Here is a 288358-nt window from a genome sequence, read left to right as displayed (position 1 = left end):
GCAAATAATTTCACAATGAAAATTAGAAATAAGGGTATTATCAGCTTTAAGGAACGTAATAATTACTCGGAACTACCATAAAAGTGGAGAGCGTGGCAGAAAATGCGAGACTTATAGAAAATTAATATGCAATCAACACTAAAACAGCTGACAACGGGAGTAACAAAAGAATTTCGTTTAGTAAGGGGCTGAGCTGGAAATTGAAGTAATTAGAGTTCTAATAAATCGAATTTATGTAGAAATAAAAATTCTGAAATGTCTTTCATTCTTATCGCTAATAACGAGGCCTTCAAATTTGTTAGTCTGCGTAAACGTTCTGTAATTAACCTTTAAAAACGTCGCAGCTTTGAAAGAAGTATGCTTAATTGAATTGACAAATTATTTTTTAAAAAAAAATATCTACGGACTCTTTCAGGTGTTTCATAAAATATAATTTGTCAAAATGGAATCTAGATTTTACTGCAATTTGTAGGTTGGAAGTTTATGCTTGCAAATAATATTGTTAGGCGGTTATTACCTGAACACAGACGTAACTATTAATTAAGATGATAAATACGTGATATAATTTTATGTTTCACGTAAAACATAATAATGCTGAAGCTAATGAGTTATGCTTTACATATAATAAAGCGGTCGTTGATTGTAATTTCTTTTTTAATTGAACAATATTATAGCATATAATATTACAATATTATAGCATATAATAGCATTGGTTTATCTTAAGGTAAACCATTATCTTAAGATAAACCATTTTCTTAAGATAAACCATTGCTATTAAATCGTTTATCTTAAGATAAACCATTGTTTATCTTAAGAAAACCATTTTAATATTTATTTTTTATAGTGCGAATATTAATTTTATAGCACTGCTTGTAATTTTTATAGCTTGTATAGACATTAGGTATTTTTGGAAGCAGACAAGAGAGATTGAAAAATTAGCAACGCCTTCGCCGGGAATCGAAACGCGGACCTCTGGAATACGCGCCCAGGGTGCAGACCACCCTACCAAGGCATGCCAAGAAGGCGGGAGAAATTCCTTATAAGCTCGCAGACTACTGTATGTTTACCAGATAAAAAGCAAGTTAAAAAAATGTTAAAATAGATTCAGATGATGATGAAACTGCTTCATTTCATTTCAAGGATTCCTATTATAACATTATTGTTTGATCAAAGAAGCAACACCTAGAGATACCACATTTTGAATAACTTAGACCTCCACTCGAATATGGGCATTTGAAAGCCCAAGTTTGGAAAGGAAAAAAATATTTTAAAACTTCAGATAAGTATTAGAAGAAAAACCATATTAATTGCTCAATATCAGAGAGGACCATGGTCATTTTATAAAACAAAATTTGGTTTTTATGCAATCTTATTACTAAAACCGTAATAAAAACTTGCAAATGTGTTTCTTTGCAGTCACCTGTTGGCATTTCGGATTGATGTTAATTAATACATTTAAATCCCTGACATCATCATAAGCTGAAATTTTATACTTCAGTTGACCTATCATTATTCATGCTGCTAAAAACTGGTGCAGGATATGATACCCACCATCAACTACGCATCGAAAGAAACATTTCTTGGAATATTCGTCTGAAGAAAATCTTATCGGTTGTTTACACTGAAAACTCCCAAAAGTATATTCCGTTCTTCCTGTGCTATGCAAGACAGAACTACGCAGTGATAAATTTTTACAATTCTAAAATAGACCAGGTACGTAGAAATATCTATAAAATTACCGTTTAAACTAGCACTGGAAGAAACTCATTTCTCTGTAAAAGTTTCTTAAAACATCGTGCGTCACTTCCATTATTATAAAGTGCGTGCGCTTGCAGATAAGTATTAATCAAAAGATAACACTGTATTGAAGGTACTTCAGTTATTATAAAATGTCCTTCTGATTTTGGCATAAACTTCATCATTCCATACATACTCATTTAGATATCATTCGGTAATTTTAAAGGAGATAAATGTTTGAAATGCAGTCCAATTCAAATGCCAAACGTGAAAATAATTCGGATTAAGACGATAGCGAGATACCCACTCACATATAAATGATAAAAATAAAAGTAGCTCGCAGAAGTATTTAACATTATGATCAAGAGCATTTATACCAAAAACGCGGAACCGCCCACTTAAATTGGTTCTCGCAAAGTATATACGAATGGAATTTAGCAAACAATTCTTCCGCATTTAAAAGCAAAATATAAAGAGTACTTGGAAGAAAAAAACGTTTTTTTTAAATAACTCTTTAAGATAATTTGAAAGAATATGAACTACAACTGAAGAGTTTCAACTGTTTCCAATGATAGAAAAAAACCTGTTTTTTTTTTTCACATCCTGTACTACTAAAAATAGGAAAAAAGTCTGTCAAATCTCCTATTTCTGCAAGATATTCAATTCTAATAATGTTGGGATCACAAAAGCCTTAAACAAAAAATTCTTTATCGAATGACATGGCAAAAATACAAGTGAAATTATCTCAGAATGTTCGATACATGAGAAATAAAATTGATCGAGTAATTTTATTTATTCAACATTTTCGCAAACAAACGCAATGAATTCTCTAAAATAATTCTTTCTCCACAAAGCAAAAGGATTATCCATAAAATACCCTTTATATTCCATTCTGATGGCTACAAATTAAAATAACGCGGCAAAAACATCGCGGACGAAAATGCCACTGAAAATACAACTCAAAAGGAAATCATCATGGAAGAAAAACAAGCAAGCAGAAAACATCGCAGTTCTAAAACATCATATTATAAAACATCATTCTTAAAAAAATAAAAAAGATAGTACAGTTTTGCATTTTAAAATACGGTCGTACAGATTATCGTGGTAAAATTTAAAGCACCTACAAATCAGCGCACGATGATAATATCGCAGACATGCGTTTTCTGACTGAAAAAAATTTCAAAAATATTTTCTAATAACGATTTGTGAGTAAAATATGATACGAGTTTAATTTTACTCCTGGATTCCGTATCTTTGTGTTTATTAATAAATTTTATTTTATAGAGTACTATATTAACTCCTGTGTGAAAACTTTAAGAGTAGTAACTGCACAGAAGAAGGGTTGAAAGTACCATTTATTAACTCTTTAAAATTTGCAATGCGTTAACTACGCCTCTGCTTGGGCGCTAACTGAAATCAACGAAGTAACTAAAGATTTAAGATATGTACAAGTCGTAGAACTAAACTACAGGGCTCAAAATAATTCCTGTTTCTTAAACACCCGTCGAAAAGTCGAAAACTAGTGACAACAAGCAAATGCAATTAAGCCACACGAACCAGCAATATCTCTAGGAGCAGATACTTAACAGATTTGACGGCAGTAGCCTAACTCTTTCTCTCTCTCATTCCTACTGAATCTCAGTTTTTAAACTCTTTTTTCAAAGTAGAATTTGCATTCCATCGCGCGCGCAACCAAGTTTAAATATTCCGGTACTGACATTTAGGGGAATGAAGGCTTATTGGAAGGAATAAAAAATTAAATAAAATTGTTTATTTTAAATAAATATAAATCCGTACAATTTAAAATGTAAAAAGAAAACGTTAGCAATTAAACACTGGTAATTAGTAAAATTGAATGCTACACCTAACAGTTAAACGAATTTTTCTGTTATTTATCATGTGCATTTTAATGCTTTCCTATTATTTTGTTTTCATAAAATGTGCTAATATGCCATTTAAAAAATAAAGAAATAGGTTAATTCAATAAGGACTTTTAATAGTCCTGAACATAATTTTAAAAATCTGTTAGCTATATGTAGCTATTATTTATTTTAATTTTTAGATTTTGAATGCCTTGTAAATATTTATTAAATAAATACAAAACTTTGAAATATAGAGGTAAAACTATTACCTAATTATCTTCCGTTTTAAAATTATTAGTCAGAAATTCACGTAAAATGTATTAAGAAATAAATATTTATACTCTTTAGCGTTTTAATGTTAATGTAAAATTTACAGTTTAATTTACTGAATCACATTAAATAACTAATATTAATTAGTATTAGTTACTTAATGTGAAGTAAACTCATATTAATTATTAATATTTTAGTTAACATCAATTAAAATTTTTAAGGAACGATTAGATACTAAACATATGCATATGATGTTTTACGATACAATGGTTCACGATATCATACGATGTTTAAATCTTTCATTTTATTTTTTGAACACGATATTTTGTATGATGATATTTTAAAGCAAAATTTTTACACAGCTTTGTTTTGCACGATGGTACTTTAAATCTGTGCTGTTTTCTTTTTGATGTCTTTTCTCCCATGACGAAACAATGACATTTCCCTTCACGAAGCAATGCTTTCATACGCGATGTTTTCATCGAACACTATTCTGGCTGATGTTATACGCATTATTATCAATTTAAATGATTTAAAGTTTTGATAATTTAAGGCTCCCAGTTTGTTTCACCACCTTAAGGATACATTTTTTTCTGCTTTATGGTTTAAAAAACAAATAAATTAATAAATAAGGTTTTATCTAAAATTCTCTTAGTCATGTATTCAGTTATAAATATTACGGTCAAAATCAAAACATCGAATTAAATATAATTATGTAATAGTTCTTATAGTCTAATTATTCGCAAGCTCAGCAGCTTAGAACAACTTGATAAGTTCTTTTGGGCGACCGTTAAAATTTGAAACGGGTCAATTTTTTTATATTGTTATTTCAGTAAAATTTCATGTAATTAAATTCCTCTGTTACAGGTATTAAGATCTCTAAAACCCATAACGACACAATTATGTTACTTTCAGTTATATTCTTAATTTCATTTTTTATTTTTTCCCAAATTATAAAAATTATCGCATAAAGATTCAATCTCATTCCCAGCGAGTTCTAGAATTCAAAATTTTGAATTCTTCAGAATAGGAACAATTCGAGGAATTATCATTCGACACTTGGGTAAAAATTGACTTCTAAAGAGAAAAATCATGCAGGTGCTTTTTTGTGTTATATAAATAAAGGGTGTCTCAAAATAATGCGTACATTCCTTACAATAGAATATCTCACTAACCAGTCAGGCATGCAGTTTTCTGAAGTGTTGCTTTGTGTACTTTATGGATGCAAATATTCAACATAGCCACCAATCGCATCAACATTTTCGTCGACAGCGGCGCAGAACGAAACGGCGAGTCAGTCACATTGTTTCTAGTGGTACAGCATCACAGATCTGCTCCGTTTTCTAACTCGGATCATCCAATGTTTAAGGATGACCCCCACGTTCGCACACTTGACGTGCCTCTCTCGGGTTCGTTCTTAAAAGCTGAGCTCGAGAGAGAATTACTCAAACGTTGGCAACATCTGTGGGAGACAAAGACCACCGGCAGAAGAGTTTACAGATTTTTTCCAAAAGTCTGAGGGCTTCTAGAATCTGGCTCGTCTTACTTCACTCAGTATCTAACAGGACATGGTCTCTTTATAACTTACCTGCATCGCTTCAGACGACGCGAAAACGAGCATTGCTCATGCGGGATGGTAGGAGATCTGGACCACTATCTGTTCGCTTGCAGAGAGATCGCCAAATATCATCTTAGGCAACCAGTAGCAAACAACATCCATGCATGGGCCGAAACTACTTCAAAAAATCGCAATGCATTGTAACGCATATGCGATTGCATAAATATTGCACGCAAAATCTCAGACAGGCTGGAGTAATTCTCAGCTACCATCCTCGCCACCAGCACAGCCCCTGTATGCTCTGTACCTATAGTGAACTAATTTTATCTTACGTTAGCTTATTCGGCTTATCTTATTCCCTGTATATATTTACTTTCTTGAACTGTAAACCTTGAATTATGTATTTTGCCTTATTTTATGTATTGTTTTCACTGTTTTGCCTTTTTTTTATTTTATGTATTATTTCACTTTCTAGTATTTTACTTCTTATTATTTTAGTATTTGTAACCACCTATCCATAATTCTGTAAATATGTAACTGAATTTGATCTTCTCACCCGCAATGCACCCTTCTTCCATCACTGCACTATCGTCTTCGTCCAGCATTTGTTTGCACTGCCTTCAGCAGTCGTCTTGAGCACAATATGTATTTATAAGTGTGTTATTTTGATCAAGTTATTTCCGTGAGCGGGGCTACCTGCCGATATGCTAACTACCCAGTGGACCGTCCGCCTCGCTGTCGGTGGAAAGAAAGAAAGGAGCCCATTTTTTTTTTTGACAGTTCTCGAAAAAGTTAAATTGACGGGATCAAAATTAGGGTCCAGGTGGATGTTCCGCAGGGTTGTTTTCTCGTTCCATTCGCCTCTGAGTGAATATTTAATCAACAAAATCCCTCATATCCGTATGATCTTGGAATTACGCCCTATTCTGTTAAATTCAATACCTATCATTACTCTCAAAAACACACCTGGGAATTTGCGTGATCAAGTGAAGCATTTCTAGGTAAAACCTCTGACAGTACTGTGTCATTTGCTTTGTCTGCTTTGAAGATATTTTTCACTGTCTTTTGCTTTATTACCCGCAGAAATTGTGTAATTATATTTTTTATTAGGAGAGAGTCTGTTTTAAAAGTGCGTACATTTTTTAGACACCCTGTATATATGAATAAAAGTACAAAAACGAATCAATTCAGTCTCAATGCGTCATTACGGAAAGTCTAAATTTATCGTTAGTCAAGCTGCATGCATTTTGTGAAATAAAAGTCTGTTTCATTTCCCATATTCATTAAACTATTTTAGCAGTATCATTAACTGAAAAAATGCGTTATTACTAGTGAAAAACAAAATTATTTACGGCCTATTAAATTAATCGAAATTGCTTCTTTCATTCTTTCATTATTTTTATTACTGTTATTATTATCATTATTATTATTATTACAGCAAGTAATACTGTGTATTAAACCTTTTCCACATATTCTGTAATTTATAACCGCTGGTGAATCTGAGAGGATATTTAACATTTTCCTTGCGGCCTTTTTGCAATATAGCACTCATTCCTTAATAGAGTTTAGTATATAAATTAGACTTCCTTTTAAGAAAATGATGCCTCATTATTTTTATTTGCGGGAAAAATAACTTTTTTTTTTCAAGACACAGACTGTAATTAACAGGTAAGGAGACTTCTTAATGTCGCATGATTCTACGTTTTCACTGTGGTTAGTGCATCTCATTTATGTTGAGATATAATCTTCATTATCTAGACAAAAAAAAAAAACTACTACTCTCATTACATCGATTCAAAACGGATATTAAAAAGAACTATCTATTCCCCATTATCAAAGCGTACATATGTAGATCCTAAACTTTCCCTATTTACAAAAAAAAAAAAAAAATCTGAAATGTTTCAGATTTTAAATTACGTCCAAAAGGGCGTTTTTTAACATTTTGTGTGTTACCTTTCTTTATTAAATATCATGTTCCTCGAACTTAAACCATAAGATCCAGTGCAACAGCAATATCGCAAAATAGTTTTAAAACGAGCATATCTTTAGAATTTCCGATACAGAGACTCACGCGCTGGAGATAAAAATGTTTTTTCTGCACAATGTTGCCATTGCTCGCTTTGAAATCCTTGAGTTTGTTAATCAAAAATTCGTCAAAGTTTTAAAAAATAGGAAATAGATCATAAAACAAATTTCTAATTTCAAATTTGGTCTTCCACATGCTCATATTCGTTGGAGGATTACGTTATTCAAAATTCGATGACTCTATGTACCGTTGTTTTATCACAATACGAGAAATATACTTACATTTATGCAGATTTTTCATTATTTAATTTCTTCAAATATAATGCAGGACTCTAACATTTTGTGGCAACAGTTTGAAAAGTGAACCGACATTTATGAGTCCGACGCAAAATGCCAAAACGAAACTAATAGTCCTTCGGGATTCAAATCCCTTTGGACTAAATATTTGGCAATTAATTTCTCTTCCACGCATGTATTGACAAAATGCACAACAAACTTGAAAATTTGGTTAGGTTGTTAATGAAACGTTTTATGACTGTTTAGTTGGTGATGTAATATGCTAATGTCTTCTGATATGTTTAAGACTTAGCATCGTTCTGTGATTACATTTTTGCCTCAAGAATGTCTTAATTAAGTCTTAATTCATGTCTTAATTACAAAGAAACAAAAAGCATGTGTATGCTGATTCATCTACCTTATGTTCTGCGGTAAAGAATAAGTAAAACAATTTTCATGGGCGGAGATCCTTAGTAGATGCTATTCGTGAAGGTCGACAACTGGAAGCATTTTTGACAGACTATATTACTGGTGTTCAGGAGGAAATATTGAGTTGTAAATGGGATTAAAAAGCCAATGAGATAGCCGCCAGATTTTATATGTTGTGATTAGTTGTTTTACGACTTCAACACCTTCAATGCATCAACTACATACTTCAACACATCAACACCTACGCATGAATAAAGTTTCTGCAAGATGGGTACTCCAAGGTTTTCAGGCAATTCAGAAGCAGCTACGTGTCTATGCAATTCAGAAACAGCAGCGTCTGTTTAAGGAGTCTAGCTAGCCTGTTGCAGGTCAGGATTATCTCTAAGAGATTATTACGTTTTTCTGCAAACTGAAATCTCATATTCATAGAAAACTATTTAATAATGATGATGGTAGAAAAAGAGCAGTTGTGGAACATTCTGAGCCCAAAGATTCGAAGACATGTACATCAATTTTTAGCAGCGTAGAGTTTCCTATTAAACGATATGAAATGTGCATCGAAGTAGAAGAAGATCATACTGAACTGTAAACAATTACAATTTAATGTAATTCTTTCAAACGTTATCAGAAGGAAAACCCCTTTGAATTAAACCTTTGAAGGTCAAACCGTCCGAGTCACTCAAACCACTACAACTTTCCGAATTGGTGGAGAGTGTGATATTGCTTTTTTACCTCACTTTAAGGTGCAGTTTTCCCAGATGCCTTGTATCAGTTTTTTTGTCTTCAAAGTCCTAAAAGGCTTGTCCTTAAAGGCTAATGGGAACTTCTTTGTTAGGAAGTAGAAAGGATGTCATTTGAACTCTTCACACCTCTTCACTACACCTTTTATACTGCGATGACAAAAAAAGATATCATGTTTAATTCGCAACTCAATTTTTAGTATTGATTATTAATAAATAGCTATTTTAGATGTTATTTAGTAGTTAAACATATATTATACATGTATAATACACAAATGGAAACATATTATGATTTTAAGAGATTTGTAAACATTTCTTCACTATTGGCTACATGTCTGTGCCTTCGGGATATGCCTTTAATGATAATTTTTTTAAATGAATTCTAAAAGAAACGGAACGAAATCAGAACTACTCCGGAACTATCCGTTAACTGTTGTTCTAAGCAGGCCTTATATATATATATATATATATATATATATTGTTAAGGATACTCTTACACAAAATAATCACATTTACTCAATCACAGCTATAACTGTTTATTGATAACTTCTGAGTTCACATATCATTCACATGACGGTTCTCAGCCGTTCTCTTCGGCATTGAAATGTTTATAAAACTATCAATCAATAAACTATATGAGACATTTCACAGTACTTTACAAATTGTAACACTTGTAGGGTTTATATTTATTTTAACTAACATTTATTTTAAGTTTAAACTACCTTTCCTGTCAAGCCTTACTTTTCCCCTGGAACTGCCAATGCCAGAGTATGTAAATTTTAGTAGAACGCGCAAGGATTCAAATTATCAGCGGAAGTATTCTGAGTTAAATAGAAAGGAAACGAATTCAAGGTGTGCTGTTCTTACTTCACGAGCGCGGAGGTAGTTAGTCAGAAATTGAAGAACCCCGCGTTTCGGCCTGTGTGCTTGCCTGGAAGTATTGTTAATCGTTCAACGTGATCGTCAAGTTTGCTGAATTAGCAGCGGTATTGTAAAACGCGGTGAGGTTAGTTACTTTTAGAGAGCCTCGTAGTTAGAGTCTTGTCTTTAGTTTCTTTTCAGGTTATTATTTTTATTTTACCGCCAAGTTGGCGTAGTTTGTGAGCGTCAAGAGCACGCACTTGTAATTTATTACGTTGAATAAAAAGGGACTTAAACCCTTAACAAGACTCTGTCTTTTATCCAGTCTCAACAGTCACCTCTTGCTTGCGTGCAAGTTGGAGGCGCGCAACGCTACACACTATAACACTTCAGTAACATAACTATGTAATATAGTACAATACATAACACATACAATACAATACAATACATAACACAAGAAATAATTCTCATTAAAGGTTAACATATACAACAATGTAAAACAATATCTCTTATACACTTAATATATATAACAATTTTCATTCAGGCATAAGTAAAAACAGATTTTGGAAATACATCTTTTGAATACACCTGCTTTAGTTTTAATTTTAACAACCCGAATTTTTTTATCATCACCATAATACACATCAATTATTCGACCATTTGTGAGTGGGTACATTATCCTCTACCAATAACACTAAGTCTCCTATGTGAATATTATCTTTTTCAAATCTCCATTTATTTCGTTCTTGCAGTTCTTTTAAGTAACTATGGTGCCATTTTTTCCAAGTCAACTAACTGAACGATTCTTGTTATTCTCTGCCATTTCTTAAATCGATTTTCATTTAAATTGGTTTGATTTTCATTTAAATTGGTTTGATGCATCTTCGTTAGTTGTTAACGAACACAGAGGTCTTGAATTTAAAATTCCCTCAAGCTGTACGATTACGGTTAAAAACTCCTCATACGTTAAATTTGCGTAGCCTACAACTCTTTTAAAATGGTATTAAAATGACTTAATTGCAGCTTCCCAAAGGCCTCCGAAATTGGGTGCCTCGGGGGTTATGAATTTCCATTCAATATTCTCGGCCGATTCATTTGGGATTTTAATTAGGTTATGAAGTCTTTTTATTTCTTTGTTGGCACCAGCGAAATTTGTGGCATTGTCCGAATATAATTTTGCGCATTTACCACTACGAAATATAAATCTCTTTAACGCATCTATAAAGGCTTCGGAAGTTAGATCCGTTACCATTTCAATATGCACTGCCTTTGACACAAAACATACAAATATGCAAACATAAATTTTATGTAAAGTATCTTTTCTTTGGTTACGATATCTTATAAAAAATGGACCACAGAAGTCTACTCCACTACAATTAAAAGAATAATCTGGTATAACTCTGTCTGATGTCCCATTATTTGTTTACACACAAATGGTTTGTTTTTAAAACATACGATACGATCATGTACAACTTTACGACAAATAGAACGACCATTTAATGGCCAGAACATTTCGCGCACGTGACTCAATAATGCGGTTGCACCCACATGCAAAAATCTTTTGTGACAATGTTCAATAACTAGTAACGTAAATTTGTGAACTTTAGGTAATATTGCCGGATGTTTAGCAAAATAAGTAAGATTTGTCTTACCTAAATGGCCTCCTACTCTGAGAACTAAATCAGAATCCAGGAAGGGATTCAGATTTTATAACTCACTTTTATGTAAGACAGTTCCGTGCGTTATTAAATGGCGGATATCTTCACCAAAGCATTCACTTTGAGTTACTCTTATCAGGAACAATTCTGCTTTGGTTATTTCCTGTACACTAATTGGTCCTGACAATCTGTCTAAGGGCTTTTTCAAACTATTCACGAACCTGAAAATATAACTAAGCTCGTAATAGTTATATAATTATTACTCAATTTAAGTAAATTATGTAAAACATTATTCACAGTCACATTCAACACTGGTAAAGTGTCTTTAGAGTCTCTATGATATGAGGTTTGAGTTCGGCACTGAGCGCCTCACTTTTATCCGAGATAGTTACTGTTCGAGTTGGATAGCCACTGTCCACCAGAAACGCTGGACCACACCACCACAATTTGTGATGCATTAGCTTACCAGGATCTGCACCCTGTGATAGGAAATCCGCCGGATTCCGATCCGATGCCACATGATGCCACTGTTGAACAGATGAAAGTTCTTGAATTTTGGTCACTCCATGCTGAACAAACGTCTCAAGGTCCGTAGGTTCCTTTTGTATCCACGCGAGAACTATCATTGAATCTGTCCATAAGTAGACTTGAATCACTTCTAATGTCAAGGCGATAAGGACTTTTTTCACCAACTTTCATAATAAGACAGCTGCACATAACTCAAGCCTGGGAATCGTTAGGCTTTTAAGAGGAGGGCAACTCTTGATTTACTCGAGATTAATTTTACCATTGTCTCCCAGAAGAATCGAGGGATTTGCAAGAAACTGCTGCTCCGAAACAACGTTCAGAAGCGTCGGCAAAACCATGGATCTCAACTGTTTTAGCTTGATCAATAACTATACGTCTCTCAATATCGATATTGTTTATGCTCTCTAGTGTAACCAGAAATTGATGCCATTCCTGATTTTCAGCAGTAGGAAGTCTATCACGCCAATCAATTTTAAGACGCCACAGCTTCTGCATGAAAATCTTTACTTTGGCTATAACTGGAAAAAGAATACCCAAAGGATCAAATATTATGGCAATCGATTATAAGACACTGGCTTATTTTTATTTTGTTTTAAAAATGAATTAATTTATTATGTGGTTTGCCACAGAAGCAATCTCTCGCTGAGCAATTTCTTGCACTACATTCAGGGGACAAACATTTGAAACATGCTTTATTCATTTTAACAACTTCTACTCTTTCAGGAATCGAAAGTTTTTTAAATTGCGGACAAAAGTTTAAAGCGTGGATTTCATTATTTTTACACAAATTACATTTAACACCTTTTTTTTCCAATAAAAACACATTCGAGACCTTTTTTTGAAAACGCGAGTTCCGAAACTTTTGCTGTTTGTGACCTTCAAGCCGTTTAATTTCGTTTCCATTAGAAGGTTTCGTAAATACATTTTATTCACTTTTACCTTTACCCTTTGAAGTTACATAAATGTTGCACTCTCGTCCTAGCTGTTGTGGGTTAAAATATGATTCTCCGTGTTTAACTGCAACATGTGTCATCAATTTGCGATCAAGTAAACCGGATATTTTATCTGACACAATTAATTCACATAATGATTTAAAATCACTCACTTTACACAGCTGACAATAATACTCAAATGTAGCACTTAATCTTGAAGCAAATTGTACATAATTCTCTGAATGTAATTTTTGCGCTCTTTGAAAACTGTTTAAACACTCTTGTGGCGTCGGTTGAAATTCTTTCAACACTGTTGTCTTAAGCTTATCATAACTGCGCAAGTCTTTCTCATTCAAATAAACCATTAAATTATTCGCTCTCTCATCCAGAATATTTAAAAGAATTTCCGATTTTAGCTCATAGGGCACACTTTTGGTTTTAAACGCTTTCTCAAGGGACTAGAAAAAAGGATTAAATGACTCTACTCTCGTAGGCACTGGGATACACAGCGTTTTAATACTTTTAATTAAATTTTCTAAACTGTCCTTTGACGGTTCTGCTGTCAGACACAACATATTCTAAGACAACTCCTTCCGCATATTCGCGATTTCAAGTTCTTTCTCCAATTGCACTAGTTTGATTTTCTCTAACTCTAGCTTTGTTTCGTTTTCGAGTTTTTGTAACTCAATTTTTGACTCGGTTTCAGCTTTATGTTTTTCGCTTCCTCAAGCGCATAATCAACTACGTTTTTAACTAACTCAGGATAGGTTTTGAAAGCCTTGCTATTCTCTATCAAATTTTTTAAATTAACAATTTTCTCGTCTTCTGCAACGGTTAGACCTAACTCTGCAGCGACCAGCTTTAACTCGTCTTTCCTTAATTTAGCAATCAAAGACATCCTTTAACTATAAGTAAAGCTAAATAAGGTAATTGCTCTTACCTCAAATCACTGGGATTGCTCACTCGCTAAATGGACTCGATGGAAATCACCGTCACTCATACGCACTTTGTAATCCAACAATTTCATATCATCCACAGGTCTTTGGCTTCATCATGACGGACCATGGTAAGGATACTCTTACACAAAATAATCACATTTACTCTTTCACTGTTTATTGATAACTCCTGAGTTCACATATCATTCACATAGCGGTTCTCAGCCATTTTCTTCATCTCATCTCTACCGCTCTCCGCTCGAGGGCGCTGCTTCTAATAGATCATGCGCAAACATATATATAAACCTGAAAAATACTTAGACACCGTGAGTCCATTATCAGCGTATCTCTTTGAAATATACCTTCAAGATTTAAGAACTATAAATACATTTCTTCTACCTAGATAGTGCTCATGCTTTTTGACGAATAACAACTTTATTGAACACTTGATATAATCAACTTCACATACATCTTGAAATAATATAAATTTTCAAATGAGATACTATCAAAAAAAATAAAAAGTATAAAATTAATAGAATTTTTAAAACACTACAAGGAAGGGTTAGAGACTTCTGCGCAATGCTGATGCGCGGTAGTACTGATGCCATCTACAAAAAGTAAACAAAGATGTTACGCATAAAACAAAGCTTTGTAGACAGCTCCCTCCATCTATTGACGGCATTACATAACAATTTTATAATCACACAAAAGATGTAATATTAACCCGCGGGAAGGCGCGTGGGGTGTATCATACCCCACCCTTACATATGTATCATACCCCACCCTTACATGTGGAATATTCCTAACTTGAGAAACTGAAATTCTGTGCTGCATTCAGTAGCTGAGTTTCTAGTTGTGGTTGACTTTCAGAACAGCTTTTTCTTCGTCTGTGTGTTTCAGAAAAAAATTTACGTATTTTGTTGGAACTGGGGTATGACACACCCCACGCGCCTGTCCGCGTAAGTGTTTTTCTGACCGAATATTTAGTTCAGAAATTTGATTCTAGAGTGTAATATTAAATATTTCTACTCGCAAGTGATTTTAAAGTACTTGACATTAAATTCTTGAAAATTTCTAATAGCGTTATGGTAAAGGTAAAAAGAATGACTCCGTATGAATTGGAGATGCAACGCCTGTGAGATTTATTAGAAATATTTGAAAGCGAGGAGGATTGCATTTCGGAAACTGAAGATGAAACTAGGAATATTTTCTACACTGTTTTGGTTTCGAAAAAGATAAAACATTAATTCCTAATGTCCCTAAAAAGGAAAAACTGTTCTTATGCTTTCAACATTATACAACGATCATACTATAGATGATACTATTGAAGAAAATGAAACGTCAGAAATTACATGTTTTTATAATATGACTAAAGGAGCAGTGGATATGGGGGATGAAATATCAGCCAACTATTCAATTGCCAGAATAACAAGGAGGTGGCCAATGGTAATTTTCTTTCCTGCACTGAATGTTGCTGTAAGAAATGCTTGAATTATATTACATTCAACCGCTAATCCACCAACCAGAAACAGAAGTCTGATTTTGAAGGACTTAGCATTACAATTAATGAAAAAAAAGTATTGAACGAAGAACAGAGATTAATACTTTTCCAAGAAATTGACGTACTGCATGCAAAACAAAAGCAGAAGTTTCGACGAAAAATTAAAACGAATACATGAAATTCGAAACAACTAAGTATGAAAGATGTGATAAATTTTTTGCCCACGCGCCAAGGACAGAAGAACGTGAATGCAATGTTTAAAATGTGAAAACATTCTGTGCCAAGAACACATGAATGTATTTCGTTCAAAGTGAGAAGAAATAAAATAAGCATGGTGTATTAGAGATGCAATGAAACTTCGAGGCATGATGTTTATTTTTTTATTATTTTCATTTATCTTAATTTTAACTCTAAGATTATTTCGGAAATTAAATTTTTGAAACCCAATTATTATTCACTTATTTATAATACACAAGAACAAAAGAAGTTTTTAAAACTAAATAATACTATTTTTATTGTATTTTAAATATTGGGGTATGGGATACCCCACGCGCCCGCTCTAGTAACTTTTCTTGGTGCGACTTCCGCCGAGTTAAGTAAAGCAAATAATAATGGATGGCTATAAATTGTCAAAAGTTTCAACATTTTGCATCATTTTAAAATACCATATTCTAAAGGTAAATGGCTTATAAATTACAAATTTAAATAATGTGCAGGAGTACAAATTGCTGACTGAAAAGGTGAAATTCAGCATTCTCATGTTAATTCGTTTCACTGAAGTCATACGAAGTTTTAAAAATTGCGAGAGCCTTTAAGTTTAGTATTTTTAAAGAACTTTTATGAAGGCGAGAAACTTCAAAACAAAACATCACTATTACACTCTTCCCTTAGAGACTTTAAAACTTTTCTTATAAGTATATTTTTCGCAGTTCTCTTTTGTTCCGTTCATAAATATTTATACATTTCCACAGAAAAGTTCTTCAGTAAGAAAAAAATGTGCAACTTAGTCTACAATTTTTGAAGCTGAATAAAAAGAGCTGAGCTATAAGCTTTAAATCGTCAACATAGAAAATATAAAAACATTTTACTATATTTAACATTACTTGATAAAGGTTTAAGCTTCTTAAGCTATAAATCGATAAATGAAACATCGTAAATGATAAAACGAGCAGTAAAAGCGAAACTTCATCCAAAATATGTAAATGAAGCTCATTTTGTGAAGCATTTCATGACTTAAATTTTATGCCTCATTAAGCTTCCCGTGTTTGACTGCTGGCAGAAAAAAAAAAAAAAGCATTGTGGTACACTGAATTGTAAATTTAAGTAACTGTAACTGTCTAATTATTATTCTAGAGAAAATTAAAGTTCGAAACTAACTAGTTAGTGCGCAGTGTTATTTACCACTTTGAAGTATATTTCTTAAAGCATTATATATAACTTCTCCTGCGAAATGATTAAATTTAGAGAATAAATTAAGTAGAATTAAGTTATTTAAATCAAAATTAATTATATTAGAATTAAGTTATTTAAATCAAAAGTTGCTTTAAAGTATTATTCAAATTTTCAAATTATTTAAAATAAGCTGAATTTATTATTCAAATTATTTAAAATAAGCTGAAGAGTTTCAACTAGAATTGTGTAATTTTTCAAAATTTACGTTTATATCCATAAAGACAATTTTAAGTACTTAACATAGTTATAGTACATCTCAATTACGAATATTATTTGAAGCAGCTTAAATTTCATTTTGTAGGTACTTTATATTTAATATTAAATGGTTAATGTAAGTAAGTTACGGGAAAACATTTAATACTAATTTAAAAAATAAATATCTATTTAACAAATGACTTACTACCAAATGAAATTAAAGGAGTAAAAGATTTAATATCAAATGAATTAACCGCTGACATATTTTTAATTTATTATATGTTACTTACTCATTAACGCCGCTTACACTTGCAGTAATGCTACACATCAAACAAGGATAACCCTTGAATATTACCACAGAGAGATGCTCGTTGTAATCCTAAAACAAAATAGCATAATTTTAGATATATAGGGCTTGTGCGGAAAGTAGGACAGAATTGTTTCCTAAAAAACGTATTCACAATTTTGACACATAGACGTAATCGTTTTCAAAATATGCCCCTTCTGCATCAACACAGCGTTTCCACCGACTCTGCCAGTCACTGAAGACTGCCTGGAAGGCAGAAACTGAAAGTCTCTTCAGCTCCCTCGTTATGGCCTCTTGATAGGCTGGGACCGAGCCGTGGTGTCATCCTTTCATGACCCTTTTCAGTCGGGGGGATGTCTGAAGGAGCGAGATATGGGTTGTACCTGTACTTGAAAGATTCAGTAAACGAGTCGTCTACGTCCGTCCAACAATCGCTGGATCGTGGAAGCTCCATCACGTCAATGCGCCGATCTGTAATGGTAGTCTAGTAGTAGGGGGCACTCTGAATATGCTGTGAGTCAGAAGTCTTCTCGACAGGCTTGTGGTAGGGCAAGAAGGATGGGATATTTTGCCCCCCGGGGTGTTCTCCATCAAAATTGGGGGCAGAACATATAAAGCCATTAGGTTATTATGAAGCAGGAGGCGTGAAATGTAAGCAATGCCCTCGCCAGGACTCGACCCTGGGCCTCTCGAATACGTGCCTAGTGTGCTACCGTCGCACCATGAAGGCATGCAAAATGGAGGAAGAAAATACGTTATACATTCCACTATAAGACCAACTTGTTTGGTTAGGTCGGTCGTACTGCGCGTACTGCTGGTATTTTATATACTTCTTCTTTTTAAAGGGTGACTGGAGATTGAGGGACTCAATCGCCAAATCCTGGTGGAGAATAATCATCCAGAGTCTTTAGGTTATTTTGAAGCAGGAGACATGAGAAATGAGCGATGCTTTAGCCGGAACTCGAACCTGGACCTCACGAATACACTGCGAAAGTGCTACCGTTTGCACCACGAAGGCATACGGAAAGCAGGGAGAAAATACGTTATCAACTGAAGCAAAATCGTAGTGTCATCTGTATCATGCTCAATGTTCTTGCCAAACCACAGGCGAAATCTTGCACTCCCTCTGCCACGATGTTCGTGGGCTTGTTCTGATGTTACTGTCAGATAAGTTAGATACGTCACAACAGCAACGATAAATCTTTTCTTTTTTGATGATGTATGTAATATAATTCCAAAAGTAACAAGGATTGTAAACAGTAGTTATTCTATAGACATTGAAATTGAGGAAGTTGGAGCAACGATTCGAAAAGCAAGTACTGGATAGTCTTAAGGCAACTAATTTACTAACAACGAGTTTTGGAACTTGGAAATCGATTAATCTTTTACAGCTAGTATAAAATACGATATGTACTACATTAGAAACATGCGCGCGCAGTTTACGAAAATGAAGTAGAGTAAGTAGAACGCGTATAATGGTTTAATTTACCCAACAGTATAGCGAGCAAAGCCTCAAGAGTTCGCAACAGCATGATATATTGTATGACGGAAAACAGTCTAAAGCAGGCGACAGCAACCTTTCTTGGCTGAGGGTGGAAATCAACTAAAATGTATGTATTAAGTAGACGTTTCGTCTCAGTGACATATTCTCTTTTAGACAGTCTTTTCTGGTAAATAACAACATACATTTTATTGCGAAAATAATAACGATTTGCTTTAAACACACAAATTAAAATGAAAATTATCGTTATAATTACTATAAAACAAACATAATAGAATGAACTTTATTTCTCTTTTTGATATCAATGTTTCCCCCTGATGTGAAGTCTGGCTTGTGACGTGAAGTCTGGCTTACATGTAGTCGTCTTAAGTCGAATAGAAACATCATAATTTTTGGGATTTAAGCTGCTGCTGTTCTTACGTGAAATAAATTTCATGTGAGAAAATATTTGATCGCATTTTATAATTTGAACAGATTGTGAACAAAATAACAAAACCAAGTTTTTCGAATTATGGATTACGAATCCGCTGCCAAATTTGTTGACTTGTTCTTGAAGTTATGCTGCACTTTTTGAAAATGCATGTCCGTTACTTTATAATCAAACACGAATATTATTGTTCTTATTTATTTTCGGTTCTTTTTTTTAAATATTTTAGCCCAAAGGGCATTAACGCAGAAGGGCTATTAATTTCCTTTTAGCATTTCTTGACGTTTCACTGTTCAAATTGTTACTACCAAATATTATCGCCCTGTATTATATTTTAAAAAATTAAATAATGAAGAATCTGCATAAATGTATGTGATAAAACAATTGTACCGAGAGCCATGAAATTTTGAATAATGTACGTCTACACCCGAATATGGGCATCTGGAAGCCCAAATTTGAAATTTGCGATGTGTTTTATTATATGTTTCATATTTTATAAAGCATTTATGATTTTTTTGATTAAGAAACTAAACGATTTCAGAGCGAGTAATGGCAACACTGTATGGAAAAAAAAAGCATTTCGATCTCCAGCGCTCGAGACTGTGTATCGGAAATTCTAAAGATATGCTCTTTTAAAATTATTTTATGATATTGCTGTTGAATTCAATTTTATTGTTTAAGTGCGAATAACATGATATTTAATAAATAAAGTAACACATAATACTATCGCTTTTGGTCGTAATATAAAATCTGAAAACTTTCAGATTAAAAAAATAATTTTTTCAGGAACACGTTTTATATTTGTGTTTCAAAATTTATACTTATATATCATACTTTATTTTTGGAACTAAAGTGAGTCGCATGCGAATCATAGGTACCTCAGACCTGCTTTACTGTAAAATGTCACATAAGATTTAATGCAAAATTTTACAGTTACAGTACAAGTACAGTTATTCAGTCAGTTCTGCCCAGACGATGCAGTTTCGCTCTTTAGCACAAGTGACCTCCCCAAGTGTTAAATTTCAAGGTCTTCAGAAAAAGGTTATTTTAACCTTTCCAGCACATAATCATTTGGATTGCGATAGATTATTTATTATTTTGAATTAGAGCGATAATTCGCTTGCCAGTCTAATTGGTTCTAAAGAACATTCAGTTAACGTTTTATATACGTAAAATCCTACAAACGTAATTACAGATAAAAGTTGCATTTGTCTGATATTTCGTCGAGGATATACAGCTGCTCCCAAAGTTCTGCATACAATCAACGACACAGACCACAGCCACATATTATGAGATAATTTAAGCTTTCCTCATGTTGATTTTATTTTGTACTGTGTACAGAAATTAGGTCCTATACTTTAAATGGACCCATAGACCCTTGTGTTAGGTCGGAGAAGCGTAATGGTTACGAGAACGGAAAGTTATAGAAGATGACAGGATTACGTAAAATGATAGAAGATGATAGCATTATGGTAACGATCTTACAGTAAACATTTCATATTCATGATAACATACAGCCGCATAGCATCCTGCATATTAATGTCGTTTGCCAAAGCATTATGTGTACGTAACTCTGAAATGACGTTAATGGGCAGTGTTGATACATTGCTATTGGCTGTACATTTCTGTAAAATTCTCATCTTTCGTTTCATGAAATGCAGAAAATGGGAGTATGCACATTTTTCTCCTCTCAATAGATACTTTTATACTGTGCCTGCAGAACTACTGCCGGATGTCAATTGGTATTCTATTATGACTAACTGGGTTTTATTGTTGAAAGACCAGGATTTACTTTGTGTTTCGTTCTTAGACATATTTCATTCTGCCGCACTACGAAGCTTGTTTTATGATCTCCACATAAATTTTACTAATTTAAAAAACTTTCAGAGGTCTAATATTTTACACATTTCTTCCTTTTATTGTCCACCAGTGTTCTAGAGAAACTCTAGGGCGACCTGTGCTGTAACGTCTAACGTTAATAAAACCGATGGACATTGACAGTTCTCGAATTCCTCTGTTTAACTTAACCTGAGCCAAACCATCTGAAGCACTTTACCTGAAGGCTCCTTCTTCGTGCAAAGAATGCTTGGTTATTATAACTGCTATGTTGTACGCTATGCGTTTCCGAGAAAAATAAAATTTTATTTTATATTATAACGGACTAGTATTCTTAGCAAGGATAAGCTTAGTAGACGTTAACAGATTGTGCAAGGAATAATCCACAAGTAAAGTCCAGAGAAAGGGTGTAAAGAACCCTTTATTAACTCAATTATTATTCAAAGATGGAACCGACTCATACTTACAAAAATCAAAACTTTTGGCTTAACTCAAAAAGTAACAAGAAACATAAAATAAAATAGAATTAAGTACCCTAGCGGCTTTTCACAGGTTATTTAACTCGTAATTAGGGTCCGACTCGTAAAAATCGGCGTCCGCAAGCTTAATGGCTAGAAGGGCTCAAAGCTACAGAAAACTAATTGCTAGTAAATCGAAGAAAACAACGTGATCTTCAAACAGGTAGAACACGCTGTAAACTCACCTTTCAAAACCTTTTCTTAAATACTAACTTCTTTCTATTTTCCTTGAATACACGAGCTCTAACTCATTTACATTTTGCAGGAAAGCGTGGGTTGAAAGCGAGAACAGTTGGAAAAATTGCTTCAAAATAAAACTAACTGTTAAGTAGCTTAAATAAATTTCCACAGTATATATATATATATATATATATATATATATTATGGGTAAATTCAGAACTTATTAAGAACATTGCACATTTTCTCCATTTTTCTTTCTATCACAATTCTTTGTTTTCACTTCCATAACTAATTAAGTTTACCTCTTTTAACTCTGCAGAGCAGTTTGACTAACATATCTAAGATTCTTTTTGTTTATTTACACTGCGTCATCTTACACTTTAACACAGCATCATCTTTACAAAACGCAGCTTGACGTCATCTTTACAAAATATATGCAGTATTCTTTTAATACTGCGAATTGTGAAGTTAAATATTACACTTTATATTGAAATGTTATTTTTAAAAACAACGTTTGTAATCTCCATACCAGTTAATGGATAACGAATATTATAAGATTTATAATCACTTCCCTCTTTATAACGTTCAGCATAATATCTGCATAAATAAATCATACATTCAACTAACTATTAACGAAAGTATTTTAGCCTTGAGTTTCACACTCTATAAAGAAAATGAATTAAATATTGCACATGAAAGAATATGTGTTATACCCTAATCTTGGTAAAAAATGGCAATTTTCATTCTCAGAAATAATTTATTCTATCTTATGAAAATTTAATTTACATAGATTCGATGCATGAGAATCCTTTACTTTCGAAAATTGAAAATGCTTCTTTGTTGTTTATACTTTGAAAATGTTTTATATTTTGTGATTCATAAAGCAGAGAATTCCGAGAATTCTCTCATTTTCAATGAAATATTTGTAAAATTATCTACATAAACAAGCAATGAATACTAGACTAGAGGAGGGAATTTTAACCTTTCTCTAGCAAACGGTTTATGAGCTGCACTAAATAACTCCAGGGTTATTTGTTTTATTCTTCAAAGAGTTTCCTAATATAACTTGCCCTATGTTGTAAATCTTAGAATCTAAGAGCTCATGGAAAACACATAATACTTAAATTTTAACCACCATCATTTTCATATTAGTTTTACTGACAGGAAGATAACATAGGTATAGATTAAGAAAAGTAGTTAATACGTTTAATCTTAAGCATTCTACACTCATGTCCATAAATTAAGGATAATTCGGAGTCACGCGGAAATCGAACTCTAAAATAAATATATCACCTGTAAAATTACTACACACATCTTCAAGAATCATATTCAAATTTCAGGAAGTAACCAGATGACACCGATGGTACGTCACAATGACGAGAGTGTAAGAGAGTGGTATATAAGGAATACAGGCAAAGAAGTAAAATTGTTCGCAGGCGCTTTAAAAGCATTTCAGTGCAATAACCGAATAGTTATGACACAAAGGACGCATTTGGATGATTTTTTACTTGGTAGAATTATCGGCGGTCTGGAATGTGGGCGTACCCAACTGGAAGTATCAGACGAACTTGGAATTGCCCAGAGTGTCATCTCCAGACTTTGGCAACGATTCCAAGATGATGGCAATGTGAGTAGACGTTACAGCACAGAGAGTTACAACGCCTAGAGTTACAACGCCGAATGAGGACCGACATTTGGCAGTTACTGCCAAAAGAAACAGGCGGAGCACAGCCTCAGACCTGTCTCGTCAGCTCTCTTCAGCCACTGGTACGACAATTTCAAGGCAGACCGTGTACAGACGCTTGGGACAGATTGATCTATATGCTCGTAGACCTGTCAAATGCGTTCCACTTACTGCAACTCACTGACGCCTGCGGTTAGCCTGGAGTAGAGAGCATGCATTGTGGACACCGCAACAGTGGGCTTGTGTGACGTTTTCCGACGAGTCCAGGTTTAGCTTGCAGTCTGATTCTCGCCGGACTTTCATATGGAGAGCTCCAGGTACCCGTTACCACCAAGAAAACATCATTGAACGACACCGTTACAGTGGTGCAGGAGTGCCTCGTTTGATACTCAGCATGCCTAGGCGTTGTACGGACTGTATTGCATCGTCTGGGAGACATGCAATGTATTAACAATCATACCAACCATGTAATATTGGTTTTTTGCAAATAGGTTTTTCTTTTTTTTTTTTTTTTTTTTTGTAATTTGCTCCAGGGAGACAAAATCGCTATTTTTTTTAATAATATCAAACATATAGCATCTCTTTTTGCTCTTTACCTTTTGTTTAATAAATACGCTTTACAAATAAGTCAAATTTGTTTTGCTTCTAACTCTTCCTTTGCCTGATTTTGCATTATCCTTAATTTATGGACATGGGTGTAGCTCAGTAGATGGAAGAGCAGTATATAAAGTAATCAAATTATTATTTATTTTCACATTATTTTATTGCATTTTTAATTTCAGTTTAATGTGTCTATCAGATTAACCTCATCGTGGACCTAAGCCATCAAAAAAATTTCACTGTACATTTTCCTTGCAATGACATTCACGATTTTGACTGAGAAAAATATTAAAATTCAGTTTTTTTTTAAATTTGACCACAGAATTAATGAGATGAAAGAATGTGATGGATATATTACTAATGTGAGTTAACTTTCAAAGGAAAATCTGAGATATTTATGTCAAAATACGATTTATACACTAAGGATGTTTCAAACCCGAAATCACTCCCCTGCCATGAATTAAAATTTTAGAAATGACTAGAGGGCAACCTGCCAGATGAGCAAGCTGCGGAAAAAGCAAAAGTTATAAGTTCTATATACACCTGAAAAGAAAATGCATAAAAACATTTCATAATGAAAAAAATCAGTTTATTCTTTCTGAGCAACGTTTATTTCGTAAATACCTTTTTTCTTGCCTAAACAGGAAACAAAATCTTTTGACACTTCAGGTTAATACGTATACGTATGACGTAAACATATGATTTAAATTAAATGTAATAAAAAAAATCGGAACTGTTTCAGATTTTAAATTACGTCCAAAGGGGCGTTTATTTAAAATTTTGTGTGTGACCCTTAGTTATTAAATATCACGTTCTTCACACTTGAACCATAAAATTCAGCTCAAGAGCAATATCGCAAAATAGTTTTAAATTGAGCATATTTTTAGAATTTCCAATACAGTCTCGCGAGATGGAGATAAAAAATGTATTTTCTGTGTAACGCTGCCATAGCTCTCTTTGAAATCCTTTAGTTTGTTAACCAAACCAAAATTTACAAAATTTAGTTTTACAAAATATGAAATCGTAAATATGACAAAAATAGTTTTACAAAATATGAAATCCATAACAAACCAAATTTCAAATTACGAATTTGGGCTTCCACATGCACATATTCGCAGTAGGATTACGTCATTCAAAATTCGATGGCTCTATGTACCGTTGTTTTATGTCACCCACTTTGGGAAAACATGGAATTAGAGAATTGCAAAACAAATGCGTGAAATCCTTAGTCACAAAACAAAGGAAAAATCAGGAGCGACGCATTGCATATTATTTATTCAATATGAAATTTCCTCTCTGATAGTCACTTAACTCCGTTTCGTTCGAACTGTCAAACGAGAAAGTTCCCCTATCCTTTATCGTAGATTATAAAAGGATATAAAAATTATTTCATTTTTGCAGATGGAGTCAGGCAATATATCGTTAAAAAATACGGTTCTGCGCCGTCAAGTAACAAAAATATGTCAAATTTAGCTTTTAGTAAAAGAATAGATTTCAGGGATGTCAAGTAGTTGTCAAGAAAACACCGCTCTGCTTTTTCTCAGTTGAAATATCTACAGGGAAAGCAAAGCGAACGATAAAGGTAGTCTCACGAAGAGTGAAAACTCAGATGTAGGCTTAAGAATCCTGTCTTTCCTCTGAAAATAAAACAGTATAACAAACGTAAGCTGTCAGCTATACTGGAGTTCCTAGAAAATAATTATTTAAGCAAAGCGATAAGCAATGAAAAAAAATTCACCCCCTTTCAGATTTTCCTTTTTCATTTTCAGAAGCTCATTTTTCATTTACATTATGATACTGCATTTTAAGACCTAATCAGGACATCATGCATTTCCAATTCTCGCTGATTTCGAAGTAAATCTGTGAAACTAATTAAACAGTATTACTTCAAAGTGCAGTAAACGCTAATAATAAAAGTAAATGCGATTCTTGTTTATCTCGTTATAAACCATACGTAAAACGCGTTGAGATATTTCTTATTTTGTGAATACGATTTTATTATAAATATATGCATTTTTATTTTAGATAACTTTGCGTACATTAGTTAATCATTTAGAACGATGCCAAGGAATAGGCTTCGCTGATTGTGTAACTGTTAAGTTTTCGCTTTCATGCATTGTAATAACAAATTAAAATTTTAGACATTTTCTTAGAAGTTTACAGGGAAATGTCTCTATATTTTTCTCCTACAGTCTGTCGACCGGAAACACCAGCAATGATTGAAAGGCCATGCTCAGAAATTTGAGCATTTACACGATTCGAAGTAGCTAGTAAGATACCATATTAGTGAATAAGTTCCTTATTAGTGAACAAAGGTTTGAACTTTCCAGGCATTCTCTAATACGCATTTTTGTGTAGTAATAGTTCTTTATAATCACTTTCTTTCTTGTTGCATATGGAACAGTAGTATCTGACTAAAATATGAAGAAGACAGTTCATACATATTTATTTCGGCAGAAGTATCAGCTGCCAAATGCTAATAAACTTGCCATTAACATATACCACTACTACAAAGCATTCCTATCTATTTTGTATTGATTCCCGTCCCTTTGTATTAAACCCTCAATTAGTTTGGTAGTGTCCCTCCAAAGTACGAACACATAATATCTATTTTAATGTTTCACCAAAACTCAAGTCGCTCAGACGGTATAGTGGTTAGGAGAGCCTACTACGGTACTGAAGGGCGCGGGTTTGAATCCCGGAGAAGACATGGATGTTTGCAAATGCATAGTTTCGGTGAGGTTTGGCGTCACTCTGAATATGCAGCAAGACAAGAGTCTTGTCGTGTGGATTGGTGAAAAGGGAGAGAGGTTGGATACCCCCGGATGCCCCCTGGGGTGCTCTTCCTCAAACTTGAGATGAAAAATAGATTTCCAACCTCTCTTTGGAGTAGGCTGTGGAAACCATGGTTCCATGTCATACGGACAAGACAGCAACGACAACCAAATCAAAGAAAAAAATACATTCTAGCTCTCATTAGCATATCAACACTTTTAACTTGATTGGACAGATAGAATGAAGTAAGCTGAATCTTCATTATCTCCGCTCTGTTTGTAAAGAAACATAAGAATAATATTGCTTTTTCAGCAAGCGTTTGAGACTTCTGCCTATACCTCTGAATTATTAGGAAACTTTTCAAAGATTATACCTAAGGATACTTTATGATTTCCCAGAAGGAAATTAAATTTTTCGAAAATAAATACCTTACATCTCTACAGTCGTATAGCAGACATTATGGTATGAATTTCATTGTATACCATTTCCTGAATACTGCCTTGGAAAAGACTAGACCAATGACCTCTTTGGGAATGAAACAGTGTTATATCAATCTACTTATCATACCTCCAATAAACATGGTTTTTGTAATAAAACGTTTTAGTAATAACGAAAGCTTCAGAATAAACCTTCTAATATTGATTTCAATCACATAGAGATTACAAAATTTATTCTACTTGCTCAGTTTTTCCGATAAATTATCTCATGATTTAGTTTCCTTCGCAGTACTAGTTTCTGTTTTATATTCTTAAAGAAGTCATATTTACTCAGTCTCCGGGATATTACTTTCAGTTTGATCGGGAATGCATCTTTCAATATTTCCGTCTTCAGATTTGGATTTCTTTTCCTCAAGAAATTAAAATTTTTGTAACCACCTTTAAGGTAATGTAATGTAATATACGAACGTGCTGCAACCCTCCTGGCCGATAATAATCGGCCTTATGCTTAATGCAGCACACCCAAAACAGAGTAAAATAAAAATACAGTTAAAAACATCAAACCCGAGTTCCGAATACTGTTCTATTGCCAATTATAAAGTTCATAAACATCCTTTGCAAATTTAAAACTCTTTATACCCCGTTAAGGTGTAAGAGATCATTTGCCATTAACGTATTCTTTTAAAATATATTATTAATATGATTTGAAGATTTCCTACAAATGTTTCTACAAAACGTCCACCATTTCATAGAATTTTAGACACCATGGATATACAGTGAGGAATTACATCACTGAAAAATTAGAACGAAATGTACATGCTTCAGGTTTTGGCCAAATGTAAATAAAACGTGTGCACCCAGAGAGATAATGCAAACATTTCTAAAACTAAAACAGTCCATTTATCTGACACTGGTGTGTTCTGCTGTGAACAAAATTTATTCATGGTAATAAAAGCATACAAATGGTGACTCAACAAAATGCTTCTTCAAGAAATTTTAAAAAAGTAGTAATATATCCATAATCATAATTAAAGAGAATACACAGATACGTAAAGCTGTATGTAAGTACGAGCTGTTTCTCCCGCTTTCCGGGCGTGCCTTCGTGGTGTAGTGGTTCTGCACGCTGGGCCGGTGTTCCAGAGGTCCGTGGTCAGATTCCCGGCGAAGACGATTGGACATTTTTCATCTTGCCTGCTTCCAAAAATCCTAATGTCTCTACAGAAGGTTGGACTATTATTCTCTTTCCATTTAACGTGTGCTAAAATACTTTCATTTGAATTTAAAATATATTAGAGCACTACCCTTATAATTTAAAGTACTAATGTAGCATTTAAAATTAACTGAATAACGTATTCACCATTTAAAATATAAATGTTATTATATTATCCACGTCTTTGGTCATCAGACGTTTGGCCCAAGTACGGCCTGAACGATATGATGGTAAAAGAGGCGGATCGGAGTCAGCAGTTTAGTAATGAATGCAAAAGGCTACGCCATCTATAGTAGCTTGAGTCCAGCAATCACAACCTCGATGTTATATGTCCATAATAACAAACTTCATAAGGCAGATGATAAAATCTTCCATATGAGAATTCTTGACTCAGATAAAAAATAGTCTTTAACCTGTACAATATTTTTATTCGCAACTGAGCTGATAGAGATATGCAGATGTAAATGTTCCTCTTTGGTTAAAAATCATTATTATAATTTTTTGTAGGCTTCCCTGTGTTAAATTCCCTTAGGAATTTCTATACGTTTGCTGATATATATAAGGATCTTTCTCCAGTGCATAACTGCGTCTCTCTTCAAGGGAATATAATCAAATATTATCTTTCAGCAGAATTCACGTGATGCAGGTTTATTGAAAGATTCTGCAAACTTTTATAAATACAATTAACTACAGATTTCTTTCCTGTTTAGAAGATTTATTTGCATTTCATTCCATGGAAACTACTATTAAGACTAAACTGTTAAACTACTGCAATGGTGTATGTCAAATTTTAATTTGTAATTTATGCCCGTGCTATTCACTCTTGGATGTTGTTTTATTGTTGGGTATCTACTGTAAAAGTGCTCAAATCGGTAGAAAATTCATTCTTGTGGAATTTTCAATTATCTTACATTTTAGAAAGAGGATACTCAGCATTTAAATTATCATTTTTCAGTCACGCTTTGGGTAACACTGGCAGTATTGAAGCCGCCAATAGACCTTTTCGATCTTGATATTATTGACGACATATATCTAGCCGTCAATCCTTAGAGGTTATATTTAGAACTTGGAGCGTAATTTTAGTTCCTTCTGTCAAGATATCTGTATCAAAACTCTATATAAGAATTTTATGGTCTTCTTCAAAAGCCATTTGGAAATTGTCTTCTCTTATTTAACGTTACTCACCCTTCCTCTTTCTAAGAATGTGTATGTCTTATCTTACTGCATCCAATATGCGCTATGGGTTCGATTCCAGACGAAAGGGTTCGTGTACACGTTAAACATGCCCATGTTTAACGTGTACACAAGCCATTTTCAACTGGTAAGTCTTCTACTAAGGTATCCCACTCTTACGCAGGTAAGCCTTAGTGTGTTTTTCTATAACAAACTAACGCCCCCTAAAAAAATACCCAGTTTGTGCTCAGAGTATTCCCTTATTTATGTTTCAATTTTGTTTACTAAAAATATGAAGTATATGGAATATTTGTAACCAATATAAAGTTTGTTAGGTTCGTAAGGTATATTTTAATTTATAACAGTTATTTTAATTTTGAAACCCTTGTCAGGGCTGCTGTTAATTCTAATTGCCTTTGGAAACATTTACTAATCCTGAATGGGAGCAAGGAGCTTACTCAAACTATGCTGGTGTGTGTGGAGGAGATACAACACCACTAAGAAGGGTTCCCGTTCCCTTTCCCGCACTACAGAGACTAGCACTTATGGTCAAAACGTAGGAAATAGGAAATAAGCTAACTTAATTAAATAAGAACTAAACTTAGATGCTTTACAGAGAGAGATCTGTAACGGAATAATTGGCCTTTTGACACTACATGTAGTGAGCGAAATACAATACGTCTTCAAATATCAGCAGAAACTAAGTTCTGGCCTTAGATGCAGACAGGAACTGATTGAAAGGCACGCGCGTGGTAAGGCAGCAAGAAGTCTCTCCTTTCTTGGCTAAAAGTCCCATCCTAAACACCTATCCAGTTTGCAACCTCATTAGCATAAGCAATTCTACTCACGCTTATTTTGGACGGAAATGGAAAATAAGAGAGGATAGCAAAGTTTTAAAATAAACGTTAGTAAAACTTAAAATCCTTACGCAGTTTCCTATCATTTCTTCTTTCCACTTACAGCTCCCTACCAGAATGAGATTTTAGAATCCCGTTGAATTCAAATGAGTTAGAAGACGTACTTAAGGAAGGTTCAACTAACTAAAATGCTAAAAGTCCTTAGTGGCACGTGTTTATCTTCCGGCTAACTAACTCTTGAAGTTGTTACGCTCGGCCGTATTTTACGTACCTATTGATATTCGCCAGCTAGTTTAATTTAAGGGCCAACTACGTTGCATAATTATGTCTAGCTTCGGCTAAGTCTCGTTTAGTTAATTATAGTTTAGTTTCTTAGTTCTTAGTCCGAGTTGAAGCCCGAATGGGGCCATTCCTTTAAGTCCGAAAAGGAGCCGGCTGTTATTCTTATTCGAGTGGATAAAAGGGTATTTTAACCCTTCTAGAATCTACGTCTTAGTTGTTCTGAACTCAGCGAGAAGTCGCTACATAGTTCACTAGGTTCCTCGACGTTTCATCATAGACAGAGGTCGAGGAACCCTACAGGTTAATGGCTGATTTAACAGTCATGACAAGTAGGATATCAAGTAGATATTTAATTTCCTACTATGACCGGCTTAAGATAAATGTACTAACTATTGAAATAGTTTAATTTATTGTCGGATGAGGATGTCACTTCTACATATGTTTGTTTCGAATCACCCAGACTTAGTTCTAAAGTTTATTTTCTAAAATCAATTTAATTGAACTTTTTTCATTGGATTTATTTTCTAAAAGCTATGTCACGCATTTGCCTCCTTTTTTTTCCTTTTTGGATTTCATAATTTAATTAAAAATGATAAATAGAGTAAAACATAAGGAACGTAACGAGTGTTACTTTGTGTGTTACTTTGGCGAGAATGTTTGACTGGTCTTCTGGTAGTTGTGTAAATAAAATCGCTGAATATGAGTACTTCATTTCAATTAAATTCCAAACGAAGAGGTTAGCGGCATGAATGCTTTCTGTAATTTTCTTCCATAAAAATAACATACATGCATGGGAGTCGGTTTCCCTTACAGAATCCTCCCCGACGGCATTCCTTGCCTTAAGTAGATAGTATTGCGAGTTTTTTCATATTTAGGAGAACACTAATCACTTTATATTTAGGAGGACTTGTCGGATACTAATACTTGTATCTTTGCTTGAAAATTCAATAGATATGTGTGCATAATCGGACAACGCATCAGACATTTAAATAAGCAATTATATACACGAAAGTGTATTTGCCTAAAAGAAGTTATTAACGTGATTAAAATAAAAAAGATATCAATTTTATGTCCTTAATTGAATACATTATTATTTTAACATTTCAAACAAAGATAACAAAGATCGACATTTCCGAGAAAGTATTATAAAAGAGAGAAAATTTCAAAAGTAATTAAAAAAGAGATTTTCATTATAAAACAGGGAAAATCTAGCAAGTACAGTTAAGTAAAGAAGAGAAATGCTAGCGTAGGAAGTAATGAAATGTATTTTGTGTGGGCGGAAGGTAAACTTTCGTAAATTTTAATATCTAAGTTATCCCTAAGTAATTAAAATAGTCTGCAGTTTTATTTTAGTTTAATTAGAAAAAAGTCCAGTCTATTAAAATTGAAATAAGAATTACAAATTTATTTTCAAATAAATAATAATCGTATTACCTGGAAAAAGCTTTTATTTTGTGCAACTAGTTGCATGATTATAATCATTGTTATCAGTATTACTTTGATCAGAATTAATGCAGTTAAGTCAAATAAACATTTTTGCAAAGAAGCTAAAAACTTCAATGAGTTTGCTTTATGTTCATGCAATTGATATAATTTTAAATAAATCATTCGCAAGTTAATCAATCAATTAAATAACCTAATTAATAAATTTTCCTCCACTTACACACGTTGTATTGTTATACTGGCAATAGACACTTTCAAAGCAAATGACACGATGCTTAATAATATTCATTCCCGTTCTAAAAGCCCGACTTTCACTGGTTAAGCATTTATTTTGAATTATTAGAACCCACGAGCTGTTTAACCAAGATGCACTACAGAGCTTGACTGATATTACACTCTCAAAAGGGAAACACAACACTTATGCACTACGATTTACACTAAAATCGAACTCACAAGCTCGGTTTGGAGATTGCAGTTAGCGTCCTGCAACCACGTAACGTCCAAGACGGCTTCACTATTAAAATAGTTCTAATTACAGTTCATTAACATTTTAATTATAACTAGGCTACTGGGTATTAAAATTGTTATACCAGGAAGGTGGGACGCCACACACGTGAAATTTGCATGACAGATAGATCAAGATGTGATGTGCGAACGCTTGGCTTTTCAGCGCGCTCATATAAAGCAGGTGGCAGTAGCGACACCTGCATTTTGTAAAACTAGAGATTTTACAGCAGTTGTCTCATACTCAATTTGCATTTGAATGTTCTTTACAGTTAAGAACGTTACTGTAATATCTCGCGCAAGAAAAAAAAAACTTTCAGCACATGCCTGACTTTGACAGAGGAAGGTATATAGCCTACAGGGTTTGCGGTTATCTTATCGCAATATTCGAATTCGTATTCGGCAATAATGTTCGCTTCAGTCGAGATCGTATGACTGTGCGCAGAAAATGGAATCGATGCCTTCAGGACAGCCATACGGAACGTCGTGCAGGATTCCGCAACTCCCGTCACTACCAACCGAAAAGCCACACATCTTATCTCTATGGCCACAAGGGATCGTGCAGCCCGTCTTGAATTCTGAGTCGTTTGCTAGACAAAGAATATCTTCTCGAACAGTTCGATGGCGCTCTCACGGCGACCATGGCTTCGATTATCATTGACGCTGCGTCACAGACAGAAGCATTTTTAATGGTGTGATCAGCGACGATTCCGCACGTAGGAATGACGTCACGTCAACTTTACAGACGAATCCCAGTTCTTTATCCAGCACCATTAAAGGCCGCACCCGTGTTTGATGGCATCATAGAGAACGTACATTGCCAGCTTTCAATGAACATCGTCATACAGGCCCATCATCTGGAGTGATGAGATTGAGAGCCACTGGATACACGTCTCGAACCCCTTTTATCCACATTCTAGGCATTTGAAACAGCAACAGTTAAATTTCTGACGTTGTTAAGGACCGTGCCTGTGTCCTATCTTCGAGGCCTCTCTAACGTTTTGTTTCAGCAGGGGAATGAACGACAGTATGTTGCCCGTTCTCTCCTAATCATTTTCAATACAGAAGGTGTTAGACTGTTGTTCTGACCAGCACATTGTTCTAATCTGTCATCAACTGAAAAGATGGGGTCAGTGGTTACCGAACGATTGACACGCCACCACTCACCCTCCACTAATGTCGATGAACTCTAGCATAGTGCTAAAGCTGCATAGACTTCGATCCCCGTACATGCCAAACAAACTCTGACTCCGTGGGCAGGCAGATAAATGCTGTTATTGCTGCCAGCGGTTGCTTTTCTGGATACTGATTTCTCAAGATCTATATGTTCTAATTTACTGTCAATTAAATACTTGTTATTATTACTACAATGTACGTGTCCAATGACTACCATTCTGGTATTGAAATTACGTAATAGATCAATATTTTAATGCCTCCTACCTGCCCTGAACGGTATGATGGTTAGAAGCGATTGGTTTATATCAAAGCCTCTAATATCAGGTACGAACCTATGGATATGACATGGACATTTATGATGGTAAGAAGGGGATGCTTATATTCTACCAAATAGAACATTCTCTCGAAAGGCTAATGCAGTGGGAAAAGGGCAAGAGACCAATAATTACATAATTCGAAGGGCTCTCGATTTTGTTTTCCTCTGTGATGACATTTAGACACCGCGTTCCGGTGTGTTTTGGACCAAATCAAGTAAATAAGGTAAACCACGTTCATAAATTTCAAATTTCACAAAAAAGCTCCTAATACCAGCTTACCAGATACCAATTGTTAAAGCTGCAACTTCGTTGACATGTAAATAATATAACATGCATGTCAGAGTTTCATATTTAATATTCGTTAGGTTCAAATCAACATATACTACATGTATAAATCACTATCTGGTACATCAAATTCTTTAAAAAGATAACGATTATAATAAAAGATATTAACAAATTTACCCTAAACTAGGAGGCGAATACCTTTTATATAAATTCAAAAAGTAATAATTTGATTTACATATGTAGTTATATAAAATTTTATTTTACCTAGCTAGTATTAAAATAAGAGTTATTCCTAGCTGACATATTCATTGCTGCAGGTTAAAAGGAGATGAAGAGTGTTTATATGGCAGACTTTGTGTTCGGCAAAATCTGAAAGATATTACGCGAGGTTGAAAAATAACCCGATGGTGTTCCACTCAAAGCAAGGGTACAAAGGATTTTATGTAGTCTGTCTTTATGACTGTCCGTTACTTTCCTTAACATTTTTCATTACAACAGAGCTGCCGTCTTTATTACCCTAAATATTAGTCCGGAATTGTTTTGTTTATAGCACGTCGTAGAGAGAAATATAACACGGATCGTCACACCATCGTTACAGGTCATTTACAGGTTCTCGTCTTTCTCCTTCATCATATATAAATGACAGTCTCTAAAATCATTTTTGTTGATCATAAATTCAGTATTTAATTGCGCCTAACACTTCGTAATCGGGAACACTACATCCGGACCTTTACCCAACGTTCGTCGAAAGCTACTAAGTCACTAAATATGGAACTTAATGTTCATGTCATTTTCACGACATCACACATGAAATAACAATTTCGAAAAGCATTTCTATCTAAACAAAGTAGCAATTCATTTAATACATGTAATTGTAATATAAGAAGCCGATACATCATCAATAAATTCTCCTTCATTTAACACTTTCTTACGGATCATCACTGCCGACTCCAGTCTCTATTCTCCATTCTTCCACACCTTCTTATCAATTCGTATTTTCTTTTTTTTCCTCTGCTTCGTCTTCAGTTTCGCTAATCTTCTCAAAGCACCTCAGTTTATTGTCTTATTTGTTCTCCATCCAGCATGCCTTTGTGGTGTAACGGTAGCACACTCGGCTTGTATTGGAGTGATGCAGGTTCAAGTCCCGGTGAAGGCACTCCATGTTTTTCACATCTCTTGCTTCAAAATAACCTAATCACTCTATCGCTGCGCCCTGACAATAATTCGTTACCACCAGGATTTGGGGATTGTACTCCTTAATCCTCAGTTTCCCTCTAAAAGGAGTAGTATATAAAATATTTTCTCCGCCCTTTCAGCATGCCTAAGTGGTTTAACAGTAGCAGACTCGGCGTGTATTCTAGAAGTCCAAGTTCGAGTCCTAAGGAGTTCATTGCACAATTTTCAAAACAACTTGATGACATTACAGTCTGCTTTCTCTCTTTTCGCTCTTTCTTTCTCTCTATCTTTCCTTTGAAAACATTTTTCTTATTTCCACCTTGACCTGATTAGTCCTCGCGACCATATCTCCCGTCTTCTTACTTTGGTCAATAGATACTTCCCTATTTTTTCGAACTAAATACAAGCACGTGGCAATTTAAATTATGCTTTGATCTTCTCTAAATTTGTCTGCGAGAAAAAGAGATTAACACATTTTTGTAAAACTGACTGGCTTCATGGACAATCCAATGCAATTGATAAAAGTTCTTTAAAAAAGTAATAGGAATAGCAGACAATCTGTTTATTATCATTCTTTGGTAGTCCCAGGGCAATTGAAATAATAAAATGGCGACGTGCTTAACAAAGGGCATTATTTTTTCAAAGCTACCGTTTATTTCCCTCCAAAAACAAATTTGTTTATTTTACATTTCAACTTCCCTTAATTTTAATTCTTCTGGCTATTTTAACATTTCAAGCACAAGGAAGTCTTTTCTTTCAGAACAACGTCCATTTCTGTCACCCGCGCCACCCCTATGCCTCTTTCAATTCTGGCTAATTAAATGATGCGAACTATTTTATCCTACTCTGTGGACATATACAAGGGGAAAGAATACTTCAATGACAATCTTTTTGTTTACCTACTCATCCTCTTATCATGGAATTGAACAAACGGCACACCTAAGGCTCTTTAACGATTTTGGCTTATTAAGTGATGGTAAGTATTTTATCTTGCTCTGTGGACATATGCAAGGCAAAAGAATACTTCATTGACAGTTGTTTTGTTTATCTGCTCATCCTCTTATCATGATATAGAATAAATTGTAGAATTATCTTTGAAGCTAGATCGCTGCAAAACATACTGCCAAATCTCTACATAAAGGAAACAACAAAATCCTCCTACAGGTGTGAATTTATGCCCTTCTCCTTCTTCTATGCCCACAGTGGCCGGATACAACTGTTAAGACTGGCGTCCTGGGAAGCAAGCTGGCTTCATAGGCATTTCCGTGGTTTTCCCAATGTGGAACACTAATAAAAGACACTTTTCTTAAATATCTTTCATGAAGACGCTTCTTCTTGACACGAACTCCTCGCGTGCTTTCTTTAACTAGAATCAACCAACTGCCCATTTCATTTTGTTTCTTCCTATAATGGAAATGCTTTGATTGTATAAAATGAAAACATTACATATACTAAAGCTGCAGAAAGAAAAACTGAAAAAAAGATTAAAAACAGAAACAGGAGCAGGAGGGAAATAACAGGAGGGAAAAAACTTGAAAATGTGAGTCTTTCCTTTCTTTCAATAAAGGTCTATGACTCTGAAACGAAACATTGTATTTAATGAGGAAACTTGTAGAAACATTAGGTCATTAAAAGCAGGAGACATGAGGAATGTGCAATGTTCTGGAACTTGGACCTCTCGAAATATGCGCCGAGTGTGCTAACCATTACACCACGAATGCATGCAGAAAAAGGAGGGAGAAAATATCTTATAAATTTATGAGGTACAGACAGTCCAAAGTATGGAAAGGATTTCTTATTGACTTAATCTCAAGAGGAAAACTAAATTCACAAAAAATAGAATATAGACTTCATGAAATAAAAATGGTATAATTTGCATTTTGTTAGAATGAAATCAACAACAAATAACGAATTTCTTAAATGAAAAACTGTGCTTTTCATATAAATGTTCAGATGTCGTATAGCGGTAAAATGATTATTACTAACTACAGGAGGATGCCAACTAACATAGACTTTTATTTAAAATATTGGCTGTAAAATGAAAATATAAAATAAGTATTAAACTCATGTTATGTAAACTACAGTTTACATAATAGAAGATTTCAACCTTTGTATTATTTTGCATATATTTTTACTTTCAAATTATTAATGATACCTGTAACATTGAAACAATTATCTTCTCATTATTTATATATCTGTCTACATCCAGTAGGCCTGTTATATGAACTTTAAAAATTTTGTCTACATACTCACCTATAACATGATGTAGATAATTATTTATATTTGTATACAGACTTGAGCTTCTTTTGACATCTTAAGGGCTATTAATTATACATAATGATTTAATAACAGTTAAAAGTGTATTTATGCTATTATTCTTTAAACTTTCGATGCTAATTGACTCATATTCCTTAAGTGTCTCGCTTATGATTCATTTTACTTTATACATCATATAGCACCTGCACCATTTTTCACAAAGATTATAACGAAAACACATCAGACATTAAAAGGACTCACGGGATTATTCATACTTGTATCAAAGTAGGTGCCTCAATAAGGGCGTAACGAGTTGAAAAAGTATCGATCGACGAATATATTACTCAATAATTATCCGTCTCAAATCCTAAAATGTACTGCGAGATAAGGAAGGTTTTTAAAACTCCATTATATCGTTGCATATTTCAGATCTTACGCTTAAAGAAGAAACTTCAAATAAAACTATTCAAAACAGATGAGTAATTGCTAATTTTAGTTAACTTGAATATGTCTTTATTCATATCATATTGAAATACTCTTCTGAAATAGCATCAATGACTAAAATCAAACCATTAAGAGATAATATGAGTGTATTCAATGCATTATAGGCGCACTTGTCGCAAAATCTACAATTTAAAAATTTGTTTGATACTTCTCACAAATTGCATATAATTTGATAACATCTCCTGTCTAAGATATGTTATAAGGTAATTCTCCCGCTTTCAAGGCATGCCTTCCTGGTGTGGGGGGTCTGCAAGCTGAGAGAGGTCCGTGGTTTGAACATTTGCCTCGTGGGTCTTCAAAAATATATTGGAATAACCAGTCAACTCAATTTCCTCCGTTAAAAAATTTTATTTTTTTATCATGAAACTTTGTTTAAAGATGATGTACTCAGATACACTTTGATTGGAATATTACTCATTTCTTGTACGAAAGGTTAGGTTTCAAAATGGTAAGATTGTTTCTTTCTGCCGCTGTATGATCACGGTTAATAAGCTTCTGTCTGGCGATATTTACTTAATTTATGCTGGTATTAATTCAAAAATTTTTGATGTCAAGATACAATAAATATTACTTAATTTATATTATTTGAAGTGTCATCTTTTGGGGGTAAATTACTTTTAATTTTATATCTCTTTCAGATTATACATTTCATTCTGCCCGTTATCAAGTATTTCTGGCTTATTGCGCACCGCACCCATATTTTATTACATATAGCTTTTAAAAGTTTTAATCCTTATGCATTTCTTAATTGTTATTACTTATGCCTTTGTTTTGTACACATATTTCGTGCGCTTCATTTTTTTTTCTGTCGTCGTTTTTGATATTTAAATTTTGTAATTATACGATATGATACGTTTATACAGTCAAGAAAAGAATGAAAAATTATTATTTTAACCAAATACAAATTCTTAATAGGTACACATAATCAACAAAATAGATAAGTTTCGGATCAAAGCTATTTTATCAGAATTAATAAGTCTTTTACGTCACCAGGTTATGGTTCGATGAAATAGATATAGTTTCTAATTCAGAAGTCAAACAACAAAAATCAGCGTTATATTTACAAAATTTTCACAGGACTATTTCGATGGTTTTACCGAACCACCATCCTCAGCTGCAAAACCGCAAATAATGAAGCATTGAATGTGAAATGCCACTAGGAGGTCCAGTTCACTTATGTTTTAGTTCTGGTTTCATCAACAGATAGCGCCAGTGGCTTGTATTCTGTCCAGGCTTTCTTATCTTATCTAATCATTATACTTTATCTCGTTCATTTGCGGTTTTGCAGCTGAGGATGGTGGTTCAGTAAAACCATCGAAACTAGTCCTGTGAAAATTTTGTAAATACAACGCTGATTTTTTTTTTTTGTTTGACTTCTGAATTAGTATTTATTCGGCGTGTTATTGTGTCTTAGATATAGTTCATTTGAGTACGGAAGAGCATGCAAGGACTATTTCGCCTGAGACATGCCATCGTGGAGGGCGTTATATGGACAACTGGCTCGTATCCACGTCACACGTAGGGAACACGTGAAAGCATCCATGAAGCTAGCCAGAAATCGAATTAAGTCGAACTACTAATATTCAGCGAATTTATCGCTTGGCCGCTGGTAGGCCACGATGCAATAAAACCCAGCTATCGGAAATCCGTTGCAATTTGAAAGTATGCAATACACGAATTTGCCAGCAAGCCTGGTACCTAGATAGATACATCTATGATATAGATACATATTATGTTTGCAAAAATTCCTTTAAATAGTGTTTATTATAAGTTATGTGGCATGTTGCTATTAAATTGCTGATTTCTCTTGATCAAGATTTTAATAAGTTCACAAAAAATGAAATAAATATTGAAAATAGAAAACAAATTTGAAAGGGTTGAAATTTTAACGATGGCTGAAAAAGGATTTCTTAGATTTTAATATCACTTATTAACAGAGGCAGATTCTAAATAGAGATGGCCCATGTGAAAAGCGGAACATTTCTTGGGATGCTAAGATGAATATATACATAGGTAATTTTATATATCTTTACTATATATTAAAAATGAAATATATTTATATACCTATTAACGTATAATATGAGCAACATAGTGTTCTTACCTATCTTACCCTTTTCTTCGTCCCAGAATTTTTTACAATAAGTGACTATATATAACTTTTTATCAATTACATACATTGTTTTAAAAATCTGAGAAGGAAAAATAATTTAAATTATTCAAATAAGTGTGCTTATTGTTTTTTAAATTGCTCAGTTTATTAATCATTAACAATTAGATGAAATTAGAAAAATATATTAAACAGCTTTTGCTATGCCTAAACATATAATATACTCTGAGAATCTACTATGAGCGAGAAAACGTGAAAAGTAGAATACTGTATTAAGCAGCACAGCGGAATATGAACAGATGTCCAGCGGATAGTCTCGTAATTCGACAGCGGAAGTAAGCCTAAAGCTTGAAAGCAATAGACGTTTCGGTAATCGAAGGAAAGTTTCTGCAGCTAATGCTGATCAACAAAATAAATAGCAGAAGAAGAAACTGGAGGAAGATACTAAAGTTTTAAACTAGTCAGGGGTACCGGAAAACAGAGGGTACAGTGAACTTGGAGAAAAGAAAATCCCTCTCGGATTTAAATTCAATGTTGATAAACAACTTGACCCCCCCCCCACTCCAGTGTTTCCAGTTCTGTTAACTAGCGTGCCATGAAATACAATACACTATCGGATACGGGGCAGAAAATAGTTTTTTGGCAGAAAAAGGTTTAAGAAGAAGGGAGGCAGTATGAATGCATAGGGAAAGTAATGTTAAATGTGCAAGAGAAAAATGAACACCAGAAGATACTTTTCTGTGTAGTGAAAAATCTTCAGACTGATGTTATTTCGGGGAGGAAGCTGTTAAAGACAACGGGGGCAAAACTTAATTTTTAGGAAGATACTTTGCAGTTGGAAATGACCAAGTTGGCGGGAAAAAAATTCAAGCTACCGCCTTTGGACTTGAATTAAAGATGTAAGCGAAGCTGGATCGGTTGTTAGGGAAATGTTCAGATTTGTTTTATGATGCCCGGAGTTGGCACTTAGCTGGAAACTGGAAATCACCGCCCTCACCGAGCAAACTAGGCTTTAACTCAGGATACTTACAGATATGTGTGAAACCAGAGGATATTTCCAAAACCGCATTTATTAATAACTCAGGAGTTTGTGCCTTTCGACTTGCGGATCACCCCTCACATTTCAAGCAGCTATAGATGCTATTCTAAGATCTGACCTCGGAAAATCTATGTTTATTTACTTGAAGGATCTAATTGTCACTAGCGATACAATTGATGAATATGTTCGCGATTTATACGAACTGTTTTCCTCTCCCTTAAAAAAAGCAAGTTTAATGGTGAATGCAGCTTAGTGTTGTAGAGACATAGGTATTTTTTGGAAGCAGGCAAGATGAGCAATCGCCTTCCCCGGGAATCAAACCACGGACCTCTGGAATACCGGCCCAGCGTGCAAAACCACTATACCACCAAGGCACGCTAGGAAGGCGGGGGGGGGGAAATACCTTATAATGTAAATTCACGGTCAAAGGACTTTGTTAGTTGCGCTGTAAGACCTTTACCTGGGTTTTGTTTCCTGGGAAAAGGGAAATTGAAACGAAAGATCCAAAATCGTTGCGATAAGAAATTATCCATCACCTAATACTCGCATTTTCCTTCAATATGTCTAAAGATGATATTACACTGAGGTTATCTTGAATTACAGTTGAATTCCTTTTTGGCAGAAAGTTAATTACGTCCCTCGATAAACTTCCTTTCGAGTTTATAGAGGACGAAATGAAACCACTGAAAACAACGTCGACCAGAGCAAGAGCTATTATGAGCGCGCTGATAAGCCACTTTTAGGAGATGTTTTGGGGGAATTATTTAGTGTGAGCAACGAAGAGCTATCTAGGAATATGGCGGATACAGCGTTAACATCTGGAGTACAAGATCCGCATAACAAAAGAAGGAAGGCTGAAAATGGTGGAAAAGAAAAGAAAAAAAATAGAAGTTTAACAAGTCTTGAAAACCAAAATTATGGAGAATAGCGGGTCAAGAAGAAAGAAAAGAAATTGATCCAAAAGTCAACGAAAAATATAAAGATCTTTCAGATGCGGTGATCAACTGTGTGATCAGCAACCAAACTGGGAAGACAGCAAACGAGAAACCCAGACACGAACTAGGCTGAAAACTACGGAAAAATGTCAAGGCAACCAATGGAATGACAACCTAGGTCAGTGACTAAAAGCAAAGTTCAGTCGAAGTTCCAGACGAACAAGTGGACGTTTCCGACAATATATCAGTTTACGAGGAATCCATAGGAATAAGGCATCTTTCATGGAAACAAACAGTGGCAGATCTTAGTGAATTTCAGCCACCTAGGAGGAAATTAAATAGTCATCAAAGGATGCTTTCTCGTACTGGCAGGGGTTTCTGCTGAAACGAATGAACGAGTTCCAAAGAAACAATGACGAATGAAAATTTAATTTATTTTCTTTAAATATTCAATTGACTTCATATCTTAGTGCAACATCAGCTACTGTGTTATATTGAATTTTGCCTCAAACAAGGACATCTCAGATTATTCAGTAAGAGGCGTTTTCAGTTCAATTATGCAACTACCGTAAAAGATTTTTATTTTTAGTCTAAACATGATATTGTGATATTAGTCCAAGAGACTGCATTGAGAACTAATTTTGCATACTTTCCTAGCAATTGCTGCACATTTTGATGGAAAGTTTAAACTGAGAAATCTTTTGAATGTAAATGGATTTTAATGATTCTCGTGAAGTGCATTTGTTAACTATTTTGCAAACCTAATGCTTTCCGTTAACTGCTTTGTAAACTTTAATTGTTCTGATCCTTTGTATGGTAAATTTAAAGCTACTGCAATTTGAAATAACTTAAAAGCAAGCATAGTGAATTTAAGTAGTTAAAAGCTAAGCTCTCTAGTAAAATTAATGTAATTAATTTATTGCTCCATGTAAATTAAAAATTAATAAAATTAGCAAGTTTTTTTTTTCCTTCTGTTTCTGATCACATTCTATTTAATTTTAAATACTGGCAAGAGAAATTAGAAACCCCTTCAATATAATTTATCATATAACATGATTCAAACGAATTGCGAAGCCATACCACTATTGTTAATAAAATATTAATCTTTCGGATCAATTCTTCTCAGGAACTGCAAAAGAAAATTATTTGCTTTGAAAAAGTGGGAATTTTTCCCCCTTTCCAAGTAATTCCCTCGTACTAAATTCCCCATTATAAGCGAAGTATACTAAATTTCTTTCATAAAAGTATTTTTTCATGTACTTTAGCAAACTGGAAATGCATCGATTGAAGAAAGATATACTAAACTGAATACAGGGGCGATAAGCAAACCCGCTCCTCCTTGCACTGTTATTTTCATTATTCTCTTTATCTAGTCTTAATTGTATTTTTAGGAATTCTTATTTCGCATCGTTACGCTTTTAATATAGTTTTCTGTTGTTAACAGATAACAGACTGCATTATTTGAGCACTTTCTTTGTCACGTTCAATTTAGGAAGCGTTTATGAAATTATCGAATCCTTTTTTCCAACTTTAGTCACTATTCGATACTGAAAAAAAAAAGAATATAATGTGTCATAAATTTTTGATAAGGCTTCTAAGTTAATTCGTTTCTCGGCAACATGCAGTTTGAATGTCTGCTTTAATTTCCAGATTTTGCAATTGCATTATGCGGTATATGTGAAGACTGTAAAAAGAGGGGCACGAATAGCATCATAAAATCTATGGCACCAAAAATTAAAAGGACTAAAATTTATAATTATCAAATGGAAATATCAATTTAAAATCCCTTTAAAGAATTTTCATTTCGTTCTTTCCAATGAATATCTCATTAACTATTCGTTGAATTTCATAAGATTGTTCTTATCATGTGCTTCTTGTAGAAACTAGATAGGTACTTTATTCGTTTACTTGAGAATTATAAAATCTTTCTAGTATAGCAGGCAATAGTACGAAATTTTACTTCGCTAAAATATTTCCCTCCAATCCTATACACTGCGCAAACAAAAAGAAAAATAGGCCGATTGACGAAATTCTAATCATTTTTTTCCTGTCTCGAAAGCGCGACTTAGGATATGTATTAGATTTATATATAGCTTTGTTCTAACATAGGTATTTTGACACAAAATCTGACATTCTCTGAAATGACATGCAATATTTTTCCATATTTCGATTCTACGAGTCACATTATGCCTAAATATTAAATTTTGTAAAATTTGGTGCTAAAAATTACGGATAAATTCAAAAATTTTTGTTGGCGCATTTTTTTCAGTTTAGGCTATATAGGAACCTATTCCTTTTTTTTTTTTTTTTTTTTTCATTGTAGAAGAACGGGAAAAAAGTCATCGTTCATACTTTCAAATAATTTTAACTAAATGCGTCAGCCACATTTGGCGTTGTTATCGCTTATAAAAATATGCCAAATTTAAAAACGCGCCAATATGTAAATTGATGAAATTCTTAGAAAACTTTGGGAAAAACTCTAATATTTTGCAGGTATGCCTATAAATACATCTACTTTAAGATAATGTTAAATTTTTTTAGGATATAATTCAATTTGTTTTTCGAAAATTTATAAAAATTATATAAAAACAAAAATTTAAAAAATAGATCGTAAAAAATGAGCGAATTTTCTTTGAAATGAGTTTAAATTTTGAAATGAGAAAGAAAGAATCAAATAAGTTTAATTTAAAAAAAGAAATATTAACAAATATATGCCAAATTCAATTAACATTGAGGAGCTAAAATTTTACCAGCTAATTTTCTAAAACTTACTCGCACAATTTTTACTAAACTTGGCATATTAGCATATTTTGAGTCGTAGAATCGAAATATTGGCGTGTCATTTCAGAAAAAGTCCGATTTTGCGTTCAAATACCTATATTAGAGCAATGCTATATAATCTAATACATATTCTACGTCGTGCTTTCGAGACAGGAAAAACGTAAGTTGAATTTGGTCAGTCCGCCAATGTTAAACTGCCCCCTTTTTTTTCGATGTGTACATTAATTTCAGAAAACAAATATTCAATACTCTTAAACTCGAAACTAACTGAATTAGTGTTGTAGTTATTAATTTCAAGAACTTAACTAATTACCCAACTCCGATAATAAATTATGGGTTAACTTCAAGGTTGTTTTAACTCAAATAAAAAGGTTGTTTTAACTTTCGTAAGATCTTAACGTTCGAATTAAGACGGTAATAATAACTTGCTTGTCAGAGGAGTAGGGTCTGAGAAACAATGAGTGAAACTTTTACACAAATAAAATCCTTCACAGCATTCAAAGAATTATCTCCGCCTCACCTTGTGCCCACTGCCCGAGTGCAAGTGGCACACGTCCAACTAGTAACAGAAAGATTCGTCAAGAGAATGCCTGATTTTTGTAACTATCGCTCCAAGACTTGTAATGTAGTCACAAACACACTTTTTTGCATTATGGGTTCTCTCTGTTAAGTGTATTTATAAATGACTATATAAACTTAATGCAAAAAATAAACATTAGATAGCTTCATTAGCTTCCAAATTTAAAATATGATGTTTATACTTAAATATTAAACTGAGTTATACTCTAAAGAAACGGAAATACTTTCATTGTTAATCCAACTTTTGGGGTTGTTATATGATTATTAAACGCAGAATTTGTCAAGGATAAATTCAATTAATAAATAAAAATATATATAGCGTTAGAATGATATTAATCTGAGCGATGAACAGAGCTAGTACACGAACTGAGCGATGAGCAAAGCGTATACAAAATGGAAGTGAAGCGTTCTTCTTTTATAGTCCTGCAGAGTCGAGATTCTTGTTGCTTATGCGCCAAAGAAAGAAACTCAGGGATGTCATCTCAGCGTCGATGTTGAAGAAATGTGGAGGTAAGCTAAAATCCATCAAGCATTTTGAACGAAATTGTTATGAAAGTACTTCATAGTTAAAACAATGGTGATATTAAGTTTCTAGAGGCATTAGGTTATTTTGATGCTCGAAAAATGAAAAATGAGCAGTGCACTTACCAGGAATCGAAACCTTAACCTTTCGAATAAGTGCTAAGTGTGCTATCGTTACTTACAGAAGGAAGGAATGCAGAAAGAAGGGGAAAATACCTTATATAGTTAAGGGCGACTGGGGATTAGAGTCCCACTCGCCAAATCCTCGTGGTGAATAATCATCATCCACCACCTTTTTACTTCGAGCTCCACTGTAGAGTCACTTTCAGATAATCTTTTCATATAATATGGTTCTTCATTTATCTGTAGGTTATACTTTTCCAATGAGAACAGTTTAAATTTTGTTTGAAATACAGTCCCGATTTTTTTTTTTTTTTTTTTTTTTTTTTTTTTTTTTTTTTTGTAATAGAAAAAAAAAATTCATATGTAGCATTTGATGATGAGTTTTTTTTTTTTTTTTTTCTTCTGTGGACACTGGACTTTCGTAATACACGTCGAGTGTGTTACTGTTACACTACGAAGACATGTAGAAACGAGGGAGAAAAAAACCTTATAAGTTGTATCGAAAAAAGAAATGTTAACCTAGCGTTAATGGTTTATTTCCTGACGGGTTACATTAAATATATAAACACAGAAATATTTACTAACGCTATTTACATTATGATCGATTTATGGTTTTAGAATTCCATGAACTTGAATGACAAGCTTACTTTATCTTCCTAATCATAACGAAAATTAAAACTGGCTTTTTAATAAGAGTGATTTACTGTAATTATTAATCATCAGCATCAAGAAAAGAATAAGATTTCTCCAGTGAAATTACTGTAAAATTTCCTGCGATCACTGAACAGAAGCCTGTTGTTAGGTTAGAAATTCCATTAATAATTGAATCTAACTGGAAACACTGCACATACGTTTTGCAAGAATACTTGACATTACTTCCTGGAAACGTGAAGGCAGAGTACTAACTACCTAAATGTGCATGATCTTTTATATGTCCCATAAAGTTATGGAACGTAACTTACCTTTAAAATATTACTTTTGTAGAATTTTTATATAGATTTTTTTTGCCAGCAAATATCAAAATCGTCGATTAGGAACATTTAGGAACTTTTACTAAGAACATTTTGATAACTAAGAAGGATATTAAAGCAACTATTGTTGCTTTTTAATACTTTGGGCACATAAGTGAGAATTTTCTGAGTCTAGATATAGTAAACAACGTATATATGCATCTTTTACGTGACTTATTTCCTTGATTTACTTACACGTTTATGAATGGTTAATTAAATATCAAATATTTTTGTAAGAATCATTGCATGGTGGTAAGATGTCAATTATCAGTCGCAGAAATAATTTTTGAATTGATTTATTTTATTCGCAAGGCAAAAAACATTAAATCTTTATACAAAGCTTTTACAACAAAACAAAAAAGTCAACAATCGAAAATTTAGAAACGGTAGAAGTAAGAACATTATATTTCGCTTAAGCATTTATCTTTATTCAACTCGAACATCGTCCTTAAACTAAAAATAATGTTAAATGAATGGCTTATGTATGTTATGAAACTACCTACCATGAATTATTCACAACAGCATTCACCACATTCTACCTCCGATACTCAGATGTAGGTCTTTAATTTTATGAGATTCAAAAGCGCACACTTGTTTGAAATAGCGTAGATTTGTTTACATAATACTGGTATATCAATTTAAAGCTGAATTTTTAAAAATTTTAAAACTGTTGACCTCAGTAGCAAACTGAAACTGATTTTTAGATTTGTTAAAATTTAGAAAATTTTTAAGTGTGTTTCTAATTTTATATTAAGATATGTTTAAGAATTTTACTTGGAAATTTTTGCTTACATTACTATCCGTTGCAGTTTGAAGGTTTAATTTCTTAGTATGTATCCAGTCACGTGATACAAACTCTTGTTTAAAATTAAAACAAATAAAAACAAGGAAAGGCATTATATCTCCCTTTCTGTCTATTATATTTAGCAACGACCATTTAGCAATAGTATACCTAACTAGAAATTGCAACGTACGTTATTCAGCCATGAGTTACATCAAGCGGAACGGTGAACATGCAATACACAAATCAATGGTCGGAGACCACGATTCAATAGACTAACTCTAGTGTTTCTGCTACAAATTTCGTGACTCCGATCTCAAATACTAGATAGGCTTGCTCCATTTCCCACAATTCTAGTTTCTACGTTCTTGCTTTACACGCTCACCTCACGTGATTTGTTGCTATAACTATGTTATAGTACTCACATCAGTTATTAAATGAGCAAGCCACCTGGAAGTTACTGAAACTGCGTTCATTCACAATCTACGACAAACTCATGCATTCCACCATCGATTACTTCTCTAGCAAATGGTAACTAACAAAATGCATTAATTCCGATTACAGGTTAATGGAATGATCACAACTGAGTATTTAGTGTTTATTTTAAAGCATTTGTTAACGGAACCACTAAAAATCCCTGAAGGTATTAAAAGTGTATCCAAGTCGTGAAACACTGCGATTATGTATCAAGTGATTTTGCTACAAAGCACAAATAATTTACTTAATCCATCATCATGGAATACGAGCAGCGTCAAATTTATTTTTAACTATGAAATTAATAAAAAGTTATTTATATATACATACAGAGAGAGAAAGAGGAAAACTTTTGAAACTAATTAAATATTTTGTTTATTTTAGAAATCTGAGCATAGCTTTTAAATGTTTTTTGCTACAAAAAACAAAAGAACTTGAAAAGCATATTTAGATTAGAATTAACCGTAGGAGATACAGTGGATGGACAAAAATATGGAAACACCTTGTGAAATGCATGTTTGAAAAGAAAGATTGATTTTAATGAAATATGTAGGTGGCGCTGGCGTTTTTGACTACTGACGCCACCTATACAACTTCGTAAATGTGCTAAACAGTTCAGTTGTTGTCGGAGTATTGTTATGTGAGGTTGTCATTGCATTATGTCAGAGTTAACCGACTTCGTACGTGGGCAAATTGTTGGAGCACGTATGGTAGGTGCTTCCGTAAGCAAGGTAACCGAGGTGTATAGTGTTTCAAGAGGTACTGTATCGAAGATTTATTCCGCATATTTGAAAAGCGGAAAAACATCATCTGCTAAATCACAGCGCGGACGAAAGTGTGTCCTGAGTGATCGTGACAGACGATCATTAAGGGCAATTGTGACGAAAAATAAGAAGACCACAGCTGCAAAAGTTACTGCTGAAATTAATGTTATGTTACCGAACCCTGCGAGTACCAAAACAATTAGAAGGGAGCTTCATAAACAGGGAATTGCTGGCCGTGCTGCAATTGAGAAGCCACTCGTCAGTGATGCTAATGCCCGTAACAGGAAAAGGTGGTCTTCAAGTCATAAAGCCTGGACTATAGAGCAGTGGAAGCGAGTAATATGGTCTGACGAGTCTTCTTTCACATTGTTTCCCACTTCTGGCCGAGTTTACGTCTGGAGAACGCCATCTCAAGCCTATAATACAGACTGCTTGTTACCAAGAGTGAAACATGGCGGGGATTCTGTTATGGTTTGGGCAGCCATACCGTGGTTCTCTGCTAGCCCCATGATAACTGTGTCAGGGCACATGACTGCCAAGACTTATGTGAACATTTTGGCCGATCAAGTTCATCCCATGGTACAAACTTTGTTCACCGATGGTGATGGTGTCTTCCAAGACGAAGTGGTGTCTTCCAAGACTTCCTGTTCACACATATTTAGAATGGTGATGGTGTCTTCCAAGACTTCCTGTTCACACAGTTCACATTGTCCAGGACTGGTTTTCTGAGCACGAGGATGAGTTGTCCCATCTCCCCTGGCCGCCAAAGTCACCAGACCTGAATATTATCGAACCTTTGTGGTTTACATTGGAACGGAAAGTGCGTTCTCGTTATCCACCGCCAACATCGTTATCTGAACTTGCCACCGTTTTGCAGGAAGTATGGTATAATATTCTTTTACCAAACATACAAGAACTGTATTTATCCATTCCGAGAAGACTGCAATCTGTTTTGGATGCCAACGGGTTTCCTACACCATATTAAGCAAAGAAACATGTTCTTTTAAAGGTGTTTCCATATTTTTGTCCAACCCCTATATGTGTAATTTAAAACCAATTTTGACAGATTAGATTCTTTGCTTAGTCCCTGCTAAAATTGAAATCTGAAGTAACAATAACACAACTCAGTCATGTGCAAACTGGGGACACTAGTTTGCCTCTCCGTCTACTAAAGGTCTTTACAAATATGTTTTCTCACCTCAGTATTATTGGGCAAGAATATTATATTCGAAGTTAATGTACCATGTGTCTTGGAACCTATTGAATTGTTATCAGATGATACTGTAGGTGGTTTAAATTATTATAATTCTACTTAAAAGAATATTCATATTTATTATACAGTGTGATCAAAAAGTCAGTATAAATTTGAAAACTTAATAAGTCACGGAATAATGTAGATAGAGAGGTAAAAATTGACACACATACTTAGAATGACATGGGGTTTTATTAGAAAAGCAATAATTAAAAAAGCAATAATCTGATCAGAAAAGCAATAATTAGCATAACAAATTAAGATAAAGCAAAGATGATGTTCTTTACAGGAAATTCTCAATATGTTCACCATCATTCCTCAACAATATCTGTAGTCGAGGAATAATGTTGTGAACAGCACTGTAAAGCATGTCCGGAGTTATAGTGAGGCATTGGCGTCGGATGTTGTCTTTCAGCATCCCTAGAGATGTCGGTCGATCACGATACACTTGCGACTTCAGGTAACCCCAAAGCCAATAATCGCAGGGACTGAGGTCTGGGGACCTAGGAGGCCAAGCATGACGAAAGTGGCTGCTGAGCACACGATCATCACCAAACGACGCACGCGAGAGATCTTTCACGCGTCTAGCAATATGGGGTGGAGCGCCATCCTACATAAAAATCGTACGTTCCAGGTGTTTATCAGCCAGGCTGGGGACGATGCGATTCTGTAACATATCGGTACATATCTGTACCTCTCACCCGTCACGGTAGCAGTTACAAAACCAGAATCACGCATTTCCTCGAAGGAAAAAGGCCCGATAACAGTTTTTTTTTTTTTTTTTTTTTTTTTTTTTTGTTCTAATAAAACCCCATGTCATTCTAAGTATGTGTGTCAATTTTTACCTATCTACATTATTCCGTGATTTATTAAGTTTCCAAATTTATACTGACTTTTTGATCACCCGGTATATCATTCTACTAGATATAATGAACTTTTGCTTCTAAAACCGTCACTACTGTTACCTACGTAATTTGTCAATTTTCCAATTCTGGTCCGAAAGAATATGTTAAGTAATAGAAATCTTCAAAATTTAAGCATTTTTTGAGAAACCGTAATGTTACACATTTATTACTCCTGATAGGCCTGATTGTTACACATTTATTACTCCTGATAGGCCTGATTGTTACACATTTATTACTCCTGATTGTTTCTTCTTTATCAAAACTATTGATAAAGAAGAAACAATTAATCAAATTACTATAACTAGATTAAAATGTAAAGTAAATTGTTATCAAGGTAATGTTGCATTGACAATATTGTTACTTCAAGTTACTGAAGGGTACACTAATACGCCACATTCTGTAAAGAAATTCCCGCCATCTTACTTAATGTGTGGAAAATTACTTTATGATCCTTTAATTGAAAATCAAGATTTGTATCCATCAACTGAAGCAGCTAGGAAAATTACTTAAAAAAAATCCAAAAATAAACAAATATATATATATATATATATTCCATTTTAAATCAAGTAATTTCGAATTTGGTGATTTAGTAATGTATGAAAAATTTCAAGATCCTAACTCTAGAAAAATTTCACCTTCTTTTTCAGGCGATTATAAAATTTTAAAAGTGTATTCGGAAGTTACTTTTCAAATAGATAAACCAAGATCCCTTACTAAAACGATATCCTAAATATGCAATTATAAAAGGCTGATACCTTTTAACTCAGCACGTGAATTTAAATTAATCATTGGAAATAGCAGAATAAATGTTGCTATACAAAATTAATTATTTTGTTCCATACTGTTCATTAAAATTTCTTCAAACCTCCCTCAATTTCCTTTAATCTAAACTGAAATTTCTTCAATCCCTAATTATGACAATTTTACTAGCTGGCCACTATTCTCCTAGTCTGACTCCTTTATCTCCCTCTTTCCTTCTTCCCACAATTTTTCTGTTAAAAACTTGTAGTAGACGTCCCTCAAACTCGGAAATGAGAACACCTCTATTAGACCTTTTGCAATTTGGATAATCTGACCCAATTTTTTACACTCTGTGTATTACTCCTTGTGTCCTCTTCTTAGACAGGATTCGAGCAGTGATAAAACGCGTCCACTGTTTGCTTAGGAATACTCCTAATACGCAAATTTAAATTTAATTTTCTTTTATTATAAGAAGACTCGGCAGTGGTCATGAAATGACTTAGTAATACTATGTGTTTCCCCAGTCCTCTAACCACGGTTTCAACACAAACTTCTGCTACACACACAGCACACTATACACAGTTAAAATTTTATTATTATTGAGATAAGAATAAAATTATAATAATAACATAGTAATAAATCCACAGCTATCAGCAAATTGTTACGTTGATTCGCTTGTCAAGAATCTGCCATTTGTAGTCGGTGCTTATTATTATATTGTATTTTATTTTATTTTTCGTGTGTTAATTACTCTACAGTAAGAATATATCACTTTGTTTTATACTGTGTAAAATATATATCCATAACTATATACTAGAAATATTTTTATTTTAAATTCTTTACAACACTTAGTTTTTACGAGTACAAAAGACTGTAAAATATAGCATATGAGTTCAAAGTACTTTTCAAGAACTTTGAGCATTTTAAATTATTTCGTAGAAAAATTGATACTCCAGCTTCAGAACACTTTACACTACTTGGAGAAAATTTTTCAAGAACTCTAAGAACTTAGAGACTTTCAAGTGGACTCTAAATTAAATTTACAGGTCATATAATATTTTGTTATCTGATCATATAATATTTTATTGTTTAAATTATGTTTTTTTATATTCAGCTGTGAGTTTATAAGTCAAATGACGGGGCATAGGGATACTTAACCGACTATGTCCCTGAAGCCCTGTATTTGCATTCTCATTGAGATTTTATACATTGCATAAAGTTTCTCTACCTTTGCTTCCGCTCTAATGCTTTTTTAAAAGGTTTTGCTACGCACAGCCTTTTCCTATTTGAAGAAGCGGATACTTAAGATATAAAAATATGATGGAAGTTTAACAACAAATGAAACTTAATTGGAACAAAGAGACCTTTAAATTTCTAAGTTTCAGTTAAAGCATAACCCTTTCAGGCCACCTGCATTTTCCCTGCAGTTACCGCATTGGCGTAGATATTGTTACGAATTTAGTATTTAAAAAGCTAATGTTAGTTCAATTATAAATTAAATGGTTTTATTTCTCGCGCAGTGCAGCGCGTGACGAATATTAAAAGAAAGTTAAGCCGGAAAATTGAAAATACAAGAGCGCGTGCATTAAATAAATAAGTATCTCTTTTTGATTTCGAGAAAGTACTGAAAAATTCTAGCGCGTGATTTTAAAATCTTATAAAAGGAGGAAAACATCTCAGTTTGTAGCAGTTGCTTAGTTTGTTGTTCGATTTGGTGTTGGACGGCACAAACTCTTCCTTCAATTCGTTCCTCCACAGCAGAAGCTCTCCCTTCTATATGTTCTTTTACAGAAGAAACTCTTTCTTCTATTTCTTCTTTCACCGAAGAAACTCTTTCTTCAATATGATCTTTTACAGAAGAAACTTTTTCTTCAATATGTTCAACTTTATTTTCAACTGCGTCAATTCTGCCTTCCATAGCTTCAAATTTATTTTCTATTATGCAAGTAATTTCTCTTTTCATTTCTTCTTGACCAGCTTGAACGGCTTTCATTTCGTAATTAACGGATTCTTGGCCCAATTTCATTTCTTCCTTAGCGGATTCCTGGCCCAATTTCATTTCTTCCTTAACGGATTCCTGGCCCAATTTCATTTCCTCTTTAATTTCTTCTTTAAAAGATGTTTGGCCAGCTTCCATCTTTTCTTGTACAGCTTTTATATCTTCCTTAACGGAGTTGACGGCTCCTTCCATCTTTTCTTGGAAAGCAGCAAATGCAGTCATCATTTGCCTGAATTGTTCTTCCATTGCTCTTGTTATTGGCATTCAAATCCCACTTCTGACACCAAAAATTGTTGCGTGCGTACGGGTTCGTTATGAAATGAATGCACAAGTCCGATGAAAAATGAACAAAAATTTATTATTATCACAACAAAAATGCTTAAATTTTCTCAAATTATCATGCAGAATTACAATATCTCACAGTAGTTATCTTTTAACTACTCAAATATCCAATAGAACGTAATTCAAAACAGCTAAAGAACGCTAACCCGCGAATTCGCTACAATCAACAAGAGCAGTTTTCTAAGCAACAACAAACTAAGCAACTGCTACAAACTGAGATGTTTTCCTCCTTTTATAAGATTTTAAAATCACGCGCTAGAATTTTCCAGTACTTTCTCGAAATCAAAAAGAGATATTTATTTATTTAATGCACGCACTCTTGTATTTTCAATTTTCCGGCTTAGCTTTAATATTCGTCACGCGCTGCACTGCGCGAGAAATAAAACCATTTAATTTATAATTGAACTAACATTAGCTTTTTAAATACTAAATTCGTAACAATATTTTCCCAGTCGCTGCCAGAAAAACAAACTGAGCTTATAAATATTACTGCAACTATTACACATCGCTCTTTTATTGCACGCTCTGCCTAGAAAAGCCTACATATTCATACTTGCATAAGTAGGCTTTTCTATGCAGAGTATGCAATATATATTTCTTGCATATAGTATATACTTGCGTACTCTGCCACGTCTTTTCGCCAAGTTTCTTTTTCTACTTGTTACAACTCGAACGCGAAATGAGCGAAAGTTTCTCTTCTGCCAGTGGCAACGAGGAGTCGGAAAACAAACTTGGAAGAGAGCGGGCTTTCACTCGGTTTCTCTCGATAGAATTTGATACGAAGGGGGGGGTAATCCCCATCTTTTGATTTGAAATTAAACTCGAATTATGTATATATTGTAATATAAAAGATGTGTGTAAATAAAAGTCGTTAAGACTTAACTGAAGTAATGATTTGAATCGAATATAGAGATCGAAAGCTCTCCCAAACAGAACTATGGATTTTGGAAATGACACTACTATAAAAATGGTTGCTGCATATATAGAAATAGTGGAGCTCGTTTAGCATTCCTAATGTTGTTCCAAAGCAAAAATGTATTTCTGAAAAACTGTTTGTGTTCAAAATTAAAACATTTTTTTGGCTATCAAGACATATGTGGTTTCTTCTCCAGTCATAATATACTCAACTCTTTTCACGGCCATGACTATAAAGTGATTGGTTTCAAAGTTCTGTCGACGTATAAACAAAATTTATGTATATATAATTGTGTATATGCGTGTGTGATCTTAGATAAATCTTCATAAAAGCTTTCTTCTTGGTAGCCTTCACATGCTTTTGCCATAATCAGATAAACCAAAACGTCGATTCAGATGATTTCGGTATTCTGTGGAAGTGATTGCCTTAAGAATTTGATTGCTAATGAGTTGTATATATTGGTTTTCGAAATACTGGTAATTTCATATCTATGTTTTAAGATTATATTAACTTTTAAGCTTATAAAAATTATCTAATATAAAATATATAGAGGTAAAATATATTATATGAATAAATATGAAATAATATAAAATATTAAATTTTCTATTAATAATTACTTTCGTATTAATGTTTTAGGTCATAGTGTTTAAAGAAAACTTCATGTTCACTTTCGGCTCAGCTCTTAAAAGCTTTTGCCATGGGAAGTTCCATTATATCACAGTTAAATAAATTGTTGCATTCTAAACGAATTTTCATAAATTGAAACTTAAATTTTCGTTTCAAAAGCAAAAACTCGAGAAATATTCCATTCATCATTTTGAGGATAATTTATTGAAAACCAGAGAGTCAAAGATACATTCTAAAAGTATTTCTTCATCACAATTCAGGCACGGTAACATTTATAAAAATTTCGTGACAGATCTCATGTCTCTGATAATTAATTATCCGAATTCTTCGTTCAACTTAATAAAAAGCAGTAAATCCTAAATACATACAGTTCTTTAATGACAGTAACTTTGAAAAATTGTTCTGTAAATACTTTCGAAAATTATCATTCATTGACGCTTGCACGGTTATGATTTTTTTGCAAACTTATTTGAATTCTCTTTCGCCATTTAAATTCGAACAAAAGTCAAAGCTAGCGATTCAAGAAATGCGATTCTAAGTTTGTTTTTAGGCACTACTTATACATTAAAGCTCACAGTCAGCAGCTACTCTTAGCTGATGCCAGAAAGTTTAAAAAGAAAAAACAAAAATAAATCTGTTAATTCTCGTCAAGAGGAAGATAACAAAATTATTCGTAACTGTTTAAGTGGCTTTTATTTGTTTCGTTTACCTTACTTTATTTTGATGAAGTGAATGTTTTCTCATGTGTTAGCAGACGAGACAACTCCTAAAGTAAATCGTTTAAGGCATATTTGGAATTTCTGGAATGTAATAAATGATCATTTCTTTCGACATTACCTAGTGTTAAATATCGGAAGTTTTATTTGTAATAATAATTGGAATGAACATCCGTAATTAATAAAAGTTCATAAAAATTCTTTAATAAACACTTCTATCTCCCATTTATTTTTCTGTATTCGAAAGCGATTTATCATTAAAGCAAAGATTTCAGGTGAATCATTTATTATATAAAGAAAAATTAATATATAAAAGCAAAAATATTGAAAGAAAAATGTATGCAATGCATTTTAAAGGAAATAACTGACAGAAATAGTTCAGAATAGGATGCTTATAAGATAGCGTAGTCTACATTCCTCACTGCTAATATGAAGGTGATTTTCAATATGTTTGTATTTTTTTCTGCAAGCAGGATCTAAAAATTAATAATATCCGTCCTTTAATGTAAGATACATTTATTTTCAATTTACAAATCATAGAAGTTTGCAATATAATCATGATTACACGAAACAATATTTATATAAAAGAATAAATTTATAAAACCTAAAGCATTTAACGTATAGTTAAACGTATATAAAACGTATAGTTAATATCAAAAAACAAATGCACCAAAATATCTATATTCTTTTAGTTTATGTGTATGAAAACGAAACAACGTAATTTGCGATAGTAAAAATCCCTTTTTTCTCTTTATCTTCACTGCAAAATTTGATAAAAAAATGGTACTAATATAAAAGTACTTTTATTATTTACTGAAAACTGATTGTTATATTGCATAAATTATACTTTGGGTCAATAAATAAGAACTGTAATTTAAATAAGAAAATATGTGGAAACAGTCGCCGTACGTAGCAGCTCTAGATGATGTACATGAAGTGCTGTACTCATGTAAACTCTTCAAGGTAAAATTACCTTCAAAATATAAAACCAGTAAAATTGTATAAAGCATGTAATTTGAGAGCTCTTGTCGTTAGATGAGATATTTGAACTGATTTGCGGCGTATGTAAAAAAGCATACGTTCTAAATTGGGCTTCTCGTGTCCTAAGTACAAATTTGAAGATATGTATTTTAATTTTATATACAGAAAAAAAAAAATTGAAAGGTGTCATATTTTAAATTACATCTAAAGGTGTCGTTTTTTAACAACTTGTGTGTTACGTTTATTTATTAAATATCATGGTCTTCGCACTTAAACCATGAAATTCAGTTCAAGAGCAATATAGCAAAATAATGTTAAATTGAGCATATCTTCAGAATTTCCGATACACAGTCTCACGCGCTGGAGATAAAAATGTTTTCTTCTGTACTACGTGATTCAAAATTGGATTGTTCTAGGTACCGTTGTTTTATCACAATGCGAGAAACATACCTACATTTATGCAGATTCTTCATTATTTAATGTCTTTAAATATAATGTAAAGCTGTAACATTTGGTGACAACAATTTAATAAGTGACACGCCGTTTATAGTGATTCGACGAAAAATAGCAAAATGAAAATAATAGTCCTTTAGGAGCAAAGCCCCTTTGAACTAAGGAAATGTTTTAATATGCTTTTCAAACTCATTAAACATTAATTAATTAAAATATGAAAAATAATTTATCATATAGATTAACGGGAATAAGAGATTAAATAATTATCATTATGAAATTCACCTACAGTTTAATATCATGATTAATAAAGCTTTCAAGGGCTATGATAAATTTTTAAAGAAATAATCTCTTATACTTTTTACAATGCAAATCAATTATTCGATTCCGATATATAAGTCACATGCTTTTATCATAAAATTGCAGATGCATTTTGTAAAGGTAATTATTTAATCCTTTCTTCCCAGTCAACTGCACGATAAATAAATTTTCTTCTTTTTGTTCATTACTGATGTTCCGAAGTTCAAAAAGAATCTCCTTATATGGAAACAATGTTCTTTTACTTCGATGTACGAAGTAAATGAAGTATTGCAATCGCAAAAAAAATTTGCACAACGAAAATATCCATTTTGACCATTTCCCCAACAGTTTGGAACTTTTTTTGCATTATGTCTCTACGTATGGACAGAATAAGGACTCTTTTTTTCCCTCAGAATGGTGTGATGTGGTGTATTTAATTATGGCAAAGCACACTAGGGCTATCTGCCTAAGGGGAGGGATGCCTTTCGTGGAGGACTTTCTAAGGGAAACTGGCTCGTATACACGTTACACATGAGGAAAACCACGAAAACACCCATGCAGCCAGCCTGTTCGCGGGATTCAAACCTCGGACCGAACTACCAGTGTTCAGCGACTTTACCGATCGGCCGCTGGTGGGCCCCTCAGAATGGATTGTAAAATGGATTGAAATGAGAATTTTTCCTGTCACCTGTACGTACGTACAGTATAGAATATTGAAATTTTGCGTATGGAACTGTTATAAAATATAATTGCGCATCTCCCTTTTTTACTGATATATATATATACATATGCACCCTTATCACATACTATTGTGTAAGATATAAACTAAACTCAGTAGCGTAACAGCCCTAATGGGCCAATGCCTGCAGTGCCCGAAATCTGTTTTCTTGACCGTGGGCCCGGGTTACGTAAGCATATGCCTTGAACAAGTGTTCAACATGTTGCAAGACCCCCAGTGTTTAGTCCGCAAGCGAACTTGATACTCATTTTATCGACCCAAGTGATGGAAATCAAGGGGCAAAAGGCTGAGTCGACCTTCCCAAGCCCGGGAATCAAACCCCGGACCTGTGGTGCTGCTTTGCGATGCGCTAGCCATTGCGCCACCGGGCCTCGTGTAAAATGTAGGGGGTGTTTATATATATATATATATACACCTCTTATCTTACACACAGACTCACCCCCTCATCCGGCTTAAAAGTTCTTACTTGGCCCTTATTTTCGCAATCGTTGGTTGTAGTCATATACTTCTAAATACAGAAGTTAATTCCTTATGAAGTTTTAAATGCCAAAAATATTCATATTTTGGCACAGCCAAATTTTGAAAAAAAATCAATTTTTGACAAATAGCAAAATCTAACTTTCAACGCGGTCTCCCAGTACCTATAGCTGTGTTTGGGAAAATTTTACACTCGTTATGAAAAAATAAAAATAAAAGAAGTTTGACTCTCGTACGAAAAAAAAAAAATTAAACGGACATTTAATTTCAAGATTTGCAATTTTTCGACGTCATTTTCAACTACAACTTCAGGAATCGCTTAATTAAATTGGAATAACTCGAGGGGAAAAGCTCAATCAAATGCAGTAAAAAATGTGTATATTTTAAAACGCAATACAAGGAATTCATGTGTTGTCCGCATCAGAATTAAATTTTTTATCCTTTTCATCTCAATGTTACGTTGTCAATTAGATTATTTAGATGAAAATTCATTTTTCAACAAAGAATAATTACTGTTTTACTTCCATCAATTCCATTACTTCAGAGATTCGAACCAATTCAGAGATTTTGCCATAAAGAACATATGTTAAAATTCCATATATATTTCATTTAGAAGCTTTCTTGTAGTTATGTCGGATGATTCAAGCAATAAAATTCTCAATATTATAATTTATTCGTAAGCGAAGATGTGTTCCAAAAATCATTTCAACATTCAATTTTAAAATGTAATAATGAACTTCTGAAATATTCGTTGCACCACATTGTTGTCATAATCATTCTGCTGTGAAAATTGTGAGCTTGATAGTTTATACGGGAAATGAAAGGTTTAAAAATTGATGGCAAATTGCTTTATATATTAAAAAGACATGAGAAGAGATTTAAAGCTGTCGTAATTGTTTCCTGAGTTCGCTATGAGTTTCTTCAAAGCTGTCGACTTCTTCGGCGACAACGGAAACTCTGGGATCGATTTGTTGGTCGACAGCGAAACTCTCTCTTCGATTTGCCGTTTGACAGCAGAAGCTTTTTCACTGATTTTTTTTTGCGACTGTAGGAACTCTATCCGCGTCTTGTTATGCGGAACAGAAACTCTTTTTTTTTTTTTTTTCCAGTTTCTCCAACGTCATTTTCAACCGTGCATATTCTGCCTTCTATAATCTCCAATGTGTTTTCTATAATTGAGATGAGTTCTCTTTTCCTTCCTTATTGGCCTGCTTCAGTCTTTTCTTGAACAAACTTGACGACCCTTTCCATATTTTCTTCAACTAATTTGAAGCTGCTTCCATCTTTTGTAGAACTAATTTGACAGAAACTTCAATTTGTTCTTAGCACAGTTTCATCTGTTCTTGGGCCGCTTCTATCTTTCCAGAATCTATTTGACTTCCTCTTCCAAATTTTCTTGGCTTGCTTCCATCTCTGCTTTAACCGAGTTGATTGAAATTTCCATCCCTTCTCAGAATGCACCAAGGGCTGTCACCAGCTGTCTTAGTTTCTCTTCCATCACTCTAGTCACCGACATTCAGACCCGCTTTTGACAATGCCGCAAACTTGGCAGTCGACGCAGATTAAATATTTCTCCTTATTTCAATAAACATTTTGCAACGCTACAAAACAAACTGGCACACCAAGAATGCCTTTTCGAGAAGATTAAAATTTATGATACTGTTGCGATAGGAAGTAGTATGTATCTCGCATAAATCAAAGACGATTAGCTGTAGGATGTTGTCATTTTGTATATGGGATTGCTCATTTAGTTGTGAAACTCTTTTTTATTGCTATCGGCTGAAATAAATATACATACATATATTATATATATGCATACATATAAATATACATACAACATATTTGTTTCGGGTGCATATATATGTATACCATATACATATATATGCATATGTACCCGAAACTTTTTCCGGCTTACAAATCCTTAACCAGCCTTTATTTTTGCAATCGTTAGTCCTATGCTTCCAAATGTAGAAGTGTTTTAAATGACGAAAATATTCATGTTTTGACACAATCAATTTTTTTGAAACTTCGTTTTCAACAAATAACGAAATCAGATCTAACTTTGAATGCTGTCGCTTGGTTCCTATACTTATATATGGAAATGTTTTATATTCCTTATGAAAAAAAAAAAAATTAGAAGAAGTTCGACCCCTTTACAACAAAATTTGACCGTGAAAATTTGCAATATTTGATGTCTTGAGAGATCGGTTAATTGAGTCAGAACAATGAAAGGAAATAAATTTAAATGAAGTGCAGCACAAAATATGTATAATTTAATAGGCCGTACGAAGAATTCATGTAGTCTCACCATCAGATATTTTTTTAATATGATTTCTTAAACTATTGCACTAATGGTTGTTTAAATACAGTTTTATAATCGACTAACGTGTATAAAACTTCATGATAAATCACGCTAATGTTAAAGATACAGAAGCAAAGTATAAATAGTTTTTGCTTAAGAATTTCTCTTTTTAAATGCATTGAATTTCCTGACTTTGTTTATGATACTTTTAATAGCATTTTGCATTTTTACAGAATGGTATGCTTTCGCGGTCAAATCTTAGTGTCGTACGTCACTAGAAGTCAAATGATACGAGTCCTCTCTTAGTTGCGAGAAAATTATGCAAACCAAATATCTGCTACTGACAGAGTCTACTGCTTGGAGCGAGTACGTACCCAAAAAGGAATTATCTTGAGTTCGAATCTTAGGCAAGTTCAGTCCTCAAAGATAGTTCAAAGTAATATCAAATGCTATTAAATGCTAGTTCAAAACGAACAAATACCAAACATTAAATGTAAAGAGTTGAAAGCATTATTTACAAAATGCAGAGCTTAATAATTTGAATAGTTAATCTTTCTGTTCTAATCTTATGTTCATCACCTATAGACAGTAAGAAACAGACATGCTTCATAATGCTTTATAATTTTGAAGAAGGTATAGGGCCAGTTTTGCAATCCCAAATGTTCCTCTTGTAATGTCCTCAATACTTTTAATTGAAATCTCAAACGTAAATTTATTTTCCCAAAAGCCCCATATAAAAGTTTCAAGATCGTTTGGGGGGACTTAAGAGACCTATTGCTGTTTCCGAATCTTGCTTGTTAGTTCGTAAAATGGGTACCTGCATTTTCCAAGTATTGCTCCCTAAGGTAGTTTATATACATTTTAGAATCATGTCCAGTTTGCATTAATTCGACATCCACTGTTTTAAGGTAGTTCTGCAATACAAGAAAATATTTCGTCTACATATGACCGTATAATGATATGTAAAATGATGCTACAACTCATGCAAAGAGACACACTCCTAGAAACTTTAGGACAGTACATAATTATTTTGAATATGTGTAGGGTTTATATTTATTTCAACTAACATTTATTTTAAGTTTAAACTATCTTTCTTGTCAAGCCTTACTTTCCCCTGGAATTGCCAATGCCAGAGTATGTAAATTTTAGTGGAACGCGCAAGGATTCAAATTGTCAGCGGAAGTAATCTGTGTTAAATGGAAGGGAAACGAGTGTGCTTTCTTGCTTCACGAGCGTGGAGGTGGCTAGTTAGAAATTGAAGAACCACGCGTTTCGGCCTGTGTGTTTGCCTCGGCAGATTGTTAATCTTTCAACGTAGTATTCAGAAGTTTGCTGAATTATCAGCGGTATCTTAGAACGCGGTGAAGTTAGTTACGTTTAGAGAGCCTCGTAGTTAGTCACTTGTTACTATTATTATTTTTTTTTTTTAGTTTCTTATTTTTATTTTACCGCCAGCTTGGCGAAGAATGAGTAAAGTAAAAATTTATTTTTCTCTTATTCATTTTATGGTAAATTGTAAAAATCATATGTATTAGAATTTTGTAAATATACGTAAATACTTGAAAGTTGTGTAAAAGTAGAATTTAGTCTAGAAGCATAAAATTTTAGATGCTAAAAGTAAATGCTCAAAAGTAATGAATTCAAATTTAAACATTAAGCTGTAGATAAAATCATGTCTAAAGATGAATGAGGGGGAAGTTAGAATGAATGTGTTTTGTAGGGTTCTCCACCTACACTTGAATTATTAAGAATGTTAAAGTAGCTCATCGAGTTGCAGAATGTCGAGTAAGGTGTCTATTTGGTCGTTGAATTCTAACAAATCATGGTGGTTAGGGGAAGTGTTGCAATACTAAAACACGAATATTCCCGTTTGACACCACACATGGTGGAGAGCCAGGGTAAAGTTAAATTAATGGTTGAATACTTGAATGAATGTGAATAAGCAGTAACTAAGGAAAATAAATCGTTCAAAAACAAAAACTTATTCAGTGTCAAGAAAGTGTAAATTATAATGTATTTAGAAAGATACTGATACTTATTCCTTCCAGATGCTGGAAGGAAGAGAACAGGTTGATTGCTGAAGTCCAGGAAAGGTTGCTGTAAGAAGAGAGAATTAAATAAGTATCTACAGAAATTTATTCTACCTTTTGTGAGATAACAGTTTTTTTCTTTTTTTTTTTTTTTTTTTTTTTTTTTTTTGTTTTGTTTTTTTTTATGTAAACGAGGCTCTTAAAATTTAGTTCAGAATTGTGGAAACTTTTCAACAGGTCGTTTCTAGGACCTGCTTCCAAGTTTACCAAATTCTGGCAGGGGCAAATGTAGGGTTTATATTTATTTTAACTAACATTTATTTTAAGTTTAAACTATCTTTCCTGTCAAGCCTTACTTTCCCATGGAATTGCCAATGCCAGAGTATGTAAATTTTAGTACAACGCGCAAAGTATTCAAATTGTCAGCGGAAGTATTTTGAGTTAAATAGAAGGGAAACGAGTTCGAATGTGTGCTTTCTTGCTTCACGAGCGTGGAGGTGGCTAGTTAGAAATTGAAGAACCACGCCTTTCGGCCTGTGTGTTTGCCTCGGCAGATTGTTAATCTTTCAACGTAATATTCAGAAGTTTGCTGAATTATCAGCGGTATCTTAGAACGCGGTGAGGTTAGTTACGTTTAGAGAGCCTCGTAATTAGTCACTTGTTACTATTTTTTTTTTTTTTTTTTTTTTTTTTTTTTTTTTTAGTTTCTTATTTTTATTTTACCGCCGAGTCGGCGTAGTTTGTGAGCGTCAAGAGCACGCATTTGTAATTTCTAAAGTTGAATAAAAAGGGATTTAAACCCTTCTCAAGACTTTGTCTACTTTCCAGTTCTTAGCAGTCACCACTATTGTTGCGTGCAGGTTGGGAGCGCGCAACATTACATATGTATAGATTGATAATAATTACTATATTAAGCTAAACATAGTCCTCCGAAATAAGCAGACATACATTTCTCGCGTCAAGGAAGTTCGCTTTTAGACACTTCGCTTTTACGAAAACTTTACACTCAAACAAAAAAAATATAGACACGACTCTGCTTTTATGAAAAAATTACCAAATGGTAATATTGAGTTTGTATTATTTTTGCACAGTGTTTTCAAAAATCGTGTGGAACTTTCAAAACTTGAGGTCAGTATAACGGATGGGTTTGTATGCTTATAAAGAAATGTGGAATATTAAACAGAACATTGAAAAGTCCTTTTTAGTCCAAAGAGGCAATTTGCCCAGAAGGACTATTAATTTCGTTTTGGAATTTTGCATTGATCCACTATAAACGTTGATTCACTTTTCAAATTCTTGCCACCAAATATTAGAGACCTGTATTATGTTTAAAGAAATTAAATAATGAAGAATCTGCATAAATATATGGATGTTTCTCGCATTTTGATAAAACAATGGTACCAAGAGCCATCGAATTTTGTATAACGTAATAATCGACTGAATGTGGGCATCTGGAAGTCATAATTTGGATTTTACAATTTATTTTAATATTTACTTCATATTTTGTCAAACATTAATGATTTTTTATTAACAAACTCAACGATTTCAATGCGAAAAATGGCAACACTGTACGAAAAAAAAAAAAAAATTCATCCCCAGCGCGTGAGACTGCCTATCGGAAATTCTGAAGATATGCTCATTTTAAAATTGTTTTGCGATATTGCTATTGAATTTAATTTTATGGTTTAAGTGCGAATACTATGATATTTAATAAATAAAGATAACACACGCAACGTTAAAAAAACACCCCTCTGGGCATTAAGTAAAATCTGAAAGCTTTCTTTTTTTTTTTTTTTTTTTCTTTTTTACTTTTAAGCGATTCAAGTTTTTCATAACAATTAACCGACCTCAATGCCAAGCAAGCAATCACAAAAGAAAAAACTACATGCTTCCAATTCCTAACTGGTGAACTAATGAATTCAAACTAATTACATTTCACGTGCATTATTTCTGTTTTTGCACAGATTCCATATTTTTCATATCGCTTCTGCTTTCACTACATTTCGTTCCTGAGGAAGTTTAATAAAATTAAATATATACAAAATCGAACTAAGTTAGTATTAAATAGATCAAGTGTAAACTAAATAAAAATAATTGTAGCATTATAAGTTTTATAAATGAGTAAATATAATGGAAAGTGAATAAATCAATGCAGCTGGAAATAGTAAGATAAGCAAATTAAATGATTTGAAAGCATTGTATTTTATTTAAGATTGCAAACAAGCATTTTATTTCACTTAAAATTTGGATATTGTTTACGCAAATATTTCGTGAAATATATGTTTAGAACTGAAAATTTTAATCTAAAAACACCAATTGAAATAGTCAACTATAAATGTATAAAGCGAATCAATGACTAAATAAAGTAACTCTCGTAAACGTTTCTTTTCTGAATCGCACAGGTGGAAGTTACTTTGTACTATGCTATATTGAAGTATCTTAAAAAAGCACATTTTATTTGCTTACCCTTTCGTGTGTTGGATTGGAGTAGCATTGTTAAATTTTTGCTGGAACCTCCCTATTGCATTCTCATATCGGCTACCATTTAGCTCAAGAAGCTGAATTTTCATCTCATATTAGCGTTTGAAATGGCACCCCATTCAAAAATTAATTATTAATATTTTTGTCTTATACGGTATTATCAAATTTTATTAAATATATCAAGAAGAATAAATATGAAACATTAAATGTAAAGATTTGAAAGCGTTATTTATATAGAAACGAACAGTTGTATATAGAACAAAACTGTTTTATACAGAAACGAACAGTTGTATACAGAACAAAACTGTTTTATACAGAAACGAACAGTTGTATACAGAACAAAACTGTTTTATACAGAAACGAACAGTTATATGCAGAACAAAACTGTTTTATACAGAAACGAACAGTTGTATACAGAACAAAACTGTTTTATACAGAAAAGAACAGTTGTATACAGAACAAAACTGTTTTATACAGAAACGACTGAAACATGTTCTTACATTTGCTGTCAGTTTCACTTTTGATGGTTTAGAGAATAGTTTCCAACAACCATCGATTCATCCCAGTTTATTCTTATTTAGCTTCTACAAAATTTATTTTTAATCGTTAGAAAATTTGTATTGGAATTTCAGTGTCAATACAGTGACATAATTTTAAATACTGCAAGATCTAAAGGTCTACATATTAAATATTACAAATTTGTAAAATTTGTAGAAGTTTTCTAATTCCTTGAAATGAGCTAAAGTTACCAATGAATTATTTAGAAAAAGCAACTTAAAATTGATTCTTCTAAATATCAGTAATATATTCATCAAACGTTGAGCAACATCACAATGATCTCTGTTTAACAGTATGGAAAATAGCAGGACAGTAATAGGTGGCAGAGATATACTAATGGCGTATAATTAAGTAAGGCGTACGCCATGTATGCAGTGGAGTTCTCGGGAAAAGTTCTGCGAGAAGTCATATTAAATTTACTGCGACGTGGCCTAGATTTAAACCTGGATCTCCGATGACCGGCCTGACATACGATAGTTAAACCACAGCAGTAATATTAGGAACATCTTTCGCTCTTTTAATCTTAAGTTGTGTGGGTCCTAAGTCACTATTTGGCCATTGAAACAGTATAGAAAATTTTGAAATGTACCTCTGTGTAGGCTTACATTCATAGGATCGACACTGCGTAGAGTGCACTATGCATAGAATCAACAAGGCACAAGATCTACTTAGGCGCAGAATCCCGATATGCAACTGGCGTTATTTACCTGCATATGATCAATGTGATAATAACGAAATTGTGATAATGTTTGCAATAATGGATGACAGGATCAATGTTCATGTTCCATCTGTGTACAATCACTACAGCATAAGATCGACAATGCATGTCGATGTTAGGCGACTGGCATAACATCGACATGACGCAATGCCAACACGTAAATAAAATAGGTACGGACATTGGTTGGTATTGGCATAGCGTAGACAGTTAGCAAAAACACATGAACAGTAAACTAAGAGTCTTTCTTTCTTTTCACCATCGACGGAACAGCTAGTTCACTGTGTTAGGTGCTTTTCAGCCTGTTGGATCCCGTCGATGGAATTTTAAAAAATACATGAATAAATATAAATAAAGAGCTTAGTACTGTGTCCTCCGGGGATTGGCCACGAAACGAGGAACATTAAAGTGAGGACCAGAACATGGAAAAAAGGTGCATGGTGGGGACTGCTGAGACTAAGCGGAAGACATTTCACTATTATCGTACATGTTAGGCATACAGTTATATTAAGGATGTGCTATAAAAATCAGGTACAGATGTAAAGATGACCAAATACATTACAAATTGTGAAATACATTAAATGAGTTCTGGATTAGTCATAATATTAAATATAATTAAAAACAGCAAAACAAACAAAAAACACAAGACATTAAGTAAATTAAAGTATGTACAGCGCAAGCTGCTGACGGCGTGGTGCCCAAGGAAAGAAGTCACTCAGGATTGTCAGCAGTGCTTTTAACAATGGTAGTGCAGTCTCTAATGCGGCTGAGCGCATATTTATTCTTAATTTTGTTCCTGAACCATGCTGGCATATTGATTGCAGTTGGTCTTTTCAAATGTGAATTTCCCGTGTGCGAGCAGTCAAACAGATAGTGATCTGGGTCACCAGTACTGCCACAAATACATTGGTCACTCTCTCTTAGGCAAAATTTGTGAAGATAGGACATATATGGGCCATGCCCTGTCAAATACTGTGGGAGGTGAGAAGAACTGCTATTTAAATTGTGGTTACCTTTTCGTTGGACATCTTTTAGGTACCTACGCGCAATCAACACTGGCATAAGATCGGAATGTATTTTTAGCAGCTGTAATTGATCCTTTGCCAGACGATTGATTCGATCTAGCACAGTGTCAAACAGTGCGCCAAATTGCTTGTCTATGGATATTAATTTTTACAATTTCGTCAGTCCTATTTTCCTGTGTCAATAGGAATTCCTGTGTAAATAGTCCTATTTTCCTGTGTAAGTATACTTTAAACGTATGGGATTCGTTTACGTTCTGAACCGAAACTTTGATATCTCGAAAAAGATATTTTACCTGTATACCGGGAGATATCTGGAAAATCAGCATGTATTTTCAGGCATTTTCAGCATAAATATGAGATAAAAATAATTTGACTTGACTCAATGATCCGAAAGCTTGTGTTCTTGAAAAGATTTTAACATTTAATATTATTTAATCAATAAAAATATACTTTAGGAATTGTCTACAATTTTTAAGTCATTTTTAAGAGTTTCGATCATAATTAAACATTGAAAAACGTAAACGTACATTTGCAGTACTCCTAATTTTGTGAATTTTGGAAGATTGCACTATTAGTATATTAAACTGGAATTTTCTGTAAGAAATTTGAGGATTCCGTAATTCATAATTTTATCAGTAGTTTCATGTTAACAAAATGGGAAACATTGGTTTAAATTTCGTTTCTGTTTATACTTTAGAATATGAAACCATGCAACTGGCAAAGATTAGCACTACAAATTGTAATTTAAAATTAGTCAATGTCAGTCGTAGATCGGTATCAATTTTACTAATAAAAAAAACATGCTGAATATTTCAGTTACTTTCCAGTAAAAAACACGTATCAAATATCTCAGAAGCAAGTTCATGTTTTATTATAAAGTCAACATCAATATACGCTAAATTTTATCTGTTTTTCAAATTTGACAAATAACAATAAGCTTCCTACTGTGATACTGCATTTTTTTAACCATTAATGCTGTCACACATAATCTCTGAAATGCGCTTAGCAAACTTTGTTAAATTAAACAGTTATAATTTGCAGCATTTCAATATTTTAATCTTCTGGGTCTTCTAATTGCGCAGGCACGTTAGATTAGGAAGGAAAGACTGGGAGGTGGAATTAACGTTTATTTGTTCCAACTGCCATTTGCTACGTAACTGAAAAGGAGAGATGCTCCCAGTATGATGTGAAACCAGAAATATACGTTAAGATCTTACTTTGGATACACTTCAAACTGTGCGCATATCCGCTGGAAGACAGAATTAAATTTGCTATGCAATTCTACTGTGGAAATCATACGCAAACACGTTTTGAGAAAACATCCAAAAGTATATCAAAAAAAAGAAACCTCGTAACAATTTCAGATTTCCCAAGTGTTTCAAAAACAAGCCTTAAACATAATCTCGTTGTCATAGAAACTGAACTAGTAAAACATTTTTATCTGATGATTTATCTTTTTTATGTATGCTGATGATTTCAAAATAATAAGGTACATTCCCAATTGCCTGCAAAAACTGATGAAGTGCAACACATATAAAAAAAAAATTCTAACCATACAGATTCGTTTGAACTAAATATTTGGTAAACAAATTCTTGTAGGTGTTGACTGTAAAGACCTGTATAGGACCTCAAATTTCAAACCCCGACTCAAGCTTCCCTATCTCCTATAGCTAGGTTTCCCATGTTTATAAGACAATTGATTACGTAACCTGCACTCATATTTCCTGCTGAATGAACTATGACCTTGAATACATTGCACATTGAAAAAAGTAATGAAATTCTGTAATCTGAGTGGTTAAATGGTTTGGTTTATGTGATTAGGGAAAAACCTCAAAGGCTATCTGTCTAAACGGAGGGATGCCTTCGTGGAGGACTTTCTAAGGGAAACTGGATTATATACGCGTTGCACATCGGGAAAACTACGTAAACGTCCATGCAGTCAGCCCGTTCGCGAGATACCGGCTTCGGACCGAACTACCCGTGTTCAGCGACTTTTCCGCTAGGCCGCTGGTTGACCCAAACTGTTTAAAAGACGAGGCATATTTCCAACTTATTCTAATTTAGAAGTTCTGACTGAAAAAGAATCTTCAAAATTTCTACATTAAGGCATCATTTTTATGGAGATAATTTATAAGGTATGCAAGATGACAAAATTATACATCACGACGACCATGAAGGGCAGCTTTTCTCACACCCTTTTATTCCTTTAAATGGTTTTCGTCTAGGTTGCATAATTTTATTTAAAAAAGTTAAATACTTTAATATTTTATTTAAATGTTTTAATAATTGCCTTAAATATTTCTGCTTTAAGATTATACACTTGTTATTAAGCTTTAATTGTGTTCCTTAAAATTTTCAACGTGTATTCCGCTCAATATTATATCATTCTGGTAACAATTAGAACCTGTTGAAGCTGGGAAGAATGACAATATTTAGTGAAACATTTCACTGTAAGACATGGCACGAATTATGGTTTCGAAAAATAATTTATGTAACTGCATAAAATATTTCACATAATAATATCCCGCTGCGAAACCGTACAATTACAGATTTTATGTGTTTACTTAATATTTAATAAATGCGGTTTAGCATTAGCACATATCAGTTTTTTATTAAAATTTTACCAATCGTGTTCGAGTACAATACTTGTGGCTGTATAAATCTTAGCAATTTTTAGATAAAATAAAAATGTTTAAAGAAAAAAAAAAAAAAAAACTCACATTTTGAAAAATTACTGAAAATGTTTAGTTTGAGAGCAAATTTTTAAAACTATAAATGACAAAATTCTTTAAAATTATTTTAAATCAAGTTACTAATGATCCTCAGAGCTCATTGCGTTGCATTAAATAATTAAATTAATTAATTAAATTAAAGTAAAATAGTTAGAAAAAGCAATTACCTAATTCTGAAGGAATCTTTCCCATACCGTACTACCTAAGGATATAAGGTATTCTCCCACTTCCCTAGCGCCCCTTCGTGGTGTAACGGTAGCAAGCTGGGCCGGTGTTTCAGAGGTCCGTGGCTAGAATCCCGGCGAAGGTGTTTTTTATTTTTCATCTTGCCTGTTTCCAATTAAACCTAATGACTCTACAAGTGACGCCCGAACAGGGACAGGTTGTGGATGATGATTCTCCGCACCCAGGATTTGGTGACTAGGTCCCCTAAAATTCTAGTCGCCCTTTAAAAAGGGGAGTATATAAGGTATTTCTCCCACTTTCCTAGCGTGCCTTCGTGGTGTAACGTTAGCACGCTGGGCCGGTATTCCAGAGGTCCGTGGTTCGATTCTCGGCGAAGGCGTTTGTTATTTTTCATCTTCCCTGCTTCCAATTAAACCTAATGACTCTACAAGAAGACTAAATGAATGTCTAGTTAAAGTATCTGAAAGTGTATCTTCCTCACTTGCTTCAACTACACTTATGTTCAAATTGAAGAAAATTTGCAAGTTACGTGTATTTTTAAGAAAAGTAATAAAAAAGGGCTAATTTTGAAGCTGAAGAATTATGCAGATACTAAATGTCGAACACGTAAGCTTTCAGTCGCGTGTCTGCAGAGCTTCGATTTTGGAAGGGAACAGTGCACGAGGGTTTTCGGTGATTGTGTTATTCATTTACGACTTTCGCCGTATTTCTCGCAAGAGTTGAGTAAAATTTATAAGATATCAGGAACCACGAATGTATGGATGATTGAATAAGATTAACTGTAAATGGAGACTGGCTAGAAACAAGCGCAGGTTAATTTAGAGGTCAATGTAACATCCAGTATCATCTGCATTTGTTGAAACACTTTCATGATACTGGATCCACCTCGAGAAAGCCTGAACAAGATCGACTAAAAGCCAAAACGATGAAAGAGGTTCGTTATTTGACGCTTTCAACGTGGCGACACAGGACTGCTACAGCTTCACAGCTTCCACGTGAAATGTGTGCTACAAATGGAACTCGAGTTTCACGGTCTACAAGTTGTCCAAAGGCTTTATCAGATAAGGCTGTACGCCAGAAGAGCTGCAGTTTGCGTCCCGCTCACTGCAACACATAAGAGATTACGTTTAGCCTGGTGCAGACAACATGCGCCTTAGTCTAGGCTTCAGCCGAGCACAGTACTTTTTACAAATGAGTCAAGATTCAGCCTGTACATTGATTTTCGACCTACCTGTACCTGGAGAGAGCCTGGAACATCTCTCCCTCATCAGAGAAAAGAATCATTACTGTAGTTAGAGGTATCACGGTTAAGACAGGCATTATGTTGAACAACCACACATCCTGCATGTGTTTGACAGAGCCCTGGTTTCGGCTTTTCAGGGGTGCAGTTGATCCTGATTTCATGTTCATGTACGACAACGCTCGTTCACATAGGGATGAGCTGGTCGACTATTACTTATGAGTATATTCGCCGCATGGATTGGCAAGCTAAATCTCCTGACCTTAACCCTATACAACATATCTGGAATGCTCTTGGGTCGGTAATTTCATCTCGTCATCCCCATCCTAGGAACATCCCAGAGTTGAAAACTGCCTTTAAGCAGTACTGGGATCGACTGCCACATAGACTCCTCAACTGCCTCCCGTCTAGATTGCCGCCATGTTGCGCTGCCTGTCCTGGCTGTGAGATAGGCTATGCTCCATATTGATTCATTTTCAGTTCGATGTCACAACGTGGTGTTGGACATCTCTATGCCATAACATTTATGGAAGCTTAAGTAAAATGACTTTTGAATGGTACATCTCTTTCTTTATAATAAATATATATTTATACCAAATTTCATTAAAATTGGTCCATTTTTCATAAATTTTACTTAATGAGCAAATTTGCTTAATTTTGCTAAGTACTTAACTTAAGTACACTTTAGTAAATGAACAGGGGGAGCTTTCGCCGGTAACATAAAATAAAGGCATAAGCTGTAATATCAAACAAATCGTCTTGATTACACAAATATAAAATAATTTCAACAACGGGACGTAATTTCAAATTAAGTAAAATTAATTACAGAGCAGCAAATTTTCTGATACTTCACAGAAATGTAGAATATAGAAATTCTCTTGAACCAGTTAAATTAATTCCTCAGTTACTTAATGACTGCAATTTACATACAGTTTGAGATCTTTGGATGTGAAATCCACTCACACAGTATGAGTTCATAAATAGAAAACTAATAATTGTGTAACTGGTATAATACAAAATATCTCACATTCTCCTTCCCTATATAAATGTTATCTAAAAGAAAAGGTGCAAAAGAAGAAGGCTGAAATACATGAAAAAAATCAGCAAAACTTTAGTTCCAGGAACAGGATATAGATTTCTATTTTTTTTTTATTATATTTAACTTTGTAAATAATTATAAATTCCATTTTTAGTTATAAAGATATTGTAATGATACGGCAATTCAATGTAAACCAATAGTATTAGTACAGTAAGACCCCGCTTAACGCGGGGGATACGTTCCATCGAAGTAGAGCGTAATGCGAAACAGCGCTAAGCGAGGCTACCTTAACATGTAAATGATGGGGTTAGGGGAAGACGGATAAAAAATGGTTAGGCATTAAATTTAATAATGTTTTTTTTAATAAAAATAAAATCAAACATTTATTTCTTGCAAAAATAAAAACAATATAAACGCATATACTTTTAAAAACAAATAAAATTCTCAGTCAGAGTGCCATTCAGTCTATTCTGGGTTTCCAATTTTCTGCCTTTTTGTCAAGAAGGCATTATGATAGATTGGCTTAATGGCATATTGCATTCAATTTCGTCGTCAAACCATATAGACAGTCGTTTTCTCATTTCCTCTATAATGTTATTTCTAGAACGGGTAATTCTAGTTGCAGAGCTTGACGTAGTTGCAGTTGCCGATGACAGTATTTTTTCTTTATTCTTAATAATTGTTCTTATTGTTGAAGTTGCCAAAATCAATGCAGCACTAATTTGAGATTGACGTTCACCAGAATCTAATCTTCTAATCACTTGCATTTGAGTTTCCAGTGAAATGCTTTTTCTGGTTGTTTTCTTTTCTTGTTTTTTATTATCACCCATGATAAAAAAATAAAGATCATAATATTTGTCACTGTATTAATCGTTATAGTGTTATACAAATTTAAACTTACAATAATGTCAACAAATGTTGTTTCAAATGATAAAAAGCAAGAAACACAACTACACTGTTTCGGATATGTTATTTGGAAACCTAGCGCTGCGCACAATTTCGGAGAATCCCCGGGTTGAAATAAAAGAGCGCTAAATCGAAACAGCGCTAAACGAAACAGCGTTAAGCGGGGTCTCACTGTATCATATATTTCAAGTGCATTAAACCATCCCAGATGGCCAAGATAAAAACTAAGATAATGTTGCAAACTGCATATGTGAAGCATAGCTTTATTTAATGTGTTTCAGATAAATTGCGCGACAGGCCGTAACGATGATTCTCATTTAAGAAATAAACTGCAATTTAAACCACTACATTTTGAAAACTTTCTATGAAGATTTCAGTAATTTTCGGACTTTAAGGAAATGGATCTGTAAATACAGATTTTAAGAGTGACCTTACATATGCCACCGCTAAAAAGAGTTAGGTATGTACGCTTCCAAATGTATATTTCTTAAAAGTAACTTTAAAGTCATGCAGCCACGGGCGATTGCAGATTGACTGCTAACCCGCTAAAAATTGACGTAGGATCGACCCCTGAGTAAAGCTTGGTAAGTCTTCTTACTTCCTTCGTTGAGAAGGAATATCACCGTATATCCTTCGCCGACCAGGGCTGACAAGTGGGCTAACGGTAACTTCGCTGAACACTGGGAATTTAGCCTGGAATTGATCAGCCTGGGAACGGGTTGACCTTCATGGTTGGTTTTCGTGGCTTTTTCCATGTGTAACAGGTATACGAGCCAGTTTCTTGTAAAATGCCTTTCACCAAGGCGTTCGTTTCCGTAGGTAAATAGCACTCTAATTACTTTTCTTTAATAAATTTATTTAACTTTCGCCGACCATTGTTGTCTCCTTCGTCGTGTTCAATCCTTTTTGGCGCACTTCGGACAACTATTTTGGTAATATGACGGTTACATTTTTGATAGGTTTGGCCATCCCTAACGAATGCTTAACGAGGAAGTATCCGAAAATTAGAAGAGAGAAAAGAACTTTCACTTTATGTTGAAACATTTCAAATTCCTATTTGTAGAATTGCTAATAACCATTTTTTTAATCCAATGCACTTTTATAATTCCAAACATAAATGTTTTGGTTGTCCTTTCCACCGAGTAAAGATAGATTAAATAACATACTTTGGCCAGCATTTTAGAGCAAATTTTGCTCATTTAAGAATGGTTATCCCCCAGCTTAAATGTCAATAACAAGATGAGGAACAGTTGATTTAATAACAATTTTTTGTTTCAGAGGACCCATATAAAAATTTTTAATTTCGTATAATTTTATTATAATGTATGAAATAGCCAAAAATTACCTTAGGCAGAAAGTTTATCTTATTTGATTCATTCTTAAGTTAGACCCATTGACCTAAGCCGAATTGCCAAAGATAGTTAATAATGCAATACATTTGAAATGTCCTGTAGGACATGCAACATACAAAAACGTGTAAATAACATTGCACATTTATCACACATCTTCTCACCGTCCTCTCCTATATTGCAAATAAATAATAACGATCTAAATTACAATGTAAAATTTTCTTAAGATCAAATTTCTGCAATGAAACAAATATCATCAACTTAATATTTTTTACAAGTAAATCTTAAATAAAAAATTAAATAGAGTAATATGAAATGAAGGAACTAAAACAAAATGTGTCAAAGCTCATGTCTAACGTCTCTGATTTCAAAGAAGTCATCAGAAAAAAATATTATTGGTAAAATATCGTATAAAGTTATAAGCTGCTAGTTTATGAACAGTGAAGTAGTGCTTAATGGATCCATGTATTCATACTACAAAAACTGCTATTTCGCAAGATATTTTCTTCATTAAATTAAGTATTTAAGTTAGCATAACTACTTAATATTATATACATAATAAACTAAACATTATTGCAAATAATTTTTTAATTGTTTAATATGTGTTTTAAACAACTAAATGCTTAACTCTTGAATTAGGTCCTTCGTGATTTACTCTTTCGAGAAAGACTACTCTCATCAAAAGCGTTAAAGTTTTAAATAAATTTCCGCATTTTGTTTCTTGACAGGTAAAAAAAAGTTTCGTATTCAAAAGAGTAAGAGCCTGTACCTCATTAACTCGAACTTAATGAACGTTCTCCACAGGAAAAAAAGGAAAGAAAGAAAATTTGATTAATTTTTTACATTAAATTTAATCAGTTTCTTACTAAGTTTCAAACGTTGCTCTTTTTTTTTTTTTTTTTTTTTTTTTTTTTTTTTTTTTTTTTATATCGAAGCAAAAATGCGAAATTTAAACGTTTAATCAAAAAACGATTTTCTTTTACTTTTTTGGATAGATGAAAGGAAAGTTTCTGTTTATATATTTGCACACTAGATGGCAGCACCAAATGCAACTTGCTTTCGCTGTCTGATGTTGAATTATTTCTTGACTCTGAAATTTATCATCACTTTTGCGCATTTGTCATGTTTTTATTCCCTTATAATATTTCATTTCAAAACATTCAGACACTAAGACCTACCATCTTGTTGAACATAATACTTAGTATGATTCACTTTGTCCTACTAGTAAAGTTCAATTATATAATTATATCTAAAAGAAAAGGTTTGGATTATGCATTATCGATGCTTAAAAAGGCAAGATGTTCCCAGCGTCTGATATGTGTGCCCATGGGAATGTGTGATGACTAGGCAGAGGTACGCGAAAAAATTATTAGTAATTGCTGAAAATAAAAAAAAAAAAAAAAAAAAAGTGTTGTGATAAGTGATTTTAAAATTGGAAAAAAAATTACAGAACTTAATTTTGCCTTAGGTAAAAGGAGAAACCATTTCAACTATTTCCTGTTCCGTTTCAACTATTTCTACTGATCGATACGTGTTCAGACTTAGACATTTGCAGTGTCTTTCCAAAATCTGTCCAAATAAAGTTCTCTAGACACATGGTAAATGAAGAAAAAGAATGTGAGATCTCTTCCTTTCGGATTCGCGGTCTGTCGATTATAACTGAGATGAAGTTTGTGCATATATTCCTCCTGTACTTTGTCTAATTTAATTAATTCAGTACTTTATACCTCTTTTTAAATATAATGCAGTAAATAGGCATGTTCGTAATCCATAATTATTCAGCAGACTAAGCTTTTCGAAAGAACAGAGTTATAAGAAATCAGATAGAGTTTCGTAGTAAAACATGTTCGTGTCTCACATTAAGAAGCTTTCAGTTATCGGATAGTTAATATTTCCTACTACTCGTTTCGGGCGAAGGTAAAAGGTATGTGAAAATGGTTCTGTGCCGCCCAGCCAGGATAGTGGTTTGTGAACTCTGACTGTCGTACCGAAGGATCCAGATTCAAATCCCGGAGAAAGCATGGATGTTTATAAATGTATAGTTTTTGTGCGGCATGGAGACATTCTAAATATGTGGCAAGCAGAAAGTTGAGAGAGGTTGGTGGTGGAGAAAGAGTGTGGGAGACCCTCGGACTAGTACCCTTGGAGTGTTCTCTTTCAAAACTGGAGGCCGAACTAAGCTAAAATCTGACTGTTACATATATAATGCTCAAGACTTTAGCCAACGACAGGGACACTTGATTCCTTACCACGATGAATATCATGGGCCTGTACTGACCATTTTCAGACAAATGAGATAGGTAACTGCCACAAATGAAATATTCAAAATAGTACCTACTCTCTGAAACAACTGTGATCAAGAGATTCCGATTACGATAGAAATTTTACTGAATTCTCTCAATTACCATTTGCGGATGCTTAAAGATGGTAATTGCTTATGCAAGTCACTTGAGAGTGTTGAAAGATATGCAACGCTATGCCAAGTTGACTCCCATTTTTGGTCACAAATCTGTAGCACAATAATACTGCATCAAGCATATCAAACATTATCATAAAAACACGGAAAACAATTCTGCTTTTTACCTAATATGTTACAAGGTATTTCTCCCTCCTTAGCATGCCCTAGCCTTAGCCACCGCCTTAGCCTTAGCTAAGGCCTCCCTTCGTGGTGTACTGGTCAGCACGCTCGATGCGCATTCGAGAGGTCCGTGATTCGAGTTCCGCCGAAGGCATTTCACATTTTTCATGTCTCTTGCTCCGAAAAAAAAAACCTAATTTTTCTACAGTAGTGCAATAAAGTAAATTACCCTGAAGATGAAAGATTCAGGAAAGTAAAAAGTAAGAAGAAAACTTTATGATCTTATAGGACTTTGCCATTTTTAGATTACGGTTGGGAGAGAATTGTCACTAGTTTGAAGTGTCCGCTTCTTTTTGTCATTTTTAAATGTGAAAATTTGCGATTGGCCTATGTGTTGTGTCTTGGCAGTTGATATATTTTTATGTCAAAGACTTGAGTTACTGGGAGGCTTGGCGTTCTCTTGCATTTTCAATGAAATCAGTAATTGTTTTTAGAATATAAGTCGACAGGAAAATAACATCTCTGTGGCGTTTAATTTCTATATTTTTCTATGTGGTAATGAAATCAGTACATGTTTTTAGAATATAAGTCGACAGGAAAATAACATCTCTGTGGCGTTTAATTTCTATATTTTTCTATGTGGTAATGAAATAAGTACATGTTTTTAGAATATAAGTCGACAGGAAAATAATATCTCTGTGGCGTTTAATTTCTATATTTTTCTATGTGGTATCTAATTCTTCTTAGTGCGAAAGTCACTGGTATAGTAAATCTTTAATATTGTAAGGATTTGCTATACCAATGACTTGCATTTTCAGATTAACTTCAATATTCTCTCTTAATCGCAGTCAGAAAAGTGCAATACCTTTCCCGATTATTATGTTGCTTCTGTGCTGAACTTCTTTACAGTAAGACCCCGCTTAACGCTGTTTCGTTTAGCACTGTTTCGGTTTAGCGCTCTTTTATTTCAACCCGGGGATTCTCCTAAATTGCGCGCAGCGCTAGGTTTCCAAATAACATATCCGAAACAGTGTAGTTGTGTTTCTTGCTTGGTGGACGCATTTTTATTATTTGAAACATTTGTTGACATTATTGTAAGTTTAAATTTGTATAATACTATAACGATTAATACAGTGACAAATGTTATGATCTTTAGTTTTTATCATGGGTGATAATAAAAAACAAGAAAAGAAAGCAACCAGAAAAAGCATTTCACTGGAAACTCAAATGCAAGTGATTAGAAGATTAGATTCTGGTGAACGTCAATCTCAAATTAGTGCTGCATTGATTTTGGCAACTTCAACAATAAGGACAATTCTTAAGAATAAAGAAAAAATACTGTCGTCGGCAACTGCAACTACGTCGAGCTCTGCAACTAGAATTACCCGTTCTAGAAATAACATTATAGAGGAAATGGGAAAACGACTGTCTATATGGATTGACGACGAAATTGAACGCAATATGCCATTAAGCCAATCTATCACAATGCCTTCTTGACAAAAAGGCAGAAAATTGGAAACCCAGAATAGACTGAATGATCTGACTGAGAATTTTATTTGTTTTTAAAAGTATATGCGTTTATATTGTTTTTATTTTTGTAAGAAATAAATGTTTGATTTTATTTTTATTAAAAAAAATTATTAAATTTAATGCCTAACCATTTTTTATCCGTCTTCCCCTAACCCCATTATTTACATGTTAAGATAGCCTCGCTTAGCGCTGTTTCGCATTACGCTCTACTTCGATGGAACGTATCCCCCGCGTTAAGCGGGGTCTTACTGCATTTTAAATCTCCTGATGGTCACACCAAAAAATTTCAGTTCTTCATTCCTGCAATTTATTATACGAATTTCATAAACTCCGATTTTTTCTTTATAAATCTTCTATCGTCCAAAGAAAAAATCGGAAAAATCTATGTCTAATTAAGCTAAACGCGTTATAGTTCAATTTTATTGTGAAAATAAGGTTTTGATTTTTTATAAATTTCCTCGTTCTTTCAGTGAAGCCACCCGATTACTTTCCTCTGAAAGCAGAATGAGCTGGCATGGGAAACCTTTCTTTTGTAAAATCCCTCATCATCAACTGTTTTTTAAAAGTCTGAATTGTTTTCCTCAATAAGCATGTTATAGTATCAAGTCTTCTCCAAGATAACAGAAAGACTCAAAGTTAAAAAAAATAGCAACAGATGAGCAACACGATCCATTCATGAACTCCCATGTGACAAGAGGCGATTAGCAAAACCTTACATTAAGAAAAATTAAGACAGTTGTAGATACGTATGAACCTGGACATAGAAGCAAAAAGATCTTTCAGAGATTATCGAATTTATTAGCATTTTTAGCAAAATTCTTCCGCATTACAGCCAGGCTTCAATCTTAAACTTCAATCTTATTCAATCTTATTTAAAACTCAGCTAGGCATCAATCTTTAGGAATCTAAGCCGATTAAACGATTTAAAGATTTAACAAGAACCATTTATTTATGGAGGGCTGCCGTAAATAAATGTTTCAATTAGCATAAGAAATAATATGCGTGAAAACAGAGCCACAAAAGTTCTGCCATTGTTTACACCGGACAAGACCTTCATTCCATGTATTAGGCTATCACCCATTTCACTAAAAACCTGTTATCGTGACCTCCTTTTCAGCAGATGAAGGATTAACATAAAAAACAGAATCTTCTCGACTCAAGTATCCGTATTTTCTGTTTTAACCGTCTGGACGCGTTAATCGCAAAATATTCGCTGTTTCGATTTATTCTTCTTTCTGTACTGACAGGCCTTTACATTGTTTTGAAAGTGATTGTAACTAGTGTATCAACTCTTATTGCAAATATATAAGTGAAGTAATTTGCAGTTGATCCTCTTTTTGCATTTTATTTGCAGAATGCCTTTGAATGAAAGTCAAGCTATGCTTATAGTTATCCTCATTATGTTACTCAGCTGTATAGCATCACAGGTTGGTGAATAGTTTATTATGTTTCTATTATTTGGTATTATCGTAATTATTTGTTTAGTACTGCTTTTTTATGACATATATATTACACATGATCAAGCTTATAGTTTCCTGAGTGCTTTTGCAATCAATAAATATTTATTGGTTTTATTTTGCTTCTAATAATAAGAAAATTACTTAAATAAAAATCCTTTTATATTTAATCGGACTTTCTAAGGAGGACAACATCCGATCCCCTGACTGTTATTGATTTTTTGACGGTCAACAACCTTCTAAGACTATCCGACATATGTCAGATCTTTCCAGGATAAGCAACAACATTTAGTTCAGAATCCAATGTTATTATCTAATTTTTCCTTCGTACTTTTCTATAATAATTTTCATTTAAATTATATTTCATATAATGTGTTTTAATTATTCCCTATTTGGTACGAAAAGTTTAGCTAATTATGCATCTGATGTCAGAGAATATATTAATCATTACAGACATGATTTTATCTTTTCTTATTATTACTTCTTATCTTTTCTTCTTGTTATTATATTTGTATTTATCTCCTCTACATAAAAGATATTATAATAAAAACCATCGTATGTTAATAACTGTTAACTGGAGTTAAGACACAATAACACGCCGAATAAATACTAATCCAAAAGTCAAACAACAAAAATCAGCGTTATATTTTCAAAATTTTCACAGGACTAGTTTCGATGGTTTTACCGAACCACCATCCTCAGCTGCAAAATCACAAATGAAAAAAATGAAAACAATTTTTTTTTCATTTGCGGTTTTGCAGCTGAGGATAGTGGTTCGGTAAAACCATCGAAACTAGTCCTGTGAAAATTTCCAAAATATAACGCTGATTTTTGTTGTTTGACTTCTTAATTAGTGTTAACTGGAGGTTTTATGATATATTACCTCCAGTTATATTACCGATACCTGATCCTCCTGATATATTACCGACACCTATTGAGATAATGACAGTTTTCATATTTGTTCAGTTGTCTATGTTTATGTACATAATATTTGTAGTATAATTTCTTTGCAAGAAGCTAAAAAAATGCTGTTTTTAAGGTAACTGAAACAAATATTTGTGAGATGATTTCTCATTAATGAATTTAGTATCATATAAAATCGTTCTGCAGATTTCCACATATTGTGCAAAAGCAGTGTAATGCGTGCATGTAGACGATTTAATGCCGTACTCAAAATTTAATGTCATTCTCTTGATTTTTTATTATCTATGTAAGTAAATCCTATTTATTTTTGTTAATGGTCCTGTGAAATTACTGCATTGTACATTTTAATAGCTTTTTGAAAACTATTGCTATCGAAATCTGAATTTCAAATTAAATATGCAAATATGCATTATGAATCAGCATTTTCTTTAGAAATCATAATGCAATGAATTAATAAATGATTTTTGAGAAATTTTTTTTAATGTTTTAAATAAATAAATTAATTAATAAAGGAAAAATTTGGATTTTAGAGGCCTACGTTTTGTTTTGTATCATAAAATTCAACGATGAAAGTTATGTTACATTTTTTTACAGAAAGGATTTATAATGATTTTACAGAATGATTTAACACAAAGGATTTATAATGTATAATGATTTCCCCACTTGTTTATTTTAGTTTTAGTTTTACTCAATAGATGGCGTATATGTGTTTCTGCAGTCCAGCGTTAATATGCACAATAGAATATTATTGCTCTCTGAAGGCTAGTGAAAAATGCAAAACTCTTCAAAAAGATAGAAAATATTTTCCTGATAATCATATCCAGTATCATTTTGCATATTTCCTAATTTTAAAGAATTTATCTGTATTTGCATTTGTTCAGAATTTTCTGGTATTCAGCATATTTTATAACGCAGAGCACTTTTTAAGAATTTTATTTAAGGCATAAGCTAATAAGAATGTTTAGAACCATTCCTTTTATTCGAAATCGGTGATATGCATAAATTCAAATACAAACACAATTTATTATTTAAAATTCGCATGTATTGTACTGATATGGTCACCTACAGCCAGTTGTTTTGTATTACTCGGTTACCACATTAAATATGAAACAAAGGGACAAAATCAGCTTCTTGCTTAAATCTGGATAAGTAAATTACCAATTCGTAACATACGGCTTTCGAAAACACTTCTGATTCTGGATAAATGATTAAATCTTATTATGTAACGCAAGATGAAAAGTATCAACAATTGTCTTCATAATTCAACGATTTCTTCTCACTCGTGACACTTAAAAAAATGGCTGCAGGCATTATTTCCTTAAATACCGTTCTTAGATACGTATTTTCAATTACGAAGTTTCTCAAAACACGGGACGGAACATAGAAATGATTTTAGCACAGGTTGTAAGAGAAATTTTAAATAATAAATCATATTTTTTATTCCCATAGAGCAAAATATAGTGTATGTTTTCGTGAAGTACGTCCCTTTATGACGGTTGTCTGTAAAAGTGACCACACTTCTGATTCTGGATAAATGATTAAATCTTATTATATAACGCAAGATGAAAAGTATCAACAATTGTCTTCATAATTCAACGATTTCTTCTCACTCGTGACACTTAAAAAAATGGCTGCAGGCATTATTTCCTTAAATACCGTTCTTAGATACGTATTTTCAATTACGAAGTTTCTCAAAACACGGGACGGAACATAGAAATGATTTTAGCACAGGTTGTAAGAGAAATTTTAAATAATAAATCATATTTTTTATTCCCATAGAGCAAAATATAGTGTATGTTTTCGTGAAGTACGTCCCTTTATGACGGTTGTCTGTAAAAGTGACCACTGTTTCTGATATAAAATGGTATATAAAGTGACCAGTATTTATATAGAATTTAGTGCTTAATGCATATAGGAAAACAAATTTGAATTAATTCTACAATTCCTTTCCTAATTTTATGGATACTATAATGCATACATTTTAATTAAGAGATGTAATCTTTTTTCATTCAGTTCTGTTCCTAATGTGCTTATCAATTAAGTTACACGGAGATTGAAACCTCTATATTCCCGTTCAGTGTATGAACATTATGAGCACTGTTGTAAATGCTCACCTCCGTTTCTTTGAATTTCCTCTTATATAATGAGCTATGTACCTTTACAAATGACATAAATATTTTTTAAATAGCCTTAATATCAAGGCTAGTTGGCCACTAAAGCTATTTGTAGATTTTTCTTGCTAAATGAGCAGCGTTTTCTATTAGATAGCACTTGCCATCCACAGGTTATGTTAGGTTATTTAATTACGGCAAAGCCTCGAGGGCTATCTGCCTAAGGGGAGGGATACCTTCGTGGAGGACTTTCTAAGGGAAACTGGCTCGTATATACATTACACATGAGAAAAACGACGAAAAGAACCATGCAGCTAGCCCGTTCGCAGGATTCGAACCTCAGACCGAACTACCAGTGTTCAGCGACTTTACCGCTCGGCCGCTGGTGGGCTCTTGCCATCCACAAGTATTAACAATATCATCCAATAGTTACATACAAAGCGTAAAATTAATTACTGTCTTGGGAATTTAAGGGGACGGTGGACTTTAAAAATTATTTTTTTAAGTTTTCATTTTTTCAACAAGAAATTTTATACATGTACATCTTATAGCATCAGTGTACAAAATATATGCTCAAAATTTCAATTTATTTTAAATTAAAAATTTTTAAAGCAATTAATTAATTATTTTAATTCAAAATTTAAAATGCTCCATGCGCTCTAATTTTTAATATTTTTTCCTAATGTTTGCTTTATGTTACTTATAAAGGCTTGGTAAAAGTATTTGTGTATCCGTTATTGAATATGATGGATAAGAAATTTTTAAAGGCTATTTTTGTGAACTTAAACCCAATTTTCGAAAAAATTTCACCTTTTGTTAAAGGTTTTCACAAGTTTAAACTTCTTAATAACCTCATATCTAAAAATGCATACACAGATCTACTGTAACATATAACAATATAGTTTCTTCCAAATATCATCCATTTTTAACTAAAAATGAGACGCATGGAGCATTTTCAAAACACACAAATTACGAAAAAATTTGTTTTGAGAAAAATGAATTTAAAGTTTTCCTTCAAACTCACCTTTAATACATGGTCATGAGAAACAGCAACTTTGAATATAAATTTGTAAACATTCGATAACATTTTTTTAAGATTTAACTAATTTTAATCTCATAATATTAAATATGACAAAAATAAACATATGACGAATTGCTAGGTGATTCGAAGTTATACAGGTAAAAACAATTTATGCCGTATACTCAATGAAATTTTTAAAAATCACCCGCACCACATGTTTTACCTTCATTTGCTACAATTGCATTATCGTTTAGTGATTTACAATATTTTTTACTATTTCTGTGTTTTTTCCATGCAGGTAAACTTCTCTTCTTACTTTGGTTCAAGCGACGCTGATCGCGCTTTTTTGCAATGAGTAGGGAAAACGAGTTCACTTCTTCCTGTTCTATGCTTATAGCATTTACACAACCAAAGTTAAATTCATTAATTGTTGATAATACTGACATTTCTAGCCTTTTTTTAGAAATAAACACTTCTTTAGGGCAATTGTTCCAAATTAAACTATGGATACTTTCATTAGCATTTTGTGTTTTACCAGAAATGCATCTGGACAGCAATTCTGTGCTAGCTAGCCTTTGATAAATTGGCAATATTTGAGAAAGAACACTTTCAGATACTTTAGTTTTCATTGCTTTATGTGCTTTCGGCTGCTCTTCATTTGCTACTGCACGTTGATAAAAACACCATGACAACGTACCGGTAGGACATTTCGAATGTTTTGGTGAGACATCAGTAGATGAACAGTGTAGTAAGCTTGCATAAATTGCAGATTTCATTTTGTCTATATCCGGTATGTTATCTTTTATGGCCTTTCTGTAATAGTTAGTTAACTTTAGAATTGTAGTTTCCTTCAGATTACATTCTTTTCGTCCACCGATACATATACCTCTGGAACGCAGCTCTTTAACTTTATTGCGCAATCCTGACCCTAAACGTTTTTCCACATGATTGATACATTCTTCTTTACTAATTTTTACGTCATTACCATAAAGATTCAGAGTTAATAAATGTTGATATGTTTTCGCATCCGCATCAGAAAGTATCCCAACATATCGCATATTACATGTACTGATGGACCGTTTCCATAAAATTTCTGCGGCTTTCATTTCCATAGCATTAGACGAACCAGAAAAATTTTTGGAACACTCTGGTTTGTGGCTTTCAAACCATATATGAAATTCCGCACTGTCAGCACCCATATCTCTTTTCGCGCATACACATTCAGGACAATATTTTGACAGAATTTCGTAGTCGATAACTAACCCAGTCAAGACATCTACGACGATACCTATTCCATACAGTGATGTATGCCCACGTTTTTGCCATGTGCCATCATACGACACTGTGATATCTATACACTCATCATTATTTATATTAATTAATTTTTTATGCTTGTTTCGAACAATATTTCGAGAAAACTGAAGGAAATCACCTTTTAGTTTCCCCTTTTCTTCATACAAACTGTGTAAACATTTAGCAAATGTCTTTTTGTCCATAGCATGAATTCCCATAATCATGGAAAACACTTCTAAGGCGGCATGGCCTTTGCCTATTTTCAAAAATGCTTCGACAAGTTTCGTATTCACATCAAAAGTATTTGACCGTTTTACCCGCTCTCTTGAAAATGTTGAACTAAATATTTTATCATAGTTTTTACAAACTAATTCAAGTTTTGTAGAATATCCATATATTCCTTTTGAAACAATATCTAAAGAGTTGGTTGAGCACTCGTCACACTTTATATTACATAGCAATGGATTCCACATTTTACGATTTATCAAAATATATGAATCATCATTTCGGTTATCACCACAGTCAGACGTTCGTAATAAACTTTCATTCAGTTTCTTTACACTGGCACTTATTGAAGTACTCGCTTCAACTATAGAACTTTCAGAAAAAATTGTTTGTTTATTTTTGGAAGAAACTTCTTCACTGTTCGATGTCACGTCATTTTCCGAATGAGCTGCCCATCGTTTTTCAATTTTGCTGACAGCTGCAAGTTTTTTCTTCGATGGTCGCCCTTTAGGCTTACGGTAACGACGACTTATGGCATGCATAATGTACAATATATATATATATATATATATATATATATACTTTTACGCAAGAGGTTATAAATTAATCTGCAGTTCTTCCAGTCCAAGAAAGTTATAAACAGTCCTGCAAAATGTAGTTGTATAAAACACAGCAAAACACTTTTAGCAAAAAGAACTAAAGAGAATAGCGAGGAAAAGCACTTTTAAACTGTAAACAGTGAAATGGCAGTTACAGTTAAAACGTTATATTGCCAGGTTTATAAAGAATTAAATATATAAGTATATAAATATCAGCAAATAACTGTTGAAACATATTTGTTTACATTTTCGCCAAAATTTAAAGGGCAAAGTTTATGTTGTTTACACATTTTAAATGCTTGTAACTTCGTTAAAAATTAGAATATTTGAATTCGGTTTTTTACATACGATGCAGATAAGTATATGTAATACAACGAGAGTAAAAAAAAAATTCAATATTTTGGTCGATTTTTAGCTTTTTTAAAGTCCACGGTCCCCTTAAACTTTTCTCGAATATCATATTACATAACAGATTTTAAATTCAGATGAAAACTGTGATAGCTAAAATTTGCTTCCGGAGGAAAGAGCTGTGAAAATGGAAATAGGAGAGATTGCTATTCATTTTAAAGAGGTATGCAAATAATCTTCTTAATTAAAATCGTTGGTAGATTACTAAATTATGATAGAAAGAATTATATAGTTTAATTTATCATTATAATTAATATTAATTTTCCAGATTGTAAAGTCTTGTATTCATAGGAAGCATACAAATCGACTTTAAAAAGACTATAGAAGAATTATCTTCTAGTTTCGTAAAACAAAACAAAAATCCAAAGAAGTGTGTATAACGCCCTTTTATTTGAACACAAAAAGTAACAATGACCCAACTTGGATTTACACAAGCCAGCACTTCTGTCTTAACTTAAATGCGTAATCTTGAGCTAAATCAAATGTAATAGATTAGCCTAACGGCTCACGGGATAAAGTAACGCGCAGGAAAGGCTCTGGTTTGTAGATAACCGGCGATGCAAGCTTAATGGCTAGAAGCACTCAACGCCACAGAATCAATTGCTGTATTAATTGCTGTCACAGTATAACGTGGCCTCAAGTAGGCAGAACACGGTCTAAAATTATCTTGCGAATCCTTCCTTAAATTGTACTTCTTTCTCCCTCAATCTGAATAAACGCTCGCTATCTCCTTTACATACTGGCATGAAAAGTGTGGGTGAAAAGAAAATAACAGAAAGGTAATTTAACTTAAAATGAAATGTTAGTTAAAAATAAATAGATACATTTTCACAAGTTAATAGGTTTGTAAAATATTTACTTATAAGATGCAAAAGGACATAAAATCCACACTGCTAAATCCGGAAGTTGAGTGATTTGCTGAAAACTGTCACTTTCACACTTGTATTCCCTACATTTGCTCAGCTTTTCCTTTCATTCCTGGGTTGTGTTTAGGGTAATATTATCTACAGACAAGCCATTATTTCCTGAACTAATAAAGAGCTGTCAACAGAGTAATTTTCTTTAAAAAAATTTCTCTAGTCTCAATATTTAAAAATTACAAAGAACAAGATAAAAGTGACGTGAAAAAAGTACTAAAAGTATTTGCATCGTAATTTGCCAACCAAGTAAAAAGTCATGTAAATCAAAATTATTCTCTTGGAAACAGCTGTATCTTCAATTAAATTGATTTCAGTAATGCCAAGAGGTAATTTGTCTTTTTGTTTAGTTGCCCATTTTAAGAAAAGCTCTTCAAATGACTAAAAACATTTACTGTTATGTTTCATAGTTTTTATTAAGTTAAATGGCTTTCGGAATAGGAGACCAAAAGTAAATTTTGTAAAGGATAAACAACTTGTTACGCTTTGTAATCATAACAACTTGCCAGTGGATGTGTTACGATACAGGACAATTACGAATAAGGTAGTAATTTTATTGCAGGAAAAAAAAAAGACAGAATTTGTAAGGTTGTCAAGTGGTAAAATTTCACGGCTTGAGATTTACCTCAACAGACTTTAAGAAACTTTTCAGCTCTTGGATTCATTCACTAATATTAAAAAATAATAAAAAAAAGAATTAAACAGACACATTATATTCACTGTTGCAAAAGAAAATATATGCATTCACACAAAAGGGATCTCTAGTGCCGAAACACACCACAAAATGATTTATTTTCGATTGTATACGAAACAATAGAATTTCGGATCAGAAAAATGTTTTATTAAAAAATGATCGCAGCAAAGATATTACCCCTTAATAAATAGATATACTTTATTAGTTAAATGTAAGCAGATATTTAATACAATATAACACTAGCAAATATTTCGTATTGTACAGTGTTTGTTATTACATCACACTTTAAAAGATTCTACCACGAATTCGGTAACTAGTTAATCCATTTGTATTAGTGGTTTTCAGACTTGCCTTTCCACCGGTACAAGTAGACATGCCAGTACAGATATAAGTGCCTACGACACCAGAAACTCTCCGTTAGTCATACACGTATAGTCCCGCCGCATTGACTATGCAGTTCCATCGTAGTTGGGATGATGAACAGGGTGTCCGAGGGACTGTCACCCGTCCACTCCTATCACCAGCCTCTCGACAGGACTTTCGACTAGCCATGTATTTTGAATGCCCCCTTGTTGCACAGACACTAGATGCTTACGAACATTCATGCCTTCTTCGAGTTTCGAAACCGGGCACATCGGCATGGCAGTCAATGTCACTAACCACAGGTTGGGCGAACGTACCTATTCACAACAGATAACGAAAGTAATAAATCCTTGAGGAACTACCTGATAAAGACATATAACATGTCATTAAGCTCTGTGTCCTTGGTATATTGGCATATGGCACTTGAGGGGTGCAGAATAACATTAACCTACACGCAGACCGCCAGTCTTCATTTACAGCATAGGAGGTATGCAGCTTTGTTTTTGAATTTTCATTTAATTTTGCTTGTATTGAATTTTCTTTAAATCTGGAAATCACATTAGCGATTGGTTTTAATATCGCTAGTAAACACAGAAAGAAAATGAACTGACAAGTGGAGATTTTTATGATATTAAGGTAAAATATATTTTGAAATATAAATTTCTAAATAGCAGCATTACTTAGTGGTTTTCATAGATGTGCCCAGTATTTCGGCTAAATTCTTTCATTATAAAAATATTTCTAGAAGTCTCTAAACAATGTTTCGTCTTACTCTGTTTACTGCAATAGCCGGTATGTCATAAATTTATAATCCCTTTCTTTTTAAATTAGATTATTTGATATATAATTTAGGGCGGCCTACTAGCAAAATTTCACTGTCTAGACAACCAGGAAGTGAGCTGAATTTAATTACAAATTCAAAATTCGGTTTTATGACAGATATATTTTATAGACTGTCTTGAAGGGTTGTATTCTACAAAGGATTTATAAATATTTAAGCATTTTTTCAGCTACAGATTCCAGCAGAATATTTTTGGCGTTCAGTGAAATTAGGTTTCTATGGCATTATAATACAAATAAGTTCCCAACAAGCGCACTTAACGCTTATTGTTTCCTTTTTAATATTTCCTTTATTTTTTATAAATAATTCTTCCTTTATATACACTGATGATCAATATTTTATGAGAAATACTTGAACAAATATTTGGAACTTATGTACTTATTTGAAATAAATATACTTCTTGAACTAATATTACTTAAAAGAAATATATTTCAAATTACGTATAGATGATTAACAAGTGGTCCTGATCATAAAAGAATGCGAAATAGGATTTAGGGAAACTTTAAAGTATTTTTAATTTTTTCTTTTATAGTGAAGAATATGGTTGGAATAACTAAGTCATTACATTTTATTGTAACCCTTTATTTAATTACTGTTCGCTGTTAAGTAATATAAACCATTAAATATGAATACTCTTACATTCTGTTCTCTTTAACAATGGGCAATTTTACAGAAAATATTCGTAGTCGAAATTGTAGAGGGTTTTATGTTGTTGCCTTGTCCATATTACATGGAACAAAGGTTACCAGAGCCTACTCCAAAGAGATGTTGGACTCCTATTTTCCACCCCACCCCGCAATTTTAATGGAGAACATCCCAGGGAACACCTACCCATCTGCCCTTGCATCAATCCACATGAGAGGACTTTCGACTCGACCCATATTTAGAGTGCTCAGTTCCGCCTCCAGTTTTGAAAGAAAACACCCCATGGTTAGAAGTACGAAGGTCTCCCACCCCTCTTTCCCAACCACCAACCTCATGAGAGGACGTTCTGCTCGCCACATATTTAGAATGCCGTCATGCCGCACTGACGCTATACATTAACAAACATCCCTGTCTTCTCCGGGATTCGAACCCCGGCCCTTCGGTACTGTTGCAGGTTCCCTTAACCACTATACCGTCTGGGAGACTAGAGTGTACAAGTGTCATAATATAACACTGTTAGATATGTATTTTATTAATTACTACAAAGCTGTTAATATTTATAAAAAATATTGATTTAGTAATATAGAAATTTTTCTTCCCCATAGGACTACCCAACATATTCTGAAGACAACTTGCCTGAGACAAGCTTCACATGCCATGATAAAGTTAATGGAGGCTATTATGCTGACATTGAAACGGATTGCCAGATGTACCACGTGTGTTCTCGTGATAAAGATGGTATAATGAGGAGTACCAAATTTCTGTGTGGGAACGGTACAGTCTTCGATCAGCGTCATTTAGTGTGCCAAGACTACAGAAGAGTACAGAGATGCAAGGAATCTAAGAAGTATTATAGAAATTTAGCCACACTTTTGGAACTTCTGGAAGCTAGACTGAAAACAGAAGGAATGGACAAAGAAATTTTAGCTGCTGCTCAGTTTGAATCTGAGAGATTGAAATAAATGAATTATCTATTACTAAAGCGTTTTTTCAAGCATGTTATCTGTTTAATCAAATATCTGGTTAAAATTGTAGGAATTTTTCTTCTTTGTACGAAGTAAAGGATGTATTGTAACCGCAAAAAGTTGCGGTTATCCTATTTCACCATAAATATCCATTTGATCATTCCTGAGTCCATTTGGATGGTTGTTTATGCGTGACGTCCGTAACCCCCTGGGGTTGACTCAGGAGAATTCGTGGGATGTACTGGCTAGAATCTGTACTTAGGCAGGCTCAACCACGGGGGTATATAATTTCACTTCACAGGACTAGAGCCCCCATTCATTCGGAGGTTGGTTTAGGCTTGGCAGGGACCGTACTGGTGCTGTCGTGTTAGTTCCTTCGGCTGTTGTGGAGCTAAATGTTGATTTCTGAGTCCTTGGGATTTGGTTCCCACAGTCCCAGTGACGGGAGTGACAGAGTATACAGAGCACCGAGACGAATTTAATCGATGTCGATGAAGTGATGCCTGGAGGTAAAGAAGTCAGACCGTTCTTTTATTTCCTACTAAATTTTATTTGCAAGCATTTTACAGTTCTGTCCCATGCCTTTTTTTAATCCGGGCAGGAATTCTAAGGTCTGCGCCGTCTTGGACGCGGTCCCTGGACCTTGGATATATCAAACCCCGATATGGCAGGCCCCTTGAGGATCTCCGGACGGCGGTCCAAGATCTAGCGCCCTGTATGTACGGAAAGAATAAATTTATATTTATCCAAAACGGATAGTAAAATGGATTCAGGAGGAATTTTTTCTATGTCATCTGTATGCATGTACGTATGTAAGTATCTCACATAACACAAAAACGATTAGCCATAGAATGTTAAAATTTTGTATATGGGACTGTCGTATCATCCAGTTGGGCCCTTCCGTTTTTATTGCAATCGGCAGGTCCAAACGTATAGATAAAACCCCACTATCGTACGCGGCTTAAAAGCTCTTACTTGGCCCTGATTTTCGCAATGGTTCATTCTAGTCATACACTTTCAGTTACAGAAGTGTTTTAAATGACGAAAATATTCATGTTTTAGATATGTCAAATTTAGAAAAAATGATTTTCGACAAGTAACGAAATCTAACTTCTAATGCATTCTTCGAATTCCAGTACTTATAACAAAACGCTGATTTTTGTTGTTTGACTTCTAAATTAATACTTGTTCAGCGTGTTATTGTATCTTAATTCCAATACTTATATTAGGGAAAGTTTCATACTGATTATGAAAAAATTTTCAGTTTGTGATTCCATTTTCAACTTGTTTTTAGAAATAGATTAATTAGGAAAATAAGTTTAAATGAACATATGAATAATTTGATAGACTGTACAAGGAAGTAATTCGGTGTTTGCAACAGATTTTTAACTGTATATCCATGCCATCATACTTAACGTACAATCGTTAATTTCTAACTAGGAAATTAGGAAGTAATCCAAGTGCATTTTACATATACATTCTGAATACTTGATATTAATAGAAAATTGATGTTTCTTCCGCATGTGAAATTTCTACAAATGAGAAAACTCAGAGATTCGTCAGTTTTAACCACTTAAAATGAAATTAGAATTTCTAAATATAGACAGACATCTTAAAGCGTAAACCCTGATCATGACCCTCATACAGTTTTCATTCTCATTGAGGAAAAGTTTATCAGTATAATATGTTGAAAAAATTTACATTGTAAATTGTAAAATTGTACTTATATTGCAAAATTATACATTTGTTAATAATGCACAGGCAATATACAATTTCTGATGAACAAACATATTTTATTACAAATAAATTTTACTGACATATTCTTCTTCGGTTCTATAAGTACTTCTGTTAATTTTATTATTCTATTATGAATAATTAAATTTATTATTTCAACAAGGAATTAATATATAATTTGTTATTTATCTGCTTTTAATACCGTCTGGTATTAAGGCCATGGAACAATATAATTTCTTTTCCTTTTAAAAGGGGCCAATATAAAGTTATTAGTATATTAAACTCTTACTTATATCTTATTGTATTATTTAAATTTGAAATGCCCGAACTGGAAAGAAAATCACTTTTTGATGAAAATCTATTTCTGTGTGTAATATCCGTCACGTTCAAAACTGGTGTTCTGATATCTTACGTCGTTATCCAAAATAACACTGGGAATGCTGAGGTAAACTACAGTTATAGCGTAAATCATTGCATATTAGAACTTTCGCAAAGTTTGTTACTGATGAGATAAGAATTTAACTTCGCATTGCTTCTGACGATAAAGAAAAAATTGAGAAAGAACTACTTAAAAATGGGAATTATACAGAACAGGAAAAATTTTGAAGAACTCGCAACAGCATTCCTAACAAACTGCATCTGGTCCGTGCTGTTGTTTAACTGATAGTCACAGTGCAGAATGTACGTATAAGCTACACAAGCTACAGCTTAGGGCCCTCACTTTCTTGGGCCTTCCAAAAAATTTAAAATATAATATAAATATAGTATTAAAACATAGTATAACAAACTTATAAAGGTCCCATATTTCAAATAACTCAGGGCCAATTCAAGTCTAAATCCGGCCCTGGGTAGTTAGTTTAAAGACGATTTTTCAACAGCATTCTCACCCTAATCCATTACAACATTTACTATTTCAGAAGTCAAACAAAAATCAGCTTTATGCATTTGCGCTTTTGCAGCTGAGGATGGTGGTTCGGTAAAACCATCGAAACTAGTCCTGTAAAAATTTGAAAATATAACACTGAATTTTGTTGTTTGACTTATGAATTAGTATTTATTTGTTCGGAGTGTTACTGTGTCTTAATTACAACACTCCTCAATCACCCCGTAAGAAAGCATTTTTATTTTTACTAAGGCGAAATACGCAATTTCTTTCTGTCAAGATTTCAGTTTCAGTGTTCCTCTCATGCTAGGTACTTCTGCCTGAAAATAATAGTTTTCATGTAAATTGCTTTAACAAAAAAAAAACAAAAAAAAAAAAGTGCTGAAACGTAATTGTGTTATGGGAACATTTTTAACACGACGTTAAGAACTGAAGGATAACAAGCCAAAATATTTTTTCTCTTTTTATTTCCTTTGGCTAGGCAAAAAGTTACAAAAAGCTACAAAGTAAACAAAGGTTACAAACAACAGAACAAAGAACAAAAAGAAAAGACCGAAGCCATTGCCTAAAGAGCATTCTTGCCTCCCAGTATCCTTACTCTACTGTAAAACCACGAAGAGCTCCATATCGAAGCAAGTGGTTCCTGAACATTGCATATCCAGAATCACAACAAAGTGGGCAAATAGGATCGGTTGAAATGACTATGCGGTGCAGGTGGACGGCAGGGCAATCATATCCTGTAGACGGACGGAAAGCTGCAAATGCATTGCGTCTTGGACTATCGGGAATAAGAGAAAGACTTATTATTCTCCAATTTGGTAAGGCTGTACGAGTCTGAAGATCTTGTAAGCTATAAGGCATAAATAATTTTTTTAAAAAACAGTTTAATCCTTCAATAAGAAATGGCTGTATTAGGATGTTGTAGTAAGCTGGCACTTCGTTTTGCAAGTAAATCCGCTTGCTCATTGCCTCAAAGCCGACAATGACCAGGCACCCACTGGAGAACGATTTGTTTCCCTTTTAAAGTGTGAGTTCTCAGGAATTCCTGACATTGCAAAATTTCAGGTGTTAATGGGTGTTCAATATAACTAACAATAGAACTTTTTTGAATGACTGCGTGAGAATCAGAAACAATGACTGCCTTTACTGGCTGCCTTTATACGGGAACGTTTATGTTTCGTGTGTGCATCTGAAAAATGAAAAAATTTATAAAATATTTTAATGTTTTTAATTAACTATATCACTGAGTTAAATGCATTGAGTATCTGCATAAAATTGAAAAATAAAAAATAACATTCTTAAATGCATCTATTGCTTTTAAATAGCGTTTATTCATCAATAGCAAATAAACTGAATTTGAGAGATACATATCTTACGTTTTACCGAATGGCAACAGACTTGAATGTAAAGTGAAATAACACAAAATCGCCTTTCGAGACCAATAGCCCTTTTGGGATTATAAGGAAGTATTATCTTTCATTTTGTCCTTCCGCTAAAGAATTCGAAAATTGTTAATCGTTCTGTTCTAAAAACAAAACAATCATATAGCTTATTTTTCGCTTCTATCACCTAACTAATAGTTGTGGCGGCATCTAATATATATTAATAAAACAGTTAAATCTAAGGAGGCAGATAATAATTTATTCTAATATTTCGAATTAATAATTTTTGAACTGATGAAGACAATAATATTTTAATTGATTTAAATTGCATATCGTTCTTACATATTTCTACTTTTACATAATAACTAACTCAGCTTAAATAATTTACCTTATTATGCTCAATAAAATTAATAATGTAATCATACTACATTTAAAAGGATTATAATAATTACAGAATACAAAATTTCTTTCCATCCTAGTTTAGAAATAACATTCATTTTAGAAATGTAAGAGTAATTTATTTTAATGCAAAATTTTGAATTATCATTATTTAAGAAAAATCTGTTATTATTTGTTAGTAGGAAAAAAGTATGTCTTTGTATGTATTTTTATGCAAACTCTCCTTCCACTTATACTTAAATATACTTTATTTCTTGGTAGAAGATGCATATAAGTACAGAACGTGTAAGCATTATGTTAATTTTATTAACAGTTAAATTTTAAGTTAAAGTTCCTTTCCTGCCCAATTCTTAACTTCAACTTACTACTTCCGGCCAGAACGTAGTTTTGGAATCTTGCTGAATATTTAATGAGGAGGAGCGGTATTTAAACCACGAAGTTACTTACTGAGTCAGAGAGAATCAGAGTTTCTGATTTACGCGCGTCTGCCTTTTTGGCCACTCTCTCTCTCAAAGCTGTTATTACGCTCGGCCGTACTCAGGCCCTTGCTAAGCTTCGTAGTCAAATAAGTTAAGGGGCCAACTCAAATTGAACTTTGATAGCTTCGGCTATACATCTTTAGTTAATCTTAGTTTTAGTTTAATTCTTAGTCTTTTAAGTTCAAGTCCAAGTGCGGGCTTTGCTTGTACACTCCCAGGCGGAGTTTTGTTAAATCTTATTGGAATAATAAAGGATTAGTTACCCTTCTATCTTGTTGTTTCTTGTCACCGAACGAAAGCGATTATTCGCTTATCAGTTCTTAGATTCTTCTCTTCCAACATTAACTTAGAATTACAAAGTGAGGAACTCTACAAGCGAAATATAGGAATATTAAAATATCTGGCTCCATATAAGTGTATCTTAATTTACTGTTATTTTATTTAAGAAATCATCTACAATGTATGGTTAAAATGGCATCCATTTTTGGAAAACGCAAGCCAGGACATTCGAATCCTCGTGCCTCTAATCTTGCGAATGATTCGAGATTTTAGAATTTAAAATTTTAGTGCTTTTCCTTCACTGAAATCGTCCGATCTTAACCTAAAAAACAACTGAAAATTTACTGAAAACTTCATAAAGATCAGTTTTTTTCACATCGAATAGAACAGTGCAATGAAAACTAAGAAGGCAGTTTCTGCTATTGTACTGCGCCTGGATCAGCAATACCACTTCTGAATTATACATTTAATTTTCTTTGTAAAAAATTTAGCACTATTTGTTTAAAGTGTATTTGTGTTAACTCTTGACATATTTTCCCGTTATCTATTTTTGATTTAATTTTTAAATTTTCCTAGGAAACTATAAAAGAATTATGCACTGTTACTCAAATATGTTGGTCAAACTATTTTGAGAAAACTAACGTCCAATTTTTTCGAAGAATTTAAATAAGCATGTTGTTTTTATCTGTATAGTAAATTCAAGTAAAATTTGAAAAAAAAACATACTCTGATTTCTTTTTAATTAAACGCAGATTTGAAATTTTGCTCTAATTAAAAACTATCAATACTAATAAAAAGTTTCTTTTCCTTGCATGTATTCCAAAATATTCAAAGAAGTATTTATAGGAATCGAAGTTGAGTAAAAGTTAGGAATTTCCATTTTCGTTCTGTCAATTATAAAAAGTTAACAGCAGCAATTATAAAAAGTTAACAGACAAAGACATCATCATTCACCAACGGTTAGGTGGTATTGTCTCACATCCCTGCATATCTAGCATTAGGCGATACATCGGAGATACATCAAATAACATTGCAAGATATCGTAACCGTTGTGGCTCAAGACATAATTATATAATTTACATAATTATTACATTATTTCAGATACTCAAATTGCTTTACAGCAGAACATGCACTTACAATGGTACATATTACAGATACACTTTACAGACAATACGGAGATTTACAAGCGTGTATTGCTCGGTATCCAATTTCAGAGAGTTCAACTTCTAGAACCAAACTGAGTGAATATTAAATTCATACTCTAGGCACTGTTCCTATTAACCATGCTAAATTAAACAAAACTGAAAAAGAAAAGAAAATTATATAGCATACGTCAGCTCCAGGTTTTTCAGGCTTGTTACTAGAGTGTTAGTATAAATAATTAATTGGTGTGCCCCCCTATAGGTAACAAATTAAAAATGTCAGTTCTGGAGATATGGGTGGGAATCAATTCAGCAATGCTGTCCATTTTGTTCTCACTAGGCATTTCTTGAAACTGCAGTTATACTACAAAATAGTAATTTAATGGTTAATCGAATACGAAAGTGTTTAGAAGGAAAAGGATTTCAGTTAAAACTTTTACTGCACCATAAAAAATAAAATAGAATAAAATATAAAACCATAAAAAATAAAAAAATAAAATAGCTACTATTTTTCGCTCCCACTTATAGCAGTTATACAGAGTATGACAAAGCACGCGAGAGCAATCTAAGGGAAAATATATCTTCATGGAGGACGTTTCAAGGGTAACTGGCTCGTATTCACATTATAGTTACTTAAAATCACGAAAACTCCCATACCGCCAACCTGTTTGCCGGAATTTGAACCCACTTTAAACTACCATCAGTGTTTAGCAGTTTTACAGTTCGACCGATGATAGTTGAAACTTTTCGTACAGACTTACCCTGAAGAGATACTCTGTTTTAGTTTTTCGGATTTAAAATATGCAAATTAGTAACATCATTATCGAATCTGTTTATGATCTGTGCTAACCTAAAATAAATAAATGTGAGAGGGAGTTAAAAGAAGGTTGACGCTCCTGAAATAACACTCTGAATATGCAAATATTAAATGTATTCTTTCTAGGCGTTCATTACTAGCAGCCCTTTCTCATGTTTATACATTGAATTCCAGTAACATGTTAATATGTTAAATGTTAATACCACGTCTATAGAAAGTGATGTTGTTCTTTTTATCTCTATTCATCAGCGTGGGTCTGATGCGAATAAAAGCTAGATACGAATCTGAATTTCGAAATACGGACCGCAACCGACGATTCGTTGACAAGGTGCATTGCAATATCACCATTGTCATATATACTTGGGTGGAGTATGAAATAAAGCATGAGTCATTCTCCTCCTCCAAGGCTTGTCATGTAGCCACCTATACAAAACATGAGATCGTTGTCCTACTGATCGTTGTTGAATGGGACGCTGTACGATGTAACTAACAAAGAGTATGAAATTTCACATACATTTTTAAACAGATTTTCATAATTCATTATCAAGCAGTTAGCGAATGTATGTTTTCGTATTTTAAACTGATGGTATATTTTTATATAAGTTATAATTTTTATTTCTACTGAAATACTTATTATTTAAATATAAATCTATTCGGACTCGATTTGAATGAAGCAACTTATAATACAGATTTATAAAATCGGTGTCGTAAAGAATATACTATATTCATTAAGTTCGAAATGATAATTCATATTTCCAGTTAAAAAATAAGAAGTGATCCCAACATGCGCGTTTTTTTTTTTAATTTACACACACACATACACGTCTCGGGAGCATTTGCGCTAACATCCATTTGCACTAAAAATATTAAAAAACAGCATATCTTTAAAATGTCCGATAAACAGTCTCACGCACTGGATTTTTTTTTTTTTTTTTTTAACCATAAAGTGTTGCTATTGCTCCCTTTGAAATCGTTGAGTTTCTTGATTAAAAATTTGTTAAAGTTTTACAAAACAGGAAATAAGCAATAAAACAAATTCGAAAATTCAAATTTGGACTTCCAGCTGCTGATATTCGGTGGAGGACTACGTTATTCAAAATTTGATGGCTCTAAGTACCACCGTTTTTTACAATGCGAGAAAAGTACCTCTTCGTACATTCATGCAGCTTCTTCATTATTTTATTCCTTTAAATGTAATAAAGGGCGCTAATATTTGGTGGCAACAATTTGAAAAGTGATTCAACGCTTTTAGTGATTCAGAGAAAATTTCCGTTTCGCGACTAATAGCCCTTCTGGTCTAATAAATAAAAAATTAAGACCGTGCCAAACATTGGTGAGTACATATTTTTAAACAGCCGGAAGTATATTCGCTAGATAAAAGTAAGCAGTTTTGATCAGAAGAAACTACGAATACAGTATAATAGCTGAAATACGTTTTCTTAGGATAATAATGTATATTTTGGACTGTGATTTGACTTACAGAATTAATATAAAAACAGGAAATATTCGGAACGTTAAAAGATGCAAAACATTTCGCGGTGCTTTAAAGGATAACATAATGTTGGCATGCGATTTATTAGCTGCGGAAATGATAAATGGGGAAAAAGCTTTTTCCCATTTGGTTAAGAATTAATTTCTGTCCTTACGCAATCGCAAGATCATGGACGCAGTTACGGTTGGGAACTACCATCCTCATATTATCAAATGGCTCCATGAGACAGCGGTACTAACGAGCCTATAACTGGTCCTGGAAAAAAATCACTAACTCTAAGAAGCTTCGTTAATAAGTCTGAACAATCATGGCTAATTTCAGAGATTAATTGTTAAAGAATTAATTTTTTTAAAATCTAAAATGAGTAGATGGTTTAGGTAACGATTTAATGCTGATCATGTTGAAAATATTTCAGGAGAGATTGCAGCAATTAATTTATAAAATACAAACCTCACAAATTACGTATCAAAAGCTAAATGATTTTCTTTAAAAGATCCGCATAACTTAGAACACATTTAACACAATTTAATTTATCTCTCTCACTAGCTCCATCTGCCGTTTTTAACTAAACCGCGAGAGCGATTAAATGAACTTTTCTTAAAGATCTTGCGATTTTTGAGAAAGGTTCATTTATTCGTAAACCTTTCTATTTTACGAACGTTTTTGAGGTCCAGTGTTAGATCGACCTCTTTATATTTCCGAAGTTTTGTCTTGGGGCTTGGTCATCTTTCAGATAATAATACGATTTCGTGCATTTCGAAACAGTTTTGAAGGAGCATCCCACCCGGGGAATGTATCAAAGGATCTCCCACCCCACGTTTTCCTACCATCAAACCTCCTGAAAAGCATTTAAGCTCACCGTCTATTTTGAACGTCCCCTTGCCGCAAATACACTATACACTTATAGCATCCAAGTCTTCTCAGAGATTGGAAACTGGTCGTATGCTTACTACTGTACCAAACACAGCGAACCATATCGCTTACATGCTATAATGAAAGGGGATGACAAACTGGCTTTAACTTCCTTAATTCAATACAAAATATTTAAATTAAGTTTATTTATAAACCTCCCTAACTTTCTTAACTAAACTCCTTAATAACCCCATAATTTTCTTAATTCTCTTTGAATTATACTTAAAGTACCTTCGAGAGGGTAAATAATTTGAAACTTTATAAGATATATTTGTGGAAGAAATACTTTGCAGAAGTTTCACATTTATTTTCGGCCTGTTTTAACATCTATAATCACCTTTAAATTATTTTAATTTCATTAGCCTTTTTCACATAAAATTCTTTTATTATTATTTATGACTCAGTTGTAGTTCTTGTGTATATATTTCACTATATATGTAGCATTAAATTACGTATAATCGTCATGGATATCTTTTATAAGATACATTATAACTGAAGATCGCTGAAAATATTTTCTTGGCCTTTTTTTTTCTTTGAATTATAAAACACTACCAACGACTAATTAATTTTAGTAATTTATTTGCTAATAACATATCGTACTTAAATAAGTAGCATTTATAGCTTGTTCAATATTATATCAGATATATCGTTTTAAAATTTATGAGAATTGAGTGATTAATTTGTTTGTTTTGTAAATAAATTATGCTATTCTTTTTAAATAAGTTATACGTAGAATTTTATTCATTCATATTCGTAAATGATGAAAACTCTACTCATAACTGTAGTAAAGAGGACAAAAATCGACATAAGCGTATCAGAGAATAATATGGCTAGCTATCAGGAAGCCTAGTAATAAATGACTGTCCTCTTTATATATAACTTTAACTTTTAATAAGACATTGTTATGATTAGAATATTAAATGTAACTAATCAGCACTGCTTAAAAATCAGTTAATTAGAGGCCGAAATTAACCACTAATTTCAAGAAAAGTAATTTGAACTTTTCTTGTATTATTACGTTTCGTTTAATTACTTAATTATTTTAAAATAAGTACTAGGGAAATCTTCAAATATGGCCTTAAAATATTGTTATGAAACTCGAAGTAAAAAATCTGTTTAAATCTTTTCTAGTAGCTAAACATAAAATTGTTGTGTGTAATTGAGTATACTTCAATCCTTTAAATATTTTTCAAAATTTTAAAAGACTAAAAAAAAAGTATCTGATGTATTAATTTTAAAAGCTGTTTTTTTTCGTATGCATAGTTTTTCCATTAAATTTCGTTCATTTGTCTTCTTTTCAGTGAATTTATTCATTAAAATTCACTTCTACTAAAAATATTTAAAGGCTAAGTTTAAACATCTTATGAAGACTTCTTATAGTATTATATATAAATATGACTATAAAGACTTTTTAGTAAAGCAGTTTTCTGATCAGCAACAGACAGTTTTATTAAAGTGATCTTCTCCATAGATATAGAAACTTCTGAGAGGAATTAACATTGCAATAATAACACTTAGTTGAAATAACATCTAAATACAGTAGAGCTTCAATTATCCGAATCAATTAGGACCGGACCCCTACGAATAATCAAAAATTCGGATAATTGGACTTTTTTCGAAGAAGGGGTCTATGTAATTTTTTTTCCTTTTTAATTAATTACTGTATATACTGTATTTTGAAAATGGGAGAAAAAAAACTATTTTTAAAGACAGAGTTTTAATTAATTAAAATGAAAAGGCAACACATTTAAGTACGTGTTATATAGCGTACTGTACAGTATTTACAAGTGCTGTTTGACTGTCTTCATCCGTTTTCGGGCAGCCAAGTCACGCATCCGCTTGACAATGAGAAGTTGCGTGTGGTCACACTCGGGCTGACTCTCCATGCACTTAACTCAGTTTCAAGGCCAGTAAACGCATCACCAGCTGGTCATCTTTTCTCACACTTTCAATAAGTTCATCATCATTAAGAACAGGGTTTCTAAGACTTTTTTCAATCGCGACCCCTTTTTATCACTGAGATTTTTTCGCGACCCCCAGGACCCCATAACACACTTTAAAAAAAATTTTTGTGGGACCCCCGATGCGTGAACGAAGTTCAGGTGTTAGTGGGCTCCTGGGTTAGAAAACCCTCATCCCAATCGAATGCATGGGTCTGTTTCCGAACTTTTGCTGAACGTGAATAAAACAAGGATTAGCAATTGAAGTGAGGCATAAGTTCCTGTTCACGAAAGTTGTAGTTGATCTTATGATTCAGTGGGACCCCATAAGTACTGCCCAAATCCGACAAACGTGTGAGTGAAACTGTCAATTTTTTCACTTGTACTGTAATATACGAGTACTATTTCAGTTTTAGGTCGTTTCTAATTGTAAGACATAGAACGATGGGAAAATTGTAAATCAGTAACAGACGAAATGATAGCGTCACGTGCAAAGCAAGGAACATGAACGTTTATATTATAAAAAGAAATGCGTCGAAACGTTTTCGTTTTTTTCTTTTCCTGTATTGACTTTTCTTTATCTATTTTCAGATACAATGTGTAAAAATATTTGGTAATTGTAAAAATATTACAATAAGTTAAAGAAATATCAAAACTGCTAAAGTTTTTGGCGATCCTCTGCTTAAGAAACCCTGATTTAGAATTTGAAACCTATGGTCTGACAAATCACACACCATCCTTAAAAATTTTTCCCATTTTGCTGCATGCTCAGTACTAACTTCTGAACATCCTGTAAATTTCAAAAGAATGTTTCTTGATTCCTCAAGTGACACTTCATTCTCATTTTCTCCTGCCTCTTCCCTTTCGTGTTCTTGAGCTTCTTTTTCCTTTTCATTCTTTTCTTCAGTTGATTCTGGAATTCTGAAAGCGATTCGAATAATCAGAGATTCGGATAGTCGAAGTTCGGATAATTGCAGTTGTACTGTAATAGCAAATAGTTTCAGATTTGAATTGTGAACTGAAGTTAACCACTTTATCTCATAATTAAATTTCAAGAGAAAAGGTGTCGTATTGATCGAATTTTAAGACAAATTAAAAAAAAAGACCCTTTCGAAAATTATACCCTTCAACTTTTCTTGACAAGCACCTTCAAAGTCACACTGCAGATATGAAAGGAGTTTGGGAGTGGAGCACCATACGAAAATTGTTTATGCTTTTGGTTGGAGTAGAAGTCGAGAACCATGAAATACCAATCGATGTGTTGATGTTACCACACAAACGAAACATCGCCTGCCACCTAAAGACAACTAGAGAATAAAAGCAAAAACTCCATCCTAGTTTAGTGACGAATTATATTCCACCATTTTAGTTTGCTTTCCATGTATTGAGTTGAGAAGAGTTTGAAATACAAATATTTTAGAAAAATCAGCTTTATTTATTTACTGAAAAAATCGGCTTTTATTGATCGAATCAATGTCGATTACACCATATTAAATAAAATATAAAAAGAATGAGAGCACGTCTACCTTACATGTAAGCTATATTTATTCCTTGAAAAACCTTTTAGAACGTATTATACTATTAGGACCAATCGCCTAATTCTTCTACACATAAAATGTAAATGATAACGTATTAAAAACGATGACTGTATAGTTTGACTCATTTTATAAAAGCAAAACTAAAGCTATAAACATATTCTATGTCTTCCTTATATATTCCGAAATTCTGAAGAATTAATTGGCCTAATCAAAATGCGATACGTATACGTATATACATTCACTGCTGTACTAAGAACCCACTTCTTATAGCCAAGTTTAGATCCTTTCGCCTGAGTCATCCCAACAAAGTTAAACGTCATATGTATTAATGCGTCTTTAATGAACAATAGTGTTTCAGTCACAGCAGCGAAAGATCCGCGGGCAGCTAACACATCCGAGTATTTGCTCAGTCAACCCGTAAGTTTGGTATAGACGTTTTGCAATCGACGTATACAATGAGTTCAGCTCGCATATTCTAAAAATAATTTATTCAGCTGGATTCGCATTGTTGCGCAATATTAGCTTTCGTTTTCGTATCCGTTTCCTCTTAATGATGCCTTAAAAGTAGGAGGAATTCAGATTTCTACGTCTGTCAAAGCAATCTTAAAACTAGCTGCGTCACTCATATTCAAGGATTCAGTAGGATGTGATCGAAAGACAAATTGCGAAAGTTTGCGATGTGGAGAAAATAATTTAATGGCGTTTCTTCCATTTTAATGTCAACTATGTGGTTTCTTAACTCCTTCTAACTGATAACTATAAAAGGGGACATCAGATATATATTTAATCTTAAAGATAACAAATCTTAGCTATAGGAATGCTGTAAAAAAGAAGTGATACGTGCAGTTGTCGAAGCCAGGTATAAAACGTTTGCTTCTTTTCCAGCTGCAAATGCGAGTAATCAGGCTTCTCATATTGTCAAAACATACGTTAAAAGGTTACATATTCTGTCATAATAATTAAAACTTCGCTTAATGAATCGTCGGTGAAGGCAAAAGGATTCCAGCCTTAAACGTTTGGCAGGTGGTTTTGGATGTTTTTCAAAACATATCTCTCATTTAGATTTGTAAAACTAGAAAATATTCTTAAGAATCAGATTTTAATGATAGACTGCAAACAATTATGTGCAAAGAAGCAAATACTAAAGCACCGAATGCAAAATTATACAGCGTATTTGGAATTTCGAGCCAAAAATAACTCAGAAACACCGCAATATAAGATATCTCTCAGGGTACTGAAGGATTATTTAGTGTAGTTGTGACTTCCGGATCAATTCTTCTAAATGAAATTCTTTCCTAATGCAACTTTAGTTAAGTTTAATATTTTCTAAGAGGGAAAATCCACGCTCTACTTGACACAGATTTGAAAAAAAACTACTCAGATTTTCAAAAGACCGTTGAATAAATTTCCAGTTTTATAAAGTATTTCTCTCGCCTTCTTAGCATGCCTTCGTGGTGTAATAGTCAGCACACTCGGCGCGTATTCGAGAGGTCCAAGCCCCGGTGAAAGCATTACTCATTTTTCACGTCTCCAGCATAAAAAATATCTAATGTCTCTAGAGTGACGCCCGAACTAAAAAAAAGGTGATATATGATGATTCTCTACCACTAGGATTTGGCGACTAGGTTCCCTAATTCTGAATCGCCTTTTAAAAGAGGGAGTATATAAGGTATAGGTCCGGTGGCGCAGTGGCTAGCGCGTCGCCCAGCAGCACCACAGGTCCGGGGTTCGATCCGCGGGATGGACACGGTTGATTCAGCCTTTCATCCCTTGAGAGGTTCGATAAATGATTACCAAGTTCTCTTGGGGACTAAACTGCGGGTGTCCTGCGACAAGCTGACCACTTGTCCAGGCAATATGAACAAGCATCCCGAGGCCTACGGTCTAGGAAGCAAGATATCACAGCGCTGGCGGCCATGGCTCTCTAAGAGCTGTTTGTGCCTCCGACTTTCTAGTTTTAGTTTAGCTTAATATATAAGGTATTTATTTATACAGCCTTCTTCGCACGCCTTCGTGGTGTAATGGTCAGCACACTCGGCGCCTGTTCAAAAGGTCCGAGGTTCGAGTCCCTGCGAGAACGTTGCTCATTTTTCATGTCTCCTGCTTCGAAATAACCTAATGTCGCTACAATCTTTGCCTCATTTCCTAGGTGGTCAAAAATGGAATGAAGCAAGAATGATGGCCTTCTGCGCTTTGCCTTTGGTAAAGAACAATCTAGTCATTTCTATATCTAAAAATGCACTAAAATATTAACCTGAAGTATACAGCAAAGAAGCGTTTTTCATTTTACTATGACGATTGTCAGTTGACTTATGGTTCCATTCACTAAGATTTAATCCTCATTACACAGATGTTAACTCTAACACAGAAGTTATATTAATAACTTCACAAGGAAATGTACATTTTGTAGGATGATACAGATAGAATTAACAAATGACAAAATGCTTCAAAGTTCCGAAGAATATATTTTGCTGTTTTTATAAAGTTATAAAAGTTAAAATGGATTAAGTAAGAAAAGTTATAAAAAAGAAATGTTTAATATATGCACATACTTGTACAGTACAGTGCTACTTTGATGTGTCATCTTTAGAGCGTTTTTATTGTGAATTATATATATCTAATTCACAATGAAAATATGTAGAAACTTAAGGAATACATGTAAAAACTTAATAATAATCTGAAAGAGTTAAGGATTAACATTATGTCAGGAAGAGCTCTTTTAAAGTTTGTTGTTATTGTTACTAATCCCGCTTGCCATCAATGAATCAACATTAGGATAATAACGAATTGCTGAAAGCGTGTGTTACATTTCTTTCCATGGAAGGATGCTTATAATCGTAAATAATTATATTCTGCACATCAAAATATTCCACCATCTTCAAGTTTGGAGAGTGTGTCACATTCGAAAGTGCTTCCCAAACAGCCCCTTAAGAGAATGCTTCAATCAACAGATTCAATCCAAATGCATTGAGAAGATCTTAGCCAATTATATTTCTGATAATTCGTCAATATCTGGAAAGAATTGCCGAGAAAGAAATTTTTTAATGAAGAAAACTTAAAAAAGAAATTTCTTTGGCATAACGCCACAACCGCAAATCTATAAAGTCTATTTTGATGAAAGTACAATGAGACGTTTAACACACACACAGTTTTAAAAGTAATCTTGTTACAATTGCTTCATAATAATTCTTTTACATGCATCTCAGAAAATATGCATACATCTCTTATAACGTCCTGAAATCAGCAAAATAAATTAAAAATGCATCTAAGTGAAAAAATAACTACTAATGCGAATTTATGATTTGGGGGGCCCGGTACAATTGCGGTTGCACTGGAAAAAGCACAGTTCCATTTAACAATTTCGGTTTTAAGAGGACTCATACACCTTAAAACCCATTAGATGTTCGAATAGGTGACTGTTGCAAGAATTGTGATAACTTATTTATTTTAAAAGCAATTACTACCAACTTTTTACAGATGATTACATAATATAGCTGCTTTCTGAAATAGTAATCAGAAAGTTTGTGTTGCCACAAAAATTTTTATAATTTAATCCGCTTTGTGACAACATTTTTCGTCATGTTTCGAAATTGCGCGCACAGTTTAAAACATTCTGTTTCATAATTTAATTCCATATTTAATATATACCTTTTATAACATTTGGAAACTACTGTGAACCTAAAATTCTAAAAATTTCACGTTAAATTTTTATTTTATTTGGAGTTGAGTTTATAAAATGTATTTTATTAAAAAAATTTGTAATGTTTTTGTCCATAAAATTTTTCAATATTAAAATATTCATCAGATTGTTGGTTCACTTAGAAAATAGTGCCCCTATAAAGAATTCCATCCAATTTCAAGTATGTACCATTAGCCATTTTTAAAATATCATGCGCGCAAGGTGGAAACATGGCGAAATATTTTGTCACAAAGAGGATTAAATTGCAAAAATATTTGTGGCAACACAAACTTTCTGGCTACTAGTTTCCAAAGCAGCTATATTATGTAGTCAGCTGTAAAAAGTTGGAATTAATTGCTTTTAAAATAAATAAAATATACCAATTCTTGGAACAGTCACATATTAGAAGATCATGAGAGGTTTAAGGTGTATGAGTTCCCTTAAAAGTAGCCTTTTTAGCAAAACAGTGGAAGACAAAAGCTTTCAGGAAAGATTCTAATGAGCGGTGAAATGTACTCAAGAGAATGAAAATCATAATCTGATTTTGTATATAATGGCAAACCTACACTGAAACAGTGTTTCATAAACGAACTTAGAAACATTCTTTCTTAGAATCATTATAAAATCAATTCTTAGAATCAATTCATTCCTCATGATATCATTGTACTGTGAGGTGATCATAAAAAAATTATCTGGCTTCACCCTGATATGGCTTTTTCCACACCTTAGAAAATTCCTTACATTTTCGTCCACTTAAGGGAGACGGGGGCGAAAAGACCCAGTAGTCATATCCAGATAGTGATGAATTATCTTCCATCACATTTTAGTTCGAACGCCATTTGTAGAATCATTAGGTTTATTTCAGAGCAGGAAGCAAGAAAAAAAAGCAATGCCTTCGCTGGCATTCAAAATCTGATTGCTAACCAAAGGTGCTTTAAAATTACACCTCAAAAGCACGCAGCAGGGAGTAGAAGATTCCTTAGAACTAAACCGTGTTTACTCTGTTTAAACATCAAACTACGATATATACGCTTCCGCCTCTAAGACAATTGTAGCTCAATTTAAATGTTAAAAGCAGTAAATGCTTGTAAATGAATATGTCTTCATATCCTCAAGTAAAGTAAAGGTCAATAGAGTCAAACATAAAAAAATGATGAATTAATAATAAATTTACAAATCTATTTCGCTGCCCGGATGGTAAAGTGTTTAGTGACTCTGACCGCTCTAGCGAAGGGCCCGGGTTCGAATCCCGGAGCAGGCATGGATTTTGTTTTTCCTTTACGTCATAGGAAGTAGTGGTGGCCCATCTATTAGGTGCCTTCATAATTGCATATCATTACTTTGAGCCACTGCTTAGAGGAACCCAATGTCTATAATAGGCTAGAGCCCACCATTGGAATAAAAAATGAATTATTTCATAATTCTGCGGGTGTTTCATATCAACTTTTCCTATATTGCATACGTTTTTGAGAGAAGAGAAATAAAAATTTGTCAGATGCATTTATTTAAAGCGAAATATTCAAAATCCGGTTTTTTTATATATTTCTAGTGATAGAATTTATAAGAATTTACTTTTCTGTTCGAATGAAAACCTGTTTACTTTCTTAAAACAGCAGGGATCACTTTTACAGTCAGTATTTATCTGAAAATGTCTATGAGAAATAGTTAACAGGAACTCAAAATTAATCTTGCATTAAACAATCAATTAATCTGGTTGTGTACAAAAGTTCACCTACTTTGTTTACAATTTTAAAAAGCAAAAATTTATTTACTTTATTACTGTCTTTGGAAAGTGAAAAATCTTGTTGTATTATTGTAACAAATTGATATGTAGTTTGCTGTTTATATTACATAGAACTAGAGTTACTCATCAGAATTTTTTCCTTGATGTGTGACAGAGAAAACGAATTATTGCTCGTGTCGCTTTAAATGACGCCCACCAAATGCCAAACGGATAAGGTCGTTAAACAATGGTAATTCGACCGAAATTTAAATTCCAACCAACGGCTTTTTTGCATCGGAGATTTTCTGGTTCCTCTCCTGAGTATTGGAAATACGAGCCAGTTTCCCTAAGAAAGTTTCATGCGGAAACATTCCTACCTTTGGGCAGGACGGCTTAAGCTAGGGAGCCAATATATCATTCAAGTATGAAAATTATAAAAACGTTACACGAAATCAGAATATGTTCTTTTGTCAGACAAAAACAGGCTTACAAATATATGATCTGCTGGAAGTGATTTTGCTATAAACATTTTATTCCTGTAATACTACTGTTATTTTCATGTAGCACTTTAATGTAATAACGAATGCATAACAAACAATGTCTTACGTATTTGCTGAATAAAATGGTAGTATAGAAATTATGCTATCTTTGAAACAAGTATTTCGTTTCCTATTATCGTAATTATGAAAGCTACGAAATGAAACATCCACACGCAAGCAGATGTACACGCATGCATTAAAAAATATTTTCAAGCTGGTCAGTAAGTAGCATGCTCTATCTGCTTACTCGACCGTGCATAATTTGAAATTCGTTGCTCTACTGTGAGTAATTTGAAGTTCGAAACAGAGTAGTTTAAGTAATCTCACGCATCATTTAAGTCCATTTGCAATATTTGTTTTTATTTTGAACACATAATATCTCGCCGTGCACCACACATGTACAACACGGGGCTTACAAAAGTAAGTTAACTAAAACATTAAATATTACACACATAAATAAAGTGAACAAAAACAGAGAACATCAGTCTGGACTTCAAGAAACAGATTAAGTCCACTGGCTACGTCTTGCCGAATATTTTGAAATCGTTCTGCAAGCATAATCTAGGACCATCAACGGCAAGGCGTCAAAAAATCAAATGCTCCACATCTTGAGGTACGTTTTTTTTAACACTCGCGTCAATTATTTGATCTCTGATTGAAACGTGACAGATAACTTTCAAATGTACCATGATCAGATAAAAACTAAGATATGTTAAAATTAATAGAGAGGAAAGACTTTGAACGCAGTCTATGTGAAATAGAAGGAAAGAGCATTTTCGAGCCCTCAGTATTACAAAATGAAATATATTCCTCATTCCACTTAGTTAAAAGCATCTTATACTGAATGGACTTCCAATACGTCTTTGTAATGCTGATATTGGTATATATGGGGAAATTTAAAGCATCGTTAGCTAAGAAATCAGCTCTTCCATAAGAACCACAATGAGCCTGCTCATAAACAAAACGAATATCAATTCCCTTATCTCAAAGCGAACTGACGGAGTTAATAGAGTTTCGATTATTAATTTGTCGCTGTTGGTAATACTGTTCCAAAGATGAAGAGAAGAAAAAGAATCGGAACAAATAAGGTACCTATGCTATTCTACTATTCTTGATCCATTTGACAGTAAGATAAATACACAGAAGTTCTGCTTTAAAAACTGGGCATTCATTTCGTATATGGTGTTAAATGGCAAACCTCAGATTGGTCTTCAAAAAGAGCAAATGCAAGCCCAACCTTGTTGTTCATTTTGCTGCCATTTGTAAAGAAAACTATTTTAAAACTCATTTCAGTATTCTCTTTATAATCGCAGAAATTTTTGGGCTCTAAAACATCTGGATGAGGAAGATCGGGGCAGGGAACTCCATTTATGCAATCTTTCTAACAATCCGTTGCCAAGTCCTTGAAAATATTATTCTTATATTCAATTTCGAAACCAACAGGTAGAACTTCTGCAAGAACAAAAGTAGCCTCATAACTTTAGGTCCTCCAACCTTACGAGTAACCTAACACTAAAATTTATGGTTAATTACTCAATATAGCACTCGATTCAAAGGCAATTTCGTTATTGAAGTGCTTTAATGTAAATTAATAAGAATGTGTGAACTCCGACAAAGATGCTATGTACAAATTTGTTAAATTTTGTGAGGACAGGATTAAATGACCATGGAAAAAAAACGTCAGTGCTCTCATACTGCATCGAATATTAAAATCAATGATTGAAGACAAAGAAAACATTTTTCCAAAAAAGACAGATTATATATGATGTTAGACATACCTGTTATTTACTATGCTAATGGTACGAAACATTATTAAGCACACATGTAAATCAAAAACATGTAGTGGAACCTTGTTCCATCGGTTTGTGAGGATTTATCTATTTATTTTTGACTAATAGTTAATTTTCAGTTAAAGTAACTTCTCTGTAGCTCTCCCTTTTCACACACACTTTTCATGCCAGAATGTACATGAGATAGCTCACGCTTATTCAGACTGAAGGAGAAAGAAGTACTATTTAAGCGAAGGTTTTTTTTAATTTTAAAGTTGATTTTAAAGCCTAATTGGAACCATGTTGTTACCGTGATCAAGTAGTGAAACTTATTTGATTCTTCTTTTAACATTTCGAAATTCAGGATCATTCCAAATAAAATTCTCCAATTTTTTTATGATTAATTTGTAAAATTTGTATTTTTAAATAATTTTCATAAAGTTTTCAAAAATCAAATTAGAAGCAATAAAAGTTTTACCATCTTAAAGTAGACGTATTTCTAAGCATACCTGCAAAAAAGTACAGTTTTTTATTCAAAATTTCCGAAGATATACGTGAATTTATATATTGGCGCGTTTTGAAATTTGGCATGTTTTTTATAGCGATAAAACATCAAATGGGGTTTAGACTGTTAAAAATTATTTGAAAGTAGAAACGATGTGACCTTTTTCTACTCATACAACTATGTAAAAAGATAGGAACGATGTGCCTTTTTTTCCGCTCTGGCATAATGGAAGAGAAAGGAAAATTGGTTGCCACATATTAAGAAGTTCGCCAAGTGAATTATTCTTGGCGCAAACTGAAAAAATTGTGCCAAGACAAATTTTGAATTTCTCCGTAAATGTCGCACCAAATTTTACAAAATTTAATATCTAGGCATAATTTGAGTCGTAGAATGGAAATATGTGAAACCAATGGTATTTCAGAAAATGTCCGATTTTGTGTCAAAACACCTATATTAGAGGAATGCTATATATAAATCTAATATATATCTTAAGTCGTGCTTTCGAGACATGAAAAACGCAATTTTAATTTTGTCAATCGGCACAGTAGAACGGGAGGTATAGAACTGCCCCCCTTTTTTTCTGCGCAGTGTACATATGTTATTAAAAATATTTATATTTAAAGCATAATGCATCACCGTTAATGTGAGAACTAGTAATCAGTAGAAAAGATATAAAATAATAAGGAATTGTTTTCTGTGCAAGGCATCAATGATCACGTATAACGTTTCGTAATTTTGAATAGCATAAACTAACAAGACCTAGAACATAAGTGAAGAATAATCTTCATGTCTTTGTAGCAAATCCAAAGAAGGTCTAAAGAACCATTTATTCACTCAATATAAGTTCACAAATGGCTCAACTTGTACATATACAATAGCCAACATTTCTGGTTTAATTCAAAAGGTAACGATGAACTTAAAATTAAATGTAGAAAGTTTATACAAACGGCTCACAAGATAATTTAACTCGCAGGAAGGCTCTGAGTCGTAAAAGTAGGCGTAACACGCTTAATGGCTAGATGCGCTCGACGCCACAGAAATCTAATCGCTAATAATTCAAGATAGCAACGCGGCTTTCAAGTAGGCATAGCTTGCTCTAAAATCGCCTTTCAAAGGCCTTCCCTTAAATATTACTTCTTTCTATCTCATTTGAATGCACGTGGGCTAGTTCATTAGCATTCTAACAAGAAAGGCGTGGGTGAAACTGAGGATCAAAGCAAGTGTTACTGTAAAGAAAAATTAACTATTAGATAAAATAAATAAATCTCCACATACGCATTAGTGTGTAATTGACAATATTAATTGATTTCTTTATCTATAATTTAGTAACTGAATAGTTGTAAGCAGACATATTTATCACAGTAAAAGCTGCAATTACGTACTGTGATTTAATGCTCCTTTTTCAATGCATAAGTATCAGCAGAAGCTGAAGGTTTCTCAATGTGTATATTGTCACTGTAAGAAATTGGTAAATGAATAATGTGTTTTAATTTCTATAATTATAATGTATATCTTTGAACAGTAACAGTATTTCCTCTCCTATACTTTAGAAACTGAATAATTGTTAACATGAGCATTGTAATTACAGCAAACATTACGTTGTTTTTATGTATTACCATCATGCATTTCTGAAACATTCTTCAAGAGACATATTATCATGCTGTGCTGTATACCTACATCCGGCTAGACGATTAAAAAATCCTGCTGAGCTCTTACCCAGTTGACCAGTTACCTGTCGACAGGAAAATGAAATGATGGTACTACTACACGCTTTTTTTCTTTGCTCTTTACTGTGATGAGACTCTTTACCCTATTTCAAATTTCTCCGAAAGTTCACCTCTTTTCTTTTAATTTTTCACTACTCTATGGACGAAGAGCAATTGTCAACTGTTAGATTTTGGTTACTTTTCTCATCAAGTAACGCAATGCTTAAAAACAATTTAAAACGATCTTAGTTATTACAATAAGAATAAGAATAGATTTGACCTTAGACTAGACCGATGGATTTTGTTTGATTCAGATCTACTCGCTATTCTCAAAGTTTACAAACTGAAGTAAGTTTTTTGTCGTAAAAATGTAGTATAAAGAAGAAAATAAAATTTACTTAATTTTTTTCACACATGGGAACACTTTCTTTCGGGAACACTTTCACATGGGAATATTTTCATTAGCAATAATATCACCATCTATATCTAAAAACGTCATCCCTTGCCAGTGGTTATACACCACTGGTAAGGGTTATATAGGTAAACAGAAATTACACAGAGTTTGAACTGCCCCCCCCCGTTTGAAAGTAAGTTTAGAACAGGGGTTCTCAATTGGGAGGGGATTTCATAGTCTCAAAGAGGGGTTGTGGTCTGCCTTAGATTTAGCTGTTGAGTATTTAGTTTTAATTTATGTACATAAAAAACTACTTTTACTCAAGCTTAAAGTACTTATCAACATTTCCTACACTTGTTTCTGTTTAATTTATAAAACATGCCAGACAATAAACTAAATAAATGCGTATGTATTTTTTGAGTTTTCGAAAGGAAAGAGGGAGGAATAATCTCTTAGAAACGGTAAAAAGGTGCATGGAGCGAAATTATTTGATAACCACTGGTTAGAAAATTAAAACAAAATCAAAAACGTGAAGAGACTCACTACGAACGACTGCAATATCTAAAACATTTTAAACATATAGAAGAATGTATTAGACTGAAAAGTTCTATCAAAATATGCTGATTATTCTAAAAATTCGATAACTTTCGTTTAAATAATTTCGTTTAAATAATACTGAATCTTCTTATAAACATCTTGTATATTCCAGATAAATATTTTGATAATAAGAATTAGTGTTTGCATTTCAAACATGAAAAACAAACATCCAAAAATGGCATCAAAAATCCAACCAAAAGTACACAAATAATTTTTGATTACTCCAAAGTGTTCAATTTGGATATATCCCCCTATTTCGTATATGAATTTATCTTTCTCATAAAGCCAACAAAATAGAGAATCTCAAATTCATGATCCGGCACTTCCGAAAATGTTTTAAGAATTTTTTTTCCTCATTTTCACTTTCTCCTTCGAATGCCTCCTTCAGAGAAGTGACGCGAGTCTGAAAGACGTGGTAGAGTGTGATTACGTCATTGAACGTAGTGGTGTGTATAAGTATGCGCTGTAGGGATTTTGCAGTCTCGTCTATAGGGATTTTTACAGGTATTAATTATTTTTACTATTCATCGGCCTTGCGGAGAAGGATTCGAAGAACGAAAGATTTCACGAGGTATTATTAATTACCTAGTGAGGTAGCGTAATTTGCATTTTCTAAAATTTCAAGTATGTTTAAAACAAAAGACTATGCAGGCATTTTAATGAAAGACAATTTAGTAATATCATTGCTACATTTAAAATGATTTGTGTTCTTATGCTTCATGTTTCGTAGAATACATTGCAATGTTCAAGTTGTAAAATCGCTATTAGCTTTAAAATAAGTTTCGTGTTTTATGTTAGCAGATGGAGACAAACCCCTAAAGAAAGCGAACAATCTAAAAGTAATTCATGGGCTTTGCCAAACGTTGCTGTTGTGCGAAACAAAGGACATCTAATATACATTTATCGCTATTTCGCGTCCAGCCAGTCTTTGAATGTTGCCATTATGTATTGTGTCGTGCAATTTTAATCGATTTGTTATTCGTTACCTAATTGAACGATTTAAAGTAACAAATGCAGTTCTAGGTAATTTAAATCTAAATATTTTAGTAATATACCTAATTGGTAAACTATATTTAATTTTTGATGTAACTGACTGGTAATTTTTTAGCATTTTGTATCTCATTTGTAACTGACAAAATATTTATTTGATGCCATATGTTGCAAGTAGAGACATTGTTCTTTTCCTCTATAATTTTTTATTTTTTAAAATTTATTAACTTCTTTCTCAAATTTTTAACGATAAACTTTACTTAGATTTGTTAAACTCAATATGAAGTTTACATGCTGCAGTCTTTTTGCTTTGTGTTTGTATATCATTTTGCCGCCCTAACGGGATAGTGGCTAATGACTCTGACTATCGTATCATAAGGCCCGGATTCGAAACCCGGAGAAGGCATGGATGTTTGAAAAAGTATAGTGTCTAAGCGGCATAGGAGCACTCAAATATGTGACTGACCGAAAAGAGGTCTGGGGTAGAAAGGAACTCTCAAGTAAAAGTTAATGATGGAAACATTTTATCTCTTTGGAAATATTTTACATAATCAGGATAATTAATTTAGTAGCTGTTAAAAAGATACAAAAATCACATGCAAATGTTGTGATATTACTTAATACGAGTAAGGAATAAGAACAATATAAGTAAGGAATAAGTACAATTGTTATTCTTATTTGCTAACAACATATTAAAGGAAGATAACATTTATCATAACTTTTAAAATCAGGTTATTGCATTCGACATCGTGCAATGTAATTATTTTTATTTTAAAATCACGCGTTGATTGGGTGCCCATCGTAATTTGCATCATAAATTATTTCCTCTCTTGTAGTATACAATAAGTGTAAGATCTTTTCCGTAACTTAATGCCATATCATTTATTATAACAAAGATTGCACCATTTCTGCTTCCCATAATATTGCATCTTATGATGTGATCCAATGTGTAGCTATATTTCTGACCCACTCTATAAACATAATTTATGGTATAAAAATAAAATGAATATAATCACATGGTTTGACTTGCGGAACTTAAAGAAATCAATGTGTTATGTAGCCCTACTTAGGGGAAACAGTCGTTGTTACAAAGTCCGGTATGCAGATGAAAAGATGTTGGATGTGTTCTTTGGAATATATCAGTCTATGCTGTTTAGACACGTCATAAAAATTTATCTCCTGCGATGGCGGATGATTTGTCGTGTGCTAAGTGATGCACGAGAAAAGTTTTCAGTATGAGGTTGATCAGATGAAAACAAAAGACCGAAAATCACAAATCGTAGTCAGAATACAAGAACTACTAGACTTTATCTGTCCCATGCGGTCGAGCATTGTCCTGTTGGGCTTTGATTTTAGGTAATCTGAAGAAGGAGGAGGCGACAGTAACTTCTAGCACTTGGACTACGTACTGGATGAGGAACGGGACATTTCAAAATGCTACTGCCGCTCCTGAACGGCAATAAATGGCATCACAAAGACATGAATACATTTATCATAATGCAGTATTTTTTTCCCGGGTAAGACAACGTCGCGTTTTTCATCACTGTATCAATCAATATGTGTACACCCCTCCATCGACTTGAATTGCAACTGGGGGAAGCGGCATCTCCATATTACCCATAACCCTCATATTAGGCAGGAGGAAAATGCACAGTTGATCATCGGTCACTAAAACGTCCTAAACAATTTAGGTGCTGCCTTTAAATCACTCAAGTCTGGAGACCCGAGCACCATTCCGGATCCTAGCCTCAGACATATAGTGCTCCGTAACCACCCCACCCCTATTTGCGGGGCCCAAGGGGTCACCACTCCCTGGTCTCGGGTTTGGAGGTGGATCTTGGGTTTGACCTGATCACCTGGAAGCTTGACTGGTCTTCTAAATGCTCCCACCTAGTACTACGCGGGACATTACCTAGCAAACTCGGTACCGTCCCACACAAAGCTACAGAACCATCTTTTCTGCGACTCATGCCGACTACCTGACTGAGCCAAGGAGCCTAACTCAAGGTACCTCCCAGGGTGGTGGAACCGCCTACCACAATGATTATATACCCCCGTGGTCGAGACTGTCTAGGCACAAATCCTAGCCAGTAGCTTCACAAAATTCTCTGCGTCGATCCCCAGGGATTTACCACCGTATAGGTGACTTCTAAGTATTGTTGCACCGGAAGACTTCTCTTATGTATAGGCAATCGTAACCAAAGCAGTGAAACCTTGCTATGTTGCAGATGACGCTGAGTTGTTCCAGTCGGAGAGTAACTTTTGTTTAATGCATCTTAAGTCTTTAGCTAGGATTTGAAATGTAGCTGTGCCACCAAGAGCACACACAGTTTGGGTTTTGTTTGCTTGGTGTGATGGGGCCATTGTGATCCTTTAAGTCGGTGATCCTTTAAATGCTCTCTTTATATTAATGTTCGTTCTATATTCGCATGAATATGTCTACCTTTCACGCAGAACAATCATCAGTTTTTCAGAGAGTAATTAACAAACCCAATTTACCAAACTTCTTCCAACATCATTGTAGGAAACCTGATAAACCTGATGTTATGGGTTTCGTATATTTTGTCTTCAGTCCGTGCCTAAAAATATCAAGTACACATAATTACAGTACGTAGCGATATCAGTATTCTGCTTCTACAGTGCTTCCAAAGATCTTTGTTATTCACAAGATTTGAAAATGTACCGCGCTGCTAGCCTTTTGCATATCCTTCTTCCCTCAAACAAAAAAATATATCACATATCCTCCACTCTCTATGAAACGTGTAGATTTCGAATTTATAGGAAGCATTGCGTTTGGTACTGTACATCAGCGCTAGTAATATAGTTAGATAACTAAAATTCGTAAACTACATCTATAACATAATCAAAATTATGATTTTAACGTAATCTGAGGATTCAAAATTCTCTTTATGTTATTCGACAGAGATTGATTTCCATTTAAAAATCAAATTTCATACTCTGCTATTTTGCAATAGTGAATTTTTAGTAAAATTTTAATAATCCAAGTAATTTCATACAGCAAAAATACGTGTGCAGTTCTTAAATGGTGTGAGAAAAAACGAAATGTTGAAACCATAATTTGATATATATTAGCATATGCATCTCAAAGTGACAGGACAGTATATAGTTCTGTTAAAAAACTTCAAGAATATTTTAAAATGAAGCATTTTTTATATCGATTCTTGTTTCTTTCTTTGAGGAGGGGAAATGTTTATACTATCTTGTTTTGAAAAGATAAGCAATAAAAGAAAACGGTAAAAATACTTCAAAAATAGGAATTCGGAAAAATGGATATCAACGGCAATCAAAAATGTAAAACAGTTAATTGAAGCAATCAAAAATGTAAAACAGTTAATTGAAGCAATCAAAAATGTAAAACTGTTAATCAAAACAATCAAAAGTATTTTTTAATCTGATGTATTCACCCCACGACTTTCCTGTACGACCTATTAAATTATAATCATTTATTGTTGCACTTCGCTTTAAATAATTTCCTCGAATTATTAATTAACTTAATTAACCTATCTCGCACGGCAAGCTGAAAATGACATCAAAAATTGCAACTTTGGCGTTAAATATCTCAGTCATTTTTTGTTGTACTGAGTCAAATTTCTCATTATCTTATTTTTTCGTAACAAGCATAAAACTTTAACCCAAATATACGTATAGGAAACGGGAGACGCATAAAAAGGCAGATTTCGTTATCTGTCAAAAATGAATTTTATTTTAAATTTGATATTGCCAAAACATAGATATTTTCCTCGTTTATAATACTTCTATAGCTGGAACCAACCAATGATTGCGAAAGTAAAGCCCAGGTAAGTACTTTTAAGCCAGGAAAAGGGATCGGCATACATATATACGTTTAGCACTGCAATAAAAAAGAGAGGAGCAAACATGTTAAAGCAATCTACAACATTCTACGACAAATCGTTTTTGACTTATGCGAGATACATATATACATACGTACATACGTACGTACAGATATCACGAAGGAAATTTCTTCTGAATCCATTTTAAATTCATTTTTTGGGGGAAAAAAGAGACCTTTATTCTGTGCGTACGTTCAGACGTCAAGCAAAAATGGAGTCCAAATAGATTCGGAAAGGTCACAGTAACTATTTCCGTTCAAATATAATAACCGAATTTTTTTGCGATTATAATACTTTCATTACTTCGTACAAGACAAGTAGAAAGCTATTAGTTTTAAACGTTTGTAGTATTCAGTTTTAAGTTTGAAGTGGCATGGATTTTAAATCTTGATTAAGAACTTAGATATTTTCATTTCCTTCAACAGCGTAAATTATCCCTTAATTTTAAAGGTGCAGTATTTTTTTACAAAGATTTCTCAAAATTATTATGAATTTTCCTAAAACGAACTTTTCAGGACCTTTTCAGTTTCATATCATATAAGTTGTAGGGAATATGTATGTGAGTTTGTAAAGACATTAGGTTATTTGGAGGCAGGAAAGGTAAAAAAAGAGTAACGCCTTCGGCGGGAATCGAACCACGGACCTAAAGAATAAGCGCCCAGCATGCAGACAACTACACCCCGTAGGCATGCTAAGAAGACGAGAGAAATGCCTTATAAGTTAATGACACTGCTTGTCATCGAAAATGTAACGCTGTAAATGAAGCTGTATAGCTTGCCCTGTACATAAACTTTCATAGAACACTCAGATGGTTAACATTGCAGGCTATATGCAAATCATGTGAGTTAGTAGCTTCATTTGAAAGCACTAATGAAAGAAAGACTAGTACATATACGAGAATGAGATGGTTTCATGATTGATTTTTGAAGAGAAACTGGTTTATAGTCACATTGTTCATGGAATAAACCACGAAAACACGCATGCAGCCAGCCCATTCGCTGGAATTTGAATTCGGGTGGAAGACTGGCGTTCAGCTCTTTTCAGTCACTGGCGAGCCAATTTATGTAAAATAGAGTCCTGGAAAAAATTAATTTCAAATTTTCTGAAAATGTTTTTCATATTACGTATATAAAAGGGAAATACTTTTGCATATTATATAAAGTAAAATGTTTCGGAATATAGGTTATTATAATTAAAAAAAATTATAATGGAATATTCACATTTCAACTATTAATTATCCGATTGCGCTGTCTTGTCGGATAATACGGCTTTGGAGTTTTACAGACGTTAACTGAAAGTACAAAAATTTAATTGTGTTAATAAATGTTGTTAACATTGTTGCGATTACAAATACAAAAACTATCCTGAGTAATTTTCAGAAAAAAAAATATAATACTGACTGGCTTATTGAATTAACCAGTCAGAGAAATCTTTGTAACAAAACAAATCTTGCGAAAATGTAACCAAAATTAATTTATTTGTGCAAAGTTCTTTTTTTTTTAAATTTTAAGCTCAAAAGTAATTTTTTGCCTTTCCTATAACTCTGTCTCAAAGGCAGATTTTCTTTTCATATTTTACTTTTAAAGATAATGCAAATTTACCTCATTTGCTTGATTATGGCAAAGCAAAGCCAAGGGCTATCTGCCTAAGGGAAGGAATATCTTCATGGATAACTTTATAAAGGAACACGGTTCGGATTTAGGTTTTATGTCTTATTTATCTAAGTGTTTGTAGAGCCAGAAACAGAATATTTTTCTGGATTAGTAAAATCTTGTAAAACTTGAATACAAACAGTTTTAATTACAATTACATTTTAAGAACAAGTTGAGCTATGTATTTGTAAATTTCTTATAGAAAAGGAATTTTCCTCCTTATTTTTAATGATTCTAAACATTCTATTTATTACTTTTCTTTCTTACGAATATTGAAGTTTATATTTCCGTTTTATAATTTTGAGTGTCTGTTTCCAAGGTTTGGCTCTAAAAACAGTCTTGTACACTTAGAAAAAATGTAAACACTTTTGTCTCTCTATGCCACATCTTTCACACGAGAAATTTTATTACACTGTAAAATAAATGTAAAAGTTGTTTTTCAACCAATGCAATTGTCGATAATGTAACTAGATACTAATGACTGCTATGACATTAATCTCCTTTTGATATCTGTCTCCCTAAATGAAAGCAGGAATAGGTTACCATATACTCAACGCCATATGGTAGCTTGATATGGCATAAAATGTGTTATAAAAGAGAAATGATGCTTCATTCAACGATGCAGTTAACAGAACAGGGTGAATCTAATAATCGCAATTCAGATAACAAGCGACAGGAAATTTAACTATGTAAGAAACTGATTCTGCATAGCCTTGGTTCACTCCTACCTCCACATTCACTTTCTTCGACAGCTTCCAACACCTCTGCTTCTCCTCCAGGTAACTTCAGTTCCAAAGCGCCGTTGAGGTAATTTTCAAAAGAAAAAAGTTCCAACAATAATATGCTTAACCTTCGCCTGCAACTTATTTCGACACTCAGCCTTAGCAGTGGCAAAGGCTATCACGCCCAGAAGTTCGAAAAAGAAGGCTGACGTCACATTTCGTGGGAAAGAAGTCAGAAACGACAATGCAGCTGCGTTCTCAAGTGTGCACAATAATTTACTGAAGTATAAAACAAAGATCGTTGCTTATAACATGATAATTACCCGAGTTCTTCTTCCACTCTTCCACTAGCTTTGCTAATTATCCGAGATTCTTTTGAGCAAAAGTCACTCACCTCATTAGTACAATTCTGGTTATTCAAAAGCATACAGTGATTAACGTTAATTTATGACTGCCCAGAAGTCAAATTAATAATTTATGAAATAGGTTTTGTTGTTTTCTTAGAGGAGAATCACTTTTAATGTGCAACGTCTTCAGCATCTGATTTACTTTCGGTTTTTAAAGTTAAAATTATAATCACGGAAGTGCTCGTTTAATAGTTCTGATAGATAATATATTGCTCTTAAGACTTTTTTGTTTATTATTTTAACAAGATAAGGAATTGTGTAACCGCTTTTAGGTACAACAAATTGCTTTATACAAAATACATCTCATATTCTGCAGTTCAATATTAGACTAAAGAATTTTGATTGTGTTGTGGTGTAGTGGCCGAGACGCTACGCAAACCCTGGGTTATGACACAGGGTTGAAATGAACTTCAAACTCAAGTTTTAACAATAACATGAATTTTAATAAACCTTAATAGTTCCATATCTTGACAATATGGGACTTAAATATATTTAGCCCCGCAATTTCAGAATTCTGTTACAGGAAAAGTGCTCTAACGCATTATATACGAGGAAGAATCGTTCTTAGCAGGCCAACATTCCCATAGCTCTAAACAGGAAAATGTCTCTCTATTGCTTATGCTTATGCTTTACGTTCACTACAAGCATCAACTTCTTAGAGTTTAAACCTGATCATCCTAACTTGCCATACGGCTATTCACGGTTGTAGAAAAATTTAGGGCGCTATCACCCCACTCACCCGAAGGCGAAAATAAGAGTCTGAGAGATCAGGCAATCAGAGCTTTAAGGTGGCAAGTCAAGGTGGCGTACATTAACATAATAAAATTTCAATTTTTAAGTCATGAAAATCATCTGAGTCCTGGCTGAAGAACATAAAACTGCTTAGTGAGAGATTCGAAATAATAATATCTAATTCTTGAGAATTCAGGGTATGAGTATCACGTAGCCGGTACTACCAATACTGTTGGATCCACAGTGGTAGGCGTGGTGAGTTCAATTATTTACACTTTGTACAAATAACATTAAAAGTGTTTGCATGTCCAGGCACTAAGTCCATATTCTTAGTAGTAAACACAAACACATATTCACAAACACGAAATAAATCTTGGTTAAATACATGGGTAAATACTAGGATTAAATGCTTGATTAAATACTTCAATAAAATGAGATAAGTTGGGTAAACTTATCAGGATAATTAGTTTAATTTGCGGCATGGGGGCACGAGAGGTTGAGGGGAAGTGGGGTTTGAGACCCTCTGACCCGTTACCCTGGGGTGCTCTCTATCAAAATTGGGGGCGGAACGGAGCTAAATCGTGCTGTCACCTGCAAGTTACTCAAGGCTGTCGACGACGACAGGCATAATCTTACGCTGCTTGCCACGAGGTGTTTCGTGGGCTTAGATTGACTATACGTTAGACAAGTGAGCATCAGCAACTACAACAACAAGAGCCTTCTGGTAGTCTTGCGATCTAATTACGTATGGTTGGTTAGCTCTGCCAAAGTTATCCCGTCTTTAGCATCTTGATGTTCGATGTTTAAAATACGCGGAATTTAATAAATTACCTTGAGTCAGCTTACAGAGTCTAGGCTGTATGCAGTCTCAAACTACGTCACATATATTTGAGTTTATGTTAATTTAAATATCCACTAGCAACTTAGATTCATCTATGACACAAGTAGTGTGGTCTGTTTGTTTAAGAGTTAAATTGTCAGGATTTCCGTTCCTTCTAATAGCCTTTGGAAGTGCCTGCAAATCCTGAATGGGAGCAGAGAGCTTACTGAAGCTATACTCGTGTGTGTAGAATAAGCGACAAAGAATGCGAAGGATTAAATTACCCTTTATTTCTCATGGTTTACAGCCTTTCCCGCACTTCGAGATTCAAAGGCCACATGGTCTAAAACATAGAAAATAAGAAGTAAAACTAACTTAACTAAAGAAGAACTAAACTTAGATAATTTACATAGACTAGTAACGCGAAGACTGGTCTTTTAACTCCACGTATGTAGTGAGCAGAATGCAGAAAACTACAATACGTCTTCAACTATCTAAGAGAACTATGTTCTGGCCTTAAAGGCAGACATGAACTGACTGAAAACCATTCGCGTGGTAAGGCAGCGAGAAATCTCTCTTTTTGCTAAAAGCAATGTCTTAAATACTTAACAATTTGTAAGCTCATTTGCATAAACAAAACTAATCGCGCTTATTCTGGCCGGAAATGGAAATAAGAGAGGATAGCAAAGTTTTAAAATAAAATAGACGTTAGTAAAACTTAAAATCCTTACAAAATAAAAACGTTATTTTAGCCTTCTTAAGACTCAACCTTTTTTTTTTTTCAGGATAAAGTAATAACTAGCATTCCAATCTAATAAAGTCTCCAATGTTTGATGTTAGAATTAATGTGGTCGGAAAACTCTTCATGCACATAGACACAGACGGACACACATCATTGTAAGAATAGCAAAAAATTGTTGCAGGATCTCTAATTCGTGCTTATTCACGAAAACTCGCTATCGAATTTTAGGGTAAGAAATATTATCTCCCTTACTTATGTATACAGGAATGTAAAAAAATCAAAATTTTGGAAGGAAAACAAGAATGATGATGTCTATTTCACATAAAATGATCGGAAACATTCATTAATAAATTGGAGAGGATTAAAGGTTTGCCTTACCCTTTTCCAGGCTATTAATTAAAAAATTAAGAGGAAGAAAATTAGCAAATTAATTTTGGCAAAGCTAAAAATCAGAACTGAATCATATGAGTTAGTACGAGTAACCACAGTCGCTGGGAAAAACGATTTTAATACATTTTAAATTTATTAGTATATGAGGACTTCAAGGCTATAATTTGTGTCAATTTAAATAAAAAGATAATTTCACTTATTTTTCGATATCTTAAATATGATGTGCATCTAATGATACAATATTTATAATTTTTCTTAAATGGCAACGGGCTGGCGATATGAGAGTTTTCTTGATTTTAGCCTATGTATAACTATATATAGTACAACTATATATAACTATGTATAACTATATATAGCCTATGTATAACGATTTAAAAACAAATTTAATAATATCATCGTACATTTAGGAAGATATACGTCATGCGCCTTGTCGTAATTTAATAAATTAAAATAACTTGCTTGTTATATAAAGTTTTTTAACAAGTAGCATTTAAATAAAAGCATGTTTATTGGAGAGAAACCAAAAAGCATACTTTGATGAAACGAACAATTTTTGGTGTCAGGAGTGGGGTTTGAATGCCAATAACAAGAGCGATGAAAGAGCAGTTAAGGCAGTTGATATCAGCCTTTGCCTCGTTTAAAGAAGAAATGAAAGAAGAGATGAAATCTAGCCAAGGAAAGATGGAAGAGGCCGTTAACTCCGTTAAGAAAGAAATGAAATTGGGCCAGGAATCTGTTAAAGAAAGATGGATGTTGTTCAGGAATCTTTTAAGGCAGATATGAAAGCTCTTAAAGAGGAAGTGAAAATAGGGCAAGAGGAAATGAAAAAGAGATTACTTGTATAATAGAAAACAAATTTGAGGCTATGGAAGGCAGAATTGAGACTGTTGAAACTAAAGTTGAACAAATAGAAGAAATAGTTTCTTCGGTAAAAGAACAAATAGAAGAAAGAATTTCTTCTGTAAAATAACATATAGAAGAGAGAGTTTTAGCCGTCGAACAACAAATTGATGATAGGATTTCAACAGTTGCGACAGAAGTTGATACTTTAAAGAAGATCGTAGCGACGGCAGGGAGCAAATCGGATAGTTTTAAATTTTTATCGATGCCTGCTCGTCCCTCTCTGAAACTATCTACATATGATGGGAACACCTCCTGGTAAGTGTATAGGACACAATTTTCTATCGTTGCGGATGCGAATGGATGGGATTCCCAAACTAAGGCCTGTCATCTCGCCCCTTCTCTGAGAGCAGACACAGTGGATATCTCCTGCAGACGCTTCCCGAAAATCAGAGACTAGATTTTGAAGCTCTATCCGGCGATTTGGGTAAAAGTGTTTGAAAGAGTACAGCAGGCTTCAACTAAAATCCCGTCAACAGAAGCCCACCGAAACACTTCAGGAGCTCGCCACGGATGTTGAAAGGCTGTCACATCACGCCTTTTCGGAGTGCCCGACAGAAACAAGAGAAATCCTGTCCCTGCAATATTTCATCGATGACATCCGGGATACTGAAACACAGAAAGCTCTGCGAATGGCAGATGTGAAGGACATAAAAAATGCTCAGTTGTACGCCATAAAAGTCGAGGCAGCCCAGCAAGCAACTCGTAGAGATCGCTACCGAGTCAGAGCTGTGCGAGTCCACGAGACAGTGGATCAATTGATGGCTCGTTTAGATGATTTATCCAGACAGGTGACAGGTGACGGAAGACGGGGACGCCTGGTGTTTAACAGTGGTAAGCAGACATATGTCCCACGCCTTCCCCTGTATAGAAACAGCAACTTTATTGAAATTACTAAAAGTATTTACAGTGCAACAAGGGCAGATGAATTAATGAATGAATAAGCTTAAGAATTATAATGTATTAATTTAAGAATTGTGTTGTATAGATGGCTAACCTTTTCTGTAAAAGCTTACCATTGATATTATAGTCATATTCACTGTTTTGTTTGTCATTATGTGAACACTCTGAATTTCTGTAAAACGTATGTTCATATTTTATCTCAAGTAATCACCGATTTGAAAAAATTGCTACAGACTGCAGGCGCTGTTTACAAAAGTCATAATCAATCTGCAAAGTATGTTATTATCTTGATGCACTGAGTAACGTATGCTTACGTGCAAAAAATAAACATCTATACATCTTTACTAAGTATCTGTAAATTTATATAGCCTTAAATTTGAGCTTTTAAAACATGACATTGTTCCTTTTCTTGAAGTAAAAGTCATTTTTGTATAACTTTCTATGTTGTTGAAAAGTGAATAAAAACGTAATTACTGAATGCGATAAATTTTGTACTTCTACATATTATCTTGAAATTTTATTTTTATCCTCCTGTATTAACAACTGAATTAAAACGATAGCTGAAGTTACTATTAGTTTTCTCATTTGTTCCGCTTCATTAATTTTCACTTTCTTGCTCGATTAGTAACTTTATACGAATCAAAGAGTAAAGAAATATTTTCGTTCATCGATAAAAGTCTGTATGTTGAGTTGATAATAACGTACATGAATTATATTTGCTCAGTTATCATTTTACAATGATATTTAAGACATGGTTACAAATATTATAAAATCATATTCGGAAGTTAGCATATTGTTAGGAAACTATATGTCAGCATATTCAAAATTGTTATATAACCTTCCATATAATACTATCGTAACTAAGAAAACTGTAAATGAATAGGATAAGACCAGAATTTTATTATTGTCTAGAACCGGGCCCATAATCATCATGTATCATCTCATACTTCTCATATTGTTGCGTACGTATGGATTCGTAATAGCTTGAATGCACAAGTCCGATAAAATGTTAATAACATTTATTCTTATCAGGAAAAATATATCAGAAAGCTTGAATTTTCTCCCGGAGATGTTCGCATAAGTGCTCACAATATCACGCAATATAATCAGTAGTTATACTTCAAACTACTAAAAGCGTTAGAATACAACACGGTGCAAAGAGAAAGCTAATTCGATGCTAATTCATCATTTTATTATTACATATATATATATATGTAATAATAAAATTCCATAGTCAAGAATACACTTAAAATTCTAACTGTATGTTCTTTTCATGTTTAATGGCGACGGTCTCTTATTTGAAAGTACGTGGAATTAAATCCACAGCCCCGTAGTCAAGTTGTTTTTCCCTACTTTTCTACACGTACAGTTATAGAATGTTCTGGAGATATTTAAAGCGAACTGGAATGTCTGATGAGGCTGACGTCATTTCTTGGAAGCTCTGCCTTTCCAGACGCTATAAAAGGACTCGCAAAGGAATATCGGGGTCTTTTCTTTAATGTAACGATGCAGTAAACTTCATACAAAAAGTTATTAGTAGTTCTTTTTTATTTAATCCGGAGATCTGATTTTTGTAACTGCTATTTCTCCTGAATAATAATAAATGGATCCTGTTTTTTTTTTTTTTTAAACTTATCGTCTGATACTTTGAGCTTCGACTACGTCTATGATTCTTCACCAATCTATCTATTCCGGACAAAGGCTGGTACATCATATATGTATATATAAGCGAAATACCACTGACTCATCCCGAGATCTCCGAAACTATGCACCCGATTGACTTGCAATTTTGCATAGTTACTCATTTCACGATGTAGAACGGATTTTACGTAAATCCTGTCCAAAAGGGAGTTTTGTTATACAATAGACGTTTCTCATACATTTGGTTTTCAAACTTAAGTTCAGAATTTTTTTTTATTGTTGCCAAACCTAGATATGAAATACAATGTTGCCAATGAATGCATTTTCCTTTAAAATTATTAAACTGGTAAATAACTTGCATCTATCCAATGAATACAAACAACATTTAAGGTTAATACTAACATTTTATTTAACTGTCATAATCAGTTTCATGAAAATAAATGTTATTCTTAAGAGAAATAAATTATTGTGATGAAAAATAAAAATGTTGTTGTTATTTATAAAAATTGCCATACATCAAAAATCCAGCACAAATACTTATAATTGATTAAAAAATCTGATAACAAAGATAATAACATTTATTTTCATGAAAATTATGATAACAGTTAAATATATATATAAACCTTAGTTTTATGTTGGCAATTTTTCATGGTGTCAGTGGTGTGGTGTGGTGTATTTAATTATGGCAAATCACACTAGGGCTATCTGCCTAAGGGGAGGGATGCCTTCGTGAAGGACTTTCTAAGGGAAACTGGCTCGTATACACGTTACACATGGGGAAAACCACGAAAACACCCATGCAGCTAGCCCGTTCGCGGGATTCAAACCTCGGACCGAACTACCAGTGTTCAGCGACTTTACCGCTCGGCCGCTGGTGGGCTTTCATGGTGTCGGCCTACTGGGGGTCCCGCCACGTTAAATAATGGGGACGCATCCCAATACACAGTACCTCGTGGGTGATGGGGAAATTTGTGTATGGCAGATTCACTCACTGGCGCTATATTTTCCGACTTTAAGCAATTTGCATTAATTATCAATTCGAAATTAGACATTTGGTCCATATGAAAAGTCTAGGTTCACATTCAAATAGATAGTGTGCCCAACAAAGTGGGCTGGTATCCAGTTAGTTTTAATCGTAATTCTACTAAAATAGCTATTTCAATGCATAATTCGTAACAATATTGTTTTCCTCTTCTAAAAACAAGTAAGGGGAGCGTCAGACCATCTGAAAGAATATTGCACGTATGTTCCTGAAGTATCTTAATCGATACCGGAATTAATATAGAAAATGACCTTCTACTCGTTGAGTTTACAATTTCAGGAAAAAACCGCATCAGTTAATTTCACTTTTATCTAGGAATTTCGAGTAGAGAAGGAAGCGCTGAAAGAGCATGCATGTGGACTTTTATCCTTTATTCAGGTGTTGTAAAGTAGTGATTCAATCCCTCTACCATTTTTTAAGGAAAATGTTAAATTCCCTCTTCACAAAATATGCTTCTTTTCCTCTTCGATTAATTCACACCACAGGAAATCGTTTATTTTCACAGTATCATGGTTGAATTACATCACGCACATACTGAATAAGAAACACACGTCTATAAAATCTATTTATAGGCAATAACTATGCTACGATAAGTAAATCAAATTTTATTCACTATACATTTTGATTAAGTCGTATTTAATTGCTAATTTTAACATGAACGCTTCAACGTCGCAATCGGTGTATTTGGTGTATTTTAATTATAGCAAAGCACACTAGGGCTATCTTCCTAAGGGGAGGGATGCCTTCGTGGAGGACTTTTTAATGGAAACTGGCTCGTATACACGTTACACATGGGGAAAACCACGAAAACACCCATGCAGCCAGCCCGTTCGCGGGATTCGAACCTCGGACCGAACTACCAGTGTTCAGCGACTTTACCGCTCGGCCGCTGGTGGGCCTCAACGTCGCAATCACAACAGGATTTATTAAAACCAGAAGTAGACTACATAATGTATTATTACCTCATGTAAAAGTACTAGGTTAGATACGTTAAATTTTGGTACTTTTGATTTAATACATTATGGTAAAGAGTATATCTGCTTAAGAGATGAGATGATTTCGTGAAGAATTTTCTGATGAGAGCAGATTTGTATTCACACTGCAAGTCGGTAAATCTAAGCTCTCTCATAGCGGAAATTTTGGGAAGAAATTGTGCAAGTGTTTTTACTTTTACCTGCTAATGGAGTTCACTTTCTACTTTTTATTTATATTGTTGTAAGTCTTTCATATATATTCATTTAATTTTATAACCATGAAAATTTTAGGCATGTAAATTGGTAGCTAGGCATAAGATGAGTTAACAAAAACATAACAGAAAGATTTAAAAGAAATCTTTTTTCAGATTTTCAGGAAGGTTTTAATTACTTCCAAAGAGGCCTTTTTTTAACAATTTGTGTGTTACCTTTATTTATTAAATATCATGTTCTTCGCACTTAAACCATAAAATTCAGTTCAACAGCAATGTCGCAAAATAATTTTAAAATGATCATATCTGTAGAATTTCCCATACACAGTCTCGCGCGCTGGAGATTTTTTTTTTTTTTTTTTTTCATATAGTTTTGCCACTACTCGCTTTGAAATCGTTCAGTTTTCAAATCAAAAATTCGTTGAAGTGTTACACAATATAAAATCGATATTGAAACAAATTTCAAATTCAAATTAGGGCTTCCACATGCTCATATTCTCTGGAAAATTACCTTATTCAAATTTTGGTAACTCTAGGTACCGTTGTTTTTATCACAGTGCGAGAAACATACATACATTCATGCAGATTCTTCATTATTTAATTTTTTTAATATAATACAGGGCGATAATATTTCATGGCAACAATATGAAAAGCGAAACAACGCTTGTCGTCAATTAGTGCAAAATGCCAAAACGAAATTAATAATCCTTCTGGGCAAATTGCCGCTTTGGCCTAATTAATAAAAGGCTAAAAGTACGGCTTTTCTGATATATTTAATGCTAAATTTTACGATATCGTACGTGTTATAATGCGATCAGTATATCTATTACAAGAAATTGTATATTTTTTTTTTTATTTCTCACGCAATTTCGAGAAAAGAATATTATTTTTTGATGAGAAGTTTAACCCTCTTTTCCGTAACTAAAAAGAAATGGGACGGCTCATTGTAATCACAAGGATTTCCATTACAGTTGACAACAATCGGGAAATATACCTCAGCGCTAGAAACCATCAACATGGCGCCTTGCCAATTTTGAAGAAACCGTAAACACCCGTATGGGGAAAAAAAGGTGTCGCAAGGAGGGAATATCAACTCGGAACACTCCCATTGCTCTTTGTTGCCGCGTGCAGGAGTCTCGTAGTTTTTTTTTGCTTATGCAAAGGGTTGGGAAGACTTCGAAATCCCACGCGGATCCATGCAGAGTCATCAATAGTCGCAGCTTAGACTGATCACTGAATCACAATAGGATTTCTTTCAAACTAAAGTAGAGGATCTATTATACAGAGTGTTGCTTTAAACATTGTGGATATTTAAATAGGATTTCCTGAAGTAAAACTTTTGCAGAAAATGTAAAATTAGGTAAGGTGTTTTTAATTTTTCACTTTTGTTCCAATTCAAATTTTTCTTGTAAAAAATTGTTTCTCCAACTTTCAGAAATAAGCTCTCGAAGGCGATTTAGTCAAAATTCCACCAGACACTTTATTCAAGGTTATATTGTCACCGGTATATTTCCAGTAGATTACTAAATAGCTGTATTTTATAGTAGAGTTACTAAATAGTGATAAATGTTTCATGAATATTTAATAATTACTCTAGATAGTTATTCAAAGTTATAATTTCACCGGTATGTTCCCAATAGGTTACTAAATACCTATAAATTATAGGACCTTACTAAATAGCGATAAATGTTTCATGGGCGTGACTGTTTATAAATTCCACCAGACAATTTATTCGAGGTTGTAATTTCACTGGTATATTCCCAGTAGATTACTAAATAGCTGTATTTTACAGTAGAGTTACTAAATAGTGATAAATGTTTCATGAATATTTAATAATTACTCTAGATAGTTATTCAAAGTTATAATTTCACCGGTATGTTCCCAATAGGTTACTAAATACCTATAAATTATAGGATCTTACTAAATAGCGATAAATGTTTCATGGGCATGACTGTTTAATAATTCCACCAGACAATTTATTCGAGGTTGTAATTTCACTGGTATATTCCCAGTAGATTACTAAATAGCTGTATTTTACACTAGAGTTACTAAATAGTGATAAATGTTTCATGAATATTTAATAATTACTCTAGATAGTTATTCAAAGTTATAATTTCACCGGTATGTTCCCAATAGGTTACTAAATACCTATAAATTATAGGATCTTACTAAATAGCGATAAATGTTTCATGGGCATGACTGTTTAATAATTCCACCAGACAATTTATTCGAGGTTGTAATTTCACTGGTATATTCCCAGTAGATTACTAAATAGCTGTATTTTACAGTAGAGTTACTAAATAGTGATAAATGTTTCATGAATATTTAATAATTACTCTAGATAGTTATTCAAAGTTATAATTTCACCGGTATGTTCCCAGTAGGTTACTAAATACCTATAAATTATAGGATCTTACTAAATAGCGATAAATGTTTCATGGATATGACTGTTTAATAATTCCACCAGACAATTTATTCGAGGTTGTAATTTCACTGGTATATTGCCAGTAGGTTACTAAATAGCTATAAGTTATAGAAGCTTACTTAAATAGTGATAACTGTTTCATGGGCATGACTATTTAATAATTACCCTAAGCAGATATTCAAAGTTATAATTTCACTGGTATGTTTCCAGTAGGTTATTAAATAACTATAAATTAAAAGAGCTTACTAAATAGCGAGAAATATTTCATGGGCATGACTGTTCACTAATTCCACCAGACAGTTTATTCAAGGTTGTAATTTCACTGGTATATTACCAGTAGGTTACAAAATAGCTATAAGTTATGGAAGCTTAGTTAAATAGTGATAACTGTTACATGGGCATGACTATTTAATAACTATCCTACGCAATTATTCAAAATTATATCACCGGTATGTTCCAAGTAGGTTACTAAATAACTATAAGTTATAGGAACTTACTAAATAGTGATAAATATTCCATGGGCGTGACTGTTTAATAATTCCACCTGATTTTTTATTCAAAGGTGTAATTTCACTGGTATATTCCCAGTAACTAAATAGCTGTAAGTTACAGTAGAGTTACTAAACAGTGATAAATATTTCATGGGCATGACTATTTTATAAGCTACTAATTTTGATTTTTAGAGCAACTAATTTCATATTTTAGTTATTTTAATAAATTTATGTGATTATAAATTTAATAAGTGAATTCATTTCACTACACGATAATAATCTGCGTGGGGGATAGCAAACCCTAGTTAATATATTACAGAATTTATTTTTTCCAAGAATTATTTTAGGGATTTGCCGATAAGAACTATGTTAGTTATATTTTTGAACTATGGAAATTTAGAAACAAAATTTAACTGTGTTCTAACCGCATTGCTATATAGATTTGCACGATCATTGTATACCCAGAAAAAAAAAAGTAGTTCTAAAATTTTAATCGTTGCACAATATAGTATGCAATTAATTTAACTAGCATAAAAATAATTTTTTAATCCAAAAGCATTGCCTTTTTTAACGACCAAAGTTCCTGATATTGTCACTTCACTTAGGTCATACATCCGGCGGAAAAAAAATCTGAAAGCACTGTGGATAATAAACATCTATTTTTCAAATTATACCCAACACTATATCTTAGTTAGTGCTACAAAATTAGCTACAAGCAATATGTATGCATTCATAGCATTTTGACACATAATTTAATGGAATCAAGCTTATTAACGAAGGAAGATTATTACAATTTATATCACTGCTAGAATCAATGAAAGACGCTTCTAATATCATTTACCAATTTATAAGGTATTTTCGTCCTCCTCTCAGCATGCCTTCGTGGTATAACGGTAGCACACTTGGCGCGTATTCGAGAGGTCCGGGTTCGAGTCCCGGAGAAGCCATTGCTCATTTTTCGAGTCTCCTGCTTTAAACTAACCTAATGACTCTGCAAATTGCATTGACAAAACTTTACTAAGTCTGCTTCCTCAATACTATAATTCGCATCCAAAATTAAAAAAAAAAAAAAAAAAAAAAAAAAAAAAACTATGAATATTAATAATGCTCCGTTGCAACCGTGTTATGTGTCTTTAAGTTAAACATGTTCTTTTGATTATTGGCTGATTTTCAGGTAACTGGGCAGTAATCAGTCGTACTAAGAATAGCAACTAACATAACGTTCATATATCAATGCAGAGAAATTTTTCCCTTTGAAGTCCGCTTATCAACGATGCAAATATCTTTTTGTTTATCTGCTCAACAGGTGGTGTGTGCCAGTTTTGATTGAAGTTTAGTGGTTCAGTATGTTTCTGGGCTCTTAAAATTGTTACAGTAATTCTGATCAACAGGAAACATGGAAAGCAATCGATAAATTTTATTCTTTTCGAAGTTCTACATACAGCCCATCAAAAGTATATAAATCTCTTTCAGTCTCTAGCAAACTGCGATCTTAGTGATGCTTTGATAATCGTTAGTGATTATTTCAGCTTAAAATTGTGTTTTTGACTTCCAGTTTACCATAGAAGAAATGTTAATTATTATAGGTATGAATTATGAAATATACCCGCAGAATCTTTCGAGAAAAAATACATTGCCGAATTATCAACAATTTTTAAATGAATAAGATTACGCTAACTTTAACTTTACATAAATTGTGTAAAGAGCCCCCATTTACATTTGAGGTTGACGGGTGACCGCTAATCATGGGTACTTATATTATTACATTGTTGATGATCATGGATGGTTACATTGTTACATTGTTGATATATGGTCGTTACGTTGTTGATACGTAGAGTAAATACAACTTCTCCTCTCTTGAGGTAGACAAATTAGAGTGCATGTACTTCAGACATGTTTTGCATACTTTCAGAAAATTTATGTTTATATATATTATACAATAGCTCTAACAATGTTAAATTTGAGTTACGTGGAATCCAAGACTTTTCTAGGATACTGTCAGTTGCTCGGAAAATGTTTTGTAAAAATAAACGTTTCTGCTTTCTTTATATAACGTTTCTGCTTTATTTATAAAAACTATATGTTAGGAATTAATAGTTTTTTAATAATTCTTGTACTCAGTTTTTTTTTTCTCCAGTAACCTGTTTGAATTAATAAAAATATCCAGAAATCACACGAACACTTCCAAATATCACAACTGTGGTATATATGTAAAGACAATAAGTTAGAAATTTAGAACCGATTTCACAAAGATACGAAAGCAGTGAAATTCAATACCATTAAATTTTAAGATTCCAGCCCGGATTTAATCTGTCTTATCACAACTCATTTAAGCGACATGTAGAAAGAACGGGATAGTGATCATATAGAGAAGCAAAGAAATTTATAAAAGTGTAGGTAGACATTTTTCACATGATGAAGATGTCGAAAACACTCGTGCAATCAGCTCCATTCGCCTAGATTTGAATCCGTCTTAAACTTCCAACAGCCCATAACCTTATTATTTCTGCCCACCGGTTGGTAATCTGCTGGTGATTATTACTGTATTACATTTACAATTTACCGTTAGCCACTGACTTTGAATTTTAAGAGTGCTCTGGAATATGAAATGTGTTTTAAGTCTCTTTCAGAATTAGACATTTGAGGAACATCCATTATAATAGCTGCTGTTTTTGTTGTCTTGTTGCTCTGCCAAAGGTTCAAGGACGTTAGACTTCTACTTCCACCCCAGTATTGAAGGACAGCGCTCCGGAGCATGGTCCGAGGGTTTCCCACCTGCTCTCCTACCACCAAACCACACGAGAGGACTTTCGGTTCGCGATAAAGAGTGCATCTATGCCTCAGAGACACTATACACTTACAAAAATCCACGCTTTCTCCGGATTTCGAACCAAGCCCTTCGGTACCGCAGTAGGCTTCCCTACCACTATACCGTTTACGCGGGATAATAACTGTAGAGCGAATAGGTTTTTAGTCCAAAGGGGCAATTTCCCTGAAGGACTATTAATTTCGTTTTGGCATTTTGCGTTGGTTCACTATAAATGTCGGTTCACTTTTCAAATTCTTGCCACCAAATATTAGAGCCATGTGTTATATTTAAGGAAATTAAATAATGAGGAATGTGCATAAATGTATCTATGTTTCTCGCATTGTGATAAAACAACGATACTTAGTGCCATTTGAATAACGTACGTTTCCATTCGAATATGAGCATCTGGAAGCCCAAATTTGGAATTTGTTTTATTATTCAGTTCATAATTTGTAAAACTTTAACGAATTCTTAATTAACAAACTCAGAGATTTGAAAGCGAGGAATGGCAACACTGTACGAAAAAAAAAAAACATTTTTAACTAGATCGCATGAGACTGTGTATCTCGTGCACATTTATTTATTCTAAAAATATGCTCATTTTAAAATTATTTTTCGATATTGCCGTTGGATTGAATTTTATGGTTTAAGTGAGAAGAACATGATGTTTCACAACATTTTGCCCAGAAAGGCTATTAATTTCGTTTTGCGCTGGTTGACTGTAAATGTCGGTTCATTTTTCATTTTCTCTTTTGGGGGGGGGGAGGAAGCAGGAGATGTGAAAAATAAGCAATACCCTCGCCGATATTCAAACCTCTTGAATACACGCCGAGTTGTGCTACCATTACACAACGAAGACATGCTGGAAAAAAGAAGAAAATACTTTATATAACAACTGTTGTTTTTACTAAGTGGATTACTGATTAATATTCATTTAGTTCTTCGTCAGCTGTCTAATTGGTTTATGGGGCTTGAATTTATCTCTCTATTTACGGAATTCTATTAAAATACGAAGCCTATTTTGACGCTTATTTACTTCTGTATTATTTAATTATGCAAACTAATTACGTATCAGTGTAAATATGATAAGTAAAACTATTTGTTTATAGCATTCTAACGTTTAAAATCCTTTAATTGTTACTAAATCTAAAATCACTTTATCCAGTCGAAACTCGCAATTTACTCTCACAGCTTTTAATACTTTTGGGGGCATACATTAATTACATTAATTTTCTGATATAGTTAAATTATTGTATATGCTGGAGTACTAAAAACTATAAATATTAATACTGCGAATTGGGATTTATTGATTTATACTCTAACTCAATTGAACTTTGCTTAATCGAGTATTTCGTTAACCGAAGCGATTAAGAAAAATTAAATCGAGTCGACGAGTTCAAAAATCCGTCGGGTTTTTAGTCATGTTTCTTTATGTCCTTTTGCGTAGGTAAATAATGAATTTCATGGTAAGCAAATTATCTTAAGTATTACATTCGTAAAGCAAAATGGTTTGTGATAATTTTATTCTGATTCTCAAGTATATTCATTGATGATTAATATGAAATAATATCTGCTTTTCGGTAAACGCGAAGGAGCTATACAAATTCAGGAATAAGAGATTGAATTACTTTTGAAAAGCCCATTAAATTAAACTGGAACAGCCAACATAAAAAATCATTACTTTGGTATCCTCAGGGATCTTTTATTTGACAGCTGAATGGGCTAACGACTTATACCCCCGTCAGTAATAATCATGGGAATGCGATAATTCCGTACATTCTCCCCCAATTTGACCGCATCGAGATGGTGATAAGCTATCGACTATCTTATTTTAGTTCGAACGCCATTCCATAGATTATTAGTTTGTCATGGTAAATATAAAAATCCACTGTGTGCTTGCCTGGTCCAGTTGTTTTACGGATGTTTTAACCACTTACATTTTGTTAACGCGCTCGAGAGAATGCAGTAATTCCTTAAGATGTTCTAAAAAATTTAAAATACATCCCAATGGGCTATCATTGATATTTTCGTTATAGAAGAAATAATTTTTAAATTTGCTACCCCGTGGTCTTATTTAGGTAGTATTATAAGTTAAGTACGTTTTCTTTGTAATTACCTACAATGATATTAGTTTCCATCGTATGGTTTATAACATTATCCATGGGATAGTAGTCTAGTAACTTACGACTAAAAGTTGTATAAAAATTTTAAAAATTAACATTTTTTTTTTTTTTTTTTTTTTTTTTATATTTTCGTTTTAGTATTTAAATGAGAAAACCTGAAGATTTTTTAAGGCAAAATGTGAAAAAAGAGAGCATTAGGTGTCAAACATGATGTGCGCAGTAACCAACAATGTTCATATTTTATGAAAAAAGATCCTGATCATTAAATCATGCGAAAAAAGGTTTTAATCGAAATGACTCCACCCTCAGTAATTGGGATTAAGGTAGGGATAAATATTAAGGTGTTCTATTGTGTATAACCTACTCGTTCAGTTAAAACAAGCTGTACTCTTAATAAAGAAAGATCAACAACAAGCGACTATAAATGCATGTTTTAATAAATAAAAGTACTTTGATGAGTATTATATTTTAAAAGTATTTATTTCATTGGTTTGAAGTAAGTGGCAGTTTAAAAATTTGATATCTTTTACTATGTTAGTTTTTAATACATATTTTATTCTGTCTTGAATCCAAATTGAGTATTTTCCGAAGGATAAAATTTATATTCTACTTTGAAATATTTAGTTTAGAATGAATATTTTAGTTAGCCATAAATTTACATCTAACGTGTATATAACTAAGAAATACTCTGTCTGAAAATCTATAATTCATCTTCAGAAGTATTTTAGTGACTTAAGCAAATAAATATCAAGTAATTTATTTAAATTCAAGCCTGTTAATACAACATTTATTATCTTTTCAAAAAACTTAAATTTTATCATAAAAATTAATTAAATATTTGATGCTCCATTAATTTAAAAATGATTGAACTGATGTATGAATACGTTTTTTATGTCATGCTTTATGATTCGAAAAATGTCGATCGAGCTTCTTTACCTTAATCATAATTAACTTTAAAACATGCCTTAACACATTTAATTCACTAATTGATGCTCTATTACCTGAAAGGTATCTGATTTCGTGTGTGTATAATTTGATGTTTTTTCCTCTCATCATGTATGCTTATCAAATGTAAAATCTGAGTTAGAAATTTGTTTGTTAATTGTAATTAACTTTAAAGTATATTAAGGAACCTTATTCACTGAAGAAACTTAGGGATTCTGAAAGCTGGGCATATATTTATTTTATTTTTAACAAGTAATTATTAACCGGTTTATTCAATCTTGTTCGATACTTGTAACTCTGTTCTGATTTCACTCTTCCGTGACGGAATTTCATTGGTGGCGAAGGGTCAGCATGACATTGTTCACCCATCACCAATCTACGGAACATTGCTATTCGGGGTCCTAGTTTGTTTCTTCATTGAAAGCAATCCTGAGGCGTGCTTTTTGCTATGTATATCATATAAATGCGAATCAATTTTCTTTCTTGTTTCCCAAAATTAGGTAAAACAATCTGCTTATTAAATTTGTCTCGATATTTACAATTTTTAACATTATTAAGAAGAAATTTGTCTCGGTTATTACAATTTTGAACATTATAAGTCAAAATGATGACGTAGTAGTAATCATTTTGAAGCAAAAGAATTCTTCATACTGCTCTACCTTTACACAGCAGCGTTTACTGAAAGCTTGCTGCATGTTTACTCAGCAAGTCTTGGTGTAATCAACTTCATGAGCATAGCATACGCAATACAGAGCACCATAATGCACTGAAATTTGTGTATCAAAAGAATGAGTGCTATTATTTTAAGTTAGTATAAAAGAGGAAACAAATAACTACGCCATTAGATATAATTTCTAAAGTTTTTTTTTGTGGAAAATAGATTGAAATGAAGCAAATTAAAACATTTTTTAAAACATATTTATTCTGATTTTATGTGTTCTGTCTGTTCTGAATTTTGAAGAACTGAAATTTGTGTATCAAAAGAATGAGTGCTATTATTTTAAGTTAGTATAAAAGAGGAAACAAATAACTATGCCATTAGATATAACTTCTAAAGTGTTTTTTTTTTTTTTTTTTTTTTTTTTTGTGGAAAATAGATTGAAATCTGTTCTTTTGAATTCCTGCGAATTTTTATGAATTAACACGCATGAACATACTGATATTTAATTTGATAAGTTTACTTTGTAAATGTTACTCTTATACGTTTTAATGACATAAAAAAATGCTATACTTCTTAAAGAGTGATATTTCAGGGCTGTGTATCGTTTTAATATCAGTAAAATAGGAAAAAAGCTTTAAGCTCAAGCAGATAGCTCTCGTGTGCTTAGTCAAACAAAATTAATCTTAACATGTGGCCTATGTTAATGTTTTTTGACTCGTGAAGAGCTTTTCAATCAGGGTGTGGCTCTTAAACGTTTGTCATAATTTCGGTGTCCGCCGATAACATCGCGGCAAAATCATCGCGGGCGAAAACGTCGCCGAGAAAACAATGCAAGGCGAAAACGTCGTACTACAAAACATCGTGGGAGAAAACATCGCAAAGAGAAAACATCGCAGTTCTAAAACATCGTGGTACAAAATATCATTGTCCAAAATAAAGCGGTTCAAAATCTTCGCAGTTTAAAAACATCGTCGTCGAAAATATCGCGGTTAAAAATAAAGTATCGACAAATCATCGCAGGACGATAACATCGCAGACATGCTCTTTTTTCAGGCTTTAATAATTGTAAATGGATATTTCCATAATGATTTGTAAGCGCGAGATGGAAAGAAGGATAATTTTTACTTTCATATTTTTTAATAACTAATAAATTTTTGTTGAAAAGTAAGAAGGAAACTTAATACTTACGAATAAACTGAAGCAGAACAAGAAATACTTTTCATTATAAGAATATTAGATTGACAAAAGTGAAGAAAATAATTTCATAATTAGCAATTCTTTATAGATAAGGTCATGCAGTTGGGCAGCTTCCTTTTTCTAAACTTTTTTAGATTATACTTTTAATGAAAAATCACCAGAGAAAACTTTATAAAAATGATTTATTAATGACCTTTGTTAGTTAACTATGTCAGTTTAAAATTCTATTAAGTGCTATAAGTTGCCTTAAATTTCAATGCTTAAATTTCCTTCCTACTTTTTCAGAAAAAAATTATTAGTTAATAAAAAATATGAAAGTAAAAGTTATCCTTCTTTCCATCTTGCGCTCACAAGTCATTATGGAAATATCCATTTACAATTATTAAAGCCTGAAAAAAGCACATCTGCGATGTTATCGTCTTGCGATGATTTGTAGATACTTTATTTTTTTGCCACGATATTTACGACGACGATGTTTTTAAACTGCGAAATTTTTGAACCGCTTTATTTTGGACGACGATATTTTGTACCACGATGTTTTAGAACTGCGATGTTTTCTCCCACGATGTTTTGTGTCACATTTTCGCTTTGCGTTGTTTTCTCCGCGACGTTTTCTTCCGAAATGTTTTGGCCGCGATTTTTTTGGCTGTAACCATAATTTCATGTCGTAAAATTTTAACTTCTTTTCTATTTTTCAAAATTTTAGGCTTTAAATTTTGGCATTGCTTGACTTATATTAGGAAGGTGGTTCGGTTTGGTTTAGTTGAGTATGGCAAAGCACTCTAAGGTTATCTGCCTAAGGGAAGAAATGCTTTCGGGGAGGACATTCTAAGGAAATATGGCTCGTATACTCGTTACACATAGGGAAACCTACGAAAATGACCATGCAGCCAGCCCATTCGCCTGGAATATAAGTTGCAACTACCAGTGTACAGCAATTTAACCGCTCGGTCGATGGTGAAACTTGCATTAGGAAGATTTCCTTTGCTGTTTCGTTTATGGATGCACGTATGCAGTTTTCTAAAGTGAAATTTCTCATTTCAGGTTCATTCAGTTCACGTTTTTTTTTTTTTTTCTTTTTTTATGTAAAAACTGTATCAAAGCTGTCAGTGACCACAAAAACCGAATACTTTATTTACTACTAAGCTTTAATCTCGTATTAAATTTTCCAGCATTTTATATTCTGAGTTTTGGTCCCACCAGGGGTCGAGCGGTAAAATCCCTGAACACTGGTAGTTATGACTTGGGTTCTATTACAGATGAGCGAGTTGACTGCATGGACGTTTTCGTGGTTCCCCGTGTGCAACGTGTACATGAACCGGTTTCCCTTAAAATGTCCTCCACGAAGGCATCTCTTATCTTACGCAGATAGCCCTACTGCGCTTCATCATAATCTATGAAAACAAAACAAAACCGAAATCCAAGTTCTGAGCTTTAACAATGCTTAATTTTTATTACAATGCTTCCTTTCATTGCAAATATTTTAATTACGAATACATGTATAAAGATTTCAGGTGCGAAACTTCATCGTTCATATTAAATTTCATATATAAAGAAAGGCTCTGTCACAACTCAACGCAACTATCAAACATCTAAAAAAACTGTTGTTTAGCTAGCTTGGTCTATTCGTACCTCAAATCCAATACTTCGTGTGGTTTGATGTTTGAATCCAACCTAAAACAATTCCTGCTGTTCAGCATAATGCTAATTGTATAACGAGATGTACTACATAGAAGAAACTTCAAAAACATTGTTATCAGAATGCATATTTACCAGAACAAAAAAGAACATTGTTTAAACAGTCTTTTACAGAACAAAGTGAGAGGCAGTTGAATAAACAAAGGTTTCTGTATGCAAGGTCAACGGATGTGCTTTCTTCGTAACATTTCTGCTCTTAACTTACTTAACGTGGACAGTTATGGAAGGCGCAATATGAGTCAAATTCTTTTCATTCTTCTTTTCTACCATTAATAATCATATTAGTATTTTATTTTGATTATGATTGCCAAACTTTTGTTACATTTGTCTTAAGAAACGGAAATCGTTTTGTAATTAAACTTTGGGAAGCTGTTTGCTAAGTTGAATGAACAGGCACACTCGCAAACTATCTAATGACGCATATAGTTGATAACGACATAGGAAGTTTAGCCCTGCACATCAAGATTCTTGGGTTCGGTTGAGCATGATTATAGCGAATTCATTTTAACGCTTTTCGTTTATACTGCCTCGATTACCTGAACATCGAGTAGCCCACTGGCGGCCGAGCTGTAAAATCGCTGAACACTGGTAACTCGCTCCGGGATTCGAATCCCAGCTAACGGCCTGGCTCCACGCGTATTTTTGTTTTTCCTCATATATAACATAGATACGCCGTCCAGACAACATAGTGGTTAAGGGAGCCCTACTGCGGTATCGATAAGCGATAAGCGATAAGCAACGGAGGACGTGGGCACTGTCCCTTTACCAAAAGGTAAATCGGTATAGCACCACGTCCACCTATATCTAGAGCCTAAAGAGGAATCACAAGACGCCACGCACCGGGCTCCCAAACCCAAAGCCAAATTCAACCCGGGGGCAGTCCAACAGACCAAATGCCCACGAAAGGCAGTTCCAACAACCGCCCGGGCCCCACATTTATTAAATAAAATAACAAAAGCGTGCAGGGCCAAAAAGGGCGAGTTTTGACAATAAGCAAAAATTTTACAAAGGTGTAATACACACAAATATAGAATATACATAAGCTAAAGTACAGTCTGATGTTGAGCAGCCCAATAATATACAATGAGTAAAATATAGACAGTAGAATTAGACTTAATGACAATATAACATAAAAATAGAGAACATAGTGACATAATGAATGTAAATGATTACAGCAATACACAGAGGATATACCAAAAGAAATAAAAATAAAATAATACAATAGCCATCAATGTGTGACTGGAAGTACTGATACATGGGAAATGCGTAAAGCATTGAGAATTCGACTTAATTCAGAAGACTAACAACTGGATCGGGATACATTGCATAGCCAAGTACATATATTTGACAAAGCAACATATTGAAAGTCAGTTAAATAAACTAGATATTCGCTATGACAAAGTCATGTTACAATACCGCAGGTAGTGATGTGATACAGAAGAAGTAGGTAGCGTACAATATAATTTGATCTCGGTACGCATTCAATCCCTATAGTACAACAATAGTTAGGAAAAAGGAATATGTTATACAAAATATATTTAGCATGCAACTGTGTTTAAGATATACAAAGGTCGATACATTGGTTACTACCAATTATGGTACAGGATTCGTACCAAACTTAGTAACAGAATGCAATAGCGATAGAATACAATTGATCACGTGGTATTGTGGGAAAAACATGCAATAAGGCTAATTATACGATTATGAGGAATAAAAATAACATATTTAGCCTGCATAAAAGTTAACGAATATAAGATACCATACAATACTATACAATATTACAATACAATACAATACAAAAAAGAAATTAACATATTTAACCTGTACTAAAAGCCAACAGATATAAGATACTATACAATACTATACAATACCACAATACAATACGATACAGTAGATACAATACCACAATACAATACGATACAGTAGATGCTATACAATACTATACAATGAAAATACAAAATACATTCAGTGTTGGTGAGCACAAGTTAGTATTCCGGAGAAGGCATGGCTATTTGCAAATGCATAATGTCTTTACGGCATGGGGGCACTCGAAATATATGGCGAGCCGAAAGTCCTCTCGTGTGGAACTGGAGAGTGGTATTAGACACCCCGAGGTACTCTCCATTCAAATTGGAGGTGGAAGTAAAAGTCAAACCTCCTTGAGGCTCTGGCAGCCATTCTTCCATGAAATTCATAAACAAAAAGACAACATAACATAAATACGAGCCAGTTCTACTTAGAAAGTCATCCACGAAGTCATCCCTCCTCTTAGCCTGATAGCTTTCAAGTGCTGTGCCATAATCATATGAAATTAAAACATCCCGAACATCGAGTACCATACATAGGTTATCAGAACTGGCTAACACTTGCTTCGAACGAAGTTGCTTAGAGTTGCTAAATTTCTAAAACACTTGCAGAAACATAGTACATGACAATGAACGAAGTCTTTGAAATCTTCCTATCATTTTCTTGCCATTTTACTCCACAATTCCTTTCTCTATTTTTTAAAATGTTTTTCCCACGTTCCTTTCCCACCCAATAAATGAAAAGTGGGTTTCTCACTATATAGAAGTTCTGTATTCAACCGAGGTTTCCTAGAAATTACTTTGCTTTTTTAGATTCACGTAAAAATATGCATGGATTCTAAAAAAGAAAAGAACTGGAAGTGTGTGCTCTTTTAATTAAAATGTTTTTAGGATTTAGAAACCTAAGATGAATATATTTCTTTGCTGTAGTTTAAAAAAATATTACTGAGAAAAATAACAAAAATATTCGTATTATTTGAGTATAATTTTCATTTCAATGCAATCATTTACATGATAAAAGTTTTATTGTCAATTAATTCCTCTTCTTTGAAGTTGCACGTCTTAATTACATATAAAGGGAAGTCTGTATCTATACTATTGTTGTGAATTTCCTGCCTGGTCCTCGAAGAGGTAGAGGCAATGATTCTACATGCTTTTTTTTTTTTTTTTTTTTTTTGTTTGTTTGTTTCGAAACGCTAATCGAATGATTACGCGTAAAATTTGATGCTTTATTTTATCTGCGAAAAGTTTAGAAACGGTTAAAAAAATCCCATTTTGCTTATTTTGCTCATCTATAAATTACAGTAATAATTTATAATAATCTCTCACTCTCTAGCTCTTCAAAAATTATTGTATTTTTTTATTTTAAGACAAATCCCATAAATTTACTAAAAAATATTTTTTTTATTTAAGAAAATAACAGAAATGATATTAAAGTCTCTAATGTACCTTATTAAACAATTTGCTGTATTAAAAATATCCCAAATGAAATTATTACTTTCGAAAAATTGGTTGTTTCGTAATATATATATGGGATGTATCAGCTTTTGTCCAGAATAAATAGATCGTTGAAGAAATATAGATGTAGTCGTAGCTTAAATAATCAGACGATAGTTTTAAAAAACAAAGGATCCATTTATTATTATTCAGTAGAAAAAGCAGTTAAAAAATCAGATATCCGGAGTAAATAAAAAGAATTACTAATAACCTTTTGTATGAAGTTTACTGCATCGTTGCATTAAATAAAAAAGGCCCGATATTCCTTTTGCGAGTCTTTTTATAACCTCTGGAAAGGCGGAGCTTCCAAGAAATGACGTCAGCCTCGTCAGCCAATCCAGTTCGCTTTAAGTATTTCCAGAAGATTCTATAACTGTACGTTTAGAAAAGGCGGGAAAAACAACTTGACTACGGGGCTGTGGATTTAATTCCACGCACTTTCAGATAAGAGAACGTCGCCATTAAAAATGAAAAGAACATACAGTTAGAATTTTAAGTGTATTCTTGACTATGGAATTTTATTATTACATATATATATATATTTAAATTTAAACAAATTTAAATTTAATTTTTAACAAATACGTATAAAATTAAAAAGCAAATTTAAATCCTAAAAAACGGAAAAAAGCCAAAATAATTTTTAAAAAAAATGTGCAAACATATAAAAGATTTAATACTCTTAACTAATCTACAATATCATTTAAATTCAGAAGCATAAGCAAATCAACTGGAAAATCAATCCATTAAAATAAATTTACTAATTTAATAAATTAAAATTAAATTAAACATTTAAAAAAATGCATATGTGAATGACCGTTGAGTAGGCAGTAGACAGACTTATCAAGGGGAAGTTGCCTCCAAACCTAACTCTCCAATCATTCAATTCGTGTTTCGTCATTCATGCTGGCAAGGGTAAAAGTCAAAACCAAAAGTAATTTCAATAAAGTGGTTCCCTTAGAAATTAACATTTAAGAATTAAAGTTCAAAAAGGAAAATACTAATGAAGTCTTTTGAGAAACAAGCAAGTAAAGTCAAGAATTAAACTTTTTTTTAATTAAATTTTTTTTAAAAATTAATTTTTATAAAAAAATAATAAAATAATAATAAAATAATCTAGAAACCAATGTATTTTAGAAACCCTTGTCTACAGAAACCTCCTCTACACGAACATGCATATCAATAAAAAGAAACTAAAAAAGAACTAGACATAATCCATATAAACCAATAAGAAACAAAAAGAACTAATTACAATTTTTAAAAAACAAATATATATTTAAAAATATAATTTCATATTTAGAAAATACTTAGATACTACGTAAAAAATTTTAAAAAATACTTAAAGCAAGTAAATAGTAAGTTTTAATTCTAACTTACCTACTATATTAGTGTTGGGGTCTGCAAAAGTGTTGTAAAAGAGAAGTAAGTGTGTTCTTCAAATTATATAGATGGCGCTTATGTAGGTAAAGTTGAGTGTCAAGCTGCTATCTTTGTTATAGTAAAAAATTTTTTGTAAACATTAATATTAAAAATTAAATTAAATTAAATTAAAAATTAAAAATCCTAAAGGTAGTAATTATCAATTTTTTAGGGAGTTAAGAACTGAGCCAATCAAGAGATGTAAGTTTGCTTGAAGGAAAATAAAGTGAAGTGGTATTGTTAATAAAATGTAAACTGTTTGTAATGTGAAATATGCGTTCTGTTGAAAAAGTGTGTAAAAATTGTAAAAAAAAAAATTAAAAAAAAAAAAAAAAAAAAAATTTTGAGTGAAAATTTTTTTGTGTGAAAATTGCAAAAAATTAAAGTAATTAAGAAAACTGAAATGTTTTAATATTAAAGTTTTAAAGTAAAATTTCCCAAAATTTTTTGAAAAGAAGTCCTTAAAAAACCTCTAAAAATTCCAGAAATTTCTCACAAATTACTTTAGGAAGTTAATTAAAACTTAAATTTAATGAAAGAAAATATTAAAAGTTTAATGAACTTGATTTCAATTGGTATATCAAAACTTAATTAAATACTGGCTAAAGTATGGAAAATTAGAAGAAGATTAAAATCTTCACTCAATTCGGTCTATAATTGAGACTTTTGAAAAGAGTTGGCCCTTTATTAGTAAAAGGAAAGAATCCAGTATTGATTAAATATACATATTTACAAAATATTTACAATAAAAATTTACAATAGCTTCTCTACTCTTTTATAGCCTTCATTACCCTCAAGCTAAGGTTTAAGGTAATGTTATCATATCCAGAAGAGCCAAAAAATTATAAAGTAAAGTCAAGGCCTGCCTTTTTAATATATAAATTAATAAATTTTGATGGTACTTGGTTATCAACTTGTACATTAATTAGCTTTATTATTTCTTGCTTTAAATCGTCTATTTCAGTACATATATTTTTTATTCTGATAATTTGGCTATGAAACGTGTTTTCTATCACGTTTCTAGAGATATTAGAGTTCCAATTAATTAGTTTAATAGTAGGAAAATGGAAATTCCTTCTTTTATCAAATAATTTAATTTTGCTGTGTTTAATAATTTGCATGTCTAGGAATTCAATAGTATCTTGATTCGTATTCGTTTTATTAAGTGTTAAACTATGTGGGTAAATTTTGAATTGCTCAAAAGTAGAATTATTATTGAAAGTTATAATATCATCTACGTATCTAAAAGTATGAGCAAATAGCTTTAATTCATTTTTATTTAAACTTAGTTGGAATTTATATTCAAAAGTAAAAAGAAATAGGTTACAAATTTGTGTAGAACTGTTTGCTCCCATAGGAATTCCTCTAACTTGCTGAAAGATCTTATTATTGAATTTAATGTAGTTATTAAATAATGCACAATTCAGATAAGTATTCCATCTTTCAATACAAAGGATGTCATGTATGTCAGGAAAAAGTTGTGGGAGTTGCATTAAACTAGTAAAAATTTCTTCTAATGGTAGAGAAGTATAAAGGTTTTCAAAGTCATAGCAGTTAATGTTCTTGATTGTTAAACTTTTAAAACTGCTGAGAACTGGAGCATTATTATAAATAATCCAACTATAATTGTGTTGTTTGTTAACGAGATGTTGGATTAAATTACAGATTTTTTTAAGTATAATTGCAAATATGTAATCTATATTCTTTTTATAATTATTTGTACCATTAGCAATAAATCTAAATATATATATATATATATATATATATATATATATATATATATATATCAAGAAGGGATTTTGTTTGTTTGTAATTCATATTAATCTACATATTTATTCGGTTGAAATTTTTCACGTTTAGCCTTGAAAACGAGAGGAACGTTACTGTCTGTGGAGATAAACAGATTTGTGCAAATTTAATGAGCTTTTGATTAAAAACTCAGTGATTAAATAAAGTCATGTTGTCATTCTGCAAAGTATAAAATATTTATGTATCAAGTTAAATCAGAATATTCAGCGATATAAAAGAAGAGTGCTGGAACTTGGTAAAGCGTTTTTGTCTTTCGAATTTAATCAACTTGAAATTTAAAAGAAATGTATTGTCATTGCACAAACTGAAACAATTTTATCTTCTACGCGGCAATGACTCGTCGTTCATCAAAGTCTAGAGTGTTTAATTTTTCTATAAAATGTATTCTGTTATAAATAACAAGCGAAGCGATTTAAAAATATAAAAAGCAGATTCGTTTCAGTTATTACTAATTACTAATTGGACCAGAAAATTGAGACAAACTGGATTTATTATATGATCTATACAAATAAAGAAGATTGTTCAATTATTTGTTTGTGCGTGAATAATGCATACAAATCAACAGTTTTATTCCGAACTTGATGAAACTTTGAACCCTTAACCTTCAAAACAAAAGGAAGGTCGCTGTCTACATAAGATTTTGAAAGCCCACTTAGACACTTAGGGCGTTTTTATAAAACCTTCTTGCTCACAACACCTACCTTGCTTACACGTCACCCATCTTAGGCTTATATTGCCTTTATTGTACTCACATTATCAGTGGAACACAGAAGAAGCAAGAAATGTATAATTGTTTTTACAAAAAACAAATAGTAATATTTCTACTCAACTATTTTAAATTACTTACTTTAAGCTCACGTCGCCGTTGTTGCTTCCATGCTATCAGTTCTCATCAAAACCATTAGAAGTCGTTGCGTTTGTTTTCTCTTTGAAACAGTGTAGAGTTTTCAAGAATAGTGTAGAATCAATTCTGAAGAATTGAATATAAGCTGGCTCCCCATCAATTTTTTTCCCGAAAATTGTGAAAAGGTGGGATTGGAAATTTCGAAAAAATTGACCCCATGAATGATGCCTCTTCACTCTACGTAAAGCCCAGGCAGTTTAGCTACTGAAGTGTTATTCAAGAAAAAATCTGCCATTTTAATATGTTAGAGATCACTGTCAAAAAGAGTGCATCTTGGAATTTAATTCGACATTACCTTTCCGTTACATTAGATAAACATTGTGGCAATTTTATGACACCTGCAAATATTCCTGGAATTCCTATGAAGTATTCCTGGAAGTATAAAATCAGTAAGAAGGTGCGGGAATCTCGTGTTAACTGGATATCCAGAATATCTGGAAATGTGATAGCAACGCATTTAGAGAGGTAAATTGAGATATCATATATGACACAGTTTTCAGAAATCTTGCATTTTAATTTTATTGAACATTTCTTCGTTCCCCTGGTGATTCAAGAGCAGAATGTGAATAATGAAGACACAAGCTGTGATTTTAAACAAACAGCTGCATGTATGTTTTCAGCATCCTATAAAAACATCATGAATCACGAAAGAAGAGAAAGTGAATGAAAATTCTGAAGGTCAGCCGAGATTTAAATGTTTTCCATCGCCGACGCGCACCGTGATTCATAATTCGTAACGCACGCTTGGCTTTAACTCGCACTTAAACTTCACCCATTCCTCTTAACGTGAACAATAGAATCGTAAACCTGCTCTCGACAGTAACGATGGAAAAAATTGCCAGTCCTTTACGTCAGACATATTTTGTATTCTTGTGACGAAATTAAACTACTTTTAGCTTTATGTCATCATTTATTTTTGACTTCTGAATTTAAAAAATATTTCTGCTAATCTTACATGCTTAAAATGTTTATAATAAACAAAATCAGAATAGAAAACGACTTGGTCAGATTAAAAATTTGGGAAATGCGGTTGTTGTAAATACCTCTTATTATCACTCTCAGTCTTCGCACTCCAGTCTTTTATTGAAATGTGATTTTTCGTTGCTTCGTACTCATATTGGAATTTCTATCGAGTACAAATATAATTTTCCGAAAATTACAGTATACAGTGGATCGTTTATTTCATAATGAATGCGATGAAGGTAATTAGAAAAGATTTAGTTTAAATTTTTAGTATCACTATTTTATTCAAGATATACTATTTTAGTAATTAACATTTCATTATAAAGGGAAAGCTATATAAATAAAAGAAATTTAAAAAAGAAATTCCATAATATTAAATGTAATAGGCTACTTCCTTAAATCAATTTAAGGAATATACTCGCAAGAGCCATTATATTATGACCACCCTGTTAATAACGTGTAAGACCACCTTTAGCGCACAAAACTGCCAGCACCCAGCGTGACATTGACTCTACAATGTGTTGATTCGTAGTTTGATGCATTTGGTAGCAAGCGCTCACCAACTGGTCCTGCAATTCTCGCACATTGCGAGGAAGTAGCGCGGCAGCGCGATTTTGGTTTTTCTGGTGGGACCACAGATGATCTATTGGATTAATATCAGAAACATTTGGAGGCCAAGATATGACCTGAAAGTCAGTAGAATGTTCCTCTAACCACTCTCTGGCGTTTCGACCCTTATTACCGGATGCATTATCCTGTTGGTAAACACCATCCCCTGCCGGAACACTGTTGTCATGAATGGGTGAACCTGATTTGCAACGATGTTCACGCAGCTCAGAGACGTCAGCGATTGTTCTTTAGGGATTATGGGTCTTAATGTGCTCCATGAAAACATTGCCCACACCATAATACCCCAACCACCGGCTCGTCTTCATCCAACTGTGCATCTGGGAGCTAGGATTTCATTTGGAAATCGGCATATTAGCACACGCCCGTCGATGTGATGGACTAGAAAACGTGAATTCGCCTGACCATGCAACTTTCTTCCATGTACAACTTCTCCTAATGTCCAATTCCGATGTTTCTTGGCTCACTGCACACGCAGCTGGCGATGACGTGCCGTCAGTGCTGGGACGTGCTTTGGCCTCCGGCTGCGTAGTCCCATACGCAGAAATGTACGCTGCACAGTCTGTTGAGAAACACTGTTTGGGTCGCCACTGTTGTAGTTGGTGGTAATTTCGGCTGTTGTAGCTCTTCGGTCACGGCGAACAGTGCTTAACAGACTCAGCTCTCCTCTGAAATTGAAATATAAATAAATCTGAAAGGATTCAGATCTGAAAGAGCTCTCTTAATATTTTATATGGTTTATTATTAAATATTATCAATAGAGATGGTCCATGTGGAATATCGAAACATTTTATAGGATACTAGATGAATTTAGGCTAACATGGTAACGTTACATATCTTCTGTATATCTGTAAAGCGAAAATATATTTAACATAATTCTATAAATACAATTTAATGTTTTTAATTAGATATATTATGGATGCATGAATGAAAAATGCATTTCTGATTAAACCAATCAGATTAAAATTTGGAGAAATAATATCCCTAGAAATTACATCTATTGCTTTTAAATATCTTAGTTTGCTAATCAATAACAGACAGATTAAATTTGAAAGATAAATATTTTAGATTTTGTCGAATAGCAACAAACTTAAATGAAACGTGAAACATTTCAAATTTGTGTTTGGACCAGAAGGTAATTTAATTTCTGAGAAAGCTATTAAAATTGCATAATATTATAGCTTAACAGTAGTGCGAATTGCATTTCATAAAGAGGTACATTGCGTAGGTGATTTAACAAAAACAAAATTTACTCAGAACATCAATGAACATTTCAAATTTGTGTTTGGACCAGAAGGTAATTTAATTTCTGAGAAAGCTATTAAAATTGCATAATATTATAGCTTAACAGTAGTGCGAATTGCATTTCATAAAGAGGTACATTGCGTAGGTGATTTAACAAAAACAAAATTTACTCAGAACATCAATGAACATTTCAAATTTGTGTTTGGACCAGAAGGTAATTTAATTTCTGAGAAAGCTATTAAAATTGCATAATATTATAGCTTAACAGTAGTGCGAATTGCATTTCATAAAGAGGTACATTGCGTAGGTGATTTAACAAAAACAAAATTTACTCAGAACATCAATGAACATGATATATATAGTAATACTAATTATTACTACTAAACTTATTATTACTACGAGTATATTTTTAATGGATAGTGATAACTGTGCATAGACCAAGTTTAACAATAACAGTGTTACTTATAGTGTTACTTATAGAAGCTTAACAACAGTATTACTTATTGCTTCCCTTATACGCTTCCGTGTTACTTAAAGCTTTCTTATGACAACAATGTTAGTTATGGCAACAGTGTTACTTATAGAGTTCCATAGAAGCTTAAAAAGTAAGTAGTGTTATTTGCTTACGGTGCTACACAGAAGCTTAACAACAGTGTCAAGCTTCATACGTACCGCTCAATATTATTTGCGTAGAGTAAAATTCTGTAAGACTAGTTAATTAAGAGTCTTACTTATAGCGTAACATAGAAGCTTAACAACAGTATTAACAGCAGTTACTTATGGCAACAGTGTTACTTATAGAGTTCCATAGAAGTTTAAAAAGTAGTGTTACTTGCTTACGGTGTTACATAGAAGCTTAACAACAGTGTCAAGCTTCATACGTACCGCTCAATATTATTTGCATAAAGTTCTGTAAGACTAGTTAATTAAGAGTCTTACTTATAGCGTAACATAGAAGCTTAACAACAGTATTAACAGCAGTTACTTATGGCAACAGTGTTACTTATAGCTTTCCATAGAAGTTTAAAAAGTAGTGTTACTTGCTTACGGTGTTACATAGAAGCTTAACAACAGTGTCAAGCTTCATACGTATGGCTTAATATTATTTGCGTAGAGCAAAATTCTCTAAGACCATTTAATTACTCATAAAAATAATATGTTCAAAACATACTTGCGGTTTTATTTACCAACTTAATATAATCTCTGGTATTTTGTTTAAATAGACAGTGCTTGAAAAGCGGGTAAAATTAAACTGCATTTATACTGAATTCAAGCTTTATTAAATCATGTGGTATTATTTGAACTTTTTAAATATTTCTACTGAGTAATCTTCTGCATGATCTTAAAAGATTTGGCTGAACGATCTGTATTGCACTGTTGGAGGAAAAAAATCTAGATAGAAAATCTCCTCCCAGTCTTCAAAGAAATTTTAATTTATTCTCAAAAAATAAAAGAAATTGAGATTGCGTTTGAGATTTATTTCATTAACTAGACATTTTTAATGGATTGTATATAAATAATATTTCCAGCTTTTTTATATTTTTCTGAGCGGAGACATTGGAAATATGATTCTTTAAGTTATTTGCTGCGATACTTCCCTTTACGGATGTTTAGATATTTAAAGTGCATTTTTTCTATTCAGCTTGAGTTTTTCCGGTATTACTAACTTGACGTAAAGAACACGTCAAAATATAATAAATACTTAAAATAAATAAAATAACTGCTGAAAATGGGATAGTTTGGATTTCGAATTTGCGGTTTGTTGCGAAATGAAGAATTGTGAAATAATGAGAGTATATTATACCAGATATGTTGAAACATTTCAGTGGAAATTATTAAAGAATTTCGACGAATAGATTTGTTCCACAGTTATGGCAATAGCAGATTTATTTTCACTTCAAATACTCGATTTAATTCCGCTTGTTTACAAGAAAATAATTCGTCGTTTTTTTTAGCTGCCTGTGTGATTCCTAAAGTAATCGCATAAATTAAAAGTGACATAAAAATTTGTTATGAAAATGTGGTATAGAGGAATACTAAAGCGCTTACTTTTTTAATATCTGCTAAATGAATGTATGAAAGTTTCGGTTTTAATCCTAATATACGGCACACACTGGTTTTGGTGACTTTTGGCGACATTATTATGAGCAGTAAACGAGTCATTTGCTGTTGGAGACAATTTTCGAAATCGCGCCAAGGCCGTACCGTATACTAGGATTTTACCCAAATTTCTGTTATAAAAAATAAATAAATACTAATGTGTAAAGCCAAACAATTTAAAGGATAATTTTCAATTTGGTTTCCTCTGCAACATAACATGAAACGGAACTGAAGCACGAGAGACGTTCAAAAATGGATAGGTATTTTTCTCTTTTTTTAACATTAGTAAAAATATATTTCAATAACATTTTAAGACTGTAATGCTTTTATCAGTAAGTTTTAAAAATAAGGACAAAACAGGCGGGAACGGAACATGTACGAGAAGAACGACGTTGCACTTGTATCATGTATAGGATGGATGCCAAATTGCAGACAAAAAGTAAGAAATTAATTTGAAAGGAAAATCATTCGTAGTAAACAAAAATTCCTTAAGTGTGTATTAATGATAAGAAAACACTAATTGTAATTCGTTCTTAAAAGTTAAATTTTCCTTTTCCGTACAGTAAATGTTGATGATGCATTCGTGTTACTTTCGAGTTTCAAAGTAACAAAATTGACTAACAGACGCTATATTGTTGGCAGAGTATTTTAAAATACCACAAACGTTATAAAAATTAATAAACGTTAAGTTTTATTCCTAGCAGAATACTGTAAATGGAAATAAACGCAAAACATGATGATATTCCAGTTTCACTTCTTTAATATCACCAAAAAAGGTACTAAAATGCATTCAGAATTTCAGAATACATTCAGAATGATTTCAGAGTTTTACTGTGAGATGCAACGTCAGCTGTGGTGGTGATGTATTTAATTATGGCAAAGCACACGAGGGCTATCTGCCTAAGGGGAGGGATGCCTTCGTAGAGGAATTTATAAGGAAAACTGGCTCGTATACACGTTACACATGGGAAAACCACGAAAACGCCCATGCAGCGAGCCCGTTCGCGGGATTCGAACCTCAGACCGAACTACCAGTGTTCAGCGACTTTACCACTCGGCCGCTGGTGGGCCTGCAACGTCAGCTCAAGCATAAGATCTGTGAAGCTTTCAGGACGCAGAAGATTTATTTCAGTGTGTGTTTGGTTTATGTGGTTACGGCAAAGCCTTGAGGGTATCTGCCTATGGGGAGAGATGCTTTCGTGTAAGACTTTCGAAGGGAAACTGGCTCGTATAAACGTTATACATGCGGAAAAGCAGGAAAACGCCCATGCAGTTGCTCGAGGGATTTGAATCTCGGACTGAACTACCAGTGTTCGGCGACTTTATCGCTCGACCGCTGGTGGGCCGATTTATATCTGATAACTATAATTTATTTTCCAACCTGATTTACTATATTGCATTAAAATCGGTTAAATAATCTCAAATTTAGCAGTTCATTAGTTATGCAGCATTTATTCTTAAAGCGTATATATATACAGATGGAGGAAAAAATAATACGAACATCTGTGAAATAATGGAAAATCTTTATTAATAGGGGGTTGCATTAATCTTTGATTAAAGCACAGATTGAATGTGACGTGGGATCGATGCATAAAGGACACGGACAATATTTAAAGGATTATTAATTCATTCCTCCTGCAGAGCAGTCTCTAATTCCGAAAGTCCGGATGGAGGTGGAAATCCGGAATGAAGTTTGCACTCCAAATATGCCCATAAATGTTCAATAATATTCAAGTCCAGAGACGGAGAGGGCCAAGCGAGATGTTCAATTGCATCATCATGCTCTTCGAACCATTCTTGAATACACCTAGCAGTGTGGATAGGGACGTTGTCGTCTTGAAAAAGGCGTTCGCTCCCCAGGGATACAGTCTGGACAAAAGGATGGACATGATCCCCTAGAATGCTTAGATAGTGATTGGATGTTATCCTCCCATGCAGAATAACAAGTCGCCAAAGACTGCGCCAAAATATCGCACCCCATACCATAATGGCGCCACACCCTTGCTTCGCATTTGGCAAGAGGCAGTCAGGATGAAACGCTTCTTTGGGCGTTCTCCAGACATAAACGCCTCCGGTCGTCTGAAATAGGGTAAATTACGATTCATCTGACTATATTACCTGTTGCCATTGCTGTGGGGATCAGCCTTTGTGATCTCCGCACCGTTGGCGTCGCTTGAAAGCATTAGTCGCTTTCACCAAGGGTTTACGAATTGCCACTGTGCCATAAATGTTCGCAGCATGAAGTTCCCTTTTGACAGATTTTGGTGAAATGGGGTCCTGGAGATGACTGTTCATTTTGGATGTTATCTCGGATAACGATTGCTTGTGCTTACAGGCTACTATGAGCTTCAAGACACGTCTATCCTTATCAGCCAGCTTTGACTTTCGGCCACTGCTGTCCTTTGGAGACGTCGTCTTACCCTCTTTCGTGTACGCTGTCATAATGGCTGATACCGTACATCTTGCACACCCCACAAGGTTTGCTGTTTCCGTAACCGATGCTGTACTTAAACGCGCTCCAACTATCATTCCTGTTTAGAAATCTGTCAGGTTGTACATTTCAACTTCTCACAGGCAGTTCGATCGAAGCATGCAACGCACGTGACTGCTGTTGAGAGACTGATAGCTTTCTCTTGACGCTCACTAGGTGACAGACTTCTGTTGCAGGTGGCGCGGCTGTACTGCAGGTGTGAAATATGTCATACTTTTTCACAAGTGTTCGCATTATTTTGCCCTCCATCTGTATATATGTATGTGTTATAAATAAATAGGAAACGCCGTAGCAAATGTTGATGGCGGACACGTAGAACTCACAAAACGTAGTGGATCCATATGTTTCATCTCTTTTCCAAGAAAGGATCAAATTAGTAATTTCGCTGGAGTTAAATCATAAGCTATGAGCAAAAGTTAAAAATTAGAAAGAAGATTAGTCTACTTGAGCCAAAAGACGACTTGTTATAAAAAACTTAATTCATATATATGTGTAAAATATAAAATCTAGCTTTCAAATAATAACTTAATAGCTCTTTAACTCATGTCTTCATTCTAAAAATAAGAACGCACAATATTTTCTAACTAAATGAAAAAGATCCGTCATTTAATCTGTATTGCGCATTTATCGATGAAGTTTCAGCCCAACACTTGTACATTCAACTGCCATGTGATCTGAAATCGAATGCGGTATAAAAGCTTAACTGCGTCTCAATTCTCCCTCTTTAGTCTTCTCTTCTTCTTCTAGACGCTTTCGTCGCCTTGCCGTAGAGTTTACTTTTCTAATTTTCGTCCTTTAAGAAGATGTAATCTGTACAAAATTCGGGAAAGATGCATAGCGCACCCACAGTCATATTATGCATTATCCATAAATAAAGTTATTTGTGGAATTTAGGTCATGATTGCAAGTTTTTTAGCTTTTGCATCCATTGTTCTAACTACGCAATCAAAATGTCTTCCAAGTTATGATGCAGAGATCCACCGCCACTCAGTTGCATCTTACTTCTACCAAGACATCTTATTACAATAATAACGCTGTGTTATCACAAAAATGGAGCAGTGTTATTACATATATATATATGTAAGATAAAAATGTATGAATCAGAATTATAACTATATATTATTAATATAACTATAAGCATTAATTCTTCCTCTCTATTCTAAAATCGTAATAACTTATCTGCATTGCGTCATTCAAATTAATCATGCGATCTTACGTAACCGTTAATACCAGATGCCTCTTGACGACCAATCTCCGCATTGTAAACCAAAACTTTTCTCTTCACGTGCTTCCATCCTTCATAACTACGCACTTCAGCTTTTGCTCTCTACTGTGCTAATATGTAATTTCGCTGGCTTGCTTTCCTCAACAATATCAAAAATGTAAATCTTCTGTGGAAAGGCACGACTAGAGTGCCAAGTGATTGTGGCCACAAATATGAGTTGAAAATAAAAATGGAATTAAAACTGCCTCGACTGCCAAGTTCTTTAGATCACCGCATCTACAGTGTTCCGTCTTTTCCTTGTGCTTTTAATTTAACATATATATATATATATATATATATATATATATTCGTTTGTTCTTACAACTTAACTTTAAATTATATATAATGATCGCACAAATTTTGGAAGCACTATGCGCAGAAATGCTAATTGCGTAGATACTTGAAGCTTAGAGCGTCCATCCATTTTTGAAGCAGCCGGATTAAATTCCTTTTATTAATTTAAATTTCCATTTTGTGGGCATAATTCACTTGGCACTCTACTCGTGCCTATTAAAGAACATTTACAATTTTGATATTATTGTCATACAAGCGAAAGTAGCAGCATACACATGATTGCAGAAAGGTGTCATGCCAAGAGGAAAGCACAAGCAAACATGACGTATCAGTTCATAAAAAAAAGAGACAGTGAAAAGTTTCAGTTTTTAGTTTTGGTTTAAAATTTGGTGATTGGAGAGGCATCTGCATTAAGGGTTACGTAAGATCGCATGATTAATTTGAATGATGCAGTTTAGACTTAAGCGCTATTTTTAGGACAGAGTGATGAAATTTCCAAATGAAATAAAAAATAAAAGAGTTTATAGTGAATTAAATTTAGAAGTTTGCTTTCATATTTTTTATCTTATATATAGAGATAGATAGATAGATAGATAGATAGGTAGATAGATAGTAGCAATGGCTGGAACTCTCAACAGCTTTCGATGTCCGTCATGGCTGTGTGGTTAAGGCATACAGATGAAGATAATAAAAAATGAACTTGAAGAACTTCCAGTTTTAATTTTCACACATATAAAATCATATTCATAGATTAAGACACAATAACACGCCGAACAAATACTAATTCAATAGTTAAACAACAAAAATCAGCGTTATATTTTCAAATTTTCACAGAAATTTGAAAATATAACGCTGATTTGAAAATATTACGCAAATTTGTGAAAATTTGAAAATATAAAGCTGATTTTTGTTGTTTGACTTTTGAATTAGCATATCCATAGATGTTTATCCAATCATAATTAAATCCGATACATTTCTATGATTCAATCACAATGAAATGTGATAAATTGCTGTTTACATTGAAGACGCAAGCACTTTAGACGGGGAAGCAAAACGAGGAGACATTAGCTAGCAGAAGTAGTGACGTAAATCACTGCCAGGGGTTTTTATATCAGATTAGGTGCGATTCTAGAGGTAGGCTATGATTGGTTAATTATTAGTTTTGGTTACCCTTTTTAAGCAGCGTTACGTAACGTCGAAAGATCTCGAATTTGGGAGAACAGCTAAGTTTAGGGGAAATTCACCAGATCTAGAATGTTAATTTTGAGGTCACCAATTATTTTTTAAAGCAGTTATCATATTTCGTTATATCTTACATACATATATATATGTATATATATGGAGTGTGTGAAGATATATATATAGAGAGATAATATCTAATTAGTATATACGCTAAAATTATAATATATAATTTCTGTTTTTTTTAGCTCTTACATTCAATGCATATATATGTTTTTGAATTCTTTTTTATATTTTTTGGTTACTGTTTTTAAGCTTTATTACAGAACTCAGTCTTACTTTTCCATGTTATGTTTAACCTGCAACAGCGAATGTTAATCAATGTTTGGACAGAAATTAATTGATTTAATCCTCAAAGATGTGATTCCAGTTTCAAAAAATGAGCAAAAACAGACGCTTAATTTAAGCTACTTCATTTTTATACTGAAAATATCTTGATAAATGTATTTACGTTTTTAATATTCTAATTAAATTTTAAACTGAACATGCGTGAACTTATGTATATACATAAACAAAATCTTTGAAATCATGCCAATATCAATGGCAAATTCTACGTATCAGCTTCGTATATCCTAAAACTTATTATCTTGTATTGGATTATTGAGCAATTTTTGTTGTTCCTTTGCTGGGAATTTTACTGAGCTTAATATAAAATTCATCCTTTTCGGAAGCTTTCGAACAAGAAACCTGTCGTTATAAGTATCGATTTAGTTTTCCAACGCCGGTACAGAAAAAGAAGCTGATATAGGTATTAAATGCGAATATCGATATATGCCGTTATCGGTTACGTAGGGCATTAATTCTAAAAATAAGTTCCTGTTCTTAATATGAGTCCCTGGAATTTATTATGTGTGAAAGTATAGGATTTCACTCCGATATGTCGAGCAACTCTAGCAGTGTTTATGTCTAATGCATCTGATCATATTTCACTAAAGAGAGGCACTGTATTAAAGAAACCGATATTTTACGGATATAGGTTTTTTAAACGGTTTGTACCAAAATGAGTCAGGTATTATTCACGTATAAGTTTTCACTAAATTCAAGAAAATGTCATAAATCGTTAGTTTTTGTGAATTATACAACCGCAAAGCGTCCGAAACTGATTTCTGCCTTTTTATAATGTACCTGAACGTTGATATATACGTAAATTCTTGTAACATGAGAACCATTCTTAACACTGTGTTTGAGTAGGCATTTCTATATGAAAATTAAATTTTTATCATGCTGAATACAATAAAAGTTTCAATAAATAAAATACTTACTAATAAGGTTTAAATAATTAAATGTAGGTATACTCTGCACTTCCAAAAAAATGAGACAGTTCTGCATCTCCCATTCTACTGGGACGATTGACGAAATTTAACTCGTAATTTTTCTTATCTGGTGTGGTGTATTTAATTATGGCAAAGCACACTAGGGCTATCTGCCTAAGGGGAGGGATGGCTTTCGTGGAGGACTTTCTAAGGGAAACTGGCTCGTATATACGTTACACATGGGGAAAACCACGAAAACACCCATGCAGCCAGCCCGTTCGCAGGATTCGAACCTCGGACCGAACTACCAGTGTTCAGCGACTTTACCGCTCGGCCGCTGGTGGGCGCTTTTTCTTATCTGGAAAGCACGACTTAAGATATATGTTAGATTTATATATAGCATTTGTTCTAACATAGGCATTTGGGCACAAAATCAGATCTTTTTCTGAAATGCCGTACTTAGTTTTTTCCATATTTCGATTCTACAACTCAAATTATACGAAAGTGCCAAGTTTGGTAAAAATCGCAGGAGTAGTTTTCAAAATATTAGCCATCAAAAGTTTAGCAGTGTTCAGTATATTTATTTAGGACGCAGTCCGGTGCTCGATAAGGCTATCTGCCTAAGGGGAGGTGTGCCTTCAAGGCAGGACTTTCGAAGGGTGGTGTTGGTGTATTTAATTATGGCAAAGCACACGAGGGCTATCTGCCTAAGGGGAGGGATGCCTTTCGTGGAGGACTTTCTAAGGGAAACTGGCTCGTATACACGTTACACATGGGGAAAACCATGAAAACGCCCATGCAGCCAGCCCGTTCGCGGGATTCGAACCTCGGACCGAACTACCAGTGTTCAGCGACTTTACCGCTCGGCCGCTGGTGGGCCCGACTTTCGAAGGGAAACTGACTCGTATACACGTTACACATGGGGAAAACCACGAAAACGCCCATGCAGCCAGCTCGTTCGCGGGATTCGAACTTCGGACCGAACTACCAGTGTTCAGCGTTTTTACCGCTCGGGCGTTGGTGGGTGGCGTATGCTGAAGAAGTGCACCAAGATAAGGTTTTAAATTTCTTGGTGTGGTTTTCACCAAATTTTACAAAATTTAGTATTCAGGCATAATTTGAGTCTAGAATCGAAATATGGAAAAAAAAAAAAAAATTGGTACTTCACTTCAGATAAAAGTTAGATTTTTGTGTTAAAATACCTATGTTAGAACAATGTTGTATATAAATCTAATATGCATTCTCAGACGCGCTTTCGAGACATGAAAATGGCAAATTAAATTTTGTTAATCGGCCCAGTAGAACAGGATATTTAGAGCGATCTCTCTCTCTCTCATTTTTTCTCTTTCCCCCCCCTTGCAGAGTCTATGTTTATTTGCAAAATTCATGGAGACGCACTTAATAAATCTTTTCACCGAAACATAAAGAAATCGTCCACAGATGTAGTGGAAATGTTGTTTTACCCAAGAATAAACTTTGAATCACCACACGTGCTGTTGTTTTGTAGTTTCTTTTTGAATGTACTCTCAAAATATTGAATTTAAGTCTGTAATAGATGTGAAAAAAATGACTTAATTCTTTCTTCTATGTCTAAAATGTCGCCTATTTCCTTCAGACGTTGAATCGCCCGCAAGAAATAAACCAAGTAACTATTAAAAATGGTTTCATAAAATTGTGTATCTGATTTTAAAGGTGTCCGCCGATAACATCGCGGCAAAATCATGGCGGGCGAAAACGTCGCGGAGAAAACAACGCAAGGCGGAAACGTCGTGCTACAAAACATCGTGGGAGAAAACATCGCAGTTCTAAAACATCGTGGTACAAAATATCGTCGTCGAAAATAAAGCGGTTCAAAAACTTCGCAGTTTAAAAACGTCGTCGTCGAAAATATCGTGGTAAAAAATAAAGTATCTACAAATCATCGCAGGACGATAATATCGCAGACCTGCTTTTTTCAGGCATTTAATAATTGTAAATGGATATTCCCATAATGATTTGTGAGCGCGAGATGGAAAGAAAGATAATTTTTAATTCCATATTTTTATTAACTAATAAATTTTTGCTGAAAAAGTAGGAAGGAAACTTAATACTTAAGAATCAACTGAAGCAGAACAAGAAATAATTTTCATTATAAGAGTATTAGATTGACAAAAGGGAAGAAAATAATCTCACAATTAGCAATTTTTTATAGATAAGGTAATGCAGTTACGTCATAGATAAGGTCATGCAGTTAATTTTAGATTATACTTCCTTTTTTTAAAAATTTTTAGATTATACTTTTAACGAAAAATTACCGGTAAAAACTTTATAAAAAATGATTTATTAATGACCTTTGTTAGTTAACTGTGTCAGTTTAAAATTCTATTAAGTGCTATAAGTTGCCTTAATTTTCTATGCTTAAATTTCCTTCTTACTTTTTCAGCAAAAATTTATTAGTTGATAAAAAATATGAAAGTAAAGATTATCCTTCTTTCCATCTTGCGATCACAAATCATTATGGGAATATCCATTTACAATTATTAAATGCCTGAAAAAAGCAGGTCTGCGATATTATCGTCCTGCGATGATTTGTCGATACTTTATTTTTTACCGCGATATTTTAGACTAGGATGTTTTTAAACTGCGAAATTTTTGAACCGCTTTATTTTGGACGACGATATTTTGTATCACGATGTTTTAGAACTGCGATGTTTCCTCTTTGCGATGTTTTCTCCCACGATGTTTTGCATCACGACGTTTTCGCCTTGCGTTGTTTTCTCCGCGACTTTTTCGTCCGCGATGTTTTCGGCTGTAACGATTTTAAAATAATTTGTACCTAGAAGTGAATTTCCGTTAAGGAAGAAATGTCCGCATATATTTATCGTGTAACAATAAACTGATTTTTCCTCATATTGTACATGCTAAACAGATTTTTCAAACATTAATACAGGAAATATCTTGCAAATCTTTCATAAAATAAGTTGTGATTCCAGGCGCAACTGAGACAAATTAGTGTTGTATGTCAGTCGAGTGGTTTACAAGCATCGTTAATCAAATTAAAATATACCTTCGAATTATTTTATACTTTAAAACATTTATCATAAACCTTCTAGTCTTGATAATTAACATTTTAATATCAAGTATTCAAAATTTACATTTTATTTAAAAAAATTATCAAAATTATTTCTTGCTTCATAATGGCGTTTTGCAAAATTAAGCTGTATTTAAATAATTTATATACATATATTTTTTAATCACACCTATTTTAGCTTTTATGGTTTTAAAAGGTCCATGGAATGTAATTTTCATTTCGTAACCGTCTATATCATTTTAGAAAATATTTTTGGTAATACGTACATTATATTTCTCTATTTACTTTCGGATTTGCAAAAAATGTTAATGTTTTGTCAGTTTTGTTTCATTTAACTTACTGAGACGTTTATTATTTCTAAATGTCTAAATTTAGTTTGAGACACTGTGTTTCGTAAGTAGGCTGTAATGAAGATTCTAAGAGGAAAACTGTTGAATAATACGGCAGGAAACAAATTGAGACCTTGTAAGTTGAAGGACACTTTCTCTTTAATGCATTCAGAGAATACTTAAAAAACATTACTTCCTTCTATGCTGAGAATTAAGTACAACTCTACATTGTCTATTTTTAATCTAGCTATAATTGTAGATAAAATTTAAGTGTATACGTAGTTATCCTTATAAGAAATATATCTTTCCCAAAAAACCAAATATTTTGGTTGACTGCCGAATTTGTTATATTGTTCCTATCTGTAATTAAAAATATATCTGCTTTCTACCACTCGTGCTTAATTAATTAGAAAAGTTTTCAATTAAAATAAATGTTTATAGCAAAGTTTACTTCAAATATTTTGCTTGCACTTAAGTCAGATCACCGTCTTCTATAAAATAAATAAAAAGAAAGAGCATAGATGATTTTCGTAAACAATCTTAATCTTCATTCGGTTCCATTCACAGCAGATAACTCTATTTAATTATACTTATAATTAGGCTTTCCAGACGTGCTTCCTTGATCATGACTCTCTCGGTTGGTTGATGCTGTCCCTGCTTGTCGGCCAGTTGGTCATCTTGTCCTGGTTATTTCGTAAAATTTAAAAAAGCGCCTTATGTACATAATTAATATTAATACAATTCTGCAAGAGTTTACAAAATTTTACGACAGATTTTTTTTTTTTTTTTTTTTTTTTTTTTTTTTTTTTTTTTTTATAATGAGCTGTGGGAAAATATTTTTAGTGGAACAGAATATTTTATTTGGATAAGGAACTGTGAAATAACACGATTTGAAACTGAAGCTTCAGGTGACAAAAATTAATGAAACTGTCTTGAATAATACAATAAACGTGGATCACCTTTTTGATGAAGAAGTGATTGCAAAAGCTCTTCCTTCAGCTAATTATGAAATGTCGAATCTTTTCTTCTTGTTTTCTTAATGGCCGGTCACTTTGTTTAATAGCCATTAGCCTTGCGCCACTAAAAGAGCCGGAAGTGGTGGCCATTTCATTATTGAAGCACCTAATAAGTGGCCACCGTTGCCTCCTGTGAAGGGATGGACAGTTACAACCATGCCTTCAAAGGGATTCGAACCCGGGCCCATCGCTACGGCAGTCAGAATACCGCCGCCGGCTGTGGATGGTAGATTCTTTTCCGTCGCATGGACTTAACTCTGATTGGTGTAGAACCTTAGGTCGGAGGTCCATGCGACGGCGTTTCAGACACTAACCACTATACCGGCTAAGCGCCGATTTGGAAAAATACAAATTGTGAAGAAAAATGGATACAACGTTTCAGTCATTTCGAAAAATACGAACATCTCATTGTTCAATCTTGTTCAAATGATAGAGACATGCCTGGCCCATAGGCACCAGTCGAAAGAATATTCTCAATTATCAATATTATGTGGTGGCTCGGTGGCGCAGTGGCTAGCGCATCGCGCAGCAGCACCACAGGTCTTGGGTTCGATCCCCGGGCTGGGCAAGGTCGATTCAGCCTTTCATCCCTTGGGTCGATGGAATGAGTACCTAGTTCGCTTGGGGACTAAACACTGGGGATCCTGCGACAAGCTGACCTCTTGTTCAGGGCATATGCTCGGGGACCACGGTCAAGAAAGCAGATTTCGGGGCACTGCAGGCATTGGCCCACTAGCGCTGTTACGCCACTGAGTTTAGTTATCAATATCATGTGATCTCAAGAAGAAAGTATGCCAGGCCCATGGATGCAGAAACCAGTTACATGGGTTCTTCTCAGAAACCAATTACATGGGTTGTAGAGTCATTCGGATTTTTTTCTTTGAAGCAGCAAACGTGAAAAATGTGTAACGCCCTCGCCAGGACTAGAACCTGGACCTCTCGAATACGCTCCGAGTGCACTACCGATACACCACGAAAGCACGCGAAAAAGAGAGAGAAAATATTGGGCTTGCCTTGTAATGACCGTAAGACCAATTTGATTGGTTAGGTGGGTCGGGTTTCGCCCACTTCTGGTACCTTACAGGGCAGCCTCTATTTCGTAGTAATAATTACGCATAAAACAAGCAAAAAAGATTAAGCAACTTGTTCTATTAGAACTAAAATTTTGTAGCATTAAATCGGTCTGTCATGAGAAACTGAAATAGTGCTTTGGAGACAAACGCATAAAATATAAATACATTCTCATGAACAACCGATTTTAAGAAGCAGTCTAATAATAAGAGAAAAATGCGTTAAATTAACAATCTACATTTTAAATTTTTTATGGAATATTAAACTAGAAATATTTTAGAAACATAAAATGATTTAAGTCAAATAATCCTCTTTCAAATGAAAATGAAATATTCTACTGAGAATTAATGTTATCAGTTTTACAGAGGGAGGGGGGAAAAAGGAAGCAATAATTATGCATAAAATCGCTGTGAATACCAGGAAGATGATAACACGCGAATGAAACCAGGAAATAATGACGCAGCTAGGAGTAAAACAGTATGAAAAAACTCTTGAAAAGTATGTTAAAATATGTTTCATCATTGTTTCCAATTTTTTTTCCCTGACGAATATCTTTCTTTTTTTCAGTTGTGAAACAAATACGTGTCTTAAAAAATAGAAAAAAAATATATATGAGAACAGATACATGTCATTGTTTATACATATTGAAAAAAAAATCTGCATTTCTTTTTTATTTTGTGGTGTTTATGACATTAAAAAAAGCATATATTTAATGTAGTTAACATTTCGTTAGAAGTACTTAATTTTTAAAAATGTCTGTTTGCTCTAATTTATTACACTAAGAAAAATTTAAGCCACAAGAAATGCGAGCATAAACGTTTTAGCTGTTTTCTAATTAAATAGGATACAGCATACAATCGCTGTCTGTCCAGTAGCAGGTTTGATTTGGTTTAATTTATTATAACAAAGCAAGCAGCAAGCTAGGGCTATCTGCCTAAGGGGAGGGATGCTTTCGGGGAGGACTTTTTATCGGAAAGTGGCTCTTATATACGTTACACGTGGAAAAACTACGAAACCACCCACGCAACCAGCCTGTTCGCCTGAATTCGAATTCAGGTCGGAACTACCAGTGTTCAGCGTTTTTACCGCTCGGCCGCTTCTAGATGCAAGAATGCTTTTAAAGAATGATTTTTAAAGGAAACGGAATTACATTATACATTAGGAATACATTTAAAAATAAATATTAAATATTTGGCATAGGTAGTTTATTCACAATAAAATTTTATTTAAATTTAAACCAAATTTATTTAAATTTGCAAAGGTGAGCGATTCCCAGTGAATTCTTTATGAAAGTTTTCTCTGCTACGGTTTCATCGATATCAAGTGTGTGTTATGTGTGTGTGATTATGGCAAAGCCTCGAGGGCTATCTGCCTAAGAAGAAGAAGAAGAAGAAGTTTTAGGCATTCCCCGCTCCGAGAAATTAATCTCACTACGGGTCCATTCCCCCTTAGGGCACATCGTGGTGGTTCAACCTCCACTATTACCCCTCAGGAGAGCAGCGCACCACCTGGAGCAAGCCCCAGGCAGCACCGGTCGTCTAATGCTCCTACCAGTCGCTTGGGCGAGCCCGTCGCAGCGGGACATTGCCCAGCGACCCCGGGGGAGACCCCCGGGTTACTAGTACCATGCCGCGCTAGGACGTGCCAGACTCCGGGGCCGGCCAATAAGTGACCTTTCCCAGAGCCTTCAGAACCACCAAGTTCATAAATTTTATACCCCCGTGGCCGAGACTGCCTAGGTACAGATCCTAGCCAGTAGCTTCGCACAGTTCTCTACGTCGACCCCCGGGGGCTATCTGCCTAAGGGGAGGGATGCCTTCGTGGAGTACTTTCTAAGGGAAACAGGCTCGTATACACGTTACACATGGGGAAAACCACGAAAACGCCCATGCAGCCAGCCCGTTCGCGGGATTCGAACCTCGGACCGAACTACCAGTGTTCAGCGACTTTACCGCTCGGCCGCTGGTGGACCTCATCGATATCAAGAGAAACAGTTTACGGTAGTTTCAGCGAAAGATGTCTTAGCAAAGAAAGTATGTTTTTATCCTTTACTTGCCGTGTCAGTCTGAAAAATCCGTCTTTGGCGCAGAAAATGTCAGGTGCAGAAATGGCGCAGAAAATGTCAGGATATGTTAGAAGTATAGAAAGCTTACTGTGTATCAACGCAGTTCTGCCACAAAGGTAATTGTACCACCAAAGAGGTTTCAATGTGCAACTTTACCCCCATTTCACAATACATGATACATTTTGCTTCTTCATAGAGCTAAAGAACTGAAATTTGCGAATTTGCAACAAAGAAAACGTAACTATAGTGACAGAGGACCTCACGATAGACGGACATTTCTGTGTTTCCACTTTCTGTGTTTCTGAATGGTTCCTTGGCTGCTTCAAGATGAAAGGATTAAAATCGAATGGAATTTTAAACACGCAAAATCTTTTTAGAGGAATTTTGGCTTACAATTTATTTTATAAACAGTTAACTCTCGTCAGGATTAGACAGGGATTGTTGATGAACAAGACAGTATTCTGACATATTGGGTTTTTTGGACAAAAGCTAGCAAAGTTCAAAAATACTTTAGATCCAAATCTTATACAGTATATCAAAGTTCAGCGCTCTTTGGACTTGCAATATTCTTTGGACCTGAATCTCGTATAGGATTAGACAAGGATTGTTGATATTTCTATGAACACGACAGTATTCTTACATAATTGGTTCTTTGGACAAAAGCTAGCAAAGTTCAAAAATACTTTGAATCCAAAACCTATACGGTATGTCAAAGTTCAACGCTCTTTGGACTTGCAATATTCTTTGGACCCGAATCTCGTACAATATGCGTGTGTTAAGGTTAATAGAAATACAAAGCTCTCGAGGGCTATCAGCCTAAGGGAGCGACACCTTCGCAAAGGAATTTGTATCTGAAACTAGCTCGTATTCACGTTACAACATGAGGAAAACAGTGAAAATCTACTATGCAGTTAGCCTCTTCTCTAGGTTTGAACTCAGGATGAACAATCAACATTCAGCCGTCTTCACCACTCTGCCACTGGTGGTGTCCGTGCCTTATCCTTTTAGAACCTCGCACGGATTAAGATACCCTTCATAAGTATACTATTTATTAATAAAACATGGATGAGTAACTTACAAAATAAAAAGTTTTATTAAATAAAAAAAAAAAAAAAAAAAAAAAACATTTTAATGTTTGAAGAAGAACATTTATAAAATGAATGCTTGGTTGAAAAATAAATGTGTTATGTTAGGTGAAATATATTACTAAAAAGGTATCTAGCATTAAAAGTAAATCAGCGTAAGAGAATGTGCATTATATTAATTACAGTATAGGTATTATTCCCAAACATTTAACTACCAGTTTTGGGTTTGTTTCTTTCTCCTTAAACTCAAGTCACAGTTTTCATTGGATACCATTCTAGCTTTTGTACATTATGCGATATAATTCATGGGTGAAGGCCTACATTTTATGGATAGTTTGATAATAAATACTCATTGCAAAATTTAGTAAGTTTTACGCATTTGTTTCTAAGCTATATTTTAAAGTATCTATGCAAATAATCGCGTGCTTGAATGCTTTTGAAAGATGAGAAATTTATGTGTTAAGGTGGCGTGAAAAATAATTTTTATTTCTTACAGATAAATTTTGATATTAAATCTTTTATCTCTTGATGATTGATATTTATATTAATATGACAAGGGACTGAAGGTTTATTGTTGTTGCTAATGCTCTCTTCTCTAACATATAGTCAGTAACGAAAATCCTCCTGGCAAGGAACGCAAGTTTACACCTGTCGCTGGCAACGGGCGAGTGCAATTTAGCTCAATTCTGCCACCAATTTTGATGCAAAAAAGCCCGGGGGGGGGACGGACCCGAGATTTTCCCAGCCCACCTTCCCTACCACCAACATCTCGAGAGGACTTTCGTCTCGTCGCACATTTAAAGTCCCCGCATGCCGAATGGACACTATTTACAAACATCCGTGCTTTCTCTGGAATCCGAACCCGGGCTCTTCGGCAACGGCAGTCAGTCAACCGGTATAGTTAACTACTATACCGTTTGGGCGGGATTGAAGGTTTATATATGTAAATAAGTAAAGATACCATCAGAGAAGACTTGGTAAAGTAAACAATTTGGTCTTTATGTTCATAAAACGTAAGTGAATCCCAGAAATCATTGCGTTACGTTAAAGTTAAAAAATGAAATAAAAGAGTTCTGCACCTTCATCAACTCTGATATTGGTGGATCTAACTACATACTGAAGTTCCTGATATTTATTAATCCTGCTAACAGTTAATTTTTTCAACTTAAATTATCATATAAACATTCAATATAGATCCATTTTCAAAACTAAATGTTTTGGTCTTTCATTTCGATTAAAAGACTATCTTATACACATCATATTAAAATGTTACCAAAAGGCGAAAAAAAATTTTAAGAATCTCATAAACGCGATAAAGATCTCAGATAAATAAACCGTGCTGTTGTTTTAGAGGGAATGTAAAAAATTGGAATTAATAAAATAATTTACGTACAATCTTAATGTATTTCATAAACCTGCTACATCCGGATACTCTGAAAGCACTTCAAAGTGACACTCAGATCTAAATATGCTTCCTAAATGTAACACTTTAATTAATGACATAGCTTTCTCTTCTTTGAATAAGTGCTTAACTTTTGCTTCCCCCTCCCTTCCTGACCTATCTTCGTAAAAAATAGGAAAAAGCACTCAAAGATTTCCTGTATCAAATGACAGCACTCTGGGTCGTTCCAGAATCGTTATTCTATTCGATGCATGCAGTCTTAAGTTATCTCGTGTCTGCCATATTTTATATAACATTTTTAATTTAGATAAAAATTTGGCCTCGAATTTTTCATGAAGATCTATGCTTGAATATTCGACAGAGAGTCGGTTAATAATACTGGATATTTTTTCAGTGTGCCATTAGTCATTCCATCAAGAATTCTGTAAAGTAGATTTGAATGTATATTGTCATTGTGAAATGTTTGTATAATTTGCACTCTTAACTAGAATAGGAGTGAGTTCCATTTTCGTTAGGAAAGCACGCTCTTAAACCAAGCTCTCTGAAATTATTAAAATTAAATTAAAGCTTGTTCAGTTAGAGTTTACTATAACAATGCAGCAAAATATACAAGCATTTCATGCAAAAGGTAAACTTAAAGCAAACTTGAAAGAAAAACTTCCTCCGAAATCTATTTCAATAACTAGAATTCTTAGTGTCTAGACAGAAAGTAGTTACTGTCTTAAAATTTTTGTAAATTCTTGGTGTCTACTCTGTAGTACAGAAAGCTTTAATATTAATAATAATAGAATATTTTAATGAAATCAAACTTTCTCAACGAATTCTTTTTCAGTATTATATTTAAATTCAAATTGTGAAAATGAATATGTAGCATGCTGGTGCTGTCTGAATAAAATAATTACATGCTGTCTCGTCCAAAACTGGACGAATGATTTATTTAAAATATCTGAACTACCTTGAGCTCTGTTCAGCACGACAGAAGATTTCATGAAATAAATGATAAAAAAATCAAGAATTTAATATTAAAATAATGTATATGTTTTTTAATTAGACTTTCAGTGCTTTTAACCGAAAGCAAAATACCGGCACTTTGCTAGTGAATGGTGCTGCCATCTGTCGGAATTAATTTTAACTTATTTAATTAGACCTTTTAGGAAATGAAGCGTTCTTTCTACAATTTATTTTTCTCATCGTTTGTCTCTCTACTAGTTTTGACTGTAATTTATAAATATCCTTAAATGCTCTAAACATAATACATATCCATGCGTAAATAATTTATAGACTTCTTATTTCCTTTATACCTCAAACGTGGCTATTATTCTCGAAATAGTATTTTGTGTGAAATCACTATGAATGCGTCATTTCACTTTTCATTTTAATCTGTTGTTGAAAAGCATTAACAAACAGTTTGAGCGACTGTTTAAATCTATAACTTTTTAGATTTTTTTTTCCTTTTTCAATATAATCTTTATTTCTAAATTTGTAGCTTAATAAGTGTATTTGTTTTATTTTTATAACATATTTTTAAACTCATAATGAAATATTTTGATATTCGAAAATTTAATTAAATTCTGCCATCTTTTTATTTTTAAAATGGAAAATTAAGGCTTGATTTAAGTTAATTTTACCTGTTATTATTATTATTTCTCCATTTCCCCCAACTTTTGCGTTATAGAAAATAATTTTGTGATTTAACGTAGGTATAGTTCTTTAGGAAAAGTCATATTTGGCTCCGGGAGCTAAACCTTCAGATTACAAAATTTTGGACTGTTTCAAAACAAGCAAGTTTTTTTATTTTCTTTATAACGATTAATATTTTAAAAATACAAATTTTTCATTTTTTTAAAATTAATAAGTATTATACTTGCTTATAGTTAATTGTCCGAAAATAACCTTTACACTATGTTTAAAGTCCTTGGATTGAAAAAAACTCTTTGTATATATTCCTTTTAGGTTAAAAAAGCTTTTTGGTAATAAAATGAAAGCAAAAACATACAAAAAATTCTGATGACTTCTTTCAACGGACTATTAAAATATACACATTTTGTGCTGCACACGGTTTAGACTTATTTCCACGAATTAGTCTAAATTAAATAACCGATCCCTCAAGGTAAGTTGAAATTACATCAAAAATCACAAATTTTGAAAGCAAATAACCTGACAATTTTTTTTCGTATGAGAGACAAATCAAGAACCCTGTATTTTTTGTTTTTTCATAACTAGTATAAAACTTTCCCAGATATAATCGGATGTAAATTTATGTCAATAAGAACATTAGGAAAAAGTTAGATTTCGTTTATTTGTCCAAAATTAATTTGCTTTTAATTTTACATTGCCAAAACATGACTATTTTCGTCATTTAAAACGCTTCTACAATTGGAAGTATATAATTACGACCAACGATAGGGAAAATAAGGACTCTGAAGGTAGGTAAGAGGGCTAAGTATATAGTGCATGTATTGTATTGTCGATTGCAATAATAAAGGGAGTTTCATCAACTACATGTTATTGCAGTTCCTTATACAAAATTTCAACATTCTACGGCTAGCTGTTTTTGTGTGATACGAGATACATACGTAGACATGTACGTACAGACGTCACGAAAAAAATCCATTTTGTAATCTGTTTTGGAATAAACAGCCATTTATACTGTCCCTACGTACATATTTCTTCCCCAAAAAGAGTCTAGATAGGTTTGAAAATGGTCAAAATGTATATTTCCGTTAAAATCTGATAATGGAAATTTCTCTCGATTACATTATTTCCTTCCTAAAAGGAAGGAAAACGGAAAAAGGAACATATATGTTCCTTTTATTTGATACGTATATTAAAAGAAAATTCCAGATTTCGGTTAAATTTCACTTTAAATATGTACAAGTCTCTTATTTCGTAATTTAGAAATGTTGTTGCTTTTGTAAAATGCGTTGTTCTGATAATAGACTGCATTTTCAGAACAGAGTTCTATATTAGTTCTGGTTTCAGTAAGTATGAGTGGAACCAAATTCTAAGAATATTTAAAAGAGTTATGTATAAAATTTTGATAAGCTTTGTAACAAAAACTGAAAACGATAATAAAACATCTTAACGGCGAATGGAGAGGTCATTGAAATAGAGCATCATAACTATGAGATTTCGGCCAAAAAATGAAACAATGTCATCAGTAGCACGATCAAGGGGAACGGCAGAATCAGTATCTTCTACTTAACTGACTGAAGGCTGAACAAACCCGAAATTACCAGATCACTACTAGTTTCGAATTTCCGAAAATACTTAATAATTGGAATGTAATGGGAATGTCATCTTACTCGAGCCTAGCTTATTTTTAAACTTTAGACATTGGGAAATCAGCGCATTCTCTCTGAAACAACAGTTCTAAAAAAAATTATTTACGAACCTGACACAGGATCGAGATTCGGGCACTAGGAATCAGTGTATTTTCTCTGAACCAGCTGTTAATAATTTATGAGCATGGTTGAGAATCGAAATTCTAATACTAGGAAATTAGCATCCTCCTCTGTGCCAGCTATCCATAAGAAAATTGTATTAAATATTATGATGAAATAAAATTTAACTAAGCATAAATATTAAATTTCGTAATTAAAATTTAAAAACCCCATGTAGCCATTACAATTTAATAACTTTTTCATAAAATTGTCTCCTGCTTTAGGTAAAAGAACATTTCTGTGAAGATATTAACTGTAATTTCCAACCTAATATAAGCAGTTTGTAATGTTGCGCGCTTCCAACCTGCACGCAACAATAGTGGTGACTGTTAAGAACTGGAAAGTAGACAAAGTCTTGAGAAGGGTTTAAATCCCTTTTTATTCAACTTTAGAAATTACAAATGCGTGCTCTTGACGCTCACAAACTACGCCGACCCGGCGGTAAAATAAAAATAAGAAACTAAAAAAAGAATAATAACAAGTGACTAACTACGAGGCTCTCTAAACGTAACTAACCTAACCACGTTCTAAGATACCGCTGATAATTCAGCAAACTTCTGAATATTACGTTGAACGATTTAACAATCTGCCGAGGCAAGCACACAGGCCGAAACGCGTGGTTCTTCAATTTCTAACTAGCCACCTCCACGCTCGTGAAGCAAGAAAGCACACCTTCGAACTCGTTTCCCTTCTATTTAACTCAGATTACTTCCGCTGACAATTTGAATCCTTGCGCGTTCTACTAAAATTTACATACTCTGGCATTGGCAATTCCAGGGGAAAGTAAGGCTTGACAGGAAAGATAGTTTAAACTTAAAATAAATGTTACTTAAAATAAATATAAACCCTACAAGTTTATTGTTTGTTTTCTAGTTGCTAAAATTGTAGGATGGTTACTTTTTATAGTTTACAAACATTGTTCTAATTTCCCAAATTTTCTTTTCTTTTTAGTTTCTTAATGACTAAATAGCTTTGTACAATGATTAATTACAGTAAATCTAATTATCAACAGAACTTAAACAAATTTATTTCTAGCAACGACGAGATGTTTCTCCGTCTGGACGTTTCGCCATTAAGACATATTTTTCTTTACATGACTGTATTTTATCTTAACTTATTATACTCGTATTAAATTTATGTAGTTTGATAATTCTATTTACCTTTTGTATACTTAATGAAGGCTGCTTTTAATATGTATAATTATTTATAAGTATGAGATATAAAGAAATTACACATAGTTAGTTGCAAAATTATGTCAGTATCAAAGAGAACTGGGGCTAAACTTCTGATATAACAGATATTATATTATAGATTTTAAAATTATGCGGGTACAATATATGATTCGTCAAAATTTCTTGAAATGTTAATCTTCTAGTTCAGAGAAATCACTCATAAAAAGGAAATTCACATTTTTATGAAATCTGAATGGAAAACGGAATTGCTTTGGAATCTTGTCATAACCTTATAAGGTATTTCTCCCGTCTTCTTAGCGTGCCTTCGCGGTGTAGTGGTCCGCATGCTGCGCACGTATTCCAGAGGCCCATGGTTCGAATCCTTGCGCGTTCTACTAAAATTTACATACTCTGACATTGGCAGTTCCAGGGGAAAGTAAGGCTGGACAGGAAAGATAGTTTAAACTTAAAATAAATGTTAGTTAAAATGAATATGAACCCTACAAACTTTTTCAGAAAAACTATTGTTTTATTTACTATATCAGGTGTTACAGTGAAATTATTTGCGACAATTACACATATTTTATCCAACGCGCGTGAAAAAAATGACCACTTCTGGTGGTTAGTGTTAGTGATCACCGCCCGCAGAACACATTCCTACAAATCAGTCTCTATTGTACTCATGGAAACACTTTGTCGTTTTCAAGCAAAGTACAAATTTGCATGTGCTGCATTCCCACACTGTTTTTACAGGCTTTTTCTTTGTGCTGCAGAGTGCACATCGTCGTGATGTTGTCTTCGATGGCTGATGCTTATTTTCTTGAAGATGAATTGCTGCATCAACTACTGGCTTATGTTTCTTGATTGCCATCTAGTGAGCTACAATGGAACTTCAGAAGCGGTCAGTCTTGAAAACCACCCACAAGAGTGTGTAAGATGTTCAATAGAAAAGGTGGTTACTGTAGGTAACAACCGCCCTTCAAAAAGTTAAGCCAATTTAAATGAAATAGTTGAAAGAACTATTCCATTTCTGAATGTATTAAGAAATTTCTGAAATAAAAAATGTCTACAAAATATTGAGGTAGTGTGGAAGAACTACGTGCATCCTGACAAATCGTATGTTGCAATATTTTACTCATATGTCCATCTGGAATTTTCATTGTCCTTATGGTAAAGATATATAATGGAAAGAAGAACACATGCACGATGGCTGATTAGTGTTGGAATCTTTAGTGAGAGCTCTGAATTACTGCCTGAAAAAGTAAAAAGACAGAAAAATAAAAGAAACATTGTTTTATTTCTAATTATGTGAAATCCCAGTTCTTATGGTCAGTAAAATGTCCTTTTCTTCGGTTTTTTTTTATGATTAAAAATTAACAAAGACCAACTGGAAGTAATGTTTTGTCTTTACATATTTTCTTTCTTTCCTTAAAATTTGTGAATGATCGTGACAAATTGTACCATTATGTGCACTTAACATAAAATGTTAGCATGCACGGAAAATCCACAGAGTGCTGTAAATTTGTGTTCCTCACACATTAATTTCAAAGGCTGTATTTAATTGCAAGGCATTATTTTCAATAGCTCCATGATATATTGAATGTGTGTATCAAATAATACGAATACTAAAAATATAAAGCGAAACCGATTGGAAATCTTGGCCTGTGCCCAAATTATGTAAAAGATATGAATATTTGTTTGCAAGTGTATGATACCTTTGTAGTATGGGACACTTAATTGGAGACCTCTCGAGAATTCCTGGTATAGGAAAAGGGATGTAGGAGACTCTCAGATTCATTCCGAGGGGAGTTCTCGAAAACTCTGCTCAGTTTTACCTGCCTCGTGGGTGCAGTAGTTCTGTGTCGTACAGCTTAGGAAAAATTCCAAGATGAGATGATTAAATGACCGACGGGGTCGGTCATTCTGGACGAATGTTTAATTAACAATATGATCAACACCTGAAATAAAAATGATGCACAACTAAGAGATGTGTAGTTTTATTATTTAACCGGAAGAAGATTTATACTGGCTGAAAATATAGTCAATCCAGGTCCCTGTAAAGAAATAAAAATTTTATGGTAAGAATATTAAATATTAAAAATTTATATTATATAATATAAATTTTTAATATTTAATATATTAAAAAATAATTATTTTAAAAATGTAATTAATAATATTAAAATAATATTATTAATTTTATATATAATATTATAATATTTAATAATTATTAAAAAAGTCCTAATATTAATAAATAATATTAAAAATATATTAAAAATATTTAAAATATATTTAAAATATTAAAAATATTAAAAAAGTCCTAAAATTATGTATTACCTTATGTTAATTAATGGAATGTTAGTATGGAATAGTTGTAGAGATTTTAGGTATTTTTTGGAAGCAGGAGTTATGAAAAATGAGCAACGCCTTCGCCGAGAATCGAACCACGGACTTCTGGAATACGCCCCCAGCGTGCAGTCCACTACCCTACGAAGGTATGCTGAGAAGGCGGAAGAAATACCTTATGTAGTTTTCAGTTATTTGAAACCTTGATATAGATTTATTAACTGTTAAGTGTCCTTTTCGAATAGATATTCTATTATGAACAAAAAATTTAGAAGTAATTTTTGTCATGGATATTTGATATGTGACACCAGTCTTCTGAAATTATCGAATGCAGTCCATTCACATTTTCATTTCCGATATAGTTTTCATGTAATCATGCATTACATACATACTTTGCTTATATCTAGAAGGCTAATCTAAAACTGCTTGGCAGCCTTCAGTATCTTTTTTGGCGCATGATTCCCAAAGCAATATTTTGGAAGTGTTCTTGCTCTCTTCGATAGATTCAGATGCCATCAATCATCCTTGATGTTAATTACACGTTTTAACATTTACTTCAGAATCGCACGGTAGCTGGTCTGTGCTGAAACTTTGAATCCATTTTTGTATGTGTCTGTATACTTCTTTTTTCCGCTCTTAAATTAAATCTAGACCTCTCAACCGAAGATGCGCCATCAATTTCAGGTAGCGTCATTAACTGTATCCGTGTTACTGAGAGAAGAGCCTGAAAACAAAAATTTATGAATCCATCACCAAGCGTGAATCATGTGCTTGTCATCCAAGCAAACTAGAAGACCTGTCTACGACCGCTTAATTAAAGGTTTGTCTAATTACCCCCAAAGTACGTGGCGATTACCTCTGTAAAGTGCGGGCTGTCACATAAATTGAATTCTTGCTGACTAACTCTCTATTTCAGTCTAAGATAACAATTCATCATCCTGTTTTAAGGGTCATCAAGACTGTCATGCAGTTTAGGCCCTATTTGTTACAGAAATACAGGCTATTGAGGCAAGTCTATAGATAAGTTCAAGCCTAAATATGTGACTATTGAATTTAACGTGTGACTAATTGTATCTGAATTCACGTCAGTTAATCGATATACTGACAATAACGCAACGTTTAAAAGCGATCGATGGCAGCATTTTACGGGGGGGGGACATTTTTATCTCCAGATTGCGCGAGACTGTGTATCGGAAATTCTAAAGATACGCTCTTTTAAATATTTTGTGATATTGCTGTTGAATTGCATTTTATGATTTAGATGCGAAGAACATGATATTTCATAAATAAAGGTGAAAATAACGCTTCTTTGGACGAATAGGAAATCTGAAAGCTTTCAGATTTTATTTCATTTGGATTTGTTTAAATATTTGCAATGTAAAAAGTCCTAAATAAATCCTTATTTCTTTTTCCCATTTATTTTTCTATGTATAATTTTACTAATATCTGTTATATGTAATGTTATATACTATGTGGGCAAAGTACTTAAATTTCATTGAACCCTATCTAATATATTTCGCCAGGATTCCAAATAATAAATAAATAATGATATTAATAACAATAATTCTAAGCATTTCGACATCCCACGGATCACATTTTATTTGCATTTTCCTTCCTATTATGAGGGTTTATATTTCAGTAAATTATTCATCATTGAGGTACAACTATATAAGAGTGAATGTATTGAATGGCAAAGAAAAATGAAGAGAATTTTCGCAGTAATATTTCACAACCGTAGATTATTAAAAAAAAGGAAAATGGCAGTATATATTATAAAATTATAAAAATTCTAAGTTTGCAAATGTCTAATTGTCAGTAATATTTTAAGATGAAACGCTAGACCCACTTTCCAGTCTCAATAGTGCGTAATTAACCGGCCCCTAAAATCTATAGAATTGTTTTCTTTCCAAGTTTCTTTCCATGAGGGAAAAAAAAGACGTGGATCTTTATCCAGACATTATTCTTCAGACATATCGCAGGATTCATGGAGGAATGCATTTCTTATATACCTGATCGCAATTATTCAGAATATGTTTTTTAACTTAAGAATGGATCATATTTTAAGTATTTTAGATTTCATCGAAAGGAAGAATTCCTAGTGATGCTTTAGACTGATTATTTTGATATTTTCTCTCGCAACAATGCACCCAAAACCTGTAATTTTCATAATTATCATGCATTGTTTTATTAAATCTGCTCCAATCTTCATTAATATTCTTGTCGTAAAATAAACCACTTCATCTTACTTAATAAACGATATACGTTAAAATTAATTTCCGGTTAATATTAGACTGGATGAATGTAGGTTGGCCCAATTATATATCGTTGCGTGAGTACGGGCTCGTAATAGATGGAATGCACAAGTCCGATAAAAGGTTAATAAAATCTATTCTTATCACAAGAAATATAACGAAACGCTGGAATTTTCCTCAGAGATATATTTGTGCAATATCACAATATCCCGCGATATAATCAGTAGCTATACTTTAAACTTCTAAAAACGTTAGACTACAGCTCAGTGCAAACAGAAAGTTACTCCGATCTAAACTCGAAAAAAAATATAACAACAGTAGCTAACTAAACAGCAACTACTGAGCTGAGATGTTTCTGTCCGCTTTTAAAAGCTTTCGATCGGTCGCTAAAGAGTTCTAGTAATTTCCTTTGCTTCTTGAGATTTCTGGGAACCAAAAGAGAAGAATTACGGTTACAGCTAACACAGTAGTCAATTACATTTATTCAATTTAAATATAAATAACAGGATAATTTTTTTTTCAATGTTAAATGAACGTGCTGTTGTAATTTTACAATTCCGATGTAGCTTTCTCTTAAAATATGCCTCGGACTGCATTGCACGGGAAAATAAAATAATTTTAATTATAATTTAACTAAAAATATCTAACTAAATACGAAATTCCTAACAATATTATTCTGGTAATCTATAAGGTATTTCTCCCACCTTCTTGGCGTGCCTTCGTGGTGTGGTGGTCTGCACGCTGGGGGTGTATACCAGAGGACCGCGGTTCGATTCCCGGCGAAGGCGTTGCTAATTTTTAATTTTTCTTGCTTTAAAAAATAACCTAATGTCTCTACAAGTGGTTTCTGTCCGCTTTTAAAAGCTTTCGATCGGTCGCTAAAGAGTTCTAGTAATTTCCTTTGCTTCTTGAGATTTCTGGGAACCAAAAGAGAAGAATTACGGTTACAGCTAACACAGTAGTCAATTACATTTATTCAATTTAAATATAAATAACAGGATAATTTTTTTTTCAATGTTAAATGAACGTGCTGTTGTAATTTTACAATTCCGATGTAGCTTTCTCTTAAAATATGCCTCGGACTGCATTGCACGGGAAAATAAAATAATTTTAATTATAATTTAACTAAAAATATCTAACTAAATACGAAATTCCTAACAATATTATTCTGGTAATCTATAAGGTATTTCTCCCACCTTCTTGGCGTGCCTTCGTGGTGTGGTGGTCTGCACGCTGGGGGTGTATACCAGAGGACCGCGGTTCGATTCCCGGCGAAGGCGTTGCTAATTTTTAATTTTTCTTGCTTTAAAAAATAACCTAATGTCTCTACAAGTGGTTTCTGTCCGCTTTTAAAAGCTTTCGATCGGTCGCTAAAGAGTTCTAGTAATTTCCTTTGCTTCTTGAGATTTCTGGGAACCAAAAGAGAAGAATTACGGTTACAGCTAACACAGTAGTCAATTACATTTATTCAATTTAAATATAAATAACAGGATAATTTTTTTTTCAATGTTAAATGAACGTGCTGTTGTAATTTTACAATTCCGATGTAGCTTTCTCTTAAAATATGCCTCGGACTGCATTGCACGGGAAAATAAAATAATTTTAATTATAATTTAACTAAAAATATCTAACTAAATACGAAATTCCTAACAATATTATTCTGGTAATCTATAAGGTATTTCTCCCACCTTCTTGGCGTGCCTTCGTGGTGTGGTGGTCTGCACGCTGGGGGTGTATACCAGAGGACCGCGGTTCGATTCCCGGCGAAGGCGTTGCTAATTTTTAATTTTTCTTGCTTTAAAAAATAACCTAATGTCTCTACAAGTGGCGCCCGAGCTAAAAGGTGGTGGATGATGACTAACCACACCCAGAATGTGCGACTGTATCCCCAGGAAACTCCAGTCGCTCTTTAAAAGGGGGAGTATATAAGGCTCCACCTTCTTGGCATGCCTTTGTGGTGTGGTGGTCTGCACGCTGGGCGCGTATTCCAGAGGTCCGGGGTTCGGTTCCCGGCGAAGGCGTTGCTAGTTTCTCATGTTTCCTGCTTCCAAAATACCTAATGTCTCTATTAATCTACGTTAAATATGAACTTAACGTGTTTAGTTTCATGTAGCAAACATGTTTAGACACATGTAACTTTACATGGTTTTAAGCAAGTTATTATTATTATTATTATTATTTAGTCTATTATAATTTCCCTATTATTATTTAGTCTGCGAGATTTCGGTCACCATCCGGATGATGATTTAAAATTCATTGCAATTTCGCGAGTATGTTTAACACGTTCGCTGCCAACCATGAGTTATCTCGTAGGTCGGAGTTTGTGTTTAGGTGCCAGCTACGAGTTAATTCGTAGAACGTTTTTGTTTTACGTATGCCACATAAGATCAAACTCGTAGTATTCTCGTCTTCTTTGAAGGTCTCTGGCCTTGGGGATTAGCAAAATATACAACAATTTGGCGCAGTTCGAGAGATGTATTATAATTAATGTAACATAAGTAATTATAAAGTAGTCAACAAAGGAACTGTAAAAATAATCAAGCAATTTATAATAATCTTAATTATAATAATCAATCTTTTTATAAGCAACCACCAACACGTTTATACTCTTTACGAGTATACACGTAGTTGGCGCTGTCATAAAACATTTTATCGCAAAAGCGGACTGCGATAAAACTCGTATAATTAATAAAACAATTAAAATTTGCTGGCTTGGCAGAACTGTTTTTGAAAATTTCACTCGGCAGGGAAAGTGTTAACAGAACACTGTAATAGATTTACACTGGTGTGCAAAAATTAATGACGAGACGGTTTTTTCAATATAACTTTGTACAAAAGCTTTCCAAATCAACACATTTAATACCGTAAGATCCCCAATAGGTAAGGACATGAGTAATGTATGCAACACTTACTAAAAGAGAAATCAGAGGGATAAAAAGAAGCTTTATTGAAAACGTAGCATGGAGCGCAATGCGACTGAAGGCCGAAACATCCCTGTGATGGGTGTCCAGCAAGAAACATCCGGTCTTTAATAGGGCATATGATCTCTCCCCTGACTGCTAGGCAGGTTTCACAGCGTCTGCCCATGCTGAGAATGAGGGTGTCAATGAGTTGTCGAGGCATCGCTGCCCCTTCGTCTTGCAATGCCAATCGAAGCTCCGGTATCGTTACTGGTGGTAAGGTACGAGCTGCCAAGCGTCTGCCTAGAAAATCTCATACATGCTCTATGGGATTGAAATCCGGAGGTCGTGCCGGCGAATCCATACGTTCAATATCCTCATTCTCAAGAGCTGTTCGGAAGCTACTGTGCGATGACATGGTGCATTGTCGTCCATGAAACGGAACTGCGGACTCATAGCGCCTCTAAAAACACGCACATGTGGAAGAAGAATCTCGTTACAATAACGGGTCCCGTTGACTGAACCTGTGTCGAAGATGTGAAGGTCTGTACGACTACCAAGCTTGATGACTCCCCAAACGAGAACACCGCTACCTCCATACCTGTCCCTTTCAATGATGTTCGAGGGATGATTACGGCTTCCCCGCTCTCTCCAGATGAGTATGCGATGAGAATCGCTACTCAGACTGAATCTGCTCTCATCTGTAAAGAGTACTCGTCCCCATTCATTGTCTCTCCAATTCCGGTGTTCTCGGCACCACAGAGAACGCCTTCTTCGATGGGCAGGCGTTAGAGGTGCACACCGTACAGGGCGTCGTGCAAACAGACCACCACCGTGCAGTCTTCTGGCCACGGTAAAACGCGATATCGGTCGTCCAGTTGCCTGTGTCGTGTGTCTAGCGATTTCTCCCGCGGTCTGCCGCCTGTTTCTTCTGGCGTGTAAGGCAATATACCGGTCATCTGCGAGTAGGGTTCCTCGTGGAGGACCACTACTAAACCCCCGGATAGCTGTTCCTGTAGTTTGAAATCGTCTCCAAAGTCGTGAAACGATGCTGTGAGCAATTCCGAACTCTGCAGCCACACTTGTCACACTGCGGCCTTCCTCCAACTTCCCAATGATTCGACCTCGGTTAAAAGCATCCAGATGTCGTCTAGCAGATTGATTATTTGCCATTTCTCGCTGAGGCAGCAACTCGGTGTGATTTTAACTGCTATACGGCGTGCAATCTCTTTGCCAGAAATACTGATCTTACACCGACAACATGCTTTATACCACTCAGACACTCCCCCCATTACGTCTACCTGCATATCTGCGCATGTGCTAACGTACATCACCTTATTTAATCTCCTGATTGGTCTTTCTGTCCGCTCTGCCTCTTCGTTCAGCTGATATGCTAATTTTTCGACTTCGTCCTTAATTTTTGCACACCAGTGTATTTATTAGCCCAAAGGGCGTTAACACAGAAGGGCTATTAATTTCTTTTTGGCATTTTGCGTCGAAAACTTTAAAATTCTGAATAAGTTTTCAAATTGTTGCCACGAAATATTAGAACCCTGTATTATATTTAAAAATTAAATAATGAAGAAACTGCATAAATGTATGTATGTTTTTCGCATTGCGATAAAATAACTGTAACTAGCGTCATCAAATTTTGAGTAACGTAAGTTTGCACCCAAATATGGGCATATGGGAAGCCCAAATTTTACATTTGGAATTTGTTTTATTATCGATTTCCTATTTTGTGAAATTTAACGAATTTTTGATTAACAAACTCATCGATTTCAAAGCGAGCAATGGCAACACTGTACGGGGGGGGGAACACATTTTTTTATCTCCAGCGCATGAGATTGTGTATCGGAAATTCTAAAACTGTGTTCTTTTAAAAATATTTTGCTTTTTGTTGTTGAATTGAATTTTATGGTTTAAGTGCGAAAAATTATTAAATAAAGTTAATCCACAAAACGTTTACAAAACTCCCCTTTGGGCGTAATATAAAATCTGAAAGCTTTCAGACTTTTTTAATCTATTTAATTTTTGCTTGATAATTTATGAATTAAATACTTCAATACTTTTTCTGCTAATAATGTCACAGGCAAATTTATTCATAATGGTAATCAAAATGAATACTGATTTAAATATATTAAAACTAATTAAGAATATCGCTTTCAAAATGCCTTTGCATTTTGCTTTTCGGTTTCAAAACGTCTGATAATCGAAATTGCTAACTTGTTTTGAAATCATTGAATATTAGTATATGAAACTCTCCCAAATTAAAACTCTCATGAACTTTTGTCATTTTTCGTTGGTTCATTATAAAGGCGTTTCAGTTTTCAAATTGTTGCCACCAAATATTAGAGCTTTGCATTATAGTTAAATAAATTAAATCATGAATCATCTGTGTGAATATATATATGTTTCTCGCACTGTGAAGGAACAATGGTACCTAGAGACATCAAAATTTGAATAACGTAGTCCTTCACTCGAATATGGGCTCCTGGAAACTCGAATTTGGAATATGTTTTACTATCTATTTCATATGTTGCAAAACGTTAACCGAATTTTTACAAACTCAAATATAAAATTTGAAAGCCTCGGGATTTTTTTTTCCATAGAATACCTTCATTAAAAGTTGCATTACGTATGGAGATTGCTTTCGTAATTAGCATAAGTAGCAGCTTGAATTCCTATTAGCAGTTGTGAGTGTTTTCAAGTTTTCCCTGACTTGTGGCTCTTGCGGTTTGAATAAGTATTTTTAGATAGAAAATAAAGAGAAAAAGAGAGGGCTGACAATCTTTAAAGAAAGAACGATCACGCAAAGTAAAAGATTATGAACGCCACTTGTAACAAGCCCATCCAGAAGTGCCGGGACTGAAAAACGAGCATGGCGTCGCATACTTAATTAACATCTTATTTCCTTAACCATTCATTTTGTATCTTAATCAAGATCAATCATTTAATTCAGGATCAATTAATTTTATGTGAGATACAATGAAAATACTGTTAATCTGAATTTTATGTGAATTGTTACTGTATCTTTCATCTTTTATTGGACTGTGTTGTTTTTTGGTTATATGAATGCGGTATAGGGTACGAGGATTACCTAGCTTGAGAGATGGGATGTCTTCCTGAAGGATATTATTAGGGAAACGGGAATCGCAATTATGTTACACGGAGCTGGAGATAATTTTTTTTTCAGTACAGTGTTGCCATTGCTCGCTTCGAAATCGTTGAATTTGTTAATCGAAAATTCGTTGAAGTGTTACAAAATATGAAATCTTCTCTACATATAATAAAAGGAAGTGTCTGTGTGTGTCTTTCGTTCGCGCTGCGCGTAAGCTAATAGACCCACGGCTACGAGATTTGGTGCATAGTTGCATCTAGACAAGAGCCAGTGCACCTCGAAGCGATTTTTTCGAAATTCGAATTCGAATTTTTTTATTTTATGTTTTGTGACGAAATCGCGTCATTTTGAGACATAATGAGCTATAGGAAAGCGAGATTTTACTCTAAACACTCCATTTTCACATCGTCATGAAACGTAGGCACTTAGCTATTTTACGAACTTAAAATAAATTTCGTTTTTCAATAAGTCGATTAAGTACGAATTTATTTAACAAAGGGAGCTTAATACATTTTCAACGGGATTTTTTTATAAAAAAATATATTTTGAAACATGTACAGTTTATTTTTCTTTGATTTTTGGACACGTTAAACTTTCAGCCTTACGACTGATTTTACAAAAAGAATTTTTGAAAAATGACAATATTTTGTATTTTTAAAACATTTTTTAAATGAAGCTTCCGAGTAGACTTCTCACATCTCACATCTTTAAAAATGTGATTTTGGCAACAATTTTCCTGTCTTATGGTTGTTGATAGATTTTTGATAAAATCGCATCATTTTGAATAGTTTCATTCTTTTAGAAATATGGGTTTGGCAAAAATTTTTAGTCTTATTTCTTATGTCATTGTTTTTAAGAGATTGGCATATTTCATTGTCATTTTTTTATATATATAATACATTTTTATTGATTTTTTTTTTTTTTTTTTTTTTTTTTTTTTTTGATAAAGTTGTTCTGCAGAGTAAAATTCTGCGTGGAATTTTTTTGTTTTTTCAGTTACTTTCATGTTATTTTTTGCTTATTTCACTGTTTGTGAGGTATTGAAAAGTTTTGCATGATTTTTTTTCTTCAATGGAGAGATGGTTAATTTTTTATTAGGATAATTAATATTTGTATTAAGGGATATAGCTTATTTCATTGTAATTTTTTTCTATTGAAAATATGAGAAAATATCATTAATTACACTTTTCTTTTCAGAATGATTTGTTTTTGTATTCTTTTCTGTTATTTATTGCTTATTTCACTTTTTTTAAGATATTGAAAAGTTCTGAGTGATTTTTTTAGGAAACAAAGTTAACCTCCTTTATACCATTTGAGTTCTTAAGATTTTGCAAAGGGAAGTTGGTTAATTTATTTATTAGGATAATTAATATTTTTATTAAGGGATATTACTTATTTCATTGTAATTTTGTTGTACGTAATAACTTTTTTTAATGAAGTTGTTCTGCAGAGGAAAATTCTACTCAGATTTTAAATTTAACGTTTGGTGTTTCCTTCAGCTATTTTTCCGGTACATTTAAAAGCCAGACGAAGGTTGGCAGCGAAGCTGCTAGTCAATAATAAAACAAATTTCAAATTCCAAATTATTGCTTCCAGATGCCCATATTCGCAGGAAGATTGCATTATTCAAAGTATGATGACTCTAGGTACCGTTGTTTTATATCAATGCGAGAAACATACATACATTTATGCACATAACTAAATTAATAGTCCTTCTTAGCTAATGCCTTTTGGGCTAAAAGTGCTTATAACTAATTATGCTTATGATTTAATTAATTGAAAACGTGTGTTCTTTTTTATAAAGGAAAAAGAAACATTTGCGAAACTTTATTTTAATGTTTAAGGCCAAAAATTAAAAAGAGTAAAAGATAAGAATCACTCTGAGTTCTTGATGAAGTCATATATGACAAAAGCGTAGGCTATATAATGTGTTATCTACTTCATAAAATATACCTCGTTTTCTCCGTTTTCAAGATTCATTTTTTTAATAACAGACAACCAGCTGCTTCATATTCAGTCTTAGCATCTAAGCCGTTATTCTTCATAATCTTTATAACGATTCTTCATAATTTCATCACGATAAGAATGAAGGTAAAACACCTGAGCATATTTTAAAACACTGAATATCAAATATTTTGCCATCCTTATCATGTTTCTGTATAAATAGCATTATATTTGAGAAAAGATATACACTTTCAAGATTTATGTTACGTAATTAGAATGCATGAAATTTTAGAAAGATAACGCATACGGAGAGCTATACATGAATGCTAATTGCAGTGTATTTGTAAATGCATCACGTTCTCATAAATACCCGTTTTGCACTAGTTAACATTTTAGGTACAATATTCTAAAAGAACATGCAAATACATACTATCCTTACCATAAAAGTAAAGCATATTTTGCATACATTTTGTCCTGTTTCTGAAGAGAAAGCAACTGCAAAAGACTGTTATCTGCATTTCATTGTTTTCTAATTTAACATCAAGACATCAAGACATAATATAACATCATAAAGATATAATCCATAATATGCTTTATGATATCTGTACAATATAACTATTGCATCTTATAACTCATTAATGTGTTTTTTTCCTAACTGATACAGAAACTTCTTGAAAGCAATCGATATGGATACGCTTCTAATATAAATTTGTCCCTTCAGCAGTCGAGTGAAAGACCACTGGATATGAGCATATCAATCCGTCTCTAATTCCATTTTTGTGATTCTTCGTGCGAACCAATTATCTTGAGATAGACCTCCACGAAAGCATCCCTTCTTTTAGACAAAAACATTTTGTATATTTGCTTAAATACAGGGTGTTTGTAAAGTCCCGAACCCATTTTGATGTTTGATAACTCATAAAATAATGAAGATATAAACAAACGTATGGCATTTATTGATGGAATTACTTATATATTTTCCTTTCCAGGTTTGAATATCTTTACTTTTGTAAATATCGTCTGCGAGTGTTGTTAATTTTAGATAATTTCATTTTCCAGTCTAAATATCTGTACTTTTCTAAATATCGTCAGCTTATTAATTGCATTTTTCTCTCTTTTGTTTTTGGCAACTATTGCAATAATGTGCGCGTATGGGCATCTGAAAACCCCCATGAATACCATGAGGCACAAAGGGATTCCCCAAAGTTTAATGTGTGGTGTGGACTAATGCATGACCGAGTCATTGGGCCTTTCTTTTTAACAGAAAAGTCGGTCTCATCAGTTGTATACTTAGACATGTTGGAAAACTTCGTATTTCCACAACTAGAAGAGCTTCAGCCACATGTCTTTTTGAACAAGATGGTGCACCACCTCATTGGGGTACCATCGTTCGTAGTTCTTTGAATGACCATTTTACATGAAGATGGATTGGGCGAGGAGGTCCAATTCCTTGGCCACCCAGATCACCTGATATAACGCCGCTGGACTTTTTGCTTTGGGGAATTGTAAAGGACGACGTTTACAGGAGGAGGGTGTCGAACATTGATGACCTAAAAGCCAGAATTACAACCGCAATAGCCTCTGTGGATGCCGACATGCTTGCCGGTACCTGGCGTGAAACTGAATATCGACTTGATATTCTCCGTGCGACGAAGGGGACACACGTGGAAGTTCATTGACAAGGGTCATGAAACGTTTTGAGTCTATCTAACCATTTATGTTATTAATTTTAATCTATCCTTATTATTTTAGGAGTTATTAAACATCAAAATGGGTCCGACACTTTATAAACACCCTGTACTTCCATTCATGAAGACGGTTACATCCAATGAGTCAGAGCACTATATATGTTAACTAACCAGTTATTTTATGTTACGAACCTTTACTGTCACTTTTAGCTTTTCGTTTTCCGGCTAAAATGCAAATTTTAGCTTTCGTGTATCTAAGCGAGAGTTTGATATTGTTTTAATCAAGCTTGTTCCGCATGCTGATGGCCACGTTGCTAGTCGATACTCTTAGATAGCATTCCTATCTGCAGCGTTGCTTTAGTCTTACACATTGGGCTGCCACGCTGGTGTAGGTTAAAGTCAAACTGTATGTATCTCTGTGAAACCTTTGGCTAGATAAGTCTTAAGTTTTAATTTAAGATTCTACTTTTTAGTTCATACCATAAATCCTGGTTATAAATTTTAGGAATAAATTAACTTGAATTTTTTATACAAACAAATAGAAATTATATTTGCTTTGTATCTAACCCTTTGCACACGAGTGGCTGATTTGGAGCTTCCACTCGAGCGGCGCCGTTACGACGCCCGTAGGTTTGATGCGCCCTCTCGATGTACGCTACATCGGTCTACAGCATTTTGGAACTCTATCTCTTTATTTTAAATGCGCGATAAGATATTCTATCTGAAGTACTTTCGTGGACCAGGCTCAGCTTGCGTTCTTAGGCAAATATTTGCTTAGTTAGCTTCAGCATAGCATTAGCTTGAAAAAGTAAAATGTAGCTTTAAGCTTCAAAAAATTAAAGCTATATTAGCTTTCCGTTCATATAGCCGAAATCGTCTCGAGCTGCTGGTTCGCCAGAGAGAAAAATGGCCTCTAATGCGAAGGGCTAACCTTAAGCTGAAACAGAAATAAATTAAAGAAGGCTTAATTCAACCATTCGAAACTGAAATTATTTTAGTAACAGAGGCGTTAATATCGGTGGGAAAGGTAATTAAAATAATTTTTAAATCACAAAATTTATACGTTTTATTAATATTTTAGTAGTCATGACACTACTCGACATCTGAAATTTATTTTCAGTGTAAACTATTTTATTAAACGTATGAGTTTTAACTAAAGCTATCCTAAAATATAATAAAGTCAATTTCTGAACACAAATTTCCACTATCAATTATTAGATTTAATACTATGTCTAAAGAAACGTAGTTAGCAAATAGTATAGAGGGGCATCATTCATTTTGGATTTAGCAACCAGCATTAGAAAGATAGCGTCTAAATTTCTAGAATTTCCGATCTCGAATGAAAAATTGAAGTTTCTATAATAGTAATAACAAGTTGTTTCTGTTAAATAATTAAAAAATAAGCAATTATCCTCATCATTAAGGCTTGTTGATCCCCAGATTCCAAAGTTATCATGTCCGAAGAAACCTTGACGAGTTTTTATCGGCATAAAAATCTCGAGGCCAGATAGTTTCTGTATTTTTTCCCTCCCTCTGTTCATCTGTTTTATTCTTACATCTCTATTATATATATATGTTCTGTCACGAAGGAGGAAAAATATGAATTGTTGGTGAAATATTTTCTTTTGTATTATCTTGTTTCGGCAGTCACCTTGGCTGTTTCTGTGGCAGTGTTTTTTCGGTTTCTGTTTCTGATTTTATCAGTAAATATAACTTTGTAGAGATTACCACCTTAAGAAAGAAACTCACGCATCTATGATTTATCTATCATTTAAAAGAATGTCTCCTTTCCTGTTACTCAAATTGACTGCAAATCGTGCAGACTTACCATAACTTATAGCCGGCATGTACTAACATTAATTTCTATCTAAATGTAGTATTTGTAAGGCATTTTATCGAATAATGTTTTTCTTTAAAGAGCAGTTGACATTCCAGGTTGTGTATACATGAGCATTTATTTATTTATCTACAAAGCCGTGTCTTTTTTGTATTTAACACTATTAGCTATTTAACTCCCAATGCTTTTGAATTATAGAAGTACTTATATTCTAATAAATTCCATTTTTATATAATATTTCTGGAAAAACTGCCATAACGAGATATAGAAGAATCTATATAGCCGAGATATGTAACAACCTGCACTAACAAACATATGAAGAAAGAGCGAAAGAAAAGAAAAAGTACACACACTGGGCCAATGGAATTAGAAACCTTTGAGAGTTTCATTTGAATGTGTGCTAGGGATGAAGTATGCGAATTTTTTTCTATGATGTGGGTTACACGTGGTTAGAATTTTATGTATAAGTAAGGTGTAAGAGTGTTTTTTACGATGAAGGAAGTAAAGTAGGAGAAATGACAAATCTTTCATCATGTGGAAAGGGGCTTATTGTTGGTGCCCGTTTAGCAGGAGCTTCGCTTTCGAAGACAGCAAATTTCTCTGGGATCTCAAAAGCAGTCATATCAAATATTTAAAAGTTGGAATCAGAATTCACAGTCCTTCTCTAGAAGACGTAACTGCGGTTCGAGCACAGTTTCCAAGAGAGTGATCGGTGTCATCTCCGATGAATTTTACAGCAGAACAGGGACTCTACTATGCTTCAACTGACACAAATCGTCAAGCCGAACATCAGATTTCAGCTCGAACCATGCGCAGAGATTTGCAGGTCGAGAAACAAGACACTGGACATCTGAGGATTAGAAATTGGTAATGTGGTCGGATGAATCCCAGTAGATCTTATTTTGCACTGATGGAAGACGTCGAATTTGGTAAGAACCCTATGAAGCCATGAAGTCATTTTGCCTTTCTCGAGCTGTGCAAGGGCCTGCTGGGAGTATCATGATATGGGGCACGTTCTGCTGACATAAAAGTGGTGCCCTGGTGTTCCTCGATGGTAAACAAACAGCCATGAGATACCTAGATATCCTGGCAGATCAAGTGCACCCTGCAATGTTGCATTTTTACCCTGATAGCGGCGAATACTTCATGGACGACAATGAAGCTATACATCGTGCCAGAAGTGTTCAAAATTGGTTCGCTGAGCATCAGTCTGACTTCTAACACCTTCCCTGGCCACCATACAGCCCGGATCTTAATCCCATAGGAAATGTGTGAGATACGGTGAAAAGACGCATCCGACATCACTCCTTTCTTCCATCTAATTTACAGGATTTAAAATACCGCATAGCCAATGCATGGTATTCTCTTTATGTAAATGCACTCTAGAAGCATGTAGGCCCGATGCCCAAACGAATGAGAGCAATTATCTGTGCAAAAGAAGGTCCAATATAATATCGATTTTGGGTTTCTAATTCATTTTCCAGTGTGTGTGTGTATTTGGTTAGTGAAAATCGTGTTTTTTTTTAGGCAGAGGAGAAAATATTCAAGTTATTGGCATTGAATTCTACTCGGAGCTAATGATTTAGCTTGGCAGATTATTATTTCGTTTTTACAGGTAAGTATTACATATTTTACAGTGTAAAAATTTCATCTTATATATTCCCAGGAAAAATAATAGTCTGTGAAAGTTCTGTCTAGATTTAAGTACTAATAATCACTCGTGCATTCCAACAGTTAAAATTTCTATTGTTGTATGAGGTTCTCCTTGTGATTTTGTAAAAAAATCTGATGTGGGCAATACATGTCTTCCTTGTGTAGCGTATTAAATTATGCATATTTTTACTGAATTTCATTTAAATTTATTTACTCGAATTATTCTAACTTGATTAAGGGGATTCCTACACCTTAAACCCCCTCATGATCTTCGAATATGTGACTGTTGCAGGAATTGAGATATTTTATTTATTTTAAAAGCAATTACTTCCAACTTTTTACAGCTGACTGCATAATATAGCTGCTTTGGAAAGTAGTAACCAGAAAGTTTGTGTTGTCACAAATATTTTTGTAATTTAATCCTCCTTGTGACAAAATATTTCTCCATGTTTCCATCTTGCGCGCATGATATTTTAAAAATGGCTAATGGTACATACTTGAAATTGGATGGAATTCTTTATATGGGCACTGTTTTCTAAGTGCACTAACCAACAATCTGATGAATATTTTAGTATTAAAAATTTTATGGACGAAAATATTACAAATTTTTTTAATAAAATACATTTTATAAACTCAACTCCAAATAAAATAAAAATTTAACAGGAAATTTTTAGAATTTTAGGTTCACAGTAGTTTCCAAATGTTATAAAAGCTATATATTAAATATGGAATTAAATTATGAAACAGAATGTTTTAAACTGTGCGCGCAAGTTGGAAACATGACGAAAAATGTTGTCACAAAGCGGATTAAATTATAAAAGTATTTGTGGCAACACAAACTTTCTGATGACTATTCCAGAAAGCAGCTATATTATGTAGTCAACTGTAAAAAGTTGATAGTAATTGCTTTTAAAATAAATAAGTTATCCCAATTCTTGCGACAGTCACCTATTCGAACATCTTATGGGTTTTAAGGTGTATGAGTCCCCTTAACCGATCTCTCGAGGTATGTCGAAAATTACATCAAATATTACAAATTGTGAAATTAAATATTTTCGTCAATTCTTTTCGCAAGGAAGTCAAACTTCTTCCAATTTTATTTTTTCATAACGAGTATAGAACTTTCCCAAATATAAGTATTGGAACCAAGAGACCACATTGAAAGTTAGATTTTTGTTATTTTTTTTTTTTTTTTTTTTAATTTGACATTGCCCAAACATGAATATTTCGGTTATTTAAAATATTTCTGCAACTCGAAGTATATGACTACTACCAACAATTGCGAAAATAAGGCCAGGTAAGCGGGGTGTTGGTCTTATATATATATATATATATATACTATATATGTATATATGTTTGGCACTGCCGATTGAAATAAAAAAGACAGGTGCTCAACTAGATGTTATAGTGAGTTACGCGAGATAAAAAGATTCATGCATACGTACATAAATAAAGAAGTTACGTAAAAAATTACACATTAAATACCTTTTATATCCATGTTAGAATCTGTTTTGGAAAAAATAATCTTTTATTCTGTTCGTACAAATAAGCAAAAAAATAAACCATCGAGATGAATTCGGGAACGGTCAAAATTGATATTTCCTTTGAAGTATGATTTGAGATTAAAATACTTCCTTTACTTCGTACAAATAAGTACAAAGATAGCAGCAATTTTAGTTTAAAGTGAGAAATTTTGCTGTCAAACCCTAAAGGAACATTTGCCTTTCTGTGAAGAAATTTGTCAATGGATAAGTATTGATCATGACAGGTTTTTAAGGTTTCTCAAACTGAAACCTATGGGTATTCATGAGATATTGCAATTTTTTTTCATTATGACACTTTAGGAGCAGTACTTCTGTGGTATATATTCATGCTTTTAAACATAACATAGCATAACATAACATAACATGCTTTTAAACATTTAAAAACATACCGCTAGCCTTTTCCAATTTATCTTTGAAATATCGCATTTAAAGTTTTAAAACTGCAATAAAATAAATATATAATAATTTTTTTGTTTTAAAATTACAAATGCGTTTTTTCATTTATGTAGTTCAATGTGATATAAACTATTTCAGAGAAAAAAAATTAATTTCATTTTCTCACAATGTGGTTTTAAAAATATTTATTGTCGAAAATAATATGTAAATATCTTTTTCTAATTTTTAAACAATACTGGAGGGGGTTTATCCACAGAAAGTTGTTATAAAAAATCTGTCATTATTTTAGATGAAGATCTACTGGGCAACTCTCTCTCTCTCTATATATATATAAAACTGCTCCATTATTGTGATAAGACTGCGTTATTATTGAAAAAAGATGTCTTGGGTGAAGTAAGTTGCAATGGATTGATGTGGTTCTCCTCATCACAACCTGAAGATAACTTGATTGCCTAATTAGAACGATGGATGCATAAACCAAAAAAGTTGCAGACATGGCCTAAATAATTTTATTTCTGGATAATGCACTTTATGACTGTGGGTGTGCTATGCATCCCCCAATTTTGTACAAATCACATCTTCTTAAAGGACGAAAATTAGAAAAGTAAACTCTGTGGCAAGGCGACACAAGTGTCTGGAAGCAGAAGAGAAAACAGAAGGAGAGTTGCGACGCAATTAAGCTTTTATACCGCACTCCATTTCAGATCACATGGCAGTTTAGTGTACAGGTATTTGGTTCAGATTTCATCTATAAGTTCGCAATACAGATTAGGTGACGGATCTTATTCGTTTAGTTAGAAAATTCATTGCTCTGTTATTTTTAGAATGAAGTCAGGAGTTAAAGGGCTATTAATTTATTATTTGATAGCTGGATTTTATATTTTATATATATATATATATATTTATACATATGCATATATATATATATATATATATATATATATATATATATATATATATATATGCATATGTAGAAATTTAAAACAAAGTAAATTCTAAATCATATTGACCATTGAAATAATACTTCGGAACAAGAAAATATTTTGCAAATACGATACTATTGTAAACTAATAAATATTCCAAAAACGTCAAACGAACCAACGTTGTATAAGTACGTTGAAACGTACAACGTGTTGTTAAAACGTCATGTTTTCAACGTGTTGTTGAAAAAAAAATCATACAAAAATTAATGATAATTAAAAAATAATTTATAATTTTACTTTAATTTGCATTTATGTTTAATTTAATTGCACTGTTATATTTTTTACCATTTCCAGTGTCACATAACTTCCTTTATTCATTCAAGTCCTCAGAATCTGGCTTCTTTCATGTCTTTAGAAAGCATTTAGTTTTAAATATTATTTCAAATGATATGCATATATATATATATATATATATATATGTACATACATACATGAATACATTTTTGTTTGTTAATATTCTTGTCATAATGCCTTAAAATTTTGAGCTTCGACTTTCAAATTTTGAATTAATTTCTAGAGTTATAAGGTATTTCTCCAGCCTTCTTAGCATGCCTTCGTAGTGTAGTGGTCAGCACACTCGGCGCGTATTCGAGAGGTCCGCGTTGCGAGTCCCTACGAGGGCATTGCTCATTTCTTCAGCTTCCTGCTTTCAAAATATCTTAACGTCTCTCAGATTCATTAGTTTTTTTATTCTGGAGATTTGAAGAAATGAGCAGTGCCTTCGCCGAGACTGGACCCTGAACCTTTCGAATACGCACCGAGTGTGCTACCGTTACACCACGAAGACGTGCTGGAAGGAATAAAAAAATACTTTATAAATTGCTATTTGAAATTGTAAGTGGTTTACATGCCTTCGTTTCAGTTTTTTAAGTTTATTTAAATTCTAATACTCATTGTTGAATAATATGCATTATTTTATTTTTATTCTTTATAAATATATAAGCAAAAAGATATTGATCTGAGACGTATAAATAAAATCGTACGATTATCGTGGATAACAAAAATTATAAAAGAATACTGTGAACTAGGTGGGTATGCCGTGTAGAAGGGCAAAGCGATAAATATCCCGCTGAGAAATATTGTTAGCACTAGTAATGTAATTTTCATTCTGTACGTACAAAAATGTATACTGCTTTAAAAAATTACAAAAAGAATAGAAACAGATTCTTACCCTGGGCTAGTGGGCTATTTCTTCGAATTCAGATATTTATTTGTTTAGAAGCCGAACAAAATCAGTGTTTATGCGCCTCGAAGACATTTGTGTTATTCATTTAAACAAGAAAACAATACTTGTGATATTTAATGTTTATATATTATAAACAATAAAAAGAAGTTTCAAGTTTTAATTGTGCATACGCATTTCGAAGTATTGGGAATTTTGAAAGTAGTGGCTGTAATTATTATTTTTATTAATTTTATTAAATTTTTTCCAATGTGATTTGAATTTGTAAATGTAAAATATGTGTATTGGTCAAATCAATACTGACTTTTCAATTCCATATGAGCACACTTTCCAGCTTGACGATCACTGAGAACGCATTCTTTTATGCCCGCTGGAGTAGTGCTCTATTTTTCTTTACGTCGGAATTACGGGGGTTGGACAAAAATATGGAAACACCTTTAAAAAAACATGTTTCTTTGCTTAATATGGTGTAGAAAACCCGTTGGCATCCAAAACAGCTTGCAGTCTTCTCGGGATGGATAAATACAGTTCCTGTATGTTTGCCAAGGGAATATTATACCATTCTTCCAGTAAAACGGTGGCAAGTTCAGATAACGATGTTGGCGGTGGATAACGAGAACGCACTTTCCGTTCAAATGTAGACCACAAAGGTTCGATAATATTCAGGTCTGGTGACTGTGGTGGCCAGAAGAGATGGGTCAACTCATCCTCGTGCTCAGAAAACCAGTCCTGGACAATGTGAGCTGTGTGAACAGGGGCTTTGTCGTCTTCGAAGATACCATCACCATCGGGGAAAAGTTTGTACCGTGGGATGAACTTGATCGGCCAAAATGTTCACATAAGTCTTGGCAGTCATGTGCCCCGAGTGTTACAGCCAAAAACATCGCGGCAAAAACATCGCAGACGAAAATGTCGCGGAGAAAACAACGCAAGGCGAAAACGTCGTGCTACAAAACATCGTGGGAGAAAATATCGCAAAGAGAAAACATCGCAGTTCTAAAACATCGTGGTACAAAACATCGTCGTCGAAAATAAAGCGGTTCAAAAACATCGCAGTTTAAAAACATCGTCGTCGAAAATATCGTGGTAGAAAATAAAGTATCTACAAATCATCGCATAACGATAACATCGCAGACACTCTTTTTTCAGGCATGCTTTAATAAGTGTAAATGGATATTCCCGTAATGATTTGTGAGCACAAGATGGAAAGAAGGAAAATTTTTACTTTCAGATTTTTTATTAATTAATAAATTTTTGCTGAGAAAATAAAAAGGAAACTTAAGCATAAAAAATTAATGCAACTTATAGCACTTAATAGAGTTTTAAACCGACATAGTTTGTAAAGATCTTAAGTTTTACTAACGTTTATTTTATTTTAAATCTTTACTATCACTTCTTATTTTCTACTTCCGGCCAGAATTATAAGCGTTAAGGTTTTTATGCAAAGTTTGTCTGGCGAACGCCAAGTATTTAAGTTGTGGCTTTTTGCCAAGCGAGAGAGAGGAAGCAGTGAGTCGAAGCAGGCCGCTTACCTTAGAAGTTACGCAGTTGCTTGTTGCCTTCCAGGCCAGAGGTTTTAATCCTCTTGATAAATTTTAAACGTATTGTAGTGTTCACAGTTCTCTGTACTACATACGCTTCCTGTTAATATAAGGCCAATCTTCCACGTTTATTATTCTAAAGTTAAATTAGAGTTTAGTTTTATTTTTATACTTTTACGTTTTGACCCCAAGTAGCGGGTCGGTGTATTCCGAAGTATGGAAGTCATTGTAAATAGAGAAAAATAAAGGGTTTTGTATACCCTTCTTGTGTATCCTGTTTACTTCCCACAGTTTTGAACATAGCTTTAGTAAGCTCTCTGTTCCGAGTCAGGTCCATGCATGTTCCCGAAGAAGGTTAGAAGGAACATTGACCCTGATAAGTTAACTAACAAAGGCCATTAATAAATCATTTTTATAAAGTTTTTACTGGTAATATTTCATGAAAAGTATAATCTATAAGTTAAATTTAATTTTCTATGCTTAAGTTTCCTTCTTACGTTTTCAGCAAAAATATATTAGTTAATAAAATATGTGAAAGTAAAATTTATCCTTCTTTACACCTTTCGCTCACAAATCATTATGGGAATATCCATTTACAATTATTAAAACCTGAAAAAAGCATGTCTGCGATGTTATCGTCATGCGATGATTTGTAGATACTTTATTTTTTACCACGATATTTTCGACGACGATGTTTTTAAACTGCGATGTTTTTGAACCGCTTTATTTTCTACGACGATATTTTGTACCACGATGTTTTCTCTTTGCGATGTTTTCTCCCACGATATTTTATAGCACGACGTTTTCACCTTGCGTTGTTTTCTCCGCGACGTTTTCGTCCACGATGTTTTTGCCGCGATGTTATCGGCGGACACCGCCCTGACACAGTTATCATGGGAGACCACGTGAGATCGTTATCGTGAGAACCACGATATGGCTGCCCAAACCATAACAGAACCCCCGCCATGTTTCACTCTTGGCAACAAGCAGTCTGTATTATAGGCTTGAGATGGCGTTCTCCAGACGTAAACTCGGCCAGAAGTGGGAAACAATGTGAAAGAAGACTCGTCAGACCATATTACTAGCTTCCACTGCTCTATAGTCCAGGCTTTATGACTTAAACACCACCTTTTCCTGTTACGGGCACTAGCATCACTGATGAGTGGCTTCTCAATAGCAGCACGGCAGCAATTCCTTGTTTATGAAGCTCCCTTCTAATTGTTTTGGTACTCACAGGGTTCGGTAACACAACATTCATTTCAGCAGTAACTTTTGCAGCTGTGGTCTTCTTATTTTTCGTCACAATTGCCCTTAATGATCGTCTGTCACGATCACTCAGGAAACACTTTCGTCCGCGCTGTGATTTAGCAGATGATGTTTTTCCGCTTTTCAAATATGCGGAATAAATCTTCGATACAGTACCTCTTGAAACACTAAACACCTCGGCTACCTTGCTTACGGAAGCACCTACCATACGTGCTCCAACAATTTGCCCACGTTCGAAGTCTGTTAACCCTGACATAATGCAATGACAACCTGACATAACAGTACTCCGACAACAACTGAACTGTTTAGCACATTTACGAAGTTGTATAGATGGCGTCAGTAGTCAAAAACGCCAGCGCCACCTACATATTTCATTAAAATCAATCTTTCTTTTCAAACATACATTTCACAAGGTGTTTCCATATTTTTTGTCCATCCACTGTTACTTATCATTAAACAATAAGTCTTTATATAGCAATTCTCCTTAATCTCGTCGTATGAGCGTAATTTTTCCCAACAGGTGGAAGAATCCTTTCACATTAATCCTAGTTACTGTGTGATGAGTCCCATGTGTGAAATAAATGAAAGAGGTTGGAAATAACTTTAATAAATCCACTAGGAAAAATTAATAGGGATGTATAGTAGTTTAGAAGAGAACCGTATGCATGCCGAAATATATTTGTAAAGATTAGCAATTAAAGTAATTTATAAAAACAGGCATCTCAACCTAATTTTATAGAATTATAAACTATATTTCTGACTTGTTTATTAGCCTTAACAGCTGTTAGATATTTGATTAGGCTAACAGAATATAACAATGTCAATTAAGAAATTGACCATGCATCTTTTTAAACAATACCTTTTAATTTCATAAGAGTAATCAAATTAATATTTTCTATTTATATTTGTCATGAAGAAGGAAGAAGACTGTTTTTAATCGAAATAGTAATTACCTATTAAACTAAACAATATATTTCATTAAAGTGTTGTCTATATTTTCGTTCATTTTTGCATTTAACTGCAACTTTTTCTTGGCAGTTTAAAATTTATTTTTACCATTTGTGTTTATTCATGCTGTTTAATTTGTGATTGTTTGACAGCTACAACAATACCTGTCAAACAGTCACAGATGGGAGTGAAAACAGGGAAAATCATTTATTTATCTAATAATTTTTTATTTTAATAATTATAATATCCAGGAATTCTGATTTCCTGGATATTAAACAGAGAGCACGTTCAAAGTTTATAAAATTCTATGGCATATTTAGAATAATTTTTTAATTATTATCCTTGTTTCTCCTCACTATTGCATTTTTCTTATTTATATCTGACGTGGAATTTTTTGTTGCTTTATAATCATTACTTGTTTAATCATTAACCCAAAGGGCGTTAGCTCAGAAGGACTCTTAATTTCGTTTTGTCACTTTGTGGGTTTCACTATAAACCGCGTTTCACTTTTCAGATTGTTGCCACCAAATATTAGAGTCCTGCATTATGTTTAAAGAAATTAAATAATGAAGAATCTGCATGAATGTATGTATTTTCTCGCACTGTGAAAAAGCAAAGGTATCTAGAGACATCAAATTTTGAATAATGTAATCCTCCATTCGAATATGGGCATCTGGAATTCCAAATTTGGAATTTGGAATTTATTTTATTATCTATTTCATATTTTGTAACACTTCAAGGAATATTTGATTAAAAAACTCAACGATTTCAAAGCGAGCATTGACAACACTGTAACAAAAAAAAAATAGTTTTAGCTCTAGCGCGCGAGACTGTGTATTGGAAATTTTAAAGATTTGTTCTTTTTAAACCTAAAAGCTTTCAAATTTTTTCTATTATTTTGATTTATACTTTTATTTTTTCTTAATGTTTCTGTCTTGCTTCAATTTTATTGTTGCTTTTAAGGGTATATATTCACTCCACTTTTGGAATGGATTTATTTTTAATGTTTCCTATGTAGATCTGAAGTCCCTAGAAACGAAACAGTCAGTGTGGGTAATTTTAATACTAAATTATTATTAATTACCTATTAGCACTGCTTCATTTCTTGTCGACCTTTTTTTCATGTCGGAATAACAGGAACATAAGTTCCTTAGATAGGAGTTGACTCGCATTTCGTTGTATTCACAACTGGTCAGACTTTTGTAATTTCTTATTATTCCCCAAAACACACTAGAGCCATCTTCCTGAGGTAAATGCCTTTGTGAAAGACTTTCTAACGTAAACTGTCTTTTATTTACATTATACGAGAGAAAAAAAACACGAATGCATCCGTGTAGACAGTCCATTCACTGAATTAATATTTCACTGATGTTATTAAACATATTTCTAAAGCATTTGTCACCATTTTAGTAGTTTATTACACTAAACTTGAATAGCCACAAAACTGAAAAAACTTATTATGAGTCAGACACGTGTGGCATTCGCCATTGGGCAATGACCTATGCATTACCAGGAATAAGTTTGCCAGAGTTTAGAGATCCACTTTCTTATTCATGTCGATGTCTGTATGGGGATAAGGTAATCGTTGCTGTAATGACGATGAAAAAATATAGCGGCAAGGATTACATTTTGTGATGTTCCCAAGAGTGAGAACTGCACGTGCAACGCACACAATCCCCAGACGTTAAGTAACTCAATTGGAAGGGCTCTATTAAGCTAAATCGTGCATTGCGAGTGAATTGAGTTCCACCGGCAGCAATGCCGGTAGCATGTATCCGACTAAGGTAATAATATGTTGAATCATGGCACACAGGTGGAATGATTTATTACGTCTTTAAAATACTGTAGGAAGTCTGTAAGATCTATTAACCTTTTCGTGGTCGATTAATTATACAGCGTAGTCTAATTTAGATTGTCAGCATTTGGCAAAATTTTTATCAATGATTTTTGTTTTTTTCCTTTCACAGTAGAGAATAAGAGTAGACAACTTTCATCGTTGCTGGTGCTGGACAGTAATTGCAAACAGTGTCACTTCTAATTGTCTGATGCAAGGGTCAGACAGCTTTGCCAAATGCTGGCATCTTCTGTAATGATTATTAACCTCACGAAGTGCTTTGGTATTCTTTATTATCACTGCCAGAAGCTACAACTAAAGAGGTCTGGATTTTAGATATTTATTGCAGACTCTCTGCGGGTAATTAAAGAATATAGCTGCATTTGTGTTAGACATTTTTATGTCAGTGGTGTTAGAAATACCTATCATTTTCCATTTTCCCAGGAATGAAGCATGAAAGTTCTACATCGGATTTTAGGATTTTATCCTTTATAATTGTAGTGATTATATGGGCTTTAGGATACGACCGCTTTGTTTGTGTGCTCATAACTTACGGCAGAATGTTCTGTTGAACACGGTTTTGATTCCATATATGGGTTTATGTCCATCTTAAAATGTATAACGTACTCATCAGACCAGCGTTTTCTGTACCCTGTAATATAAGAAACTTCTGTGTATTTTATCATTTTGTTTATGGTGTATGATTGGAATGATAATTAGAATCTACCAGTTTCTACCACATGCTTCGTTTCAACTGACGTGGCTGTCAAAGAGAAAACACTCTGACAGTAATCAGTTTCAAGACGTTATAGAGTTTGTTTTTCTTTGGTAGCATAAACTAGCACCAAACTTCTAGCACGTTTAGCGAATTATCCATCTATCTGAAAAGAGCTACAGAGTCTTGAAAAGGTTGACATAAACATTTTACTAAAATCTGAACTTGAACATAAAGGCACCTCTGGTGCTCACATGAACCACCACAACTTGGCAATAAAACTTAAAATAACAGTCGAATTCAATGTTTAAAACTAAGACTAGTAACAGAAGCTACACAAAAGAATTAAGGCGAAGTTGCTCAAACTTCCCATCAGCGTAACTAATTAAATGTCGCCAATTATAAAGAAAAGCTTAATAATTAAAATTTAAATCCTAATAATTGGTTAAATTAACATAATGGAACCTTGCAATGTAAACTTATACAGTAAAAACTTTCCTTTTATTTGCACCAAATTTTTCATAAAGAAAAAATCAAATTTTTATGAATTTTATTACTTTATTAGCTTTTTTTAGTACCTATAATATGCTCACAAAACTGAAATACCACTTAAGGCAATCAATATCCTTCTGGATTGACACTGGAATATAAACATTCTACCTTATTCTTTTTACTAATGTTTATATAAGTTAACAAAATATTACACATGAATGAATTATTTTATCACACCTAGTTAGTTATCATCGAAAGGACCGTGTACACATTTACCATGGACCATGGATTTTGGTGTACATGTATCAAATTCGATTTGAATTTGATATTACGGTACATGCGAGCTTATAACTTTTCAAAAGCCATTAATGAATTTACTGAGTTACTTAGACGTGTATATTCCAGATTCTTTTATAAAAAATTAAGGGTTTGTTTTCTTTGCGAAATACTATAGTAAAGAAATAACTGGAGTCAATAACAGATGAGACAAAGTGTAGCATTTTTCCAGCATTTAGAAGATATTTAAAATTCCAAATTTAGTTCATATTTTTGACAAATCTGCGGCTAGCTACATTCACCTGATATTTCCTTCGACTTACTTTTTTTATCAGAGCATTTCGTGACCCAAACAAACCTTAAATTCTTTTCAAATGAACTTCCAGTGTATACATACAATACGTCTAAGGTTGAGTAAGTGATTAGCGAAAGATTGCGTGTGATACAATGCAACATTAAATGTCGAACAGCAATGAATCTGTGATTTTTTAAGTGCAGAATCAATTTATGTCCCAAACAAAACTCTTAGAAGTGGAATGACCTTCAACTTCTTGAGCCAAGCACCGATTAGAAAGTTCGTGAGCTAAGCCTAATGACAGGCTTTAGTAGCAATTAAAGAGTAATATTGTTTCACTTACCCTCCCGGAAGATCACTTTATTACTCAATACAGACCACAGGAGAATATCATTACTGAGTTACTGTGCAGCCCGTAAAACGTATTCTTTACACGTACTTTAACTCATTCATTGAAAACCATAATTTACATCAACTATAATTAGTGCTCCATTTCTTTAGAAGGTATTAGTAATATAATACATAGCAAATGAAATAGTAACCATCTATTTACGACTGAAGCGTAATCATCAGTTTAATTAATCGCTATTTCAAACCTTGAACAATGAGAGGACGATTTTCTAGTAATACAAGAGGATACTTCTTTTATTAATTTTCGCTGCGTTTCTTGTTTACGGAAATATTTTTTTTTCAAATTTCACTTAACGAGTATGTTTTTCACTCTGTAGATTACGTTAGACCTGATTAAAAGATAACCAGTGTACGTTTTTAGATTCCATATTATAGAATGTAGTTCATATGAAATTCACATGTCTTGCACAGACTTTCACATGTCTTGCACAAGTTTGCTTCTGATTGGTTATTTTCGTTTCTCATACGTTCTCATTCCAGAATGCTGGAACTTTAGATTCTTGTTTTAGGTCGACGAATTCATTTTAAATTTGGTTTTATTGACGTATCACAAAACTTATGAACTGAAAAATTGACAAACAATTTGCATAATCTCTAGAAAGAATTAAAAGACATTCGGTAAATCTTGGATGCGCGCAATATATGCAATTGCAGTTTATATGCTATTGACTGTTCTAAAACATGCACACATCTATATCAAAACTTTTAATTTCTGATTTGCAGTGACCTAAGAAACCAATCACCATGTACAAGCCTGAATCTGAAATCAACTGAGGACGCTTTGCGCAAGAAATACAATATCTAACGTAAACAAATAAATGTAATTGATGCTACAGTGTTAGCCGACTTCTAGATGGCCTTTGTTGAAGCAAAACAACTACTATATCTGGTACTTTTGTTTACATTTTGATCTGATATCTGGTACCAAGTTTGAATTGCGTTACGCAATATGCTTAAATCGTCTACATGAGTGCTGGCTAGACAGCACTGCAGAAAGCTTTGCAGTGTGGTCAGATCCATTGAAACTGGACGATGCACTAAGGGCTAATAACTTGTTCCTGAACGTAGTCCAGTTTTATCTGCAGTTAGGGATAATATATACTAGCTCAAAAATATACAAGGAATGGCATTGCGATAGAATTTGAGTGTCGGTTTGGGAGAGTATGACTGATTAATATACTGAGGTACAGGTTCTGGTTAGTGATACCATGGTGAGAGTTCCTTAATGAAAAATCTGATGTGTACACCACATGACTTCCTTGTACGGAATGTTAAATTATATGCATTTTTTCTTGCATTTTATTTAAACTTATTAGATTGAATTAAATCTACTTCGCCGACAGCGCATAAACCACAATAGAATAAATGCATTCTTTAAAATTCACTTTGTTTACCATAGCGACATTCTGGCGCTAGGTTTACTTAACTGTATAATATTTCGTTCATATTATAACTCAGAATGCACAAAATTTATATCACTTAAAGAATTATCTAATCGTTGCCACATGTTCTATTCAAATACTATAATAAAGCTAGAACTATGTATAAAAGAAATTAAGCAAACGAAACAAAAAAGAAACAGTTTTTCACAGACGATTGAGTATTTTTCATCCAATTAATTCAGTTTTCACTTCGCGACAAGGCAAAAATACATAAAAACTCAAAATATCTGTATTAAAAATTACGAAGTAAATCTTAAACGCTTATTTACTCGAAAAAATTCCAGAAAGGATTAAGCATGATTTAATTGGCAATAATAAATGAAGGCGTTATCTTTGTTGTTGCGAAGCTAAGTTTCTCTAGATTGGCAACAAATCCGCTACTCAGCTGTTTCAAATGTAAACAAGAGCAATGGCCGCCATCAAATTAGGCTTAGCGGCACTTAAACAATTTTAAAATTGTTGATAATTCTAAAAATACTGCATACAGATTTACTAAAGGTATAAAACCCTTAACCGGAAGATAAAAGCAACATAATTCAATCATTTTTAAAGCAAAAAATGTACAATTTACAAACATATAAGAGTAAAGAAACTGAGATCACTGAGCCGGGTAACAGAGTGGATATATTTATAAATATATTTATATACATTTGGCGCGGCCGATTGAAACCAAAATACGAGGTGCACATCTACATGTTATAGTAGTCTTATATACAAAATTTCAACATTCTGAGGCTACTCGTTTTTGAGTTATGCGAGGTACGTACGTACGTACGTTCGTACGCACGTACGTACATACGTTCGTACAGACGCCACGAAAAATTCTCTTCAGAATTCATTTTAAAGCAGTTTTTTAGTTTTTTTTTGGAGGAAAAGTGTCTTTTATTCTGTCCTTACGTACAGATATCACGCAAAAACATCGTTAAATTGCATTCGAAAGCGGTCAGTGTGGATATTTTCGTTGAAATATGCTGCCTGAAGCTTTTCGCGATTACAATACTTCCTTTTTACTTCGTACAAGGAAGTAAAACTGTTTTAAACCCTATGTTTGCTTTCTGTTTTGGAAAGGGTGAAGAATATAAAAAGCATATAAAGGTGAAGCATATAAGATGCGATGTAAAGATATTTACGGATGTCACGCCTCATCCGATCAGACCATTGGAAGATCTCTAAATGAATGGAAATATTTGATACATCAATATGCCTACAGTCTTCTCAAATCCCCCTATTGAACACGTATTCGTATATTGTAAGCTTATTCCCTAACTGAACGCAGTTGGCTATTATGGAGCGACGAAATGCAATTTGTATTTCTTTATTATAGAAAGTAGGTCTAATCTATGCTGTAAAGAGAAGTAGAAAAATCCCTCCCAGGATTATAATAACGAGCTGTCATGGCGTTTCTATTGCTACATCAAAATTCAAATTTACATTCTTTATGAAGGTATTAAATTGCCTAAGCATTGATAATTACGTGTCCATCCTTTCACGCGTATTCATGCCTTTAAGCGAAGAATATACGTACATTAGGTACTTTACAACACTTGATAGTGTGTTAGTATCATAGTGAGTTAGTATAAGAATTGCTAAAATTTTGTTTCTACACCGTTTTCCTTTTGGTTTTAAAGCAATACTGCATGTAAGTTCTAGTTTTATACAAAGTTTGCTAAACTGATCCAGTGTTGACGAATGTAAAATAACTTTTTGTAATATATATTTAGTTGTGAATTGTTACGGCTAAGTACATGAAGTCTGGAATTCTCCAGAATCAAATTATTCTTTACTAGGCTTCCGCTAAAAAATCTTTTTCAGGTCACTTGTAAAGTTTGGGCAGTTGCCTTTTTATGATGTAAACCGTTATGCATGAATTTTCGATTGAGAAAGATGTCATGTGTTAGAGAGTAAGCCCCATCTTGCTCTCAGATATGAAACAAAGCATTGCTGCTATTGAAAGGAAAATTGTGATTGCTACGAATGAGGAAGTAGCCACTATGCAAGAAACATATGAAAATGAGTTACAGAATGTTTCTAAAGAAATCTCTGCAGTTAACAGGACACTGGAGTAAGGAATTCTAAATGGAGTAAAGAGTAAGGAATTCAGAACTAATTTCCCATTATTGACTTTTAGGTAAATAGTTTCCCTTGCTTATTTTACTTCTGGGATGCATAATCATGTATTTGCGGTTATAAGGGTATCCCGTGGATAGAATGCAAATTAGGTAAAAAAGATATCAAATGACAGACGAAAAAGATTTACACATTCACCTACTAAATATTTCAGCTTAGTCTCTAACTTGCTGCTGTAGTTGGTAATACTCTCTGAAATAATGCGCTGATTTTACAGTTGGCTATGTAGAATTTTAAGACTTTATACTAGTTTCCAAGCGGCTTCTTCCAATGAAAATTAAAAGTTTTATTCCGCGCCTGACGTTTCGAAAGCATCGCTGAAATTGAGTGGTTGAAGATCGCTGCGGATGCAGATGGCAGTATGCAAATATGGTATATTTCAGCAAATCACGATTGACTCTCCTAGCCTATTCTAATTATTCAGTCTTTGTATATGTCAGCGTTCTAAAAGGTCTGAGGAGGCTTATTTAAATGCTGATAGAAAGTATTTATGACTTACGTAGGAAATTTTAAGATATTGTGTCGATGGCTGAATAAAGACAATTGGCAGATAGTGAAAGATGACGTGCTGTGGGGCGCATTGGAGCAGAGCAGTCAATCGAAGATGTTGCCCTATTCTTTGATGTTGATCTTTCGATAATTCTCGAAAACAGAAACATTACCAAACAAATCAAACAGTTGCCTGGAGACGTGTGCCTGGTCGACCATGAGTTACTACGACTTCTGAAAATTGGTATGTTGCTTTAGTAGCCAAGCCACGAGCAACATCCACAACTGTTACATCCAAAGTTGCAGCGTCATATGGAAAGAAAATATCTGCCAATACTGTGCGCCGAAGACTTCATATCACTGTTTAAGTAGAGACTAAAGAAGATCCAAGTACAAAACACCAGATACCTAGTCCAGAGGGGCAACATTAAATAAGTGTCGTTAACATCTCAATTGGATGTCTCATATTTTCGCGGCGTACTGTTCACGAACGACTCCAGACCTGGCCTGGAAACAGATGTAAAACGTGTCATGGTCTGGACAGAATGAGGCACATGAATTCAAGTCCAGAACATCATCGGACATAACGCATTTAGAGCTATCAGCATCATAGTGCGGGCTAAAATTTCAATAAGATACCTCACCCAGGTATACATCTGTAAAGGCGGTTCTGTTAAGGCTGCATGTTATCGGGATAAAGTCCTACACTCTATTGTGAGACTCTATGCTGTAGTAGTTGATCCTCATTTCCTTCTTATGGATATCAATGTTCGCTTCCATGATGCCAATACCTTTAAAAAGTATCTGAAGAATGGAACTTTTCTCGTATGGGTGGCTGCCATATTCCTCCAAACTTAATCCTATTGAAAATCTTTGGGATGCCTTCAGGCTTTAGCTTGCTTGCTATTATTGCTTGAAAATTAACTATTGTTTTCAGCTTTCTGCATAAATCTAGCTTTTGTTCATACATAAACACATTTGCAACCTTCATGTGCAATTTGTCAAAGCTTTATTTTTCTATTTTAGCTGATTTTAATGTCACATGCTTAACTTTTAGAAGCCAGTGCGCCAGAAATCTATTAGGTCACTATTTAGCAGAGGGCCTTTGACTTTCTTGATAAGTTTCCCTTATCAAGAATGCTTATGAAATATTTAATTTCATATGTACTTTCGAATCAACTGTGGTTATTGCTATCAAGAGTTCTTATCTATTAAACAGATTTTTGTTTAAATTTTGAATGATTATTTTCTACTAGTAAGAAAATATTCAGGTAAAAAGCTAAAATTTACTAAACCCTCGAATTTGTGACTATTTTAGCATCTTAAACGCTCGCGGCTAGGTTCCAGCTAGTACCTAGAATATAAAAAGTATTGCTTTTACTTCTCAAATAATGAGATTTGATGAAGAACTCCATCAGAATTCATCAACTGCGAGCTTCCTGATGTATACATGCAGAGTTTTGCAATTATTCATGCTAATATAGTAGAATGGTAATCAAATTCCTTTCGTAATAATGATTATTACACATAGTATGTGAGATGAATTGCGCATTAGTAAGTGAGAGGAAAATGTCATTATGATAAATCTGTCATTATCTTTTTGAATTTAAGGCATTTTTTCATTATTCATCCTAAATAAAACATAATTGATTCATTATCTCCTAATGGTTCCGCGTGGGAAAAAGTGAATGTAATTAAGTGGAAAAGAATGTTTGATATGCCACCTAACCATACGTTATCACCTGATCTTTAAAATTTTGCATTAGCTTAGTTGCTACAAGTGTATATTTAATAAGCACTTTCGAGACTATAGGACAAGCAAATCCATTACACTAAAAGGCGTAGATTATTGCACACACAGGGATACGGCACGGTACGTAGTAGATTCAATAGTATCAGGCCTCTGCAAAAGCTGCTGTACAGCAATATAGTTATACTTCTATATTTATCTCTGTATGTAGTATTAATAAATTGGAACAAAAGAATGCTATTACATATATTTTTTCACAAAGAGTATCTATCTATCTATACTTCTGTAATAACAGAAGTGAAGGGTTTATTAAGTACCGGGTGATCAAAAAGTCAGTATAAATTTGAAAACGTAATAAATCACGGAATAATGTATATAGAGAGGTAAAAATTGACACACATACTTAGAATGACATGGGGTTTTATTAGAATAAAAAAAATGGTTCGGTATGGGTTGGATGTACCACATCTACTGCTATCGGGCCTTTTTCCTTCTAGGAAATGCGTGATTCTGGTTTTGTAACTGCTACCGTGACGGGTGAGAGGTACGCCGATATGTTACAGAATGGCATCGTCCCCAGCCTGGCTGATAAACACCTGCTGGAACGTACGATTTTTATGCAGGATGGCGCTCCACCCCATATTGCTAGACGCGTGGAAGATCTCTTGCGCGCGTCGTTTGGTGATGATCGTGTGCTCAGCCGCCACTTTCGTCATGCTTGGCCTCCTAGGTCCCCAGACCTCAGTCCATGCGATTATTGGATTTGGGGTTATCTGAAGTCGCAAGTGTATCGTGATCGACCGACATCTCTAGGGATGCTGAAAGACAACATCCGACCCCAATGCCTCACCATAACTCCGGACATGCTTTACAGTGCTGTTCACAACATTATTCATCGACTACAGCTATTGTTGACGAATGATGGTGAACATATTGAGCATTTCCTGTAAAGAACATCATCTTTGCTTTGTCTTAATTTGTTATGCTAATTATTGCTTTTCTGATCAGATTATTGCTTTTCTAATTATTGCTTTTCTAATAAAACCCCTTATCATTCTAAGTATGTGTGTCAATTTTTACCTCTCTATCTACATTATTCCGTGATTTATTAAGTTTTCAAATTTATACTGACTTTTTGATCACCCGGTAAGTTAATATTTTTTAAAATCTTAAAATGTTAAAACTTTTCTATATGGAAAACAGCTGATTATGAAATTTATTTCCATCATAATATTATCCTTAATATTATAGACTGGGATTTTTATGTTGTTCAGTGCTATATGTAGTCATTTTAGTGTTTCAGTTTTGTATTGTTAATAAATTCAAAAACAGTTATAATAGCAGAGTAAGTTTTAAGTGAATCTTCAAATTAAAGGCTCTAATTCGTATCCATATGTAGTTATATACTATTTTGCATTTTATGTAAGGACATACATATTGTTACGAAATGTCCAGCTGCGGTAAGATAGCTTCTCCGCAAAGTGTGTTTAGGGTTGCCAGATTTGGCGCTAAATCTCCCACTTGGCGACAAAATTGGCGCTGTGCCATAGACGGAGCGAGAACATTCTAGAACGAATTCTTACCAGCTCAAGCACCAGAATGCTCTAGAAGGCAGGCCATAAGCTATATAAACCCTGCCTGTACTTGGAGTAGCAGTGTATCGTCAGTTTATGATGAAGAGTATCTGGAGTATCGGTAGTATATTGAGTTCAGTTAGTAGTGTCTTTAGTTTAGCGATAGCTGGACAGCGATCGGCCGAGTCGGAATCTGTAATTTAATGCTTTCTCGTGAAGCTGTCTTCATCGTTATAGCCTGATAGCTTAAAGGCTGTGTTTCTGATTGTTTCAACTTGTTTATCGTAGTTTCTTTAAGACATGATTTGATTAAGACATGATTTAAGACATGATGAAAATCACTTTTGTTATTGTTTAGCCTTCTACGTGAATATTTTCTAATATCGTACGTCTCTTGGAATCTTGCAAAGAGTTTCGTAAAATCTGAAATAATCTTCACGGAATTCCGTTCTCTGTCGTGTTTTCTGAATTGGTAAAGAATATTGAATATTGTTCAATATTCTTTACCTACATATAATACATCATTGAAATATTATGTGTAAATATTTCAATTCCTTTTTTCATTGTTGTAAAACATTGTCCATTGTTTTCTTTATTTATGTGTTGCTTTAAGGTACGTTTTGTATTTGTGATCATATGTTTTGTATATATAAGTGATTGTTTCATATATGAAATCGTTGATCTATTGGGTTCTGAGTGTGGAAGCTTTTAAATTGCAAAATCATCGCTCATATGGGATGATTACTCCCGACACTTCATGCTACGGTGTCCGCCGATAACATCGCGGCAAAAACATCGCGGACGAAAACGTCGCGGAGAAAACAACGCAAGGCGAAAACGTCGTGCTACAAAACATCGCGGGAGAAAACATCGCAAAGAGAAAACATCGCAGTCCTAAAACATCGTCGTCGAAAATAAAGCGGTTCAAAAACTTGGCAGTTTAAAAACACCGTCGTCGAAAATATCGTGGTAAAAAATAAAGTATCTACAAATCATCGCATGACGATAACATCGCAGACATGCATTTTTCATACATGTTTTTGACAAACATGCTTTAATAACTGTAAATGAATATTCCCATAATGATTTTTGAGCGCAAGATGTAAAGAAAGATAATTTTTACTTTCACATTTTTTATTAACTAATCAATTTTTGCTGAAAACGTAAGAAGGAAACTTAAGCATAGAAAATTAAATGCAACTTATACTTTTCATGAATAATTACCAGTAAAAACATTATAAAAATTATTTATTAATGGCTTTTGTTAGTTAACTATGTCGGTTTAAAATTCTGTTAATTGCTATAAGTTGCATTAATTTGCTATGCTTAAGTTTCCTTCTTACTTTTTCAGAAAAATTGATTAGTTAATAAAAAAATGTGAAAGTAAAAATTATCTTTCTTTCCATCTTGCGCTCACAAATCATCATGGGGATATCCATTTACAGTTATCAAAGCATGTTTACGAAAAGCATGTCTGCGATGTTATCGTCATGCGATGATTTGTAGATACTTTATTTTTTACCACGATATTTTCGACGACGATGTTTTTAAACTGCGAAGTTATTGAACCGCTTTATTTTCGACGACGATGTTTTGTACCACGATGTTTTAGGACTGCGATGTTTTCTCCCACGATGTTTTGTAGCACGACGTTTTCGCCTTGCGTTGTTTTCTCCGCGACGTTTTCGTTCGCGATGTTTTTGCCGCGATGTTTTCGGCTGTAACCCATGCTACACAGATTCGTGCTGGTATTACACTAAATAAATATGTCTCCCAGACCACGGTCAAGTTGTTGCTATCGTTAGTCCTTTGTCAACTGTGAGATTTAATATCGCGTTCTCCTTGAGATATTTTCTAATTATTTATTGTGTTGCGTGTCGTAAATGTTATGATAAATTGTTAACTCCTTCCCGTTTATCCACAGTTCTCATTTAGAGAGATATTAACAAACCCGTAGCCTGTAACGGTATCAATCTGTCTTAGAAATTTGGTGTCTATTAAAACAAGGATCTATCTTATGGTACAGCAATATAGTTATATTTTAATGGAATCTAAGCATTGCCGCAACAACAACGCAATTCTTTAATGTAAATTTGAACAAAAATAAAGTTTTCAGTTATATAAAATAAAATAATAAGTGATTCTGTACCAGACATGCAATATATGGCGTTAAAATAACTTCTTTTAGTTTTGATAACGCTGCAAGTATTCAGAATTTTTTAAATTACATGCATGTTATGAATTATATATATTTTTGATAGCTGTTTAATATACTACTGAAATATAAAATGTGTTTACTGTTTCTTGATCTCTAATTTTTTTAGATTTTTACAATAAAGTAGTCTTTCCTTCCGGAGAGAGGTATCATCGCTTACTGCTAAGCATTTAAAGGTTGGTTTAGTTTAAAAGACGACATAAACATGGAATGTTTTTCTACATGGCAACTCTGAGGGGAGTACCATGTACAAGGCTGTATGGGAGATAAATATTAAAATAAATATTAAAAGTCTCATGTTTTATCGAGTGACAATCCTTGCCACAGATGGTTTATAAATAGTAAAATAACGGCCACAAATTCTGGAAGGATTATGCTGATGAAATTTCTGTCACCATTTATTTTTAATTCATCTTTACACCCTGATTAAAGGGCACCTTCCTCTTAATATTTTTTAAGCATTTTTTTTCTGGCATGTAGATTATTAAGCCATAGTAATAATTAAGAATTTGAAAATCACTTGCAGATTTTATGCATAATACTTTTATATTGAAATATTTGATTTTTTTTATTTTAGATGTGCAGTTCTTTGTTTTATACAAAGCCATTTCTGAAGAGGAGACCATTCAACAGCTCTCTGAAGCATTCCAATGGCTTTAAATGAAACATTTTCTTTTAATAACACCAATTCAACGATTCCACCAGAGACAGATTTGATTGATACTACCTTCCAGTTCAATGGAACAGAAACTGATCTTCCAAATATAACAGTCAAAGAAACTCCTTTTTACCTTAATTTCCGGGATGAACCATGGGTAATACCACTTGTCTCACTCTCTTTGCTCAACATAGCAGCCATCTTCATTTTCGAGATCTATGTCTTATACAAATCTTGTGGCGGAAGAAGACATTTATTTCTCGGGCAAGTCCTATTATTAGGCCTGTTCTTATGTTCTCTACTAGGACTTACATATGTGCCACAACCACACTGGATATTCTGTGGAATCACTAGAGCTGGAATTGGTATAGCCTATTCAATCGTATTTGGGACCTTACTGGTGAAATGTGTCTTCCTTCTCAAGTTACATGATGGAGTTTATTTCAATGCATCATTCCAAGCATTATTTCTATTTTTTGTCGTATTGGTGGAAGTAGGTACTATTTTGGAAATTTAAAATATAAGCTTTATTGTAGTTTATATAAATAATAATTTTATGATTTACAGTGTGATTAACTGCTTCGGGAAAATTATTCCTTTCATTAAAAGCTTCATTCTTTGCATATTATTTATTTATTAGTGATTTTGACAATTTATGGTTTAATTTATTAAATTTTTAATTCCCTGCATGGCACAGATAAGCAGTTCTATGATACGAAATAATCAACTTTCAATGCAATATCATGGTAATAACAATATAAATAATATTGCAATAGCCATCTAAATTACCCAATAATATTATAATAGCCATGTTAAGTCATTAAGACTATTTAACTGTAAGATTACGTCATTTTTTCTCTTCTTGGCGCCTTGCATGGCGCAGATGTTCATTACAGCAACCCTGTAAACGCTTACTCAGTTTTATTTTTTATTGCTGTTGTTATTAGTAGTAAGTCATCGCTTGAAAGATGACACGCATTTGATTAAAGTTGTCGAATAAAATATTTAGTACAGTCCACTTCTAGTTAATTTGAAATTGTTGTATAACAACGCACGCATCGCATGAACACTTTATGGTCCGTCGAGCCGGAGGTAAAAGATATCGTTGCTAAAATTAACTTTTTAGAACATTTGGAATACTTTCGTTTGGTTGTATGACGGATAACTTCATATAGAGTGTTTGGAATGGTTTCGTTTTCGTGTGGATTACGCAATTAAGATTGGATACTCTGTCATCGTTCATTTCCGGTGTTGCTGTCGAGAAATCTGCAATCACGGTAAGTGATAAATTATTTATTTGTTCATGATGAGTGAATTGAAAGCAATTAAAGCTAACAAAAAGAGTTTAAAATGCAGTATCAGAAAGTTTGAAAATAAGGTAAATTCTACAGTGGATGAAGCAGATATTTCCTTATTGGAGTTATACGAATCAAAAATATTAGAATTTAAAAAGGAATTAAGTAACATTTTCGATTCTTTATTTGCACATTGTGAAGAAAAGGACACTGACGAATTCATTAAGGAAAAGGAAAATGTAGTAGATAATCTCGACGAAATTCATTTGAAAATTAAAAGAAAAATTTCTGAGATCAGTTCTCAAAGGAATAGCTGTTCAAATGAAAACGGTTCGAGTAAAGACATAATTGTTTCGGATATAAAATTGCCTAAATTGTCTCTTCCAATATTTAGTGGGAAAATCGAAGAATGGATTGAATTTGAGGATTTATTTTCCGCAGCTGTGCATAAAAATAGCAAATTAACTAATGCGCAAAAATTGCAATATTTAAAGAGTTCGTGTAAGGCAGACGCTTTAAATATTATTCAGTCCATTCCAATTTCAGATTTGAATTATGACATAGCATGGAATCTGTTGGTTGATCGCTATTGCAACAAAAAAGATTTGATCAATTCTATCATAAAGAAATTAATTTCTATACCTCAAACGAGTGATTCTACTTCGTCGCTTTTAAAATTTATCGATAAGGTGCATGAATGTTTACGATCCTTGGAAGCATTGGAGCAAAAGGTGGAAGAATTTTCAGACACGTTAATTGTTTATTTATTAGTTGAAAAGTTGGATAGAAATACTCGGTGTTGGTGGGAAAGGTCACTTAAAAAAGACGAGATAGGAACGGTTAAACAACTGACATGTTTTTTGAAGGAACACGCTCGCACCCTATCACATTACAAACCTCCGCATGGGGAATCGAAACGTTCATTTAATACCAAAGCTCTTACATCACTTTCGAAAAATTCAAAAAATTGTCCTTATTGTAAAGCTGATCATTTATTGTTGAAATGTGCGCAATTCTTAAATCTAACAGTCAAGAAACGATTTGAATTTGTAAAAACAAAAAAACTATATTTCAATTGTTTATCTTCGGTCCACACAATCAAGGACTGTAAAAGTTCTAATACATGCAGAAAATGTCAAAAATTTCACAATTCGCTCTTACATTTTGATCGAAATGAAGAAAATTTCGATAAAGCAAATGGCACATCGAATCAAATCACAAACAAGACTAATAAATTAAGCAGTAATCTTTCTCCAAATGTTGATACATTTACTCCAATGGCAAACAGCCAAAAGGTTAGTGACACTAATGAAACCAACCAAGCAAAGTCCATTAACGGTACTGCGCTGAATATTTCCAGTTCTTTTAATAAACAAGTTCTACTTTCAACTGCAATTATTTTCGTTAAGGGTAATGATGGAAAATTTATCTCGCTGAGAGCCTTGCTGGATTCCGGTTCTCAAAATAATTTCATTACTAAACAAGGTGCTGAGTTATTGAATTTGAAGAAAAGAAAAATAAACGCTTCTATTTCATGTATCAATGGTACAGTTATGGGTGTTAAGGAAAAAGCTATAGCAACCATCGCTAACGCTACTAGAGATTTTATTCGTACCTTACAATTTTTTGTTGTTCCAAAAATAACTCGCGTAACGCCTGCTAGATATATAAACATTCCTGATGTTAAGCAGTTGCAACTCATTGGTTTAGCTGATCCAGAGTTTTATAAACCTGGTCAAATACATGTTTTATTATCTAACGAAATATTTTTTGATTTACTGGGAACAAATAGAATAAATATGCAAGACCTGATTCTCCATCAGTCAGTTTTTGGATACATTGTTAGCGGGTCAGTACGCATGCCGCAGCAAGGCAGTGTTGATAATTTTTGTGGGTTTGTGGAAAATGGGGATAATTTATCTGACAACATGAGAAGGTTTTGGAAGATTGAAGGTATTAATGAAGCAAAAAAAGTGAAAAGTCAGGAAGAGGAATTTTGTGAACAGCACTTTCTTCGTACACACGCGAGGCAAGATGATGGCAGATACGTAGTGGAAATGCCAATTAAGGAGGAAGGACTTAGCCTTTTAGGGGAATCGAGAGAAAACGCTAGCAAAAGACTAAATTATCTACTCAAACGCTTCACTCGCAATCCCGCAATGAAACACTTATACGAAGATTTCATTAAGGAATATAATGAATTAGGCCATTCCGAAGAAATTGATGAAGGGGATAGCTCTAGTTTCTCATATTATCTTCCTCACCATGGGGTTTTCAGGCCCGAGAAACCTAGCACTAAACTTAGGGTAGTGTTCGATGCCACTGCTCCTACGACTACTGGAATTTCGTTAAACGATATTCTGCTGAATGGAGGGTTAGTTCAAGACGAACTATTTGATATTATTTGCAGATTTCGAACGCATAAAATTGCCTTCACAGCAGACATTGTAAAAATGTATCGTCAGATTTTGATTAAAGAACATCAAAGAGATTTATTACGCATCTTATGGAAGAGTAGTGAAGAAGAACCAGTTAAGATCTATAGACTGAAGACTATAACTTACGGTACTTCCAACGCACCATATCTAGCAACACGCACACTTAATCAATTAGCAGAAGACGAGAAAAATAATTTTTCGTTAGCAGCGCCAATAGTACAAAGGGATTTTTATGTCGATGACATACTCACAGGAGCCCATACTCTAATAGAGGCTAAAGAATTACAGTCGCAATTGATTAACCTATTATCACGTGGAGGAATGCATCTGCACAGATGATGTGATAATCATCCTGATCTTTTGCAGTTTTCGGATGGACAAGAGGAATATTCTTTCAGTAATTTCGATGACGATCAGAGCATCAAAACTTTAGGATTATTATGGAATCCAAAGATAGATTGTTTTTCGTACAAATCAACCATCAAGAAACCAACTACTTACACAAAGAGAACAGTGTTGTCTGATATTGCTCGCATTTATGATCCATTAGGACTGCTTGGTCCAGGGATAACAAAAGCAAAAATCTTCATCCAAAGACTTTGGTTATTGAAGCTTGATGGAACGATCCGCTACCCGAAAGGATAATTAAGGATTGGCAACTTTTTATTGATTCAATGCAATCTATCAACAATTTGAAAGTCAGTAGATATGTTTTACAGGATAGTTTTTCTGATATACAAATTCATGGATTTTCAGATGCATCAGAACACGCATACGGAGTAGCCATCTATTTACGATGTAGAAGTGACAATAATTTATCTTCACATTTTCTTTGCAGCAAGTCCAGAGTAGCTCCACTAAAACCGCTGACAGTACCTCGACTGGAACTCTGCGCAGCTGTACTGCTAGCACAGCTTGTTGCAAAGGTGGTGCCTTTATTGAAATTGGACATCAGCAAAATATGTCTGTGGTGTGACTCAACCATAGTGTTAGCGTGGCTTCAGAATCCTCCGCATGTACTAAAAACTTTTGTTGCTAATCGAGTGTTGCAGATCCAAGACCTAACACAGACATGCCAGTGGAATTATGTGCGTTCAGAGGAGAACCCAGCAGACCTTATTTCCCGAGGACTGAGTTTTGACAAGCTGCATGATGCTGATCTGTGGTGGAAAGGTCCTCCATTCTTGAGTGAGGGTGTCATACCTAACAAGAACATTGACTTTGAACAATTAGAAAAAACAGAGACATTTTCTAATGAACTGAGAAAAAGAACTGACATTGCTTGTTTATGCACTTTGCCTTCAAATTTTATTGATAATATCCTAGATATCACTAACAATTATTTAAAATTATTACGTATTGTTAGTTATATTTTCAGGTTCATTTGGAACTCTAGGTGTTCAAAACAGAAAGGAGCACAGAGAAGAACAGGAGGAGTAAGTTCAAAGGAGTTAAATGAGGCAGAATCCTTTTTAGTAAGAGAGGTTCAAAAATGTAGTTTTTATTCAGATTACAACTCCCTCGCACAAGGTAAACCCGTTAATAATAAAAGTAATTTACTTTCTTTGAACCCTTTTTTGGATGCAAATAATGTAATGAGAGTAGGAGGCCGATTACAAGGGGCCAATGTAATGTTTTCACAAAAACATCAAATAATTTTGCCTGTTAAATGCAAACTAACTAAGCTGATTGCTGAGCATTATCATCGGAAATATTTACACGTAGGTTCGCAAGCATTATTGTGTTTTATGAGACAGAAATTTTGGCCATTACAAGATAGGAATTTAACTAGAAAGATTACCCATGAATGTATAATTTGTAGTAAAAATAAACCAGTCACTATCGAACAAATTATGGGGTCATTACCTGCAGAGCGCGTAAATCCAAGCTCACCCTTTAATCATGTCGGCACCGATTTTTGCGGTCCATTTTTTATTAGGTACAAGGGACAGAGGAAAGGAAATCTTCATAAGGTATATTTAGCTCTTTTCATTTGCCTTATAACAAAGGCAGTGCATCTCGAACTAGTGAGTGATCTCACCACTGACGCATTTATTGCCACCTTAAAGAGATTTATTGCTAGGCGCGGAAAATGCTCAATCATTTTCTCAGACAACGCAAAAAACTTCGTTGGCGCAAATGCCGAATTGCAAAGAATTAACAATTTAATTAGAAATCCTGACAAAAAATTAGCAGATTATTTAGATGAAGAAGGAATAGTATGGAAGTTTATTCCCCCACGGACACCTAATTTTGGTGGACTATGGGAATCTGGAATAAAATCCGTGAAATATCACTTAAAGCGGATTGTAGATAATGCAAGGTTGACTTTCGAGGAGTTATTAACTGTAGTAACTCAGATAGAGTCTGTTTTAAATTCTCGCCCTATTACTCCCTTATCTTCCGATGTAAATGATTTAGAGGCATTAACACCCGGTCATTTTCTCATTGGAAGACCCTTGAATGCTATAGTAGAACCCGAATTAATTGATATACCTGAAAACAGACTCTCAAGATGGAAACGAACTACCTTATTTGTCCAGTTGATATGGAATCGTTGGCATAGGGACTATTTAAACACACTACAACAGCGTTCAAAATGGAAGGTAGAACAAACGAATATTAAAATAGGTATGCTAGTACTAGTTAAGGAGGAGGAGCTTCCTGTCTGTAGATGGGTGTTAGAGCGCATTACAAGAATTTTTCCTGGAGTTGACGGTAAGGTTAGAGTAGTAGAAATACAGACAGCAAAGGGCATCATTAAGCGTGGAATTACAAAAATTGCAATTTTACCCCAAGAAGAAGCTTCCTAAGTTAGTTAAGTGTTAGCTTATTATTATTAAAACTTGTATTGTACATTGTATTGTGTATAAAATTTTTATTGAAAATTGAATATTATTATATTGAATTAAGAGATGTTATTCGTATTGCTTTATTGTATAAGGTAGTAATTGTACAATTTTGTAGGTTATTATGAGTATTATCGCACGAAATTATTGAAGTAACCCTTCAATGCCGGGGGGTATGTTAAGTCATTAAGACTATTTAACTGTAAGATTACGTCATTTTTTCTCTTCTTGGCGCCTTGCATGGCGCAGATGTTCATTACAGCAACCCTGTAAACGCTTACTCAGTTTTATTTTTTATTGCTGTTGTTATTAGTAGTAAGTCATCGCTTGAAAGATGACACGCATTTGATTAAAGTTGTCGAATAAAATATTTAGTACAGTCCACTTCTAGTTAATTTGAAATTGTTGTATAACAACGCACGCATCGCATGAACAAGCCATATAAAGTATTTATTGAATAACTTCAAAGATTTAGTCTTAAAAAACTCAGTTTATTCAGCGCACGTTTTTGTTCTTCTCTAGGAGTTCACTAAAACAAGAATTTACTGATAATTAGGATGTAGGGTTTCACATTAATTTTCTAATAGTTATTTTTTATCTTGGAACAAGCCTTCCCTATATATTCTAATTTAGCGTTTCCCTAACAGGATGGATTTTCAGGATTACGATTTATGCAAAAGAGGTAGAAACGAGCTCTTAAGCTGAAGTCTGGGTCACTTCAGTAGGAGAGCATGTTGTACATCTTGGCCACCGTTCTTGCTATTAGCCTTACTATTACTACGGCCGTAACTTCTGCGCGTCTTCTAATATACGCCAGGGATCTTTAAATAAGCGCCAACTCCATTAAATGATTCTCTGCAGCTTCGACTGATTAATTTTATTTATCAATAGTTTCCCCCCCGGGGGTCGACGTAGAGAACTCTGCGAAGCTACTGGCTAGGATCTGTACCTAGGCAGTCTCGGCCACGGGGGTATAAAATTTATGAACTTGGTGGTTCTGAAGGCTCTGGGAAAGGTCACTTATTGGCTGGCCCCGGAGTCTGGCACGTCCTAGCGCGGCGTGGTACTAGTAACCCGGGGGTCTCCCCCGGGGTCGCTGGGTAATGTCCCGCTGCGACGGGCTCGCCCAAGCGACTGGTAGGAGCATTAGACGACCGGTGCTGCCTGGGGCCCGTCCCCAGGTGGTGCGCTGCTCTCCTGGAGGGTAATAGTGGAGGTTGAACCTCCACGACGTGCCCAAAGGGAGAGTGGAACTGCAGTGAGATTAAGTTTACTCGGAGCAGGGCAGCCGAAAATCCATAGTTATCAATAGTTTAGATTTGCATTTTCTGTTTTAAATTAAAGCTCAAGTGGGGGCTTATTGTATGCCCGAGAGCGGCCATCTGTTAATTCATTTTGAGTTGGAATAAAGAGTAATGTAATTCTTCTTTGGACATGTTGTTTGCATTAAAAGAACTCAGAAGAATTAAAAGAAGTAGAAAGAATTAATAGTCGCTACGCAGTTCTTTAGTATTCTAGCTTTCAAGCACCTTTAATTTATGTGGTATATTACGAGGAATTTAATTTATTGCCAGCTTCTTTATTTTAAACTCTACCCACCTTACCTTTAAAATATCAGTCTTTCTTTTTTCATTAAATTAAATAAAATAGTTCATTTATTAATAAAGAAATAAAATTCATAATGCAGGTCTAGCTTTTACTAACATCCAAAAACGCTTTCTCAATTTTCTAATTCCTGTAGTCTGAACGATGTTTGGATTTTATATCTTCACTTTTAAGAAACACTTTCTTCCAATTAGTTGTGTGTTAACTATAATACCATTTCTGACCATGAAAGCCATTAAATTTACACCGACTTCGTTTAACTTTCTGAGTCACTGAGGACTTTCTGAGTCATTATTTACAGGTTTCCCATTCACCTCAAAAATTCTGAAAAGTCATAAAATGTCAGAGACAAGAACGATAAACTGATAAAATAAAATAAAATATAAACAATCTTCAGAAAATGTTACGGAAAAATCAAAAGTTTTTCTGAAAAAACAGAAAGGCTGAAAACAGTACATATCACCTCACAAGCAACAAAAAGTTTGTAATTTAAACAGGGCTCAATGAAATATTTTACCGTTTATGTTGCGGAAAGTTTTTATTCTCTTGTATTGGTATTTTTGATCAGCACACAGCTCGCTTCTCCACCTGCTTCCTTTAGACGTTTATAATTTCTATGGTTTGAAATACCTTAAACATCCCGAATCATATAACAGCTAACCACGGAATTTAGCTAATTGCTTCAGCGAATTATCGCTCTTAATAATTCAACAGACAATGTCATGTTCCAAATCATGCAGATATTTATTAGATACCATAGGCGACATGTCATGATTTTGCTAGTCCTATTAATTACAATAGTATGATAAGTGTCAAAACTACAAATATCCGTGTTGGATCTGCTTACTATTAACATTTTAAAAGCAATGTGCCAGGCAAAACTATTAAATCTTGGTATTTGCTTCACAGTTACTGCAGGAAATCTTGCTCAATCACAGCAAGGGCACAAGGTGTAATAGGCTCACAGTTACGATCTCTTGTCATTAGATTCATGTTAACATTTTGGGCAAGTATTTTGCTACAAAAACCACGATGAATAATTCAACGGAAATATGACTTTTATTAAAACTTTAATGAATACAAGAATTTATTCACCGTGGCATCTCTTCGTTTTAGGTATGTAACCCTCGTATGCTTTGCCATATTCCAATACCCAAAAATTTAGAAATAATTATCACAAATACTTATTTTTTTTCTCTTTATAAGAATTGTAATTGCTTTCAATTATGTAATTGTACATTAATTAGACATTTTTTCAGACCCGTGTATTTTCTAAGCTCCCCAGCATAATTCGAAATCATCAAAGAATAGATATTTATTACGTGCGATGTACTTTTATATATTTCTTTTTCAAAATTAAGAGTTTTTCCTAAGTTTTCATATTTCATTTTAAAGATCCTACTTGAATTATTTGAATAGTTTACGCGTTTATTTCATTTGTATATAGCTTTTCATTTGCTTCATAATAACATGCAATATAAATTAAGTTTTGATAATATTTCCAGTTTCTGAATTTTATTTTATACTAAACTAAAAAACATAGTTGCTCATACTTAATTTCATAACCACTTAATACTTAATAACCAACTCACACTTAATTTGGTAACCAATATTCGATAGTGAAAAATCAGAAAATGTGAAAGAAGTTAAAAATTTCGGTTTCTTTTATTTCCAGTGAAAACGTACCTTCAATGGAACTTGATTTCAGAGAAAACATCGCATTGTGAAAAGGAGGTTACTTAGCATTATCTTTAAAAAATACTACACTGGGGGGAAAAAATTAAGAAATTGAGCACTATTTCCCAAGTATCTCGAGTAATACTGAATAAAATGAATATAGCTTATTTTATGACTATGTACAATGTGTACAGAACAGCAAAGAAAATGCCATTTCTTAGCATGAGTTATGGCCAAGAAGCCAATGCTCTCCAAACTTGAGGTTTAAAGATGGCAGTGACAATGTGACTAATATGGTGTGTAGTCACCTCTGACATACAGACAGCATGCACAACGACTAGCCATCCTGTTAACAAGAGAGCTCAAGAGGGTCTTTGGAAGTTATTGCGAAAGGTGGTTCTAATTCTAAATGAAGTGAAATACTTCAACAATCTAGAAAAATAATCATTTTATTTACAAAGCAACTTTCGTTGCATCGAAGGTTCACTGCTAACTAACTTACGTCGCAAACTAAAAACTAACATTCCTTTTCAGAAGCGAAGCGCCCTCTAACGGCGATACATAAATCATTTGGGGGATTTTTCCACACTCCCCACCTGATAATTTCTGCAAAAATTATCACGATTTCAGCATACAAATAATAAAATATAAGAAAGCAACTTACATATCAAATACATTCAACTGATGTAAATATAAACTGCAAAAGAAAATTCTATAAAATAAACAAATATAGTTAACTGCATCAACTCAAATGTTACTCAATACGTAAATATTAATTCAAATTACAAACAGTAAATTATTAGTAATAACTAAACTAATTACCTAAAATTAATGTTAGTGAACATGAAATATAAGAAGTAAAATTAAAAGGTTACAAAATTAGTTCATTTTCAGTCTGATAGTTCAAGGGGGTATATCAATTGCACAGGTCTCTTAAGGTCCCCTTTTTTAGTTTTTACCACACATGATCGTACAAGACCATCACGTCCTTTGAAGACTTGAATTACTCGACCTAAATCCCAGAGGAACTTAGATTTAGTTGTTCCTTCAAGTAAAACTATATCACCAATTTTAAGATTTTTCTTGGCTTCTGGTGTACCGAAGAAGTGAGCATTTCTCAACTCAAGAAGATACTGATTTTTCCATTTTTTCCAGAACTGTTTTATAAGTGTTGTCTGATATTCTTTTCGTTTTATTAGACTCTTTCTTGTTGAAGAGTTATTCAGGATCTCAGCAAAGTTGTATGGATATTCATCCTTATGTCCGATCAATAGAAAATCAGCCGGTGCAAGCGGTTCAGGTTCATGTAAATCGTTGTAAACATAGGTCAAAGGACGTCTATTCACAATATTTTCGACCTCTGTCAACACAGTCATAAATTCTTCAAAATTCAATTGAGCTCTGCCTAATATCTTTTTCAACGGTTCCTTTATGGTTTTCATAAGGCGTTCATAAAAAGCTCCCCACCATGGAGCAAGCTCGACGATAAATTTCCAAGTCAAGCCTTCATTTGCTAGAAAATTTTGAAACTCTGTATTTTTAATTATGCTGTAAAAATACTGTAAATCTTTGGCAGCATATTTGAAAGTTTTCGCGTTATCTGAATAAAAGGTGCGACAGTTTCCTCTTCTCGAAATGAAACGTCTGAGAGCCAAAATGAATTTGTTTGCAGACATATTGGAAATGAGTTCTAGATGTAACGCTCGTGTAACAGCGCACGTAAACAATACGATGTATGATTTCTGAATGTCGTTTCCAGACCTGATGTAAACTGGACCTGTGAAATCCACGCCTGTAACATAGAAAGGTGGAGTTTCAACAATTCGATCTTTAGGTAACTGAGCTGTCATTTGTTTCGCTGGTTTTATTGCGTATTTTCGACAAATTAAACAGTTCCCTAAGACTTTTTTTACCAACTGACGGCCTTTAGGAATCCAAAATTTCTGTCTTAGTTTGGCTAAAGTTGCTGCAACTCCCGCATGCAGAACGTTATTATGTTCCCTTTTTACAATTAATTCAGTAAATTTGGAATCTTTAGGAAGAAGAACTGGATGCTTCTCGTCAACTGTATATTCGGTTTCTTCTAATCTTCCCTTAATTCGAAGAATTTTATTTTCATCAAGAAACGGTGCCAAGCTGAATATATCAGAGCTTGGAGAAATTGACTTGTTAGATTGAAGAGCCTTAATTTCAGTTGTGAAGAAATCCATCTGGGATTTACGAACACAAAAAATTTCAGTGTCCTGAATTTCAGAAGCACTTAGTGTTCCACTATTAGCAGGCAGTTTTCTTGCCTTAGCAACGAAACGTCTAACCCATGCCATAATTCTGAGATATTTCAGCACATTACTGAATTTTGTTATATCCAATAGTTGATCATCTCTTTTCACAACAACGTCATAAACAGATATCTTACTACGGAGTTCTAGTTGCTTATCGTTTCCCACGTCAAACTTCGGTTGAACTGGCCAGTCTATACGTATGTTTTGCAACCATTCTGGTCCAAACCACCAAAGTGAACAATTTCTTAAATTAGCAACAGTAGTTCCTCGTGATATGATGTCGGAGGGGTTATCTTTCCCACGGCAATAATGCCAATTATTGCTTTCAGTTAGTTTCTGAATTTCATAAACTCTGTTTTTGATGAAAGATTTAAATCTTTCGGGACATCCCTGAATCCAAAAATACGTTATTTGAGAATCAGTCCAGTGGAAGGGGATTACTTCGTATTTTAAAGATTTTGCTATTTTATCACTCAATCTAGCGGATAAAAGCGCACCCAAAAGCTCCAATCTAGGAAGTGTAAGGGATTTCAGAGGTGCAACTCTACTCTTGGAAGCAACAAAAACTGTTTGAAAAGTTCCATTGTTCAAAACTATTCTCAGATATACCACGCATCCATAAGATTTCAAACTAGCATCAGAAAAGCTATGGAGTTCTATTTGTTTCACATCTGCATCTAATATTCCTTCTAAATAGTAGCGGGGAATTCTGAGGTGGTTCAGTTCTTCAATTTCTTCGTACCAGGCTTTCCATTTATAACTAAGATCAGGTGGCAGTTCATCGTCCCAATCAATTTTGGCAGACCAGATTTCCTGAATCAGACACTTTATTCTTATAGTGAAAGGGCCATAAAATCCGACAGGATCAAAAATACGGCCTGCGGTTTGCAATAGAAAGCGTTTTGAGTTGATTGACGAGGAAATGAAATTTGTCAAGTGCTGAGTGTCAAAATAAAAATTATCATTATCCGTATCCCAGTTAATTCCTAACACTTTAATTGGGACAACTTCAGGAGATTCTTGCATCGAAAATTCTTTGCGATGCCAAATATCTTTGAGTTCTTTGGAATTAGTATGCCACTTATGTAGTGACATGCTAGCTTCATTAAAAATGTTCACAATTTCTAAACTTGTTTTCAGGGCTTGTTCTAAATTTTGTTGACCACCAATAATGTCATCAACATACAGGCAGTTCTTTAAGAGTTCTACTGTTTCAGGATATATTTCTGAATATTTTTTAAGGTGATGCTTAATAGTAGCAGCTAGAAGAAAGGGACTAGATTTTACTCCAAACAAAACTCTTGTAAATCTACAGGTTTTCAAACTTTCATTGTTATCATTAGGATCATCTTTCCAAAAGAATCGTGTAACGTCCCTGTCTTCTTCATTTAACTCTATCTGTAAGAATGCTTGTGTAATGTCCGCTGTAAAGGCTATCGAATTTTGTCTAAATTTTATCAATAAATCAAAAATATCAGGATATAGGTTCGGACCAGTATATAGACAGTCATTTAGAGAGAGTGTTTTTGGTTTATGGGCTGAAGCATCATAAACTATTCTTAGTTTGCTTGTTGCTCTATCATTTCTGATGACTGCTCTATGAGGTAAATAAAATAGGGTTTTATCATTTTGATTGTCTTCTTGAACTGGTTCAATAATATGTTTTAACTCGTAATCCTTTAAAACCTCTGTGTATTGAACAAACAAAGAGTTATCAATTTTAAATTTGTTACTCAATTTCTTAAATCTTTCAAGTGCTATATCCCTATTATCTTCCATTAAATGTTTTGAATTCGGTTTCCAAGGTAATTTTACTTGGTATCTGTAGTTCTTATACCTGATATCAGATTCGAAAGATTTCATAATTTCTAAATCAACAGTTTTGTCGTTTTGAGTATCACTTTCCAAACCCAAGTTTTCTAGCTTCCAAAACTGTTGTAACTGATCTGATATCAAGTTTTCATTTACAATTACTTTCATAGTTAATAATTCACTATGATCATTATTTACTTTACCCTGCAAACACCACCCAAATAAAGATTCTGTGGCTACTACATTTCTTGAAATTCTTTTAATTTTACCAGTAATTATAGAATAGTAGACATCTACCCCTATGAGAATATCAATTTTTTCACTTTTTCTACAACAATCTGCTAATTCTAAATTTTGTAAAATTTTATTTTTCTTAGCAAAGTTCAAATCTGGAGGAGAGATAACAGTATTGGATATATTTTCGGTTTCAAGAAGCTCAATATATATATTAAGATTAGGATCGTTTACATTTTCTAGTTTTGCTCTAACAACATTAAAGGTTTTTTCTAACGCACTTTTATCACCAAAGGAATAAACAGAAAGTGATTCTTTTCTAACAATCGGAAGTTCCATTTTAGTAGATACATCTTTGGTTATGAAAGATCTCATTGAGCCATTATCAAAAAGAATTCTGACATTTTCAGATTTATCATTATTTCGGATCAATGCAGAAGCCGTTTGTAATAATATTTTATTAGATCTATTTTCATCGGAATTATATGACGAAACAGCGGAAATAACGCTCGAATCCGACGTTTTCTTTTCAGGTTTTTCATTATCTTTTTTCTGATGGAGTGAATAACAAATGGCTTTCGAGTGTTTATTAAAGCAGAAGGCACAGTTTATTTTTTGTTTACAATTTTGGATCCGGTGATACCGACCTAAACATAAAAAACACCGCGATTCACTTTTTAAGATCTCCTTTTTCTTTTCTACACTTAAAACTTCGCAATCCGCAGATTTATGATTTGTGTTCCCGCAGAACAGACACTGCGATTCGGATGACGCCGCTAATAACTCAACTGTAGACGGCTTGCTCGTTATGGCTGGAGAATGTTTATGTTTGAAGGGCAAATGCTTTTCCAATCGCGAATATTTTTCTCTAGAATTATAATTAACAGAAGCCGCGCGTTCTCTACTGAATACTTCGTTCCTCAAAAAGGCTAACAAACCTTTTAAATCCCAATTTTCGTCTTTAATTTTTCGGCTATAATCAAGAACGAATTCATTAGGAAGTAATTTCAAAATTAAAGGCGTTAAGAGATTTCCGTAGGTATCAGAGTCTATTTTTAATGCTTCAAGATTTCTTATCTGTACTTCGGCGTGATCTAGAAGTTTTCTTAATCCGTTTATATCATTAGGATTTCTAACAGGTGAAGTACTTAAGAGTTGTCCTAAATGCGAATTAATTAAGATGTTCTTTTGAATAAATCTGGAACGTAACAGTTGAAGAGCAGCTTCGTAATTTTTTTCGATGAGAGCGAAACCAGAAATAGCTTTAGCGGCTGAGCCACCAAGAAAGCTTTTTAAGTAAATTAATTTTTCTATTTTTGATAAATTCGGATTTTTATCAATCGCATTTTCGAACTGACCTATGAATTCTAACCAATCCGAAGAATCACCATAAAATTTAGAGATCGTTAATTTTGGAAGACGAGTGAATTTGTTACTTTCGTTTTGGGATTCTGTAACGGTTTCATTAGAAATGTCTCTATTTGCATTGTCCGAATTTTCCAAGTTATTCAACTCTTTCAACTTTTTCTTTCCTCTAAACTGCCACACTTGTATTTTCTCTTCATATTCCAAAGCGGATGAGATTTCAAGTTCAAATTCGTCTTCTCCGACTTTTAATTCTCGTTCTATTTCAGCGTCTAAATTGCTCAAGGATTTTGATTTTTCGTTTAACTGGTCTAAAATTTCTTCCAATACATTTACATTTATACTACTATGATCTTTATTCAGTTCGGTTTCAATTTTCTTTAATATCTTGGACACTCCGGTCCTCAGTACCTTTAGTTTCGATTTCAGTTTAGCAATAAGATCTTCCATATTATATAAAAATAGAAAATACAGGCTTACTACCTTGGCTGTCTTCGCATAAAATGATATCCAAAATTAAAAAACACAAACTTCTAAATTGGCCAAAGGTTCTCGGCACCGATGCGCCATATTGCGAAAGGTGGTTCTAATTCTAAATGAAGTGAAATACTTCAACAATCTACAAAAATAATCATTTTATTTACAAAGCAACTTTCGTTGCATCGAAGGTTCACTGCTAACTAACTACGTCGCAAACTAAAAACTAACATTCCTTTTCAGAAGCGAAGCGCCCTCTAACGGCGATACATAAATCATTTGGGGGATTTTTCCACAGAAGTAGCACCCATTCCTCCAACAGAGCATTTTTTAACTCCTGAATGGTTCTATGTGGGGTGGCGCATTGCGGTAATTCTCCCAAGAGCATCTCAAGCATTTCCCCAATGGGATTATGGTTAGGAAATCTGGCTGGTCAGTTCATTCAGAAAATATCCTCGCCTTCCAGATAGTCGTTAGCCAGGTGGGCCCTATGTGGTCGAGAACTGTCGTCCATAAATATGAACTCAGAGCCAACAACACCCCTGAAAAGTAGCACCTAAGACTATAGGATCTCCTGCCTGTACCTCTGAGCATTTACGGAACCAGTATCAAACACGTGGAGCGGTGTGCGGGTGCTTTGCATGATCCCTACCCAGACCACCATTCCTCCAGCACCATGATCATCCTTTTCCATAACGTTGCTGAGATGGTATCGGATCCTAAGTTCCCTCCATATCAATAATCCTCGAGAATGAGGTTGTAGACCGAATCTTAACTCATCGGTGAAGAGATCACTGAAGCTGTCTCCAGTGTTAGCTCACTGCAGCTGTCTCCAGTGTTGTTGTTGTATACACCATTGTAAACTCTCTATTTTGTGGACTGAGTGAATGGGACGCAAATAGTGAGCTTTATGGCATATAGTCCTGTCTCATTGACCCTTCTGGCAGCTGTCCTCTGGTAATAAAGCAAAACTCCATTCTTCGATTCATTTATCTTGCTTCTACCAGCCAGCAACAGAAAAGAAAACTTGTTTTTCAGTTATGTTGCTCTCATGTCCTGTAAAGGCAGAACTATTCATTACCTTAACACAGAAAAAACATTTTTTAACTGACGCATCGTTAAACTTTACTGTCTCTAAGTTAATTTTAAGTCGAGTAATATGATACTGAAGTTGAAGTACTTTTTGGGCTAGTCTGTATATTAAGTAAATAATAAGTTATTATTAATATTTTAATAATAATAAAAATTTAACAAATGATAGAAAAATAAGAATTAATCTTTTCTGCATAGAAATTTCGAATATCTTAAACTAACTCTTCTTTTTAAATATTTTACATCAATGTTATTATGTAAATTTTCTTTATAAATATTATTTTATACTTTACAGATAGTCATAATTACTCAATGGTTCGTGTATGAACCTCCCGATGTCGTATCATTTGCATTTGATGGTAAAGTATCTGTTGTATGTCAGAAGACGCCAATAGAAAGGATAGAATATTTGTGTTACGTAATGTTTCTTCTTTTCCTGGTTATGGTAGCATCGATAAGAGCACGCTCCCTTCAGGAAAATAACAAAGAAGCCGTATACATAGGAATCTCGCTTGCCTTCTCATTGGTCTTCTGGGTTGCTTGGGTCTCAGTTTGCCTTATATTCGACAGAAGGTAAGCAGTTTTTTTTAACTACATTTTGTAAAAGAGAAGATGATAATTTTGTCATATATTTCATTTAATATGTTATTGTTTCAAAAGAATTAAAAAAAGATTTATTTTAATATGCTTATAAGAACTTTTAAAACTATATATTAAAAAGATAAATTTTCAAGGAAACCGATATTTCGAAACACAGCCTTTTACTTCTGTTTCTTATTAGTTTTTAGTACAGCGAGCTAGAGTTTTTAGTACAGCACACCTGCAGAATGTGGTACTTTTTTATGTCGGATGTTCTATGCTGGTTTTATGGATGAAACTTTTGATGATTCTTTTTATTGATTTATAAAGTAGAACTTTGATTATACCATTGTGGATTATTCGAAATGAAGATTAGCGGCCGAGCGGTAACGTCGCTGAAAGTTCAGTCCGAGTTTCGAATCCCGCGAACGGGCTGGCTGCATTGGTGTTTTCGTGGTTTTCCCCATGTGTAACGTGTATACGAGCCAGTTTCCCTTAAAAAGTCCTCCACGAAGGCATCCCTCCCTTAAGGCAGGTAGCCCTCGAGTGCTTTGCCGTAATCTAATAAACCAAACCAATCGAAATGAAATTTTTTTAATAAATGACATATTTTTTATTATTATTAATAATAATCAAAAATATGTCATTTATTAAAAATGACATATTTTTTATTATTGATCAAATCATTAATAATATTTTTCGTTTCTCGAAATTTTTTCCTCACTTGAGTTTTGTCATAATGAGAACTTTGACTGCAATATATTTCTTAAAACATTTTCTACTATTTATCTAATTGAGAATATTTTTATGCATTCCTTTGTGTTTATCTTTAAATTAATTTTTATAAAAGGGTTCATGATTAATAATCTGGCTCAGTCTTTAAATTAAAAAAATAGTACTGCGTTTCGTTAGGTTTTAGTTTTTGTATTCTGCATTAAGTAGATATAATGCGATTTAAAGCAAAATAACAACCGATTAGAATGCACTGCAAAAGCCACACCATTAGTATTTTAATGAGTTGTTTTTTAAATCTAAATGTGGTATTATGAAAAATACTTCCGTATTAAATAAAATTTCAAGTGCAATTTTCTTACAATATGATTTTCTTTCTGCATTCAAAGACTATTTAGAAAACGTTCTACTTATCAGGAAAATAACTAGCAGAGTTCTTTTATGAGTCTTTATAATTTTTCGTCAAATATCAGTTCTTGTAACAATTATCTATTTCAACTCGAAAAAAAAACATTAAAAGATGTTGAACATTGTTTGCAGCAAATTTATGATTGTCTATGTTTGTATGCAAATAAATGTGCCTTGCTTATAAATATTTTGAATATAATCTTCACGTTTTAACTTACCTTTCTATTTATTTCTTTACGGTATTGTTAAGATCTGATTTATTTTTCTAATATTCAAAGTTTACGAATTTCAGTTTTTTATCATTAACGTACACTAACTACTGTTCATTCGCTATAATTTAGCAAAATCATTCAGGTTTTTGTAAATATTCTTTGCGAAAATTGTCCTAGAACCTTTAACTAAACCTTTGACTACTTGAGTCTTTCAAGCATCAGTTCGTTTTCTCGTAACTTTCAAAGAAACGTTAACATTTTAGTCAACAAAAAAATTTCAGATTCTTTATGAAATCAAATTTGAAGAAAAATACTTCAATAAGCCTTCAGGAACTTTGCTTTAACATTTTTGCGCCTGCAGGAAAGTGAGCTGTGTCTGATCGTCCTGAAATTTGGTAGAATTTTATTCAAATTCTAAGCCGAACTAACCACTTATAGTTTTGCACGAGCACCGTTCGGATGCAGCGAAAGAGGTCTTCCCTGATTTGCCTGAAATGAAATAGCTGAATGATAGCATTAGCATACACACTGTCTTTTTATAAGCTTAATATTTTAGCTTCATGTTGTAAGGATTATGTTAATTTTATTAACAGTTAAATTTTAAGTTAAAGTTCCTTTCCTGTCAAATTCTTAACTTCAACTTACTATTTCCGGCTACAACGTAGTTTTGGAATCTTGCTGAATATTTAATGAGGAGGAGCGGTATTTAAACCAAGAAGTTACTTACTGAGTCAGAGAGAATCAGAGTTTCTGATTTACGCTCGTCTACCTTTTTGGCCACTCTATCTCTCAAAGCTGTTATTACGCTCGGCCGTACTCAGGCCCTTGCTAAGCGTCGTAGTTAAATAAGTTAAGGGGCCAACTCGATTTGAACCTTGATAGCTTCGGCTATACTTCTTTAGTTAATCTGCCCACCAGCGGCCGAGCGGTAAAGACGCTGAACACTGGTAGTTCGGTTCGAGGTTCGAATCCCGCGAACGGGCTGGCTGCATGGGCGTTTTCGTGGTTTTCCCCATGTGTAACGTGTATACGAGCCAGTTTCCCTTAGAAAGTCCTCCACGAAAGGCATCCCTCCCCTTAAGCAGATAGCCCTAGTGTGCTTTGCCATAATTGAATACACCAAACACCAATCTTTAGTTAATCTTAGTTTTAGTTTAATTCTTAGTCTTTTAAGTTCAAGTCCAAGTGCGGGCTTTGCTTGTACACTCCCAGGCGGAGTTTTTTTTAATCTTATTGGAATAATAAAGGGTTAGTTACCCTTCTAATATTGTTGTTTCTTGTCACCGAACTCAAGCGATTATTCGCTTATCAGTTCTTAGATTCTTCACTTCCAACATTCACTTAGAATTCCGAAGTGAGGAACTCTACAATGTAAACTAGCAATTGAATTCTTTGAAATTGATTCTATGACATGTAATTTAGTTGTTTGCTGTTATTGCGTTATGATGTGGAAATGTTTTAAAAACTTTTCTTCTTTGAAATAATTCCCTCGTCTAGAAAAATACATCAATACTATTTTCCTAAAATCTGTAAAACAGGACAGGTGTATATTAAGCTGTTTAATTTTATAAGTCCACATTATTAAGCAATGAAGTGTAAGGTTTGTTTCGTTAAGGGCCTTAGTAAATGAATTCCATTTATTGTAGTCCCAAATGAATTACATTCATATTCCCAGATTTTAACAGAATTTATTTTTTTAAATTTTCTATTTTTTTTTTTTTTTTTTTCAATTACGGGCAGAAATGCTGCTTTAACAATCTACAAGTATTTATTCCGATCAGATTCAAATTTAATTTAATGTACTTTCTATTACATTTTTCAGCATAACATTTAAAAGGTAACGTACTACAGAATTCAGATCATTCTACAAAAATTAATTTCTAACAATGAAACATTCACATAAGCTAAAGTTTGCAGAAACCAAATAGCATTATCAAAATTATTATGTTTTTAAACCTATTTTAGATGTCTCTTGCATTCGTTAACAAATAATTTAAGGCATGTAAATGGTTGCAAAATCAATAATTTAAGCCACTAACATGGTTTAAAATTTAAGTACATAAAGATTCTCGGTCGTTTAATAAGTTTTCGATTATCTCAAATGATAATCCTAATAATTATGTAAATGAGTAAAACACATTTAATTCTCAGTCCACCAGCGGCCGAGCGGTAAAATCGATGAATACTGGTAGTTTGGTCCGAGGTTCGAACTCCGCGAACGGGCTGGCTGCATGGACCTTATCGTGGTTTTTTCCGTATGTAACGTGTATAGGAGCCGGTTATTCTTAAAAAGTCTTCCACGAAGGCATCCCTTCCTTTAGGAAGACAGCCCTCGAGGCTTTCCCGTAATTATATAAAAACCAAAGTCTATAAAAATTATATAAAACCAGTTTAGTACACATCATATGCATTGTAGACTTGTGATCTTACTGGAGATAATTTCTGAACATATGACATCTACGATTGATCCAAAATCACGGCTACTCCGAAAGCAGTTAAAAAATTACAAAGAAAAGAAACCATAACTATTAACAATTAATTTGTACATTTGATTTTAAGAAAATTATTAAAATACATATGTATTTAAGCAGTTTATTTTGAAGAAAAATTTCACTTGTTTATCTAAATAAAACCAGCTATACACTTCAAAACAGAAAGACGTTTTAACAATGTTTATGCTTTTCATGTTACATATAATTAAATTATATACTGTTCTCGATAAATTCAGTTCTTAAAATATTTAATACCTTTGCAATTATTACTATTATCCCACACCTTGTCCTCTCTCTTTTCCCCCGCATAAAAATTTTTCCTTGTTTCCTTACGACAGTAAATTTAATAAAAAGGCGAACGCATTTTTAACATTAGGCTTAATTTGCAACCCAGTTTATCTTGAGTTGATTATACAATTACGTCAAATTTAGATGTAAGTTACTGAGAATACATATAAATCTCGCAACGTTGAGTATGCTTGGCGGAACATTATGCTTTCACTTACAGCGATCGGTTCTTCATTCTCATCTCTTAGATATAGTTAATGCTATTTGAATGGCATATTTTGATTCTGTACAGCGCAAAGTTCTTTATACGCGCGTTTTGGGACAATAAGTGCCAGCTGACAAACAACGGTTTTCTAAGACAGTGTATAGAAGTTTCTGCTCAGTCAAATTGCTAATAGTCAATTGAATTTTCGATTCCGTCGTTGACCCTAGTCATTTTCTCTTAAGGCCAATGTCGTGAATCGCTAATCAACTTCCGCTGTTACTACGGAGAAAGTTTCCGGTTGCGGTTTTGTAAAATGGACCAAAACACGATTTGGTTCCTTTCAGCGGGTGCATCTGCTTCTGTTGAAAGCACTGCCAGGGACCATGTTGGTTGTCCAGGCGGCAATTATTGAATATTTTCTTAATAATACGTTACATAAGCAAACAAGGAAAAATATCGTACAATATTTGTAGTACACATTTGAGTCTGTATATGAAAGTAAAAAGCGTTAAAACATGCTATCACGGTAACAAGGAAGACAGTAATTACAAAGAACATAGGTATACTTGCACGAAAAAAAAGGGGGGACAGCTCTATATCTCTAGATCTACTGAGCCGATTTACGAAATTTAACTTGCATTTTTCATATCTTGAAAGCCCGGCTTAGTATATGTATTAGAGTTATATATCATATGTAGCATTTTTCTAACATATGTATTTTGACACAAAATTCGATTTTTGCTGAAATTACGTACCTATGATTTTTAATATTTCGATTCTACGACTTAAATTATGCCTAAGTGCCTAGTATATATAATAATTAATAATATTCTATATTCATAAATCTCTCTCTTTTTATTAAACTTGTTTATTGCATTCCTTCTTTCAGAATTCGAAATTTAGGTTCCAAATAAAATAAGCTGCTGTGTTCTGATTTGTTTTTGAAATTTGTATTTTTATTAATTTTTCGAAAAACATTTATGCATATATAACCTCTATTGTTCATTTAGAAATATTTGCCATATTCTTAAAGTAGATGTATTTCTAAGGATAACCGCAAAAAATTAGAAGTTTTTATTCAAAATTTCTGAAGATAAATGAATTTACATATCGGTGAGCTTTGAAATTTGGCACATTTGTTGTAAGCAATAATAACGCCAAATAAAGTTTACGCATTTTGTTAAAAATGTTTGAAAAAATGAACCATGCAGCTTTCATTACTCTCGTTACTCTCGTGCACAGTGAAAGGGAAAGAAAATTGGTTACCAATTTACAAATTTCGCCATGTGAGTTATACTTGATGCAAACTGAAAACAATACGCCAAGACATATTTTAAAATTTCACAGTAAATTTCTCATCAAATTTTAGAAAATGTAATATTTAGTTATAATTTGAAGGTTAGAATCGAAATAATGAAAAAAATAGTTATGTCATTTCAGGAAAGTCCAATTTTGTGTCCAAATAGCTATGTTAGAACAATGCTATATATATAAATCTAATACTTGCCCTAACCCGTGCTTTCCCTTGCTGATGTATTGTTTACACGGGAACAGGCTCTGTTCCCGTACATGCAGATGGGAAACATGCAGATGGTAAACATATCTTTTTGTACGAGACATGAAAAAAGTAAGTTAAATTTCGTCAAATCGGCCCAATAGAAGGGGAGATATCAAACTGCCCCATTTTTTTTTCGCAAGGTGTACAATTAGTATACAATGGTGCATACATTTAAAGTTTAAGTAACTTAATATACGTAGAAAGGTATAAAAATTGTAATGCATAAATTGACAACAATAAATACATATATCATGAATATTTTGCATTTATTCATTATCTCTTAGTTAGATAAGCTGAATTTGTATGAGACTAAAAGATACAGTATTGCATGGAATAAAATTACATTACTGATCATACACTGATCTCTTGTAAATTTAGATCAAGGCTAAATTCATAATTTGCAAGAAATACACTGTGCATAAATAGAAAACTTCTTCAAGATGACATGATCTTGAGAAACTGTTGCACATTCTCTTAACTGTTATACATGCTTATAATAAATACTGTTGCACATATTTTTAATTATATTACATGTAACAATATTCCAGGCAGAAAATACCATAAATACTGCTATGTGCAATATGAGAGTTACAAGAAAATAAGCTACCTGATGTAATTCCTTCAGTACACTAAATGCAAGCAAGCAATGCCTTACACTGTTCGTACACTACCAATACCATTACTACACATATACATAAGTCCAAATGTATGAAATAAGTTCAACTGGCCTTGATTGATACACATAAGTAAAAATGTATGAAATAAAAGTGATGCAGTATATATAAGATACAATGAGTGCTAAAACGTTATAACTGCAATCATTGTGTACCATTGGTACAATCGTAGGAATTTATAATTCTTTGTATTTGCGCGTTTCTCATTTTATGTATTCAAAAAACACAATGATATGTAGATTACAATTGTACTTAAGTGCTATTACATTGAAGGTAAATACACCGTGTTTCAAAAAGAATATACAAAATGTTAACTGTCGATCACTGCGCCTCGACTCAGCTATAGGCGAAACGAATACATAGTCTAGTTTATATTAATAGCCGCTAGATGTCAGTTGTCTTCTATTATGCGTGGTAACCGTTACATGTTTTTTAAAATGGCTACTTCGAAGTAGAAATCATTTTCGTGTTCTCGAGTTTGACACCCTGTGACTTCTTTCTGTGGGGTTTCATTAAAGACAACGTTTATGTACCACCACTCCCACAGAACTTGGAAGAGGTAAATAACCGGAACCGTATTGTCATAACAGCAGTGACGACGGACATGTATGGGAAGAATTTGAGTATTGATGTGATGATAGTGTTCATGTCGCTGATGAAGAACATATTGAACAACTGTAACATCTGTAATCTGAACTTGAGAGATTCGTACATATGTGTGTAAAGTTTCATATTCGTATGTCACACAGTTTAATAAATAATGCATTCGAAATACGTATATTCTTTTTGAAACACGCTGTACTACAATTACTTAAATTAAGTAAAGTGCAAGCCTCTTATTTTAATTACTTAGAATATGAGCATATTATACTAATAAAGCTTTCGACGTCATAAATACGATGTCGAGAATGCAAGGGTTACATATAACGAGTGTAAGTGAAAATAATAGTAGTATAGAAAGAACGTAGAGTATAGAAAGCAACAAATTGCAAGTTCATAGTTCAATTTGCTTCAAAATTCAAATTTATTACAATTGTATTGCATTTTGAACAATAAATTGAGGATAGTTTGTCAGGACTACTGTTCTTTCTAATTGACTTGGCAAACACCACAGAAATACTGAGTGAGAACAGGGAGCTTACTCAAGCTATGTTCGTGTGTGCGTGGAATAGACAAACAAGTTAAGAAGGGTTAACATTACACTTTATTTCTCATAGCGTACTGGCAAATGCGATACTGAGGCCAACACTTTTGGTCTGAAACGTAAAAAATAAGAAATATTCTCTTAATAACTAACTTAACTAAATAAGAGTTCAACTTAACAGAGACTATTAACGTGAAGATTATGAACCTTTTGAACTTGCGTATGTAGTGAGCTAGATTTAAATACTACAATACGCCCATTATATCAGCAGGAACTAAGTTCTGGCCTAAAGGCAAACACGAACTGACTTTAAAAATGCACGCGCGTAGAAGGGCAGCAGGAAGAGTCTCTCTCTTGACTAGAAGCCACTTCTTAAATACCTTTCACAGTTTGCAAACTCATTATCATAAAAAAAAAAGCCCACCAGCGGCCGAGCGGTAAAGTCGCTGAACACTGGTAGTTCGGTCCGAGGTTCGAATCCCGCGAACGGGCTGGCTGCATGGGTGTTTTCGTGGTTTTCCCCATGTGTATCGTGTATACGAGCCAGTTTTCCTTAGGAAGTCCTCCACGAAGGCATTCCTCCCCTTAGGCAGATAGCCCTAGTGTGCTTTGCATAATTAAATACACCACACCAATACACCATTATCATAAAAATCCTACTCGCGCTTATTCTCACCGTAAATGGAAAATAAAAGTGCATAAAAATTTTAAAATAAAATAAACGTTAGTAAAATTTAGTTTGGTTTGGTTTATTTAATTATGGCAAAGCACACCAGAGCTATCTGCCTAAGGGAAGGGATGCCTTCGTGGAGGACTTTCTAAGGAAAACTGGCTCGTATACACGTTACACATGGGGAAAACCACGAAAACACCCATGCAGCCAGCCCGTTCGCGGGATTCGAACCTCGGACCGAATTACCAGTGTTCAGCGACTTTACCGCTCGGCCGCTGGTGGGCTAGTAAAATTTAAAATCCATATTAAGTTTAGAAACATTTATTTAGCACCGATAATGAAAGGTTCTTCTTCAAAATAAATCTTTCTATATATAAAAAATGTTATACGGTAATATATCATAATCCAATCCATTGCAAATATCGGAAGAAAATATATAATGTCTACATTTTACTTGAATGCCAGTAGCTCATGTTACCAAGAAATCGGTAATGTTTAGATTCATTGATCCTACAACCGAAGATCGTTTTCACTCATTCCTAATCTTCCTTAAATATTCCTTACCAATGTTAAATTTTATTGCGTTAAAAAATTAAATAATATCAAAATCAAAAATTTTACTTTTCAAGAGCCTGATTAGCTTTGCTTCTTTGTTTCTTTGTAAAGTGTTAACAGCTATTAGCCCTAAATCATCATTCATAACATAATTGAAAACGTTCAATGTTAATGATAATAACTAATAATTGAACGATAATTTTTGTTATATGATATGGTGAGATAATCATTAACACTTAATTACATATGTAATAGGTAATATATGTTTCTGTTGATTGACATTTGAAAATTAGCAGATCCTTGATGTCAACCACACTTCATCAAACCAGTTAGTGTCACTCACTATCTTTTGTATTATCTTCTTTCGCTGCCACGAAGCCATAATATTCGCCATGTAGCCATAAATTCGTCATAGAGCCATATAGCCACAAATTATCAGATCCTTGTTGTCAACCGCACTTATTCAAAGCAGATAGTGTCATTATCTTTTGCATTAACTTCTTTCGCTGTAACGAAGCCATAATATTCGTCGTTACTTATTTACAGGACCGCGAAGCCGTAATGTTCTTATTAATGTCTTTTCAGCCGCCTCGAAGTTAGCTTGTAAACACTTCACTGTCTTTCATACTGTTAAAGGATTTGTCAAAACTTATTCTTTGAGAGATAAAAGAGTAAGATTTTGACTGAGCCTGTTTATTAAGTATGGTGACCGAATTTCGGGAAAGATTTTTTTAAAATTGTTGATGATGCATAACTAAAGTCCGAAACAAGAAAATTTTGAATCGAAATTCTATAACCTGTGTAGAACAAACGTTCAGAAAATGTTGTTTTTCATTTTTTTTAAAAGTTCATTTTTATCAGTTATGTGGAAACTGAGAGAAATATTCAGTGACTTGCACAATTTCCAAAATTTACTCTTAATGAAAATCTTTAAATTAAACAGAACGATCTGTCAAACTCTAACATCCAAAATAACAAAGGCTGTAATTACATGTTACGTGCAATTGCACAGAAGTTATAATTAACGTTATGTGATTCCAAAAGAAACTTTATAGATGCTCATTAAAGTATACTATAGAGCTATACATCATTTATAAAAATTGTTGGCATCAGATTAGTGACAATATGAATTCTGATCTTTTGTAAAGTTTCACAGAATTTTAATTTACCAGGTATTCATTTGTTACATTTTACTTTTGATTTCCACTGCAAAAAGTATCATTAAAAGAGTAGTATTTATATAATACATATGAGGTTTATTTTCTGTTATTAGACTATAGCTGTCTTTTATATCTGAAAAAATATTAAGTAAATAAATACATATTATTTTAAACATCTATTAAAATTTCCTTTTAAGTTTCATTATTATCTTAAAGTAATATCGAAACATACCAGACTGTTTTAATCACTCAACAAACTTTGGTCCTTCAGTTGATGACTGTGACCGCCACTGTGAATATTTACGTGAGAATCATCTGGAACGCCAGATTCGAATATTTTGGCTTCGTTTAACGTAGTATTATATTTCAATCGCATACAGTATCGTCTCGCGCAAAACGAATTTCTGTAATACAGTTCAGAGGTATAGGGTGGCCCAGAAGTCACTTTACATTTTGAAAATTAAATAACATTTTCTTAAATGACTGTATTTAATTAATTCTTTTTTATTTTTTGCTTATTCACATGTCCATTCAAATGGAAATGAGCTTCATCTCCCATGATCAACTTGTGAATAAACTCATTGTCATTTCTTGCAGTTCTCTGAAACCTGACAGCATAATTTACTCGTTTCTGAAAGTCTGCTGGTTTTAAAGATTGCACTAATTGAACCTTGAAAACGCGTCACTAAGTTCCTTATTGCAGGCCTACTAGGGGAATGTCGAACATTAAAATGGCGCATATATTGCGTTGCAACAATTGACCGTCCATTTTCAAAGTAAAATTCAATTATCTTCACTCGTTGTTCTGTTGTAAACTTATCCATGCCAAAAATTTCCAGGGATTATATTTTTTAATTCTGAAAAGAGAAAAAGAAATATATTAATAGAAAAAAAGTTATTTAATTTTCAAAATGTAAAGTGACTTCTGGGCCACCCTATATTTAACTATGTGAAACTATGACGAATTTTAGTGAAAGATGTGCTGTAGTTTACCACAAACGTTTAAAAACGTCATAAAATATTATAATCGTTGTGCGCGTTTTCGGTGCATTTTTAAATAGACTAAAATCATTTGCATTTTTAGACAATCAAATATAAAAGTGTTTGAGAGAAGGAAGTTTTAAAAAAAGCGGTTTTAATTTTAATAATAGTTATCGTCTCACTGCCGCCTGACTCTGTGCAGTTAATCAAATCTAATTCTGTAATAGGTGATTCATTTTATCAGTACCAATGTAATCACGATTTTTTTATCTCTTCTTCGGCAGTACATTTAATGATCCTAGATTAAATGATACGTAGACATTTCTGAAATTAACCTTACTGTGAATGTCTTAACCAAAATATTTGTTTCATTTTAGAGCACCTTGTAACATTACTGTTGATCTGGAAATTATATTTTAATCCTGAAGACCTTAGTATAGGGTTTAGAAAGTTAATCGCTATGTCTCAAAACTTACAAAGCACTGAAGAAGGTTTTAAAAAGACCTTTTTATTTAATCTGAACTTTTAACACTGAAGGTACTACTTGGGCTACAAACCATCTAAATTAAGCAGTAAAATGTTGTTGATAAAGTAGTTTAAGATTACATGGTCAAATAAATAATCTATAAGCTAGCGCAATTAATTTTACTGGGCTTAAGTCTAAAATGTAGGCTGGAAAAGAATGCAAAAGCCAGAATAATTACTTCTAGATAGAGCTGGATAAAATCTAACAGCTCGGCGCAACTGTCAGAATCTCTAAGATTTAAAACCCTTAGCTCACATACTGTACAGCCTAATTTGCATTTTGGTGAGGTATACGGGAACAAGAAGTCACTGTACAGATTAGTATCATAATAACTGGTTAATTAACATAAGAACTTTACAACCTACTGTAAAATTATTAAACTTTAATATTTTAATACTGTTTGAACTTTGCATACATTTCTTTAATCTCCAAGTATTCTTTGTATGATGTCAACATAGCTTTTATGATTCTGCTTAATCAGGTTATTTCACTATCGTTTTTCTTTCGTGAATTTTATCGTTGCCATAGGGACTTCTGCAAACCCAAGTTGTATATATTTCTGAACCCAACAATAGTGAGCGATATATTATTTGTCAAAATTGTTATATTTTAATAATATTAATTTTTTTGAAAAAAATTAACGCATCGTTTACTCTTAATTTTAGAGAATATGTTTTGCTTTAAAAAAAAGGCGGTTTTTGATTATATTACAGAAGGTGTTTGTTCACACATTTTTGTAACGAGTTTGATTTTCTCCGTGAATTTAAATATTAGTTTTACAATACAAACGGGACTGGCATCCAATTGGAATAAATTAAAAATATTTTTTTATTTAAAATATTGCTGAAAAATAAATAAAGGATTGAGGGCTATATTTTTGCGCTGAAAATTCACACATTTTTGTAAAAAATTCACACATTTTTGTAACGAGTTTGATTTTCTCCATGAATTTAAATATTAGTTTTACAATGCAAACGGGACTGGCATCCAATTGGAATAAATTAAAAATATTTTTTTTATTTAAAATATTGCTGAAAAATAAATAAAGGATCGAGGGCTATATTTTTGCGCTTCCCGAAGAGAAATACTCTTATTAATTCAATTATTAAACAAAGATGCGAAAAGCATGGTTTTAATATTTCGACACGTAAAATAAGGGACGTAATTAATATGAAAAGAAAAAAAGTTTGCATCTGACAGAGAAAAAGGTAAAAAGTGCATACCCGACAAAGGCATGTACAGCTTTTATTAAATTTAATGTCGCACCTCATGCTTTAAAGGAAAATCCCGCCCCTCAAAAAAGCTATTACAAAATATTTAAATATCTTCGTAGGAACCATGAATAAAATTATAAAATCTGATTTAAAGCTAATCAAAATTTTAAAAAAATGATGTCCGTCATCTAACGCCAAAACATGTTTCTCGGCGTAAGACTATGTGCAGATTGCTGAATGAAAATTATTTGGCAGGTAAACAATAGAAATACACAGTTACAGTTTATGACTTCTGAATATACTTACTCGATTGTAATACATTAAAAGATCGATTTACTACCGAAAAAAGAGGAGAAAAAGACTTAATATGTTGGCTCAGAGAAACAAGGAAGATTTTTCTAAAGATTTTGGTTATTACTGGATTTTCTTATAACGGAAAACTTAAAATATCGAAAGTAGAAAAAATATCAAAATTAATTCAGATTATTATCAGAAATATCTTTTAACACCTATTTTTAAAGAAGAAATTTCATCTCTTCATCCAAACAAGCTTCACTCTGTTAAGTTCCATCAGGATAAGTTCTCAAAACCAAACGTCTAAATCTACTGTATTTTTTGACAAAATGAAGAACGAAACCGTAATTGAAGCGCTTTTCCCTTTAAATACATCCCACTCAAGTCCCCCGATGTGTCATCTATGGATTATTGTGAATTTGGACTCTTAAAACAAGCTCTTTATAAGCGGCATCACAAAACATTGGATGGAATCTAGAAGATTGTAAAGGAGGAGTGGAATAAAATCAACCCTGATGTTTTAATAAAAGGACTTTTATTTGTAAATCAAGATGTAATATGATTGTTCACCAAAAGCTCTATTAGACTGAACGTATTAGAAAATAAAATTTAAATGTTTGTTTATACATTGGCTACAAGCCATCTAAATTATATTAATCTCATTATATTATCATAATCATAATCTCATAATCATAATCTAATCTAATCATAATCATAATCATAATCATAATCTATTATATTATCATAATCTCATTATATTATATAATCATTATATTAATCTTTGCAAAATTGTTACAAAAATGTGTGAGTACCCTCTTCTGTATTTATAAATGATGCTGTTAGTCTGCAGTTTAAAAAAGTTGTTTTTTCTTCAAATATTTTAACCTGCTAGCCATTTCCATGACTAAAGTGTTTTTCAATGTTTTCCTTTGTATAAGTTATTTTACAATAGACATCCATTCTTTTCCAGATTTGAAGCTCCAGCCGAAGCGTTAGGCTTAGTATGTACAGCCTTAGTCGTCTTCCTCTTGATATTCATTCCCAAGGCAGTGCAGTTAAGTAATTCCCGGAGACATCTTGGTATGGGCTCCTCCACAGTAGGCAGTCATTCCGTGATCCATACACCATCATTTCTGCACCTCCAGCCTCATGCTGTGTTGCCCAGCAGCACACAGGGAACGCTTGTGAAGCAGTCACATGTTAATGCAGGTTTGTATTTTATAAATGGGCTTATTCATAGCATTATATTGAATGAAAGTTTACTCAATCGACCATTGTTCTGAACTCAGTTGGCTACAGTGCGAATCGAATCGTGTAAAACCTCACAGAAATGCATAGAAAAAATAAGTGTTGACACTACTCTTTAGCAAGTCAAAATAAATTATGATTATCAGTGCTGTTCGCAAGGGATGTTCATACATATAGGACTTTCGATGAACACAGCTACATTCTTTAAACAGACTGGACGTCGATAGAAGTCCTTCGTGGAGATGTCGATAGAAGGGTTCTAACACATTGGCTGGAAAATAAGTCTTACGTTTCCATAGTTCTTAATATAAAGAAGTAGCTAATTTCAGTGAATTATTCATTATATTTAAGTTAATTTTAGAACAAACTCTGTATCCTTACAGGCAAAATTCATAAAATATTAGAAAATGCACTGAATGACTCATTTTATCCTTAAGAGCTAAAATGAACATTTTAGCTCTTCTTTAAGCTGCTCAGTAACACATGAAAGTCTTCTTTCTAGACTTGTCGCCTGACAGCATTTCGTCTATCTGGGCAATTTTGTTTTTACGTTGCTTTGAGCAGTTAAGCCAGTAAGGAGATGTAATAAATTGTATCTATTTGAAGACCTCCATTTGTTTGACAACAAACACAATAATTTGCAAATTTTATGATTCCTTTATTTTGTAGGGCTTAATTTTTAAATTTATGCAATAGTAGTAATAATAAACAAGAGGTCTACTAGCAGACAGAAAGTAAGTGTGAGTGATTAAGTATGTCACTAAAATAATGAACAAAAATAAATATTGTGTCTTAAAAAATATAATTAATGAAGAAAGAAAAGAAAGCAATTGATTGTGAAAACGTGTGTATGTACGTCATGAAACTGTGGTTTGAAGGTGGCAGAGTGGAAAGCACGATGACGCAATTTAGCACAACATATCTTGAAAAATCGCAATCTTTATTTTTTCCATGCGTATCAAATCATCCTATTTCAGATAAGATACTTCCTAATTATATTTGAATAGAATAACTCCCATTTTGAAGTACGACGTCACCTTAAGCGAGTAAGCAGCAGCATGGATGAACGAGCGTCTTGCCAGCAGGAAAGCTATGCGGTAAAAAGGGCAAAGTTATAGTACTTTCATAGCAAGAAGGCTGAAGTTTCAATTCACAGTTTTGGTTTAGAATTAATTTGATTGGACGAGAGGCATCTGCATTAAAACGTTACATAAGATAGAAAAGTCTGGAACCTGCGAGAAGAGATAAATTTAGGGGCAGATTACCAAATTTGGAATGTTAATTTTGAGGTCGTCAATTATTTTTTTGAAACAGCTATCATATTTTGTTATATCTTACATATATATATATATATAGTATGTATGTAAATATATATATATATATATATATATATATATAGTAACGTGTGTATGTATATATATATAGTATGTATATAAATAAATATATATATATATATATAGTAACGTGTGTATGTATATATATATATATATATGTGTGTGTGTAGATTACTTATATGTCAACATATAATGAAACATATATGTTGTTTTATTATATATACATATAATGAAATATTACATATAATTAAATTTTTAATAAAGCGTACATTTTAAGTACAGGGGAAAAAAGAAGTTTCACCGCTTTATAAATAGCGTACAAATCTAATGAATATATTTATATAATAAATTGGCTAATATAAAAATTATTATATTATACTTAAATAAAAGCATGCAAAATTATTATATGTTACATAAATTTATGTAACATAAATTATTTTACACATTTATTATGTAAATATTTTAGAATTTACAGAATCTCACTCTTTTGGAAAGCATACTTTAAATTGACACTATGAAATAAAGCCCCACCACTTGTCACATGACCAGTTGGGCATAACATTAAGCATAACATAGGTGTAAAAGACCCTTTAATTAAGAGCTGAAATAATTTAACAGAAGGCACTTCTTATGCTTACAAAACCAGCCAGCATTTAGGACATAACTAAGAAATAAAGAATTTCAAGTAAGATTAAACTAAGTAGTTAGTTAGCCAAAGACTATGGAGAAATTATTAACGGTCAAGTTGGCTCAAACCTACTACAATCTTAGAATGTTAATTAGTAACGTGGTCTTCAGCAGGCGAAACACGCTCTGATTAAACAGTCTGAAACCTTCTTTTTAATCCTATTTATTTCGACCTCGTTTTAATACACGCGAACTAATACTAGGATTCTGGCAGTAAAAGGAAGCTGAGAAATGACAGTATAGGTTCTAAACATAAAATAACTGCTTAGATAAAATAAATACCTTACAAATTTTTAAATTAACTGACATCTATTAAATACAGAAACAATAGTGTGTATGTTTTCTGTGGAAAAATCATATAAGTTCAGCTCGGCGATATTCGAAATAACAAACTAATGTTCGACGGAGAATGTGGTTCTTTGGTGTATATGCTTAGCGGTGGATATAGGTTGAGCGACTTTAAAAGACGCAAAATAACTAAAAATAAGAAATCGAAAATGTGTAAAAATGCAAACAGACAAAATTAGAGTTTTCTTGTATGTCATTCTCCTCCAACCACATAAGACTATAATAGTCCTCTTTAAACAGAAAAAAATATTCTGCCAGATTTAGTAAATGTTAAAAAATGAGTAAAAAATGCACCGATGTATAGAATACAGTAACAAATCACTTACATTGAGATGAAAAAAAAATTCTGTCACTTACAAAGAAATCAATCGGAGATTACGATCTGAAATAAACTAAATTTATTAAAATAATAAAAAGCCTTCATTAATTCTCGGCATATGTTATTGAGTGAGCAAAATAATACTAATTCAATACCGTCAATGCTTTTTAAACAAGTAGTTGGCATTTGTATATTTCATTCGTTGTCGCCAGATAAGTCTCAAACAACATTTTATCCCGTCATGATCAATGATCATGATTCGTGTCACAGGGCCCGAAGACATGTATCTGACGTGCCGTTGATTTTTTTTCCCGTGTAGATGGACTGGTGCTGGTGCCACAGATGTCGAGACATACTCGTTTGGATATATGTCTTCACGTGCAGATGAGCCTTTAGTGATATAATAAACATTTAAAACCAAATTTAAGTTCAAAATATTTAGGACAAATTCAGGGAGCAGTTACGAAGAAAGGTTTGCTGTTTTGACGATTAGTAATTCCGTTTTGGGTAACACAATAGTTTTGAATTTCGTAACTGACTCATGGAAATTTTTTGCCAGGTGCGTGTTTGCGATTTTGAAGGTAAAGATAAGCAGTTTTTATTTTTAACTCTTATTAAAGCTTATATAATCATAATTACATAATGTGAGAACAAAAACAAAAAAAAATATTTCCCCATCTCATTTCAGATACGCTTTAATTTTCTTTTGACGAAACTCAATATTGCTTATACGGAAAAAACAAATTTGAAATGTCTTTCGTAAATGCAATAAGTAAGTTTCGCTTACAATTTTATGTGTAATTTTTAAACTATCGTATGTCAGTTATTCCCAAAGTGTGAGTTGGAAGACACATTTTGAGAGGGGGGGGGGAATCATGAAGAGATTTAAATGCTTTTTTTCTTATTGTATTAAAGGCAGTCTTCGATTTAAGACGAGCTCCGTTCCAGAGGCCCGTCGTAAACTGATTCTTAGATAAGTCGTAGATATGTTTTGTTCTTTAATGTCTCGAGTAATATTACTATTAAGTAAGCTTTTATTTAATGCTGGTAATTAAAAGTGATTTTAATTTTACTTTCGGAATTCAATGTGCTTAATAAAACAACTTGATCGAAGGTTAATAAATTCAAATATTGAAAACTGAATTATGCTTTCTTAGCGTGCCTTCGTGTTGTACTGGTCTGCACGCTGGGCGCGTGCTCCAAAATTCCGTCGTTCGATTCCCGGCGAAGGCGTTGCTCATTTTGCATCTTTCCTGCTTCCAAAAAATTACCTAATGTTTTTACAACCTACATAAACATTTCAATCATCCTGTAAGCTATTATTTTACATGTAGGTACTTAACATTGCGGCTACCGTTTTGTAAACGACGTCAAGATCATCTACAAATCGCAAACGGAAAACATTTCCAAATGGCCGGCAATCCTAAGGACTATCTTGTATAGTTTACACGTGATAATAAGAGCTCAGTGTAATCGAATTTATGAAAAAAAATATTTTACTTGCCGAGAAAGGCGGAAGATGTTATATCTTGCTTCGGTACTTACGGAAAATCCCGTCGACCATTTTTGCCTGTTAAAGAAAATACGCCAAACTACGCAATTTTTCGCCAAAAATGGAAAAGTCTTCTTCAAACACGCTTGATTTTGGTATTACGTTGATTACACGTGTTAGTTATTGTTTTTTAATAAAGACTCCCCTTTTTTCCCTCTATCACGCATTATCGAGAAAAAAAATGATTAAAATTTTGGATCTGCCTATTGCAGAAGAGCATGATGTTGAATATTTCCAAAGTTATGGAATCTTACTGGCCTAAAAAAAAAAATGTGTTAATGGCCACAAAATGGCGCTGTGTACATAATATTAAACTTGGAATTACCGCCAAAGCGGACAACACAACGGCATTATGCATGTAACTTTTAATGTTTATTTATGCATGTAATTTTTAATGTTTATTTATGCATGTAACTTTTAATGTTTATTTATGCATGTAACTTTTAATGTTTTAGTTAACTTACTTCTGTAAGCCCCGTGTTGTACATATGTGGTGCACGGGGAGTCTGTATGTTCTCAAAGGAAAACAAATATAATAAATTTGAATGCAAAATAAGAATAGAACGTTTTTCTTGTATTTAGTAAATGGTTTTTTTTTTTGGTTTGTCGCCATTGGGGCCGTCTCTTGTGGTCGACTGGACTTTCCGTAAGTACCCTTTCTTCCAAGAACACACATTTTACCTCACATTCGAACATGTGAAAATGGCATTGAATAAAACTGCATATAAGTGAAAGAGTTTGGAGCAATGTAAAATGAAAACTATGTGAAAAGCTGCAAAGTAAAGGAAACGTGTATTGTTTTTAAAAACTGGTTCAGTGGTTTTAGAATACTGTTTATAACAAGAAAATGATTTATTTAGTGTTGGGCAGGGAAAATGAGGTCGATTAAGTATCGGGTAAAGCAACTCAAACTTTACTATTAACTGGAGCAATTTTATGAGAGGTGCATTTTATACACCTCATCCGACAAGCAAATAAGCGAATAAGTGATCTTAGAAAATTGCAGATATAAATTAACCGTTGTTCGTGTGGGAAAGAAACTAAGCCGTCAGGATTCTTCTACAAAACTGGGTATTTGGTTGGTAATGCCAAGAAACTGGTGAATTCTTTTTCACTGAGGTTCCAAATAGAGAGGTTGCGTCACTCAAATCAAAAATCATCATCGACCACGACCATTTAGTTTGTTGGCGATAATATAAAAGATTAATTGGGAAAAACATGGTTTAAAATAGAAAACTCTAAGTGACCAAATAGAAGTCCTAGAGGTAAAGAAAGTCACTGAAAATCTTAAAGGAGAACATCTCATTATATAATAAAAAGCTTTCAACGAATGACAAATGATTTTGATGCTAAAGAAATCCCTTATCACTCATTTCTCCTTTTGAAAGAAAAGCCCATACACGTGGTCATAAAAGAACTCATGAAAGGTGCAAACCCCCAAATATATCAATCAAGTGCTACTATAAAGAGAAATTCCAATGAAAACTGTTCGTCAATTAACAAAAAAAAAAAAATCAGACTTCTTAAAAAAGGCAACTTAAGCTATAGCTTAACTAGCCTAATGAACTTATCTGTTTAAAACCCATCCGGGGACCTATTTAATGCCATAACTGTCAGCGTTATGGGCAAAATAAGATCATTGCTATCACAAGGTCCGCAAAATCACGTGTTGAGCACACGTTTCGCCTGATTAATATTTGTAAGTAGTAAAAACCTATTCCTAGAAAGAGTATTCTCTGCAGAGATGATGGTGTAGCCTCCTATAGAGATTGCACCAGTACCCTAAAAATATAAAAAGACAAGAAGAAATCCCAAAACCTCCATCATAAAATGATGAACCAGCTCTAAGTTGCGCTTCTACTACTAAACCTCAATAGAAGTTAGCAAGACAAATAATCCAGTGAGAAGGAATTACAGTCATTTGCTGACAGGACTAAAAGCATCCTAATAAAAATTACATCTCTCGCTACAAGAAATCCAAATGAATGAATTCCATAATGAGGAAAATGCAGAATGTCATGGAAGATCTGACTTTTTGATCGAACTCAATTTTGAAATGTAATCGGTTACAACTGTTAATTTTCTAATTTATATACTTTTTATATTTTGTGTTTTATTTTTTATATTTATCATGATCAAGAAACTTTCCTTGAAAAATTATCTTAAAGACGGTATGTTATTTTTTTTGCAGTGTATATCGTAAATCGTCAATATGCCATTTCAAGAATGGATTATAATTATAATTGCGTGCCACTACATCTTCCTTAACTTCCTTAAGAAATTTTGCAGGCGTACAATCAGTTGCTGTCACATGCCCCAAAGCCCAAATCGGCAGCTTTCACTCTTCGCTACATCGGCGACATTATGTGAGGCTTCTATTATAAACGCTAACTCCTTATGTCAAGGTTTTCAGAAGCGTGAGTTAATACTATTATATCTGTAAGGTCCCAATCACATTATGTTTTGATACGCGGGACTGGACGTCGAAAGGGACAATTCTCAGAACCCGAACATTTCCAGGAAACACACGTAGCTAGGTTACCATTTTCACTTACTACAACGATTTGAACGCCCAACAGTTATCGATATTCGCTCAAATTGGGATCACGTGATCCTTCAAAAGCAGAACTTTCGTCTGATTGGTTGATCCCTACCCGGAACAGAGCTCCAGCCGAGACATTTTCGATGCGATTGAAAAAAATCCCGCATTACCGCTACATTGTTTCCGTAGCTAGGCGGGACTTAGTTTCCACCGGGGCTCTTTTTTCTAGGAATCCTCCCGTTTAAACCAGTGCTATTAAGCCTCGTTCACAAGAGCAGATTCGACCGGTAGCGAAAACCGGTTCTTCCAACGTGTCCCGTTCACATGGCACAAGCATTAACTGCCTCGCCGAATTGAAGGTAGAACTTGGTTGAATGTTTCCTACCTTTCGGGAGCAGGGCAAATGGGGAGATTTCCCGTACTATACTGCGCGGTTCACTTAATTTTAGTTACTGCTCGCTGGACTGTCAGCGACACAATCGCGCTGATAGATGTCTGGGGATGTGATAGCATCCCCCCTCCAAATTAGATAGAACTGTACAAGATACGGAAATTGTAGACAAATACAGACAAGGTTATCTGATGCTAGGTATTCCAGAAATATCGTTCAAATTAAAACTAAAGTTAAGACAAGTGCATATCGGCTTCAACGCAAAAAGGGACTCGGTACCTTTTGAATGTTTTTTTTTTTTTTTTTAATTTAAGCATTTTCATCTACTTTTTATGAATATTACTAAATGGTTTTGCGAGACAAAATAATTTTAAGCTGAAAAAAAGTTTTTGCTAGCATTTTTTTTTTAATTTAAATTTTTGAAAAAAAATTTTACAATTAAAATGTCTTTCTTCTCCTACAATTTTCAATGTCTCCCCCCCAGTTTTTTATTGTATTTATTAGAGTGTTCTTAATAACTTCAAGGAATGATTTTGCAATTAATGAATTAGTTTCTGAGAAAAAAATACACTTTTATCTAAAATCTTTAAAACAAATATGATCTCAGTCACATTTTCATTTCAAATAATTTTTTCCGAAAGTATTTTGCAAAATTCATCCTTGTTTCTATAAATTATATAATTTTATATAAACAGTAAAAATAATAAAAAATTTAGTCCATACCTGTATATGTTTTAGGAGTAAAAGGATTTATTGAAAAAAGTGGAAAAGGTTTCTCAGTTTGCATTTGCAGTTTAAAGAATACAAACTGTCTAAATAGACATTTAATCATTTCAAATCTTTAAAATTTTATTACTGAATTTCAATATACACATATGTATATAAATCAAACCTAGTGCTATTTATTCAATTGGTAAATATAAACATAAATTACAATCTTTTTTTTAAAACCTTATGTGGCCAGACAAATTGCAAAAACTCATAAAACGCAAACAGAATTTTTCTTTACCTGTTTTTGTTTTGTAAAACACGTTCAAAACAATTTTAATACATTACTTAATTATAATATTGCTGCGTGCGTACGGGTTTGTAATAGATTGATAATAGTTCGTAAATGATGGTCATTGCACTCAAATCCGATGATAGCTTAATTAAGTTTATTTTATCAACATAAACACTTCAAAGTTCTGGAATTTTCCACAGAAATATTCATACAAGTGTTTAGCATATCACTAAGTATAATCAGTAGTTATGCTTCAATCTAATAAGAACGTTAAACACAACGGAATGCAAAACGAATCTTAAGAGAAAAATAACTCAAAAATATCTCCAATCTCACGCTGAACTAACAACTGGTAACAATAACAACTTATATAGCATAAATAATGTCATAAAAATAGTGTGGTATAATGAAATTATTACTTTGAAACCGATGTTTCGAATTGATGCCCAAGAAGAACCAGTATTTTCCATTCTGCTTCATTGCATATCTTTCAAAAAAGTACAAAATCATCCAATTAATTTCCTTTACCATTTTTTTTTTAAATGCGAAAAGTTTGTTTTGTAAGCTGTAAAAAAGTCGGAAGTTTGTAACCGATGTATTTTTAGATATGAAATTTTAAAATTAATGGGTGTCAAAAAGTCTAAAAATATGAACGATTTTCAAAAATTCTCCCAAAATATTTTTAAAAAAAATTACGCTAAAAATTTCATTTAATTTTTTTTTCTTTCACAGTGTGTTATGGTGCAAACTATAATATTCTGAGATTCTCAGTTTATTTGTTAATATTTGCAAAAAGTCGTTTCAACTTTAAATTTGAAAAAAATCTAATCCTCTAAAAATCAAAAGCGTGACACCACATCCACAAGCAGTGTATGTACAAAGTTTGAGTTCTATATCTTATCGGGAAGCAGTTTAAAAATCCATTACCATCTTTTAACCATAGCGACAAGCACCAAGAGTGAACTAAATAACAGCTTATAAAATAATAATAATAATTAAAAAGCATATATTTTTCAGGAACCATTACGAAAGTTCAGGTACCAGTTGCGAAAGTACAGATTACAAAATTAACAACAGTAAACCACGTTAAAAATGTGTAAACAGTATTAGAAATCTGCCAATTCGGAGACGTGATTGTTCAGAGAGGCTTTAGGTGTAAAGGGGAAGGAAGGCGGTGGTCTTCTGAACGGGTCCTAAAGACGAAACTCTTTCATGTCTCCTTTTTCTCCCCTTGCTAACGGCAGCTGTGCGAAGGAGCGTTGCATGTGAACGGGGCTTTAGAATCTCGTTTCTCAGAAAAGTCCCGTCTAGTAGGGACTGTCTCTGAAAGTGATAACCTCTTAACAAGTCCACTGCATCATGCGTTCAAAGTTCAATGAACACTTTTTTAATAGTCGGTCACTTTATTTAATAGCCATTAGCCTTGCACCACAACAAGGGCCGGAAGTGGTGGCCATTTAATTATGGAATACCGCTTAGGCGGCTCAATAAAATCTGTGTTAGGGACATTTTACTTTTAACTGTAAATTTCATTTTGTGATGCAACAACAACTGTTCAAATTAAAACTGTTGAAAGACTGTGGAGCTCAGCTAAGTCACGAAATATAATCAACAAGTACTGTTCTTGATCACCATAAGTATTACCTCGCGGAAATTTCACATGGCTGGAGAGAAAATTCCTTGGGATGAGGAAACACCATACTAAAAGCTTTCGCTCAAACACGGCGCTACATTTGCACATAAAATACGGGGATCTTAATAATAATATTTTGAGTTTTTATGTACTTTAGCCTTGTCGCGAAGTGAGGACTGAATTAATTGAATGAGAAATATATCTCTAACGAAATTCGAAGAAATAAGCTTAAATGAAAGGTAGGAAAATATGCGTGAAATTTAATATTCTGGTACAAGGAATTCATGTCTTTCAACTTCCTTATACCAGAATCTGATGTCGAAAGACAAAGAAGTCTTTCGACTTCCTTGTCTTTCGACATCAGATTTTTTTACTTAGAGTTTATGTCACCTGAAACTCGTCAATAGAATCATTCATTTACAGATAAATCATTGCTCTCTAGCTCAGATCTAACTACGTACTACGCTATGGTGGGTATGGATGTCGGTGTCAGCCAAAAACATCGCGGAAAAAACAACGCAACTCGAAAAGGTCGTAGTACAAAACATCGTCGTGGGAGAAAATAAAGCAAAGAGAAAACGTCGCAGTTCCTAAAACATCGTGGCACAAAACATCGTCTTCGAAAATAAAGCGGTTCAAAAACTTCGCAATTTAAAAACATCATCGACGAAAATATCGTGGTAAAAAATAAAGTACCTACAAATCACCGCATGACAATAACATCGCAGACATTAATAACTGTAAAATTTAATAATCGTAAAAACCCGCATAATGGTTTGTGAGCGCAAGATGTAAAGAAAGATAAATGTTAATTTCATATTTTTAATAACTAATAAATAGTTGCTGAAAATGTAAAATGAAAACTTAAGTATAGAAAATTAATGCAATTTATAGCGCGTAATAAATTTTCAAACTGACATGGTTAACTAACAAAGGTTACTAATAAAATATTTTTAATAAGTTTTACTGGTAATTTTTCATGAAAAGTATTATCTTAAAAAAAATAGAAAAAGAAAGCTAAGTAAAAAATTGCCAAAAGTTAATTATGAGATAATTTCTTCACTTTTGTTAATCTGATACTCTTATAATGAAAATTATTTTTTGTTTTATTTAAGTTTCTTGTTTTGCGTTTTTTTAAATGTATTTTTTAAATAAAAAATAAAACATGTGAATCTGAAAATTAGCCTTCTTTCCATCTTGCGCACACAAATCATTATACGAATATCCATTTGCAATTATTAAAGCCTTAAAAATCATGTCTGCGATGTTATCGTCATGCGATGATTTGTAGGTACTTTATTTTTTTACTACGAAATTTTCAACGACGATGTTTTTAAACTGCCAAGTTTTTGAACCGCTTTTCGACGACGATATTTTTTATCACAATGTTTTAGAACTGCGATGTTTTCTCTATGCTTTATTTTCTCCCACGATGTTTTGTATCACGACGTTTTCGCCTTGCGTTGTTTTCTCCGCGACGTTTTCGTCGCGATGTTCTTGCCACGATGTTTTCGGCTCTAACCATGGATGTCTTATCTGGGAATACGCATGTCTTTTCTGAAATTCGTCTATGCCATCGATGAGATATTTTATGATGTATATACCCTCTCTGTCTCTGTCACTGTCCATGGACGACTCTCAGCAAATTTGTTCACGATATGATAAAATTAAGAGAAACATGCTTAATCGCCAAGTGAGCAGTCATTCATAAATAACTTAAGTGGATTAGAAAATAGAAGAATTACTCTTCATCCGAATTTGTCTTAGCACTCGGCAGAACGCAAACCAGTCAGATAACATTGGATTGCAATTTTCTAATGAATAACGCATCCATCTGATACATAATGTTTCATGTATGCACTGGACACCAAATACTTAATCTAAAAAAATGAGAGAGTTGAAAATAAAAATTCCTGGATTGCTTAGAGTGTTCTGTTATGGATAAAACATGCCATAATTTTGCACCTAAGGAATCATTTCTGGAGGATTTCTTAGACAGCGTATGTTTATTTACCGGTCCATACATAACTAACTGCTCCAGCTGGAGATGATCGAAAGTAGGACATACTAGTATTTCGGAGCCTTAGGCATTTGCCCCTTTACACGAATCAAAATTTGTTGCAGTAATAATAGTCAAAATAAATGTTTTGATAATACATCCAACATAAAATGATATCTGTTTACTCACAAATGAATTATGCATGCATAAATCCAAAATAAATTTACGACAATTTACTTTTCTCTGCAGACCTATTACCGTTTTATTTATTTTGCTTTGTTTCTTAGAAATTTAAAGCTCGTTTGACAGTCTAATTAAAACCTAAATCAAATGTCAAATAAAATGCCTCCAGGTTCTAGATTTCAAGTTTACTCTTAACTCACTAAACTAACCAGCATATTTTAGTAATTATAACTATTAGTCTGGTGACGAAACCAAGTAGTGCATACGAACAATAAAAGGTCTTTCAACCTGTCGCAGTTTCGGTCAAAGACTTTCAGTTGTTTTGAAGAGACGAATGTCAGTGCACATCAAATCAGTAGCAAAACGAGGAAACAAAGTAAATACTAGCTGTCAACTAATTCAAAAATGTCATAACGAAAATGATTTCGTGAATAGAATGATGAAAAATAAGTCTACAAAATGTTAAGTAGTTTTAAGATTCAGTTGTACTTAAGACGTCAGCATTTCATTTTCAGACATTTTTTTTATGAAATGCGTTCACTTTTGATATTTAAAAAAATTAATTAAAAATTACAACAAAAATAGAATTCACTTCAACAAAATTTACAAAAAAATATGCTTTCTGTTTAAAATTGGGTTCATAAATTAATCATTATTATTTTTAAAACCCATATGAATAAAATAATTATCTTCTCCAAACGTTTCAATGATTCAAAACGATTATATAATTGACGATTTAATTCTTTCGGAGCATTACATGTTGTGTTTGCATTCTTCCTATATTAATCTGTCTAATTTTTCACGTTAACGTATATTTAACGCTGTTTTAAATCACATCATTATACGAGTATACTGCCAGGTATGATATTTCTGAGTGTAAGAATTTTGTGAAAACTATGTCAACATCGGAAAGGAGACTGTTCAAGAAAAAATATAATCTTAGTTTTTATACGATCGCCTTAAATCAAGAATTCCATCTATTAAAATTTTCACCTTGTTTTATTTTGTTAAATATAAAATACACGTAAATTTTAGTTCTTTTCATACAAAAATCCCGTATGTTTTTGCAAAAGTTATATACCGGAACACGTAAAAGTCTGGGATATCGAAAAAGCATTAATTAACAACTTAGATTATGTTAGGTTATTGGAATTACTTATATTGGCATAATTGGTTATTGGAATACAGCAAACACAAGAGGATAATCTTCCCAAGAGGAGAGATGCCTTCGTGGAGGGTTTTCTGAGGAAACCTGTCTTGTCACATTTACACATGGAAGAAACACAGAAAAACAACCATCAGTTAACAACGTAGGTCAATTTTAGTGCATCTATTCGGCAGGTTTCAGGATAACTGAAAATTACAAAACTGCAGCTGTTTACTTGACAGTTAACGTCTTGTCGTATTACAAAGTTCACAATTAAATGTCGTAGATATTCTCTCAGAACTGCACTTGATTTTTCAAATTATACAAGTCGGAATTGTGAGATTTCCTTTATATAAAGTTTTTTAATAAAATGACAGAAGTATTTTTAGATATTTAAATTAATTTTGGAAAGAAAAGAAAAAGAAACGTATAGACATAAAGTGAATGCCAATTTACGTCGATATTTATTTTATTTATTTATTAAAATCTTTTTTTAGTCCAAAGGGATTTGAATCCCGAAGGACTATTAGTTTCGTTTTGGCATTTTGCGTCGGACTCATAAATGTCGGTTCACTTTTCAAACTGTTGCCACAAAATGTTAGAGTCCTGCATTATATTTGAAGAAATTAAATAATGAAAAATCTGCATAAATGTATGTATATTTCTCGTATTGTGATAAAACAACGGTACATAGAGTCATCGAATTTTGAATAACGTAATCCTCCAACGAATATGAGCATGTGGAAGACCCAATTTGAAATTTGAAATTTGTTTTATGATCGATTTCCTATTTTTTAAAACTTTGACGAATTTTTGATTAACAAACTCAAGGATTTCAAAGCGAGCAATGGCAACGTTGTGCAGAAAAAACATTTTTATCTCCAGCGCGTGAGTCTCTGTATCGGAAATTCTAAAGATATGCTCGTTTTAAAACTATTTTGCGATATTGCTGTTGCACTGGATCTTATGGTTTAAGTGCGAGGAACATGATATTTAATAAAGAAAGGTAACACACAAAATGTTAAAAAACGCCCCTTTGGACGTAATTTAAAATCTGAAACATTTCAGATTTTTTTTTTTTTTTTTTTTTTTTTTTTTTTTTTTGTGTGTGTGTGTGTGTGTGTCCAATGGCGGGCCCTCAACCTACTTCGGCTGAGCCAAAAGTGGTGGTCACATTATTATGGAAGCGCCTAATAGGTGGGTCACCTTTACTTCCTATGAAGGGACGGACAATTACAACCATGCCTTTTCGGGATTCGAACCCAGGGCTTTTGTTATCGCTGCCGGGTCCCCTAACCTCTTAGCCGGATATTTATTAAAAGTATGAAAGCACAGTTCTGTTGGTCCTCCACGAAGGCATCTCTCCCCTTAAGCAGATAGCCCTAGTGTGCTTTTCCTTAATTAAATACACCACACCACAGTTTTGTTGAGGTAAATTGAAATTCGGCAATATATTAGCACAAAAACTAAGTGCGTTACGATGTCCATTCACAACACGTTAGATGTAAACAAACATAACGATAAGCTAAGACATTAACCTGGTACACACATTTGCATTGAAATTATTCCCTGGTTACCTTCTTACCTTCTGCTGCTAATAGCGAAGTGAACTCAATTTTTGTGTTTCTTTAAAATAGCCATATGATGCTGCCTATTTGTGTTTAATTTTCAATATTTTAGTAACACAATATCTTCTACAACACGCAGTATGTTTTCTGTCAGTTTATAACTCAATCGTTTTTCGCACAGTCCTCACCTAGCACATGAATCCATAGATAAAACGGTAATTCTCGGAAGAAATGTTTGTTAAAAACTGTTTTCTAGAGTTATTCTCTATAATCACTGACAAATCGTAAAGTGTAAATAGAAGGTTGAAATGTTTGGAATGTAACGTACATCTATAAGCGTTTCCTTTGTTATTATAATTTCAAAAAATTCTTTTTTATGCGTTATGTGAATAATACGTATACATCTGCAGTCCTTTGTCGCTAATAGAATAGTATTGATATGAGTATTTACAGACAATTCGTCTTACCTAGATTCATTATATATTTGAATACATTCAGTTATTGTAGATGCACATTCTTTTACTTAATATTTTCTTTAACTTTCTCCATTCCATTATATAAAATATATAAACAGATGTAATATGCTTTAGAAATATAAACTTTATGACCATGTGCTTTGGATTTCAATCATGCTTTATTTGACAATCTATTCTTTATGTTATCAGTAAAGTTTAGTACTTTTATGAAGTTTAAGAGACGTCAAATTATTGAAGAATCTTTTTTTTTTACTTTCTTGTACGAAGTAAAAAGGAAGTATTGTAATCGCGAAATGTTTCAGGCAGCATATTTCAACGAAAATATCCATTTTGACCGCTATCGAATGCAATTTAACGATGTTTTTGCGTGATATCTGTACGTAAGAACAGAATAAAAGACTCGTTTCCACCAAAAAAAATTATAAAACTGCTTTAAAATTAATTCTGAAGAGAATTTTTAGAGGCGTCTGTACGAACGTATGTACGTACGTATATATATATCCACTCTGTTACCCGGCTCTGTGATCTCAGTTTCTTTACTCTTACATGTTTGTAAATTGAACATGTTTTTCTTTAAAAATGATTGAATTATGTTGTTTTTATCTTTCAGTTAAAGGTTTTATGTATTTAGTAAATCTGTATGCAATATTTTTAGAATTATCAGCAATTAAAAAGTTTTTTAAGTGCCGGTAAGCCTATTTTGATTGCAGCCATTGCTTGTTTACATTTGAAACAGCTGAGTAGTGGATTTGTTTCCAATCTAGAGAAACTTAGCTTCGCAACAACAAAGATAACGCCTTCATTTATTATTTAAATCATGCTTAACCCTTTCTGGAATTTTTTCGAGGAAATAAGCGTTTAAGTTTTACTTCGTAATTTTTAATATAGATATTTTGAGTTTTTATGTATTTTTACCTTCTCGCGAAGTGAGAACTGAAATAATTGAATGAGAAATACTCAATCGTCTGCGAAAAACTGTTTCTTTTTTGTTTTGTTTGCTTAATTTCTTTTATACATCATTCTAGCTTTATTATAGTATTTGAGTAGAACATGTGGCAACGATTAGATAATTCTATTTTTTAAATGATATAAATTTTGTGCATTATGAGTTATAATATGAACGAAATATAATACTGTTAAGTGAATGCGAATCTAGAGCAGAGTGTCGCTATGGTAAACAAATACTAGAGTGAATTTTAAAGAATGCATTTATTCTATTGTGGTTTATGCGCTGTCGGCGAAGTAGATTTAATTCAATCCAATAAGTTTAAATGAAATGCAAGAAAAAATGCGTATAATTTAATATTCTGTACAAGGAAGTCATGTGGTGTACACATCGGATTTTTTTTTCTTGGTTCCGGAGAGTGGTAATTCTCTGACATATTTTCCAACAGTATGTTTTTCACCAAACTGAAAAATTTAACAAGACTCTGTAGAAGCGGAATTATTTTTTATGTTGAACGTAATATTACACGTAACTACAGAATATTTGCGTAATTACAGACTATTTGCGCGCAATGGAATCCTTATTGACATAGGTTTTTCATGCATAAGAAGTTTCTTCGAATCCGCAGTTCGATCGATTTCTCTGGTTTACCAGATGTCCCACTTTAGTCTGTCGAACATTACGTTTGGTACCGAATCACAAATATTATAGGGTACGGTTGCGAAAGTCGTACCATGCCTTAAATCGTACTAGTACTTTGAAAATATTAGGCTTAATATCACACCGATTGCTCCTCTTCCAGCAAAACGAATTACCCCATAATCATATAACGAGTTACCCCATAATCATATAACAAGTTACCCCATAGTCATATAACGAGTTACCCCATAGTCATATAACGAGTTACCCCTTAGACAATATTCTTTCCTATTGTGTTCGCCTCCCTATATCGTTTGTGAGGAATACATTGAACAGAATATGATTCAGTGCTTATACAACAAAGGATGAGAACATGATTTATATTCTAGAGTTAATAAAAAAATAAAAAATATTTTTTTGTGATCATTGTTGCAATAAATTATATAAATTAAAAAAAAACACAAAAATCTGAAAGGTTTCAGATTTTAAATTACGTCCAAAGGGGCGTTTTTTTAACGTTTTGTGTGTTACCTTTATTTATTACATATCATGTTCTACGTACTCAAACCATAAAATTTAGTTCAACAGCAATATTGCAAAATAATTTTAAAATGAACATATCTTTAGAATTTCCGATACAGTCTCGCACGCTGGAGATGACTTTTTTTTTCGTACAGAGTTGCCATTGCTCGCTCTAAACTCGTTTAGTTTGTTAATCGAAAATTCGTTGAAAGATTACAAAATACGAAATCGATAATAAACAAATTTTAAATTCAAATTAGGGCTTTCACATGCCCATATTCTATGGAAGTTTACGTTATTCCAATTTTGATGGCTCTAGGTACCATTGTTTTATCACAATGCGAGAAACATACATACATTCATGCATATTCTTTATTATTTAAGTTCTTTAAATACAGTACAAAGTCTTTAATCCGGACTCGTCGGGACCTCAGCGATTACGGATTAGGGGTTTTTCCGCATTATTGATCATCAACTTAAATCTGGTAGCATGGCATGCAAAAAGTATAAAATTAAAAATATGAAACCGTAATTTATGAAATAAAGAGCAATTATGATATAAAGGGTATCAAAATTTACAAAAAAAAAGTTTAATATTTATTTGTTTACTTTATTAAACATTTCTTTCAATGTAAGTTGTTTAAGTTGCTTCGTTTTTTGTGCTACTACTTTCTCTTTAATTCTATAAACAGACATAATTTCTTGTTCAGTTACATTGTTCAAGTCCTGTAATTGCTGTGTCGAGAATACCGACTAACTTGTCAATCTAAATTTTTTCGTTTTCAATAACCTCTCTGTCACTTTCTTCACTATCGGAAGCGGTACATTGAAACATGCTTTCGCTTTGTAGATCCTTTGGCAGCTCCAGGATCGGAAACTCTTTTTGACATAATCGAAAGTTCAAGCTTTTTTTATATAAAATTGGTCTAACAGTCTGCAAAAAATAATAAGCCTGATCCAAGTAGAAGATTAAGGAACAACGCAATCTGCAACATTAACTGAAATAGATAATTAGATTATTTTAGCCTAGCTTATACCGTCCGTTTTGCATTAAACGCGCATGCGCAGAAAGTTTGTAGCTTAGAGGTCCGAATTATAGATCATTCCGGATTATGGACGTCCGGATTAAAGACTTTGTACTGTATAATACAGGGCTCTAATATTTGATGACAACATTTTGAAAAGTGAAACAACGCTTGCAATCGACGCAAAATGCCAAAACAAAATTGATAGTTCTGCAGGTGCAAATTGCCCCTTTGGACTAATTATTTGAGGAAAAGGAAGTTTTCTTATAATTACCCAATTTTAAAGATATACGATTTAAGATATAAGTGGTACGACCTAGAATCTTATGATATTGGTTGTTTAAATTGTATTAAGTTCACGTTCATAAATTTTATTAATTTTATGCAAGGAAGTAAACTGTGGGGAATTTTATTGTAATAAATAGTAGCAACGACAACCTAAGATATTATTACCGTACATAATCTTTATTTTTTTCATAGATGCTAAGGTTCATACCTAGTATTTCTTAGGAGTACGACTTATGCAAACTTACTCTATACTGTTTAAACATTTAAGATAAGGGAACTTCCTAGGAGCTCATTCATTGAATAATCTGAATCTGCTACTAGAGTTGGATTTACTAAAGATAACTTCAGCCTCAACGGACACGATCGGAGATCTAGAGAATAATGTTTCAAAATCTCTTCTGATATTTCGACGCATTTTAATTTTTCGTGATTTCGATGTTCTGAGTAATGTACTGCTAGTCAAAACTGAGAGATTTATCTTCCATTTTTATTACATAGTTCTGAATACAGTTTACACATACACAGTTGACATTACCTGTCTCTTGCCTTCACCTTAAACTCACATTTGTATAGCATTCTTGTGTAGAAAGGCCCAGAGTTACCCAGAGTTAAGTCAAGATGCCACAAAAATTCAATAGAATTTATAATTTTATATATTACAGAAAAACAAACACAGACAGAAATCATTTCTTCTAAACGCAAACAAATGGCTATATCAATGATTATTTTACAAACCTACTAGAAAATTGTGTGTATTTTAGAATAGAAAAGAAATCCAGTATTTATCTGAACTCATATTCTTGAACAGAGGAAAGCATTTTGGTTCACCGTTGCTATGGAAACTATCACATTAATATTAAAAATTATGAGTCACGCAACTGTCATTTAATAGTAGCAATCTAGAATCTAGATTTATCGTAACTGCTCAAATGACTTAAGAATTCACTGAATGATGCATAAGAAGACTCAGATAGCATCTTCTCCTCGCTATACTTATTCATAACGCAAACTTGAAATGCTTATATATGATCTAATAAAGAAAATCTTTATGATCTGTGTGAAGGATTAAATAATATTTCAGAGTTTGTAGTGATCTGAAGCTGGTTTATCTTTGTCGAAAACGTACTAGTGTAAAAGATTTCAGACATGTTAAGACTTTCAAGCACGTACGATTGCTTTATGAATTTCAACTATTGCATGCAAAACGGATTTCGTATTTCGAGCAGTTATTAAACTACAGTTACGGCGAGAGAAATGTTTTGAGGCGTTTGAAACAACAGAATTTGTTTTGCTGAAACAAATCTATCAATTGCATGTATTTAGTGTAAAAAAAATTCAGATTCTGTTTTTTTTTCTTTTGTTCTTGGAGCAGAACATTAATTCTACAAATTTAATTTATCCATATCTATATTCATTTAGATACAAATTAAACCTATTCAACTAATTTCAGTTTAATTAATTTTTTACTCTATAGATGGTGTCTTTTACTTGGGTTTATTTTTAACATAAAGCTAAGAGATTTAAATTATCGCAGATATGTTTTACGAACATGTTCAAAATTCATATATATATATATATATATATAATAAGTAAGAGGAATGTTTAAAAGCTAATGCTAAAAAATACATTTGACACTATAGTTCCTTAGCAAAAATGTATAATCATGTAACAACTACAAGCAATACGAAAAGAGTAAAAGCTATCTCGTAAAAACTAAATGTATAGTGTCAAGCGTCAGTAAAGTGCCCTTTCACGAGCCAGTATGACGTAAAGGTTTTAATAGCCATCAACTGAATGCGTAAAGGGGAAAGAGAAAACACCTTATATATTCGCTCTTTCAAAAGGCGACTGGGGATTAGGAGACCCAATAGCAAAATCCTGGTGGTGACAAATTATCGTCACCACCTTTTAGCTTGGGCACCACTACAGAGTCATTGCGTTTTCTTGAAGCAGGAGACGTGAAAAATATGCAGTGCTCTCACCAGAATTCGAACCTTGGATCTCTCGAATATGCGTCGAGTATGCTTCCAGTTACACCATGAAGGAATGCGGAAAGGAGAGAGAAAATACCTTAAAACATAAAAACATTTTGTTGTCTTCTACGCTTCATATTTATACAGAAATTAATTTAAGCACATTACTATAGAGTTACTTGGTACCTGCATCATGTTACAGAATGATATTTAAAAAAATTTCAATAATTTCAAGTGTCTGCCTCGTGTGAAGATTTGCTGCTGTTTAACGAAACAAATACAAACAATTGTACTTTTCGGTCACCATGTTAGTCAACTGCACTTAAAATACTGGCGAGCTGAAAGTCATATGGAATAGTTTGGCAGGTAGAGAGGAGGGGTAAATCAGATCCATTGTCTGAGATTTTTCAATTCCTGTTACTTCCTGAGGTGCAACTTGGGCAACGTTCTGAGTGATGAGGTGGATAAATGGCCGATGGGTATTGGCCATTCTCAACGAATGCGTTGAATTCCAAGTATCCGGCTGTTTAGATTAGCAACACTACTAACATAAAATTTCTTTAATATAGTAAATAAGCAATTTCTTCTGTTTTGTAATCAAGCGCATGGTTAATGTACGTACTCGTTGTGTTTTCTCGAGATTCATTAATTTTTTGGTATATGTTGTTCTTCATATTTAAAAAATTATGAGAAAAATTTCTGTTTAAGCAAATGTTGTAATCCCCTATCATGTTAACATACCGATGGTCAGAATGCCTTTTCGTAGGTTCTTTTAATGATCGAGTTTCTTAACTCTATATTTCATCATCAAAAGTTTCAGAAACGATCTTGAGCGGAGAGTTTAGAAGAAAAATGGATTTTGAATTCCATGTTTTCGAAAGCTTTAGAAATGATGTTTTCTATCACGGCTCTGTAATTATTGCACCTTGTGATTTCTTCGAAAATTCGTTATTTGATTTTACAAAGGCTAATAAAAAATTGTAATGAGTTACGCCTTCCCATTTGCTAATAAGCCGAAGTTCTTTCCTTGAAAGAACCTCTAATTAACTTCTACGGCTGAAAGATATATCTGACCTCCACGGGGCTTCCAATTGTGCATGACACGATCAAAACTGCATCATTGCTTACAAAAAACTGTTAATTAACAGTCAGATGGGTAAATGAAAATTAAAATTCATAATGGAACTAAGCGTAAGTCACTTTTAGCAGCGAAATATAATAGCATTTTACCTACATTTAAGCAAATCAGGAGCAGAAACATATGTCCATGTTTTATTGCGATTATCAAGATAAAACAATAATATATAAATATCTTCTCGCTGACTTACAGGACTCGGAGAAGATTGGAGTAATCTAAAATATACATTATGATAAGGTAAAATATCGGCGTCAAAACACGATCAGTTGTTAAGACGATTGAAGGACATTTCGGTATATATTCTAAGTAGTATATCAAAGCTGTGCATCCAGTTTTTTTATGAACATTACAAAGATTTACACGTTTCTTTAAAACGTCTCACAGTGCTCTGATAATCGGATAGAGGTTTTGGATCCGAAGAAGGATATTTTAAAATGGAACATCTAAACTGTCAGGGTTAAATTCAATTTTTCGATAATCAGACATTAAATTCTTCTCATATTTTTCCCAGTATGTAAATGCATAATTTTTTTCGTAAGCTTTGTTACCTGAAAAAATAAAAATTCCTTCTCTGAATCAGATAAGTCTTTATATATATAAGCGGCTAAAGTGTGTGTCGCCGATAGTTTATTGTTGCCACTCGGAAAAATGAGAGCGGAAATTAACGTTTCCGCAGTTTTTAATTAATATCTCAACTGATTAAAGTCATACGAAGATGAAAATATTTCGGAGAATTTTTTGGAATCCGAGGATATGCGTCTCGAATTTCAATTCGACGCCGTTCCGTAGATATTCGAGAAAAAATAATTTGGCACGTAGCCAAATCCCTCTAATAGGGAAAACCCAAGAAAGAAAGTGGAAAATGAGGGAAAACGTACGGGAAAATTAGTTTTTAATTAATATCTCGGCTAATTCAAGTCCTACGAAGACGCGAATAGTCAAAATGGCGTGCCACGGACCTGCGAAGTCCAGCGGTGTGCTTCGCTAGGCCCGCGAGCCAGCCGTTTCGGAGGAGATAATGTTACTTCACCCTATATATATATATATATATATATATATATATATATATGCGGCTTAAGTGTCTGTTTGTCGCCGATAGTTTATTGGTTGCTTGCGTAACTGTACTAGCCAATGGGATGAAGGTGCCATGGCACAAGATTGCCATTTCAATTGAGACGTAGACAATTTCCCTGTAAAACGCTCCTTTGCTAAGACCATCAATAAGTCTCCGGGCCAAACGCTTAAGCGTGTTGGCATTTTTTTTACCTGAGTCTGCATTTGCACACGGTCAACTTTATGTTGCATTTTCAAGAGTTCATGAAAGAACGGGCGTAATACTAAAAATAATGGATGTCCTCTGCAAGGCGAGCTTAAAAATGATGGAAAGATCTACACAAGAAATGTTGCGTACAAAGAGATCTTTGACATGTGAATTAACATTTTATTATTTAAATCATCTTTATTTATTGAACTAGCGGTGGCTCTTAAGAAATGTACCGCCAGTGGTTTCCTCCATTGCACTCTACTTTAAGCAATTAAGCAAGTAGAAGGGGAAACTCCATGGGGCAGTAAGCAAAGGGGCGTCCTCCCCACCTGCCGTGGGTAATTACGCTTGAATTAGCAGACACCTTTGCGCAAATCGTTTTAATTACAATTTACAATATCTAGAACAGCGGTCATTTCGTATGACCGCCGGGCTATCTAGTTTGAATATATGTTACTGAAATATTCAAGTCAGCCGGGAGGGCCTGAATAAAATTATCAAATACTTTTCAATCAGTTCAAGTTTGATACCTTGAAGCCTAAGATTTTAAGAGTGTATTGAACATTATTTAATATTAAACAGGACTAAGAGTGGTGTTTTTTTAATACAATCTTCAATTTCATATTGTAATCTTCAGTACATAATTTAGTAATGAGATCTTCAATTAGTTTTCAAAGTTTTAAAATTAAATACTCTTCTAGAACTGCCGTATGAGACATGTATCTGACTGAGAGTGGAGTGCCATTTGGGAGCGGTGAGTGGATTTCTAGTTGCGTTTAATTCCAGGCTATGCGTTTAAGTTACGTGCTGTTACTACAAATAGCTATGCAGTTGTGTGTGGGGGGGGGCAGCTGTATTGCTGCTGTGCCAAAAAAACTCAGTAAGTACTCACTTTGCGGTAGGTCGTACGGATCTGGGAACCACCACCCCTTGTCGTTTCTTTTGTTATGTTACAGAATCTCATTCCCTGGATTATTTTCTTTCTAAGCTCAAGCATGCGACCACTAACCAATGCGAATAGTAAAGCTCCATCGGATATTCAACGATATATCGTCGTTCAGTACTATGGAGGCTAATGAAAGGGACGGGATTTCAAAGTATGGATGGTTAGATCTCTTTCAAATGTTTCTTTCCGTGCTTTGTTGCAGACAATTAACTAATTAATTGAAATGCTTAAAATGTGCCTTTTATTTATCAGCAATTTCTAACGGTGGGGCGTTAAACCTAATTCTTTTATATTAAATAGTAATAAAAGAACTTTTATTGTAGCATAATCTTTTGCTTTGTTATATAATCGTTAAAATGTGTTTTTTCAATGTAAACTTCAGTACTTTTGTTGTTTTATTACCAATCTCACTTGTCTGACAATGGTCCTCACAAGGTCACGACATTCGTCGCGACAAGGAGTCAGATGTGCCTGTCGTTAGCATGAGACTTCAGCAGCATACAGGTGACAGCCCGATTTAATCTCATTCCCGATTCCAATTTTGAGGGAGAGCACCTCAGGGGTTGGACGATTTCGTAGGTCTCCCGAATCCTCTTCCCTTACCACCAACCTTTCCAGACGACTTTCGGCTCGCCACATATTTAGAGTGCCCTTATGCCACACAGACACTATACATTTACAAACATCGTGCCTTCTCTAGGATTCGAACCCGGGTCCTTCAATACGGCAGCTATAGTCCACTAATTACTTTCTCGGTTTTGCGGCTTCAGTGCTTTTTTTATACTATAAATTTCAATACGTACGAAGTATTTCTCGAAGAATTCAAACTTCTCTTGCGCAAGTAAGACATATTTTTAAGCAATTTCTTTCTTATTGCGCTGTTCACAAAATCTAGTTCAAATTTATGTGATAGACTATCTACGCTTGTATTTAATGGACCTAGCTATAGATTATATATAAAATACGTTTTACCACTTGTTAATCCAATGATCAACTTGCTATCCTAATGAAACAAAATAACAGCACTTTTTGGAGTTTGTTAATTTACACCATACATCCTGCATTACGAGCAAAAAGCCTATTTTCTAGCCTATACAGTTTTTTTCTTAATGGACTAATATTATTTTTACTCAACATAATTAAGATAAACTTCACGAACATAAACAATTATGTTGTTACGTTGCAATGTAATTGCTCCTATGTGTAATAACTACTTGATTGTTGGTATATATGTATAACATCATAATTTTTAAGTTAAACAACATGATTATGATAAACTTCATTAGTAATTAAGATAAATTTCATATAATGTTAACATTTTATCGCACTCTTCAAATTTTATTGCTACATAAGCGTTGCGAACAAGCTTTAAGCAGCATCCAAGGTGTTCTGTTATTGCTTTCTGTGTAACTTCCAGAAATTCAATAAAGCAATCTGGATGCCAGAGAAGCCTTTCGACGAAATAGTTTTTAGACTGAAGATCAATCAACAGAGTACGTGACAGAAATTTCGATAACATAATTTCGGTAATCGACAAATTAAAGCTGATAGGTGATCTGTAACAAATGAGCGTGGGCATCTAATCTGTGCTAAAAGTTTTAAAGGCACAGCCAAGCATTTGCAACCTTCGAATTCGTGACTTCAATTTCAATCAAAAGAAATGCTAACAAATATGTTATCAGAGAAATGGCGCGGAAATAAATATCAGTAAGCTTTACGCGAATTTCAGTCCTCTGAACCATCGTATCCACTGGTTAACAATTTAAAGTCCATATAAGTAGTTTTACTTCCTTGTACGAAGTAAAGAAAGTATTGTAATCGCGAAAAATTTTGGGGTGTCATATTTAGACGAAAATATCCATTTTGACCTCCATCGAATGGAATTAACGATGTTTTTGCGTAACATTTCTACGTAAGGATAGAATAAAAGACTCTTTTCCCCCAATACGGGTTGCCAAAAGGATTTAAAATGGATTCAGAAGAGATTTCTTTCCTGACGTCTGTACGTACGTATATATGTATGTATATATGTATGTATATAACTCAAAAACGATTAGCCTCAGAACGTTGAAATTTTATATATAGAACTGTAATAAAATGTAGTTGTGCACCTCTCTTTTTGTTTGCAATCGGCAAACCAAAAGTATATAAATATGTATACCTATAATATGACCACTCTGTTACTCGGATTCGTGGGCTCATTTTTTAAAATTATTCTTATATGTTGGTAAATTCTGCATTTTTTCTTTAAAAATGAATTGAATTACGTTGTTGCTTATCTTCCAGTTAAGGTTTTTATGCCTTTGGATAATCTGCATCCAATAGTTGCAGAATTATCAACAATTTAAAAGTTGTTCAAGTGCGGCTAAGCTATTTTTTTTTTTTTTTTTTTTTTTTTTTTTTTTTTTTTTTTACCATAGCAGGCATATCTGTTTACATTTGAAACTTAGCGGAATAGTGAATTAAGTCTGTTTCTGCACCTTCAGTGTCTTTTTGTCCAGTGGAACCAAACGAAAACTTTCAGTTTTGTACACCCAATAATCTGCCTTCTTGACCGCTGGCCGAATTGGCTATTTTTGCGTAGAAAGTCCAATTCGAATTGCAGTTTTTTTATTTCTTTAACTGTATTTGGTGTTTATATTTTTCTATATATTTAAATTTTCAATAAAGATATTTTGAAGTCTTATGTATTTTTGCCTTGTAGAGAAGTGAGAACTGAATTAATTAAATGAGAAATATATCTTTAATGAAATTCGATGAAATATGTTTAAATAAAATTGCAGAAAAAACTGTGTATAATTTAATATTCCGTACATGGAAATCATGGGGTTACATATCAGATTTTTTTTTTAGCTGAAAATAAATTAAAACAAATATTACAATTTCGATTGATTTTGTAGTATAACTTTTGCAGGGATCCACAAAAGTAATAACTTTTACTATTTAACAGAAACACTACAGATGGATGTTTTCGAAATTCTTTTGAAATAAGAATAAAAAAATAAAAAAAGTCTTGTATTCTTATTCAGAGTACTTTATGTATTAAGTACATCAATTACAAACTTTTTTATTAATTACAAAATTATGTATTAATACATTAATTACAAAATTATATATTAATTACATTAATTACAAAATTATGTACTAATTACAAAAGGACAGATAAGCGTTTCAAAATCGTATAATAAGTTTTCAGCAATAAAAGCCGAACGATGTTTGAAATCGACATCGTGTTGAGTATTTAATAAAGATTCTCTCTCTTAAACATTGATAACAGAGAATGAACGCGACTAAGAACTTTTGAAGATTTTAACTGCTGTTATTGTATTTATTTAGTTTATTGGTTTTAGATGTTATGACTGCATGGTGAATTAAAATTCTGGTTTAAAAATTGTGCATTGCACTAGCATATTAGTAATTAATTTTTAACGCATATTGTAATATTGTTTTAATAGATGTTTATTGTAATTACAAAGTGCAAATTAACTGTAAAGAATTTTTTTTCAACAGCTAACCAATGAATCAAAAATTGATTATCAATTCTATTATCAATTATGGATTTTTAGTCCAAAGGGATTTGAATCCCGAAGGACTATTAAGTTTCGTTTTGGCATTTTGCGTCGGACTCATAAATGTCGGTTCACTTTTCAAACTGTTGCCACAAAATGTTAGAGTCCTGCATTATATTTGAAGAAATTAAATAATGAAAAATCTGCATAAATGTATGTATATTCCTCGTATTGTGATAAAACAACGGTACATAGAGTCATCGAATTTTGAATAACGTAATCCTCCAACGAATATGAGCATGTGGAAGACCAAATTTGAAATTTGAAATTTGTTTTATGATCGATTTCCTATTTTTTAAAACTTTGACGAATTTTTGATTAACAAACTCAAGGATTTCAAAGCGAGCAATGGCAACGTTGTGCAGAAAAAACATTTTTATCTCCAGCGCGTGAGTCTCTGTATCGGAAATTCTAAAGATATGCTCGTTTTAAAACTATTTTGCGATATTGCTGTTGCACTGGATCTTATGGTTTAAGTGCGAGGAACATGATATTTAATAAAGAAAGGTAACACACAAAATGGTAAAAAACGGCCCTTTGAACGTAATTTAAAATCTGAAACATTTCAGATTTTTTTTTTTTTTGTAACTTTTTAATTACTTAAGCGAAAGAATTAATTTAACCGTTTTCTCAATGGCAACAAAAATGAATCTGCTGTTATCGCTCATCAAACATCTTCAAACATTAAGGAGATCTGAATGACTCATCACGCATGTAAAATACAATAATCAAGCAAGCTTGATTCGTGGAGGTTTAAAATGTTACTTGTGCTTCTTGGTCAACGGACTGATTACAGACCTTTCCATATTATCGTGGGAGAACAAAGTAAAAAATTAATACTGAGAGGGAAGAGAAAGGACCAGAGTTGCATTTAGACTTGATATTTCCCTAAGCTATTTCAGATATGAGGCCCTTTATTAGTTGGTTATACTATATCATACTTTAATTTGGGGAGAGGGCTTAATAAGTGGGCCCCTAAGCTATAGCTTGTGTAGCTTATACGTCAATCTTGCACTGGAAAGGACTGTTAATTTTTCTATAAAACTCTTTTCAAAGTGATAAGAAAAAAAGGTATGTAAAACTTGCTAACAAAGAGTAAATTCTCTTAACATTATTTCACATAAAAAACTTATTATTATAGTTTATGAAATCGTTGACAAAAAAGAAGCAATTGCTGTAAATATATCAGAAAATAAAGAACCTTTATGCACTCCTATCAAAAGCTAAGTTTTAAAAAGGTATTTCCGCTGGTCCAAATAGTAGGTAATTAAGTAGTAATTAATAGTAATTAAATAGTAGGAAATTAAGGAATTAAGGAAATTAAGGTTAGATAAAATTTTAATCTGTGGGGAATGATACTGAAAATGAACCTCGAATTTTCTGAAATAACAGTATTATTAAGCTTTTGCATAGAGGCACTGTGTCTGTAGCTGTAGTTCAAGATTCTCAGTAATTAAAAAGCTTAAATTTTCCTCACTTTTAACTATGACTTTTTATATTAGAAGCATCTTTAGCGCAGCTTTCCATTGGTACAGTAAGACTGTTGGAACATAAGTAGTACTACTTGGTTCCAATCCGTTTGCATGAACTGCTGGGTGCGAGAGTGTTTCCGTGCTTTTCCTCTTGTCTAATGTAAATAGACCCAGTTTCATACATATATCAGCCAATTGCTAATCAACTGGTGGAGACAGTTGCCAATCAACTTGGCAACTGTCTCCACCGCACGAGACTAGGAATCTTTTAGTTACATTCCCTTGTCATTAGCTACGTTTTAGAGTCATTAGATTTATTTCGGAAGCAAGAGAGAGTAAAAATATGCATTGCCTTCGCTGGGAATCGAACCGCGGACTTCTAGAATACGCGCCCATCGTGCAGACCAGCACACCACGAAGGCATGCCGAGAAGGCGGGGAGACATACCTTATAACGTTATTAGTCTTAAGTCACCATTAATAGGAAAAAATATCGGCTTCTTTAACTATGAAATGGGAATTTTTAAACTTTCCCTTTGAAAAAGTCTCATTATGACATATTTGTAATTCTAAACAAATAAATGATGAACTCTTTGAGATATACTCAAACCATCTCAAGTTAGTAGTTTCTCTCTCTATTGGTCATGAGTTGTTATTATTACGACCGCAATTACTGTATACTTCTCGTTAATACCGCAGTATTGCAGTTATCGAGTATGAGTAGAAAGAGGTGAAATTATGAATCTGAATATGAGTGTAATCAATTTAAGTACGATAAAATTTCCTGAAACATTACTTGCATTTATGTCATTTCATAAACAGTTTACTTTTCAAATCTAGATGCAAACCTTATATTTTATTTATATGTATATTTATGTATATTTATAACATTTTATGTATTATTATTATTGTTATTATTTTGCCTTTGGAGACGAATGTGATGAACATGCTTTAAATATATAGGTTTTGAAGAATGTTTACGTTCAAACTTATTTTCTTTAAATATAATCTGCAAGCCGCGAAATTTACTTAATAAGTATTTTAGCTAATGCATCATGCATATTTTAGTAAATTCTGATTTATTTGTAATTAAGAAGAAGATGAATGTGACAAATGACTTCTAATCTCTCTGAACAGATTACTGCCGAGGTTATCCCACAAGGTTTTGGCGTTATGATTACCCAAGTTTCCATCAGATGGAGCCACCAGCGATCACAGCGTCTGAGAATTCGTTGAAGAAATCCAACGGATCCTTCAGTCATTCTCATCTTTATTGATAGCTTTTGAGTGCTGATGAGTACGATCGTATCGGTATGGTGCTAGAAAGATAAATACATTGTCATTCTTAGTTTTTTCTCCTTGAGCTGAATAGAACAGATAATAAAACTAACTTTAAATGCAGTAATAGCTCGGACCAGAACCGGTGCGGCTTTTTTTGGCGGCAGATTTTAGAGGCGGGTAATTTTTTTTAAAATTAGAAATAACAAAATTTTTAGAATTTAAGGAAGGCAGTCGGCAGCAGAATTTAGGATCCACACTGGTTGGCCAAATACTAGCAACAGCCCTGCTAATAACTAGGACAAATAATAATTGCACCTGTCCGTCAGTTGGCGATTGTCATAATGCGTACCGGGAAGACAGACTACCAGAAGTTACTTAGTATCAAGTGTCTAAGCGAAAAAATAGTAGTAGTGTAATTATGTGAAATGCTTGTTAGATATCCTCTGATTTAACTTTTTTTAAACATGGGAAGCTTGGAATTAGCATTTAAACAAATCAAAGGAAACACTTTTGGTTTATCTTTCCATAATTTTTGTATAATTATGTAAGAAGTGTATAAATAATTCGCTTCTATAGTTGTCTCATTATTATTATTTGATTTAAAGGAAATAACAGACATAATATTAAATATTGATTATTTAGATTTTTTTAAATAGTTGGATGTTTTATCTCTTTTTTTTTTTTTTTTTTTTGTGTGTGTGTGTGTGTGTGTGTGTGTTGTTTTTTTAGCTATGAATATAATTAATTCAAATTTAGTTATTTATGGATTAGTGATGTTAATTGTAAAATATGGCATTAAGTTACTTTTAGAATAAGCATACGCTTGTTGTTAATTTAGCCCCTTCGCGTCGACTGTCACGTATACGTGCCAGCAACGAACGCACTTATCTACCGGCCGACACGCAGGCGTGGCAGAGGATTGTTGCGTTTTCTACCGACTGTCACGTATTTGTGCCAGTACTTTGGAACGTTTTTCAAACTATAATTTCTGCCACAAGATGGCACTGTATGTCCATATGGTTTCAGATACATGTAAATTAGACCTTCTACTCGAAATGAGAGAAGCATGACTCACATACACGTGTTTTTGATTATATAAACAAACGGGGAAATAAATGTTTCCGAATGGCGTGATTTATGACGTCTCTTTAAATCGCACTTTATTCGCACGTGGTAGTTGTTTACTGTAAGTAGAGAAGTTTTATTTGCTCTAAAGCGTTGGGTATTTCGGTTTGCAGTTCAGTTTTTAGAAAATAATTAGATCTTGTTAGACGTGAATTCTTTGTTTTCACCGTTGCAATGTCGAAGCGTCGAAAATGTTTAACAGAGCAGGAAATAGCAGAAATGATGCAAAATATTTCAGATATTGATTCTGAAATTCTGATATTGATTCTGAAAGATTAACTGAAAGACATTTTCCAAAACTTTGTTCAGAAGAGACTGATAAGAAAATGAGACGACGATGCTTCGTTTGTTCACATTCCCGGAAAAATCCTCCAAACCGGCAAATGAGTTATTACGAGTGCAAGGAATGTAACGTAGGACTGTGTGTAGATCCCTGTTTTCAAATTTTTCATACGAAAAGAGAATTTTAAGTAATATATTTAGTTTTCAGATGTATAATGTTAAAATTCATAAAATGGTGAGTAATTAAAATAAAATGTGTAAAATATGCATTTAAACAAGAAATAAGGTAATTAAAGTATATATATAAAAATATTTATAAAGCATAAGCCGTTTAAATACTCTATAGAGCATTATTAAACAATGCGTTGATACTTCGGAAATTTCATGGATTTAGGCTTAGTAGCAAAAAAGCCCCCGGCCCTGGAGAGACGCTCGCGTAAGATATTGCCGGCCTCAGCGACAAGCGCGCGTTTTCGCTACCCGGCTCGAAGGGGTTAGAAAATGATACATATATTACTAGTAAATTTTCGTAACAAAATATCAAGAATTCCTTTTTACAGCAAAACTGATTGATAATAATTTAAAAATTCAGATTTAAACGTTAATGGTAAGAATAATGGAAATAGACCAACGCAAGACTAGTAGAAGCGTTTTAGCATAAAATAATAAACAAATATATAATCCAATATCCTGCCCCTACTTTCTGTAAAAAAAAAGAAAAAAGAAAAAAAAATCGTTTAATACAGTAAATAATTAGGAAATTTTCACGAAGCAATAGTTGTACTATTTCAGAGTTCTACATAGAACCTTATTCAGTACTATTAAATCCATAATTTGAATGATAACAGAGTATACATGCATTCTGTACGCATAATATATAATATATAGCACTGTTAAAACTTTTAGGTATCCTGTTATATATTTAATAGCAAATGCTATTTGTATAAAGAGCTTAAAGCGGCGAAGCTCAGCCATTTTTCCTTTTATATCTTTACTAGTCTAATTCAAATAGAAAATTCAGGAATATTTAAATTTCATATAAATTAATATAAAGTTTTAATTCAGGAATATTATTTAAGTCGATTCATCTACTTTTAAAGAAACATTAATCTTCTTTCAAAGACGAATCGTAATATGGTTCATAGTTCTTCTATGCAAAGTTCTCAGTTTCTAGGGAAAATGTTAATAATGTGGCTAAGTTACTTGAATACCATCTGGAACTGACTTTTACTGAGAGTTTTTTTTTGTTTTTTTTTTGTTTGTTTGTTTGTTGTTGTTGTTAGTGTTGATTTAAGGCAAATGTTTTGATATCAGGGTATGATCTGTCTAAAACATGAAATAATCATTGAAAATAGGATTATAGATACCTATGTCTAGAAAATTATATAAATATATTTCTTTGCTTCATTGAGATGGCACGCATCCATTATGAAGTTTCCTGTAAATAGCTAAATACATGAATGTAGCTTGACCTTAATTTGTGAAATATTCTTTCTTCAAATATAATATTTTTTTTTTAATTTGCTGCATTGGTGATAAAACGGCGATCGCATTCCTAATGTTGTTGCTTATTATTCTTGCTTTCAATAAGACAAACTATTTTATTAATTTATCTAAAATATTTCTTGTACATTAAAAATATATTTATAACTTATTTGATAATGTTTTGCTGGTTAAAATGCATATATGCATATGCAAATTTTAAATGAAGATGAAATTCAGTAACTAACCTTTAGCAGATATCTCATTAATTCAGGCTAGTAACTGATTCGAATTTCGTGTAAAGTTTCACACATTGAAATAATAAATGTATTTCTGTACAGTTTATTCTGCAAAGATAATTTGTCGTTTGTAACCTAGGTTATATATACATTAGGAACAGATAATAATCAAGCAGACCTAATTAGTAATGTTAGAAAATTTCAATGTTATATTATTTTAATGTATATTACAATATGTATATAATAAACGAATGTATAATAAACGAACACATATTTTATGCTTAAAAAGGCCTCCTTAAAAATAATTACTATTTGTTAGTATAGGTTTTACTCTTTGCTTCTATATTTTAAGAGTTCGCATGCATTACGTTTGCATTTAATTACATTATTTACTGAATTTTTTGTATATATTTTTATTAACATTTGTTTGCCATGACATTTGTATTTAAACAATATGAAGAAGTTTTAATTTGAATTTGATATATATTAGTGTAGGTATATTTTTATGTGTTGAAACTGAAATCAGTGTAATATGAATTGTATTTTATGTTATGTCTGTGACTACTTACGAACAATAAAGTACTTTATCTTCAAATATTTTGTTTCTTCTATGAACACGGCACTTATTATTCTTTCTTTAATATAAAAAGTTATTTTGTTACTATTTTAAAACTTTTAAATCAGAACTGTAATCACTCATAAAACTAATGAGAAAAATACTTGCGTCTGTAAAGGAAAAATGAATATAGGTTTAATTTTCTTATCAATGAAAATGAAGTGAGTAAAATATGTTTCATATGTTTTAGTTTATTTCTTATTGAGACATTATTTACAAAACAATGTTGGGTTGGTTTTACCTTGGAGTCTGAGAACAAACACACTTCACAAAATGGTTGAAATTCTTTAAGTCTAAGGGCAATGTAAACACTAGTCCAATAAACATTTTAAGCTTAACGTTTAATGAATAGTATCCACGAGTTTTACACAGTATGCAAATAGACGACAGGAATATGAATATTTACAGGAAATTTATCACAATCAAAGAAGAATAAAAGTTCTTTTTTTATAACGTCGTACAACTTCTTTATACGTCTTATTCATCTTTCGTTTCCTATTGCGGCCTCGTCTACTTTTTTTCACAAAGTACTTGTGTTGAAAGGAGTGCAGCTTCACCTGATGGTCATGGAAAATGACATTTCACAATAATATTATGTAAAATTGAGGAACATTAGCAGAAGAAATTCATATGACGTAAAAATGGACAAATAAGAGCTACAGAGACAGATATGTGTCTGTGGATGTATAGATGTCGGAACGATGGCGCGACTCCTTATGGTAATGGTGTTGGTTGCGCTTGTTAAGGTTGCGCATTACTTACCGCATATAGAATTAAAATACATTTAATACATATCTATTAGAAGTTTTACCAACAGTCATATATGTGGGTGTCTTTCTCCTTTACTTTAAGAATGACACCAATGTTAAGATTTAGTATTTTAATGAAAAAAAAAAGAAACATAGAAAGATGAAAAGAAGTAAGATAAAAATTTAGCTCCATAGCATAGGGTGGCATCACAATAGTGGTAATCCTCACACCAAATGGGAATGTTTGAAAGTCTCTTAACTACTACGTAATAGTTTTTAGGATCCGTTCACCACGTTGCTGTCGCAGCATCTCTCACGCGCAGAAGTGGAGAAGTCAACTTATCACACAGCTTCGAGAATCATCTATCTGCTGATGCGGTTGCCAGGTGCAGGAAGGAGAAAGGTGGATACGTTGTAAGATCGAATGTCCACACGGCCATTCTGCCTTGCCGGGCGTCCTCGCCAGGGGGTTTGATCTGAAAAAAAAAAAAAAAAAAAAAAAAGCAGAGAAAGTGAAAAAAAAATCAATGTCCAGGTGGCGAATGTTAGCCTTGTGCACCACCAGTTCATCTTATCAGTACAGGTTGATATCATAATGGTTCCTTCATGGCGTATCTTTCGTACTTCATAACGATCAGCTGAATGAACTTTCGTGATCTCATAAGGACCGAAAAATTTGGGAATGGTAAAATATATCGTCAAACAAATCTTCATATAAGACTATGTTAAGAATAAAAAATAGAATTTCACGTTAAGATATGATATCAAAATTAATAACTTAAAATAATATTGTACAGTCCGTGGAAAATATAGACATCACAAGAAATAAGAAATTTATGCATCAAATTCAAAAACGAAAGTAATTCTTTAAAGTAACTTTTTTAATATATCACAATTCTGTAAATAGTCAGTAATGTATTTCCATCAAATTCAAATACCTTTAGTTTATTCAATTAAACTTCATCAAAGCTGTTTAATTAATTATCATCAACATCAAATTCGAAAACGGAAGTGTTAATTCTTCAAAGTAATAATCATTCAAAAATAAAATGAATTTTCATCAAAATCAAATGCCTTTCGCTTCTTCAAATAAACTTCATAAAAAGGCGTCATCAAATATCATAATTTGAAAGAATATTACTTCCTGATTAGCATTACTTCATCAAATAAAATTAGATGTACTAACATGCTGACGAATCACAACAACTGAGATCTTGCGATATTATTCCATAGTAGTCCATCATTTATCGTTATATTCGGTGGTAGTCTAGGGGATTTAAAAAGTTGAAGGGAAGAACAGATTTTAGTTCAAGGGGTCGAAAGAGTTCGTGGGGCCGAGCCCCCATGTGGGTGTCTTTCTACTTTACTTTAAGAATGACACCAATGTTAAGATTTGGTATTTTAATGAAAAAAAAAAAAAAGAAAGAAACATAGAAAGATGAAAAGAAGTAAGATAAAAATTTAGCTCCATAGCATAGGGTGGCATCACAATAGTGGTAATCCTCACACTAAATGGGAATGTTTGAAAGTCTCTTAACTACTACGTAATAGTTTTTAGGATCCGTTCACCACGTTGCTGTCGCAGCATCTCTCACGCGCAGAAGTGGAGAAGTCAACTTATCACACAGCTTCGAGAATCATCTAGCTGCTGATGCGGTTGCCAGGTGCAGGAAGGAGAAAGGTGGATATGTTGTAAGATCGAATGTCCACATATATAATATCATTGAAGGCATAAATGCAATTATTGTATGTCATTGCCTATATTATGTGAGGATTTTGCTAACAGCAAGAGTCTCTCAGTCGAGAGTTTAGGAGAATTCTGAGTTCTTGCCCTCTTTAAATCAATTATTCTCGACTTCTAAATTTTTGTATTTTACGTTCTCTGATTGGTTCTAGCTGAAATGATATTAAAATAGGAAAAGGATCATTGGTGCGTTAACTTCCTTGAAATCGAGAAGCTTTGGTGACAGACACAGTGCAGATTGCTAAAATCCCTTGACACTGGCCTTGAAGTTGATCCTTATTCCATATGTTAACAAACAAATAAAAGTGTTATCTGGAATGCTTAACCAAGATTAGTTTGGATACAAGAAAGAGCTAGAGCAAAAGAAAATAATATAGGGCATGAAAGCTGAGAATGGGAGCTGAAGAGAGGTCTAATATTTAAATACAAGCTATGTTCCATATTTACACATACAAAAGGAAAAGCACTCAAGCAGACGCAAGTCTTGTGCAAATTTAAAACAAATGCCTTCAATTTCATTATATATAAAAATTAGATCAATATAAAAATTAAATAAACGCTAAAAATGTGTCCTTCGTATGATGAAACTGTAAATAACTTTTATTATTCCTCGTCTGGGTAATCGACATCATTGGCATGCCAATATGAATATAACGGAAGGTGTCACATGCGTTTTTAATCCAAACATAAGTAACCAGAAATTAATAGACCAAATGCTAAGCAATTTTGCAGACATAAAATTACAAACAAATTATTTACATGAATAACATACAAGTAATATTTTAGAAGTACACATTTCATCTTATACTTCAATTTCTCAAGAATTTACTTGTGTTCTAAGTGAATACATGTTCTAAGAACAAGGATGGCAGGTCGCCACATAGCTACTGGGAACATCAATTTCATAGCAAAAGGGCACATATTTCTAAATTCCAAAACGACCGTGAAAGCCGAAGAGGAAAATGTAAAATATTTAAAAGTGAGCAAAGCAATAATATTAGTAATTTAGTGTT

The 288358-nt window shown here is 33.3% G+C and overlaps 2 protein-coding genes across 3 annotated transcripts; both read left to right on the top strand.

Moving 5' to 3' along the window:
• Window positions 1-81800: 81800 nt before the first annotated feature.
• Window positions 81801-98246, top strand: LOC118184326 (U-scoloptoxin(01)-Cw1a-like). Its single transcript, XM_085816066.1, has 3 exons — window positions 81801-81905; window positions 81993-82065; window positions 92742-98246. The coding sequence occupies exons 2-3, from the start codon at window positions 81994-81996 to the stop codon at window positions 93096-93098; spliced, it is 429 nt and encodes a 142-aa protein (XP_085672192.1). The 5' UTR covers window positions 81801-81905; window position 81993; the 3' UTR covers window positions 93099-98246.
• A 35871-nt stretch (window positions 98247-134117) lies between these two features.
• On the top strand, window positions 134118-284831 carry LOC118184327 (metabotropic glutamate receptor 3-like). 2 transcript variants are annotated; one of them, XM_085816065.1, is made up of 6 exons: window positions 134118-134369; window positions 196531-196618; window positions 218715-219288; window positions 236217-236494; window positions 250587-250825; window positions 280965-284831. In XM_085816065.1, exons 3-6 carry the CDS (start codon window positions 218788-218790, stop codon window positions 281102-281104), a joined length of 1158 nt encoding a protein of 385 aa, XP_085672191.1. In that variant the 5' UTR covers window positions 134118-134369; window positions 196531-196618; window positions 218715-218787; the 3' UTR covers window positions 281105-284831. The 2 variants fall into 2 exon arrangements, with proteins under 2 accessions (XP_085672191.1, XP_035209880.1); XM_035353989.2 differs by lacking the exon at window positions 196531-196618 and having other exon boundaries at window positions 134119-134369.
• Window positions 284832-288358: the final 3527 nt, after the last annotated feature.

The sequence above is a fragment of the Stegodyphus dumicola genome, chromosome 4 (assembly GCF_044657685.1).
Source record: "Stegodyphus dumicola isolate Sdum_Otavi_A_Nest chromosome 4, ASM4465768v1".
Classification (NCBI taxonomy): domain Eukaryota; kingdom Metazoa; phylum Arthropoda; class Arachnida; order Araneae; family Eresidae; genus Stegodyphus; species Stegodyphus dumicola.
This window is presented reverse-complemented; position numbering and strand designations above follow the sequence as displayed.

Coding starts and splice junctions, on each gene's coding strand:
- LOC118184327 (XM_085816065.1), top strand. CDS start 218,788: ATGGCTTTAAATGAAACATTTTCTTTTAATAACACCAATTCAACGATT. Junction 219,289..236,216: donor TTTTTGTCGTATTGGTGGAA/GTAGGTACTATT, acceptor TATACTTTACAG/ATAGTCATAATTACTCAATG. Junction 236,495..250,586: donor TGCCTTATATTCGACAGAAG/GTAAGCAGTTTT, acceptor ATTCTTTTCCAG/ATTTGAAGCTCCAGCCGAAG.
- LOC118184326 (XM_085816066.1), top strand. CDS start 81,994: ATGCCTTTGAATGAAAGTCAAGCTATGCTTATAGTTATCCTCATTATG. Junction 82,066..92,741: donor TCAGCTGTATAGCATCACAG/GTTGGTGAATAG, acceptor TCTTCCCCATAG/GACTACCCAACATATTCTGA.